Genomic DNA, 282,523 nt, shown 5'->3' with positions numbered 1-282,523 from the left:
CTCGTTTTGTTAAATAAAGAGAGTTTGTGTTCATGACAATACGTGTATTTTATTTGACATCAGGAAGGGGGGGAAAGGAGGGGGAAGTGGAGGGACATGAGGCACAAGCCCCCAGTGGGGCAGACCAGGGAGGCTCTTAGTGCTCCTCAGAGTGGAAACTCTCCCACAGGCCCTCCTGGATACTGACAGCCCTCCGATGGACCTCCCGGATGGCAGACCACAGAAAGTGCAGCCAGGCTCGCAGCAACACATCCTTAATCACTTCCTGGCTATTTAGCCCGAAAAGCACCAATGGAACCAGTTAACCCCGCCCCCTGCAGCACAGCCTCAAAGGGCCAAGGCAGCTATAGAGAGGGAGATCAAGGACATGGTAGAGATGGGTGTAATTTGCCCTTCAGAGAATATGTGCTTCTCTGGTAGCCCTAATTCCCAAAGCAGATGGAGAAATCTGCTTTTGCATGGACTACTGTAAGCTGAATGCTGCCACTTGCCCAAACATCTATCTCATGCCACACCTCTGCCAAAAAAAAAAAAAAGTGGAAAAAGCAACACAAATTGCAGCTTGCAATTTGCGTAGCTTTTTCTGGAAGAATTGTGTAGTGTAGACACAGCCTGAGAGAAAGCCAGTGGGCTGTCGCAGAGAAGTGTTATGCTATTGTGTATGCTCAAGAGTAGCTATGACTATACGTTCCCCATTGTTCTCTTTGGATTCCCTCTGATTGTTTTCCTAACACCAAGCAAAATGAAGGTTGGGATGGGCAGTGGGGGGAGAGCTTTGCCTCAGGGAGGCAGATTCAAGTGACCTCTTCCTTGGAAAAGGGCATATGTTATATTTTTTTACTTGTACTTGATGGGGGCAGCAAACCAACTGTCGTTCTTTTGGGTCTCAGGGAAACTGTGACTGGACAAGTTTGTCTCTGGGAGGTATGGAGACAGGTACTTACAGAGTTTATTCTGCTACCCAGCCCCCATATCCACACTCGAAGTGCCAAGTTGGAGAATTAAGCCATGACAAATGTCCAAGATGACAATTAGGAAGCCTTCTTCATACTTGAGGCTAGAATTAAATTTGCAGAGTTGATGAACCCTGGAAACAGTGAGACACAAACAAGAGATGATGATAGGTAGCCTGACAAGGGGCATCAATGGAGAACTGTTGAAAATCCTGAGCTTAACACCATTCAAGGGTGAATGATGGTTGCATGATACTGAACACCCAAAGACTCCAATGACAACTTACAGACATAATGGGGGGCTTTTGCCATGGGACCCTGGGATTCGGTCCTGAAATCCAAGCCTCAGAGGAGCCCCGAATCACAACCAACCAAGCCCACCTCCTCACTCATGCGCAATCTTTATTGGCCCGTAGGTGAATGTAAATGCTGCTTTTCATACTGTACTTTCAATAGACACGGTGTGCTTCTTAGAAGCAAAACGTATCTGAAGCTGGGTTGGAAGTGCTAGACAGGAGCAGTTTCACAGGTAACAGTCTGGCTTCCCTGGGGCTAATCTTGTTATTTCTCTGCCCCCTTTCACTGCAGCCTCCTATGCCTCTGTAAGCACATCAGGTTTGTTGCAGATCCAGCGTCTCTCACTGGTGCATTGCAGGCTGTTGATTCTGTTCCCATCCAGATACGTGCAGTCATCATCTCCTGCTATTGGAAACCTGCAAGACAGAAGCCACAAATAGGAGCTGGGCATTTCCCATTGGTCACAGGCAGGGGGCAACACTCACGCAATGCACGGAGCTGCTGCATTCACAGCACCTCAGTTCCCCTTCCCATACCAGCCCCAGGGCCCTCTCCCAGTCCCTTCCCCCCACTCCAGCTAAAGGCAAGGGTCTCAGATGAACTGGCCTCCATGGAGCATTGATAATGGGAGGATATTCTCATCCCAGTTCCTGCTCTGCCCACACAACTGGGTTTGGACAGGCCCCTCCAGGGCTGACTCTCTCCCCCAAATTGCCCCAGGCACGGGTTCCAGGAGAGTGGGCATGCGGTGAGGAGCAGCAGTGACGCCTCACAGAAGAGCTGGGGCCAGGGCTCCCCAGGCACTTCCCATCAGCTCTCAGGCTGAGTTCTTGGCAGGACAGGCCACGCTTTAGGGAGGAGGGTGCTAAAGCGAAACACCAGCAGCACAGAAGCAGGAGCACAGACCCAGAGGCCATGGTGTGACCCAGCCACTCACAAAGAGTTTCCCCATCAGAGCTGCAGGCCAGCACTTCCCACCTGGTTACAGGGTGGGATCAAGGCCCATATGCAAACCCTCCCACTCTCCTTATTCAGTAGCCAGGTGCTGGGCTGTATGAAGGATTAGCACTACTCTGGGCAGGCTAGGTCTCCCCTCACACCATTCATCTCTGGCTCCAGATGGGTCATGATCTGTCCCAGAGATGGGCCAACTTAGCCCCCACCAGAATCACCCCAGCAGATTTCTGATGGCATGACAATGGTGCACCCAGATGCCTTCTTCTGGCATGGACCCCATGGGGTGGCAGAACATAAGAGAGCATAAGGACAGCCATACCCAGTTAGATCAAAGGTCCAGCCAGCCCAGTGTCCTGTCTGCCCACAGTGGCCAGTGCCAGGTGCCTCAGAGGGAGAGAACAGAAACAGGGAATTCTCAAGTGAGCCCTGCCCTTTCACTCATTTCCAGTCAAACAGAGGCCAGGGACATCATTCCTCTCCCTGCTCCCTCCCCCTGTTCACCGCTTTCAGCTAAATCCCTGAACCCAAATGTAGCAAACGACACATGAAAAAGAACCTTCTCTTAACATTTATATCTAAGGAAAACGGAGCATGTTTTCCCCTGCATGCCACAGTGTTTTGGCAGGAGCAGCCCGAGGCCAGCTGCAGCAGCTGGCACCCTAGGCGGGGTGGCGCAATCGGCGCCCCCTGCCTGGATAGCCGTCAATGGCCATGACGTCATCATCGGGCACCCGAGCCAGCGGCGCCCTAGGCAGCTGCCTCGCTCGCCCAGGCTCACGGGCCGCCCCTGGGCTTTGGTTCCCCCTCTACAGGGCAGTTTGGTGGTTTTTATTGTCAGAAGGAGGCTGCTGAAGTGAAGTTTGTAACCCTGATCTACACAGATCTGAAGGCTTCACCCATCACTAATACACCGAGCATACAAGAACCTGAGCACTCTCTGGCTGTTCCATAGCACTGATGGAAGGGGGTGTCAGGCTGAATTTGGGATCTCTGACACCAGGATCTCAATGCTCAGGGAGCTCACAGAGGGGAGGAAAAGACTCACAGGCCGTTGAATTCAGTGCCATTGGTCCATTTCCAGGGCTGCCCCGGGGCCCTGCAGAGTCCGATCCAGTAGTCAGAGCTGCCACTGTAACGCAGCATAAAAGCCTAGAACAGCAGAAGTAGTGGGGGTGTCAGAGCCCTGTTTAGTATTGTGTGAGGTTACGACTGATCAATGTTATAACATATATACAAGTGTATGTTAATTAGTGCTGACTTGTAGGATTATAAAAGTTAAAGGATTAGGTTAATTAGAGTTGATTTGTAGGATTACAAAGGGATACCATGGCTCAGTATTTCGGGGAACTAAGGAGCAGACATAAGTAGATAAGCTGAAATGCAAGAACCTGTAGCCTGAAGCCTGCAAGAATTTAGCTTGGCTATTGTAGGACAAGAAATGATGATTTAAGACACTGAGTGAGAAATAACCCGAAAGCTTAGGGGGAAAGAGGTGCCGACAGGTAGTAACAGTGCAAGTACAGCCAGGAAGGCTAAATTTAAATGATAAAATCATGTAAACACAAATATTGTTTCTAACATGTGCCTTAGCCACAAGACAAAGGCTGCACAACAGTGTCCATGTGAACAGTCTATAGAATGTGTGTCCCTTGTGTTTCTAGGGGACACAGACCAGTTCCTATGGGCTCTAAATCCAGAGCAAAAATAAAGATAAATTGAGACTGTAACCACCAGAGATAAGCCCAAGGCAGCACAATTAACATTAAATTCAATCAAGGGCTACAGCCCGACCCTGCTGCTCCCCAGCGCTGGGGTGGGAATCCCAGGGGTGCACAGAGGGGTCTGAATGTTCTCAGGGGGTGGCTGGAGATTTGCCCCTCCCCCCTGCCCAGCGCTGGGTAATTCAGTATTAACCCCCCCAGCCCAACCCAGCTCCCCCCATCCCAACTTCCCGAGGGCTGGGGCAGCGCTTGGGAGCTGCCGGGTCCAAGTTCCCACTGCTTGCCCCCCATGCCGGGCCAGGCTCTGTGTGAAACCCTCGCCTGTTGGGCAGCTGGGCTCCCTCCAGCCCTCCCCAGGGAAGGAGAGAGATGATCAGAGCAGGGGATGCTGGGAGGGGCCAGGACTGAGAAAAAACTCTCTCATCCCATCCCCCACCATCAGCTGGCTGCCCTTTCTCCTATCCAGGACGGAGCTCTGGCTCTTCAAGTTGAGCTGGGATTTCATCCCCTTTCCGCCTCATGAAGTACACCAGACACCTGAACCAGCCCAGCCCTGGAGAGGGATGGTCTTCTATGAAGAGGGCCAAGAAGGAGCGATTCCACACTGGAGCGAGTGGTCACACCTGACACCAAAGGAGCCCTGAGCCCAGCCAGGCCAGACATGCAGGGCTGGAAAGTCCATTGGCTCTGGGCTCCCAGCTGCTCCACAGCCACAGGGCAAAGCCCGGGCCCTGCTCCTGCAGCCGCTGAGCCCAGGCCAGTGCAATGAGAGAGTCTCACCATTTCCTTCAGGGTGTCAATACGAGCCAGAGAGGCCCCCAGGGCAGAGCAGTTGCTCCGGCTGTCGGTCCAATTCCTTTCAGCCTCGGAAAAATGGTAGCATTTCCCTCGGTACCCGACCCAGTCATCCGGGCACGCGGGGCCCGGCACACGTGGCGAGCGCCCAGGTAACGACGCTGAAATGAGACAGGAACACCTGGGTAAGGGGGGACCTGCCTGAGAGTGGGCAGAGAACTCCTAAGACAGCTGAGACTCCTCTGCACCCGAAAGGGGCTGAGAGGGTGTGAAGGAGCCAGGGGGACGCTGGGAATCCAGCCCCCGAGGGGGGTTACCTGTCCCTGGTGTCACTGGACCACTGTCTTGGTTCACATTCAATAAGGATGCAGCTGCTGTTTGTCAGAGAACTGGGCCAGGCTGCGGGTCAGAGCAGGGGGTGGGCAGGGCAAGGGGGTGGCAGAGGGAAGTGGCTGTGGTCAGGGCTGGCAGCAGGCAGGAGAGCGACGCTGGGTAAGAGGCGAGTTCAGCAGGGTTGGCCAGGCCGGTTCCCCGAGGAATGTGGCTCACCTGGGCCACTGCCCCCTGCTCTGCACTGGGCTGCCCAGAAGGGGGCTGAGGGGAGGGTGGGAACAAACTCCCTGCCCTTCGCCAGGCCGAGCGCCTGCTGCCCGGAGCTCCCAGCACGGCCAGATGCAGGGTGAGGGAGATGCCTCGCAGGAGACATTTGCCTGGCAGGAAGGATCACCCAAGCCTGGGGGCAGGGACACAGTGAGAGCAGCTGGGGCACAAAACCACACAAGGCTGAACAGATGAAGTAACTTTCAATCAGCCACAAGGAGGCGCCAGAACTGCAGCAATGGAAAGTAGCCTCTGACACTGGTGCCCCCCCCCCCCCCCCCCCGTGGCCAGGTGTGACTTGTGTAGAGACTCTTCCCCCCTCAGCTACAAAGGCCCAGTTGCTCTGCCTGCAGTATGATCCTTTCGGGGCCATCAGAGAACTGCTGTGGGGCCACCCAGAGCCCCTGGAAAGGGCAGAGTTGCAGATGAAGAACCAGAGGCAAGTTAATAGGATAATTATGGGGAAAAGTCACTAAGCCAGTCCACACACCTGCCACTACCCGACCAACCTCTCAGCCTTAGGCATTGGTGCTGGTATCACAGCCTCCTCAATGATTTATGAAAATTGGCTGATGAATATGCATAACTTGAAGATGCTTTAGGCAAAATGCCGCATATGATATATGGTTTTTAAAATTACAACCTGCTAAATGTGTATGTTTTATTTTGGTGCATGTTAGGCATCATAAAAAAGGGATAGAGAATAATGTCAATATCATCTTATTGCCTCTGTATAAATCCATGGGATACTCACATCTTGAATACTGTGTACAGATGTAGTCGTCTCATCTCAAAAAAGATATATTGGCATTGGAAAAGGTTCAGAAAAGGTCAAAAAAATTATTAGGGGTTTGGAACAGCTGCCAAGAGAGATTAAAAAGACTGGGACTTCTCAGCTTAGAAAAGAAGAGTCTAAGGAGGGATATGATAGAGGTCTATAAAATCATGACAGGTGTGGAGAAAGTGAATGAAAAGTTTTTTACTTATTCCATAACAAGAACTAGGGTCACCAAATGAAATGAACAGGTAGCAGGTCTAAAACAAACAAAAGGAAGTTTTCCCTCGTGCAATGCACAACCTGTGGAACTCCTTGCCAGAGTAGGGATGTTAAATATATGTTATTTTACTAGTCGAGTAGTCAATGGAATTTCCATCGACTACTTGACTAGTTGATAGGCACTTCCACATTCCTCCTTTGAAATGTACAAGAGCCCCTGTTTGTTCAAAAAATCCTCCTAAAGGGTAAAACTATCAAATTTGGTCTTCAGTTTCCTCTTACCATAACTTACAGCCCTGAGCAAGGTGGGTAGTGCAACAGATGCTCACTGCTGCCACCCAGTGTGTGATTTGTATCACTTGTTCCAGGGAACTGCTGCAGCTGTGAGAGGCACAAATTCACATTTCATACATACCCCGTAAGGCGCTGGGGGTACGTCTACACTACAGCGCTAGTTCGAACTAACTTAGTTCGATTTAGTTAATTCGAACTAAGCTAGTTCGAACTAACGCATCTAGAACTAAAAACTAGTTCGAACTAGCGTTTTGCTAGTTCGAACTAGCAAGTCCACATTGAGTGGACTCTGAACAGGGCTTAAGGATGGCCGGAAGCAGTGCCGGCAGGGCATAAAAGGAGGACTTAGAGCATGGAGATACTGTCTCAGGCTAGCCGAGGGCTGCGCTTAAAGGGTCCCGACCCCCACCCCGGACACACAGTTCTAAGGGGTGCCCCGCTTGCAAAGAAGTTCTGGCTTGGAGTGCCCTGAGTGCCCACACTGGGCACATCACACCACTCGGCCATCAGCCCGGCTGCACTTGCCGCAGGCTGCCATCTGGGGAGAGGGAGTAATTGGGGGGCTGCAGGAGAGCTTCCACCCCCAGAAGCCCGCAGAGCCAGCCCAGTCCTCCCCATCGGGGGCTCGTACCCCATTCCTCCCTCACCTCCTTCCACTTACCCTTCCTTAGCCCCCCTTCTTATTGATGTACAAAATAAAGATAACGTTTCTTCCAACATTGACTCTGTCTTTATTGAAAAAAAACTGGGGGAGACTGGGAAAAGGAGGTGGGAGAGGGGAAGAGAAAGGCTGGGAGAGGGGAGGGCAACTAACATGATCAGGGGTTGGGAACAGGTCCCAGATGAAGAGAGGCTACAGAGACTGGGACTGTTCAGCTTAGAAAAGAGGAGACGGAGGGGGGACAGGATAGAGGTCTCTAAAAGCAGGGGTTGGGTGGAGAGGGTGCATTCAGAAAAGTTCTTCCTGAGTTCCCATAAAGAAGGACTAGAGGACACCAAAGGAAAGGAATGGGTAGCAGGCTTCAAACTAGTAAGAGAAAGTTGTTCTTCTTCACAAAGCAAATAGTATACCTGTGGAACTCCTTGCTGCAGGAGGCTGTGAAGGCTAGAACTAGAACAGAGTTTAAAGGGAAGTGAGATAAAGTGATGGAGGTTGGGTCCATGGAGTCCTATTAGCCAGAGGGTAGGAGTGGTGTCCCTGCCCAAAGTTTGTGGAAGGCTGGAGAGGGATGGCACGAGACAAATGGCTTGGTCATTGTCTTCGGTCCATCCCCTCCAGGGTCCCTAGGGTTGGCCGCTGTTGGCAGACAGGCTACTGGGCTAGATAGACCTTTGGTCTGACCCAGTACGGCCATTGTAAGCTCAGGGCTCAGGGTCGGGGGTCTCAGTGGACCCCCTTGATTTTCATGCACACCTGGTCCTGGGTGGCCAGGCTGGCAGCTCTCCTGCCCTAGACGGCCACTTTCCTGTGCCTAGTGCGGAGATCGTGGACGAGGTCCACGATGTCCGCACTAGCCCAGGAAGGTGCCCGCCTCTTGCGGTCCAGGGCAAGCTCCCGGGAGCCGCCAGCCTGGTCCCGGCAAGAGGGGGTGGGCTGGGGGGCATCGGGTGGGTGGCTCTGTGCCGTGCCAGGTGCAGGGTCTGCTAGCTGGGTGCTGGCAGGCTTGCACCTGGCACGGGCACCGTAGCCAGCCCGTGCCCCTTTAAGGGGTCCGGGGCCGGGAGGGGGGCATAGAGTTTCCCTGGTGTTGGCCAGAGTGGCCACCAGGGAAACCTGGGGAGGGCTAGCCTCCCACTAGTTTGAACTAAAGGGCTACACAGCCCTTAGTTCGAACTAGCTAGTTCGAACTAGGCGTTAGTCCTCGTAAAATGAGGTTTACCTAGTTCGAACTAAGCGCTCCGCTAGTTCGATTCAAATTCGAACTAGCGGAGTGCTAGTGTAGCACCTATTAAAGTTAGTTCGAACTAACGTCCGTTAGTTCGAACTAACTTTGTAGTGTAGACATACCCTGGGGGAGAAAGTATGACATAGCCAAACTGTCTCCATTCCATACAGCCCTCCTCGGAAAAATCCTCCATGTCTTTTGGCCCAGAACAATTTCAAATCAAGATCTAGTTATAAAGTGCAGTCAAGAAGACAGGAGCACTAACATTGCCAGGAGGTGTTGGAGATGGATTGGCCATGTGTTTTGGAGGGAAACTGATCCCCTCACCCGAGCAGCCATGAAGATGGACACCTGAAGGCAAGAGAACATAAGAACGGCCGTACTGGGTCAAACCAAAGGTCCATCTAGCCCAGTAGCCTGTCTGCCGACAGTGGCCAGCACCAGGTGCCCCAGAGAGGATGGACCAAAGACAATGATCAAGCGATTTGTCTCCTGCCATCCTTCTCCAGCCTCTGACAAACAGAGGTCAGGGACACCAATTCTATCCCCTGGCTAACAGCCTTTTATGGACCTAACCTCCATGAAATTATCTAGCTTCTCTTTAAACTCTGTTATAGTCCTAGCCTTCACAGCCTCCTCTGGCAAGGAGTTCCACAAGTTGACTACACGCTGTGTGAAGAAGAACGTTCTTTTATTAGTTTTAAACCTGCTACCCATTAACTTCATTTGGTGTCCTCTAGTTCTTCTATTATGGGAACTAATACATAACTTTTCTTTATTCGCCCTCTCCACACCACTCATGATTTTATAGACCTCTATCATATCCCGCCTCAGTCTCCTCTTTTCTAAACTACCAAGTCCCAGTCCCTTTAACTTCTCTTCATATGAGACCCATTCCAAACCCCTAATCATTTTAGTTGCCCTTTTCTGAACCCTTTCCAAGGCCAAAATATCATTTTTGAGGTGAGGAGACCACATCTTTACACAGTATTCAAGATGTGGGTGTACCATAGTTTTATACAGGGGCAGTAAGATATTCTGTGTCATATTTTCTATCCCTTTCTTAGTAATTCCTAGCATCCTAGTTGCCTTTTTGACCACCGCTGCACACTGTGGAAGTTTTCAGAGAACTATCCACGATAACTCCAAGAACTCCAAGAGAAAATGAGGCTGCCTGAAAACATGGCGAAGAGCTGTTGAAGTTGAGCTGAAAAAAACAGGGGCACAGCTAACAAACCAGTGAAAAACTTGCTGGAAACAGACAAGAGTGCAGGAGCTTTGTCACTGCCCTAAGAGCTGGGGTGTAATGGGACTATGATGAAGATGCCAATGACAGACCTGGATGTGGTAATATACAGACCAAGCCCAGGGCCCCTTCCAGCAGTGCCTAAGATGTTCAGGGCACAGCAAGGAGCCCTTCATTTCTGGAAGCCTCTGACAGGTGCCATCTCTCCATCTGCTCCCACTGTATCCTGAGGGCTCCCAGCACCCCAGGCTCACAGATCCCACCTTATGGAATGTGAGCCATGTGGCCAGAACAGCAGGGAGCTCACAGCAAGTCCTAACAACAGTTAGGGTTTCAGGCAGCAAGCGATGGGAAAGAGTATGGATGCAGGGGGACTCACGTCTGGTAAGGCACCCCCTGCTGGGCAGTGCTTACAGACAGCTGCCAGTGGGGGTCATCCACAGCCCATGCATAGCAGCCAGCAAGGAACTTACACTACACCACACCTACACAGCTGCATGTTCTGTGTGTGGGTAAGTTTGGCTTTGCTCACAGCCCTCCGGTAGAGGGCAGCTGATGTTGGTGTAAGGGTGGTGAGGCAGTTGCATCAGTGCGAATACCTCACACAGATGTGCTGGAGCTGCGTGTCTCTGATAACTTACTGCAGTGACCGCCAGGGCAAGCCCCCTTCTGCACCACTGCAACACATCCACATGAGCAATTGCACTAATGTAACTATCAATGTCACGACATCAGCACAGAGGATTCCTAGTGCAGACAGAGCTGGATTCATCCCCCTCTGCCAGTTGCTCCAGGGGCCCAGTGATCAGAGATAAACCCCACCCCTGACAGTCTCTCTGCCCCTCGCCTCCGCCTCTTCAGACCAGGGGCAGACACAGCCAGGCTCATGTTCAATAGCAACAGCCACTCTCGGCACCAGCACACACCACCTGTGGAGTTGGAGGAGTCACTATCGCTGCGGGGCCTTGCACTGCAGAGGTCATTCATTGGTGGGTTCCACACAACATTAATGGCGGTATCTCTGCTCATTTCAATGACAGGCAGCACCTGCCAGCCCGTCCCTGGGCACGAGGTAAGGACACAGGAAGGCCAGGCTGGTACCTCAGGACGACAGGCTGCAGGCAGGGGGCCCAGCTCACTGCTACCCTGCCCCCACCCCGTCAATCATCCCCCCGCACACACATCCACACAGTCTGGTGTCAGTGACTGTATTTGGGGCCCAGTGAAAGTCACTGGGACCTCACATGCTCAGAGATGGGCTGGGGGAGCTAGTGACAGTCAGACCCGACCCTCCCAGCGAGTGCCCAGGGCAGGACCTGGGAGGGGGCAGGAGGTGGCTCTGGGAGGAGTATCCCCCACGAGGCCTCAGTGCCAGGGGCAGCAGGCCAGAAGGAGATGCTGTGACTGGGGCAGTTCGGGGGAAGAAAGGGCGAGGAAGGGGGAATGTGCAGAAAGGGGGCAGGGAGGGCTGAGAACTCACCTGCCAGGGCAATAACTGTGATGAGGAGAACTAAGGACACGACTCCCAAGGCGACTGTACATTTGTTGTAGTTAAAACGAAGCCCTGAAACAGAGAGCCCTGTCAGTCCGGGCTGTGGGGCCACATCGCACTGACAGCACCAGGGCTAGGGCTGCCCTAGGACATACCCCATTCCGTCCCTTGCACCTCCCGCCGGATGCTCTGGGAGAGGCGCTCAGGCAGCAGGCAGGCTGGGGCTGGCAGAACAGCCCCCCCCCCCCCCCACCACCACACTGCCAGCCAGGCCAGCACCAGACCAGTGAGCTCAGGGCACAGAGATGTTCCAGGGGCAGGGCCCCCCAACCCGCTGCCCAGAGCCCGTCCCCGCATATGGGGTCTCACCGGGGTACCATGCAGCCGAAGGGGGAGAAGGAGCCAGGCCAAGAGGGGCCAGGGCTGTCACAGGGGGTCTGACCCACCAGCGCAAACAGCTCCTGCCCAGCCACATGCCCAGCGCTGTGTGAGCCAGGGATCAGTGCCTTTACCTGCCCTGTTACCTGACTCCACTCCAATCCCCTGTTGTCCACTGGCTCTTGAAGCAGGAGGTGCCTGCAGCGGCACTCGGCTCTCAACATCCCCAGATGCTGTTGCCATCGTGTCTCAGCCACGCTTGGGCCGGGGATGCTGCTGCAGGTGCTGGGCCGAGCCAGCCTTAGGGAAAAAGGCACCCTTGGCAAACTTGTATTTTGGTGGCCCTGCCACCCTCCCCAGGAATGGAGCCCACCCCATTTCCCTTGGCTGCCATGGGCTTCCCCGCCCCTGGACTCCAATCCTGTGCCCCCTTTGACATTAACTCCTGCCCCCTACTCCAACACAGTTTCCCTAAGCCCAGCATTTTGCAGCCTTCATCCCAAATCCTGCGCTTCCCTCCCACCTGCACCTCCAACACAAGCCCTGCATTGCCAGTCTGCCTACCACACTGCCTCCCTGCTCGGTACCACCCAACCCCTCATGATCAGTAACCACCAGCCCAGTGGCCCCTCACTCAGAGATCACCACAAATCCCTATGCCCAAGGCCTTCCCACCCACAGACCCCTCACACCACTCAGCACTCCCCAAACTGCCCAGCACCCCATATTCCTGAGGGTATTTGGCATCAACAAATTAAATTTTCTGTGCAAAATATTTTAAAATTCTGCAAATGTTATCATATATATAGTAGGCCAGTGTCTGTGAGGCTGTAACGCTGTAGCATTACAGTCTTGCCTCTGAGGGGGCGCTCTCTCCTCCCACTGTGGCGCTCGACTGACTTCTGCACCGCTTAGCCGGGCCACGATGGGGGAGCAAGTGGCGGCAAGCGGCCGTCTGGGGTCTGCGGTCCTCATGCAACACCCCAAATGGCCGCTTGTTGCTGCTTGCTCCCCCACTGTGGCCCAGCTGAGCGCACAGAACTTAGATGAGTGCCACAGCGGGAGGGGAAGAGAGGTGGGGCAGTGACATACCGGGCCTCCCATGGTAGCACTCAGCTGAATTCTGCGCTGCTCTGCCGGGCTGCTGCAGGGGAGCCCAAACAGCCACTTGCTCCCCCGCGGTGGCCCGGCCGAGCAGCGCAGAACTCAGCTGAGTGCCACGGCAGGAGGGGTAGAGGGGAGGGGCAGTGACATACACACACTCAGCCCCCAGACATGTACATCACTGGGGTAGGGTGCAAAAAAAATCGGACACCCTTGATTGGGGGTGAGAGTGGGGAGGGACTGGCTGGGAGAGAAGCAGGATGGAGGGGGTCAGAGGCAGCGTAGCTGGCCAGGGGAGAATGGGGGAGGGGCAGCCGGCAGGAAGCAAGCTGGTCAGGGGTGGAAGTCAGGGGCAGCGAGGCTGGCCGTGGGAAATCGGGAGGAGGAACTGGCTGGCAGGGGGCGGGGAGAGGGAATTGGCCAGCGGGGAGCCAGACTCACGTGGACGCATGCAGAGCCCAGGGTGTGGTCCGCCCTGCTCATGCATACCCGACAGAGACAGAGGAAAGCAGAAAGAGTGAGAGGCAAAGCTTGTTTTCCTCTTCCAAATCTATGAATGGAGAAGAGTGATGGTCACTGATTAACCACTCACGTCCATACTTTCTTGCAGGGGCAGATGACCGTTTTGCGGGGCCCTGGGCAGCATAATTCTGTGGGGCCCCCCCTTTGCCACAGCGCATGCGTGGGGCTTTCTGAAGCGCAGGGCCCGGGGCGGCCGCCCCGTTTGCCGTGCCATATATCTGCCCCTGCTTTCTTGTATTATCAATACATTTGGGTGAGCATGCCCACATCCATCAAAGAGAGAATTAAATTAAGGCACAGGCGGTAACCAGCCCCCTGCCAGATCCACAGAGTCACTCAGTCAGTAGCAGCTGTAGGAACAGAATCTAGGCCTGTGGTTTAACGGTTACACAGCGTTCTCCCACAGCTGGGTTCAAACTGTGTGCTCCAGACAACCACCCCTCTTTTAGTCACAAAGTTGAATAGTAACTCACATATGGCATAGATGGGGTTAATAGCAACTACCGTTGGACAAGTCCAGTTGTGTATTTGCTAGCAGAATCTGGATGGAACCTTCATTCCTTCACCTGGGCAGGAAGGAAGGAAAATCCTTATCTTCCTCACATCATTCCAAGGGAAATTGTATGTCAAAGTGATTCCCTGCTCCACAAAGGGAAATGCTGCCCGAAGGGAAGAGGGTGTTGAGTAGGGATGTTTTTGCCACTAAGAAAATATATGATCAAGAAAGAGCTACAGGTGTAGAGAACCTCCCCTCTTCCTGCAAACAGCTGTCAGTGTGGTGGTGGCAGGGGAGGCAGCTGGTCAACTGAGATCTGGACTGTTTGGGCACAGCTTCCCTTCAACGTAAAAGGGCTCAAAAGGGTTGTAAAGTTACATAGGTCACCTAGGCACTGCGGTAATAGAAATCATGATGTTTCTAAATCCCCTGGATGGCTGAGAAAGTCTCACTCCCTGTAGCCAGCTCTGATGTTAGGATAGTTGGTGTTTTCCAAAGCCCAGCTCCTTAGGGCAAACAGGTAGGGGAGAATCTGAGTTTTCAGTTTTTAAAAAATGAAGTGATGTTTCCAGCCTTTGTGGATGCAGAGAAAAGTTTGAAATGTGACCTGGTTCCACGGTAGAGGCTGAGAAACCAGAAAGTAAAGAGGAGAATTCCGATTTTAAAATCTCATTTTTTGGAGTCCTGATTTATTTAGAAATGCTTAACACAGAGAGGGACAACTCAGATCCTTTGTGGCACGGGGCAGAGGGAAGCCTGTATAACACATTTAACTAGCTTCAGCCTTTAGTTCAGTTCTCTGCCTGCGTCCCCGCGGTGCTCCACTGGAGGAGAATAAGATGTAGGTGCCTGGGTCTCGTGCTGATCTGACAGTTTCAGTTTCTCAGAGAGGCCATGAGTGTGGGAGGAGCCTCCGGCTGAGTTCCTGCATCTCCCGGTCCCCACACTACAGCGCCTCTTCCGGGAGGAACTGCAACCCTTCCAGACAATGTGTTACCCACACTCGGGCATGAGTTGTGTTGTTTGGCAGTGAGTGGGAAACTGATCAAGCGGCAAGGCCATATTGACACTGACTCAAAATACGCACACAGACTCACATTTCTCTGTCTCACCGGAAAACAGTTCAAAACCTCAAAACCCACAGATCCCAGTTCAGAGTTCACCTTGCCACAGGTTGAAAACAGCTGGAGCTGAGCCAGGCACCCTGAGCCCTGCCTCCCAATACAACCCCAACCCCAGGCGCTCTGTGGTTACATCTACACTGCACATTTATTTCGGAATAAGCTATTCTGGAATAGTTAAGCATGTCACCATTAGGGAAGCCTGCCTCAGACTAATTTTGAGGTTTCCCTGCAGTGTAGACGTGCTATTTTGAAATAAGCTATCTCAATTTAGAGCCCTAGGAGGAATAATTTAGGCTAAGTCTACAGTATAGCCTTTTTTTAAAAAAAAGCTACGCAAATTGTGCTCCACAATTTGTGTAGCTTTTTCCGATTGCTTTTCTGCCGTTTGGCCTCGTCTAGATGGGGCCAAACGGAGGAAAAGCCTCCTGTTTCTGAGAAACCCTTATTTCTCATAGAACGAGAAATACAGGGCTCCCCAAAAGAAATACAGGGCTCCCCATGTTCGCTTTTCCACACAAAAAAAAAGCGGAAAAATCCTGCCATCTAGACATACCCCCAGAATGGCCCTGGTGAGGGGCTATTTCGAAATAGCAGAAGTGGAGTGTCTACACACACCTTATTTTAAAATAGCTATGTTGGAACAGGTGTTATTTCTCATAGAATGAGGTTTGCAGAAGTTGGAGTAATCCGTCCGTTATTTCGAAATAACTCTATTGCTGTGTAGACACTCGCAGTTATTCCGAAATAACTTTGCTGTGTAGATGCACTGTGTGTGTGTGTGTCGCCTCTCTCCCTTTGTTCCGCTGCCCACCAAGCTGTTTCACGCCCTCCCACCACCACCAACCACGCCAGCCCCAGTTATCCAGGGGGGCCGCATGATCCCCTGACCATGAGGGCACTAGTGTAGCCAGATAGCTTCAACAAAAATACCTGACATGACATCACAATGGACATTCCATCTCATTTAGAACATACCCGACATTTCCATTGTCTCCATTTGTTTCCCGCACAGAAAGCTCAAATACTGGCCTGTCTGATTCAAAACCAGACACCTGGCAACCCTGGGGCACAGGGAGGGGACTCAGCTTCCCCCTCCCAGAAAACCTCCCCCTCTGGGGTCTACGTGGGGCTGGGTCGCTCTGCATTCAGCAGTCCGGGCAGAGGGGCAAGGCAGAGGCGCCAGGACAGGCAATGCAGCCAGGCAATGGCCGGAGGCGGAAGCGGGCGGGTCCCTGCATTAGCCGCTAGCGGACCCGCAACTAGGCAGCGAGCCCGGCTTTCCCGCTCCCTTGGAACCCAGACAGGCGGGGACCGGAGCCCTTTCCCCCCCGGCCCTGCCAAGCCCTGGCCCGGGCAGTCTCTTACCCCAGCGCTCTGGGATCTCGGGCGTGGCGCTGCCAGAGGCGGACGCAAAAGAGGAAGCCTGTTCGTGTCCCAGTGCCGGGGATGAAAGAATCACGTGGAGCCAGGAGCGGAGGGGAGGAGCAGCGCGAGGAGTTTTTAGGGTTAAAGGCTTCGCTTATTGGTTACTCGTTTGCAGGGCTACAAGAAGGGGTGTTGATGGGACCATCACTTACTGGCTCGGTGCTGTCAGAGTGGACCCCTTGTCTGGATTGATCCAGGCTGAGGCTGATGGTGGCTCCCCATGTGTGCTGGTTCTGTGAAGCCACCTGCCCCCCTCCCACATGCTTCCTCCAATAAAGGCAGTTGGGGGGGGGGGCACAGGTGGGAGCCAGTGCTTAGGTAGGGAGCCAGCTTAAAAGCCAACTCCCGTGAGCACTACCTCCATGCTGTTGCCTCTGTATCAGCAATACACTGAGGGTATGTCTACACTACCACCCTAGTTCGAACTAGGGTGGTTAATGTAGTCAATCGAAGCTGCAAATGAAGCCTGGGATTTAAATATCCCGGGCTTCATTTGCATCTTGCTGGGTGCCGCCATTTTTAAATCTCCGGTAGTTCGGACTCCGGGCCCGTGGCTACACGCGGCACGGAGTAGGTAGTTCGAATTAGGCTTTCTAATTCTAACTACCGTTACTCCTCAGAACTAATTAGAAAGCCTAATTCGAACTACCAAATTCATGCCACGTGTAGCCGCGGGCACGGAGTCTGAACTACTGGGGATTTAAAAATGGCGGCGCCCGGCAAGATGCAAATGAAGCCCAGGATATTTAAATCCCAGGCTTCATTTGCAACTTCGATTGACTACATTAACCACCCTCGTTTGAACTAGGGTGGTAGTGTAGACATACCCTGAGGGAGAGACAGCTTAGCAGGCAATATCAGAGGCAGCAGGATGGGGGAGCAGGCGGGTTACTGGAACAGACCCTCTCCATGGTGGGCCTGATCCATGGGATGCCAGAGCAGCCTCTGCCTGCAGGGAGCTCGGGCACCCTGCAGACAGGGGCTGCAGGTGGGAGCTGATCTGCACAGGGAGCTGATTTTTAAGCTGGCTCCTCCTTTCACCCCGCACTGCTCTCTCTAGGAATGGGGCTGGTCATGCACTGGCTAAAAATAACCACCAAAAATTATTATGGCAACATGATTACTAAAATAAACAATATCTTACATCCGTAGTTCTGAGAGGAAGCCTTCCCCAGGCATACAGTCAGGCGCTCCATCATAGTTGTGGCAAATCCAAGTTGATGAAGTGATTGTGGAGGGCCCAGAGGTGATGACAACGTGTAAGTCAGGCAGCAAAGACAGTCCTGATGTTATGGAGGACGCTCAGCAATTCTATGTAGAAGAGATTCAGCATCTTGAGGCAATAGAAGGGATGTAGGGTGTGTTGCTGTGCAGGTGGGTGGAGTTGGAAGGCTGAACAGATGGTACCATCTGGGGTGATCATCTGCTCTATGCATCCATTGAAGGGGGAGCCACACAAGCACTGGCCAAGCTGAAGCTGTGTGTTTGTGAGATGGCTAATCCATTCTTGAGTCTGTGTTATGTCCAAACAGAGCATCGACGTGCGCACAGACAGCAGTAGAATCTTCCTTGGAACCAAGGCAGCACAGAGTTCAGCTGCGTAAGGACCAGGGCACTGTCTGTTCTCCATGAAAAACTGATCCCGGGCCTGCTTGTTAACCTTCGTCAGGGATGTCAGCAAGATGGCAGCCTGTGGAGGATTAACAAGTGTAGGATTAGCACCATTTTCTTCCAGTTACAACTGCTGCACAAGCGTGGGCTGTGCTTTCTTGGGGAGTCATAACCAACCCTCCTTCCCTCCTGCCCCACTGTAAAATGCATCATGATCACAGTTTCTGGAGAGAGTTTTGTTTTCCTCCAGGTAAATAGTGGGAAGTTTTCTTCAGAGGCCTGCTTGTCCCTAGCTGAGAGTTTGTGTGCTCCAGCCCTGCAGTGGAGTGGTAGGGGAAGGGGAGCTGAGCCTTGGAGGCCAGATCAGGCAAGCGAGGGTCTGCATCCAGTCCCCGGGGCTGAGGTTCCCCATCCCTGCTCTGTGCCTACAGACTCTCGCTCAGGTAATGGTTTCTTCCCCTCACACTCTACTCCCTGTGAAAGCAGCTCTCACTTTGAGGTTTTGAAATTGAGACATCAATAAACTCAACCGTGATGCAGGTTTCCAAGTGTTTATGTTGTGTGAAACACCCCAGTGTCACAGGAACACCTCACTCAGGATGAGCAGTGGGATAAGGCAGGGAAGCAACCCCAACACCCAGAAACATCAGGCCCCCTCGCTGTCAAAGTGATTCCTCAAAGCCTCCCTGATAGTGATGGTCACAGCATGGCCTCCTCAGATGTCCTGAGTATCTGACTACTCAGACTGCACCCAGGTGCCAGGACTCATACTCCTACCGTTGGGCAAATACTTCACCCTCTCTCACACACACACAAATTACCTAAGCAACAGCATGCTGCCCCCACCTTGGAGACGTTATCCTCCAAGAGGTCTAGCCTGCCATACAAACACCTCCATCTAGCTTTCAGTCTGCCAAAGGCACATTCAACAACCATGCGATGGTGGCTTAGCCTGTTGATGGACTGCTCCTTACTGCTGTCCAAGTGCCCCGTGTAAGGCTTCATGTGCCATGGCTGCAAGGGGTAAGCTATGTCACCTAGGATCACTATTGGCACTTCCACATCCCCAGTGATATTTTCTAGTATGGAAAGAAAGTGCCAGCTTGCAGCTTTCTGAACAGGCTACTGTTCCTGAATATGCATCATGCACCTTTCCAGAGCATGCCACATTTATGTCTGAATCACTCTCAGCGATACACAAGCACCTAAGCACCATGGAGAAGTATCCTTTACTACTGATGTACTCTAAGGCAAGATTTGGGTAGCTCTGTAATTGGGATAGGTGTGCCATTCATTGTCCTGCCCCAGTTAGCAAAGCCCATATCGGCAAAACTAGCCACTATGTCATCCACATTGCACGTTTTGCGCAAAAGGGACTTTTGCCTGAATGGGAGCAGCATAGTATTTCCGCAAAAAGCACTGATTTCTTACAGTAGGAAGTCAGTGCTTTTGTCGAAATTCAAGCGGCCAGTGTAGACAGCTGGCAAGTTTTGCCGGAAAAACAGCTGATTTTCTGGAAAAACTGGCCAGTCTAGTGGTTTATATTTTCCTTGGCAAGATGGTCAGGGGCCAAGATGGGGATGTATGTTCTGTCTGTTGCCCCACCAGATCGAGAGAAAGCTATTGTGGCAAAGCCCTCCATTATGGTATCCAGGTTTCCCAGAGTGACTACTCCGCATAGCAGAAGTATACTGATGTCCTTGGCCACTTGTATAACAATAGCCCCCACTGTAGATTTCCCCAGTCTGAATTGAGTTGCAGTTGCCTGGTAGCTATCTGGTGTTGCATGGGAATTGCTCTGTGGAAGCTTGAGCTTCTCCACTGTCAGATCAGGTCTCATTTGGGTGTCCCTACACATCAGAGCAAGGGAACGCCATTCGCAAAGTTCCATGAAAGTGACCTTGCTCATTCTGAAGTTTTGCAGCCACTGTAGCTCATCCCATGCCTGCAACACTTCGCAGTCCTACCAGTCTGCTTGTCTCATGGTACCAGAAACAGCATTTCACTGTGTCCAGAGGATCCAATGCCAGCTGTACTAATTCGCTCAGCACAAGGGCTTGCCTATACAGTGTGCTTATGGAAACTTGAGAAGGACATTCCTCCTCACCTAGTGGTAATGGACCTCTTGTCCATTCATCTGAAGAAGTGGACTGTGTCTACAAAAGTTCATGATACCATCTACGTATTTTGTTAGTCTCTAAGGTGCCACAGGACAATTTGTTGTTGTTTTTAAAAAAAATTTTCAATGATTTTAACTGCAATCCTGGGGAAATAAGGAAAATTGCTCGTTCCCCATCAAAGTAGGATACTTTGGAGTAATATATAAATTTGTATTTGTGCCAGGACACTCAAAGGGACCATATTGGTACCAATCCTGGTACCTCTTTTGATTGGTTATCATACAAAATTGGTCATAGGTTAGCTTAGGTAACCAGAATCTTCCACTTAATCAGCCTCATCAGGCTTGATGACTATGATTACTTATTCCGTAACTCCTCTCTGTATTCCACACAGACCAGTGTCTGTATCAAACACATTACATCTCCAGATGTACTTACCCATTATTTTCTGCTCCCCAATAACTTGTGGTTTCCTATTGGGCTGTTAGTCTGTACAAAGATGACTATATTAGATATTACAGGCCTCAAAATTTATACTGCCTTGTCAAAGCAAATGTCTTACAGGATACAAGCCTGTAGGTTGCTTGCATTACTGCTGCATCTAATGCAAAGCAGACTATAAATGTAGACATCAATATAACGAAGCTGGAATACAGTTGGAGTAAATATAACAAAGGCAAACTAGCCCACCAGCTATAGCTCCCCCTTAATAAGGTGATTGTTAATGAACCCTATAACATAAGATGAGGACTTGACCCTTAACCCAATAGATAGCAGATAGCTAAAGTGGGAAATGCCACAAGTTTAATGAGTATGTGTGCCTTAAGGGCTTGGAAAAAATTTGATCCTGTGACCCTGCACTCCAATCAACCATAAAGATAATTTAAGATGTATAAACAGTAGTAGGATATTGGCCAATATTGCCATGTTATCCTTCACAACCAAGCCTCCTGCATAGTTAACCTGGTAGGTTATCAACAACAATGACAACTGATCTTGTCAGTACCTTCCTTCTAGACACACCACAGTGTGTCCGCCTTATAAACATATTGTAATTACCAATGTACTGAGACCCTTCTTTAGAGCAACTGACCACTGGTGAAATTTTCATTTGAGTGATCCATTACCAAGGGAGGCACATTGCTGGGTTCATTGTAGACATTATCTTCAAGGTGATGGAAAATAGGCAAAAAGGCTATGAAGAGGACACATAAGGTTTTGCTGTAATGATCTTAATATGAGTTTTAATTAGTGCAGTGCCATACCTGATTTGTTTTAGTGACACTTTTTGATAAGAATTAAACTGGTGGCTTTTTCTGTTTCCTGTTATAAAACAGCAATTATCAATACAGTGTAGTCATTGCTAATTCTTGGTTAAATGTATGATCTTCTTCAATCCTAAACATATAAGAAGCTGTAATATGTTCATCAGGCCTGGGCAAAATACGGCCCGTGGCCCACCTAGCCACTGGATCCAGCCTGTGGAGGCAGTGGGGAGCCCCAGACAGATTCCCATGCAGCCCCCCACATGGTGTGCAGAAACACAGCTGCTGGGCTCTGTTTCTGTTTTAAAACTGGAGGGGACGGGGGAAGTTTTAGGAGCCGGCCCACCCCCAGCACATTCCCATTGGCTGATTTCTGGCAGAAACCAGCCAATGTGAACTGCTTGTTGGAATAATAGGCTGTTAAGAAGAATCAAGTCCCCTCTCCTAGGCTCAGTTATTCGTGAAGACATGGCCAGGTGCTCAGGCAGGTTGGTTGGCTGACAAACATTTTTAGCTCTGCAGGCAGGCAAGCTAGTTTGGCACCTGACAAGTAAGTCTCTTGGCCACAGCCTGCTTCTGGCACCCCAGCCCTTTCCTGCCCCAGCTCTCTACTCCCCACACTCAACATACCCAAACTCTCTGTCCCCCTCTTACACCCATACCCCCTCCCAGATCTGGCACCTCAATCTCCTGCCCCAGATCACAATCCCCTCCTACCCTAAGTCACATCCCAACTCCCTGCACTCCAGTCCCCTGCCCTAGGTCATAACCACCTGCCCCACCCCAACTCCCTTCCTGACTCCAGTCTCCCTCCGGCACCCCAGTCCCTTACCCCAGGCTTCCTTCTACAACGAACCCTCCATTCCAAACCCCCGCATCTCCATTAATATCATGGAAGAGTGCGGCCCTCAAACACTTTCCAGAATCTTGGAGTAGCCCCCCATCAAAAATTATTGGCCACCCCTGATGTGCATACTGCAAACAGAACTGATTTATGTCATACTATATCCATAGCTACATCGCACATAGACGTATCCACGCTGAAGCTACTAATGAGAAGATAAATTCCTGTTCAGTTTACTAAAGGGCTGTGTCTAGACTGGCAAGATTTTCCGCAAAAGCAGCTGCTTTCGTGGAAAAACTTGCCAGCTGTCTACATTGGCCGCTTGAATTTCCGCAAGAACACTGACGATCTCATGTAAGATTGTCAGTGTTCTTGCGGAAATACTATGCTGCTCCCGTTCGGGCAAAAGCCCTCTTGCGCAAATGCTTTTGCACAAAAGGGCCAGTGTAGACAACGCGGTATTGTTTTACACAAAAAAGCCCCAATCACGAAAATGACGATAGGGGCTTTCTTGCGCAAATCATGTCGAGATTGGCATGGACGCTTTTCTGCAAAAAGTGCTTTTGCACCAAAGCATCCGTGCCAATCTAGACGCTCTTTTCCACAAATGCTTTTAATGGAAAAACTTTTCAGTTAAAAGCATTTGCAGAAAATCATGCCAGTCTAGACATAGCCACGGTGTCCTGGTTACATTTACTAGCTTATAACAGAGGGTTGCACTTTTACTTGGTATATCCCTTAACAATATGTTCCTTTAAGATACATTTTGGTTTTGTACATCTATGACACCAACAATTTAGGCAATGAACTCAACAATGTCCATATCCAGTCTTCCCCCCATTTTTGCATATTGTCCTCTTGGAAGAGATTATATTGCTCTGAAAATGATACTAGTGCACAAAACAGTGCCCTTGCACCAAAAAGGCTACGTCTCGATTGGCATGATTTTCCGCAAATGCTTTTAATGAAATAGTTTTCTGTTAAAATCATTTGTGGAAAAGAGTGTCTAGATTGGCAAGGACCCTTTTCCGCAAAAGCACATTTTGCAGAAAAGCGTCCGTGCCAATCTAGACGCGTTTTTGCACAAAAAAGCCCCGATAGCCATTTTTGCGATCGGGGCTTTTTTGCACAAAACAAATCTGAGCTGTCTACACTGGCCCTTTTGCGCAAAAAGGACTTTTGCCCGAATGGGAGCAGCATAGTATTTCTGCAAGAAGCACTGATTTCTTACATGAGATCGTCAGTGTTCTTGCGGAAATTCAAGCGGCCAGTGTAGACAGCTGGCAAGTTTTTCCGCAAAAGCAGCTGCTTTTGCGGAAAAACTTGCCAGTCTAGACAAAGCCAAAGTGTCTCTGCACTTATCAAGGTTGTTCCCCACTCTGGCACTTCAAGTGCAAGGTGGGGGCTTGCATAAGACTTCAAAAATACATTGCATCTATAGGTTTCTGTTTTTAAAAACTCCCCAAGAGCACAGATTCCCTGACTTTCAGTGCTATGCTGCCACCACCCAAGTGAGAAAAAAAAACCTTTTAGAACCCAGGAAGAGTCACTTAGGAACTTCTTCCAGGGGGGTACCCCAAGTTCTTTTGCCGTAAGAGATCTTGATAAAATAAACTATAATCTCTGCTAGCTGAACTCGCAGTTTTAGGCATACATACACAGACTTCCTGTTACTTCCAGGACACAAGAATCAGATCACAGTCTTAAAAAAGGTAAATGTTATTAACAAAACAAAAAGATACACTTAGTAAAGCATGCTTGGTTGCTAGGTATTATAGAGCAACTGAGAGAAAAACAAATTCAGCCTAGTGTATGTGGCGGGGGGGAGGCAGGGAAGGAGGGAGAGCATGGACTCAGCATACAGCAGAGCCAGCCCAAGCTACAGGCTGACCCGGGATGCCTGATTGTAAGGGGCGCTGCGTGGTGCTGCAGGGCCGGGTGGGGGTGGGGCCACACATGTGCTGTGTGCCTGGGGCGCAAGAATGAGCTGCATGCCTGGGGCCGGGGCCGCACATGTGCCATGAGCCTGGGGGTGGTGCTGCGTGCCCAGCGTGCAAGAATGGGTCGGGCTGGCTCTGCATACAGGTATTTAACCAAACTACAAAACAAAGAAAATATCCTGATCACGTCTAAGTAAACATTCCCTATCATGTATACATTTGTAGCTTTAAGGTCCAGTCCATTTCTTGTGTGATGGGTCATCTGCCATGCACTGGCCCTTTAAGGGTTAACACCAAGCCCTGGGAGAGGACTGGAGAAGTGGAGCCAGCAGCTGTGGCTAGTATGAGCCAATTAGGGCACAGCTGAGGGCTGTATAAATAAAGGCTCCCTGGGCATGGAGATAGACACACTCCTGTTTTATCTGGGGAGCAGGTGGGGCCTGTCTACCAGGGAAGCTGGAGGTTTCCTGAGCCAGGGCAAGCCTGAAGAGTGGCAGGTAGAGCTGTGGAGCTCTGGCCTGATCTCACTCCCAGGCTGCAGGGTCTGAGGCATGTCCTGAGAATATTAGGGCTAGATGAGGGGTGGACAACCAGTTTAACAAAGAGAGCCAAAGCAGCAGTGCAAAAAATGTGAAGAGCTTGGGAATCTGTATTTAATCAGCCAGATGTTTTTCCAAACCAAATATTAGGACATTGTGGCTGTTGCGGAGGAAGAACCATGCTGTCAGCTACCTAGTGTTGTGAGTTGCTTTTGGCCGGTCCTCCCTGAGAATTTTGTGCTGTTGAGTACCTGGAAAGACATGTCCCTCTTCTGATCCAACAGTGGCATTTGCTAATTTTGCATTCCATGTACTTTCTTTAACTACTATTAAATACATTTTACAAATTTAAAACTTTGTTTCATTGTAGACATACACTCACCACCCTCCCCCCACCCTGCAGTGCCTTTGTCAGGGGATAATTTTGACAATCATTCCAAAATCATGTAACTTTAACTAGAGCCTGATTTTATATTTTGTTGAGTTTGATTATAAGAAATGATATTAATAGATACTATAGAATACTAATATATACATATGTAATCATACCATAGCAATTATGTCTTATATTTTCTAAACACTGTAGCTGTAATATAGATATTAAATGTAATTTATTTTCATGAATATTTTGGAGATTTGCCTAGTGAACTCCTAAATTTTAACTTGGGTTCTGCCAAACAATTGGCCACATTGCTTGACAAATCCCAAAATAAAATTGTTTAATATTTATAAAATAATAGTTTCCATGAAATTGTTCATTGGTGCATACACTGATAGACATTTGTGAAGATTGAGCCACCACTGATCTTTGTAAAGACATATTCAAAGGGGTTAAAGCCTAATCATATACTCTAATTATAGTATAACTAGCATGGTACCAGAAAAAAAAATCATTAATATTTATATTATGCACATTTTGTGTGCAAAAATATTGTTGTTGCAACAAAGTTTCAGAAAACAATTTCGTCATGTATCAACCAGTCATACCACCAATGGATCGAACATTGTCTTTCAGTCCAGGTGCCACAGGAAGAAATCTATGGGTCCCGGAAATCTAAAGGTTGAAAACATTCACCATTTTGGATTTTTACAGGTGAATGTGTAATCTTTAGCCCCTAGATTAGAATATGAGTGAGTGGGTAACTCTTAGCTCTTCTGAACCTGTTTCTCGTTCAAATTAAAATCTGGACATTGAGAAGGGCAGCATCAACTATCTAGTGTAAGACAGGGGATTCTTTAGAGTGCAGGAATAAAATAAGTTTAGGCTTACCCATCTCTAACTGTCTGAAGACCCCATGATGGAGTCTCCTCTTCTGAAAGATCCTAATTCTCTGGATGCCACCTTTTCCCAAAGACATGTCCAAGTATTGATTGGATAAACTGGGAAGCTATTCAATCTGGCAGTAGTGCCCCATGCTAAAGAACACTTCTGTCTGGTTAAGACCCGTCAGTATCCTTTAAGTAGTGGCAATGTCTTTGCTGTTGCCTCTTTAATGCATAAGATGCTTGTCACATGGTTTCACCGCATAAGGTAGAATAACCTCTCTGATTTGCATTATACTTTTATTCTTTTTAATCATTTTGTAAAACAGTAACAGTTAAAATAGACAAATATTAAAATACTAACTTTGTTTAGTCTACTTAAAGCGAAAATGGCAAGGGAAGTTGAATATCTTCTGTTGTAAAATTAAAACTTGTAACAATAACTGGATTGTAGGTAGCAAAGGCAGCTGCATTTTTCTAAGACACTTCCTGTGCAAAGCAGAAAGAATGAACTTTGCTGGTTTCCTTTACTGGGTAAGTTTGAAATCGCAACTAACTTGAGACTTATTTTTAGACCCATGATGCATAGCAACTGATTCAGACCCCCAAGTTTGTGACTGTGATTGGTTAATACAAACGTGTAAGCCATAATATTAATACTTGAATTTCCCCTAAGGGTGTTACCCTCATTTCCGTTCCTATTGCCTCCCACTTACAAGTTCAGAGAGGGAGAAGGATCACTGTAAGCAAGAGTTTGCTTTCCCTTCTACGCTAATAGCTAGATGTAGTGTGGTGAATCAGATGGGTTAGAGGTTCACTTTTTTAAAGGATTAGTTTTTAATTTTAATATTATTCTAGTAAAAGCAATTTGCTTTGCCCGCTTCCTCTTTACTTCAAAATGCTCAAATGAATCATTTCCCCTATGGGTTTTAGTTAGTTAACTGCAGTCTGTTAGCTGCTAGTCAAAGATACAGATAAGAATGGCTATACTGGATCAGATCAAAGCTCCATACGGCCCAGTATCCTCTCTGTCGACAGTGGCCAATACCAGATGCCCCAGAGTGGGAACACAACAGGTAATCCTCATGTGATATTTCCCCTATCACTCACCTCCAGAGAAACAGAGGATAGGGACACCATCCCTACCCATCCTGGTTAATAGCCATTGATGGACCTAACCTCCATGAAACTAGCTCTTTTTTGAACTCTGTTAAAGTCCTATCCTTCACCATACCCTCCGGCAAGGAGTTCCACAGGTTAACAGTGCTGCGTGAAGAAAAACTTCCTTTTGTTTGTTTAAAACCTGCTGCCTACTAATTTCATTTTGTGTCCCCTAGTTCATATATTGTGGGAATAAATAACTTTTCCTTATTCCCTTTTTCCACACCAGTCATGATTTTATAGACCTCCGTCATATCCCCCTTAGTCTCCTCTTTTCTAAGCTGAAAAGTCCAAGTCTTTTTAATCTCTCTTCATATGGAACCCATTCCAAAACACTAATTAGTTTTGTTGCCCTGTTCTGAACCTTTTTCAATGCCTTTTTCAATGATCTTTTTTTGAGATCAGGCGACCACATTTGTATGCAGTATTCAAGATATGGGCCTACTATGATTTTATAGAGGTGAACCATGCAATCAGTGCCCCCACCTCCAAACCCCTCTGATATTACGCCATCATTTGGCACCCCATTTAACTTGGCGCCCTAGGTGACTGCCTAGTTTGCCTAATGGACAGGCCGCCCCGATCAGGGGTGATCAGACAAGATCCATCCAGAATAAAAATCTAGTTTCTGCTGACTAAAATGGATTTGATACTAGGATGTGAGGAGGTTAACTTAATGTCCCCCAAAGACCTTAGCTGTAATCCCAGATTTCATATCCCAGACCCTTGGGCCCACATTCCAGTTGGATCCATCTTCCCTAGGTCTCACAGCATGACTTTTGTATGGGGGTCTGGGTAGAGAAATCACGACTTAGAGCCCAGAACATTTGAAACAATAAGAAAGATTCCGCCAGACAAATGCATGCTGCTAAATAAGTGAGAATCACAATTTGGTGAGAATAGCACCAAGTCTCCCTGCAGTGCTCCTTGGAGAGATGGGCTGTTGCCTTTCAGGGTGGCCCAAGGGCACACCTGTCGAGGAACGAGGACATCAGCAACGGATGGTGTGACGCTGGGTTGCAACAACAGAGAAAGAAAGAACGAGTGCAAGGTCAACAACATGCCCCTCAGGAAGGGGTGGGGCAGCAAACATTGGGCTCAAATCGTGCAGAGACTACCACCCTAGCAGAAAGGTGATAGGGGAATGTAGGCCCACTCAACTCCACTGCTTCCCAGCCTAGGACTCTGTCCTGCAACCAGCTCAGTGGGGATCCTCCCCCAGCCCACTGACTGTGAAACCACCAAACTATCAGCTGAAAATCCCTGGGCTACTTGCTGCCTGCGCTCCAGGTCAGGCATCTCAGGTCCAAGTCCAGGGTGGCATCTGATTCGGCCACAGGGCTGGCAGGCAGCTATGAGTGGGACACATCAGCTTCCCTCTCTGGCCTGGCAGCAGAATCCAACAAGAGGTCATGTCCGGCTGCTTCCGTGGTGCTACCCCAACTGAGCTAGGGGCCTTGCCTCATATTCTTCCTACACCACCCTTCCACTTCTGGGGCATGAAATAAGCTTGCTCTGGCTTCCCCCACCCAGGCAGAGAGGGAGGTTTCTCACCCTCAGGCTAGTCACCCTGGCTCCCAGCACTGTCCTATGGACCCTCTGGGTTAGATTGTTTTCTGTCTGAAGACCTCTGGACTGTCCATTGGTGCAGTTAAGGTAGACCAGGCTGCCACCAGTGCATAGCACCCTGTTTTAGGATTTATCCCACAATTTACCCTCCAATAAGATAACATGCCCCCCGCCACCTTAATATACTGCTGTCAAGACTGATGGGGCTATTTTCAAACAGCTTGAAACATGTTCTTTGTAAAAGGCTATTAGCCAGGGGATAAAATGGTGTCATTGGCCTCTGTTTGTCAGAGGCTGGAGAGGGATGGCAGGAGACAAATCGCTTGATCATTGTCTTTGGTCCATCCTCTCTGGGGCACCTGGTGCTGGCCACTGTCGGCAGACAGGCCACTGGGCTAGATGGACCTTTGGTCTGACCCTGTACGGCCGTTCTTATATTCTTATGTTCTTATGTTAACTGTCACTGAGGTGTGGGGAGCCACTGAGCCCTGCATCCCCATCCGCAGCCAGATGTGACCCAACCCCATCAAGGTACTGGTACAGTGCCTGGGGAAACTGAGGCACATACATGGCATTACTACAGGACAGCAGAACTCACATGCAACATAAAGCAAACAGAGTAAATAGAATTCCCACTTTATCACACTCTGTCATTAAAATGTCCTTTCTAGGAACTATTACTTTGACTAGGAGAACAGGGGAGATGCACATAGGGTTGCCAGGTGTCTGGTATTGAATTGGAAAGTTTTGTATTTTTGTCTTCTGTCTGATAAAAAAAATTCAGAAAATGTTCAGTATTTTCTGATTTTTTCCGAGCCAGGAGGTGAAAATTCAGGCAACAGTAGTGCTTACCAGGGAGCTGTCCAGCCTGGTGAAGGGAGGCAAGATAGCGGCCAGCTGCTGGCAGCCTGTTAGGGCCAAAAAGCCTCTTAAAGACTTAAGAACTTTTGGGGTCCTTTTTTTTTGTTTGGTATTTTCTCTCAAACCATCTGGCAACCTTAGATACACACACTGACGGCAGGGCCTCCCTATACAGCTCTTTGTCTCAGATCACACCCAAAGGTGGTAAGAAACATACGCAAGAGAAACCGTTCCCTTCCCAAACCTGCAAACACTCTTGCTGACTGAGCAGGCAGGGCATTGTGCACATCACAGACACTTGGCTGCCTGGCTGATCTATGCTCAAGCCAGCCAGGAAAACTGTGTCTGCAGCTCAATTGCTCAGCTGACTGGCACTCTGGCTGGTCAGGAAGCACACTGGGAATGGGGAGGCTAGGGAGTTGGGGGGTGTTCTGGGACTGGGGGCAGTAGCATGTGGGTAGGGGCTGACTACTGCTGTGGGGGGAAAGCATAGCTGCACTGGGGGTCAGGGGCAGAAGAAGAGGGGCCTTAGGTGGAAGGGGTGGGACTGGGGCTTATGTTCCTCAGCTGGGCATTTGCCCAGGCATGGCTACATTTTAAGTGCAGGCCAGCCCTACTGTCCAGGGAGTGGAGAGAGCAGACATGAGATGGAGAGAAGCAGAAAGCTCTGTCATCAGCTGTTCTGGCCTTGTTCTTCCCTTTTTACACAGCCTATCCCAGAAGGGTGCGGTTAGTTACTATCTGTACAGAGCAGTTGTCACCAGCCCATGACCCCGCGAGCCAGGCACTTCCCCTGCTTATTGCAAGACATGTGTTTTAGTTTGATTATTAGTTTTTAGTTGCAGCCTCGCCTGTGTACTAGTGTAGATGCAAATATAAAACTTTATTATTTCTATGGTCATTGTTCTTCCTGTTAGAATAGTACACTTTATTTTGGTAATAGGATGGGGCATAAACATGAATGGGGCATAAGCATGAATAGCTTACAGCAGGGGTGGGGAAACTTTTTTGTGTTGGAGGCCTCTGACCCACAGAAAAGTCAGTTGGGGGCCACACATAAGGAAGAAGCAAGAAAACCAAAAGCAACTCTCCCCCCCCAAAAAAACCATGGCCCCAGACTAGAAGGAGAAAGACACCCCCCAGATTCCCCTCATACCCATGGGGGGAGGGGAGCAGAGCAGGCTAGTAGATTTATGTGTTCCAGCCCTGCGGGGGGATGGTGTGAGGGTTGGAGCACAGTGCTGGGGTGGTGGGAACCTCAGGGGCCAGATCCAGGCAAGTCAGGGACCCATTTTTTTTTAAAAAAGAGCAGTTTGAAAACAGGGCAGATGGTCAGCCCTGTGCAGGGGTGCACAGCAGGCCTCCACAGTCCCAGACTGCACATGGGGGTGGGTGGTTAGTCACACACACCATCTTTTAGGGATTGGCTTGTTTTGAAATGGGATTAGCTTGATTTTGGGCTTATTGTGAAAGTTGGGGTGCTTATTTACACCATGAAATTTGGCAACAGCTGTGTGAGACCTCCACTGCCTGCCCCAGGGGCCATGCAGGTGTGGGGGGCAGCGACCTTCAGTGACTGACCCCAGGGTCAGGGCAGGCTCCTGTGTGTATGGGAAGCAACCTGTAGTCACTGTGCATCACAGTGTAGCTGTGTAGACACCAGCCTGACCACTCACTGGGGAGAGATTCAGGTGCCAAGGGGAGGGGAAGGAGGAGTCAGAAAACAGGGGATAAGAAAAGGAAACAGGAAAAGACAGACAGCAGTAGGGAGCAGAGGGAAAGAACAGGGGTAAAAGGGGAACAGGACTGGAAAAGGAAAAAGAGAGAGTTGGGTGGAGAGAAAAGCCAAACACAGAATCGGGAAGGGGGGGGGGGCAGCCTGCAGTGACTGCAGCAAAGAAAACCTGGAGCTGAGAGGGACCCCCCTCAGCCACGCCCGGAGGGGGAGGGACAGAGAAAGGGTGGTTAATATGATGGGTAGGCGGTACTGAGGGCAGCCAGTGTGAGCAGGGAAGTTACCAGGGATTTCCCTACACCCCTCCTATGGGGGTGTATATCCCCCCTGAATTTCCCCAACCCCCTCCCAGTTTTGTGAACTCACCCCTCATCGGCCCTGACACCCTCCCTAATTTCAGTTCCTGGGAGGCTACAGCCAGAGACACACAGTCTATGGGGAATTGAGCTGAGCAAGGAGGGGTATGGGGGGGGGGGGGAGGAATCAGTTTCTTGTAAGTCACATGATTTCCCCCCCATGCGCCTTTCCTCGGCCCCTCCCCGCTGCGCTGATTGACTCTCGGCTCCTTCCCTCCCTTCCCGGGCGGAGCCGGCCGCGATGCAAAGTAGCCGGGTAGCGGAACGGGGGAGCCGCGGCCCGGGCAGAGCGAGCAGCGGGAGGCGGGGTGGGCTACGGGGGAGGATGATTAGGGGCTTGGAGAAGGGGACTTGTGGGCGCTTCAGTCCGCTCTGGGGGTTGCTCCAGTCGCAGCCGGGCTGCGAACCCGTGTCCGAGTCTGCGGCAAACACTGCAATGGCTCCGGGCCGGGGGAGGGAGAAGGGCGGGGCGAGGAGTTGCCTCCCCCAACTCTTCAGCCACCGCCCCTGCTCACAGGACAGTCAGTAAAATCCATCCTGGGGGGGCTGGGACCCTCTTCCTGCATCCCAAGCCCGCAGAGACTAACACCCCCGCCCCACAGCCGAGCAGAATTGCACCCGGAGAAGTCCCCTCCGTGCCTTGTTGAGTGGTAATAACATTTCCTGGTCTCTGCTGCCGTGCCTGGCCTGAGGCATCCTTGGATTGAATGAGCCTTTTTCACAGCTGCTCTGTCCCAACCCAGTGGCAGCTGCCTGAGGTAAAACAAAACACAGGACTATGCAGCAATTTAAAGACTAACAAGATGGTTTATTAGGGGATAAGCTTTCATGGGCCAGACCCGCTTCCTCAGATCAAATAGTGGAAGAAAATTGTCACAACCATATATACCAAAGGATACAATTTAAAAAAATGAACACATATGAAAAGGACAAATCACATTTCAGAATAGAAGGGGGATGGGGGAGGAAGGTGAATGTCTGTGGGCTAATGATATTAGAGGTGATAATTAGGGAAGCTATCTTTGTAATGGGTAAGATAACGGAAAACTTTTCCGTTCAAAGCATTTCTGGAAAATCATGTGGGTGTAGACGTAGCCCAAGAGTATCCAGCCAAAAGAAACTGCATTTTGAAACAGAACTGTAAACACAGTGACTTCCTGAGGTCTCTTCCACTCTGTGATTCTATGAAACATTTTGAAAGGCTGTGCAGAACAGCTTGCAAGTGTTGCTAGCAGAGGCAGGAAGCAAAGAATCTTGCACCATTGGTGGTTAACAAGTGGTAATAAGGATGGCCTGCCCATACCTGCTTTTGGGAGTAGTTAGTAAACAAGTCTATTCTACTACACAGATCAGCGGGAAGATGCTTTATAAAAAGGTAGCTCTGTTGCTGAGAGTGACCCACCACTGCACTTTGAAGTGTTAAGTTTTACTACTGACATCTTGCCTGTTGTTTTGTTGAAAAGTAAACCCCAGAATGTTTAGCAGAGCTCAGTTCACATAAATGGGTTGTAATACCCATTCAGATGGATGTTACTGGATGAGAAAATAGACGTAGGCCTTGTCTAAACTGGAAGAATTTTTTTGACAAAATTTGATGATCAAAAAGTGTTGAAAGAAAATCATTGTTGGGTGCTTCTACTGTCTCCCTCTGTCTGGATGGCACGTACACACATGGGCAGTCAAACAATAGTGACAGCAATGTTTTGGGGGTAGCTCCCCACAATACATGAGTCCATGCTCACAGTCCCCTGATGCACTGATTTCTATCCCAGCATTTCATGGGTTTCCTTCTTCAGTTTGCAGCATTTTTCTACATCCTTTTTCTGCTCACCCCACCATCTTTAACCACAACAATGGATCCTGCAGTGCTCTCTGCTGCACTGCTAGCTGTCACATCACGAATGGCAATAGAGTTATCTTGCATTTGTGAAGGCAATGACTGCCTGGCTGCTGATTTTGAGCAGCCATACCTCTGGGCTAATAGAGGGGCACAAGTTGGGACAATGGGGGTTCAGAAAGGCTTTGAGGCTATACCTTGAAGATGAAAACCGGTAATGTTTGTTTCACCTTGGCACTGCACTGCAGGGTATCCCAGCAAGCTGCATAAAATCTGCCCATCAAAATTCCCAAGACTTGAGGGCAATTGGAACTGCATAGCCTCCTCTCCCCGAATACTGATCAGATCCAGAAGCTCTGCCGTGCTCCACGCGGGAGAGTGCTTTCTGCATAGAGCCACCATAGTCAGCAGGATGTAAGACCTCCATGCCAAGCAAACAGGAAATGGAATCTGAAAACTCTCCAGAGCTTTAAAGACTAGAAGAAAGTTTACTGAATAACAGAGCTGAAACTTCTGACCAAAGCACTCAGGATGGGCATTGTGTGACGCCTTCAATAGTGATAAAAATCAAGTGTGCCTTAAAGGCAAAAACTTCTGCTTTAAGAGTTTTCTGATGCAAATGGAGGTGGTTTTACAATGTTGCTAAACGGAGGAGTTCTGTGGCTGAAAGTGGTTTTGCAGTGTGTACACCTCCATTGTTTCACTGTTGCCAAAATGTTGCCTGTTAGCAAAACAATTCGATCAGCCTTAGACCACCAGGCTTGCCCCTCTCCCCCCCACACCACTTTGAGCTATACCAGAATCATAGGAGTGTAATGTCAGTCAGAGCTGTATGGCTTGGACCAGCTGCCCCTGGGGCAGGGAGTGCCCTGGGTCCCAGGGTATCCCTAGGGATGGCCCTGACATCAGTACTCCCAAAAGGCAAATGGACCCTATGGATTCCTGGACCAGAGAGCTGAGAGGCAGAAGGGCTGGTGGTGTGGCTGGGAGCCCATGGTACAGCCAGAAGCCATGTGGTGGGTGGCTGGCAGCATGGCCATAAGCCCTGCAGCTGAGGTGGGGACAGTGTCCAGCAAGTCCAGACAGGGCCAGGAGCACTGCCAGCTAAAGACCATAGGCTGGAAGTGGAGCTGGCAGTGAGGTGGGAGTCGGTAAGGGACTTCCTCTGGACAAGCAAATTTCCTCATTCAAGACCAATTAGATGCCAAACCCTCAAAAGTACGTGTATTGGTATAATTGCATCTATATCTTGGCTTTTGCCAGTATAGTATGTAGAGATCACCAAAAAGTCTCACTGCTGACATTTTACTGTGTTGACAAAAGTCTCTAGGGTAGACTTAGCCTTAGAGGAGAGCAGCGAGTGAACAATTAACACCACTGCTTGAGATGTTGTTACGTTAGGATTGCTCAACAGGGCTTAGGAGAACTGTAATGCTGTTTTCCTCCAAGATCTTTACATGCATATTAGGCATCAAGTTGCTTTTAAGCTTCTAATTTGCAAGAATTCTGTTTATAAGCAGCTTGTTATAGCTGAAGTTAAGTGAGTCACTCAGAAGGATAAGAATCCCAGTCTTGAATATGAAACAAAATACAGGACTATGTAGCACTTTAAAGACTAACAAGATGGTTTATTAGATGATGAGCTTTCGTGGGCCAGACCCATTTCCTCAGATCAAACAGTGGAAGAAAATAGTCACAACCATATATACCAAAGGATACAAATAAAAAAAATGAACACATATGAAAAGGACAAATCAAGTTTCAGAACAGAAGATAAATGTCTTTGAGCTAATGATATTAGAGGTGATAATTGGGGAAGCTATTTTTGTAATGGGTAAGATAACTAGATTCTTTGTTAAGACCCCGGCGTAAAGTGTCGAATTTTAGTATGAATAACAGTTCAGAGGATTCTCTTTCAAGTGCAGTTTTAAAAGGCTTTTGGAGCAGGATGCAGGTAATTAAGTCGTTGAGTCAATGTCCTTTTTGGTTGAAATGACAAGAAACTGTTTTTTCTTTGTGGTCCTGTCTAATATCTGTTTTGTGGGCATTGATCCTTTGGCGAAGTGTCTGAGACATTTGCCCAATGTACATAGCAGATGGATACTTTCGGCACATGATAGCATAAATTATATTTCTGGATGCACAGAGTTCCTAGGACTGGGGCACCAGCAGCAACGTCCTGCAGCCTTTCTCTGCTGGCTAATCCACAGACCCATCCACTAGGCCACTCCACCCCCACGAAGACCCAGCCACAGGGATCTTGTCAAAGACTTTCTGGAAGTGTAAGCACACTGCATTCACTGGACCCTCCTTCCCCGCATGCTTGTTGGCCCTTTAAAGGAATTCTAGTAGATTTCAGACTTACATGGTCTTTGGGAGCAAGACCAGCAGCAGCAAGTGTAGGAGGTCATGCCCCCAATTTTAGGGTCTGATGCCCTCTAGTGGCCATTTTGTGGAATTGACTGAATTATGGCTTCATTGAACAGTAGCAGCCTTGGGAACTCCCTGTCACAGGAGGTTCCTGAGTCCTAGAGCTAAGCAGGATTCATAATAGGACTGGACCTTGATGTGAATCATGAGACCATCCAGAGGAGACCCTGTGTCCTGTATAAAGGGGGATGAATCAGCCGTGCTCTCCTGACCCTCCCGGTAAGCCGCTCTCTCTGGATCAGGGTATGACTGGAAGGAATAGAAAACTTCCCGCTTTGGGGGGATGTTCCCTGGGGCAGGTTTTGCCACCACTGCCCACTAGGGGGTGTCTTGCCTCCTTCTGAAACCGCTGGTGTTAGCGGTGGCGTCTCGCAGAGAGCAGCTGTGTAGCTCATCAGTCTGTTCCAATCTGGCCGTTCCTGCGCTTCTGTTCCTGCTCGTTCCCCGTGGAGACACGAGGGAAGCATCAATCTCCTACCTGGCTGTTTTCTGCCTTCTCCATCTTCTCTCTGTCTCTCTCATTGTCTCTCTCTTTATTTTTTAAGTGGAAAAATCTAAGCAGCCTCCTCCCTGCCGCACTGCTGCCCCTGGGTGCCTGGGAGCCCAGCGATCACCGGTAGCACAGGCTGGGCTGGAGTCAGGCTGGGACCAGCTCCTGTAGGGGAGAGCCTGGGGCTCCAGCCTCCCCAATTTGGCACCTGCTCAGAGCCTTGGTGAGAGACTCCCCCTGAGCAGGGCTGGGCCCCCTCAGTCAGCTCCAGTAGCTGCCTGGGGCCTGCAAAAGTAAGAACCTGCCTCCCCAGCCAAGCCGCAGGCCCAGAGTTCCCTATGGGTGAGGCACTGAGATTCAGCTGAAGGTGAGGCCTGTTCTGTTCCCCCTGCCCTGCTCTGATGGCAGGGGTCTGTCTGCCCCTCCCATGCCATCTGTCAGCCGATGGTCAGGGCTCCCTATATCTGTCCCTTAAGACCGGCTGAAGTTCTTTTAAATTGTGCTTGGTTCTATTACAGCAACTGAAGGAGTCAGGTTAAAACTTAAACAGTTACAGGTTTATTTGAGGAAGCTTATAAATCATATGGTTGCAATGGCTATTGTTCTATTTCTTAACTACTAGCAAAATATAGATCTTAAAAATGGTTACAAAGAAGATAAAGATAGAAAAATAGAAATAATGGTACCAAGTAACAGCTTACTCTTTCTATGTGTACACTTAAGACAGAGGACCACATCCAGGTACAATTTTTACCCCCTTCTGTGCCTCTCGACTCCAGCATGTCAGGCCAGGGCCGGTCCCTCAATTCCTAGGAAAGACGAAAATACGAGGTGGGGGTCCCCATAGAACCTCGGGAGGTCAAACACCTAACCCGACCAGCAGGTAGAGGGTAGAATGACACTCAAAGTGAGTGTGTGCTGGACCTATCTTTTATACTCATGGGGTCACGTATTTCTCTTTCTTGTCTGTCATGCCAAATGGGGCTGGTCTGTCTGCTGTGAGACCAGTTCTTACAAGGGAGTTGTGAGCTTAATTTACACTTGTAAGAGAGATAACTAAATTGGAATTACTGGGGATTCTTTTCTCAGTGGGAAATTCCTCTCCCAGGGACTGTGTGTGTGTTCGAATCAACATAGGTGCTAGCCGCAGCCTCAAGGCCAGCTTATTGACTTAACTGCTCTCTATCCACATATCTGTTTTTTTCAGCTCCTCAGGATCAGATGAGCCAGCATAGACTATGCTGATATTATTGCTCCTTCTCTGCCCTGTGCTTCAGAGAGGCAAATAAGATGGATGATATGGGGTTAGTCTGTCTGGCTACACCATCTCCTGCCTCTTGCAGTTCCTCCCCTCCCCCCAGGTCAGCTTCTTGTGTTATGTTGGTGAAGGAAGGACTTACGTTTTGTTATTCTATTTCCCCACACCATTCATGATTTTCTAACCCCCAAACATATTCCCCCACCCTTTTAATCATTGCTTTTCCAAGCTGAAAGTCTGAGTCCTGTTAATCTCTCCTCCTATGGAAGCTGTTCCTCACCCCTAATAATTTCTGTTGCCTTTTCTGTACCTTTCCCAAATCCAATATAGATCTATTTTTACATGGAGTGACCAGATCTGCACACAGTACTCATGATGAGGTCATACACTGATTTTATGTAGAAGCAACACAGTATTTTGTCTTATTACAGGCAGTCCCCAGGTTACGTACAAGATAGGGACTGTAGGTTTGTTCTTAAGTTGAATTTGTATGTAAGTCGGAACTGGTACATATTGTAGGGGAAACTCTAGCCAAACATTTCTCCAGAGCTCAGTTTTATTCTCCCACACCTCACTTCCCTCAGTCCTTTATTCTCAAGCTGAGGTGTCTGCTGAGAAAAGCCACTCCGCATCTCCCTGGTCTGCTAGGAGAGAGGGGCACTAGCTTCGCGTCTCCCTGGTCTGCTGGGGGGAAGCAGCTAGTGCGGGGTTACCTCACCCCGTTTGTAAGTAGGGATCCGATGTAAGTCGGATCCATGTAACCCGGGGACTGCCTGTATCTATTCCTTTCCTAAAGATTCCCAATATTCTGTTAGCTTTTTAGTTTTTAGACTGCTGCTGCACGTCGAACAGACATTTTAAGGGAATTATTCACAATGATTCCAAGATCTTTTTTGTGTGGTAACAGCTATTTTGTATCTATAGTTAGGATTTTATTTTTCCACGTGTATTACTTTGTACTTCTGAGAACTGAATTCCATCCACCTTTGTGTTGCCCAGTCACCCAGTTTTGTGAAATCCATTTGTAGCTCTTTGCAGTCAACTTTGGATTAGTCCCCGTTCATCCTTTTTTCAAGAAGAATAATAGTTTCAACAGTAATCCAAATGTAGATCCCAGCAGCACAATACTCATTCCTATTCTTCCTCCCCTCGTCTTTCAGGTGAAGTACTCAGCAATGTTTTCATGATAATCTAATGATCCTTCAAAGACAGGAATGCCTGGCTCTTTGTTCTTCTCAATCATCCTGCCCCTCCCTCTTTTTATAACAAACTTCTTTTCCCAAAGGCAAAGCTGCAAGCTGCTCAAACTCTGTTGCATTTTAAAACTGTCCTTGGAGTCAGGGCATACAGCTGTAAACTGACCTGAAGTATGAAATCCAGGGTGTTCAAACCTTAAAGGGGTGTCTACTGTCCCCCTATCTCGTAAATGGCACCCTTATATCTGACACATTCCTTTCTGCAGACTTCCATCCCTGCAGTCCCTCTGTCCTGCTCTGCTATCGACAGGCAGCAATGCAGCGGGGCTGCCCTGTGAGACGCAGAGTGTTGGGGCTCCTCTTGCTAACCCAGCCTCTGACCTGGGAACGCCCCTGTGAAAATTTGCCCTGGGGGGATAGCTTGACAAACACACCCTTTGTTTCCTTTTTCAGAAAGCTCCTCTTTCCCCTCTGCCAAAATTATGCTGCCCATGTTTACGGACTGTTGATTTTCACATCTGCAGGCTGCACTCCGGGGGTAGATTTGTATTTTTAAGGATCTTAAAGTATTTATTTTCTTACAATTCTTTTATTAGAAACTGCAATGCAAATTATGTGAGGTCTGCTAATTTCTTACCAAGTTATTTCCAGTTTCAGTTAGATGCCTTCTCAGAAGCATTTTTGATTTTTGCAGGTGTCTGCGATGTGGAACCTTGCACTGCAATATGTTGTCTTACTCCTCTCTGTTACTGGATATCTTGAACTCTTTCCTGAGATTGGAGCCAGTTGCTGACAGAAAACTGTCTTTAAAATAGCTCAGCTGTGTCTTGGCATACATGGTTATGCCATTAGCATTGTTCTAGAGCAGGGATTCAAACCTGGTTCACTACCCACTTGGCTATTGGATGGGGTTAGCTGTTATCTCCTGTTCCAGTACTCTTGGAAACTTTACCTGATTTATTATTATTATTATTATTATTATTATTATTATTATTATTATTATTATTTATTATTATTATTTCACTTGGGCTGAAACTATTCAGTGAATTCAACTCCAATGTGGGAATAGTCTTGTTTGATCCGAAACTGCATTTTTGGGAGAAATAACCCCCCCCCCCATACACACACACACCTCTATTGTGATGTCACTTCACGGGTTCTCCCTTCACCTTAATCTTCCAGCCTAGATAGGACCTGAATTCCAAATGCAAGAAAAGGTTTTTTTCAGCTCTCTTTAGCCACCTTATAAAAGGGAGGGCAAGCCCATTTTTTTCTCTTTGAAGCTTCACATTCTTCAGTATTCATCATTCATGTGACAGACAGAAACCAAAGAAGATTTTTGTTTGCACCTAGAAAGCACAGCTCACTGATGTCTCTCTATACCAGGAAAGCACCTTTTTCACAAATCCATTCAGATGTAGCACTGCAGCTTTCACAATGAATCTCATATGCTTTTATCACTCCACAGTTGTTGTTCCCTGCAGGGAGATGTACTGCCTTGAACCTAGGAAACAACATAAACAAGTTGCTTTTCCAGCAGCTTTTCCTCACTCTGACACCTGTCTCATATTTCTTCCTAACTGCTGAATTGTTCCTTACAGAACCTTGGTTCATAGAAACTCATCCTAGCCCATGACCCTGTAGTAGCAGCAGTTTGGCCTGGGTCTATTTCTGGAAAACACGGGTCCATATTACTAAACGCAGCCTGCAGGATTAGCCCGACTGCTGATGGAAGCCATGAAATGAGGCTCAGGACGGATCTCTCTGTGCCTAACTGTTGACATCCCTCCTGCCTGTACGTAGCCTCTGCTCTCATCATTGCTGAAAAGCAACAACCCTGCACCCTCTGCTGCACATCTTACATTGCCCAGAGTATAAAACCTCTCACAGTGTTGTATTTAACAGGGAGCGATCCACCCAAGTCCAGTTCCTTGTGGGGGATGTACTGGTGAGTCCAAGCCAGACCCCGTCTTTGGAATTCGTTTGAATGAAGGTCTGTGAATGACAGGGAAGAATTAACTGAAGCGGGAAGGCGGATCTAATGGTTAAGGTGCTAGGCAGAGACTATGGGAGTTGGGTTCAGTTCCCCACTCCTCCGCTAGGTCTACTGACAGCAATTCTGGGACCCAGGTACTACTATACAAGGTGGGTCCTGGGAAGGGATGGATCACAGTGGTCCCTTTGAAATTGTCACCCAATGGGCTGATCATACCACTGAGCCTTCCTACCTGCCCACTAGAATGCCCTGCTTCACTGTCCTTCTGGGCTAAAAACCCTGATGTACCCTAGCCAAGGCACAGAATTGGAGTAACAGCCCCCGGTACAGTAAGGGTGCATCTACACAGCAGGGCATAACTCAAAAAAAGCTATCTACACAGCATTTATTTCGAAATAGAGCACTCTTCCTCTGACTTCCCTTACTCGTCATTCTATGAGGGTTGCAGGAGGCAGAGTAAGAGGTCCTCCAGCTTGACAGTATTTCCACATTATTATGAAATAGCTGCCTGCTGTGTAGATGTGGACTAAGTTATTTTGAAATCATGTTGCTGTGTAGTCGTACCCTAACAGACTGAGAACTGCTCAACTCTGGGAGAGCTCAGCTACAGGGACTTTTCAGCATCCAGGAGCACAACCCCAAATAGAACCAACCCCACAAATAAATTAATCTTACACAGTATAAAAGCTTTACAGAGAGAAAGCTCATATGCTTTCTCTCTCTATCAATGAAAGAGAGAGATGTTGTTGTCCCCCCCACCCCTCAGGTAACAATTTCTTAATTGGTTGCAAGTGAAAACAGACAGATCAAAGTACATTACTAAGCAAATATAAAACAAAACAAGCCAACGAAGCTTAATACACTGGGGCCACGGCTATACTATGTGGAAGATGGAAGCTCCAGAGGTTTATCTTCTGGCATTTGATTTAGTGGGTGTAATATAAACCTGTAAATCAAATGCTGAGGGCAGCTCAGGCTGGCGTCCAATACTCCTCCTTTTGTGAGGACTAAGGGAAACCAACAGGAGTATTTGCTCCCATTGGCCTCCTACTGTGGGAATGGCACTGAAATTTGATTTCATATATGTCACCTCTGGCTATGTAATTACAATAGCTGGAGTTGCGTATCTTAATTTGACCTTCCACCATAGTGCAGACTTGGCTTAAGTGAAATTGTTACAAATCATGTTTCTCAACCTGGTTTTATTTAAAATGCAATTCTTCACAAGCCAGGTCTGAACTTTTTCTCTAACCTAGGTCTGGAAATACCCTCCACCCCACTGGTTACAGTTTTTTTTCTTTTCCAGGTGTTCTTGTATTTCTTCTTAGAGTGGGGAGGCAGTTTCAAAAGCCAACTGACAACCATTATTGATTGCTTCTCATCCCTAAAATAAAATTTTCCCAGTGTGGAAACTCTTTGTTCCAGTCTCTTCTCCACCTAAAAAGGACCAAATTCAAGATGGATTACAGCAGCAGTTGGCATGTCACCAGTCTTCATAGAACCAACCACAGTTTGGGCTTATAGAAAAAATAATACCACCTAGACCATTGCCTTGAGCACTGGGCCATTAAGTTCCTTAAATACCTCCAATGGTCTCACTAAAAGACCTACATTAATAAGCAGGTTTGCATTTCATCTTTCTAACTTCACGTACAAAAATGCTACATGCACGCAAATAGAGTACACACATTCAGGGGATCGCATGCTCTTGAACAGTAGGTCACTTGCCCTGTTTTGCATAAAGCATTTTCAAGTTTTGCACATTCATATTCATAAATATTTCCTTAAAACAGGGGAGCACATTCTCACATGCACCCTCTGAAGTCTGACATTTGCTTCACCTGCACTGCTAGCATTTTCCCTCTTGCTTTTTTCATGCACATGAGCAATACATGTAAGGTGTACCAAGGTCCTTTGAAATCACCCAGTTGCCTCCTTTACCCTTGACTTCCTTTGTGACCATGAGTCAAGTTTTTTCAGTCCTAGTAGGACTAGAATGAAGGCCTACCCATTGTGTTTGTGATGTACGGGGGTCATGCAATAGGTGAGGTGACAGAGCACAAGTTCTATACGGGAGGTAGCCTTCACCTTCATTTCCTTGCTTTTTAGCTTGTGTGGGTATGAATAGAACAGCCAGGGTTTTCTGTGCCAATTCTTACTAGCAAGGTATCCCCAGGACATGTTTTATTTACCATCTCATCCTGGTTCCAGATCACCAGCAGTCGGGAGCCCCTCCCTGAACAGTCATTGCGGCTCTCGTTCCAGGAAGTTTTGTTTTTAGACACCCAGTAGCACTTGTCCCGGTGCAATAGCCAGTCTGGGGGGCAGAGCTTGCACCCTGGTCCCTCTGGAGGAGAAAATGGAAATGCATCTTGGAGCTGGAAGTTCTGAACTTCATTGAACTCCCCCTGCATAGTAGCTTCTGCCAGAGGTCAGTGCTCCAGCTATGCGCTGCAGCCCATCCCCATCCTATACCCACTACCCCTTCACAGAGCCTGCAACCCTCACCCCTCCTGCCTCCCCCACTCCTTTGCCCCAGCCCAGAGCTGCACCCAGCATCCAAGTCCCTCCCAGAACCTCAGGCAGATGTGGGGAAAACCCTATGAGTGAGGCAGGGGTGCAGGCATTATAGACACCACCAAAATTTCTACAAACCTGCTGCCCCTATGTTTTCAGTGAGGGAGAACCTGCCCCAGATCTCTCCTCTTCCCCATCTCTATGGATAGATCCCAGTGCAGGGTGCACTGCCACACCAGGGTGAGCCCAGCGTTTCTGACTGTTCATGCTGTTATCGGTGTCCTGCTGCAGAGTCTTCCTGAGCATCAGAAGCCAGAGGGGAAATGGCGACTCTTCCAGAGTCCACATCTCAGTAAATCCTGCATTAAATTTCCTGGGCCCAAGCAAACCTAGTTCTCCAGCCTCAGGGCTCCCCTACCCCGTATTTCCAAGGCCTGCTTCTAATAATGGAAGTGTGAAAGCTTCTCAAAGATGCCACAAGACTCATTTACAATGGAAGAATTAGGAAAACTAAAAACAGGAGTTGCTGCCAGCTGCCTTAAGTATTTTGTAGCAATAGGATATTTGTTGTGTAACCCACACTCCTTCTGTGTGTAGTATCCCATGTAGTGGCACTGAGACCACATAGAGATTAACGAGTCTGCTCTTGAGCCTTCGCTAAGCCCTTGTGGCTTTTAACTCATGTGGCAGAATCTTGTGCATTTAGCTTCAGACTTCCCAGGTTCAATCCCACCCATCAATCTCTTCTACCCATGTTACAATTGCAGGTATTGAAGTAGTTTGTGTCATTTCCCTGTGTGACCAGTAGGTGGTGCTGCAGTGCAAGGCGCAGCTGAGAGGTGGAGGTGAGGTACCTGCTGAGTTGCTGGGAGATGATTCACACACAAATTGTTTCAGGTGGGACTGGAAATCTGTCAGGGCAGAGCTGCCGTTGCATTGAGGGATGAGTCTCTCCCCGGTACTGTTGTTCTCCAGGCAATTCAGACACCGTCTGGGCTGAAAAACTTCAGAACAGCATGAGCATGAATGGCAGCTACTGCTCAGGGATCAGCCGCACATCACATACTGCAGCTTTCACATTCAGAACTGGGCCCGGGAGATAGAACATGACAGAGAATACTAGAGACTATTGCAGTTATTACACAGTGTGCAGCAGGGTGAGCGAGAGGCTGTTATGTGAGCCAGATCCAGCCTGGCAATCCACTGGATCCAGCCTGCAGAGAGCAACTCGCTCATTAAACAGCAGTTTATTTTGAAATAATGTTGAGCTGGAGGACTTCTTATTCTGACTCTGGGTAACCCTCATTTCATAAGAAGTAAAGGAAGACAAAGGAAGAGTATTCTTCCTTCCACTTCCTGCTGTGTAGACAGCGACAAAACTTAAGTGAAGCTACTTCCACTTCAGCTATGCAATTAACATAGCTGAAGTTGCATATCTTACCTCACTTTAGCCAGCAGTGTAGACATACCTTAGGATTTTATTCATGAGAGTGTTGGAATTAGAAATGTGGGAGATGGAGAAATTTCAGGGAGTAGCATTTTGCACAAATTAATTTGGAGGTGCATACCCCAAACACCCGTCACTATCACAGCTCCCACCAGGATGAAGATCCCAGCTGCTCCCAGACGCAGAGCAAGCTGATGCCATCGGGGACATGGAGGATGATCTGTAAGAAGCAGTGTTTGGTGAAAGATCTTCAGCACATAGTGCAAGAAATCTGCCTGTACAGTACCCACCAACAGACATTTATATTCCTCCTGACATAATACCAAGGATAATTAAAAACCTGTCAGTCAAGGGCCACGTCATGCTGAGGGCACCCCAGTGATGAAACAGAGCAAAATATTGCAACGGAGGAGAAAACATTAACAAATTCCTATTGTCAGTTGTTGAACAACATGGTTCTAGCCCACTTAGCGCTCATCTAGACTACACTAAAGTGTCGAAAGAGGATATGCAAATTCCAAGGGAATTAGCATATCTTCTTCCAATCTCACTTTCGAAAGCAGAGCTTTCGAAAGTGAAAGTAGTTTGGACAAGGCTTTTTCAGTGAACATCCACCCCCCTTTTTTTTAGAAAAGCTGCTCCTCCTCCTCAAAAAAAAAAAAAAAAAAAAAAAAAGCTTCATCCTAACTACTTTCACTTTGAGATCGGAAGAAGATGTGCAAATTCCCATAGAATAGGCATATCCTCTTTTGACACATTAGTCTTTCGATACATTAGCCCTTAGCGTACATATACACTGCAACACTATTTCAAAATAACTAGCACTATTACAAAATAACTTAGTCCACATCTACACAGCAGGCAGTTATTTCGAAATAGTGTCAAAATATTGTCAAGCTGAAGGACTTCTTACTCCGACTCCTGTAACCCTCATTGTACGAGGAATAAGCTTATTTCGAGTTAAGCTCTGCAGTGTAGATGCACCCTTAGGGTACGTCTAGACTATATGCCTCTGCTGACAGAGGCATGTAAATAGGCTCCCTGGCATAGTCAATGAAGCGGGGATTTAAATATCCCCGGCTTCATTAAAATAAAAATGGCTGCCACGCTGTGCTGGCTCAGCTGATCGTCAGCACAGCGCATGAGTCAAGACGTGGATTGGTCACCAAGGGAAGCCTTTGTCGACCACTCCTGTAAACCTTGTTTCACGAGGAATAAGGGAGTGGTCGGCAAAGGCTTCCTTTGTTGACCGATCCGTGCCTTGACTTGCGCACTGTGCCAACCATCAGCTGAGCCGGCACAGTGTGGCGGCCATTTTTATTTTAATGAAGCTGGGGATATTTAAATCCCTGTTTCATTGACTATGCCGGGTAGCCTATTTTATATGCCTCTTTCGTCAGAGGCATGTAATCTAGACGTACCCTTAGAGTGGTATATATTTGACCACATTATAGCAAGTCTTTGCTTCAGCCCCTTCTGGCCTCGTGTTAGAGGCAATGTGGTATTTTGATTTATTATCTCTTCCTTTCCTAATGATTCCCAATATTCTGTTAGCTTTTTAGTTTTTAGATTCCCACTGCACATTGAACAGATGTTTTCAGGGAACTACCCACAATTATTCCAAGATCCCTTTCTTGAGTAGTAACAGCTATTTTGTATCTATAGTTAGGATTTTATTTTTCCAAGTGTGTTACTTTGTAGTTATCAACCCTGAATTCCATCTGCCTTTTGAGTTGCCCAGTCATCCAGTTTTGCGAAATCTCTTTGCAGTCAACTTTGGATTAGTCCCCATTCACACCTTTTTCAAGAACATTTATGAGTTTAACACAGTGATCAAAATGCAAATCCCTGTAGCACATCACTAGTCCCTACTCTTTTTGTTCTCCCTATTTTTAAGTGGGTACTCAGTAATGTTTTCATGATGATCTAACAATCCTTTAATGACTGGAATGCTCAGCCTTTTGTTATTCTAAACGCCCGCCTCTCTCTTTTTATAACAACCCTTCCTGCCCCAAAGGCAAAGCTGCAAGCAGTTCAAACTCTGTTGCATTTAAGCATTGACTCTATAGTCAGAGCATGCAGCTTTAAACAGACCTTGAGTATGAAACCAGGTGGTTCAAACTTGGGAGAGAGGCCACATCACTCTTAGGGCACTGATTAGAGGGACAAATTGGCTGGTGTAGGAACAGGTGGGGCTAAAGAGGATAAAGTGAGATATCTGGCTATGAAGAGGGAAAAGGTATTTTGACTTATTATCTCTTCCTTTTCTTATATTTCTCAGTATTCTGTTAGCTGTTTAGTTTTTAGATTCCCACTGCACATTGAACAGATGTTTTCAGGGAACTACCCACAATGATCCCAAGATCTTTTTCTTGAGTGGTAACAGCTATTTTGTATCTATAGTTAGGAAGTTGCCAGAAAAGGCTGTAGAGAAGTAGGCTGCAGTTGCACCCTGGCTAGAGGGAGATGGAAGCTGGCAAACCTGGAGAGAGGGGAAAGCCAGCTATGTAGGAAGAAACCCAGGGGAAGAGCATCAAGGGGCAGAAGGGCACAGAAACTTTGGCTGCTTGTTCTACGATCCTTGGGCGGGAACCCATCTCAGTAGAGAATAGGTCTGGGTACCATGACAGTGCAAGGGTTTTGGAGATGCCAGCCTGCAGGTCTGGGGAAACTTTGCATTCCCAGGAAGGGAAGGATCCTAGTGACCTGGCTAAAGTGACATGTCATGGAGAGGACACACGTCCTGGAAGTGAGAGGGGCTATGGAGTGAGACAGAACAGGAGGAGACACCACAGGTGAAAATCTGGCAGAACTAATTCCCAGGACAGCCAGCAGGAGGGGCAGCTAGCAGGGAGTGGACTCTGTAACAGACATCTAGTGCTGTAAAGCTGATGAAAATTTTAGCATACTAGAACTGAAAGAGAATTCAAGAGGTTATGAAATCCAGCCCCCTGCATTCACAGCAGGACCAAGCACCATGAAAACTAACCCTGATAGATGTTTATCTAGCCTGTTCTTAAATACCTTCAGTGATGAAGATTCCACAACCTCCCTTGGCAATGTATTCCAGTTTTTAATCACCCTAACAGTTGTTTTTTCTAATGTCCAACCTAAATCTCCCTTGCTCAATTTAGGTGCATTGCTTCTTGTCCTATCATCAGAGGACAGAGAGAACAATGTTTTCTCCCTCCTTCTTGTTACATCCTTTTAGGTCCTTGAAAATATCTATCGTGTCCCCTCTCCGTCTTCTCTTTTCTAAACTAAGCAAGCCCAGTTCTTTCAGTCTTCCCTCATAACTCATGTTTCATTTTTGTTGCTCTTTTCTGGACCTTGTACAATTTCTCCACATCTTTCTTGAAATGTGGTACCCAGAGCTGGACACAATACTCCAACTGAGGCCTAATCAGTGCAGAGTAGACCAGAAGAACAACTTCTTTTGTCTTGCTCACAACACACCTGTTAATGCATCCCAGAATCATGTTGGCTTTTTTTTGCATCAGCATCACACTGTTGACTCATATTTAGCTTGTGGTCAACTATAACCCCTAGATCCCTTTCTGCAGTACTCCTTCCCATTCTGTATGTCTGAAATAGACTGTTTCTTCCTAAGTGGAGAACTTTGCATTTGTCCTGATTAAACCTCATCTTTTCCTCAGGCCATTTCTCCAGATTGTCCAGATCACTTTAAATTATGACTCTATTCTCCAAAACACTTCCAACCCTTTCCAGCTTGGTATCATTGTCAAACTTAATAAGCTTACTTTCTATGACAATATCTACATCTTTGATCAAGATATTGAACAGAATTGGTCCCCAAACAGATCCCTGCATCACCCCACTTCTTATGCCCTTCCAACATCACTATGAACCATTAATGATTAACTTCTGAGAATGACTATCCAGCCAGTTATGCACCCACCTTATAGTATCCCTATCTAGGTATATATCCCTAGTTTATTAATAAGAAGGTCATGCATTTACTAATGCCTAAATATATCACATATACCATTTCCCCCCTTATCCACAATACTTGTTATCCTATCAAAGAATGCTATCATATCGATCTGACATGATTTGTTCTTTACAAATCCATGCTGGCTGTTGCCTATTACCTTATTATCTTCCTGGGGTTTGCAGAAGAATTCCTTAATTGCTAGCTCCATTATCTTTCCTGCACAGAAGTTAAACTGATTGGTCTGTAGTTTACTGAGTTGTTCTTATTTCCCTTTTTTTAGATGGGCACTAGATTTGCCCTTTTCCAGTCTTCTGGAATCTCTCCCAACTTCCATGACTTTTCAAAGATCACAGCTAAAGGCTCAAATATGTCCTTTATCAGCTGCTTGAGTATTCTAGGCTGCATTTCATCTGGTGACTTGAAGACATCTAACATTTCTAAGTAATCTTTAGCTTGTTGTTTTCCTATTTTAACTTCTGAATCTACCTCCTTTCCACTAGCATTTACTATATTAGTCATTCCGTGAAAATTGAAACAAAGATATCGTTAAGCACCTCTACCATTTCCGAGTTTCCTGTTACTGTAATTGTGTGAGAATGTATCTAGCACCATAGATGCTTCTATTTTCAGTGCACTACCTCATCTACTGTGGATATATCTACCCAAGCTGAACTCATATCTTTAGCCCTGGTGTAGAAATACTGGAAGATTCTGCCACTCCTCATTAGCTCCAAGCCTTGTCTGGCTACTTGAAACAAGGTGGAGACCATTTATGTGAAACTTGATACCCAGAACTGCCATCACAGGATATGCAAAATCAGGCCCTTTCAACCTCAGCTACCACTGTGTGTGGCCTCCTGGCCTTAGGGATAGTAATTTCCAATCATGGGACCTGTTTGTACTGCATTGCCAAAAGTTTCATTCCAGAACGTGACCATGTGGCATTCACCAGTGTCTGATTTTATAGCTTGGAGTCTGATGAGATGCTTCTGTAGCAGAACTGAACCAGAGGAACCAAATACCGATGGGAGACAAGGCTCTGAAGTACTGTATATTATAGTACTCACCAGGGAGAGGATAAACAACTCAGCTCTATCTGGAGTTGGAGCACAGACCTTGCTCCTGAACAGATGCAGTAAATCCAGTCCTGACTGACATAACTCATCTAGTGACATTCCTCAGCTTTGCAGCCTCATGACCAACCTCCCTTCCGGATCATGAACATATTAAACACCAGCCTAATGCAGAACCTAGAGGCAGCTCCCTGCTCATGAAACTGACCAGCAATGAAACTGACCGTTAAGTCCTGCTACTTCTTTCCTGTCTCTTGCAAGTCTCAGTTCTGAACTAGCAGTTTACCATTTGCCTCATGGATACCTTTGTGCTTGCCTACACAGGGAAATTGACCAGATGTTATTCCCAAATAGCTCTCCAGGTGGACACTGTATTCTAATTAAAATCAATTTATTCCAGAATAAGCAGTACGCTTTCAAAGTACTTCTTTCAAAGCAGAGTAATTATTTTCAGGAATAAAAAACTACTTTTAAAATCACTATCCTGGGCAATTTACCCATGTCGACAAGTCATTATTTTCCTTAATAACTTCTTGTGAGGGACTTTATTAAAAGCTCCTTGAAAGTCAGGGGGCTGGTGCAGTCATATGCCTATTAGTGTATCTGTATTACCTGGGATTTTACTGTTATAATGTGACTCCCAAATCTAATGTGTTCTTCCTGTACTGTTTACAGTGACCATTATTTTGGTCAGTTTTACCACTTATTATGTCCGGGGTTCTGCCAGCATCCATTCCAATTCACCAACTTGTTGCTTTGATACTTCTCACATTTGTGGATAGACTTGTACAAGTTTTACTTTTGTCCATCTGCCTATTTTTATTTAAATCCTTTGATGCCCATTTATACAACTTATTTTTTTGATCCTACCTTGCCCAGCCCCCTGCACATCCCGTCCTTTATCGGTTCCCTCAACCTTTATATTACCAAAATCCCCAATGAATGGATGTCTGATCTTATAGAAAGCTCCTTGACACCAGCTTTCCACCAGCTCCTACCTTAAATAATCATCTCAACTCCTAATTACTGCATGGGTCAAAAGTCTGCTCCCACTCTAATTAAGGCAGAACCCAGATTTTCTATACAATCTCTCTTCCACCTGATAGCCCCACCCTCACTTTGTCATCTCTAGCCACCAGCCCCTGCAGTTATCTGGCATGTCACAATGGCACATCCAGAATTTCTATTCACATGGGATGTTTTCCCTTGGCCCCTCCCTGCAAGGTATCATGTAAAGGCAGAGTCAGGAATGGATACCCAGGGAGACAGTAAGTCACTTAGGGTATGTCTACACTACAGAGTTAGTTCGAACTAATTTAGTTCGAATTAGTTAATTCGAACTAAGCTAATTCGAACTAACGCGTCTAGAACTAAAAACTAGTTCGAATTAGCGTTTTGCTAATTCGAACTAGCATGTCCACATTAAGTGGACCCTGAACAGGGCTTAAGGATGGCCGGAAGCAGTGCCGGCAGGGCATCATAGGAGGACTTAGAGCGTGGAGATGCTGTCTCAGGCTAGCCGAGGGCTGCGCTTAAAGGGTCCTGACCCCCACCCCGGACAGACAGTTCTCAGGGGTGCCCCGCTTGAAAACCAGTCCTGGCTTGGAGTGCCCGGAGTGCCCACACTGGGCACATCACACCACTCGGCCATCAGACCGGCTGCACTTGCCGCAGGCTGCCATCTGGGGAGAGGGGGCAATTGGGGGGCTGCAGGAGAGCTTCCACCCCCAGAAGCCCGCAGAGCCAGCCCAGTCCTCCCCATCAGGGGCTCGTACCCCATTCCTCCCTCACCTCCTTCCACTTACCCTTCCCTAGCCCCTTTTCTTGATGTACAAAATAAAGGACAATTGTGTTCAAAAATGGAATCTGTCTTTATTGAACAAAACTGGGGGAGACTGGGAAAAGGAGGTGGGAGAGGGGAAGAGAGAGGCTGGGAGAGGGGAGGGCAACTACAATGATCAGGGGTTGGGAACAGGTCCCATATAAAGAGAGGCTAAAGAGACTGGGGCTTTTCAGCTTAGAAAAGAGGAGACGGAGGGGGGACAGGATAGAGGTCTCTAAAAGCAGGAGTTGGGTGGAGAGGGTGCATACAGAAAAGTTCTTCATTAGTTCCCATAAAGAAGGACTAGAGGACACCAAAGGAAAGGAATGGGTAGCAGGCTTCAAACTAGTAACAGAAAGTTGTTCTTCACAAAGCAAAGAGTCAACCTGTGGAACTCCTTGCTGCAGGAGGCTGTGAAGGCTAGAACTAGAACAGAGTTGAAAGGGAAGTGAGATCAAGTCATGGAGGTTGGGTCCATGGAGTGGTATTAGCCAGGGGGCAGGAGTGGTGTCCCTGCCCAAGGTTTGTGGAAGGCTGGAGAGGGATGGCACGAGACAAATGGCTTGGTCACTGTCTTCGGTCCATCCCCTTCAGGGTCCGTAGGGTTGGCCGCTGTTGGCAGACAGGCTACTGGACTAGATGGACCTTTGGTCTGACCCAGGACGGCCATTGTAAGCTCAGGGCTCAGGGTCGGGGGTCTCAGTGGACCCCCTTGATTTTCATACACACCTGCTCCTGGGTGGCCAGGCTGGCAGCTCTCCTGCACCAGAAGGAGTTGTCTACACTGCCCCTTCTTGTGCAAAAAACCCCTCTAGCACAATGCCGTTCTTCCTGAAAATAAGCAGCATAAGAGCATTGCGCGAGAGGGTTTTTTTTGCACAAGAAGGGGCAGTGTAGACAACTCCTTCTGGTGCAAAAGCCTCTTCTGCAAAAGTGGTGGCTTATTAGGTATGCAAATGAGGCTTGGCAATATTCCATGCTTAACCTCATTTGCATATTTCTTGCGCAGAACGGGCCAGTGTAAACATAGCCTAGGGGTGCTCCAGGGCTGGGGGCAGTAGGCTGGAGTAAGGGCTAAACTGCTGCTGTGGGAGAAGGGCTTGGTTCTTATGGAGAATGGGGGTGGCAGAGGGCTTTGAATGGAAGGGTTGGAGCGGGGCTTGCGAGTCATTCACCCACTGCTCGTGCATGGCAGCATTTTAATTACAGACTGGCTGGTCAGACCCTACCTGTTGGGCTGGTCTTTGAGTTATGCATATTTGTATCCGTAAGAAAATTTCATTAAGCATGGGAAGGGGGTGTCTGTCACACTGTGAATGGATTTCTTTTGTACATGTAGGCATAACACTAAATAGACCAGCTAGTAACCTATTAATTGAGCTCATTTGAAATAGTAGTTGGAGGTGACTGACGCTGCTTTTAATTTATCATTTCTAAGTCAGAAGGAAGCAAAAGTTGCTAACAGATCACAGTGAAAAAGAAAGAAAGAAAGAAAGAAAGAAAGAAAGAAAGAAAGAAAGAAAGAAAGAAAGAAAGAAAGAAAGAAACTCCTAGGAGAAGTGATGCATTTGACTGTTGTGGAGAAAAGAGGAAGTGGGAAAAGCAAATTGCTTTTAGCAGAATAATCTTAAAGTTAAAAACTAATCCTTTAAATAAATTAAAATCAAATCCTTTTGATTCTTCAGGTTACCTCTAATGTTAGTGTAGAAGGGAAAGTAAACTCTTGCTATGTAGTACAACGTATTAACATTGTGGTTTGCATGTTTGTATTAACCAATCACAGTCACAAACTGTGGGCTCTGAAGCAGTGGCTGTACAGGGTGTTTCCAAAAGTAGGCCTCAGGTTAGCTGCAATTTCAAACAGACCCAGTTTCATAAAGGAAACCAGCAACGTATTTTCTTTCTGCTTCACACAGGAAGTGTCTTAGGAAAATGCAGCTGCCTTTGCTACCCACAAAGCTGAAATCTTACAAAAGAAGATCTTTGACTTATCTCTTGCCACTTTCCCTCTATATAGCCTAAACAAGGTTAGTATTTTAATATTTGTCTGATATGCGGCCTGCCCCTGCTGGTCCTGCCGTGGCCACAGCTTCAGCTCTGGGGAACCTGGTGGTGGCTGCTGGCTGATCCCGGGGCAGGGACCTTGCTCTGGAGCTGCACCGTGGCCCACAGCTGGGAGAATTGAGCACGGCGACCTAGGCAATGCTAAGGACTGACTGCTGTCACCCTGCTCTTCTGGGGGTGTAGAACTGCCCCCTCCCTGATTACCTTGGGGGCAATTGGTGGTGGAAGGCAGAACTACACAGAATTTGCATCCTCATGTTGTGTCCTGCCGCTGTCAGAAGCTCTGTTCCCCGGAATCCTGGAGCCCGTGGGACACTGAGGTAAGAGGCTGCCGGGGACCAATGCTGGGGTATTTCCCAGTACAGCCCACAGGGGATGGGCAGGCCCTGCTGATGGGGGGAGGGAGGGCAAGGGAGATAGTTGCCCCCAGGTCCGGCCATTTCAGTGGTGAGCGGAGCTCCCAGCCATCGCTGCCACAGAAAGAGCAGCAGGCAGCTCCAGGTGTGTTTGCACTGCCTAGAGCAGCACCTCCCTGTGCAGCTGTAGGGGCTCGGGTGGGCCCAGTGCCCTGGTCTGGCCATGCTGAGGGCTGCCTGCCCTCGGCCCCTTTACCTTGCCCCAGGGTCCAGCAGCCTCTACCGAGATATGGCTGAGCCCAGAACAACCCAGCCCCACAGAGACCATAGAGAGGAGGGAGATTCACTGGAGGGGGAAGCTGACTCACGCCCCATGCCCATGTGTGTGTGGGAGGAGGGGAATGTGAAATCCAGCATAATTGTGGGGGGTTGTCTCTACACAATGTTAGGGATTGAACTGCCATGGGAAAAGCTCATCTTGGGGGCTGGGCTGGCTCATCCCCATGGGCAAGAAGAGGGGGGAGAAGGGAGGGAGGTGAGACACAGACACAAAGTGCCTGGGTCCTTGTCTTTACTGGGCTTGGCAGATCTTGGGGCACCCTTCCCATCCCCAGCTGGCTTCCCCCTCTGGCAAGATAACAGAGAAGGACTGAATCAGTGAGTATATATATGTGTGTGAGAGAGAGAAAGAGAGAGAGAGAAAGGGAGAGAGTCATCAAAGAGGGCAATATGGCCACAGCGCTTGGTTGGGTCTGTGGTTTCTCTGGGAGTTTCCCGCTCACTGTACAGTCACACAGCCCATATCTGGGCAGAGTGAAGTTTCTTTAGCACAAACACGTTCTGCCTGAGAAGAGCTTAAGTTCTTCCTGGGCCCGGCAGAGGCTGCTGTGCTGCTAAGACTAGGTATGTAATAGTGTAGTCGATTTTTTTGCTTAATAAGTCTCGGAGTCTTTTTCGCTTTAAAGCAAAAATTTGGCCTTGCACAGAACTCATCTCCATTGTCTTTATAGAGACCTTTTAATAGATTAGGGTTCAGTTTAACACACTGGTCACCAACCAGTAAATTGGGATTTACTGGTGGATCTTGGAGCCTCTGACAGGTGATCCTCACTGGTGTGGCCAAGAGACTATAAAGTGCCAGCACTTCAGCTGCTCCTCCCCACACTGCTGGTAATCTCCTGCTCTTTGCCTTAGCACTGCCCCTCCCCTGGGGAGCCTCCTGCTTTCTGGGCAGGGCAGGGGAGGGAGAAGAGGAGTGCTGATGTCGGGTGCTCCCCCCCTCACTTATGGTTGCCAGATATCCAGTTTTGAACTGGACAGTCCAGGGTTTGAGATTTCTGTTTGGGAAACAAATTGAGAAAATAGAAATGTCGGGTATTTTCTAACTAAGATGGAATGTCAATTGTGATGTCATGGCAAGTGTGTCCGGTATTTTTGTTGAAACCATCTGGCAACCCTACTCCCACTCTGTATCCTATCTCCACCGAGCAGGGCAAGGAGCACAACAGGACTTGGGAGGGAGTTCGCTGGCTGCTTTAGGGAGTGAGCCAGGGCCAGGACAGAAGTGAGCCTGCCTTAGCCCCACTGCAACCCCACCCGGAGCCACCTGAGGTAAGCAAGGCCCAGCTGGAGCCCACATCCCTAACTTCGTCCCCAGTCATGAACCCCCTCCTCCATCCCAAACCTCAGCCCCAAGCACCCCTGCAACCAAATGCCATCCCAGAACCTGTACCTAGAACCCTTCCTAAATCCCAACTGCCTGCCACAACAGCAGCTCAGAGCCCCTCTGACACTCCAGGTCCCTTAATCCAAGACCAGAACCAACACCCCAACACGCTGCCCCAGCCTGGTGAAAATGAGTGAGATGGGCAAGAGAGGGATGATGGAGTGAGCATGTGTGGGGCCTAGGAAAAGGGGAGGAATGGAAGTGGGGCAAGGGTAATTATATTTGAGGTAGCTCTTGGATTGCCCTTAAATTCAAGAAGTGATCTCATGCTTAAAAGGGTTGCAGACCTCTGGGTTTAATACCATGCATTTCCTATAATGTTTGCTCTCATCACTTTTCACTGCAGTGGGAACAGCAGCCAGCTCGCTGTATACTCTCCCAGCTCCAGCATGTGTCCGCATGGTGCAGATCCTCAGGCAAAAATGGAAAGAGAGGTTATATTCAAGGAGCAGATGAATTATAAGAACTCCCTCGTGGGCACAGGCAGAGCCCCACAACAGGATCGTGGATCGCCAGGAGAGGAGATTCTCCAGGTGAGACAGCAGGCGACCATCTTTGCCTCCCTGACAACTGTGATGGAGCCTCTGGCTTGCATGCCTGGAGAAGGCTTCTTCCTAGATTTATGTTAGTAATCGTGTAGCCGCAACAACTTTTAGCAGTTACACTGTTACTAAAATGCTCCTCCTGGGGGAGGGACCAGCATTCTATGCTCTTCTGCCCAGGCCCATTCCTGGGGAGTCCCCTGCCACTCCAAATAGGGTGGAAGGAGGAACCAGTTTAAAAACTGACTCGCTGTGCAGTCCAGCTCCCGCCTGCCATCCCGTGCTGCTCTTGCTGCTACAGCTCCCCATGGGCAAAGCTGCTTCGGCATCCCACGGAGCAGGCCTGCCATGGCCTGCTCCAGGATCCTGCCTGTCCTCCCTCCACACTGTTGCCTCTCTTTCAGTGGCAGCAGCCAGGGGAGGGGAGGTGGCTCCATGGGAGATGATACGTGCGGGGATCCAACTTGATAGCTGGCTTTCCACATGTACCAGCTCCCCGCTGTCCCCCTCAGTGTACTGCAGAGGTGGGATGGGGGATTAAAGGCAAACACAGGAAATACGGCGCTACTTACTGAAAGCAACGTGTATGAGTCTCAAAACTGGCCATTCATGAAACTGTCCTTCAAAGCTTCTCTGGTTTGTGCTGCCCCAAGATGTGATCTCTGGTGTCTGGCTGCTCAAAGTGTCTTGCTAAGGGATCTGCCTCTACCTCCCACCCAGCCAGGAAAGTTTCCCTCTTGTTCTCACAAAGATTATGCCTCTCTTGTTAATTTAAAAGTTGAGAAGTACAAAGTAATACATATTTGGAAAAATAATCTGAGCTATATGTATAAAAGAATGAGATACATGTAGGCTACGTCTACACTGGCATGATTTTCCGAAAATGCTTTTAACAGAAAAGGTTTTCCATTAAAAGTATTTCCGAAAAGCGCATCTAGATTGGCAGGACGCTTTTCCAGAAAAGCACTTTTTCCGGAAAAGTGTCGATGGCCAATCTAGACGCGCTTTTCCGGAAAAAAGCCCCGATCGTCATTTTCGCGATCGGGCTTTTTTGCGGAAAACACTACTGTGCTGTCTACGCTGGCCCTTTTCCAGGACAGTTTTCCGAAAAAAGACTTTTGCCCAAACGGGAGCAGCATAGTTTTTCCGGAAAAGCACTGATGATTTTATATTAGATCATCAGTGCTCTTCCGGAAATTCAAGCGGCCAGTGTAGACAGCTGGCAAGTTTTTCCGGAAAAGCGGCTGATTTTCCGGAATAACTTGCCAGTGTAGACACAGCCGTAAAGTAATGCACATTGGAAAAAATAATCCCAACTATACATACATTATGATGAGGACTAATATGGCTACAACTACTCAGACAGATCTTGGTGTCATTGTGTGTAGCGGAAGTCAAAAAAGTACATAGAATGTTAGGAATCATTAAAAAGGGACAGAGAAGAAGACAGAATACCTTCTTGCCTCTATATAAAACCATGGGATGCCCACATGTTGACTCCTGCATACAGATGTGGTTGCCTCATCTCAGAAAAAATATATTGGCATTGGAAAGGGTTCATAAAGGGCAACAAAATGATTAGGGGTTTGGAATGGATCCCAGATGAAGAGAAATTAAAAGTCTGGGACTTTTCAACTTAGAAAAGAGGACACTAAGGGTGAATATGATAGAGTTCTATAAAATCACGATTGATGTGGAAAACGTGAATAAGGAAAAGCTATTTGCTTATTCCCTCAATATAAGAACTAGGGGTCACCAAATGAAATTAATAGGCAGCAGGTTTAAAATTAACAAAAGGAAGCTTTTCTTCAACCTTTGGAACTCCTTTCCAGAGGATGTTGTAAAGATCAAGACTTTAACAGGATTCAAGAAAGAGCTAGATAGTTTCATGGAGGTTTGGTAATCAATGGCTATTAGCCAGGATGGGTAGGAATGGTGTCTCTAGTCTCTGTTTCTCTTGATATGGGAGACAGGGGAGGGATCACATGAGGATTACCTGTTGTGTTCTCTCTCTGTAGAGTATCTAATATTGGCCACTGTCAGCAGACAGGATACTGGGCTATTACTACTGGAAAAAGTACAAAGAAGTGCAACAAAAATGATTAAGTATATGGAACTGCCTCCATATGAGTGAGATTAAAAAGACTTGGATTGTCAAGCTTAGTAAAGAGAAGAGTAAGAGGGCATATGACAGAAGTCTATAAAATCGTGACTGGTGTGGAGAAAGTGAAATAAACTGAATGAAGTACGTTATACAATGCATAGTCAACCTGTGGGACTCATTGGCAGAGGATGTTGTAAAATCAACAACTGGGTTCCAAAAAGATTTAGATCAATTAACAGAGGATAGGTCCATCCATGACGACAGGGAAGCATCACTTCATAAAATGCCCTGTTCTGTTCATTCCCTCTGGGGCATCTGGCTCTGGCCAGTATCGCAGGACAGGATACTGGGCTGGCTGGACCAGTGGTGTGACCCAGTGTGGCCATTCTGATGTTCTGCTGTGGTGCATAGGCAGCTGGTGGGCTGAGACACGAAGGCTACGTCTCCACTGCAGGCTTTCTGCGCAAATGCAGCGGGTAGGATGCTCTTTGCTCCCCTCTCCCTGTGGTCAGTTTTGTTGAGGAACAAAAGTTCCACAGAGTCCAGGTGATTCTGCCGTCCCAGCCCAACCTTCTCCCAAATGGGTAGGGTTGCCAGGTGTCCGGTATTGACCCGGACAGTCCGGTACTTTCACCTCCTGTCCAGTAAAAACATTCAGACAATACCAGACACCTGAAACGTCCAGTATTTTCTGATTTTTTTTCCTGGCCAGGAGGGAAAAATACCGGACACCTGGCAACCTACAAACACGCAATGCCGTGCCCGGCATCCTTCTCGCCCCCCTCCCAGACCTCATGCTTACCTGGTTCCACAGGGAAGCTAAGTTTTTTGCTCAACAACTTTGGTCTCTTGCCCCCCCCCCCTTTGTTTTCTTCAACAGAATTTTCCCCCTCTTTTTTGGGGGGAGTGAGGGGGTGTTCGGTATTTTTGGTTCAACCATCTGGCAACCCTACTAAGGGGGTCTCTGAAATTCATTCAGATCAACCTGTCACATGGCAAATACCTGTCCCTCGGGCCACAGAAACAGCCCGAAGTCATGAAAGTGCCCTCAGTGGGTCAAGGGGGCATTAATTTCAGCCTGAGCAGTGTGAATCCTTTTCTAATGGCTCCTCTGGCCCTATCGCTTTGTGGGGTGAACTGGGATCGCCCCTCAGCTGCTTTGTCCCTGTTATTTCTTGGCAGATTTCACGGAGGAATCCGGCGCTGTTACCTGGGTTGTGTGTGTATGGATTGGCCGGAACCTGCCATGGACTGGTTATCTCTAAGCGCTACAGCCCACCCACCCCCGCCTCTCCATGTTACTACTCTCGGGAAGAGGTGGAGCCTATTCCTCGGAGCAGCCATTCCTCTCGCCATATCCCGGCGCACGCAGAGCGCTGAGGTAAGAAGCCGCCGGAGACCAAGGGAGGGGGATAGGAAAACTGCCCCAGTCCCTGCCTGCCTCAGTGGCCAGCTGGCGGGGCCGAGCAGGATTCAGCGCCTTGTTTCGCTGCTGCTGCACTTCCCGCATCTGGCTGCTCCCGCCTGTGGCGAGGCTGGAAGCCCAGAGGGACCGAGCAAGTGGAGGAGCGGGTATTTGGGGTGTCCGGAGCCCAGCTCTGGCCAGAGGCGGAGCCAGGGTGATTACCCCCTTACATCCCATTCCCCAAGGTCTGGGGCTGGAGCTGGGGGAGGAGGGCGGTTCTCAAGGTTCCCGGCTCAGCCCGAGCCGCCTCACCCTGTGGTGGGGTGGGCTCCGAGCTGGGCGAACACTGATGAACTCGCTTCCCTGTGGCTGCTCAGAGCAAAGTGAGCTCAGGGTTAGCCAGTGACTAACGCAACAGGGCAACATGGCTGCTAGGATGATAAAATCCTAGAACTAGAACTGGAAGGGCCCTTCAGAGGTGATCTAGTCCAGTCCCCTGTCCTCACGGGCGTGGCCAAGCACCGTGTAGATCATCCCTGACAGGTGTCTGTCATTTCCTAGGTTGTTATTTCCTATTTTATAGCTGGGCACTATGTATGCCCTTTTCCAGTCTGCTGGAAATTCTCCTCACTTGCATGATTTTTCAAAGATGAGAGCAAACGGCTCGGATACCTCCTCTGTGAGCTGCTTGACTATTCTAGGCTGCATTTCATCAGGCCTTGGTGACTCGAAGTCATCAACTTTTCTAAGTAATTTTTAACTTTTTGGTTTTTTTTATTTTAACTTATTCTTATTCCAGCTCCATGGTTCTATGATTCTATGAACTTCTAAGCCTGCCCCCATTTCTGCTGGGCTTTCATTATGTTAGGCATCCCTTCGTCTAACTCAGGGGTGGGCAAAAGAGACTCCGTGAGCCAGATCTGCAAAGCAGGTGGATCCGGCCTGCGGAGGCACGGCTGCCCCCCTGCTCCCAGGGCAATTAAGGCCTGGTGTGGGGCAGTGCCTGAAGCCTTCTTTGCTCTCCCCCACTGCGCACTGCTTACAGGGCGGGGCAGAGTGGACAAGGCTTTGCACATTCCCCTGCCCCAAGCCCTAATTGGCCTGGAGGCAGAGGAGCGTGCAAAGCCCCCTCCTGTCCTGCTGTGTGTGCCCTGCTCACAGGGCAGTGGGGAGAGTGGAGCACGCTTTGCATGCTCTTGCCTCCCCCGCCCCCAGCCAATCAGGGCCTGGGGGCAAGGGAGCTCTGTGAAGCTTCCTCCACCCTGCGAAGAGCCTGCAGCGCTTCATAGTGACACGGGCTCCTTGCAGGGCTGGAGGAGGCTTCCCATGCTCCACTGCCCCCTGGCCCTGATTGGACTGGGGCTGGAGGAGCGTGCCAAGCCTCTTCCAGGGCCTGGGTGTCCAGTGGGAAGGGGGCCAAAGGGCTCCCTCGCCTTAGACCAATCATGGTCTGGGAGTGGGTAGCCCCTCCCCTTCCCATTTAGGCCCCACCCCTAACAGGGTAGCCCAGGGCCACTTCAAATATTTTTGAAGTGTCCCGTGGGCAAAAATTATTGCCCGCCCCAATCTAACTTGGTGAAAATCAAAACAAAGAAGTCATTAAGAACCTCTGCGGTTGATCTGTGGTTTCCCCCAAACCATTTCCCTTCCCACAGCACAGTCATGCAACCCGCATTCGGGCGGGGTGGAGTTTCTTTAGTTGAAACATGTTGAGCCTGAGAAGGGCTGCAGTACTACCTGGGCCGGGTAGAGGCCACTGTGGTAGCAGGACAGCCAGCTGCATGAACACAGCTGGGTTATGGTGGTGAGTAAGGATGTAAAGGATCGTGTAATTGACTAATCAGATAGTCGAAAGGGTAGAGCTGCCCCTTTGAAATGCCGCAAGGGTTTCAAAGTGGCAGGGCTACATGAAGCCCAGAGTCAGCTGGGGACTCCCCAACTGCAGTTTTGAAGTACACCCCTCTTCCCCCTCCCCCCTCTTGCTGCCTCTAGCTGATAGAGGCAGCAAGGGGAGAGGGAAGCGACGAGTTGACAAGACTGTCCATTAACATCCCTAGTGGTGACAGGCAGGTGCACAGATCTCTCAGCTCCCTTATCTGCCCCTCTGGCTGCAGGTTCCTCCCACCCCTTGTGTCTGAACTGATTTCCACAGATGAGATCAGCACCAGACAGAGGCACCTAAACCTTAATTCCCTCTGGCAGAGCACAGGGGAGGCAGAAAACTGAACTAGAGCCTGAGTCCTTAAACCTGGGAGCATTTGTAACCTGGTCCTCTAGTGAGTGTGCTACAGGCTTCCCCCTGCCCGCTCCACAAAGGATCTGAGTTGTCACTCTCTGTGTTGTTAATTTTAAGCATTCTTAACTGAGTGAGGACTCAAAAAATGAGATTTAAAAATCGGAGTTCCCCTCTTCATCTTCTGGTTTCTCAGTCTCTGGAATGGAACGAGGTCACATTTTCAAACTTTTCTCTGTATCCACAAAGGCTGGAAATGTTCTTTAATAATTTAAAAAAAAATGAATACTGAGATTCTTTCCTAACTGTTTGCCCTGGGATGGCATACCAGCACCTATTTTCCTATCATGCCTTACTTAAATAAGATTCATTTATTGGCATTTTCCTGGGGCGGCCTGGCTCCCGACGCAAGGCCCTTGGGACACGCAGCTTGGGACATGCCCCATTTTTATTTGCTCAGCAACTTTGAGCCTGGAGTACTGGCACTCTTTTTCTTACAAAAAAAGCACTGCCTAAGGAGCTGGGCTTTGGAAAACCCCAACTATCCTAAAATCACAGCTGGTAACAGGATGTGAGAATTTTCCAGCAGGAAATTTAGAAACCTCATGATCTCTATTGCAGCAGTGCTTAGGTGACCCATGTCACTTTACAGTGGTTTTGAGCTCTCATCTTTTTACTTGAACAGAAGCTGTGTCCGAACAGTCCAAATCTCAGTGGAAAAGCTTCCCCCCAACACACGCACACACTGAAAGCTGTTTACTGGAGTGGAGGCTCCCTAAACTTGTAGTTCTTTCTTAATCACCTTTTTTCCTAGTGGCAGAAACATCCTTTCTCTGCATCCCCTCCCTCTGGAAGCATTTACCTTTTTGGAGAAGGGAATCACTTTGAAATATAATTTCCCCGGAGACGAAGTGGGGAGATAAGTGGGCAGGAGCAGGATTTCCCCCCATTCTCTCCAGGTAGGGATTTTAAATTTTTATCAATAAACTAATTGAATAGTCGATAAGGGTGCCTTGTCCCAGCGCTGTTGCTACACTTCAAAAGCGAAAGTGATGCAGGGAACAGGGGGACCATCAGGGGTCTGATTGAGTCCTTCACTGGCCCAGTGCTCCCTGTGGCGTTTCAAAGCAGTAGCGCCACATGGAGCCCAGGGTCAACTGGAGACTGCCCCGCTGACCCAGGGCTCCATGCAGCGCTGCTGTTTTGAAACGCTATATGGGGGTACCTGCAGCATTTCAAAGTAGCTGTGGTGCAGGGAGCCCAGGTTAGCTAAGTTACCCTAAGTTCCATGTGGTGCTGCCTCTTTGAAACACTGAGGGATGCCTGGGGCCAGCTGGGGAGTTCTCAGCTAGTGCAGGGCTTCCTGTATCATTTCAAGGCGGCAGTACTGCATGGAGCCATGGGTCAGCCGAGGACTTCCCCCGCTGTCCGTGGGCTCTATGCGGAGCTGCCGCTTTGAAGTATCCCGTCCTCTTCCCCCCACTCTTGATGCCTCTTCCTGATAGAAGCAACTAGGTGTGGGTCGACTAGTGTTTCACCACCCTACTCCAGGTGAAGGGATGAAGGGCCCAACTGCATTTGGGGAGCAAATAACTGGACTTGTCCAACAACAGTTGCTGTTAACCACTATCTAGTCTGTGTTATAAGTGAGTTACTGTTCCACTTTGTGACTAGAAGAGGGGAGGTTGTCTAGGGCACACAGTTGAAACCCAGCTGTGGGAGAGAGCTGTGTAACCGTTAAACCACAGGGCTGAGTCCGGATGCCTGGAGTCTGTTCCTACAGCTGCTACCGCCTGAGTGACTCTGTGGACATGGCAGGGGGTTGGTTATTGCCTGTGCCTTAATGTCATTCTCTGTGCAACGGATGTGGGCATGCTCACCCAAATCTATCGATAATAGGTTCTGTACAATTCTGGACGTGAGTGGTTAATCAGTGAGCATTACTGCGCTGTTCTTAGCTTTGGGGTTTGTTCTGAGCAGTGGGGGTGTGTGGCAAAGCTCCAGCTATTTCCTGTGGATCTTGTACTAGTGTTAGCCCCAGGGACTCACTGTAGCCCTCCACACAGCCTCTGTCTCTTTAATCGAGACAGGAGCCACAGCCTACTGAGCTATCCTCAGTAAAAGCAAGTTCATACATTTGGGTAAAATCCCCTTTGGAGTCCTGACCTCCCTTCTTCAGGCAGGCATTTAGCATATGTGCATGTGTGATAGGCCATCAGCATTGGTTTGTGCAGGAATGGACTAGAATGGTTGGAGGGAGACAAACTGCCGGGTCACTCTTGGTTCTTTTCACTGGGGATGCAACTGGACTGATTGAAATCCCAGCATTTAAATCACCAACAAAAATAATTGATTTAAATCAAGTATCCCAATGATATTTTTTGATGTTTCTTAAACAACTAGGCAATTCGCTCGTCATAAGACGGGATTTTGAGGTCTCTCCTCCACGTCGGTCTTTTCTCCTGAGCCTCCGGGGTCTGTCTCTCTCTCTCTCTCTCTCTCTCTCTCCTCCTTCTACTGCCTCCTCCCCCCCCCCCCCCCCCAGCTCTCCTCCACCTCCTGCCTCTCTCTCTGTCTCTTTCTTTCTCTTCTCCTCCCCGTCCTGCCTCTCACTCGGGGGACTGCAGAGCCCAAATGGCCGTTTGGGCTCCACACTCCCTGTGCTTCATGGGGGGCGCGGAGCCCAAATGGTCGCTTGCGCCACTTGCTCCCACGCGGCGGCCTGGCTGAGCCACACAGAAGTCAGCCGAGCGCCACGGCAGGAGGCGAAGGGGGCCGGGAGATGATATTCATGGCCAGGGGGTGGGGCCTGGAGCCGCTGTCAGACCACACATCACCGCCCCGCCCCCCTTTGCCTCCCACCGTGGCACTCAGCTGACTTCTGTGCCGCTCACCTGGGCTGCCACGGGGGAGCAAGCAGTGCAAGTGTCTGTTTGGGCCCCGCACTCCCCATGCAGCACGGGCTACCCAGAGTGAACAGATAGCATTTCAGGCAACAGCCCCCCCCCCCCCCCCCCCAGGGAACAGCCAGAATTTCAGGCAACAGCGCCCCCCAGAGGGAACAACCAGCATTGCAGCGTTACAGACTCTAAGACACTGGGCTACTATATATATGATGGCACAAATCTGATCATTGAAACATGTTAGTTTGCAACCCAGCACTAGGGATGTCAACATGTAGACGACTGCATGATTAAGCAATAATCCTGTCAACTAAAGACATCCCCACTTCCCCCACTCCTTGTTACCTCTGTATCAGAGGCAGCAAGCAGTGGAGGGCGTGAGCCCGAGACCAGCAGATAGCCTTCCCCAACCTATGGTGCTCCCTCTGATAGAGAGGCAGCAGCTTGGGTTGTTCAGAGGACAGGTGGGACCAAATACACATGGGGAGCCAGCTTTTAACCTGGCTCTGCATGCATACCGGCTCCATGGACCCATCTGCCCTCACCCCTTGCTGCCTTTACATAGACAGTGGAGAGGGTGGGGAGGCAGAAGCTGGCGATGTGGGGAGCCAGCCCTGGCTCCATGTTGCTACCTCCCCCTACCACACTGCTACCTCTATTAGAGCATGGGATGCTGGCACACATCCTGTCCATGGGGAGCGTGGGGAAGCTGCTGGCCCTGCCACTGTGGACTCTATAATAGTTGTGTAACCTACAATATTTTGTGCAGTTACACGACTATTCAATTAATCACGGTCTGACAATCCTTGTCTTAATTAACTCCTCTGTCATGCTTAGCCCTGATTCACCATCACGTAAACACAGAACAGTCCAATCCAGCTCGTGTCTCTTTGCACATGTTACTTTAGTCTGCTGGGAAACAGAAATCTGAACATACAGAACATTCCAGAAGCCAGAACGAGACTATAGGCCTGGCACATTTGGGATGAGGAGCAACTGTAGCTGTTACTTTTAAATGAGACATTTAGTATTTTGTCATTTTAAAAAATAATTTATGTTTATCTACCCTGGGGGATGGGACACCACAAACAAACCAACTGACCCTTCGGCTGCCCTGACTCATTTCTCATTCTAGGTCAGCCAGGAGAGGAGCCAAAGCCATGGACTGTTGCCTACGAGAACAGACCCTGCCATGGCTGTGAGAGGCTGTTTTGTGCAGCTGCCTACTTCATGAAAGTCCAGCAGCCAGCGCTGCTTCTCTGAGAAAAGAGATGAGGGAGAGAGAGGAAACCGGCCCCTCTGCGCGGCCTCTTAATGCCTCAGGAGATTTGAAGAGTGAAGGAAAACCAGGTAACTGGAGCTTCCCTGCCTAGGGACTGGCAAAGGAGAGATGTCGAGATTCTGACTTCTAGTGGTGGGTGTAACTGCCCTCTTCCCCCCGTTCCCTGGTGCAGCAGGGGCCGTATTTCTTCTATGGACTCAGCTTGTTATGTGCAGCTTCTCTCTAGCGTGGCTGCTGTAGCACGTGCAGCTCCAGTGGTGCACAAGTGAGAACATAAGAACGGCCATACTGGTTCAGACCAAAGGTCTATGTAGCCCAGTATCCTGTCTGCTGATAGTGGTGAATACCAGATACCACAGAGGGAGGAAACACAATAGTATGGTATTCATCATGGTAATCATCATGTGATCCCTCTCCTCTTCTCCATTTCCAGACAAACAGGCTAGGGACGCCATTGATGGCCCTAACCTCCATGAATCTATTTAGCTCTTTTTTGAATCCTGTTAAAGTCTTAATCTTCACAACATCCTCTGGCAAGGAGTTCCACAGGTTGACTGTGTGCTGAATGAAGAGCCACTTCATTTTGTTTGTTTTAAATGTGCTACCTGTTAGTTTCGTTTGGTGACTCCTAGTTCCTGTATCATGGGAACAAGTAAATAACTTTTCCTTATTCATTTTTTCCACACCAGTCATGATTTTATGGACCTCCCCTCTTTTCTAAGCTGAAAAGTCCAAGTCTTTTTAATCTCTCTTCATATGGGACCCATTCCAAACCCCTCATAATTTTTGTTGCCCGTTTCTGAATCTTTTCCGAAACCAGTATATCTTTTTTTGAGATGAAGTGACCACATCTGTTTGAAATATTCAATATATTATGGAACTGAATATATAGAGAGAGGCAGTAAGACATTCTGTCTTATTCCCTATCCCTTTTTAAATTATTCCTAACATCCTGTTTGCTTTTTTGTCTGTCACTGCACACTGAATGGATGTTTTCAGAGAACAATCCACAATGACTCCAAGATCTCTCTCTTGAGTAGTTGTAGCCAGTGTCACGGAAAAAATGCATGGTGTCCTGGGAATGCTTCTGCTCCCCCCCCCCTTTTTTTTTGTGGAACAGAAGACGTGCCTTTTAAGAAGCCCTGTATGCCTCGTTCTATGAGGAAGAAGGGCTCTTCAGAAAGACAAGGATTTTCCTAAATTTGGCCCACAAATTTTTGCACAATTTGCATACTTTATTCTGATAGCTCAGCATTGTCTAGACATAGCCGGGGGACAGTCCCATTGGGAGGGAACTGGCAGCAGAGAGAGGCATCACTCCTTCTGAGAATACCTGCAACATGTGAATAGAATTATCACCCCCTCCCCCGAAGTGTAACCATAAAAAATGAGCATGCTTAAAATTAAGGGACAAATCTGGTAACAACTGTTACAGCAAGAGGAAACTGAGGAGAGGTCACCCAGAGCACCACAACCGGCCACCAGGGGGCGAGCAGGGGCTGCCCAAACCTTCACCAGCAAACGCTCCCAGCTGCCTTTTCTGTTCCATGTGTTATTGCACAGACTGTTTGTGCTGCCCCAGCTCATTCCCCTGCCCTCCATGGCGAACTCTCCCTCGCCTGCCAGTCTCTTGTCAGAGTTTTCTAGCTCCTTGATCCTCCTCCCTTCAGATTAGATCCTGACGGCAGCCGTTCTGGTCTCACTGATGGGTTTTATTTTCCAGGTGATCAGGCTAAACCTGCGCTATGGAAACGTCCAGCTGTCCTCACAGCCGTAATCGTGGCTCTGGGGGTCATCATCGTTGCTTTAGCAGCAGCTCTGGGAGGTAAGTTCCCACCCCCTGAACATTCAATCTCTGGGTGTGGAGCTTTCTGCCTTTGCTGCTCACAGCGCCCTGGTGTCTGCTCCTGGGCTCTCAGAGTCGCTCTAGGGTCTTTCATACAAAGCCCAGACTGGGCCAGACCAAAGGTCCATGTAGCCTGGTGTCTTGTCCGCCAACAGTGGCCAAGACCAGATGCATAAAGGGAGTGAACAGAAACAGGGATTCATCAGGTGATCCCTTCTCTGTCGCCTGTTCCCAGCTTCTGACCAACAGAGGTGGGGACCCCATTCCTGTCCATCCTCCTAGGAGCCATCCTCCAGGAATGTCTCTGGCTTCCTTTTAGTTCCGTGTCCCCTCCTGCCCGATCACTGTCTGAGCTGAGGATATCACAGACTCAAGCAGATTTCTCCTCACAATTCTGTGAGGTGGCTCCCCTTTATGTGGTGGGCACAGGCACTGAGGCCTCTTTGCAGAAAAGGCACCAAGACACCCACGTCCCAATTTCAGGCACCCTGTGATCCACCAAACCCCTGTATGGCCACTGCTGAGCCCTGGGACGCCTGAGCCCCCCCGGGGATGACAGTTTTGCCATAGACATTCCCTCGGTGCTTCTGTGTCTGTCTCTGGGCTTGTGCTGCTGCTTGGCCTTGCCTGTGGTAGCCGTAGGGCAGGATCTGGCAAATGTGCTTAGGATGCCAGCCTCTGTGAAATAGGTGGGGGGACAATGAGATCTCCCCTCTTAACCCTGACTCAGTGGTTAGGGCCCTCACCTGGGCTGTGAGACACCCTGGTTCCAGTCCCCTCTGCATGAGGTGAGAGAGGGTCTGAGCAGGGATCCCCCACCTCCCAGGGGAGGGCCCAGCCACTGAGCTCTGGGGGGAGGCAGGGGAAGAATCCTCAATATTGCCTGTGGAAGTTGTTCCACTTCAGTTATTTAATTCCACAATGACTTACTAGAACCCTCTGATCTAGTATCCCGAGTGGTAGGAGCCCCCCGCTCTCAGATCCCTGCTCACCAGGGATCGGGGACTGAGCAGGGTCTCCCACATCCAGCTGGGAGCCCTACCGAGGGGTTACAGGTCATCTCGAAGATTGCCCTTTCTCCTCCCCTCCCCCCCAGCCATTTCCAGGGGAGTTAGGTGTCAACTTCTCCCAAGAGCTGACATGGGTGCCTGTGTCTAGGGCAGGATTTCTGCTGCAGGAGACTAGCAGGGCTGCTCCTCCCTGCAGCCAGGGCTTAGGTGCTGAGTTGCAAGAGGGACGAGGTGCAGGGCACATCCCTGGTCGCTGTCTCCTGTTGGCTGGCTTGGGCAGCCGCTGTCTAACCTTCTGGCTGTTGTGGGTCCCATTTGTAGGCACCTCTCTCTCCCCATTCATTGCATGGGGCATCTGGGTGCCCAGGGCAGTCCTTGGGTATCCCGTTGTCCAGCCTTGCAATGCTGAAATTTTACTTGTCTAGGAAATCATTAGGACATCACATGCCTCTGTCCCTGCCTGTATCCAGACCCAAGGGTCAGGCAGGGATTCGGACATGGCTTGGAATTTTATCTGGATTTCCTGGATCCCAGTCACACAGGGCAGTGAACACAAGACAGTCGCTCTGTTTCAGATCCCAGCCCCTTCTGTTGCTACTTTCTGTATTTGGGGATTCTCTCTACACATGTGTGGACTGGCATGGAATGATGTGTCCCCTTCCCAGCAGCATGTGCACATGACCACTCTTGAGGTTTTCCTTTGCTACCTCATCAAGATTTCTGAAGGCCTGCAGTGATGCAGAATTCCACCAGGAGTTTCCTTTAGCTGGAGAAAAAGCCTAAATCAACTAAAAACAGCCATATTGGGACAGAACGAAGGCAGTATTCCAATAGTGCCAATGCCAAATGTTTCAAAAGGAGTGAATAGAGTGAATTGATCCATCTCATTATACTTTCCAGACTTCTGCCAGAGGCTAGGGACACCAACCCTGCCCATCCTGGCTAAGAGACATTGATGGACCTAACCTCCGTGAACTTAGCTAGTTCCTTTTTGAATCCTGTTATATTGGCTTTTGCCAATCTATATAACTCTGGCAAGGAGTTCCACAGGTTGACTGTGCACTGCATGAAGAAATATTTTCTTTGGTTTGTTTTAAACCTGCTAACTATAAATTTTATTAAATGACCCCTAGTTCTTTTGTTATGAGAACAAGTAAATAGTTTTTCCTTAATCACTTTCTCCATACTTGTCATGACTTTATGCCTTGGATAAGGGAATGTGAGGGAGTGAAAAGAGGAGGCCTGGCATCGCAGGGATGAAACAGGACCTTTTGGCTCAGCTAGTCCCACCCCACTTTATCTGTACCCAATGCCAGGTCAGGAGGGAGGATAATGAAGGAACCTGGCTCGTTTAGGGGCTGACCAGCAAGGAAATGGGAGTTTGGTTCCGCAGACTGCAGGACACAAACCCAAGCCTGTTCACTTGGCCAGCCACAGGAGGAAGTCAGCTTCCAACCTCACCCCATGGGACAAAGGGGAGACCCTGCTAGAACCTTAACTAAGGGAGGAACCTGGACTCTTGGGGCCAAGCCCTGAGCTTAAGAACTATCCTAGTATAGTAGGTCAGAGTTCCTAGGCCTGGGGCACCAGCAGCAAAGTCCTGCAGCCTTTCTCTGCTGCCTAATCCACAGACCCATCCACTAGGCCACCCCACCCCCAGGGTGACCCAGTCACAGGGATCTTGTCAAAGACTTTCTGGAAGTGAAAGCAAACTGCATTCACTGGACCCTCCTTCCCCGCATGCTTGTTGGCCCCTTCAAGGAATTCTAGTAGATTTCAGACTCACATGGTCTTTGGGAACAAGACCAGCAGCAGCAAGTGCAGCAGGTCAAACCCCCTCTTTGGGGTCTGATCCCCTCTAGTGGCCATTTTGTGGAATTGACTGAATTATGGCTGCATTGAATATGTAACTAGCAGCCTTGGGAACTTGCTGGCACAGGAGAGTCCTGAGTCCTAGAGCTCAGCAGGATTCATAATGGGACTGGACCTTGATGTGGCTCATGAGACCATCCAGAGGAGACCCTGTGTCCTCTATAAAGGGGGATGAATCAGCCGTGCTCTCCTGCCCCTCCGGGTAGGTCACTCTCTCTGGATCAGGGTACGACTGGAAGGAATAGAAACCTTCCCACTTTGGGGGGGATATTCCCTGGGGCAGGTATTGCCACCACGGCCCACTAGAGGGTGTCTTGCCTCCCTCTAAAATCGCTGGTGGCGGCTCGCAGAGAGCAGCTGTGTGGCCCATCAGTCTGTTCCAGTCTGGCCGTTCCTGCGCTTCTCTTCCTGCTCGTTCCCCATGGAGACACGAGGGAAGCATCAGTCTCCTATCTGGGTGTTTTCTGCATTGTCCATCTCCTCTCTGTCTCTCTCACTTTCTCTCTTTTTATTTTTTAAGTGGAAAAATCTAGGCAGCCGCCTCCCTGCCCCGCTGCTGCCCCTGGGTGCCCCGACGGCTGGTTCAGGAGCGAAGGGAGATGTTACTATTTTTCTAAGGCTGAAAGGGACTGGACCGAAAGCCAGAACAACTGCGCCTCACACGCTGCCTCCCTGACTGGGATTGAGAATCTGCAGGAGCTGGTGAGCAGCACAGACGCTTTGTGCCGAGCCCAGTGATCGCCGGCAGCACAGGCCGGGCTGGAGTCAGGCTGGGCCCAGCCACTGTAGGGAAGAGCCTAGGGCCCCAGCCTCCCCAACCTTGCACCTGCTCAGAGCCTTGGTGGGAGACTCCCCCTGAACAGGGCTGGGCCCTCTCAGTCAGTTCCAGTCGCTGCCTGGGGCCTGCAGGGGTGTGAACCTCCCTCCTCAGCTGAGCCCCAGTCTCCAGGTTCCCTATGGATGGAGAAGGAGGATCCAGCTGAAAATGGGACCTGCTCTGTGCCCCCTTCCCACCTGCCACAGTTCCTCTCCCCTGGCCCTCCTGTGCCCTGAGATGGGCCCTGCTGGTCAATCTTGTTGCTCAATCCCTGCTTTATCCAGTAGATGCTACAGCCCCAGGGAGAGTGAAGGGTTAACACGGATCTGATCTCTTCACTCAATTAGAAAGGTTGATGTCTCTAGAAATCCCTGGCTGCCCTGGACTCCCTGGGAGGTGGGGGCAGCACAGAGCCAGGGTCTAACTCAGCTGACAACTTTGCTTGTATTTGAAAGGCTTCCCTGCTGCCCTACCCAGGCAGACTGGACCACTGGATTGGCCTCCAGAAGGACGCAGGTGGGGTCTGGAGATGGGTCAATGGCACCAAGTTCGACCGTCGGTGAGTCTGTTTCTTTTTCTGCATTGGGTCCGAGTTGATGGAAATGCCTCACTGGCTGCTTCCCCCCCTGCCAGGAGTGGGGTCTGGGCTGGCACAGGGAGCGGGGATCCTGAGCGGCTATGAGTGCAGCAGCTCCCATCCCTCATCTGGGTGTCTGTCCTGGTCTCTGCCTGGCACATGCTGAATCTAACTCCTACTGCCTCTGGCTTGCAGGTTTGAAATACAAGGAGGAGCCGAGTGCACCTACCTAAATGAAGACCTCACAATCAGCAGCTCCAGCTGCAGTAGGCTGAGGAAATGGCTCTGCAGCAAACCCGATGCCTCTACATAGCTAGAGGTGCATGTTTTAGAAAGGGACTTGGGAACTGAGTGGAATTGGAGACCAGATATGACACAGCCTGGATCTGGTCCCCCTTCATGTCCCCTTCGTGCTGCAGCCTTGTTCTGTGTTTATTACTCTGCCTCCAGAATTTTGCCTGGTCCTAGCTTTGAATCTCCCTGATGCTGGGGTCTGAGAGCCTTCTCTAGGGCAGATGTCTCAGTTTCAGAGGAAGTGCCTCTGTATCCCACCTTTGTCAGGGCTTGGGTCTCTCGCTGCTCTATCACTTCGTGCAGGGGGCCTCTTCCACTCCCAGCTGACCTGGCATTTAAGGCTTCACATCTCCCTTCTGTGCACTGTGTTGTCCCCACAAGCCAGCCCTTCTGCAAACCAGTGCCTGCATTTTGCTTCTGCTCTGAACTAAGGATAGGCCAGCACTTATAAGCTATCAGAGCCATTCCTCAGCTGATGCGTTTTTCTAGGGTAAAAGCACAGAAGAGAAAATGTATAAAAATAAAATTTCCCATACGCCATAACGCTGGGTCGGGTGACGGGGTGGGCCCACTTGCTGATTCCCTTTTCTGTTCATTCCCTCTAGGGCAAAGAGCCAAACTCCACCAAAATTCAGAACAACTGGTCAACAAAGAGCCGTGTAAGAATGCCCTTTTGCAGACTGAAAATATACAACCTAATGTTATTGCTACTTGACAGAACACTAAATGAAACATTGTATTCACAGACTTTATGTAATAGCATTTTTGTTGCTGCTGCGCCTGGCAGGAGTCAGGGTTGGGGTGTATGGGGAGCTCTGGGCAGCAGGTTGGGATGTGTGGGAGGTGCAGGAGGCAGGGCAGGGTGGGTGCTGGAGGTGGGGGAGCCCTGGGGCCAGATTACCTTACCTGGGTGAGGTTGAGCTGCACCTGGCAAGACGAGGGGCTGGACCAGGATTGCCACAGCCGAATCATGGCCTCATCTCCAACCCACGTTGTAGAAGACAGAAGCTGCCGCTAGACCTTCCTGTGGTTATATGGGGGCCAGACTGCAGGGCCTGCCCCAGGATCAGGACCAAGGACTGGACATTGTGGCCAGATGGAGGCTGGGCATGCCACCTGGCCCAGGGAGTGCTCCCCGCACAGCGGGCTCCTTGCCTTTGGGCATCCAGGCCCTGCCCTTGGCAATGCTATTGTCTTGTGCACCAGGCTCAGACCAAAAGTCCTTTACCTTTTCCCCTTCCATCATGTCTAGTTGCATATTACAACGGACTGTTAAGTTCTGGACACGGTGAGGCAAGGATGCTTCATCCCCTTCCACTCCGTTCCCATCCTCCTTTCCCGTCCCTCTTCAGGGACACATAAGAACGGCCGTACTGGGTCAGACCAAAGGTCCATCTAGCCCAGTATCCTGTCTGCCGACAGTGGCCAGCACTAGGTGCACCAGAGGGGGTGGACCAAAGACTGTGATCAAGCCATTTGTCTCGTGCCATCCTTCTCCAGCCTCTGACAAACAGAGGCCAGGGACACCATTTCTATTCCCTGGCTAATAGTCTTTTATGGACCTAACCTCCATGAATTTATCTAGCGTCTCTTTAAACTCTGTTATAGTCCTAGCCTTCACAGCCTCCTCTGGCAAGGAGTTCCACAGGGTGACTATGTGCTATGTTAAGAAGAACTTTCTTGTATTCGTTTTAAACCTGCTCCTCTCACCAGCATCTTCTTGGTGGAAGTGCAAAAGTTTCTTAACCTTCAGATCTCAGGGGAAAGGGTTTCTACTCCTGTTATTTCCTGGTCCCAAAGACCAAGGGCAGCTTCTGTCCCCTTCTGGGCCTGAGGGACCTGAATGCTCTCATAGTAAAATCCAAGTTCAAGATGGTAACCCTGTCCTCCATCATTCCCTCCCTAGCCATAGGAGACTGGTACGCTGCCTTTGATCTCAAAGACCCCCTATTTTCACACCTCTATCACACATGCTCACAGGCAGTTCCTCCGTTTCATGGTGGGCTGCGACCATTATCAGTTTACGGCCCTCCCCTTTGGACTTTCTACATCCCCCAGGGTTTTTACAAAGTGTATGGCAGTTGTGACTACGTTCCTGAAGAAGCGACAGGTCCAGGTTTATCCATACCTGGACGATTGGCCCATAAGAAGCTCTTTCCCGTCGCAGGTGATCAGCCATATAACTCTTATAAGGGATACCTGCCTCAAACTGGGTCTTATACTGAACGAGGCCAAATCCACTGTGGGTCCCACCTAAACCATAGAGTTTGTGGGAGCCTTCCTGGATGCAATGAGGGCCAGGGCTTCCGTCCCCAGAAAGTGCTTCTCGACACTGAAAGAGAGCATATTATGGCTCCCTTTTTTCCCACCACAATGGGCTGTTGTGCCAGGAGGCTGCTGGGGCTCAGCGGCCTGTACTTATATGAGTGAGGTTGGCCAGGCTAAGGTTACAGTCACTTCAACTGTGGCTGGCATGGATCCACAACCCAGCTTTTCAGCACGGGGTTGTGACGGTGCTCGCAGATGTGCTGAGTTCCCTCGACTGGTGGCTGTTGACGTGGAGACGGTGCTCCAGCGGATGCCGTTTCTCAGTCCTTCTCCATCCATCCAGCTCGTAATGGATGCTCCCGATACAGGTCGGGGTGCCCACCTCAGGAAGCTACAGATGCAAGGTATGTGGGGCCTAGAGGATCTCTCCCTTCATAGCTATGTCAGGGAGCTGCGAGCTAATCGTTTCGCCTGTGGGGTTTTCTTTCTGCAGCTTTGAAACAAGCATATATTGATTCTGACCAACAACGTGGCTGCGGAGTTTTCCATAAACAGACAGGGCGGTACTCGCTCCTATCCCCTGTGCAAGGAGGCTATCCTCCTATGGGAGCTTTGTGTGGCTCACCATATTCACCCAGTGTCCGCTTATCTCCCCGGGACTCAGAAGGAGTTGACGGACTGCCTCAGCAAGTCCTTGCATGGGCACGAATGGTCCCTAAAGGCGGAGGTACCCCTCTCCATTTTCTGTAGGTGGGGGTTTCCCCTCCTGGATCTGTTCACCACCCTCGTCAACAGGAAGTGTCCCTGGTTCTGCTCACTAATCGGGCACAGCCCAGGCTCTCTGGGGGATGCATTGAGGATCTCCCGGTCTTGGGGCCTGCTGTACACCTTTCCCCCCTTCCCACTGATCCCCACAGCGATTCGCAGGGTCAGGAAATTCTGGGCCTCGGTGATCCTGATAGCTACGGCCTGGCCTCGTCAACATTGGTGCTTGGACCTCCTCGCACTTTCAGTGGAGCAGCCTCTGGTGCTCCCACTGTGTCCAGACCTAATCTCCCAGGAGTTCGGCAGGCTCAAGCACCCGAACCTCTGCTCCCTGCACCTCATGGCGTGGAAGCTCCGTGGCTGACAGCTAGAGAGAGACAGTGCTCAGAGCAGGTCCAAGCAATGCTTTTGGGGAGCTGGAAGCCTTCCACCTAGTCTTCCTACCTGGTAAAGTGGAAAGTATCATAATCTGCTCAGCTGACAAGGGGTTCCCCCCTCTGGATGCCCCTGTGCCAGCTACCTCCTGGGGCTCAGCCTTCAGGGCCTGGCTCCTTCCTCCATGCAGGTGCACCTAGTAGCCATCTCGGCTTTCCATACTGGTTTGGGGAGCAGGACCATTTTGTCAGACCCAATGGTGCACCGGTTTCTCAAGGGATTGGATAGGGATTACCCTCAGGTCGCGAGCCCTTGCCCTCGTGGGACCTAAATCCGGTTTTCCCAAGGCTCATGGGCCTCCCCTTTGAGCTGTTGTCCACATGTTCCCTTCTGCACCTTTCCTGGAAGCTGTCCTTGGTGGCCATTACCTTGGCCAGGTGAGTGTCAGAACTCAGGACTTTAATGGTGGACCCCCTGTATATCGTCTTTTTTAAGGATAAGGGCAGGCTGCGCTCCCACCCTGCCTTTTTGCCCAAGGTGGTTTCTTATTTGCACAGCCACCAGGATATTTTTCTCCCTGTTTTTTACCTGAAGCCCTGAAACTGCATTTTTGGGGAGAAATAAAGTATTCATTGGAACCTCCTAACCCCCACTTGTGATGTCACTTCACTAGTTCTCCCTGTACCTTAATCTTCCAGCCTAGACAGGACCTGAATTTCAAATGCAAGAAAGGTTTTTCTGGCTCTCTTTAGACACCTTATAAAAGGGCCCGGGGGAGGGGCTAGCCCATTTGTTCTTTTTGAAGCTTTACATTCTTCATATTCATCATTCATGTGACAGACAGAAACTAAAGAAGATTTTTGTTTGCACAGAGATGACATCAGTGAGTGTGTTTCTCTCTATACCAGGAAAGCGTCTTTTTCACAAATCCATTTAGATGCAGCACTGCAGCTCTCAAAATGAATCTCATATGCTTTTATCACCCCACAGCTGGTATTTCCCTTAGGGGGATGTACTGCCTTGAACCTGAGAAATAACATAAACAAATTCCTGCTTAGAACATTTGAACAAGATTTTTAACAGCTTTTCCTCATTCTGACACCTTTCTTGAATTAACTGCTGAATTGTTCCTTATAGAGCCCTGATTGATAAAACACTCCCTATCCTATGACCCTGTAGTAGCAGCTGTTTGGCTGGGTCTATTTCTGGAAACATGGGTCCATATTACCAAGCCCACCCAGCAGGATTAGCTCAACTGCTGATGGAAGCCATGGAATGAAGCTCAGGATTCATCTCTTTATGGCTAGTGCTTCACATTCCTCCTGCGTGTATGTAGCCTCTGCTCTCACCAGTGCTGAAAAGCAACAACTCCCCCTGCACACCTTATATGGACCCAGCAGATAAAGCCACTCACAGTGTTGTATTTAACAGGGAGCCGTCCGTCCAAGTCCAATTCCTTGTGGGGGATGTACTGGTTAGTCCAAGCCAGACCTCGTTTGTGTCTTTGGAATTCGTTTGAATGAAAGTCTGTAAATGACACAGAAGGGGGTAAGGAGGATGAAGTGGTTAAGGTGCTAGCCAGAGATGCTGGGAGCTGGGTTTAGTTCCCCACTCCTCCTCTAGGCCTACTGACAGCAGTTCCAGGCCCCAGGCTCTATAGACAGTGGGCCCTGGGAAGGGATGTGTCACGGGGATCACTTTGAGATTGTCACCCAATGGGCTGATCATACCACTGAGCCTTCCTACCTGCCCACTGGGATACCCTGTCTCACTGTCCTTCTGGGCCAAAAGCCCTGATCTACCCTAGCCCAGGCACAGAGTTGGAGTAATGACCCCCCAGCACAGTAAAGGTGGGTCTACACAGCAGGGCATAACTCAAAATAAGCGATGGAAATTAAGCTACGTCAATTGTGTAGCTTATTTCAAAATAACTTATTTTGAAATTGGGAGCATCTACAAAGCTCTTATTTAGAAATAGAGCACTCTTCCTCCGACTTCCCTTAGGGTATGTCTACACTAGCCTCCTAGCTCGAACTAGGGAGGCTAATGTAGGCATTCGAAGTTGCAAATCAAGCCCGGGATTTAAATATCGCACACTTGCTTTGCATCTTCCCGGCTGGTTGCTGGGAAATTTACAAGTCAGGACTAACTGCCCATGTCTATACGCAGCAGGGACCCGGTAGTTCGAAATAAAGCCCTAGTTTTATAAAGCGCAGGTTCTGTGCGGGTGGTAGCCTTAACCTTCATTTCCTTGCCTTTTCACTTGTGTGGGTGTTACTAGAGCAACCCTGACAGACACAGCACAGGGGTTTTGTGTGTTAACTCTTACTAGCAATGCTCACATCCCCAGGACACATTTTATTTACCATCTCGGCCTGATCCCGGATCACTAGCAGTCGAGAGCCCCTCCCTGAACAGTCATCACGGCTCTCGTTCCAGGGAGTTCTATTTTTAGACACCCAGTAGCACTTGTCCCGGTGCAGCAGCCAGTCTGGGGGGCAGAGCTTGCACCCTGGTCCCTCTGGAGGGGTAAATGGAAACGCGTCATGGAGCTGGAAGTTCTGAACTTCATTGAACTTGTGCACAGGCTCAACATTTCCAGTAGCCCCATTGCTTGGGCTTTGTTTGAAGGCAGGTCCCATAACCAATTCGCAGCTGTGGGCCAGGAAGGAGGCTGCTGGTGTGGTTTGTGAGCTGTGAGTAACAGCACCGGCCTGTGAAGGTCAGGCTCAGCTGGAATTCTCCTTCACTCCCTCCCATCAGCTGCTGCAGGGTTCCTGTGTCCCACTGAACAGCCATTGTGGTTTGCACTCCAGGTAACACGGCCTGTGCAAAGCTAAAAGAACTTCATTTAGGTCACAAAGTCAAAGTTGGAAACGCCACGTTCATGGCTGCCCATGCGGCTGTCACTCAGCCTGACTGTGGGTTATTCCTGTGCAGGGAATGTTTGTTTGGGGACCCATCATGGACATGGGCACCAGATCAGTGTACACACAGAATAAGGCAGCAGCCATGGGAGACAAACAGTAAGTAACCGTGTAATTGAGACTGTATCCCAAGGCACAAATAAATGGGGGCTGGATTATGGTTGTGCGGGTGACTGTAAATCTGCCATTTCCTCACTTTCAGGAGTTTGGCTTTGTAACCGTCCTGCACATGTTTAAGAAACATGCTTCAGTTTCTTAAAAAAAGTAAATTAAAATACAGCAATTCTATTATATGCAACGGGAATAACTTCCCCTTCCTAAACCAGTAGCACGGTTTAGACCTGGCTCAGCACCATGCTCACTGCTATCACTCAGGGCTGGTGGGTGACTTGGAGAATCTGTTCTCATGAGGGCAGGAAGCCGGGGGTAGGTGCTCAGTGGGAGCCCGGCCAGCTCTGTCTTCCTCCCCAGTAGGAGCTTCTGCCCCATGTAGTGTCCCTGGAGGCAACAGACCACTGGGGCCATGTGCTGGCAGGGCTTGCAAGTTTTTTGCAGCCTGGGCACCAGGAATATTAGTGGTCCAGCTCCAGCAAAGTTTCAGACTGTGTCTCACTCTGGCCTCACTTGCTGCCTCTGTGTGCTCACCCCCATGCATCCCCCAACTTCACCTGCTGCCCCTGGGAGATTTAAAATGTCTCCAGATGCCCCCGCCATCTACAGCATAGCTGGGCTAAAGCAACTTCCTGCCATCTCTGGCTCCGTGCACAGCTGCCAGCATGTCCGTGTAGCTCCTGGGTGGAAAGGAAGCTTTGTCTCCACACATTGTCCCTCCCCCCGGGCACCCCTGTGGCCAATGGGAGCTAACGAGGTGGTGCCTGTGGGGAAAAGCACACGGAGGCCTCCCGGACTCCCCCTGCCTAGGAGCTGCTGCCAGAGGGCAATGCCCCCAGGTAAGCGCTGCACTCCTGCACCTCCTACCCCATCACAGACCCTGTAATCCTAACCCCCTTCTGCCCCCCCCCCCTCCCCCCGCCCCGCTCCTTTGCCCAGCCCAGAGCCTGCATCCAGCATCTAAACTCCCTCGCAGAACCTTAGGCACATGTTGGGGGCGGGGACTTTGAGTGGAGGAGGGGTGCAGGGATTCTGGACCCCACCAAAATTTCTACAAACTTGCTGCCCCTGTGTGCTGGGTGAGAGAGAACATGGCCCAGAACTCACCCCCTTCCCCACCTCTATGGGTAGCCCCCAGTGCAGAGTGAGCTGTGGATAAATCCCTGTAATATTATACTTTGTATTAAGATCTTGTCCTTTTAGATCTATCTTTGTTAAGTGTTCTTATAGACTCTCTGTAACATTTCTCCTATAGCTTTGTATTAAGATATATAGATCTTGTAAGATAAAAATGTCTTTTGAGATCTCTCCCCTTTTCTTGATTGCCCTGTTGAAATGAATGTGTGAATGGAGACTGAAAGGGGAGCACCTCCAGCAGCAGTTGCCAGGGTGGTGAAGGTCTGGGAGCCAGATCCAAGACAATACCTGTGAAGTGAACTCATTAAGAAGACTGGACATACAGACACCTTGGGAGTAAAGCAAGTGCCTGCCCTTGGAAGAACTCTCTTTGAAGCAGTATTAGGAAAGGCGAGGTGATTACTAATTGACTGCAAGAGAGGGATAAATAGGAGGCATCTTGCAGAGGGACCCCGGGTTTTCATCTTGTCTACATGGGAGCATCAATCCAGATCTGCAGAAGCCTGGCTCCATTCCCTCCCTCCCTCTCCATCTAACTCACCTGGCCAGTGCAGTTAGGGGGAGCAACTATTGGTAACAACAAGATGGAGTGTGCTTGTGTACGTGTGTGTATGAGTGAGTGAGAGAGAGAGAGAGAGAGAGAGACTGCATGAGTGTAATGTATCATATACATATGATAAGTATTGATTGATCTATGTATGTTCAATAAATGTGGCATGTTGCCTTATCCCCCTGAAAAAGATCTTTTAAGCACAGCATAGCTGCCATACCAGGGTGAGCCCAGCATTTCTGACTGTTCATGCTGTTACGGGTGTCGTGCTGCAGAGTCTTCCTGAGCATCAGAAGCCAGAGGGGAAATGGCGACTCTTCAGAGTCCACATCTCAGCAAATCCTGCATGGCATTTCCTGGCTCAAAGAAAGCCTGTTTCATCAGCCCGACGGTTCCCCTCATCCCGTATTCCCAAGGCCTGGTTTGAATAATGGAAGTGTAAAAGCTTCTCAAAGGTACCACAGGACCTGTTTACAATGGGAGAAGCAGGGAAACTAAACAGGAGTTACGAGGAGTCCTGTGGCACCTTATAGACTAACTGAAGTGTAGGAGCATAAGCTTTTGTGGCCAAAGACCCACTTCGTCAGATGCATGTAGTGGAAATTTCCAGAGGCAGGAATAAATATGCAGGCCAGGATCAGGCTGGAGATGACCAGGTGGATCCAATCAAGGAGGATGAGGCCCACTTCTAGCAGCTGATCTGGAGGTGTGAATTCCAAGAGAGCAGAAGCTGCTTTTGTAGTTAGCAAGCCATTCACAGTCTTTGTTTAATCCAGAGTTGATTGTGTCAAACTTAAAGATGAACTGTAGCTCAGCAGTTTCTCTTTGAAGGTACTGTAGGGGAACACTTCAATCTTCCTGGACACACAATTGCAGATCTAAAAGTAGCCATCCTGCAGCAAAAAAACTTCAGGACCAGACTTCAAAGAGAAACTGCTGGCCTTCATATTTATTCCTGCCTCTGGAAATTTCCACTACATGCATCTGACGAAGTGGGTCTTTGCCCACGAAAGCTTATGCTCCTACACTTCAGTTAGTCTATAAGGTGCCACAGGACTCCTCGTCGCTTTTGCAGATTCAGACTAACACTGCTACCCCTCTGATACTAAACAGGAGTTGCTGTCAGCTGCCCTAAGTATTTTGTAGCAATAGGGTATTTATTGTGTAACTCTCACACCTTCCCGTGTAGTGTCACTGAGACCATTTAGAGATTCATGAGTCTGCTCTACAGACTCAGCTAAGGCCTTGTGGCTTTTAGCTCATGCAGTAGAATCTCATATGTCTAATTTCAGAAGTCCCAGGTTTGATCCCACCCACCAATCTCGTTTTATTGCAGTAGTTTGTGTCATTACCCCAAGAGACCAGTAGGTGGTGCTGCAGTGCAAGGCGCAGCTGAGAGAAGGAGGTGAGGTACCTGCTGAGTTGCTGGGAGATGATTCACACACAAATTGTTTCAGGCGGGACTGGAAATCTGTCAGGCCGGGGCTGCCGTTGCATTGAGGGATGAGTCTCTCCCCAGTACTGTTGTTCTCCAGGCAATTCAGACACCGTCTGGGCTGAAAAACTTCAGAACAGCATGAGCATGAATGGCAGCTACTGCTCAGGGATCAGCCGCCCATCACATACTGCAGCTTTCACATTCAGAACTGGGCCCGGGAGATAGAACATGAGAGAAGATGAGAGACTATTGCATTTATTGCACAGCGCTCGGTGTCTCCCACTCTGCCCTGCACACTGATTGCAGTGAAGCTCTAGGAGAGGGCTCACATGGGGGTCGTGTATCAAGCTCCAACTTTGTCCTGTAAATGTCCTATTGATCCTGTTTTGGTGCTAGTGACGTGTCTGGGATTTTATTCACAAGAGCGTTGGAATCAGAAACGCAGGAAATGGGGAGATTTCGAGGTGTTGCATTTGGCACAAATTAATTTGGAGGTGCTTACCCCAAATGCCCGTCAGAATCACAGATGCCACCTGGACGAGGAACCAAGCTGCTCCCAGCCGCAGAGCGAGCCGATGCCAGCAGGGGCACGGAGGATGATCTGTAAGAGGCAGAGTCTGGTGAAAGATCTTCAGCACATAGAGCAAGCAATAATGGATGTGCATGTGCATCACCCATCAATGGATATTTATATTCCTCCTGACATACCAGGAATAGTTTAAAGCCTGTAAGTTAAGAGCTACATCATGCTGAAGGCACCCTGGTGATGAAAGAGAAAAATACTGCCAAAGTGAAGAAAATACTAACAAATTCCTACTGTCAATTATGTCACAACATGGTTCTAGTCCTCTTAGAGTGGTGTGTATCTGACGACGTTACATATCAAAGCTTTGCTTCAATCCCTTTTAAGTGCAGTTTGCTGCAGTCTTTTCATGATGATCTAACAATCCCTTAGGGTATGTCTACACTACAAAGTTAATTCGAACTAACAGACGTTAGTTCGAATTAACTTTGATAGGCGCTACACTAGCAAACCGCTAGTTCGAACTTAATTCGAAGTAGCGGAGCGCTTAATTAGAACTAGGTAAACCTCATTCCACGAGGACTAACGCCTAGTTCGAATTAGCTAGTTCGAATTAAGGGCTGTGTAGACCCTTAATTCGAACTAGTGGGAGGCTAGCCCTCCCCAGGTTTCACTGGTGGCCACTCTGGGCACCACCAGGGAAACTCTTCTGCCCCCCCTCCCGGCCCCGGACCCTTTAAAGGGGCACGGGCTGGCTACGGTGTCCATGCCAGGTGCAAGCCTGCCAGCACCCAGCCAGCAGACCCTGCACCTGGCACGGCTCGAGCCACCCACCCGCTGCCACCAGCCCTTCGCCTCTTCCCGGGACCAGGCTGACGGCTCCCAGGAGCCTGCCCAGGTCTGCATGAGGCGGGCACCCGCCTGGTCTAGTGCAGACATCGTGGACCTCATCCACGACCTCCGCACTAGGCACAGGAAAGTGGCCGTCTAGGGCAGGCTAGCTGCCAGTCTGGCCACCCAGGAGCAGGTGTGCATGAAAATCAAGAGGGTCCACTGAGACCCCCGACCCTGAGCCCTGAGCTTAGAATGGCCGAACTGGGACAGACCAAAGGTCCATCTAGCCCAGTAGCCTGTCTGCCGACAGCGGTCAACCCTAGGGACCCTGGAGGGGATGGACTGAAGACAGTGACCAAGCCATTTGTCTCGTGCCATCCCTCTCCAGCCTGCCACAAACTTTGGGCAGGGACACCACTCCTACATCCTGGCTAATAGCACTCCATGGACCCAACCACCATTACTTGATCTCACTTCCTTTAAACTCTGTTCTAGTTGTAGCCTTCACAGCCTCCTGCAGCAAGGAGTTCCACAGGTTGACTCTTTGCTTTGTGAAGAACAACTTTCTGTTATTAGTTTGAAGCCTGCTACCCATTCTTTTCCTTTGGTGTCCTCTAGTCCTTCTATTATGGGCACTAATGAAGAACTTTTCTGTATGCACCCTCTCCATCCCACTCATGCTTTTATAGACCTCTATCATATCCCCCCTCCGTCTCCTCTTTTCTAAGATGAAAAGTTCCAGTCTCTTTAGCCTCTCTTCATATGGGACCTGTTCCAAACCCCTCATCATTGTTGTTGCCCTCCCCTCTCCCACCCTCTCTCTTCCCCTCTCCCACCTCCTTTTCCCAGTCTCCCCCAGTTTTGTTCAATAAAGACAGAGTCAATGTTGGAAGAAACGTTATCTTTATTTTGTACATCAATAAGAAGGGGGGCTAGGGAAGGGTAAGTGGAAGGAGGTGAGGGAGGAATGGGGTACGAGCCCCCGATGGGGAGGACTGGGCTGGCTCTGCAGGCTTCTGGGGGTGGAACCTCTCCTGCAGCCCCCCCAATTGTCCCCTTTCCCCAGATGGCAGCCTGCGGCAAGTGCAGCCGGTCTGATGGCCAAGTGCTGTGATGTGCCCAGTGTGGGTACTCTGGGCAATCCAAGCCAGGACTGCTTTGCAAGTGGGGCACCGCTGAGAACTGTCTGTCGGGGTGGGGGTCGGGTCCCTTTAAGCACAGCCCTCGGCTACCCTGAGACAGCAGCTCATCTGATGCCCTGCCGGCACTGCTTCCGGCCATCCTTAAGCCCTGTTCAGGGTCCACTTAATGTGGACATGCTAGTTCGAATTAACGAAACTCTAATTCGAACTAGTTTTTTAGTCTGGATGCGTTAGTTCGAATTAGCGCAGTAGTGTAGACACACCCACCCTTAGTGACTGGAATGCCCAGCCTTTTGCTATTCTAAATTGCCTGCTTCTCTCATTACAAATCCATGCTGGCTGTTATCTATCAGCTTATCATCTTCCAGATATTTGCAGATGAATTCCTTAATTATTTGCTTCATTATCATTCCTGGCACAGAAGTTAAGCTGACTCGTTTGTAGTTTCCTGGCTTATTCTTATTTCCCTTCTTATAGATGGGCATTATATTGCCCTTTTCCGGTCTTCTGGAATCTCTCTCAACTTCCATGACTTTTCAATGATGGTAGCTAAAGGCTCAGATACCCTCTCTATCAGCTCGAGTATTCTAGGATGCATTTCATCAAGCCCTGGTGACTTGAAGACACCTAACTTTTCTAACTAACCTTTAACTTGTTCTTTTCCTATTTTAACTTCTAAACCTACCCCATTTCCTCTAGCATTTACTGTGTTAGGCATCCCATCCCCATCAATCTTCTTGGTGAAAACCGAAACAAAGATGTTGTTAAGCACTTCTGCCATTTCCAAGTTTCCTGTTGTTGTAATTGTGTGACAATATACCTAGCACCTTGGATGGGATTACTCTGGGGGTGGCTAACCCAAGAGATGCTGCTATTTTTAGTACACTAGCTCATATGGGCTACCGTAGATATATCTCCCCCAACTGAGCTCACTTCTTTAGCACCGGTGTAGACATACGGCAAAATTCTGCCACACCCCATTAGCTCCAGGTCTTGTCTGGCAACTTGAAACAAGTTGGAGCCCACTTATATACTCCCAGACACCCAGAACTGCCATCATAGGATATGCAAAATCAGGCCCTTTCAACCTCAGCTTCTGCTGCGTATTGCCTCCTGGCCCAAGGAGGCAATAGGGACCTGTTTGTATTGCACTGTGAAAAGTTTCATTCCAGGACGTGACCATGAGGCATTTACTGGTGTCTGATTTTATAACTCTGAGGTCGGAGGGATGCTTCTATAGGAGAACTGAACCAGAAGACCCAAATATAGAAAGGAGAAAAGGCTCTGAAGAGCTGTATATTACAGCACTCACAGGGGAGAAGATAACTAGCTCAGCTCTAGATGGAGTTTGAGCACAGTTCTTGCTCCTGTATAGATACAGTAAATCCGGAGTGACTGACATAATTCATTTGGGCCGTGTCCAGACTCAGGGGTTTTTTCGGGAAAAGTAGCCTTTTCCCGAAAAAACTTCCCCTGCGTCCAGACTCAAGCCGCGTTCTTTCGAAATTATTTCGAAAGAACGCGGCTTTTCTTTCGATGGCGGTAAACCTCGTTTCACGAGGAAGAACGCCTTCCTTCGAAAGTTCCTCTTTCGAAGGAAGGCGTTCTTCAATGTAAAGAGGCCGTCTTCGAAAGAGAGCATCCAGACTCGCTGGGTGCTCTCTTTCGAAAAAGCGGATTTTTCTTTCGAAAGATCCGCCTGCAGTCTAGACGCAATCTTTCGAAAGATGCTCTTTCGAAAGATGCTTTCGAAAGAGCATCTTTTGAAAGAAGCCTGCAGTTTAGACATAACCTCTAGTGACATTCTTCAGCTTTGAAGCCTATGACCAACCTCCTTTCCAGATCAGGAGTATATTAAACACCAGCCTAGCACTGAACCTTGTGCCAGCCTCCTGCTAAGCTATTGTTACAATGAAACTGACCACTAAGTCCTACTACTTCTTTCCTGTCTCCTGCAAGTCTCAATTCCCAGCTTGTAGTTTCTGAATACCAGCGGCTTGTCTACACAGGGAAATTGACCAGATGGTTTTTCCCAAATAGCTCTCTATATGCTCTATTCCAATTAAAATCACTTTATTCCAGAATAAGCAGTGCCCTTTCAAAGCAGAGTAATTATTTCTGAAAAAAATCACTTTTAAAATCACTGTCCTGGTCAATGTATCTATATATACGAGTCCTTATTTTCCTTAATAACTTCTTGTGAGGGACTTTATCAAAAGCTCTTTGAAAGTCAGGAGACTGGTGCAGTCGTGTGAGAATAAGTGTATCTGTATTATGAGCATTTGGAATTACACTGGCATATTGTGCCTCCAAAATCTAATGTTTGCTTCCTTTTTTGTTTACACATGGGTGCTATAGTGCCCCATTAATTTGATCAACTCTGCCACCTGTTATGTCCGGGTTTCTGACTCCATTACAGTTCACCGGCTTGTTGCTTTGATACTTCTCGCATTTGTGGACAGACTTTTACAAGTTTCACTTTTAACCATCGGCTTGTTTTTATTTAAATCTTTTGATGCCCGTTTGTATCATTTACATTTTTGATCTTATCCTGCACAGCCTCCCAAGTAGCATCCCTGTATGTCCTGTCTTTTATTGGATCTTGCACCCCTGATATTACTAACATCCCCAATGGACAGATGTCTCACCTTAGAGAAGGCTCCTCCACACTCGTTAGCATTCCCCCAGCTCCTACCGTAAATAATCATCCCAACTCCTACTTACTGCATATGCCAAAAGTCTGCTCCCACTCTAGTTAAGGCAGAGTCCAGCCTTTCTGTGCAATCTCTCTTCCACCAGATAGCCCCACCCTCACTTTGTCACCTCTAGCCAACGCCCCCTGCAGTTCTCTGTGCCGTCACTGGCATGTCACATTGGCACATCCAGAATTCCCATTCACAAGTGATATTTCCCCTTGGCCCCTCCCTGCAAAGTACCATGTAAAGGCAGAGTTGGGAATGGACTCCCAGAGAGACAGTGAGTCACTTACCTTGGGTCTCAGGTTGACGTGAGCGGTCTGCTGTTCTCACCTTTGGGCGAAGGTGTAATGACGTATAACCCTCTTCATCCTCCATTAGCCAAGCTTTTCCCGGCTGTGAATCCTTTTCAGCAGGTACTCAGAGGAGGGAACAGAACAGCTAGTGACTGACTGCCAGGCTCTGCAGCTCAGGGCTCACCTCCCAAAGCAGCACAGACCCTCTCCATTAGAAACCACAGGAAGTGCAGGCTCTGAACTCAAGTGACACCCAACTCTTCCGCCTTCCCCACACACGTCTGAGCCCATCACTAGACCCTACTAGCTTCTCTGCTGACCGTGCTTAAACTGGGTTAGAAAATAAAATAAATAGTACAAGCTAATGCTTGCTGAGAAGAGAGGAGAAGAGTTATGGGGACGAGGGTAAATGGGGTTGGGTGGTAGAGAAAAAAAGAGAACGGGGGGGAGGCATGGGACACAGGTAAGGGAGAAGAGGTGGGGTGTAGAGGAGAGGGAAAATGGGAGGGAGGGACGAGGGTGAATGGCAGGGGGTTGGGGGAGAATAAGGCTGGAGCATCTATCACCTCCATGTTTTCCCCTCTCACGGGTTTGCCAGGATCTGGAGGGAGCTGTCCCCTCAGAGGAGAGAAGTTCCCTCTCCCTACCCACTGTGTGCACCAAGGTTGGAGGGTTTCTCCCTCCTTTTCTGTGAGCCAGCGACCAGGGGGCCTTTCCCCTCTGGGGTGCCTGAGCTGCTCTTCATAACCTCCTATGTTTGACTGGGTCCTGGGGCACCTCTGCTACTCCAACAGGGATCTGACCCTCCCATGGGAACTAGGTTCTGGGGCCCTGTCTGTCTGGTGGTGTCTTTGCCTTTCTCCCCACCCTTCTTGGATCTGGGGAAACCTCTTTTGTCTGCAGGGTCTGAGCTTTTCCTCCTATTCCCATATGGGTCAGGGTCTGTCCCTACAGGGGAGGCTGAGGAAAGACTCGGTGGCTGATGGGTTTGTTGGGCTGTGAAATTGTCTCTCATAGGCGGGAGAGCTGAGGCCCTGTGGCTGGGCACACTTAGGATCAGGCAGGTCAGAGCCCTGGTGGAAGGGCTGTAGGGAATGAGCCGGACCTGGGTTTCCATAGGGAGATGGTTAGTCATGGCACTGAGGGATTTTCTTACATTTGGTTTCTGTGGCAGCAAAGAGCTTTTGTTCCATCTGGCATCATCTGCCCTCAGGTTTACTCATGGGCATCAGAGAGGCCCATGGACACAAGTTGGTCTGGCAGGCCTGTCTAGCACTGCGGGCGCAGGAGATGAAGAGAGAGGAAAGGGAGGAGTGTTAGAGGCAAAACAGCCTGCAGTACTGCCCATGGCTGAGTGGGTTGGGTTACCTCACCACCCCAGCTGTATCCAATCTAATCGGTGGGACCATCTCCCCCGGCATCACTCCACACACACACACTGCTCAGTGCCTGGCTCCTAAGGCTGAGGGAGTCTCAGGGGAGGTGTCAGGGTTAAATCTCTCTAAGCCTGGGGGGAAAGGACCCCAGGGCTCTGCCATCAGAGCGGAGGTTGCAGCAGAAGGAAGGGGGCAGACTCCAGCCGGGGGCATTGAGGCTCAAGAGTATAAAGCAGGCAGCAGGGAGCGAGGAACTGCTGAGATCTCTCTGGCACTAACAGGGAGAGGGTCTGGCTGCTGGAGAGGGGAGGATCGTAGAGCTTGTTCTTTCCTTTACTATAGCTATTAATAACAGAGAGAACTGATGTGGAAGGAGGAGCTAGAAAAACGGGGTTCAGTGGGGGGACAGACTGGCAGTCAGGTATGGGGGGGGTCTGCAAGAGTGGGGTTCTGTGTGTGGGACACAGACTGGCAGTTAGTCAGAGATATGGGGAGGGGCTGTAAAAGGGGAGTCTGGAGACGGACTGGCAGTTAGTGGGGAACGTGGGGGAGGGGCTGGCAGAGGGGGGCTCTGTCCATGGGGCACAAGCGGGCAGTGGGGGAGGGGCTGGCAGAGGGGGGCTCTGTCCGTGGGGCACAGACTGGCAGTGGGTCAGGGCCGTGGGGCAGAGGGAGGTTCCTGTGAAGCAGTGGGGGGTGGAAATGTATCTGGGGAGGTAACTGCCGTCAGTGCAGAGCAGCCTCTGCCAGCCGGGCACATGGGGGAGGAAGTTCTGGGAGGTGCCAGGGTCTCTCTGGGCAGGCAGGGGGCTGCAGTGGGGGCAGGGGGGAGACGTTGGGGGCAGAGGCAGGAAGGGGGGACGGGGACGAGGGCAGTGGGGAAGAGTCTGTTGTTTATCAGGGATATCACTGGGGCCGTGGAGGAGAGTTAGGCAGGGCTGGGGTAGTTGATAAGGTGGGGGCAGGGACAGGCTAGCAGGGGGTGGGAGGTGCTGTGTGGAGGACAGTGTTGGGAAGTGAGGAGTTTAGTTGTGAAGGGTGGGTGTAATGGCCGTCAGGAATATAGAGATGGAAGGTTCTAGAAAAACTACATTTTCTTGGGGGCCGAGTCTGGCAGTTAATTAGGGATAGTGCAGGTGGGGGGAGGTTCTGCAGGGGCCAGTGCAGTTACAGGAAATGGTGGTGGGATGGGCGTGGGTTAGAAAATGGAAGAGCCAAATAGTGAGTCAAGTATGTCACAAGGGGTGGGGGAAAGCTCCAGGCTCTTAGTTTTGGGGAGTCAGTCAGGGGTGCGTGTAGAGATGGAAGGTTCTGGAAGAGCAAGAGTCAGAATGAGAATGGGAAAGAGAAGGAGGCGCATGCAGGGCAGGACTGGCCGGCTCTGCAGAGTCAGGAGAGTTACTAAGGAGGTAGAAGTGTGAACGGAAATAGGACTCTGACAATGCACAGACAATAGGCAGACAGATGGTTAGCAGAGCTCGTTGAAACTTGTTAATTTGAGGTTTTGATGAGACTTTTTGTTGAAAAACGTTCGGTATACCTCAGTTTTGCATTTTTGGTTACAAGCCAGACTATTTTGCTGATTTGGTTGCCAGAAATTGAAAATTCTTTCATTTTCAACAAAAACCCTGAAAATTTGCTTTTGTATAAGTTTCATACACCTGTTAGAAAAGAGTGTAGCTCATGTGGAAGAAGCCCTTTCTTCCGACGCCGTACTGTAAATCTTCTTGAGCGAGAGTGGGTGGGTAGTATGAACGCATTGCAGGTTCTTGCACAATAACCCCCCAGTGTAGACATACCCATGGGCTGTGTCTAGACTGGCAAGTTTTTCCGCAAAATCAGATGATTTTGCGGAAAAACTTGCCAGCTGTCTACACTGGCCGCTTGAATTTCCAGAAAAGAACTGACGATCTCATGTAAAATCATCAGTGCTTTTCCGGAAAATCTATGCTGCTCCCGTTCAGGCAAAAGTCTTTTTACGAAAAGACTTTTATGCAAAAGGGCCAGTGTAGACAGCATAGTACTGTTTCCCGCAAAAAAGCCCCGATCGTGAAAATGGCGATCGGGGCTTTTTTGCGGAAAACCGCGTCTAGATTGGCCACGGACGCTTTTCCACAAAAGGTGCTTTTGCGGAAAAGCATCCTGCCAATCTAGACATGCTTTTTCCGAAAATGCTTTTAACAGAAAACTTTTCCGTTAAAAGCATTTCTGGAAAATCATGCCAGTGTAGATGTAGCCATGGAGTGTTTACATCACATCTTCCTAGATGACCATGGTGGCTCTACACAGAAAACATGCTCCTGCTTGGAGCACTGCAGAGCTCCTGGATCAGTATTCAGGGAGAGGAGGCTGTGTCGTTCCAATTGCACAGAAGCCATAGGAATTTTGATTCCTATGGGCAGATTTTATGCAGTTTCTTGAAAAAGCGCTATGGATGGGACATCCTGCAGTGCCGAGCTAAGGTGAAACAACCATTACTGGTTTTCATCTTCAAAGTGTTGCCTCAAAGCTTTTCTGATTCCTAGTACCCCAGGTCGTACCGCCTAATAGCCTGTGGATCTGACTGTTCAAAATCAGTAGCCAGGCTGTCATTGCCTTCATAAATTCAATATTAACTCGACTGCCATTCGTGATGTGCTCAGTGCAGCTAGCAGAGCAGTGGAGAGCCCTGAAGGATCCACTCCTGTGGTTAAAGATGGTGGGTGTGCAGAAAACAAAGAGGCTACGTCTACACTGGCCCCTTTTCCGGAAGGGGCATGTAAATTTCACTAGTCGTTGTAGGGAAATCCGCGGGGGATTTAAATATCCCCCGCGGCATTTAAATAAAAATGTCCGCCGCTTTTTTCTGGCTTTTAAGAAAGCCGGAAAAGAGCGTCTACACTGGCCCCGATCCTCCGGAAAAAGCGCCCTTTTCCGGAGGCTCTTATTCTTACTTTGAAGTAAGAATAAGAGCCTCCCGAAAAGGGCGCTTTTTCCGGAGGATCGGGGCCAGTCTAGATGCTCTTTTCCGGCTTTTTTAAAAGCCGGAAAAAAGCGGCGGACATTTTTATTTAAATGCCGCGGGGGATATTTAAATCCCCCGCGGATTTCCCTACGACGACTAGTGAAATTTACATGCCCCTTCCGGAAGAGGGGCCAGTGTAGACGTAGCCAGAATGTTGAAAAATGCTGCGAACTGAAGAAGGAAACCCATGAAATGCTGGGATAGAAAGCAATGCATCAGGGGACAGTGAATATGGACTCATGAACTGGATTGCTGCCTCCAGGGCATTGCTGCCAGTACTAATTGACCACCCATGTGTGTAGACGCTGGGGCTGACAGGGAGACAGTATGAACGCACAACAATGATTTTCTTTGAACACTTTTTGACTGTCAAAATTTGTTGAAAAAATTCTGTCAGCCCTGAGACCATTCTCTCATCCCATAACTTCCATGTGAGTGGGTTTTACAATCCATTTACTTAAACTTAGCTCTGCAAAACATTCTGTGGTTTACTTTTCAACAAAAGGACATGCAAGGTGCAAGCAATAAAACTTACACTTCAAAGTGCAGTGGCGGGTCACTCTCAGCAGCCGAGCTATCTTTTTACAAAGCATCTTCACGCTTCAGTTTAATGGAATAGACTTGTTTATTAACTACTCCCAAAAGCACTTGTTAACCACTAATGTTGAACATTTCTTTGCTGCCTGACTCTGCTAGCAACACTTGCAAGCTGTTCAGCACAGCCTCTCATGTTTCATAGAATCACAGAGCGGAAGAGACCTCAGGAGGTCACGGAGCTTAGTTTTGTTTAGAATTGCCCAGGTTCTTCCTGCGAGAAACACTTGTGGTGGTGTTCGATTTGGTTTTCAAACTGTAGGCATGCCTTTCTGAGGTGTCAGACAGGCCTGAAGGCCTGACTGGTTAACAATGCAGAGTCTTTTACTTTACTTCATGCTGCTTCCACTGGGTGGGAAGAATGAGACGGAATTAGGAGAAAATACAGTACCTATATGTAACAGACAGTATGAGAGCATGCAATCCTATCCATAAAACTGAAGACCCATTTCTTGAGCTTGATTGTATAAGAGGTCTTAGAAAATATTTTGAGAAATTAGAGAGAGAGGTAAATGGTGCCTGGGATAAACACAACATGGTTTTACAAAAGGTAGATGTGTCAGAGAGCCAGATCAACTTGATGGCTGCGTCTAGACTGTCATGATTTTCCGCAAATACTTTTAATGGAAAACTTTTCCATTAAAAGCATTTGTGGAAAAGAGCATCTAGATTGGCTCGGATGCTTTTCCGCAAAAGCACTTTTTGCGGAAAAGCGTCCGTGACAATCTAGATGCGCTTTTGTGCAAAAAAAGCCCCGATCGCCATTTTTGCGATCGGGGCTTTTTTGCGCAAAACAAATCTGAGCTGTCTACACTGGCCCTTTTCCACAAAAGCTTTTGCGCAAAAGGACTTTTGCCCAAATTGGAGCAGCATAGGATTTCCGCAAGAACACTGACAATCTTACATGAGATCGTCAGTGTTCTTGCGGAAATTCAAGCGTCCAGTGTAGACAGCTGGCAAGTTTTTCTGCAAAAGCAGTTGCTTTTGCAGAAGAACTTGCCAATCTAGACACAGCTGATGTGTCTTTGGGATGATAAACCCTCTTGCAAAGAAAGAAACAGCAGGAGATCTAATCAGCCTGGAGTTCAGTAATACGGTTCCAAATGGGAAATTATTACTTAAATTGGAGAAGATCGAGATTAATAGGAGACTCAAAACCAGGTATGGAACTTGAGAAAGGGGAGCCTACAATGGGTCATACTGAAGGTGAACTATCAGGCCTGAGGGCACAATAAAGTTCTACAAGCATCAGCCTTGGAGGCAATTTTATCTAACAATTTTATTAATTACCTTGGCACATACAATTGGATTGGTCTAATAAAATGTGTGTGACCCAAAATGGGGAGGTATGGCCAGTCTGGAGCAGGACTGCAATATCATTTAAGGTGATCAGGGTGACTGATAATAGCACTGGTAGAACTGGGATAACAAGTAATAGTGCAAAATGCAAGGTCATCCTCTTAGAGACTAGTACCAAGAATGTTTGCTATCGGCTGGGGAAGGAGGAGAGGGACCTGGGAGCATCAGCCCATCCCAGGCTAACTGAGCTGCCAATGTGAGGCAACTGTGAAAAAGGTTAATTCAGTCCCAGGATGCATCACGCCAGGCATCACCAGCAGAGACAGGGAAATGTTATTACCACCGACCAAGGCATTGGGGGGACTTCTCTGGGTGTGCTTCTGGTCGGCCGTGTGTGTGTGTTTAGGGAGGGAATTAGTCTCTGCATCCCAGGAGCCTGACAGTAAAAAAAGTTGAGCAAGGAGTTGTCATTACCTCCAATGAGTAATCCTGGCGGCAAAAGGTGCCAGATGGAACAAAAGCTCTTTGCTGCACCTTAAACCAGACATAAGAAAATTCCTCTGTGCCATGACTAACCATCCCCCTATAGAAACCCTGGGCCAGTTCATTCTCTACAGCTCTTCCATCAGGGCTCTGACTGCCTGATTCTACGAGTGCCGAGCTACAGGGATCTCAACTCTCCTGCCTATGAGAAAGGATATAGCGACACATCACAGTTGCTGAGTCTTTCCTCAGTCTGCCCTGTAGAGACAGACCCCAACCTATATGGGAATAGGAGGAAGAGCCCAGACCCTGCAGAGAAAAAAGGTTCCCCCAGATCCAAGAAGGGAGGAGAGAAAGGCAAAGACACCACCAGACAGACAGGGCCACAGATCTTAGTTCCCATGGGAAAGGGTCACACCCCTGTTGGAGTAGCAGAGGCACCCCAGAAGCAAAAGGCCCCCTGGATCCTAGCTCACAGGAGAGGAGGGAGAAACCTCCCAATCTTGGTGCACACAGAGGGTAGGGAGAGGGACCTTTTCTTCTCCGAGGGATCAGCTCCCTCCAGATCCTGGCAAACCCATGACAGGAGAGAACTTGGGGGTGATAAATGCTCCTCCCTTATTCTTTCCCAACTTCCTGCCACTCACCCTTTTGCCCTCCCTTCCGTTGTCCCTCTCCTCTATACCTCATCTCTTCTCCCTTACTTGTGCCCTCCTCCAGTTCTCTCCCTTTCTCTACCACCCAACCCCATTTACCCTCTTCCCGATAACTGCTCCCCCCTCCTTCCGGCAACCCTTGGCAGGTACAATGCATTTTCTTTTCAAACCCAGTTTAAGCACTGTCAGCAGAGAAGCCAGCAGGGTCTAGTGATGGGCTCAGACATGTGTGGGGAAGGCGGAAGAGTTGGGTGTCACTTCAGAGCCTGCACTTCCTGTGGTTTCTCATGGGGAGGGTCTGTGCTGCTTTGGGAGGTGAGCCCTGAGCTGCAGAGCCTGGCGGTCAGTCACTAGCTGTTCTGTTCCCTCCTCTGAGTACCTGCTGAAAAGGATTCACAGCCAGGAAAAGCCTGGCTAATGGAGGACGAAGAGGGTTATATGTCATTACACCATCGCCCAAAGGTGAGAACAGCAGAGTGCTCACGTCAACCTGAGACCCAAGGTAAGTGATTTACTGTCTCCCTGGGTGTCCATTCCCGACTCTGCCTTTAAATGGTACCTTGCAGGGATGGGGCACGGGGAAATATCTCTTGTGAATGGGAATTCTGGATGTGCCAATGTGACATGCCAGTGACGGCACAGAGAACTGCAGGGGGCGTTAGCTAGAGGTGACAAAGTGAGGGTGGGGCTATCTGGTGGAAGAGAGATTGCACAGAAAAACTGGACTCTGCCTTAACTAGAGAGGGAGCAGACTTTTGGCACATGTAGTAAGTAGGAGTTGGGATGATTATTTACGGTAGAAGCTGGGGGAATGCTAACGAGTGTGGAGGAGCCTTCTCTAAGGTGAGACATCTGTCCATTGGGAATGTTAGTAATATCAGGGGTGCAAGATCCAATAAAAGACAGGACATACAGGGATGCTGCTTGGGAGGCTGTGCAGGGCAAGATCAAAAATGTAAATGATACAAATGGGCATCAAAAGATTTAAATAAAAACAGGCCGATGGTCAAAAGTGAAACTTGTAAAAGTCTGTCCACAAACGCGAGAAGTATCAAAGCAACAAGCCGGTGAATTGGAATGGAGGCAGAAGCCTGGACATAACAGCTGGTAGAGTTGATCAAATTAATGGGGCACTATAGCACCCATGTGTAAACAATAAAGGAAGGAAACATTAGATTTTGGAGTCACAATATGCCAGTGTAATTCCAAGTGCTCATAATACAGATACACTTGTTCTCACACGACTGCACCAGCCTCCTGACTTTCAAAGAGCTTTTGATAAAGTCCCTCACAAGAAGTTATTAAGGAAAATAAGGACTTGTATATATAGATAAATTGACCAGGACAGTGATTTTAAAAGTGATTTTTTTTCAGAAATAATTACTCTGCTTTGACAGGGCACTGCTTATTCTGGAATAAAGTGATTTTAATTGGAATAGAGCATATAGAGAGCTATTTGGGAAAAACCATCTGGTCAATTTCCCTGCGTAGACAAGCCGCTGGTATTCAGAAACTACTAGCTGGGAATTGAGACTTGCAGGAGACAGGAAAGAAGTAGTAGGACTTAGTGGTCAGTTTCATTGTAACAATAACTTAGCAGGGGGCTGCCACAAGCTTCCGCATTAGGCTGGTGTTTAATATATTCATGATCTGGAAAGGAGGTTGGTCATGAGGCTTCAAAGCTGAAGAATGTCACTAGATGAATTATGTCAGTCACTCTGGATTTACTGTATCTGTACAGGAGCAAGAACTGTGCTCAAACTCTATCTAGAGCTGAGCTGGTTATCTTCTCCCCTGTGAGTGCTGTAATATACAACTCTTCAGAGCCTTTTCTCCTTTCTATATTTGGGTCTTCTGGTTCAGTTCTCCTACAGAAGCATCCCTCCGATCTCAGAGCTATAAAATCAGACACCAGTGAATGCCTCATGGTCACGTCCTGGAATGAAACTTTTCACAGTGCAATACAAACAGGTCCCGAAGGGTATGTCTACACTACCACCCTAGTTCGAACTGGGGTGGTAATGTAGGCAACCGGAGTTGCAAATGAAGCCCGGGACTTGAATTTCCCAGGCTTCATTAGCATATTGCCGGCCGGCACCATTTTTAAATGTCTGCTAGTGCGGACTCCGTGCCGCGTGTATTGCCCGGCCGGCAATATGCTAATGAAGCCCAGAAAATTCAAATCCCGGGCTTCATTTGCAACTCCGGTTGCCTACATTACCACACTAGTTCAAACTAGGTGGTAGTGTAGACATACCCATAGATATTAATCTCCACTCCTAGGGCCAGGAGGCAATAAGCAGCAGAAGCTGAAGTTGAAAGGGTTTTGCATATCCTATGATGGCAGTTCTGGGTGTCTGGGAGTATATTAGTGGGCTCCAACTTGTTTCAAGTTGCCAGACAAGACTTGGAGCTAATGGGGTGTGGCAGACTTTTGCTGTACGTCTACACCTGGACTAAAGAAGTGAGTTCAGCTTGGGTAGATATATCCGCAGTAGCTTATATGAGCTAGTGTACTAAAAATAGCAGCGTCACGTGGGTTAGCCACCCCCAGAGCAATCCCATCCAAAGTGCTAGGTATATTGTCAGACAATTACAACAACAGGAAACTTGGAAATGTCAGAGGTGCTTAATGACATCTTTGTTTCAGTTTTCATCAAGAAGTTTGGTGATGAGGGGATGCCTTACATAGTAAATGCTAGAGGAAATGGGGTTGGTTTAGAAGTTAAAATAGGAAAAGAACAAGTTAAAGGTTACTTAGAAAAGTTAGACATCTTCAAGTCACCAGGACCTGATGAAATGCATCCTAGAATACGTGAGCTGATAGAGGAGGTATCCGAGCCTTTAGCTACCATCATTGAAAAGTCATGGAAGTTGGGAAGAGATTCCAGAAGACTGGAAAAGGGCAATATAATGCCCATCTGTAAGAAGGGAAATCAGAACAAGCCAGGAAACTACAAACCACTGAAAAAATACTGCAAACCTCATTCAGTTAAGTCAGCTTAACTTCTGTGCCAGGAATGATAATGAAGCAAATAATTAAGGAATTCATCTGCAAATATCTGGAAGATAATAAGTTGATAGGTAACAGCCAGCATGGATTTGTAAGGAAAGAAGCAGATGAGAATAGTAAAAGGCAGTCACAGAAGGATTGTTAGATCATAATGAAAAGACCATAGGGAACTGCACTTAAAAGGGGCTGAAGCAAAGCCTTGCTATGTAACATGGTCAGATACACCCCACTCTTCGGGTATGTCTAGACGACAGGCTTTTGTCAACAGAAGTTTTGTCGACAGATACTGTTGACAAAGCTTCTGTTGACAAAGAGCATCTAGACTACATCCAGTTTCGTCGACAAAGCGAGCCACTTTGTCGACATGGCAGTGTAGACACAAAGGACAGTGTAGATGTAATAACGCCTTCTGTCGACAAAACTTTGTCAACAGAAGGCGTTATTCCTCGTAGAATGAGGTTTACAGCCGTAAACAAAACTGCTGAGTTCTGTCGATGTTATGTCGACAGAACTCAGAGGCAGTGTAGAGGCGGGTATAGTTTTGTTGACAAAAGTCCACTTTTGTTGACTAAACTCTGTAGTCTAGACACACCCTAAAAAGGCTAGAACCATGTTGTGACATAATTGACAGTAGGAATTTGTTAGTATTTTCTCCACTTTTGCAATATTTTTCTCTTTCATCACCAGGGTGCCCTCAGCATGATGTAGCTCTTAACTGACAGGCTTTAAACTATTCCTGGTATGTCAGGAGGAATATAAATGTCCATTGGCAGGTGCTGCACAGGCACGTCCCTTAGTCCTTGCTCTATGTGCTGAAGACCTTCCACCAGACTCTGCTTCTTACAGATCATCCTCCGTGCCCTTGCTGGCATCGGCTCGCTCTGCGGCTGGGAGCAGCTTGGTTCCTCGTCCAGGTGGCATCTATGATTCTGACGGGCATTTGGGGTAAGCACCTCCAAATTAATTTGTGCCAAATGCTACACCCTGACATTTCTCCATCTGCATTTCTGATTCCAACGCTCTTGTGAATAAAATCCCAGACACGTCACTAGCACCAAAATGGGAACAATATGACATGGGCAGGACAATGTTAGAGCTTGATACGTGAGCCCCCTGTGATTCCTCTCTTAGAGTTTCACTGTCATTAGTGTGCAAGGCGGAGTGGGAGATACCCATCACTGTGCAATAAATGCAACAGTCTCTCTTATCTTCTCTCATGTTCTATCTCCCCGGCCCAGTTCTGAATGTGAAAGCTGCAGTATGTGATGGGCGGCTGATCCCTGAGCAGTAGCTGCCATTTATGCTCATGCTGTTCTGAAGTTTTTCAGCACAGACGGTCTCTGAATTGCCTGGAGAACAACAGTACCGGGGAGAGACTCATCCCTCAATGCAACGGCAGCCCCGGCCTGACAGATTTCCAGTCCCGCTTGAAACAATTTGTGTGTGAATCATCTTCCAGCAACTCAGCAGGTACCTCACCTCCTCCTCTCAGCTGCGCCTTGCAGTGCAGAACTGCCTACTGGTCACACAGGGTAGTGATACAAGCTACTGCAATAAAACGAGATTGGTGGGTGGGATCAAACCTGGGACTTCTGAAATTAGAGGTATGAGATTCTACCACATGAACTAAAAGCCACAAGGCCTTAGCTGAGTCTGTAAAGCAGACTCATGAATCTTTTAGTGGTCTCAGTGCCACTACACGGGAAGGTGTGTGGGTTACATGATAAATACCCTATTGGTACAAAATACTTAGGGCAGCTGGCAGCGACTCCTGTTTAGTTTCCCTGCTTCTCTCATTGTAAACAGGTCCTGTGGAACCTTTGAGAAGCTTTCACACTTCCATTATTAGAAGCAGGCCTTGGAAATACGGGGTAGGGGAGCCCTGAGGCTGGAGAAACACATTTGCTTTGGCCCAGGAAATGTATTCCAGGAAAAGTCGCCATTTCCCCTCTGGCTTCTGATGCTCAGGAAGACTCTGTAGCAGGACACCGATGACAGCAAGAACAGTCAGAAACGCTGGGTTCACCCTGGTGTGGCAGCTCACCCTGCACTGGGAGCTACCTATAAAGGTGGGGGAGGGGGAGAGATCTGGGCCATGTTCTCCCTCACCCAGCACATAGGGGCAGCAAGTTTGTAGAAATTTTGGTGGGGTCCAGAATGCCTGCACCCCTCCCCCACTCAAAGTCCCTCCCCCACACATGCCTAAGGTTCTGGGTGGGAGTTTAGATGCTGGGTGTAGGCTCTGAGCTGGGTAGAGGATTTGTGGGGGGAGGAGGGGGTTAGGATTACAGGTTCTGTGATGGGGTAGGGGTGCAGGAGGAATACGGCGCTTACCTAGGGGACCTCCCTCTGGCAGCAGCTCCTACGCAGGGGAAGTCTCAGAGCTCTCCATGCGCTTTTCCCCACAGGCACCACCCCATTAGCTCCCATTGGCCATAGGGGTGTCCAGGGGAGGGGCAATGTGTGGAGACACAACTTCCTTTCCACCCAGGAGCCACAGGGACATGCCGGCTGCTGTGCATGGGGCCAGAGCTGGCAGGAAGCTGCTTTAATCCAGCTGTGCTGCAGGTGGCAGGGACTCCTGGGGCCATTTTAAATCTCTCAGGGGTTGCAGGTGGTGATGGGGGAGGCATGTGAGGCCAGAGTGAGATACAGTCCTAAACTTTACTGGAGCTAAGCCTCTGGGCCAGGAATATTCCTGGTACTGTTGCATCAAGAACCCATAGAACTCACCAACCCTGCCAGCACATGTCCCCAGTGGTCTGTCACCTCCAGGGACACCACATGGGGCAGAAGATCCTACTGGGGAGGAAGACAGAGCTGGCCGGGCTCCCTCTGAGTACCCATCCCCTGCTTCCTCCTCTCATGATGACAGATTTTCCATGTCACCCACTATCCCTGAGCAGTAGCAGTGGGGTGTGGTGCTGAGCCAGGTCCAAACCCTGCTTCAGGTTCAGGATGGGGCCGTTGTTCCTGCTGCGTGTATCAGAATTGCTTTATGTGTTTGTTTGTTTGTTTGTTAGAGAAACTAACACTTGGAATACAACCCTGCATTAAGGGAACAGGATGGTTACAAAGCCAAGCTCCTGATAGTTAGGAAATGCCAGTATTATAGTTACCCACACAACCATAATCCAGCTCCCATTTGTGTGCATCTTATGATACTGTCTCTATTGCATGGTTACCTACCGTTTTTTCCCCCTATGGCTGCTGCCTCATTCAGTGAGCAGGCTGATCTGGTGCCCATGTCCATGATGGGTCCCCAAACAAACATTCACTGCACAGGAAGAACCCACAGTCAGGCTGAGTGACAGCCGCATGGGCTGCCATGAACGTGGTGTTTCCAACTTTGACTTTGTGACCTAAATGAAGATCCTTTAGCTTTGCACAGGCTGTGTTACCTGCCCCACCTGGAGTGCAAACTGCAATGGCTGTTCAGTGGGGTACAGGAACCCTGCAGCTGTTGAGGGGAGAGAGTGAAGGAGAATTCCAGCTGAGCCTGACCTTCACAGGCCGGTGCTGTTACTCATAGCTCGCAAATCACACCAGCACCCTCCTTCCTGGCCTGCAGCTGCAAATTGACTATTGGGCCTGTGCACAAGTTCAGTGAAGTTCAGAACTTTCAGCTTCATGGCACATTTCCATTTTCCCCTCCAGAGGCACCGGGGTGCAAGCTCTGCCCCCCAGACTGGCTGCTGCACCGGGACAAGTGCTACTGGGTGTTTAAAGACAAAGCTTCCTGGAACGAGAGCTGCAATAACTGTTCAAGGAGGGGCTCCCGACTGCCGGTGATCCGGGACCAGGCTGAGATGGTAAATAACACTTCCCTTGGGGGCTATGAGCATTGCTAGTAATAACAGACAGAGCCAAGGTGCTGTGCATCTGTCAGAGTTGCCCTGTACACATCTAAGGCTGTGTCTAGAGTACATGCCTCTGTCAGCAGAGGCATGTAGATTAGACAGATCAGCAAAGGCAAATGAAGCCGCGATTTAAATGATTGTGGCTTCATTTACATTTACATGGCTGCCGCACTGAGCCGACAAACAGCTGATCAGCTGTTTGTCGGCTCGCCGCTAGTCTGGACGTTCCCCCTGTCGACATCAAAGCCCTTTGTCAGCAGCCCCGTTATTCCTTGTGGAATGAGGTTTACCGGGGCTGCCGACAAAGGGCTTTGATGTCAACAGGGGGGACGTCCAGACTAGCGGCGAGCCGACAAACAGCTGATCAGCTGTTTATCAGCTCAGCGCAGCAGCCATATAAATGTAAATGAAGCTGCGATCATTTAAATCGCGGCTTCATTTACCTTTGCTGAACAAACAAATCTACATGCCTCTGCCGACAGAGGCATGTAGTTTAGACGTACCCTAAATGTGCTAAAAAGCAAGGAAATGAAAAGTTAAAGCGAGCAACAGTACAGAAACTGCACTCTGCCATCTCACCTATAGCATGGCCTCAGACATCACAAACAGAGTAGCAAGGCCTTCATTTTGCCAGAGCCTCTGGCAAGTACCCTAACCACTAAACCCTCTTTCCCCCAGCAGTTCATTCTTCCCTGTCCTTTACAGATTTTCATTAAAACAAATTCCAAAGACACAAACGAGGTCTGGCTCGGACTCACTGTTACATCCCCTGCAAGGAATTGGACTTGGATGGATGGGTCCCTGTTAAATCGAACACTGTGAGTGGTTTTATCTGCTGGTGTAAGATGTTCAGCTAGCGGCACAAGGGTATTTTTTTCCAGCATTTGTGAGAGCAGAGGCAATATATGGGAGAAAGGGATGTTAAGAGCTAGTCTTGAGCCTCATTCCACAGCTTCCATCAGTGTCAGGCCAATCCTGTGAGCTGGGTTTTATAATGTGGACATGTCTTTTCCAGAAATAGACCAAGGCCAAACTACTGTTACTAATGATCAACCAGGGCGCTGCAGGAACCAGTCAGCAGTTAAGAGGGCTATTCAAAAATCCTAAGCAGTGATTTGTTTGTTTATTTTGTTTCCCAGCTTCAAGTTAGTGAATCCTCCTGAAGGAAACAGATGTGGGGTGTTAAAAGCAGATGTGATTCATTTTGAAAGCTGCAGCGCGGCATCTAAGTGGATTTGTCAAAGAGACGCTCTCCAGATATAGACGGTGATATTAGTGATCTGTATTTTCTATGTGCAAACAATCAGTCATCTTTGGTTTCAATCTCTCACATAATCTAATCTATCTCATCTATTTTTAGAGGGCAGCCGTCTGTTTATGCGTCTGTTTGTCCATTCGTTCAAGAACTCCTCCTATAGGGTAAGAACTAGGACCACTGAATTTGATTGCAGCTTCCTCTTACACTGACTTAAACCGAAATCAAAGTTTGTTTGTGCCTGCAAAATGGGAAATGCCGGGAATGGAGAGAGAGGGAGCTGAGAGTGGAGCCACATGAAAGCGAAGGGCACAGAGAAAAGTGACGTGATACTGAGAGTGGCCACTAAAGGCAGCTGCAGCACAAAGAAAATAGACCACAGAGCTGAGGCTACACCATCCTGCCTGCCTTCAGACCAGATAAGGAGCCCTCCTACCACCAAACCCGGAGCCTAAAAACTTCCACCCCTGCAACATACTGTTTTCTTTTTCTCTCCCTTTGTTCTACATTTGATTTTAACAAATAGGGAGGAACTGGTTGAGAATTTGAAAATGAAAGGCAGCTTGGGTGAAAATAAACATGAAATCATAGAGTTCATGATTCTAAGGAACAGTAGAAGGGAGAACAGCAAAATAGAGAAAATAGATTTCAGGAAGGCAGATTTTGGTAAACTCAAAGAGCTGGTAGGTAAGGTCCCATGAGAAGCAAAACTAAGAAGAAAAACAATTGAAGACAGTTGGCAGTTTTTCAAAGGGACATTATTAAGGGCCTAAGAGCAAACTATTCCACTGCGTAGGAAAGACAGGAAATATGGTAAAAGACTATCTTGGCTTAACCAAATGATTGTACATGATCTAAATATCAAAAAGGAGTCGAATAAAAAGTGGAAACTAGGTCAAAATACAAAGGATTAACAGCACAGTATGTAGGGGCAAAATTAGAAATGTGAAGGCACAAAACAAGCTCCATCTAGCTTGAGACATAAAAGGCTACGTCTACACTGGCCCCTTTTCCGGAAGGGGCATGTAAATTTCACTAGTCGTCGTAGGGAAATCCGCGGGGGATTTAAATATCCCCCGCGGCATTTAAATAAAAATGTCCGCCGCTTTTTTCCGGCTTTTAAAAAAGCCGGAAAAGAGCGTCTACACTGGCCCCGATCCTCCGGAAAAAGTGCCCTTTTCCGGAGGGTCTTATTCCTACTTTGAAGTAGGATTTAAATATCCCCCGTGGATTTCCCTACGACGACTAGTGAAATTTACATGCCCCTTCCGGAAAAGGGGCCAGTGTAGACGTAGCCAAAGGGTAACAAGCAAAAACTGCACAAAGATATTTGAAGCAAGAGGAAGACCAAGGACAGGCTAGACCCATTGCTCAATGAAGAGGGAGAAACAATAATAGAAAACTTGGAAAAGGCAGAGGTGCTTAAATGACTTCTTGGTTTCAGCTTTCACCAAGAAGATTCATGATGACAGGATGCCTAACATAGTGAATGTTAGTGGAAATAAGGTAAGTTTAGAAGTTAAAATAGGAAAAGAACAAGTTAAAAATTACTTAGAGAAGTTAGATGTCTTCAGGTCGGGGGTTGGGGGGATCAGGGCAGATGCCCCTTGGAAGAGACCCCAGCATGGGAACAACAGGCATTTGCAGCACCAGAATAAGGAGCACAAACCGGGCGCAGGGTATGTAGCCCAGGACTGGCATTTCCAGTGGGGCTGTGGATTGGCCCTCAGTAACGGTGACGCCAGGGCAAGCTCCCGCATGGAAACAGACTGTCTGCCGCTGGGCGTGTCTCATGTGGCCTGGCAGAAGGAATCTCAGCACCGGTACCTACCCTATCACCTGGTACCACCTCTTCCCCTCCCCACCCCCAATGGGCACCCACAGTCAGGGCTTTGTCATGGAGATCAGGATCTAGGCACACAGAGTTCAGAGGCCAGTGCCCAGACAGGTGACCTGCATACCTTGTCTCAGACCCCTGTATCCTCTCCTCAATGCTACTGCCTTTGGGAGCCCCAATGACTGTTGCTGTCATTGACATCGTGTGCTTAGACTCACAGAACACTAGCCCTGGAAGGGACCTTTTAGATGTCATCAAGTCAATCCCCTGCCCTCATGGCAGGACCAAGCACCATCTAGCTAAACCCTGATGGATGTTTGTCTAACCTGCTCTAAAATATCCCAGACTGAGTTAAGAACCCAAGCAAGGCCGGGTACGTCTGCTAGTTTGTTAGTAACTGCAGATGCCTTTTTCACACTATGTAGTTTTGGTGCATAAATAGTGGCATATAAATACAGTAGTTTAGTTGTTTAAAATAGTAGCTCTACATTTATTTATCTATGAGTTTTATCTGAATACTTTTTGCACATTCAGTCTGTCTGGTGTATGGTTTCATCTGCCACTGAAATGCAGCAGTTCTGGGATGAACTGTATTGGCGGTTTAGCAGCAACACTTTAGAACAAGAACTGAAGAAGAATACCATAACCACAGTGCCAGAAATAGGTGAAGTTTGTTTTTGTTCCAGTGCTAATCAGACAGGTCCTACAATTGTTAGTAATTTTTAGAAATTTTTAGAAGTAACTCTAAGAGATGGATATTTATCTGCAGGACATTCAGAATTCTGTATCTGACCACAATAACTTCAACCCCCAATCTTCTGCCTGAACATCTTGACTCTATTCCTGTTGTTTCATTCAGTATTTTCCATGAGAGAGTGTTACAGCCCACTCTGAGTTAAATATCCCCTTGCAAGGCCTTCTTCTGTTTGCTTGATTTCTGAGAAAAGAAATGGAGGGTTTCAACAATTAAACTGTTTATTTCACAACTCTCACGTCAGATCCCTCGGCTCCTCAGCCTGACTGCATTTTTTACAATTCACAGAGTAAGTTTGAAAACACAGTGGAGAAAAAGCAAGCCACCTAAAGGACATCCAGATTCCTAACACTGTTTGTCACTTTTGGGCCTTGTTATTTACACAGAGACCTTTGCTTTTTGTTAACTGCATAGCCCTGTTACCACTTGTTAACCAGTACTATAGCACCCTTGTGTGCTGGGTATTTTTGCAAAGGACCAATGTTTTTTACTAACTACTCTGTTCAAGTTCTCAGAATACATCTTCGCAGACTAAATAGCTCTTTGGGACACCTCTTCTTCCTACAGTGGCATCTTCACGATATACAAAATCAAACAGGAACACGCATTTTGTCCTATTTTCGAACAGTTATGGAAACAAGTGCTAGTCACATATACATTATTAGTTAGTTAGTCTAGATATAAGTGGCAGGAGAGGTATCATGTGAGGGTTACCTGTTGTGTTCCCAGCCTCTGGGGCATCTGGCATTGGACCATTGGTCTGATCCAGTATGGACGTTCTTATGTTCTTAGTTATATATAAACTCTCTGAATAGAGCACCTCATTGAAAGAGTAAGTTCTAATTCAAGTCAGTGGGCACAGATGCTTAGGACATCTTTAAAGATCTGGATGACAGTGGTCCAGTGACGTATCAGTGGGCCCCAGGGACCCAGAAGTAAGGGTGCCATGTATGGAGAACGACAGGGTAGTCTGAGCCCCCCCCGGATTTCATATATGAGATTTGCTTCAAGTGCATGTCCTCCAGGGACAGGTCTTAATTGCAAGAGTTTGGCTGCTTCCAGCTTTGCCTTTGAGGCAGGGAGTTTGCTTATAAACAGGGGGGGTGAGCAGGCAGCTGGAGAGTGACCATTGGCCAGCAAGGGGTGCCAGAGAGCAGCAAGCAGGTGGCTGGGGAGTGACCATTGGCCAGCAGGGGGTGCCAGAGAGCAGCAAGCAGGTGGCTGGGGAGTGACCATTGGCCAGCAGGGGGTGCCAGACAGCAGCAAGCAGGTGGCTGGTGAGTGACCAATGGCCAGCAGGGGGTGCCAGACAGCAGTGAGCAGGCAGCTGGTGAGTGACCAATGGCCAGCAGGACGGCACCAAAGAGCAGTGAGCAAGTGGCTGGCGAGTGACCAATGGGCAGCAGGGGGCGCCAGAGAGAAGCGAGCAGGCAGCTGGTGAGTGACCAATGGCAGGGGGCACCGGAGAACAACAAGCAGGTGGATGAGGAGTGACCAGGGGAGGGAGGATGAAGCTTTTTACCTACCCCCAGTCAGGATGGGAGGGGAACTCTGCAGCTGCACCTCTGAACTCTGGGGCTGCCTTGACCAAAGGCAGTGACTGTGAGTGGGATGCAGAAGAGAGTTGGGCATGTGAAGGGACATTTACATTGCTGGACTTATGAGTCTGAGGGAAAGGACACTGACCAACATGCTAAGGGTGGGAAGGACACTGCCCAACATGCTAAGGCCTACTTTTGGGTTATAAACTCTGCTTCTGGTGTTTCCCCAAATTAATGCCACGTTACTTTCCTCCCCTTTATTAAAAGTTTCTTTTCTACACTTACACACTGTGCTTGCGAGTGGGAAAGCACTGCCTCCCAGAGGCGTCCATGGGTGTGGTGTGAATTTCCTAGGTTACTGGGTAGGAGCTCGAGTCAGTTCTGTGTTGGATGGATGGAGAAGAACACCTAGGGTGTGTCTAAACTACATGGCTCCGTCAATGGAGCCATGTAGATTAGGCTGATCGGCAGAGGGAAATGAAGCCGCGATTTAAATAATTATTTAAATTGCGGCTTCATTTAAATTTAAATGGCTGCCGTGCTGAGCCGACAAACAGCTAATCAGCTGTTTGTCAGCTCAGCGCGCTAGTCTGGACACTCCCAGACACTCCCGCGCTGACCGGTAAACCTCATCTTACGAGGCATAACGGGGAGGTCGATAAAGGGCTTTCATGTCGACAGGGGAGCGTCCAGACTGCCCCGATCTGCTGACAAACAGCTGATCGGCAGAGCGGGGCAGCCATTTAAATGTAAATGAAGCCGTGATTATTTAAATCATGGCTTCATTTCCCTTTGCCAAACAAACAAATCTACATGGCTCTGTCAACGGAGCCATGTAGTCTAGACGTACCCCTAGATATTGAACCCAGCTCTGGCTGATGCTGGTGCTACCTGGAAGAAAAGTTACATATAGATTTCTAAAAAACAGGAAATGAAAAATAATAGTGGGCTAAGAGAAGAGTAAGGTTACAAAGCCAAGCTCCTGACAGCTAGGAAATACCAGATTTATAGTGACACACAGAATTGTAATTCAGCCCCCATTTGTGTGTATCTGGTGATACAAACTTTATTGCATGGTTACCTACTCTTTTTTTGCTCAAGGCTGCTGCCTCATTCAGTGTGCAGGCCTATTTGGTATCTATTTCCTGATGGCTACCCAAACATTCAGTGCACTGGGTAACCTGACAATCAGGCTGAATTGGAACTTCAGGGGCAGCCATGAATGCAGCATTTCCACATTTCACTTAGCAGCCTAAATACATTTCTTTTAACCCTTCCTTCATAGTTTGCAAATAATTTTTCACTCATTTCAACACAGAAAAAGAACTTTCACCAGTAGCTTTCATGACAAGCATTGTGAAAATTATTGTCAGAATGGTGTCTACATTTGGAAAGGTTGTCTGCATTGCAAGTCTATACAAATGAACTGGTGATCTCAAAGCACAGACCATGTCATTTTCAATAAAATGAATGAAATGTTTCACTTCATCTTCAAAAAGATTCGTGTCTATGTCCTCTCAGTAGAATTCGCTTAATTTCTTAGAGTAGTGGCTTTTAGCATCTTCATCCATACTTTTCACAAAAACATGCAAAATAAATCAGTACTTTACTTTAGAAATTCATATCTACTCTGAAATTGCACTATTATCATGTCACAAATAACATTAGCTGGGGGGGGGGGGGGTGAAGCCAGGTTAGTCTGTAACTGGAAAAACTTAAAAAACAAGAAATAGTCTAGTAGTAGCACCTTAAAGAATAATAAAATATGTAGATGGTCTCATGAGCTTTCATGGCCACAACCCAGTTCTTCAGATGACAGGAGTATTAGAAGTCCAGATCCATGAATAAATAAGGGAAGGGGAGAGGAGAGAAGAAAAAAAGAGAGAGAAAAGGGGAGTGGGAGGAAAAAAAGAGAGACAGTGAGTAGGTGGTTCAAATAGTTACAAGGGTCTGATAAGAACAATTAGCACCTCCATTTTTTACTTAAGCAACCAATTAAACAAGGGAGGTTCTAATTGTTCTTATCAGACTCTTATAACTATTTGAACCATCTGCTCACTGTCTCTCTCTTTTTTCTTCTTCCCCTCCTTTTCTCTCTCTTTTTTTCCTCCTCCCCTCCTCCCTCTTCTCTTATTTATTCCTGGATCTGGACTTCTAATACTCCTGTCAGCTGAAGAAGTGGGTTGCATGTAAATGCAAATGCCGCGGGGGATATTTAAATCCCCCGCGGATTTGCAATTCCGACTTGTCTCATTAGCATCCTTTTCCCGGAAAAGGGTGCCAATGTAGACGTAGCCGAGGAATCTATATATTTCTGTTAATGTTAGTGCCTCTGTTTCCATGGCCCTATAGTCATTTTGAACCTATAGCCGTGACAAAACTTGCAACTGAGGCTAATAAATGTGCAGCATTTAATACATTTGTGTCAACTTTTTGCAGTCATTTCCTGATTACATAAATTCTTTGAAGTAAACGACTTTACAAAATAGTGAAAACAGCAATAGCATACTTTTCAGACTTTTCTGCTAAGTAGTTTGATTCAGTTTCTGCCCATGGTTTTTCAGAATTGTATGTGGCTATGTCTAACAAGGTTTTCTTTATAACACCATAGCTCATTTTCAATGCCAAAACCGCATCTGCATGAGACCACCTGATATTTTTTCACTCTTAAATATTTTCCATTCACCTGCTCCAAGTGGGATTGTAGCATACTCAACTGATATCTGGAAACCGAAAAAAAAGCATATGTGTTTTGAACATTTTTGGAAGTAAAGCAAAATGTGTAACTCCCTCACAAAATACAGCTGCAGTATTCCAGCTTAAAGTTAAGGAATGGCTGACACATGGTATGAATAAAGCGAAGAGATTTGTATTGTTCAGTCTTGCCGGTAGACCTGAACATTTTCTTGCTATACTTATAGCATTATCAGAACTGCCCGTGACAGTTTTTGATATCCAAACCTAAATTTGCAATGCTTTCCAAAACTATTGTCTCTAGACATTCAGAAGTGTGGGATTTTAGTGAAACAAAACAAAGAAATCATTCTACAGCTTCACCATTGTCTGTCACATATTTTAAAGTTAATGTTAATTGGTCTACATGACTCACATCTGGTGTTGAATTGACTATTATAGAATAGTACTTGGCATCCTTTACTTCTTCAGTGAATTGGTTTCTGAGCTGCTCTGCCATTACAGTAATGAATTCACTGTAGGGAAGTGTATTAAAAAGTTGTTTTCCCCTAGGCCACAATACTGATAATTTTCCAAATGTTCATTGAGGGTACATCAATGAATTAACAGTTAAACCTCATGGAATTTGAACTAAGGGGTTTATCTCGGAATCGCGCTTTTCTGCCATGTCTACATGCAGGAAGTTATTCTGGGCTAATCAATTTCCAAAATGGCAACCGGCCAGGAACATGCTAATGAAGCGTGGGATATTTAAATCCCACGCTTCATTTGCAATTTCGGTCGCCCTCATTAGCCTCCCTAGTTCGAACTGAGGGCTAGTGTAGACGTACCCTGAGAAAATTGTCAAATTCACTAAGCTATTCAAGGCAAGTTAAAAAAATGACCTTTTCAATTTGACACTGATGACTCATCATGTCTTTTTAGAGGTAGCCCCAAAGAAAACAGGAGTTTCACCATGGCAACTCAGCACTTCTGTCCAATAAGAACACTCCTTGTCAAACTGAGCTGTCAAAAGTTAGACTCAGGACTCACAATTTCGTTGGCCACTCTGTTTTATTAGCAAAGCATTTCGCTAATACGACCAGAAGAGTAAGACCCCACAGAAACCCAAGTCACCTTATTTATACAGATAAAAGAGGAGAGCAGACAAAGGATTGAAAAAGGGCACGAACTGACAAGGTTACTTGGGTTCAGTCAAGAATCTCGTAGAATGGACACTGTCTCAACGACTTAATTACCTGCATCCTGCTTCAGAAGCCTTTTAAATCTGCACTTGAAAGGGAATCCTCTGAACTGTCATTCATACTAAAATTTGACACTCTACGTGGGGGTCTCAACAAAGACTCTAGCTATCTTACCCATTACAAACATAGCTTCCCCAATTATCACCTCTAATACCATTAGCTCACAGACATTTACCTCCCCCCTCCCCCCACATCCCCCTTCTGTTCTGAAATTTGATTTGTCCTTTTCATATGTGTTCATTTTTTTAATTGTATCCTTTGGTATATATGGTTGTGACTATTTTCTTCCACTATTTGATCTGAGGAAGTGGGTCTGGCCCACGAAAGCTCATCATCTAATAAACCATCTTGTTAGTCTTTAAAGTGCTATATAGTCCTGTATTTTGTCTCATTTCCTTATTAACTCTTACCAATCTCCTGTTAATGTCCCACTATCACTCTTAAGTGGAACCATTGTCCTGTGCCTTAACATCCTCCTTCCTGCTTACACACAAACAACTTTACTTTAACATCTCTCTTCCTGCTAAAGGAACAAACATTTCTTTAATTCATTCTACTTTTACAATATAATTCAGTCTACGTTCACAGAGGCAATAACACAGAATCAGTCCTTCCAGATCTTCAAGTATTGAACAAAGGACGTTCATCAAAAAGTATGGGTGAAGAAACATCTCAATTGTCAGATCACTTGACGAATTGTGGGGCTATCACCATGACTGGAAAAGTTGAACAAGTGGACTCTGAAGTGGCAATGGAATGACAAACTATTGGTAATTTTGTCAAAGTAAGGGAAGAAATCTACCCTGAAGACATTGCATTAAGGCCAAAATCTATTTAATTGGCTAGGAAAGAATATTTGTTAGTAAATAAAAAACATGGGTAATATGGAACATTTGAGAAACGAGTATGAAATTAGAGGAGGAAAGCAACTCAGAGGTCTTCACGAGTCCCATTTTCTGAGGAGGAAGGAAAACAAGACCACAGAAATTAGAAATGAACTGATTTTTTTCCAGAAACCACCAAGGTGGTCTACTGTTATGTTTGCAAATTATTCCCCGAGCATAGTAAAGGAAAATAAACGTTTGTTGATGGACAAGCTAATTGGATAAACTTTGCAAGAGATAGTGCTGATTGTGAAACTTCCAAAGCTCAGATTAATGTTATGTGTATGTTTGTTCAAAGATGTACATTATCCAGAAGAACTGACTCTGCATTACCATCCCACTCCATGAAGTTCGTTCCTGGTTTTACCCCCTAAGTTCAGTTTCCCCACTCTCTTCCCAGCCTCTGGGTACCTCCTCTCCCCTCTCTCTGTTCCCAGACTTTGCCTGCTCACTCACACAGAGAGACTGTGTCTACACTGGCATGAATTTCCGGAAATGCTTAAAACAGAATAGTTTTCGTTATAAGTATTTCCGGAAAAAGAGCATCTGCACTGGCAGGCTGCTTTTCCGGAAAAGCCCTTTTTCCGGAAAAGCGTCCATGGCCAATGTAGACGCGCTTTTCCAGAAAAGAGCCCCGATCATCATTTCCGCGATCGGGGCTTTTTTCCGGAAAAGACTACTGGGCTGTCTACACTGGCCCTTTTCCAGAACAGTGTTCTGGAATAAGGACTTATGCCCGAGCGGGAGCAGAATAGTTTTTCCGGAATAGTGGTTGATTTTGTACAGTTCAACGTCGTTGCTTTTCCGGAAATTCAAGGGCCAGTGTAGACAGCTCGCAGCTTATTCCGGAAAAGCGGCTGATTTTCTGGAATAAGTGGCCCAGTGTAGACACAGCCTAGAGAGTTTTGCTCCTGCCCTGCCAGAGATCAAGTGGCACAGGCAGGGTGGGACTTCACTCCAGGCGGTGCTGGGCCATGCTGCCACGCTGTCACTTTGGGCTCCTGGGGAGCCTGCAGTAGAGCCCGGGCCCGCAGTCGGCCAGCTGAGGAATGAGCAGATGGAGGGGTGGGACCAGGGATTGGGATCAGGAAGAAGCCCAACATCCCAGCCCTGGGAAGGTGCCAGAACGGAGGAAAACTTGCTGTGGGCAGCCAAGTCCTTCCGCAGCCAGCAGGGGGCAGCACAAGCTCCTTCCAATGCTCCCCTGTCTACAGCGCCCTAGGCATGGGCCCTGTCTGCCCAGCCCTAAGACCGGCCCTATGCAGAACAATAGGTTTGTCCTCCTTAGATCCATTTGTTAGGCTTGTTGAGCTCGTTCCTGGGAATGGATTCTGTCGCTGAGAGAAAGCTCTTAAAATAGCCCCACCCCCTCTTGATGTACATGGCCCATCTGTTTGCACTGCTCCAGAGCTGGGATTCCAACATGGTGCACTAACCATTTAGCTACTCGGTGCTGTTAGCTGCTGTCTCCTCCTGCTGCCCCTGTGTGCCCCTTGCCCCTGATGTTTTATTATTTTACTGTGGCTGCAGCTATTCAGTGACCTCAGCACCAGGTTGGGAATAGTCCTCTTTGACTTACAACTGCAATTTTTTTGGACATATAGATTTTTCGTTGGAAAATTTCCCCCCGGCTCTACCTGTGATGTCAATTGTCAATAGTTCTTCCTTCACCATAATCTTCCATGTTGTCTTTAGACACCTTATAAAAACAGGAGGAAGAGAGTGGGCACAAGCCCAGTTCTTCCCTTTGAAACTTGCCTTCAATATTCATCATTCATGTGACAGAAAGAAACTAAAGGAGATTGTATTGTCCATAGAAAATGCAGCTATTTAATGTCACTGCCTATATCTGGAGAGCGTCTTTTTCACAAACGCACTTGGCTGCAGCTCTGCAGCTTTCAAAACGAATCACATCTGCTTTTATCACCCCACAGTTGTTGTTCCCTTCGGGAGGATTCACTGACTTGAACCTGGGAAACAAATAAACACTGTTTAGAATTTTGGAACGAGATTTTTAGCAGCTTTTCCTCAGTCAGACACTCCTTGAATTTATTCTGCCGAATTGTTCCTGCAGAGCCCTGGTTGATTAAATACTTCCTAGCCCATAATCCTATAAGCAGCTGTTTGAGCATAGGAAACGTCTCCATATTACCAAACTCAGCCGGCAGGATTAGCCTGACTGCTGATGGAAGCCGTGGAATGAGGCTCAGGACTCCGCTCTGTGCAGAACATGGTGCCTAGCACTTGACATCCCTTGTGCTCCTACGTAGCCTCTGTTCCCACCAATGCTAGAAAGCAACAGCCCTGTGCCCCCTGCTGCACATCTTCTATGGACCCAGAAGATAAAACCACTCACAGTGTTTGATTTAACAGGGAGCCATCCATCCACGTCCAGTTCCTCAAGGGGGATGTAATAATGAGACCAAGCCAAAACCGATTTATGTCTTTGAAAGTGGTTTGAATGAAAGTCTGCAAATGACATGGAGGAATGAAGTGAGGGGGGAAGGCAGGTCTAGTGGGTAAGGTGCTTGGTAAAAAGTCTAGGAACTGGATTTAATTCCCCAAACTCCCTCTGTGACTATGGGCCAGTAGTGTAGGTTCTGTCCTGACTTGGGCAGAATTAAGGCCTTAGTACAACCTTTGTGGTGTTGTCAGTGAGGTGTCTGCCTCTGGGTGGCAGAGCATCAATTATCTTTTGTTTCCTTGCTTTTTAGCTCGTGTTGGTGTGTGTAGAGCAAATGCGGCAGACGCACAACACCGTGGTTCTGTGTATAAGGGAGGTTACTCACCTCGTCCAGTAACTGATCTTTGAGATGGGTGTCCTTGTGGGTTTTTCACTGTAGGTATCTTCGTGTTCCTGTGTTTATACAGCCGCTCTCTGAGTTACGAACAAGTTACGGACCAACACTTGATCCATAACTCGAACTGTTCGTAACTCGGACTCCATTGAGTTACACGTGACCATGCTGTTCATAAGCGTGGGTCATGTTCGTAACTCGGGGACTGCCTTTACGACTGCTCCATGGGAGCTTTGGTCGTAAGTGCAAATGGTCGTAACTCGACCATTCGCAACTTGGGGAGCAGCTGTAATTGAAACTTTTTAGCAGTATCCCCCTTGGGCGCCGGCGTGCATATGTGGCACTACTCACGCTGTAGCGAGCATGCCAACGGGTGTGTGCCATCAACCGTCCCTCAGTTCCTTCTCTACTATGGAGAGACGTTACAGTTCCAAAGCAGAGGGGAGGAGAAAAGGTCATGGAGTGCCCACGGGAACACCCATCTCGAAGAACATCAGTTAATGAACAAGGTGAGTAACCCCCTTTTTTCTTTGTCAAGGAGTGTTCCTGTGGGCACTCCACTGCAGGTGATTACGGAGTAATACCTTGGTCATCTGGAAGAAAGAGCTTCGGACCTGAGCGGTGGACAGCGGAGAGGACTGCCACCCCAAACCTGATACATTGTGAAGAGTGTATATGGCATACTGTTTTGTAAAGATATGTGTAGAGGCCCATGGGGCCACCCTTCACATGTGCATGATGGGCATGTTATGGAGGAAGGCCGTAGAGTTGGCCATTGCCCTGGTGGAGCGGGCCTGGAACTGAGTCGGTTGTGACACCTTATTGATGTCATAGCAAGTTTTAATACAATTCGTTATGCATTTTGAAAGCCTCTGTTTCAAAACAGCCTGCTCTTTGGAGCGATCTACTATGGAAATGAACAGTCTGGAAAAGCATCTGGACTGCTTTGTTCTATCTAGATAAAAAGCAATCATCCGTCGAGCACCCACAGAGAGGAGTCGAGCCACATTAGCATCAAGATGAGGCTTTTGGTGGCTTTCGCTGAGGTGGAACTGTGAAGAAATTTCGGGTGTGGTCTTAGGACGACTCTGTCTTTGTCAAAGATCGTAAGTGGAGGATCTGCTCTAAGAGCTGCCAACTCACAAACCCTTCTAGCTGTTGTGATGGCGAGTAAGAAAGCAACTTTCATGGTGAAATCAGTTCGGATGGAGAGTGGATCAAGATGTTAAGGACAAGGTTGAGCTCCCAAGATGGCACTGCTGGCGTTACTGGAGGAAAAAGATTCTTGAGACCTTTAAAAATGTCTTAGTGGTCAGGTGTCAGAAAATAGTGTGCCCCTCTACAATATCATGTTTCCTAGAAAGACCCACTAAGTGGACCTTTACTGATGAATTCAAAAGATTCGGTTTCTTTAAGAAAAGAAGGTTCTCCAAGTTCATCATTAACTGTGCTGAGCAAGGTCAAAGTGCTCTGTAGGTGGCCCAGTTAGAGAAATGATGCCATTTCCGCAAATAGGGCTTACTTGTACTCTCTTTACAAGAACAGGTGAGGTCCTGCACCATCACCCTCGGAGGATCCAGGCCTTGAGATGGAGCTTGTGGACCCTGGTCCTGAGATACAGCTGTTGCCCGACTTACTACCACCTCGACTTACAACCATCCACACTTACAACCAACCTCTGTCTGCTTGGGCTTGTCCCGCACTCCTGTTGCTCCGATCCTCATGTTGCATGGGGAATCGGGCACAGATTTCCCCGCCTGCAACTGCCAGCTCTTGGTGAGGGGTGAGTGGCCTCGGCAGTGGAAAGATTGGTGCCACTGGTGCGGAGGACTGGATTCTTTGCGGTACCAAGTCATCCCGTGCCTTCAATGTGGTCGGTACCAGGAAAACTTTGGCATGCAGTGCCAGTACCATCTTGGTCGGCATCTACACTGGCGGTTCCTGTCAGCCCTTGCCTGCGGTGCGATGCAGTTTGGGTACTGACTATGTTGGTACTGCTGTTGTCGGTACCAACGGCGAGGGGCGGCCTTCTTCAACTTCAGTACTGAGACTGCAGGAAGTGTGTCTTTAGAGGACACTGTCCCTTGGCGTTTGAACATACCGGACTGCCTTCCCATCCGCTGAAGTCTGTACCTTGGGTGTGGAGGAAGGCTTCTGCTAAAGGGATAACCTTTTGGGTGACCTGTCTGCTGAAGGAGAGGCATGCTTCCTCTTAGTCATTTTCTTGGCTGGAGGGTCTCTTGGTTCAAGTGGTCCTTGATCAGAAGCCACTGTAGGAGAGATATGGGTTGGAGAGACCTGTGGTACTGGTTCCAAGGTTGGTCTTCTCTGTGGTGAGGAGTTTTAGCTGAAGCTCTCTTGCTTTCAAAGATGTAGAAGAGAACTTCATACAGTGGTGGCAGCTCTTTGGGGAATGATTCTGTCACAGGCATGGAGTGCTGCTGGTAGGGTTACCAGATACTTTCACAAAAAATACTAAACATAGCATGGAAAAAATTGGTTGAGAAAAAAAAAAGTAACTGCCCCTTTAAATCCCTACACTCCCTGTTCATCCCACCCCCGCCAGATGCAGCAATGGAAAAATGCGAGAAACAGAAAGTACCTGACATGTAAAATGTATTTCCTGAGTATTTTTACCAGACAGAGGCCACAAATACCGGACTGTCCGGGTGAAAACTGGACACCTGGCAACCCTAGCTGCTAGGTGCCAACCAAGCCAGGAGTGGTTCAAAGGGAACTGAGGGAGGGTTGATGGTGCACGCATGTCAGCACGTTCACTGCAGCATGAGTGGCATCGGCACCTGGGCGGGAATACTGCTGCTAAAAAATTCTGATTAGAAGCAAAAGAGCACCAAGATACCCAAAGTGAAGCGCCCACAGAGACATTCCTTGAGGAAGAATAATTATTATTAGAGCTGTTATCCCCAGGACATGATTGATTTACCATCTCGGCCTGGTCCTGTATCACCAGCAGTCGGGAGCCCCTCCTTGAACAGTCAGCGCGGCTCTTGTTCCAGGAAGATTTGTTTTTAGACACCCAGTAGCATTTGTCCCGGTGCAACATCCAGTCTGGGGGGCAGAGCTTGCACCCTGGTCCCTCTGGAGGGGAAAATGGAAACATGTCACGGAGCTAAAAGTTCTGAACTTCATTACACTCGTGCATGGGCTCAACATTTCCAGTTGCCCCATTGCCTGGACTGGGTTTGAGGGCAGTTCCCATAACCAATTAGCAGCAGATGCTGCAGGGCAGGAGGGAGGATGCTGGTGAAACTGTGCGTATCTCAGGCCTGAATTAGCATGGGGCTAATGCAGGTCAGGTTCGACTGCAATGCTACATCATTTCCTCCCCTTGTGTAGCTTTCCTGTGCCCTGCTGCACAGCCCTTGTGTTTCCCCTACAGATGGCTGCATTGCAGGAGAGGCAGATAATACCACACATCAGAGTTAGAACTTTATTTAGGTCACAAAGTCAAACTGAAAACGCCACGTTCATGGCTGCCCATGCAGCTGTCCCTCAGCTTGACTGTGGGTTCTTCCCATGCAGTGAATGTTTATTTGGGGAGCCATCATGGACATGGGTACCAAATAGTTCTGCACACTGGATGAGTCAGCAACCTTGGGAAAAACAATAGGTGACCATGCAATATCGCAAGGCACACACAAATGGAGGCTGGATTATGGTTGTGTGGGCGACTGTAAATCTGGCATTTCCTAACTTTCAGGAGCTTGGCTTTGTAACCTTCCTGTGCCCTTAATGCAGCGTTGTATTTCATGGCCTAATTTCTTTAAAAAACAAACCCAAAAAAACCCAAACATGTAAAGCAATTCTGTTACACGCAGTGGGAACAACTGCCACATCCTGAACCAGCAGCAGGGTTTGGACCTGGTCCAGCACCGTACCCACTGCTACCGCTCAGGGCTGGTGGGTGACATAGAATCATAGAATTATAGAATCATAGACTAATAGGACTGGAAGGGACCTCGAGAGGTCATCGAGTCCAGCCCCCCGCCCTCAAGGCAGGACCAAGCTCCGTCTACACCATCCCTGACAGATGTCTATCTAACCTGTTCTTAAATATCTCCAGAGAGGGAGATTCCACCACCTCCCTTGGCAATTTATTCCAATATTTGACCACCCTGACAGTTAGGAATTTTTTCCTAATGTCCAATCTAAACCTCCCCTGCTGCACTTTAAGCCCATTACTCCTTGTCCTGTCCTCAGTAACCAAGAGGAACAAATTTTCTCCTTCCTCCTTGGGACACCCTTTTAGATATTTGAAAACCGCTATCATGTCCCCCCTTAATCTTCTTTTTTCCAAACTAAACAAGCCCAGTTCATGAAGCCTGGCTTCATAGGTCATGTTCTCTAGACCTTTAATCATTCTTGTCGCTCTTCTCTGTACCCTTTCCAATTTCTCCACATCTTTCTTGAAATGAGGCGCCCAGAACTGGACACAGTACTCCAGCTGAGGCCTAACTAGTGCAGAGTAGAGGGGCAGAATGACTTCACGAGTTTTGCTTACAACACACCTGTTGATACAACCTAGAATCATATTTGCTTTTTTTTCAACAGCATCACACTGTTGACTCATATTCAACTTGTGATCCACTATAACCCCTAGATCCCTTTCCGCCATGCTCCTTCCTAGACAGTCGCTTCCCATCTTGTATGTATGGATCTGATTGTTCCTTCCTAAGTGGAGCACTTTGCATTTCTCTTTATTAAACCTCATCCTGTTTACCTCTGACCATTTCTCTAACTTGCTAAGGTCATTTTGAATTATGTCCCTATCCTCCAAAGAAGTTGCAACCCCACCCAGTTTGGTATCATCTGCAAACTTAATAAGCGTACTCTCTATCCCAATATCTACATCATTGATGAAGATATTGAACAGTACGGGTCCCAAAACAGACCCTTGCGGATCTCCACTTGTTATCCCTTTCCAGCAGGATTTAGAACCGTTAACAACAACTCTCTGACTACAGTTATCCAGCCAATTATGCACCCACCTTATCGTGGCCCTATCTAAGTTATATTTGCCTAGTTTATCAATAAGAATATCATGCGAGACCGTATCAAATGCCTTACTAAAGTCTAGGTATATGACATCCACCGCTTCTCCCTTATCCACATGGCTCGTTATCCTATCAAAGAAAGCTATCAGATTAGTTTGGCATGACTTGTTCTTCACAAACCCATGCTGGCTATTCCCTATCACTTTATTACCTTCCAAGTGTTTGCATAGGATTTCCTTAATTACCTGCTCCATTATCTTCCCTGGGACAGACGTTAAACTGACCAGTCTGTAGTTTCCTGGGTTGTTCTTATTCCCCTTTTTATAGATGGGCACAATATTTGCCCTTTTCCAGTCTTCTGGAATCTCCCCTGTCTGCCATGATTTTTCAAAAATCATAGCTAAAGGCTCAGATACCTCCTCTATCAGCTCCTTGAGTATCCTGGGATGCATTTCATCAGGACCTGGTGACTTGCTGACATCTAACTTTCCTAAGTGATTTTTAACTTGTTCTTTGTGTATCCTATCTTCTAAATTTACCCTCTCTCTGCTTGTATTCACTACGTTAGGCACACCTCCAGACTTCTCGGTGAAGACCGAAACAAAGAAGTCATTGAGCATCTCTGCCATTTCCAAGTTTCCTGTTACTGCTTCTCCCTTCTCACTAAGCAGTGGGCCTACCCTGTCCTTGGTCTTCCTCTTGCTTTTAATGTATTTATAAAAGGTCTTCTTGTTTCCCTTTATGCCTGTAGCTAGTTTGATCTCATTTTGTGCCTTTGCCTTTCTAATCTTGCTCCTGCATTCCCGTGTTGCTTGCCTATATTCATCCTTTGTTATTTGTCCTAGTTTCCATTTTTTATAGGACTCCTTTTTTATTTTGAGATCATGCAAGATCTCCTTGTTAAGCCAAGCTGGTCTTTTGCCATATTTTCTATCTTTCCTACACAGCGGAATTGTTTGCTTTTGGGCCCTTAACAACGTCCCTTTGAAATACTTCCAACTCTCCTCAGTTGTTTTTCCCTTCAGTCTTGCTTCCCATGGGACCTTACCTACAAGTTCTCTGAGCTTATCAAAATCTGCCTTCCTGAAATCCATTACCTCAATTGTGCTGGTCTCCCTTCTACCTTTCCTTAAGATCATGAACTCTATTATTTCATGATCACTGTCCCCTATACTGTCTTCCACTTTCAAGTTCTCAACTAGTTCCTCCCTATTTGTTAAAACCAAATCCAGAACAGCTTCTCCTCTGGTAGCTTTTTCAACCTTCTGAAACAGAAAGTTGTCTCCAATGCAGTCCAGAAACTTATTGGATAGCCTGTGCCCTGCTGTGTTAGTTTCCCAACATATGTCTGGATAGCTGAAGTCCCCCATCACCACCAAATCTTGGGCTTTGGATAGTTTTGTTAATTGTTTAAAGAAGGCCTCATCCACCTCTTCCACCTGGCTAGGTGGCCTGTAGTAGACTCCTAGCATGATATCACCCTCGTTTTTTACTCCTTTTAGCTTAACCCAGAGACTCTCTACACAGCTATCTCCTACGTTCATCTCCACTTCAGTCCAAGTGTGTACATTTTTAATATACAAGGTAACCCCTCCTCCCTTTTTTCCCTGTCTGTCCTTCCTGAGCAAGCCGTACCCTTCCATACCAACATTCCAATCATGCGTCCCATCCCACCAGGTTTCTGTAATACCAATGATATCATAGCTGTATTTATTGGTTAGCAATTCCAGTTTTTCCTGCTTATTACCCATACTTCTCACATTTGTATATAGGCATCTAAGATACTGATTTGATCTTGCCTCCCTGTTGTGCCCTGACCCTCCTTTCTCCTTGCCATTATAGGCCGTAGTCCCCCCCCATTTCCAACCCATCTCCCAGTCCACATGGAGAGTGTGTTCTCACGAGGGGAGGAAGCAGGGGTTGGGTGCACAGTGGGAGCCTGGTCAGCTCTGTCTTCCTCCCCTGTAGGAGCTTCTGGCCCACGTGGTGTCCCTGGAGGTGACAGACCACGGGGGCAGGGTTGGAAAGTTCTTTGGGCCCTTGGTGCTCGGGCACCAAGGATATTCCTGGCCCAGAGGCCCAGCTCCAGCAATGCTTAGGACTGAGTCTCTCCCTGGCCCCATTTGCTGCCCCCTATGCATCCCCCAACACTGCCTGCCACCCCTGGTCGCTGTCACTGGTAGTGCAGCTGGACTAAAGCAACTTCCTATCAGCTCTGGCTCCACCTGTCGCTCTGCCTCCTGAGTGAAAAGGAAGTTGTGTCTCTGCACATTGCCCCTCCCCTTGATCACCCTTGTGGTCAATGGGAGCTAATGGGGTGGTGCCTTTGGTGGTGGAGATCTTCTGGCTTCCCCCTGCCAAGGAGCTGCTGCCAGAGGGAGGTGCCCCAGGTAAAAATCCTACACCTACCCCCTCCTACTCCCTCTACCTCGTCCCAGAGCCTGCACCCCTCACCCCCTCTTGCCCCCCCATCACCTGCCCCAGCCCGGAGCCTGCCTCCTACATCCACACTCCCTCCCAGAACCTCAGGCAGGTGTGGGGAAGGGCCTTTTTTAAGTGGGGGAGGTGTGTGGGCATTATGGACACCACCAACATTTCTACAAACATGCAGCCCCTATGTGCTAGGTGAGGGAGAACCTGGCCCAGATCTCACCCTCTTCCCCATCTCTATGGGTAACTCCCAGCGCAGGGTGAGCTGCCACACCAGGGTGAGCCCAAGGTTTCTGACTGTTCGTGCTGTTATCGGTGTCCTGCTCCAGAGTCTTCCTGAGGATCAGAAGCCAGAGGGGAAATGGCGACTCTTCCTGGATGACATTTCCTGGGACAAAGCAATCCTGTTTCTTCAACCCGAGAGCACCTCACACCCCATATTTCTACGGTCTGGTTCCAATAATGGATGTGTGAAAGATTCTCAAAGGTACCACAACACCCGTTTACAATGGAAGAATTAGGGAAACTGAACACAGGAGTTGCTACCAGCTGTCCTAATTAGTTGGTAGCAATAGGGTAATTGTCCTATAATGCACATACCTTCTGGGTGTGGTGTCCCATGTAGTGGCACTGAGACCAGAGACAGACTAATGACTCTGCTCTACTACCTTAATATGAGCCTATAGCTCATAGATTCTAATGTAGTTAACTTCAGAGGTCCCATGTTGGATCCCACCCACCTTTAAATTAATGGAGATTGCCTATCTCCTAGAACTGGAAGGGACCTTGAAAAGTCATCAGGTCCAGTCCCCTGCTTTCACAGCAGGACCAAGTACCATCCCCAACAAATTTTTGCTCCAAATTGTCTCCAAGAAGATTGAACTCACAAACTTGGGTTTAGCAGGCCAATGCTCAAAACACTGAGCTATCCCTCCCCCCCCTTGTCTTATTGCAGTAGTTTGTGTCATTGCCCCCATGTGACCAGTAGGTGGCGCTGCAGTGCAAGGAGTAGCTGAGAGAAAGAGGTGAGATACCTGTTGAGTTGCTGGGAGATGATTCACACACAAATTGTTGCAAGCGGGACTGGAAATCTGTCAGGCCAGGTCTGCTGTTGCATTGAGGGATGAGTCTCTCCTTGGTACTGTTGTTCTTCAAGCAATTCAGAGACCGTCTGGGCTGAAAAACTTCAGAACAGCATGAGCATGAATGGCAGCTACTGCTCAGGGACCAGCCGCCCATCCCATACTGCAGCTTTCACATTCAGAACTGGGCCAGGGGGATAGGTCATGAGAGACGATAAGAGAGACTGCTGCATTTATTACACAGTGATGGGTGTCTCCCACTCCTCCCTGCACACTGATGACAGTGAAGCTGTAAGAGCGGGATCACAGGGGCCTCGAGTATCAAGCTCTAACATTGTCCTGCCTGTGTCATATTGTTCCCATTTTGGTGCTAGTGAAATGTCTGGAGGTTTTTTTCACAAGAGCATTGGAATCAGAAACGTGGGAGATGGGGAAATTTCAGGGTGTAGCTTTTCCCACAAATTAATTTGGAGGTGCTTACCCCAAGTGCCCATCACTGTCATAGCTCCCACCAGGATGAGGATCCCAGCTGCTCCCAGCTGCAGAGCGAGCCGATGCCAGCGGGGACACGGAGGATGATCTGTAAGAGGCAGAGATTGATGAAACATTTTCAGCACATAGAGCAACAAATAATAATGGACTTCCCTGTGCAGCACCCACTAATGGGCATTTATACTCCTCCTCACATAGAGCCAGGAGTAATTTAAAACCTGTCAGCTAAGGGCCACATCATGCTGAGGGTACTCCAGTGATGGAAGAGCAAACTACTGCAAAGGTGAAGAAAATACTAACTAATTCGTATTGTCAATTATTGAACAACATGGTTCTAGCCCACTTAGGGTATGTCTATACTGCAGTGCTATTTCGGGATATCTCCAGTATCCCAAAATAGCTACCCCACGTCTTTTGAACACGTCCATTATTTCAAAATAGAGCAGATGAGCTATTTCGACATCCCTGTAAACCTCATTCTACAAGGAGTAAGGGATGGCTCGAAATAGTGTAGACAGCGCCAAATTTCAAACTAGCCTACTTTTGGGTGCTGTCCTTAGCGTGGTGTATATTTGACCACATTGTATAGCAAGTCTTTGTTTCAGCCCTGTCTGGCCTTGTGTTGGCTTTTGGTTCTTAACTTTTCTGGGGTCAAGACTCATTTGTAAAGCCCAATAGCCTCTCATGACCAAGTAAATAGCATTAGGTAACCCCTTTCTGTGCGTCATCACCCATCTGATAAAATAGTTTTCCTAATATCCAACCTAGACCTCTCCCACTGCAACTTGAGCCCATTGCTCCTCGTTCTGCCATCTGTCACTACTGAGAACAGCCTCTCTCCATCCTCTTTGGAACCTCCCTTCAGGAAGTTGAAGGCTGCTCTCAAATCCCCCCTTACTCTCCTCTTCTGCAGACTAAACAGACCCAAATCCTCATAGGTCATGTGCTCCAGCCCCCTAATGATTTTCGTTGCCCTACACTGTTCTCGCTCCAATTTATGCACAGCCTTTCTGCACAGGGGGAGGGCAAAACTGGATGCAATACTCCAGGGCTGCGTCTAGACGGGCAAGTTTTTCCGCAAAAGCAACTGCTTTTTTTCCGCAAAAGCAACTGGCCGCTTGAATTTCCGCAAGAACATTGACGATCTCATGTAAGATTGTCAGTGTTCTTGCGGAAATATTATGCTGCTCCCATTCGGGCAAAAGCCCTCTTGCACAAATGCTTTTGCGCAAGAGGGCCAATGTAGACAACACGGTATTGTTTTGCGCAAAAAAGCCCTGATCGTAAAAATGGTGATCGGAGCTTTCTTGTGCAAAAGCGCGTCTAGATTGGCACGGATGCTTTTCTGCAAATGCTTTTAACGGAAAACTTTTTTCCGTCTAGATGTAGCCCAGATGTGGCCACGCCAGTGCCAAACAGAACAGAATAATAACTTTCCTAGATCTGCTGGCAATGCTTCTACTAATGCAGTCTAATATGCTGCTAGCCTTTCTTGGCTACAAGGACACACTGTTGACTCATACCCCATTTCTCATCTATTAAAATCCCCAGGTCCTTTTCTGCAGAAGTGCTTGAAACCGGATAATTAATTTCGCCTCCAATGCAAAACTGACCTGCAAGACTCAATGTCTGCTAACACTTGCAAAACAGCAGCCCTATCAAGGAAGTCAGAGCCACTGTCGCTATGCCAACTGGTCACGTATTTTCATTGTGGCACAGCCCACTTCAAAATAACAAGGCGTGGGTCTCAAACTTCATTCTTCCTCTTCTGAGGCACCAGCAATGGAGAACGGCACCTTATGGTTGCTCCTCTCGTGGACCTGTGATGGTGCTTAGAGGAATCTTCCTTTAGCCCTGACGTGGAGGATGGCACCAGAGCGCTCCATGCCGATGAAGAGGTACATGGTGCTGGGTCTTCTGGTCCCAGGTCAGGCTGAGGGTGCAGAGCCACCTCCATCCAACGTGCCTTGAGCCTCTGTCCTTTAGAGTCCTAGGGCGGAGCTTGTGGCAGATTCTGCAGTGGTCTCTTTGGTAACCCTCACACAAGCACTGCAGGCAGGAAGATGTGGGTGGTTTTTTGGCTTGTGCGACCGCCACGACTCTGTGGGTTCTAAGAAGGGAGGGTCACTAACAATAACTAGAAATAAAAAATTGGACTTAGAACAATAAGAAACAAACTATGTACAGAATAACAGGAAAAACGGTGAGCTTGCAGAGGCAACAGCTATGGGATGTCCCAGCCTCATGTCACTGGTGGTAGGAAGGAACCAAGGAGGTAGCGGATTGGCAGGTTGCTATACTGGGTGCCATGAAGGCACAACTCCAGGGGTCACTCAGAGGAGAAAATCTTCTGGCCACTGTGCACGTAGGCGTCTACACACCTACTTCAAATGCACAGGAACACTCATTCAGAGAACAGACATTACAGAGATGAGGGCCGTGCACAGTTTTGCAGTTAATTTGATTGTAGAATTAGGCTAGGACACCTGGAGCCTTGGGGATGAATCTTGTCATTTTATAACTAACACTGACTGAAGAATTTGAAATTTGTTTCTATCTTTCATAAAGGTAAATCGGTTCTTCCAGTCAATCATTCAGTCTAGATGCCATCAGCTTTTTTCATCGGCACTGCAGCCAAGGTTCCTGTTAAGTGCAATCACCCAGCTGCTAAATGAACCCCCATCCCCATGCTCAGGACTGCCTGGCTGGTGGTAGGGGCACCACTCTCTCAGCTGTTGCAAATCTCTGTGGGGGCAGAGGAGTGCACCTCTCCCAGGGTATGTCTGCTACAGAGTTTTGTCGGGAAAAGAGCCATTTTTCTGACAAAACCTGACTAACGCCCACACTGCAATCATGTTCGTTCAAAAGTAAATTGAAAGAACTGAGGGTTTTTTTCTGGTGTTGGTAAGCCTCATTCGATGGGGAAGAAACCTTTTTGCAACAGAGCTCTTTTGCAAAAAGGCATGTGTGATGGGGAGGGGGAAATTCTTTCGGAAGAAGAGGAAAAAGCACAGGTTCCCTGATGGCCATTCCGCCCATTGTAATCACAGCTTACATGCGAAAGAGTGTCCATTCAGTCTGGATGTGCTCTGTTGAAAAAGCAGATGGCTTTTTCGATGTGCTTTGGCAGGGGGGACACTCTCTTTCGGAAGAAGTTTTTTTGGAAGATCTCTTCTGGAAAAGCTTCTTCTGAAAGAAGCCTGTAGTCTAAACATGGCTCCCATGGATAGGTAGGAGACATAAGAAGGAGGGACGGAGTGTTTGGGGCATCCTGTCTCCTAGCTGGGTAGTGGCAGCCACAGAAGAGAAGAGAAGAGAAGAGAAGAGAAGAGAAGAGAAGAGAAGAGAAGAGAAGAGAAGAGAAGAGAAGAGAAGAGAAGAGAAGAGAAGAGAAGATGTTGATCACAGCAGTTGGGTTTGGCTGCAGCTACTTGTGTGAACCCAGCACTCCCCAACATCTGTAGAGTGGGCGGGAAGTAGGGTAGCCAACTGCATGGGGTAGATGGAGGAAACAGGGAGTGGGTGGGTCCTGATGTTAGAGTGATTGGGGTGGGGAGTTTTTTTGGAGCAGCCTGACTCTTGTCTGGGCTGCAGCAAGATCAGACCCTCTCACTCTTTGCACAGTAGCCCTCTCTGGGCAGTAGACTTGGGGGAGAGACCCAGGACTCTCTCCTAGGCTGGAGATGGGGATAATACCAGGGAAGAATGCAGGCTACATGGTGGGGGGGGAACATTTCAGGAGGGTTATGCTGGCTTGCTGGGGCACAGGGGTGGCCCGTGAGCCTAGGCAGACTTGGTGGTCTCCTAGGGTGCTGCCAACTTGGGTGCCCGATGTTTATGTCATGGCCACTGACAGCTGTGCAGGTGGGGGCACCGATCGCACCTTCCGCCTGGGGCACCAGCTACCACAGCCGGCCTCGGACCACTCCTGCTGGGGCTTGAGGGGCATGTGGCTACCTGGGAGATGGGGCGCTGCTGGGAAACTCCATTTCTCATTCATGCATCAGGGAAGGCCACATACATCTTCCCTTTTCTTGGTGGGGCTGGAGTGAGGAGGGGTTGGTATTAATTAGCAACTGATTGGTGATGTAATTACAAGATCTGAAACGTGCCAGAACAATATGATGAGGGTGGAGAGACTTGTAGAGCAACCACAAAACAGTGAATCCTCTGCAGTTCTAGACCAACATGTTTTTCAACTAGTATCCGGAGGGAAAGATAAACGACTTGCTTTTGGCTACTCTGGGGCTACGTCTACACTGGCATGATTTTCCGGAAATGCTTAAAACGGAACAGTTTTCCATTATAAGTATTTCTGGAAAAAGCGCATCTACATTGGCAGGATGCTTTTCCGGAAAGCACTTTTGCCGGAAAAGCGTCTGTGCCAATGTAGATGCGCTTTTCCGCAAAAAAGCCCCGATCATCATTTTTGCGATCGGGGCTTTTTTGCGGAAAACACTACTGTGCTGTCTATACTGGCCCTTTTCCGGAACAGTTTTCCGGAAAAAGGACTTTTGTCCGAACGGGAGCAACATAGTATTTCCGGAAAAGCAGCTGATTTCTTACAGTAAATCGTCAGTGCTTTTCTGGAAATTCAAGGGGCCAGTGGAGACAGCTGGCAAGTTATTCCGGAAAAGCGGCTGATTTTCCAGAATAAGTGACCAGCGTAGACACAGCCCTCATGTGTTAGGTGGTAGCCATCTGCCCGGAGATGTTAGAAAGCCTAGGCTAAGATTTAGTTTGTTTGGAAGGAAGTGGTTTCACACAGAGAGACTAACAAGAAACTCCTACGGTGGAGCGTAGCCCTCCAAGACTTTGAATTTGAAATACAAACACATTTCAGGAGCTTCTAACAATGTGGCTGATCAACATTCCTGTTGGAGTTTTCCAGACTCAGTGAATTAAAACTGTCCTTATCATCCGAGTCCTTTTTCCCAAACGTGCCTTCCTTGGGTCCCAAGGGGTTGATGCATTTGGGTGGTGCCAGCAAAGCCTCCAAGACCAAGGAATGCGTCACCTTAGGGAGTTTTTAAAAAGAAGCATTGCGTGGGGAACAGCTTTGGAGTGGTCTCTGATGGTTCACACTGACATACTCAGCATGGGAGCTGCTCGACATGGATGCGCTGTCTTTTAAAAGTGCACCCTTGTTTTAGCACACTGGCTCGCTCCGAGTGAGTGCAGGGTTTGTCTCCTTATGCTGGGAACTGCCAGCTCCAAGTGTGGACACACTCGATGCAGCTTTGGGCTCCCCTCATTCTGTGTCTCTTCCACCTCTGGCCTGAAGGCCATGGACTGGGAGTCTGGCTTACACTCAGGGTCTCTTGGCACCTTGAGGGTGTGGGTGGGGCAGGAGTTTCACATTCTCCCTCAAGTTTGAAGTACACCAAGCCAGTGGTGCAAACTGAGATCCACGAGGGAACAACGCTGCTAGATAGTTTGGGTCGTTTCCCTAATTAGGTAACAGTTTTAAATAAAGCTGCAGCCTCCGCGGTTAGCCCGATTTTGGTTTCTGTATCTCTTCTTTATGTCCACAGTAACTTCTAATTGTATTTTGTCAAGGGCTGAATTTTTAAATGCAGTTTAAAAATAAAGCAGCTAATTTAGTTTAGTGCATGTGGAGCAGGGACGGAGGAAGAAATGCCCCCTCACTTGATCACCAAATGGCCCCTTTCTTCCACAACAATACTCAGACTTTCCGACTGCACCACACACCAGACTGCTGTCTTAAGATGCCCTCCCACGGCTCAATGCTACTAGCCACATCCTCTTAATTCCCATCCGTCAGAGGGGAAATTGCATTGTATCTGCACCCCCATTCCGCAGTTAGTTCCTTTTTGACCCAGCAAGGGAACCTGTCAAGCTATCAGAACCAGTAAAGTCCTGTACCCTGCATTTGGCAGGTGGCAATTTGAATTTTCCTTCCTTAGTGTCTTACTTTGCCTGTTGAATAGTAATAGAGCGGTAGCCCTGTTAGTCTGATCTTGCTAAAACAAAAGGAAAAAACTAGGTAGCACTTTAACAAGATGGTTTAATCTTGTTAGTCTTTAAAGCTCATCACAACTTGGAATTGTGAGCCAGCTGTGTGGGGACATTGCTGTGGCAGGATGAGGGGCAGGGCCACCGGGGCCTTCTGCAGGATTGGGGCCGGTATCAGGCTGATGCGGCCAAATGTTGGCTGCCATCAGCTCCTCCTGCCCCACGATTGGCGCTGGGGACAGTCCGACTGAGCTGAATGTGGGCTGATTCCCCTGCTCCAATATGACAAGTGCAGGCTCAGGAACAGGCTGCTGCAGCCAAGCGACTGGGCCCGGATTGAGGCTACTCTGGGGGGCTACCCTGCAGCTGGATCAGGCTGGGCTGCTACACAGGCACCAGGTCAGGACTGCACTGCCTGTGGCCAGGTCTGGCTGGAGCCCAGTGGGCCTGGCCATTCGGAGGGTGGGCTAGTTTTGGGCTGGAGGGGGAATAGCCCTTCCCCAGCTGCCAAAGGTCCCTGGCCTGCTGGCCCCTGTGGGCCCCTTTAATCTGCTGCCTCCCCACATGTCTGCTGTCACCAGTGCAGCCTGCAGAAGCGGCTCAGCCAGCTCTTGCTGGAGCGTGGCTGGCTCATGCCAGAGCGACGCTCTAGGGTGTATCTCTGCCCTCCAGTCACTCTGCCAGTTACCTTGTCAAAGGAGGACATTAGATGGGTTTGGGTTTGCTTTCTTCTTGGTACATTGTTCTCGCTACTAATTATCACCTTAGCGTCTAGGTCTGAACAAATTCATTGTTCGATCATTTTTCCAATGTCTTTCCAGGTATCAAAATTAGATTGACCGGTCTGTAATTTCCTGGGCCATCCTTCTTTTTCCCTCTGTCTCTCTCTCTTTTGGAGACAAGTGCTGTGTGTGTCTTTCTCCAGCCCTCTGGAACCTCGCCCCTCCTCCAGGAGTTCTCAAAAACAATTGAGAGTTCTGATATTATATGGGCTATTTCCTTAAATCCTCCCTCGTGAATTTAATCAGGCCCTGTCGACTTGAATGCATCTACCTTACCTAAAAAATACTATAACCTGTTCTTTCCCTCTTCTGGCCCAAAACCCCTTCCCCATTTTTGTTAATATTAGATTAAGTATGTGCTCTAAGTTAATATTTTTAGTGAAGACCAAAGCAAAAAACCCCTATTAAACTCAGCTTTCTCTGTATCATCCTGTATTTGCTCTTTTCCTGTTAAGAAATGAGACTACATTTGGAAAACAAACAAGTAAAATTCAGATTTGTGTTTTGTTCATTTGCCACTTGGAAATAATTACTAACACCGTCGACGGAGCCATGTAGATTAGTGTACTCGAAAAACAGTAATGAAGCGGCAATTATTGAAATCTCTGCTTCATTTTCCTATGTCTAGAAACCTCATCTACATACCCTAGACGTACCCTAAAAGTTTAATCCTTTTTTAGAAAGATAATTGACACCATCTCATTGGGTTTTCACTCCACTGTACTAGCTTGAAGAGGGAGGTTTAACTTCTACGCTATATTGTCACTTCTAAAAGATTTTAAAGTTTCAAATAGCACTAATTTTCTGGCAAATTCTTTAGAAGTTGCACTATAATTTTTTCCCCTTATATTTTACATCCTCTATAAAAAAAAGGATTATTTTCCTCCCTGGGACATGAACAGGTTTGTGGGGGATATGATCACACTCCCTTTCTTTCTGAATACATGGGATGGGTGCTATGACGGACCGGGCCGGGTCTGGGCACAGCTGAGGGTGTCCGCTCAGGGCGAATTGCTCAAATTTGGGGCTCCTTACAGCCCCCAGACTGAAGACCTTCCCAAACAGGCCACAAACCAGTCCCACAGAGCGCTTCCGCTGCCTGCCTGAAGCCTCACGAGCAAAACCCCTCCAACACCCCAGCAATATCCATGCCCCAGATGGCCCCGGGCCTCATACACAGGTGGGGTGTCTTAGAACCCAATCTCACCTACCCCGAACAAGTTCTGTCCAGTTCCAAGAAACCAGCCACAGATCCCTGGTCAATTTACACTCTGGACCTTACCCACGAATCACACTGAGCCAATCCTTTAGAATCTACCATCTAAAGGTTTATTGCTATGAGAAAGAAAAGCATGAGAGTGAGGTTGCTAAAGTATCATACATTACATGCATCGAATCTCCCAGTTCTTAATGCAGGCTCTAGCAGAGATGTTATAGCTGCTGGCTTAAAAGTCCTTGTTGCGCATCCTAGGTCAGAATGGGTCCACAGTTCTTTCCGGTCCTTCAATCCCTGCACTACTGCCTCTGGGATGAAGTGCTGAGCTGAGTACCAGATGGAGACGGCCACATGGCAAATTTATCCCTCCTTCCTGGTCTCTTCTTGGCTGCAGGTCACCTGGCCAGCGGCCTATCCCTGTGTTCCCTGCTGGTAGCCCTTAGGTGTCATTCCTCATTCAGGAGGTGTGACCTTGGCCCATTGAGTGCTATTGTCCCACAGAGCCTCGCTAATTAGCATGTCCATAGTCTGAGCTCTGCCCATTGCTCAACCACACACAGAGAAATAGCTAATACTCACACAAAATACATACTTATAGCTTCACACGCAGACATTATACATTTACATGAATAGCATATATAAAATTAGCAGACAGTAAGCTTCTATTCAACATCTTGCATGGCCCCCTTTATACTACTTTTGGGACCAACAACCCCCCCCCATAGGTGCAGCAGTCACCCGGCTGCTCCCCTCACAATCCAATAACGTGACAGGTGCCCTAAAACTTATAGTAATATGGAGTCACAGTCTGGAAAAGCTTAAAAACCCCTGTTTTAGCTCACTTCTTTGTTTTTTCACTATTCTGATATGCATTTTCCCTGCCTTCTCTCATCCTGGCTACTAAATTCCTCCCTAAGCGAATGTTTACACTGTAGACAAAGATCAAAGCTGCCGCTGTCGATCTTCCAGGGTTCGATCTTTCAGGGTGGGAGGGCACTCCTGTTGACATCAGAAACTCTCCTTTCATGAGGAATAAGGGAAGTCAAAAACTAATTTAAGCTACTTCTACTTCAGGTATGCAATTAACATAGCTGAAGCTGCATAGCTTAATTCGACTTTCGGTACAGCTAGATTGCAGGTTTTTTTCAGGATACTGAAGGCATCCCAAAAAAACTCCTCTACATCCAGGGAATGTATATGCTCTTCGACTTTTTTTTTTTTTCATAAGAGCAAATGCGCTCTTTCAGAATCTCCTGTATTCCTCATTCCACAAAGAAGAAGAGGGCTTTCGAAACAGGGCTTTTTTCCAAAATTTGTTCCAGTGTAGATGACAAAAATATCAACAAAGGTACCGGAGCACATTATGCGTATCTTTTTCCAATAGATCCTCACAGTCTAAACGTATCCTTTGTCCCGCAGTGTAGACATATGAGAGTCATCCTTAAGTTGCAACTTTCCAAAATGCATTTGGCATGAAATGTCTTCTCTTCTGCACTCAGAGATACCTGGGAAGTTGAGCATGTGTTCCCATTTAAGAATCATGTACAAAATCCTGGGATTGCCTGTAATTTTCTACTAGCCAGATTCTCGTTTTTCTCTAGCCCAGTCCTAACTTCCTCAGATAAATTTAGGTCTTTCACTGGAGGCCAGTAAATCCTTTTCTTCACACAGACTCCATGATACAATGTACCTAAATGAATCCCCACCAATTTTCTTCTAACATCAATCAAATCCTTCCTTTTCCTGGAGCTTCCCAGTTTCCTTCTCTTCTGTTCATTCTTCAAGATTTGCCCAATGCCTTGCTCCTTCAGTTCTGACTTATCCCACTGCAGCAAGAACTATAAATTCACTAGTTTACTTCAATCCTCCAAATATGTATAAAGACAGCATAAAATAAAATATTTGATTGCACTTGTAATTACAAACATATAGGCTGCCGCTGGCTACACCTATAGTGTTGTGGCTGTATTAATAGTACTAATATAATGAACACTGTAATCATAGTGAATTTACAGAAATTCTGTATCCAGTCATAACAATAGTAGGGAATTTGACATGCTCTGAAATCCCTCACTATGAAGATAGTCTGTAGAGCTGCTCCTTGGTTCTAAAGACCTTCTTTCTAAGCTCTCCGTGCTACAACTGAAATAAAAACGTAGAGTAGGATTCCATTTTTCTAACCAAAAATAGAGATCATACTGGTACAAAAACTAAGAAACCAAAGACTTACTGAGATGCTGAGGTGGAGACAGTGGCCTGGAAGAGGCTCCCAAAATGTTTAAATCAGCATAAATAATTTGTCCTTCCATGCTGCGCACTGAGGAGGAAGAGCATGTACAGAAGAGGATAGAGTGTATGAGCAGCCTCACTTATATCTGAGCTAATGTCTCCAAAATCAGGAAGTGTCTGTCATCTAGCTAAAGCTGTGTACTTCCTTTTCACCGGTGATTTAAAATGTCAAGACACCTAGCTAATAAATGAAGGCATGTGGGCTAGTGACCAGTCTGAGTTGGGCTTTAGAAACACACAGGACAGGAGAGCTGTTCCCTATTCGGGTGTTCAGGATTTCAAATGCACAGGGTTTTTTTCAGCAGTACAAGTAATCTGATCAGTTTAGCAGGACATCCCTGAACATTCACATGGCAAGAAAGTCTCCTCACAGCATACAAGTAGGAAATAGTCAAATGGCATTTTCCAAGCCTTTCAGCAGTGCAGCCATCTCTAACTTATACCCTTCACCCCGTTCACTGTGGCTACGTCTATACTGGTATGGTCTTGCGCAAAAACTCTTTAGTGCAAGAGTTCTTGCATTAAAGTAGTTGTGCAAGAGAGCGTCTACATTGGCATGTGCTTTTGCAGAAGAGATGTGCTTTTGTGCAAGAGCATCCATGCCAGCGTAGACACTCTCTTGTGCAAGAAAGCTCCGATGACCATTTTAACCATAGGGCTTTCTTGCGCAAGAAATTCATATTGCCTGTCTACACTGGTCTCTTGCACAATAACAGTTGCACAAGAGGGCTTATTCCTGAACGGAAGCATCATAATTCTTACGCAAGAAGCCCCGATTTTATACATTAGAACGTCAGTGTACTTGAGCAAGAACTTGCGGCCAATGTAGACACAGCCTGTGTGTTTTTGGGGACTCAACCCTAGTGCTAGTGAAAAACTCTGCTGCAGGGGGTGGTTGAACGGCCTTTTCCAAGACAAACACTGCTGTATCAGGACTTGAATGCAGGAGCGGTCGTGCAACTGAAGTCCCTGGGAGCAAAGGGCAACCAGTCCGTCTCTGAACAGGGCTCCATGCATGGGGACTGGCAGCACAGAGTCAGTTCAATAGACTGTAGCGTGGCCAACCCCAGCTGTTCAGAATGTTGAGTCAGGCTCACCAGAATCATGAGATGAGCTTTAAAATTATGACAATTATGTACAAATAAGAGATCTCAGGCTCTTTAGTTGCCTTCTGATTTTTGAGCCTGTAAGCTTCATGGGGGGGGGGGGGGTCACATTTGGGAGTTTTCTGCTCAGCCATGAGGGCTAGAAACTTGCTTCCTTTTTAGGCATTAAGATTGAAATCACATATCCACATGGCTCCAGGAGCTGGGGATTTTAGGAAAACAATAATTAGCATGAGCCTTGTGAAAAAATCATGAGAGTTGGCAACAGAGGGTAGAATTTGTGGCCCCAGTATAATGATTGTGCTTGCATTCATACAGTGTCATGACAAGTGGGAAATGGTGTTAGACAGCACTGGTCATATGCGGTATCCCACATTTCCTGCAATACTTACTACCACTTTGGCTGCCTGACAATACAACTATAAAGTCCGTAATCTCAACTGGACAGCAAGCCCAGCATCTTTTACACATAATTCCAATACAAAATGGCTACATCTAGACTGGCATGATTTTCCGCAAATGCTTTTAACGGAAAAGTTTTCCGTTAAAAGCATTTGCAGAAAAGAGCGTCTAGATTGGCAGGGATGCTTTTCCGCAAAAGCACTTTTTACGGAAAAGCATCCGTGGCCAATCTAGACGCGCTTTTACCGCAAAAAAGCCCCAATCGCCCACTTTCACGATCGGGGCTTTTTTGCGGAAAACAAATCTCAGCTGTCTACACTGGCCCTTTTGCGCAAAAGTTTTGTGCAAAAGGGACTTTTGCCCAAACAGGAGCAGCATAGTATTTCCTCAAAAAGCACTGATTTCTTACAGTAGGAAGTCAGTGTTTTTGCAGAAATTCAAGCGGCCAGTGTTGACAGTTGGCAAGTTTTTCCAGAAAAGCGGCCAGTCTAGACACAGCCAATTTATCTTAATTTATAGTTGAGGGTGCCAGTCAGAATAAGGCATATTAAATATCCATAAATGTTCAGGCTGGAAGAATTCATGAACTATGGTTATATTGACAGTCCTGAGGGAAAGCAGCAGAAGGGCTCTCAGGCATTTAAAAAAGTAAGGAGTACTTACGTTTCTTTGCAGCATGAGGGATGTGACGTAGTGGGGGTACTTGCTGGGCTGTGGTGACCCCTGCTGTCTGGAGCAAGACCCAGCAGGGAAAATCTCGCTAGGCAGAGATAAGGCCAAACTTGTGGAACCAGTGGCCAGACACCCCCCATGGAGAGGAACAAAGGAAGGTGAATGCTGCCCTGGACTGGGGGGCAGGGCTGCAAGGGAATTTAGTTGTTACTGTGGGAGAGCATGGAGGAGACAGCCTAGGGAGAGGAGCTGGAGTTTAGGGGCCCAGTCTCCCCCCAACTCAAGGGGGCCTGAGGCATCCTAGCCCAGTTCTGTGACCAGACTACATCTGTGCTATGCTGTATCCTGGAGAGGCAATAAACTTCCTCTATTCCACCGGCTGGTGCAGTCTGTTTGTGCCATCTCGGGGTGCAGGAGACGGGGAACCCCCAACACGCCGTCACTCTGCGGCGGCTGGAGATCCAGCTGCGGATGAAGGAATTGGAAGTACAGGACAGAGAGAAGGAACGCCAGGACCGAGAGAAGGAGCGCCAAGATCGAGAGAGGCAGCGACAGCATGAGCTGGCCATGGCAGAGCGGAGAACCTGCGGGGCCCCGGCTGCGCCAAGAGTGGATGGGCCCCAGAGTCCCGGGGATGCCAGGCGCTTGGAGAGGCTCACAGTGGCCCAATTGAAGGACGTGGGCGACATAGACGGGTTCCTCAGCTCCTTTGAGAGGGCCTGTGGGCTGCAACAGGTCCCCCCAGCTGACTGGCTGCAGGAGCTCGTCCCCGCACTGAACCAGGAGGCGGCCGGAGTGCTCAGTCAGCTGGAGGACCTACAGCCAGGGGATTACAACCGAGTCAAGGAGGCCCTGCTGCACAAGTTCGGGCTGACCCCCGAGATGTACAGGAAGAAGTTCCGGGGGGTACAGAAAGGGCCACGGGAGACCTATGTGGACCTGGCCTCCCGCCTGGCGCAATACTGCCGCAAGTGGGTCTCGGGAGTCGGAGCCCAGACCGCAGAGAAGCTGCTCAAGCTGGTCATGATGGAGCAGTTCTATGAAGCGTGCCCACCCAAACTGAGGCTGTGGCTCAAGGACCGGAGACCAGAGAACCCCCAGGAGGCCGGGAGACTGGCGGATGAGTTCACGGAGAGCCGGTCCGGGGGTGAACGGGAGTCCCGGAGAGAAAGAGAATCGCGCAGAGACCGGTTCTCGGCGGAGCAACGGAGAGAGACACCTCCGAGGCGAGCCCCAGGGACCAGGACCAGTCGTCGATACCCCAGAAAACCAGCCAGGGCCCGGGCAGAGCCGACCCGAATGGGCCCACAGAACCTAACTTGCCATCGCTGTGGGCAACGAGGCCACAAGAGGGCTCAATGCACCAGGCGCAAGAACAGGTCCCATGACCTGGGACGTTCCAGGGTTAACTGGCTGGGGCGGGAGGAAGGGCCGGCTGCCCCAGAGGCAGGGGCTGGCCGGCAAACCTCCGCTCAGAGAGAGGGGAAGGATGCTCAGTGCACCTCCCCTGGGAGGTCTGACCCTCGGGAGACAGATTTATCCGTGCACCGGGTGGGGGCGGGGCGGCCCCTACGGAGGGACTGCCTCGTACCCCTGGAGGTGGATGGCAGGAAGGTGACGGGTTTCTGGGACACGGGGGCGGAGGTGACGCTGGCCCGGCCCGACATAGTGGCCCCAGACCGTATGCTACCCGACACTCAGCTGACTCTGAGGGGCATAGGCGGCACCCCCTTTGAGGTACCTGTAGTCAGGGTGCATCTGAAATGGGAGGCCAAGGAGGGCCCCAAGGAAGTGGGGGTGCACCCGCACTTGCCCACCGACGTGCTAATGGGGAGTGACCTAGAGGAGTGGCCAGACGGACCCCACAGGACGCTGGTCACCACCCGTAGCCAGAGCAAGCGAGGGGCTTGCGGCCCGGAACTCGAGGAGGTTCCCCAACAGGGGGCCCAGGGCCCCGTCCCAGCAGACCTAGAGTTGGACCTAGGCAGTAGGGGTCACCACAGCCCAGCAAGTACCCCCACTACGTCACAAGGGAGCATGAGGAACCTGAGGGGATTACTACCATCCAGCAGGAAGAAGCTGGAGATAGCCCCAAAACCTTCAAATCCCATTCACAAGGTGGAGAGCAACATAAATCCATGGGATTAAATTTCAGTTTTCAGTTAACCCCCCCCCCCCCACAAATAAAACCAACCCAATTTTATCACCCAATTACAGAGAGAGACTTCTAAACTGGAATTCATTTACTGCCGTTGATATTCCAATTTCAACATAAAAAACTATGAATGGGACATATTCAGCCTGACTTAATTAGTTTCAAAAGTTTCAGAGGGGGAGCTGAGTGAGCCTGTAATGAACTTAAAAAACAATGAATAGTCTAGTATAGCGGTTCCCAAACTTTTTGGCATCACACCCCCTTTTTGATTTTTGAGAAACCCTCACACCCCTCCCCCTCTCAAAAAAATAGCAGCAAAACTTGTTGAGAAAAAAAAAAGGTACTGACCAGGTCCAAAAAAAAGTCATGTCCCTGTTAATTCCCAGGACCACTGTAAAAAAAAAAAGTACTGGTACTCCACAGGAAAAGTTGTTGACCAAACAAAAAAAAAGTTGCCCTTTTAAGAGCCAAGCCGGCATTGCCCTTTTAAGGTGGCTTTTTTTTAAGTCTGCCGGGGAAGTTCCATCTTTCCCCCACCCCAGACAGCCTGAGCTGCGTGTGTTTCTTCATGCTCCCCAGTTTGGGAACCTATGGTCTAGAAGCATCTTAAAGACTGACATAACATGTAGATGGTATCATAAGCTTTCGTGGGCACAGCCCATGAAATGACTGGACTTTAAGGCGCTACTAGATTATTGGTTGTTTTTTAATTCGTTTCATTACACTTGTCTTATAATTGACAGGCTTTTGCTGTTATATATACCTTGGATTCTATCATTTCCATTCCAATTCATCTGATGAAAAGATTTTACCCATAAAGGCTTATAATCTTTGTTCGTCTCTAGGATGCCAGAGGACTACTCATTATTCTAGAAGAAAGTTACAATTGTAAAATCAAGCATTCAAATGCTAGCATTTATGGTTGCCAATGAAGCATTAACTTACCCCCCTTGCATGGATGGATTATGATACCATCTTTTATAATATGATCATATGTTTTTTTTTAAAGGACTCTTGACTCAGTCAATGAATGAGTACTTACATAATATTTCTCTTTATACTCCCTATTCAAAGTGTAGATCAGGGGTGGGAAATAATTTTTGCAGAGGAGCCACTTAACGAACTTTGGTACATGGTCATGGGCCAGTTCCACCCCCACCCTGGAAGGGGTAGGGCTGGGACTAACGTCCCATCAGAGTTGCCTAGGGCCAGAGGCTTTGAATTAAAAACAGCAGTGGGATATTTAAATATCCCAGGCTTCATTTGCAACTTCGAATGCCTACATTAGCCACCCTAGTTTGAACTAGGGTGGCAGTGTAGACATACCCTAGGAGATTAAGGTCACAGAACACTAACTACTGGTCACAGAACAGCTACAGATGCCTATGATCATTTTTTCGGAATACTCAGTGTCATTTTTCTACCACTTGAAACATTTAAAGCACCTGCCCATCGGCTTCAGTGACAGGCAGGAGCACTGAGCACTCATCATTTCTGCAGGACAGGTCCCTCTGGTGTCTTACACTCATCAGCCAAAAAACCAGAAATACTCTCAACTGGTGACCACATATGAAAAGTTTGGTTTCAGTGACTCGACCAGCACCACACAGGAACTGTAGCAGAGGCAGGGTTAGAATCCATTTCCTAGGGTGGCAAACAGCTGCATTAAACAGTAAGACCTGAGTTCTCCAATCTGCAATTCCTTGTTTCATTCACTATTATTACACACATTTCTATTTCCTCAACAAATGAGGTAAGAGTCAGACTGTCTCCTGCATGCCACAGCTCTGATTGATTCCCAGATCATCATGTATCCTGTGTACTGAATAAAGCAAGAATCCTATGGGAAAATAGTCTGTGATCATGTAATTAAAGACAGTAACACAATGTTTGTACAAAGGGACAAAATTAAGGTTGCACAGGAAACCTAAATTCTAGTATCTCAACTGGAGTATTTGACTTTGCAACTGTTTTAACACAGTTTTTTTTAATGTAATAGCACTAGAAATTATTAGTGTTCTGGAGGGACAAGGAGACTGAGACTGAGGGTATGTCTACACTACCCCACTAGTTCGAACTAGCGGGGTAATGTATGCATACCGAACGTGCAAATGAAGCCCGGGATTTGAATTTCCCGGGCTTTATTTGCATAAGCCGGCCGGCGCCATTTTTAAATGCCGGCTTGTTCGAACCCCGTGCCGCGCGGCTACACGCGGCACGGGCTAGATAGTTCGGAATGGCTTGCTAGTTCGAACTATCTAGCCCGTGCCGCATGTAGCCGCGCGGCACGGGGTTTGAACAAGACGGCATTTAAAAATGGCGCCGGCCGGCTTATGCAAATAAAGCCCGGGAAATTCAAATCCCGGGCTTCAGTTGCACGTTCGGTATGCATACATTACCCCGCTAGTTCGAACTAGCGGGGTAGTGTAGACATACCCTAAATGACTTAACTATCTACCCTTACACTGAAATATTTTAATGAAGTGCAAGAATATCATGTGATTCTCCCCCACTTCCCTGATAGGCAAATATTATCTCAAACTCAGGCTTCATGTTACTTTTCTTTAATGGTACTTTTTTTTCTGCCTGCTCCACTACTGTAGAGGAAATGATCTAACATGGCTACAGGAGCCTGCCTAAGCGGTGGTTTACCTCGTGCTTCTTTCCTGTGTGATCTTAGAGCATCAGCATACGCTCTGCATTTCACACTTGTGAGAGACCCTCTCCCCAGCTGTAGCTCATGAAAACTTAGGCCCTAATAGCCTATGAAATGTGTTAGTCTTTACAATACCAGAGGACTTCTTGTGATTTTTCCTGAGCCAGACTAATTCCCTCTGAAACTTGATCATCACTGAAAGTGACCAAAATCCTGCTGCAAGGGAAGTGAAATATTTCAGAAAGCCTGTGCAAAAAGATTTTGATACCTAAGTGTAAATATTTACAATTATTCTCATGATAGTGTTGCCTACGTCCAAATCCTGCACACACATACATTAACCCTCATCATTAACCCTCAGTTGGACTTGTGACTGGCAAAGCATGTGAAGGATAACAAGAAAAGTTTCTACAGGCATGTTAACAAGAAGAAGGTGATCTCGATGGAGATCGCAATTTTTGCCTGCTGGGAGAGTTGGAGATTTTTGAGGAGGCGATGCTGCTTCTCTTGCACCTCTCTTAATTGGACCTCCTGGTCTCTTCTCTGGGGGGGGACAGGCCACAGTTCCCAGCCCCAGCCTTTTCTGTTGGGTAGGCAGCAGCCCAGGCTCCTCTGCCTGGCCCCATGGGTGGTCCAAGAAGGGCAATGGTGGAAGGGCTGATGGGAGCAGGGACTCTCCCCCCTCTTTGTCTCACACTGTTTGGGATAGGGGAGCCACTTACCTGATCCTTTGGAACACCACTCCCCCCAGGATGGTGGGGGGCAGCTGAAGGCCTGGCATTTGGGGAAGTGGCCCAGGGAAAAGGTTGATGTATGGTGGCAAGAGGAAAATCCAACCATTTGCTGCTACCTAGGGCCCCTGGGCTGGAACCTGGAGTAGTGGGTGGACCTGGGCTTCCCAACCCTCCCTACACCACTAAAAAGTCTGCTCCTGGAACGGGAGGCCAGTATTACGGGAGGGTTTCACCCCCGTCCTTTGACTTTGTCAACAATGAGGATGATCCAGTAAGCTGTGACCCTAGCCTCTAGAAAAGGAAAGAGGCAGTGTGGAGGGTCACAGTGAGCCTCTGAGGCATATACTGTATTTTAGCGACTATAACCCGCAGGTTATATTCCTTTTTACAAACCCCGCAACCCCCCACCCCCGTGGGGTATACTCGGGTGCAGGGTCTACAAAACTTTTTTTACTCAGCTGGGGGTGAGTGTGGCTGCACGGCAACTGGGCAGTGAGTGCGTCCCGCACAAGGATCAGGCTCACAGGCAGGCGTCACATGCCTTGGAGAACGACTCCCTCCCCCCCGCACCCACCCAGGCTCTGAGAGCTCCTCCCAGCTGAGAGAGGCATAGTGCAGCCCCAGCATGCATTGGGCTACCTCCGAAAGCTACCAAGGAGGTGAGTGCTTCCCCTGCATGGATCAGGTTCACAAGCAGGCATCACATGCCTCAAAGAATGTCTCATTAATAGAGGTACGTCTAAACTACATGGTTCCGTCGACGGAGCCATGTAGATTTGTTTGTTCGGCAAAGGGAAATGAAGCCGCGATTTAAATAATCGCGGCTTCATTTAAATTTAAATGGCTGCCCCGCTGAGCTGACAAACAGCTGATCAGCTGTTGGTCAGCTCAGCGCGCTAGTCTGGATGCTCCCCTGCCGACATGAAAGCCCTTTATCGACCTCCCCGGTAAACCTCATCCTACGAGGCATAACGGGGAGGTCAATAAAGGGTTTTCAGGTCGGCGCGGGAGCGTCCAGACTAGCGCGCTGAGCCGACAAACAGCTGATCAGCTGTTTGTTGGCTCAGCGTGGCAGCCATTTAAATTTAAATGAAGCTGCGATTATTTAAATCGCGGCTTCATTTCCCTTTGCTGATCAGCCTAATCTACATGGCTCCATCGATGGAGCTATGTAGTTTAGACACACCCTAGGGCTGTGTCTACACTGGGCCACTTATTCCAGAAAATCAGCCGCTTTTCTGGAATAAGGTGCAAGCTGTCTACACTGGCCCTTGATTTTCCGGAAAAGCAATGATGCTCTACTGTACAAAATCAGCCGCTATTCCGGAAAAACTATTCTGCTCCCGCTCGGGCATAAGTCCTTATTCCGGAACACTGTTCTGGAAAAGGGCCAGTGTAGACAGCCCAGTAGTCTTTTCCGGAAAACGCCCCGATCATGAAAAGGCGATTGGGGCTCTTTTCCGGAAAAGCCCCAGATGCTTTTCCGGAAAAAGGGCTTTTCCGGAAAAGCAGCCTGCCAATGTAGACGCTCCTTTTCCGGAAAAACTGAAAACGGAATAGTATTCCGTTTTAAGCATTTCTGGAACTTCATGCCAGTGTAGACACAGCCTAGGTGATTACAGGGGCTTTGCATTATCATCATCAGCTGCGGCTTATGACAGGTGATTAAAGGGGCTTTGTAGTACCATTCTCCACTGAGTCTCTCCTGCGGGCTATACTCGTGTGTGGGGTATACAGGGATTTCTAAACTCAAACGGCAAAAACCATGGGATATATTCGGGTGCGGTTTATATTCGCGAAAATACGGTAATAACTGCCTAGATGGGTAAGACCCATGGGGCATCACAGCACCTTTGCCACACTATAGAGAGCAATCATACTTCCCTTTGTTTTACCAAAAATCCTTAATTCTCTTCTGGTAAAGGGTTCTCCATTCCTAAAATAGGAAAAGAAAAGAAATCAAAGAGATAGTTAAATGTGTTACATGTCTTCAAGTCACCAGGACCAGATGAAATACATCCTAGAATACTCCAGGAGCTGACCGAGGAGATATCTGAGCCATTAGCTATTATCCTTCAAAAGTCATGGACAACAGGAGAGATTCCAGAAGACGGATGCTTCTTTTAAGCACAACACTTAGTCCTGCTGTAAGTGCAGGGGACTGGACTTAGTGAGCTCTCAAGGCTTCTTCTAATTCTGTGAACCAAGGAGCCTCTCTCTGCACCTGTTCCAGTTTGAAATCATCTTCGGTAAACATGGCAGATCAGAATTGCACCCAGTATTCCAAATCAGGTCTCACCAGAGGCTTATACAACGATGACAACAATTCTCAAGTTCCCCACCTCTACAGGAAATGCCTTGCCTGACATATCTTAGGACTGAAGTGACCTTTTTCATAGCTGCACCACACTGGCAGTTGAGTCATCTTGCAATTGATCAGCACTCCCAGGTCTTTCTCCTCCTCCGTCGCTTCCAAATTAAATTGCATTCTTCATGCTAGGCCTGTCACTTTGCATTCTGAATTTCATTCCAGGTCTATTAGTCCAGTTTGCAAGGTCACCCAACTCTTCTAGGATATTCTATTTCTGCATAATGGCAATATTCCCCAACTTTGTGTGTGTAATACACTCCCACTTTCTATGCTGGAGTCATTAATGAACATGTTAAATAAAATTGGTCCTAAGATTGATCCTTCAGAAACTCCACTCATAACCTCTCTTGAACTTGACCCAGTGTAGTCTACCCTTTACCCAGTTCCCTACCTGCCCTTTAGATTTTTGTATTCATCCTCACCTTCTCCAATATGACTAATAATTTCCAATGTGGAATTGTATCAAATGCTTTACTCAACTCCAGGCAGATTAGAGCTCCTGCATTTTCTTTGTTTAGAACAGCAGCTACTTTCTCATAGATCAGATTTGTCTGGTTGGTACAACTACCTTTCATAAACCCTCCCTCCTCTCCCACTGCCATTTATCTCTATCTTTAATTACTCTTTCACAATTTGTTCTAAGAGCTCACGTACAACTGACATCAACTAATGGGCCTTTAGTTTTCTGGATTGCTTCTGCCCCCTCTTAAATACAGGTACTATGTTTGTTCCTCGGTCCTCTTCCTCCTCTTCTTCTAGCCTAGCAGCAATAACAAAAAGTTGAGAAGGAGACTCAGGGTATGTCTACACTGCGGGAGTTTTTCCGGGATACCAGAGGTATCCCGGAAAAACCCCGCTGTGTCCAGGGAACACGTCTGCTCTTCTGCTTTTTTTTGTGTGGAAGAGCAGATGCGCTCTTTCAGGGAGCCTTGTGTCTCTCGTTTCACGAGGAATAAGTGCTCCTTCAAAAGAGGAGGCTTTCCCACCATTTGGCCCTGTCTACATGTGGCCAAATGTTGGAAAAGCCTCTTCTGAAGAACCAATCGGAAAAAGCTACGCAAATTGTGCTTCGCAATTTGTGTAGCTTTTTCCAATAAAAGAGTGTAGTCTTGACATAGCCTCAGCATTGTTAGCTAGTCACATTCTCATGCTTGCTTGATAACAGAGGAAGATATACCCTATGGAGGGGGGGGACGGACACTTCTTTTATTCAGGGGCCACTAGCCCACAGAAAAATCAGTCAGGGGAGATACACAAGTGAGAAGCAAAAAAAAACAAAAACAAAAAACAAAAAAGAACAGCAGTCTGGGAAGAGGCTTGGGAACCTCTTTTGGAGGGTGGCTTCTCCCTTTCCCTCCTGATCCCACAGGCCTCCTTATCTGCAGGAGGTAGAGATGATGGCCGGGACTAGATGCTCCAGGAAGTGGCTGTCTGGCATGGGTCCCTGCTGATGTGGGGCTTCAGGTATTTCCCTGCTAATGCTGGGCTGCCAGGTTTGGGGAAAGGAATTCCCCCTCCGGCCACCTCACCTACGTCTGCCTCCTCTTCTACGTGCAGGACAAGGCGCTGGAAGTGTCTGGCTGGTGAGGTTGGGGTGAGGTCTTGTCAGCCGACGGTCAGGGCAGTGTGTGTGTGTATGTTTCCGAGAAAAGGTTTAACGTCCGTGCCTTTACTGCTAGGACCGGGGTCCCATCGCAGAGGGTGGCCAGCAGGCCAACAGACGCCCCGTTATATAGGAAGAGCTTATTACACCTTAGATTTTAGCTGCTAGAACACAGGGGTTCCTTCGCAGAGGGCAGCCTAGGAAAGGCTGAAAAGGTGCCCCAACGGATCTTGTCACCTGGGAGTGACACAAATCCAAACGCCCAAGCTCTCCCTATGTCTGTCCCTTTATGACCGGCTGAAGTTCTTTTAAATTGTGCTTGGTTCTGTTACAGCAACTGAAGGAGTCAGGTTAAAGCTTAAACAGTTACAGGTTTATTAAAGAAGCTTATAAATCATATGGTTGCAATGGCTATTGTTCTATTTCTTAACTATTAACAAAATATAGATCTTAAAAATGGTTACAAAGAAGATAAAGATAGAAAAATAGAAATAATGGTACCAAGTAACAGCTTACTCTTTCTATGTGTACACTTAAGACAGAGGACCACATCCAGGTACCATTTTTACCCCCTTCTGTGCCTCTCGACTCCAGCATGTCAGGCCAGGGCCGGTCCCTCAATTCCTAGGAAAGACGAAAATACGAGGTGGGCGTCCCCATAGAACCTCGGGAGGTCAAACACCTAACCCGACCAGCAGGTAGAGGGTAGAATGACACTCAAAGTGAGTGTCTGCTGGGCCCATCTTTTATACCCATGGGGTCACGTATTTTCTCTTTCTTATCTGTAATGCCAATTGATGCTGGTCTGTCTGCTGTGAGACCAGTTCTTACAAGGGAGTTGTGAACTTAATTTACACTTGTAAGAGAGATTTGAGATGATTAAATTGGAAGTACAGGACATTGTTTTCTCAGTGGGAAATTCCTCTCAGGGACTGTGTGTGTGTTCGAATCAACATAGGTGCCAGCCGGTGGCAGTCTCACATATCCTGATCTCTCCTCATATCTATGTTTCAGCTTCTCAGGATCAGATGAGCCAGCATAGACTATGCTGATTTTATTGCTCCTTCTTTGTCCTGTGCTTCAGAGAGGCAAATAAGATGGATGATATGGAGACAGGCTGTCTGGCCACAGGTTTCTATACACAGTTGCATGGCCACTGGACCTGCTGAGGGCTGGATCGAATTGTCTGGGGGGCCAGATGCGCCCTGGAGGTTCCCTACCTCTTCCCTACAGTGTGAAAACCAACGCTTTTCAAATGAACAGCCTCACAACAGCAAAGAGCTTGATGCAACTGTGCATTGTGAAGCAGAACTTGTAAGTGCTATGGAAACGCTGAGAGAACGTGCAGAGCAGCTAGTAGCCATGGGCTGGTTCCTTAGCAGAGGCAGACAGCAAAGAAACGTGCAACATTAGTGGTTAACAAGCAATGAAAAGGGCGTGCAGGCCCACACACGGTTTTTAGTAGCAGTAAACAAGTCTAGTCCATGGAACTAACAAGTGTTAAATGTTTATAACAAGGCAGCTGAGCAATGGAGCTTGGGGTACGTCACTTTGAAGTGTAGAGTTTTGTTGTTGACACTTTGCGTGTCCTTTGGTTGAAAAAAAGCAAACTACTGAAAATTTGGCGGAGGTACATTTAAAGGAAGAGGTCACAACACTGCGATGGATTCAGTCACAAAGATCCCCTTGAGACAGTCCCTTGATGGACACAACTACCATTGAGCCTGCCTACTTGCCCTGGCGGATGCCCCACCATGTCCTGTTGAGTCAAACCTTTCTCCCCGCCCCCACCTCCACCCCCAGTTTTCTCTGGCAATGGCACAGAGTTGGGGGTCAGAGCTCACCTCAGAGCAACACAAACACTGAGATCAGCTCAGCTCTGGGAACGCTCGATCAAAAGGGGATTAACATAACACCCAAGTGCACAGCCCCAAAGAGACCTGAACCCCAGATAAACTCTGAATAAAGTTTTACACAGAGCAAGCTCCTAACTTGTCCTCCATCTCACTTTATCATAAGAGAGAGAGAGAGATGTGCAGCTGTTGACCTCCCACGAATGATAATTGTTTACACTGGGTTTATTAAAAAAGTGATTTTATTAATTATAAATAGTAGGATTTAAGTGGTTGCAAGGAATACTTCAATTTCTCTACTAAATTACGATCTCCTACATATTTTAAAGAGTTTGTTTGTGCAAAATAAAGTCATACTTCCCAATTACCTGCAGATACCAAATTTTGCATAAACAATCCTGCCAATTAAAAGGACTATTTTGTACACCGGAATATGCTGGGTGAAAGATATAAATCAGTGTTTCTCAAAGTGATCTGTGGACCACACTGAGAAAGGTGCTACCAGACTGTTCCGGTTTGTTTACTTAGGGTATGTCTACATTACAAAGTTAATTCGAACTAACGGACATTAGTTCGAATTAACTTTGATAGGCGCTACAGTAGTGCTCCGCTAGTTCGAACTTAATTCGAACTAGCGGATCGCTTAGTTCGAACTTACTAGTTCGAATTAAGGGGTGTGTAGCCCCTTAATTCGAACTAGTGGGAGGCTAGCCCTCCCCAGCTTGCCCTGCTGGCCACTCTGGCCAACACCAGGCAAACTCTACTGCCCCCCTCCTGGCCCCGGAGCCCTTAAAGGGCCACGGGCTGGCTCCAGTGTTTGTGCCAGTTGCAAGCCTGCCAGCACCCAGCCAGCAGACTCTGAACCTGACACCCCATGAGCCAGCCACCCGATGCCACTCAGCCCTCCCCCTCTTCCCGGGACCAGCCTGACGGCTCCCAGGAGCCTGCCCAGGGCCGCAAGAGGCGGGCGCCCGCCTGGTCTAGTGCGGAGATCGTGGACCTCATCGAGGTTTGGGGGGAAGCCTCCAATGTCCATGATCTCCGCACTAGCCACAGGAACCTGGCTGCCAGAGGCCACCAGCGCAGCAGGGAGCAGGTCCGCTGCAAGATAAAGGACCTGCGGCAGTCCTACTCCCGGGCCTGCCTGCCAGGGGCTGACCCGGAGGCCTGCCCCCACTTTCTGGCTCTGGACTGCATCCTGGGGGCTCATGCCGTCCCTGCCCCCAGGGTGGTGATTGACCCCGGGGCAGAGGGACCGCTCCCTCCTGACACGGAGGAGGAGGAGGAGGACGCTGAGAGCCAGGAGCCTGCCGGCAGCCTGCCCAGGACTCAGGACCCCTGAGCCGATCGCCTGTGTTGTCCGAGGCCGGGGAGGCCTCCACATGTGAGTACCATCATGCTCCTGTCCTGCCTCAGTCTGTCCTGCTGAGCCGGGCCCTCTGGCCTCCTCTAGCACTGGCAAAGAAATGGGTCACATCCCTCAGCAGCATAATACAGATGCTGAGATCAGCTCTGCTCTTGGAAAGGCTCAGCCAGCGGGACTTTCCATAGCACCTTGGAAATGTGCAACATTAGTGGTTAAGAAGGGATGAAAAGGGCGTGCAGGATCACACACGGTTTTTAGTAGCAGTAAACAAGTCTAGTCCATGGAACTAACAAGTGTTAAATGTTTATAACCAGGGCTCGACAAATACACTCGCCCACTCGGGTTTAAAGCAACTGGCTGATTAATGATTTGTGTCTCATTACCCAGTTGGGTTATAGCATGCATATTATAAACTGTAAATTGCTCTTCCTATGACATTCCCTTGATTTCTGGTAACACTGGGTTAACTACCCGGTTCACTTCCTCTTGTAACACACGATCTTTATGTTTTTTGAATCCTTCCTTCCCAAAATTGCCTACATGCCTGGCAGGCAGGAGGGCTGTGGTTGTGACATGGCAGCTTAGCTTCTTGGATGCTGGGGAAGGCTAGAGACACAGCATAGCAGCCTGGCTTCCCTAGCCATCAGGGAGGGCTGGGGACGCGGCATGGCGGTCCGGCTTCTTAGCCGCCAGGGAGGGCTGGAGCCCGGGCCACAGCACGGCAGCCCCAGCCCTCCAGGTGGCCAGGAAGGATCGGGCTGGGGGTGGGTGGGTTTTGGCTCCAGGGGTGGGACTGGGGTTTGCTTTCCCCAGCTGGGCCTTCATCCGCCACTGGGAGGTCATGGAGGAGACCGGAACAGATTCCTTTGGGCTCATGATTTCCCTCCCACGACACGCTCCTCTCCCTGGGTAGGAGCATCAGGTTTGCTGCAGAGCCATTTCCTCGGCGTGCTGCAGCTGGAGCTGCTGACATTGAGGTCGTCATTCAGGTAGGCACAGTCGGCTGCAGATTGTATTTCAAACCTGCAAGCCAGAGGCAGTCGGAGCGAGAGTCAGTGTGTTAGGCACAGACCAGGGGAGACACCCCAGGAGAGGGAGGGGAGCTACCGCACTCACAGCCCCTCAGGATCCGCCCCCTCCCTGCACAGCCCCAGGCTGGAGGGGAGGTGAAAGCAGCCAGTGGGGCATTTCCATCAACTCCCACCCAATGCAGAGAAACAGACTCACCGATGGTCGAACTCGGTGCCATTGACCCATCTCCAGACCCCGCCTGCGTCCTTCCGGAGGCCGATCCAGTGGTCCAGTCTGCCTGGGTAGGGCAGCAGGGAGCGCTTAGAAACCCAACAAAACCAGCTGTTAGCCCAACTCTGCTGCTCCCCCCCTCTGGCAGCAGGGGATTTCCAGAGGCCTCTTTCACTGTTACTGGGTGAAGGGATCAGATCAGTATTAACCCTTCAGCCGACCATATTAACCCTTCAGCCGACCAGGTCCTGGAGCTGTGGGACCTACTGGGTGAAGCAGGGATTGAGCAACAAGGTCACTGTCGGCCCAGTGGCCCCTTCTCAGGGCGCAGCAGGGCAGAGGGGAGAGGGAGCTGCAGGAGGGGGCAGACAGACCCCTGCCACCAGCGCAGGGCAGTGGAGGGCAGGGAGCACAGGGCAGGGTGAATTGTCCCCACCCCAACCATGGGGGAACTCTGGGGCTTTGCAGAGCTGGGGAGCAAAGGTAAAAGTAACACATTTCATTCAAGCGCTGTCTCCGTGCAACCTCCACTTTGGGGAGGGGGGTCAGGGCAGGAAGTTGGGGAGGGGGCTAGGATAGGACCCTACCTAGCGCCTGCCCTAGGAAGATGCAGGACCAAGGACTACCCCCGCTCTCTCCTGCCACCCCAGGCTCCATCTGACCCCACCTCTTACCACCCCTGCTCCATCCCCTCTTCCAAGTCCCTTTTCCTCAAGCGACAGAGCCCGGGAAATTACCAGGGGTGAGGGGAGGACTGGGACCGGCAACAGGGGATGCTCCACCCCTGCATTCACTGCGGTGCTAGGAAACAGCGTGACCTGGCCCCAGCCCACTGCGCTCCCTCCCGCCCAGCTCCCAGGCACGTCCCTCAGGGGAGTGGAGCAGTCTGGGATGGGGATGGCCCAGAACACGGGCATTACAGGCTGCAGCCAGGGCCCCAAGATGAGAGGGTGCAGGGTTCCAGTCCCTAAAGCCCCTTTCTTCATCAGGCCTTACTGCTGGGCCTGCAGCCGGCTCAGCCCCGCACAGGGGGAGTCTCAAACTGGGGCGCTGAGCAGCTGGAGGGTGGGGAAGGCTGGAGCCCCAGAACCAACCAGAATTTGGCTGGCAGAACCGCACCGACTCTGGCCCGCAGCCCGGGAGGCGCCCAGCTCCCCTCTGCCCTAGAGGGGCTGGGCCCAGCCTGACTCCAGCCCAGCCTGCGGTGCCGGCTATCGTCAGGCTTGGCACAAAGCGTCCGTGCGGCTCACCAGCTGCCGTAGACTCTCAATCGTGGCCAGGGAGGCAGCGTGTGAGGAGCAGTTCTTCTGGCTGTTGGTCCAGTTCCCTTCGGCCTTCGAAAAATAGTAGAATTTCCCCTGGATTCTGATCCAGTTCTCCGGGCACCCAGAAGTAGGGGGGCAGGGAGGAGGCTGTTTAGATCTTTCCACTTGGAAAAAGAGAGAAAGAGAAAGAGAAAGAGAAAGAGAAAGAGAAAGAGAAAGAGAGGGTACGTCTACACTACAGCGCTAGTTCGAACTAACTTAGTTCGAATTAGTTAATTCGAACTAAGCTAGTTCGAACTAACGCATCTAGAACTAAAAACTAGTTCGAACTAGCGTTTTGCTAGTTCGAACTAGTAAGTCCACATTGAGTGGACTCTGAACAGGGCTTAAGGCTGGCCGGAAGCAGTGCCGGCAGGGCATAAAAGGAGGACTTAGAGCATGGAGATGCTGTCTCAGGCTAGCCGAGGGCTGCGCTTAAAGGGTCCCGACCCCCACCCCGGACACACAGTTCTCAGGGGTGCCCCGCTTGCAAAGAAGTTCTGGCTTGGAGTGCCCTGAGTGCCCACACTGAGCACATCACACCACTCGGCCATCACCCCGGCTGCACTTGCCGCAGGCTGCCATCTGGGGAGAGGGGGTAATTGGGGGGCAGCAGGAGAGCTTCCACCCCCAGAAGCCCGCAGAGCCAGCCCAGTCCTCGCCATCGGGGGCTCGTACCCCATACCTCCCTCACCTCCTTCCACTTACCCTTCCCTAGCCCCCCTTCTTATTGATGTACAAAATAAAGATAACGTTTCTTCCAACATTGACTCTGTCTTTATTGAAAAAAACTGGGGGAGACTGGGAAAAGGAGGTGGGAGAGGGGAAGAGAAAGGCTGGGAGAGGGGAGGGCAACTAACATGATCAGGGGTTGGGAACAGGTCCCAGATGAAGAAAGGCTACAGAGACTGGGACTGTTCAGCTTAGAAAAGAGGAGACGGAGGGGGGACAGGATAGAGGTCTCTAAAAGCAGGGGTTGGGTGGAGAGGGTGCATTCAGAAAAGTTCTTCCTGAGTTCCCATAAAGAAGGACTAGAGGACACCAAAGGAAAGGAATGGGTAGCAGGCTTGAAACTAGTAAGAGAAAGTTGTTGTTCTTCACAAAGCAAATAGTTAACCTGTGGAACTCCTTGCTGCAGGAGGCTGTGAAGGCTACAACTAGAACAGAGTTTAAAGGGAAGTGAGATCAAGTCATGGAGGTTGGGTCCATGGAGTCCTATTAGCCAGAGGGTAGGAGTGGTGTCCCTGCCCAAAGTTTGTGGAAGGCTGGAGAGGGATGGCACGAGACAAATGGCTTGGTCATTGTCTTCGGTCCATCCCCTCCAGGGTCCCTAGGGTTGGCCGCTGTTGGCAGACAGGCTACTGGGCTAGATGGACCTTTGGTCTGACCCAGTACGGCCATTGTAAGCTCAGGGCTCAGTGTCGGGGGTCTCAGTGGACCCCCTTGATTTTCATGCACACCTGGTCCTGGGTGGCCAGGCTGGCAGCTCTCCTGCCCTAGACGGCCACTTTCCTGTGCCTAGTGCGGAGATCGTGGACGAGGTCCACGATGTCCGCACTAGCCCAGGAAGGTGCCCGCCTCTTGCGGTCCAGGGCAAGCTCCCGGGAGCCGCCAGCCTGGTCCCGGCAAGAGGGGGTGGGCTGGGGGGCATCGGGTGGGTGGCTCTGTGCCGTGCCAGGTGCAGGGTCTGCTAGCTGGGTGCTGGCAGGCTTGCACCTGGCACGGGCACCGTAGCCAGCCCGTGCCCCTTTAAGGGGTCCGGGGCCGGGAGGGGGGCATAGAGTTTCCCTGGTGTTGGCCAGAGTGGCCACCAGGGAAACCTGGGGAGGGCTAGCCTCCCACTAGTTCGAACTAAAGGGCTACACAGCCCTTAGTTCGAACTAGCTAGTTCGAACTAGGCGTTAGTCCTCGTAAAATGAGGTTTACCTAGTTCGAACTAAGCGCTCCGCTAGTTCGATTCAAATTCGAACTAGCGGAGCGCTAGTGTAGCGCATAGGAAAGTTAGTTCGAACTAACGTCCGTTAGTTCGAACTAACTTTCTAGTGTAGACATACCCAGAAAGAGATCATTCCCATCTCTCAGTGGAGAATGAGCAGGCACGGGAGCACAGGGACTCTGAGAACAGATCAGACCCGTGGGTTACACGGCTGCTCTCTGAGAGCCGCCAGTACCTGCTGCTTCATAGCAAATGGCAACACACACACCCTGGTAGGAGGTGAGGGGACAGCCTGCCCCAGGGCACTCTGCCCCCCTCCATGCAGCCTCAAAGCAGAAAGGTTCACACAGAGGGGTGACTGGCGCGGAGGCACATGAGGGGAGGGGGCACAGACCAGTGACCCTCACCCAGACCAAGGAAGAGCCAAATCCCCTATACCCCAGATCCTGCCTCTCCCTCCACTTGCTCTGCCCTCTGCCCTCTCTTCCCCAAACTTGCCCCACTCCTTCCCTGCCCTTGCTCCGCCCTCTCCCTCTTCCCCCCCAGACAATGTGCCCAGGGGACTACCTGCCAGGGTTCTGGTGCTGGCAGTGGCGGTATGGCCTGTTCTGTTCCCAGAGTCACGTCGTTCTGCTTCCTGCCCGTGAGTGCAGGGGCTGTTCCGCTCTGAGGGATGCCCCGGGAGAGCAGAGAGAGTTGGGGCTGTGTTGCTCATCTTCCCCTGCCACTACTGGTGAGTGTGGTGTGTTGGGGGCTGATCTTTTTTGCTGTTCTCAGGTAGCCTCCCCCCGCTACCTCTCCCTGATGCCTAGGGACTTTGTCCCACCAGCTACTGGCTGGCCCCTTGTCCCTCCCACCCATGGTGTTGGGTTGCATTTCCTCTGAATACAACAGAAGATTAAGAGTGGTGCAGTAATTCAACCAGTTCCATGGAGCAGCCACTAGGGGGAATCAGACCCCCAACAAGTGGATGTGACCTGCTGGGCTTGCTGCTGCTGCTGGATTTGCTGCTGCTGGATTTGCTTCCTAAGACCATTTACACCTTAAATCAACTCGAATTCTTTGAGGGGGGCAACAAGCGTCTGGACAAGGGGGACTGGACTCGTCTCTGGCTGGAGGGAGGCCAAGCTGCCTCACTAGGGGTGTGTCTACAAAAGTGGATTCTGTCGATAGACGGTGTTATTGCATCTACACTGTCCTTTGCGTCTACACTAGAACTGGCTGTAGTCTAGATGCTCTTTGTCGACAGAAGCTTTGTTGACAGTCTAGATGAACCCTAGATGACGGCCAGACCATTTCGGGGGCCTAGGAAATCCGGCTCCTGAGCTGGCCTACCAGTGGGTAACGGGGGGTCTCTGGCCTATAGCCCAGCTGAGCCGCAGTCCAAATGTCCAGATCCTAGGCCAAAGCAAACCCCAAAAGCAGTTCAGCGGCTCGGGCCTGGAGTCAGGCTGAGCCTCAGCTTAGAAAAGCCGCACCCTTAGTCAGGGCGGGGCAACAAACAAATAGTTCCAAAGTGCAGGCCTGTCTGCAGCCTGGGGGGGAAGGGGAGTCGGGTCTCGGGGGGGAAACCAGCCCCCCAAGGAAAGAGGTGGGGGGGGGACGCAGGCCCACCCACTCCACTGCATCCCAGCCCAGGGCCCTAACAGTGGCAGTGCAGGGTGCCACTGGGTCAGTGGGGATCCTGACCACAACACACAGACCAGTTGATGTCCTGATTCTGCTTTCTGTGCTGATCGGCCCCTTTCCACGGACACAGGCTTTGTCCCACTACCAATTTACAGGAGGGTGGGCTCCTCAGCTACCCCCCACGCCTCTTGGTTCTTTAACATTTTAAATGTCTAATGTTTATCAACTTCTCATCCTAGATTCACCAATTAGTTGTTGGGACTTACTAATAGGACTCGCTGAGCCACGGTGAGCCCTGCTCGCCAGCATGCGCAGATCACCTGAACTCGGCTCTTCCGGGTTGTAATCCCAGGGCAAGTAGATTACATAGATTGTCAAGCCCTGCTGCAGGCTGGGGGCGAGGGGTCGGGTCTCTTTGTTTGGAAGAAAGTCGACAAGCACAGGGGCTATGTCTACACTGGCATGATTTTCCAGAAATGCTTTTAACAGAAAAGTTTTCCGTTAAAAGCATTTTCGGAAAATCGCGTCTAGATTTGCAGGACGCATTTCCGCAAAAGCACTTTTTGCGGAAAAGCATCCGTGGCCAATCTAGACGTGGTTTTCCGCAAAAAAGCCCCGATTGCCATTTTCACGATCGGGGCTTTTTTGCGCAAAACAGTACTGTGCTGTTTACACTGGCCCTCTTGCGCAAATGATTTGCGCAAGAGGGCTTTTGCCCGAACGGGAGCAGCACAGTATTTCCGAAAGAACACTGACGATCTTACATGAGATCGTCAGTGTTCTTGCGGAAATTCAAGCGGCCAGTGTAGACAGCTGGCAAGTTTTTCCGCAAAAACCTATGATTTTGCGTAAAAACTTGCCAGTCTAGACACACCTAGGGGGATTATCCCCTCAGGGGAAATCTGCCCTCCAAAGGGAAGAGTGGTGGGGGGGATGTAGGCCCACCTGCTTCACTGCGTCCTGGCCCAGGGCCCTAAAAGTGGCAGTACGGAATACCACTGGGTCAGCGGAGATCCTGACCGCAACACGCCAACCAGTTGACCTCCATTTCCTCAACCAACCCAATGGCTGTCCCTAGGCCGCTTCCCACTTCCACCGTCTACCTACCTCAGCCTCTGGTCCTCAGGGGCTGAGTTGCTCTGGCCAAGCCCAGTAAGGGGTCTTAGAGAGAGTTTCCTTTTCAGGGTCAACAGGATCCCCACACTGACTCACTACAGGGATCCAGGTGATATAATGCATTTAAATCTCCAGAAAGCCTTCGACAAGGTCCCTCACCTAAAGCAAACTAAACTGTCATGTGGAAGGTCCTCTCGTGGATTGGTAAAAGTTAAGAGACAGGAAACAAAGAGTAGATATAAACGGTCAGTTTTCAGAATGGAGAGAGGTAACTAGTGAGGTCCCCCAAGGGTCTGTCCTGGAACCAATCCTAGTCAACATATTCATAAATTATCTGAAGAGATGGGTAAACAGTGAGGTGGCAAAATTTGTAGAGTTTCTTTACTTTGCAAACCTTTACCTTTATTTTCAGGTAGTAACTGAACAAGAAATCCAGGCTCTCTCTCTATTTTCTTGGTTTTGGCTACCCTTTGTATCAGCCATAACTTGGTTTATAAGAAGACTTTGAACCTGATAAAGCATTGAGATACCTTAAGGGGTTACATGTCGAATACCAAAAGCCAAAGCAACACTAGTTACCTCTGTCTGGCAAAAAGCGTCTTGTCACTTTTGCAACTTTGAATGAATTGGCTTTATTAAAAACCAAACCAAACCAAACCAAATCATCTGAAGCCTACAAAAAAGAGCTTTACAAACCTGCAAAAAAGAAGTGTTTAAGGAGGTCTTAAAAATCTCACAGAGATGCATACATGCATACATTCTCCTTTATTTAATTTCCTTTACACTACTTTAATTATTTTTACACACCTGTGCATAGATTGCGCACATTTTATACATTTGGGCGGTCAAGTCTCAATAGAAACCCCTTCTGCTCTTTTAGCAAATTTAACTAAATTTAACTAACGTGTCCATAGTCAAATATTAAATCAGATTGTCTCTTTGCCTGGATTATTTACAGAGGTTCCCTTGGAAAAGGGCCCATTTTTCAAAAGGCTGCAAAGAAACCAAGAATTCTTTTCCTATCACGCTTTTCTTCTTTTTAGCATTTTTACAACAATCTGATGTCTCCATTCTCTCCATACTCTGCAGAGTTAACATCTCGCTCTTTTTCCTTAAAATACTTGCTCATGTCCAAAAGGAAAAGTTCTTTCGTTCAGATGTTACCACTCCACATTTTATTTCAGGGATTTGAATTTCCAATGCCTGGACTTACTGCTTTCCTTTACTCCTACCACTGTGCTCTCAGGACTCTGAACCTATTTTCCAATCTTGCTTGCTTTCCTGCCTGCTTGTCTGGACCTGATCCTGCTTTCCGTGCTCATCGGCCCCTTTCCACGGACATAGGCTTTGTCCGATTACCAATTTACAGGAGGGTGGGCTCCTCAGTTACCCTCCACGCCTCCTGATCCTTTAACATTTTAAATGTCTAATGTTTATCAACTTCTCATCCTAGTTTAACCAATTAGTTGTTAAGACTTACTAATAGTTCTTAACCTTGCTAACAATATTTTCAGCACACAGTATGCAATACAAAAACTGCAAACCTGTACCACGGGCCAGGAAGAGGATCCTCAACCTGTCTCGATTCTTATCCTTGAAAGAATTTCACAGGATATCTTTCCGGGGCGAGAAGGCAAAACACCACATTTATTGCCATCGTAACATTATTCTGGTATATGCATATTCATACACACAAAGGCACACATATGCCCACACCCCATCATGGCTGTTGCTTAAAGTTCCACTGCAAAGCTTCTGTTAGTACAAACTTTTAATCTTTCATCATATTTTCTTTATAGTACAGTCTGTATTCTAATTACTCCTAAGAACAGCAGTGTGATCATGCTGAATCATAAGGATCCTTCTAATCTGTTTCTATGTTAATGTCAGATACAGACACATGCAGTGTCTGCCTGATGCATCTTTACACGGGCCTAGAAGACTGTTCCTCCCTGCTAACCAGAGAAGAGTGGCTGGCAGAGTTAAAGCTGCTTAACATTTATTCTCACACTATCCATTAAGTACAGCAGACATTATAAAACTCTCTTGTCTACAAGCGCCCAGGAGCAGACAGTGAGGGGAGGGATAACTCAGTGGTTTGAGTGTTGGCCTGCTAAACCCAGGGTTGTGACTTCAAGCCTTCAGGGGGCCATTTAGGGACCTAGGGCAAAAATCTGTAAGGGATAGTACTTAATCCTTCTGTGAAGGCAGGGGCCTGGACTAAATGACCTTTCAAGGTCCCTGCCAGCTCTAGAAAATAGGCATCACAAAAGCAGAAAATCCCAGAGACTGACTCTTCAGGGGGTGGGAACTTACCTCCCAGAGCTGCTGCTAAAGCAATTATGATGACCACCGCAGCCCCAATTACAGCTCCAAGGACACCTGGATGTTTCCATAGTACGGGTTGAGCCCCATTGTCTGGAAGATAAAACCCATCAGTGAGACCAGAACAATTGCCATTGGGCTTTGATCTGACCCACACATTCTGATTTCTATAATTCTTCTATCCCTGCTCTCTACACAGCTATTAACACCCCACCCAGACTGCAAAAGAGACTCTCACTTACCTGTGAGTGGTTCACTGGCTCAGTGAAGGCTAGGCAGGATGCAAAGGACAATGAAGGAACTAGAAAAACTCTGACAAGAGACTGGCAGGCTGGGGAGGGGAGCGAGATGGGGAAAGACAAACAGTCTGCTGTGTCTACACTGGGCCACTTATTCCAGAAAAGCATCCGCTTTTCCGGAATAACTTGCCAGCTGTCTACACTGGCCGCCACTTGCTTTTCCGGAAAAGCAATGACGTCTACTGTAAAATTGTCAGAGTTTTTCCAGAAAAATTATGCTGCTCCCGTTCGGGCAAAAGTCCTTTTCCGAAAAAACTGTTCCGGAAAAGGACCAGTGTAGACAGCACAGTAATCTTTTCCGCAAAAAAGCCCCGATCACGAAAATGACTATCGGGGCTTTTTTGCAGAAAAGCGCGTCTACATTGGCCACGGACGCTTTTCCGGAAAAAGTGCTTTTCCGGAAAAGCATCTTGCCAATGTAGACGCGCTTTTTCCGGAAATACTTATAACGGAAAACTGTTCTGTTTTAAGCTTTTCCGGAAAAGGGTGCCAGTGTAGATGTAGCCCCCGTGTAATAACACATGGGACAGAAAAGGCAGCTGGAACTGTTTGTTGGTGAAGGTTTGGGCAGCCTCTGGTGTGGCGCTCTGGATGCACCTCTCCTCAGCTGCCTCTTCTGTTACCAGATTTGCCTGTTACTTTTGGGCATGCTCATTTATTAGGGTTATCCTTGGGAGGAGGGCAGTGTTATAATTCTATTAACGTGCTGCTTGTGTTATTTGTGTTCCCACAGGGGCTGTACTTCTCCCTTCTGCCAATTCCCTCTCTCCTGCAGGTTCTAGGTTCCCCAGGGCTGGGCTCTTCCTACACTAGAAGGAGAGGAACACACAGACACACCCACTACCACAGCAGTCTGAGAGGTGGGTTAATCAGCACTCAGCAGCTGACTCCTTATCTGTCCCTGGACTCAGCAGGTTGGTTGCACAGCAATGCCAAGTTGTGACCCCCTCCTGTGCCTTTGGACTCCATGGGCTGGTTTAACTGCAGTTTAAGTTGCCACCACCATAAGCCCCCAAGTTCAGCGCCTCCCTATCCCCACTCCCACACCACAACTACTCTGCAGCAAGCAAGGTCACAGGATTTTGGGGCACCATTGGGGCTGTAGCTTAGATTCAAGGAGCGTTGTTGCAGAGTGAATGGGGAACCCAACAACAGTCCTGGGGAGGGGAGAGAAAAAGAGGAAAGCAAGCATCTAAGCAATGAAAGTTGTTTCTAGGTAGTAACCGTACAAGGGGAGAGAAACACACACACCAGTTACAATATTAAATCTAACTTAAATCTGACTTTACAAACTCTGAGGCTGTGTCTACATTGGCATGATTTTGTGCAAAAGTGGCTGTTTTTGCACAAAAACATGCTGCCTGTCTACACTGGGCGGGAGTTCTGACGTTCTAATGTGTGAAATCAGGGCTTATTGCGCAAGAACTATGATGCTCCCGCTCAGGAATTAGCCCTCTTCGCAACTGTTCTTGAGCAAGAGGCCAGTGTAGACAGGCAACATGAATTTCTTGCGCAAGAAAGCCGATGGCTAAAATGGCCATCGGAGCTTTCTTGAACAAAAGAGTGTCTACACTGGCACGGATGCTTCTGCGCAAAAGCGCATCTCTTGCACAAAAGCACAGGCCAGTGTAGACGCTCTCTTGCACAAATACTTTAACACAAAAACTCTGACCTTAGAAGTATTTGCACAAAATCTTGCCAATGTAGACCTAGCTTGAGGCTTTGCCTACACTGCCGGCTTTTGCCAGCAGAGAGAATGCAAATGAAGCGCTGATTAGTATTTTGCCATGTTTCACTTGCATAATCTATTCAAGCCGTTTTTGCACGAAAACAAGCAGTGTGAACATCCCAGAGAAGGATCTTGAGCAAAAAGGTTTTTTGCGCAAAAAGGAAACGTCTACACTGCTTGTTTTTGCAATCAATGGCTCGAATAGGTTATGCAAATGAAGCTTGGCAAAATGCTAATCAGCACTTCATTTGCATACTCTCTGCCAGCAAAAGCCAGCAGTGTAGACGTAGCCTAACTGATCACATAAGGCAGGGAGACTATACTGGGGAGAAGGGATCTCACCATTCTGTGAAGTTTAAACTGATGGGGGTTCCCATGTGGCAATGGTAGCAATGGGTCCAGACTGTTGGAGACAGGCAGAGCAGAGCTCCCAGCAGATCAGTGAGAAGACGACGAAATCCCCGTAGAATTGATGCAGACCTTAGATCCAGATATCAGAACACGGTACTTGAGGGTGAGTCACGGTTGTTGTGGCGGAAATAACAAAGGTCCAAGAGGGACACCGGATTTGATCATGCTGGTGGGTGTGATTACATATAGCTGCAGTTCCTCTCTAAGTAATGGAGGCGTCAGTATTGGTTGGTCCCCACAGTGCAGAAGAAACCAGGACTATCTTGCACCTCCACGGGTTCAGGGGCATTCCAGATCTAGCACAGACCTTAGACAGCATCAGACTCCAGATACTTATGACCAGCAAGAGTAGACAGAGAAGTGTATATTTAGTCATGATCAGGTTATTTTTTTGTTGTTGTTTGGTTAAACTTCTCTGTGTGAAATCCATGTACTTCCTCGCATTCACTATATAGCTAAGCGGCATCCAGAGATACTATCTTTCTCGGTTTTAATTTGTTTTTCTCAGTTACTCTGTAACACCTAGAAACTATATAAGCTTTATTAAGTATATACTTTTGTTTTGTTAATAAAATCACCTTTTTTAATGAGATAATTTGATTCTTGTGTCCTGAAAAGTAGCAGGAGGTCTGTGTATACATGCCTAGACTAAGAAATCAGCTATCAAAGGGTACCTCTAGACTACAGGCTTTTGTCGACAAAGCTTCTGCTGACAAAGAGAGTCTAGACTACATCCAGTTCTGTCGACAAAGCAAGACGCTTTGTTGACATGACAGTGTAGACACAAAGGACAGTGTAGATGAAATAACACCCTCTGTCGACAGAACTCTGCCGACAGAAGGCGTTATTCCTTGTAGAATGAAGCTTACCGCCGTCGACAAAACGTTATGTTGACAGAACTCAGCGGCAGTGTAGATGCAGGTATAGTTTTGTCGACAAAACCCTGTAGTCTAGACACACCCAAAGACTGCAGTTTGTTTTCTGTTTGTTTCTTTTTCAAGCTCTCTTGTGGTAATAGAGCTTGGGGTATCCCTCTGGAAGAAGTTCAAGTGCTTCTTCCTCGGTTTAAGAAAAAGGGGGTTATTGTTACTCTTAATGGTAGCAGCTATCTCCCAAGGGCAGGGAATCTGTGACCTTGGGGAGTTTTTGTAAGCAGAACCCTGTATATGAATAGTATTTAAGGTCACTGGTGGGCCCCTACCATCTGCACTTAGAGTGCCAGAGTGGGGAACAGCCTCAACACCTGTAAAGCCCCCTCATGCAACACAATAATTAAAGTTACAGTTGTTGGGAAATCATGCATTGTTATTTAGGGAACACAAGAAAGAAGGGTCAGAAAAAGAAATAAAGGCAGGAGAAGAGAAGGGGAAGCAATGTATTGCAAGCCCCCTGTTCAGTAATGAAATGAAATAAAATGAAATGAATGGAGATGCCTATCGCCTAGAACTCGAAGGGAGCTTGGAAAGGTCATTGAGTCCCGTCCCCTGCCTTCACAGCAGGACCAAGCACCATCCCTGACTGATTTTGCCCCAGGTCCCTAAATGGCCTCCTCAAAGACTGAACTCACAACCCTGGGTTTAGCAGGCCAATGCTCAAACCACTGAGTTTTCCCTCCCCACATGCAGTAATCACACATGCAGTAATCACACATGCATGTGAGACTGACAAACAGCCTCTTGTGCTGGGGCACATCCCTGAGAGATGAATGTGAGGCTCCCCTTAAAATCAACCCTAACCCCTCTAGGGCCCCAGGGAGAGGAGGCTATGGAACTTAGCGAGAAGGGAATGTGGGCTAGCATGCGATGGAAGTGGTACCTGTGAATCTGGCTGTCATATGAGTCTGCCATGCATGTTATCAGCTCCACCATGGCTGTCAAGACTTTCTTCTGTTCTTCACGTCACGTTCCCTGCTTGCTTTTCCATTCCCACGCTCCTGCAGCACTTAAATTGCTCCCTATCTTATTCAGGAGTGCTGACCAGCACCTGGTGACTAAGGGGTTAATTCTGTCTCTAGCCAGGTATCTGGTCAGCCAGTAATAATGCAGGTAGGAACTTCAAACTGGGGTAAAGGAGTCTTTATTTTTCCCTCCTTTGAAAAGCAGAGCAGTTTCTTCCAAGAATAAAGGACATGGGAGATACTTCTGTCTCCAAGGATGCACTTCTGACAAGGTGTAAGTAGGAAAAACTTTAGCTAGTCTATCAGGATTGGTTGTTTTCCTGGTTTGGGAACTTGGAAATAATGTCTGAGCTGGTTAAGAGTTTGGTCTTTCTTTGTAACTAAGTTTTAACCCAGGGATTCCCAATGAGTATATCAACTGGTGGCTCTTCCCATGTAGCCACTTTACTATGCTTGCAACCATAGTTTTGTTTTGATAATAAAAGGTTATTTCTTGTTCTAATTAACTGGTACTGGTCGATTGTTGTGTCCTTTGACTCAGTGCCTAATTCTAAGGGCAGAGTCCATTGTTGTCTGTAAATCCCCTCTGTTTTTTACCAAGTCCAAGTAAAAAGGAGGTTGGGGCAGGGGAAGAGTTTTACCTGAGGGAGGAGGTTTCTCAAGTGATCTCTTCCCTGTCTTTCGCTGGAAATTACTTGGGTGGTGGCAGCGGATTTCTCCAAAATCCGGGTATTAGGATTTTGAGGGGAAGTTTTTGTACCTGTAGAGACCAGGTCTTGGGATGCTTTTGTGGGCCCCCATTTCGGCATTTGTCGTGCCAGAGTGGAGAACAGCCTCGACACTCCCTGTCCAAGTGACAACTCTGTCCGGATAGGGAGACTTATTTCTGCGCCTCCTGATTTCACCTGTCCGAGCCCCCCTCCCCCCTCCTCTGGTGTGGTCAATGGCAGCTCTGGCCAAGGCCAGGAGGACTTTGTATGGACCACAGATGGGGGGGGGGGAGGGGAAAAGTGTAGCCCGTATCTCAGGAAGAGGTTCTGGAGGAGCCAGAAAAGGGGCGGCCGCCTGGGCTCCAGGTTCTCCCCCATGCACCGAGGGCCGGAGGCGGCTGCAGCCAGAGGGGCGGGCAGGGACCTGAGATCCGTGCACCCGCCTGTCAGCACCAGAACACAGCTGGGCGGGCCACAGCGGCCTCTAGCGGGCCCGGGCGGAACTGCAGCCCCGCGCCTGCAAGGTGCGTTTGTGCCAACGGGAAATTCTGCCCCCCACTCCCGCGCCGTGCAGGGAGCAGGAAACTGCCCCGCGGAGGGGGGGGGGGCGAAACGGCGGCCACGCGGCCCTGCGGCAGCCGACATGACACCACGCCCCGCCCGACCCCCGCCCTCGCTACCCACCGGCCATTGCGCGGCACCAAAAGCCGCTGAAGAGTCTTTGAATATCGCGCGCAGCGCTGCCGCCTGCCCGCGCAGCTCTGGAGGGCTGGAGCGGAGCGCGCGGCTGCTGCTGCTGCTGCCCGGGGCTGTGCCAGCTGGGGGGGGAGGGGCAAGCGAGGGAAGCGCCCGTGACGTGATCCCCTGCGCTCGCGCGCGCAGCCTCGCCCTGCCCTGAGCGAGGCGGGGATGCGCAGCTCTGGCCCGGCTCGGCTTCGCCTGCCGGGGCAGGGACTCCCCCGCCTGGCCCCTCCCCCAGCGTAGGGGCGGGGTCTGAACGGGGGGGGGGGGATGGCGAGGGGCCAGGACTAGGCTGGGTTTGGCCGGGGGCGGGGGGCTGGTGGGAGTCAAAGAGCCGCCACGTGCAAGGGGGCTTTGCTCCTCAGGGCCTGTCCTGCAGGGGGGGCGGCCAAAATATTTTGTGCTTGGGGTGGCAAAAAACCTAAAGGCCCTGTCTGCAAAACACCCCTGACTCCCAACGGGTCCGCATCCCACCCCCAGCTAATGAACGACTCCAGCCCCACCAGAAACCTTCCCATGGTCCCAGTGCGATCCCTAAATAATTGCCAGCCAATTCTCCACGGAAAAACTTCAACCCAACTTCAGTGTCGCCATCATTCATTTACTGGCGTTAGCCCCTCCCCCCCAAATAAATTAAACCTGGACCTTCCAGATCCTTCCGTTTCCGCACATCCCTGGCTTGCTGCATGTCACGCTCACAGACATTTCCAGCCATACGCTATAGCGCCGCCGAATGCAGGTCTCTGTCACAGAGCCCCCCCCTTTTCTAAACCCCACGTCCCCGACAAACTGCCAGTGTGTCTCCCACAGACAGACACTTCCCCACAGAATCATGGAACACTAGAACTGGAGGGGACCTCAAGAGCTCATTGAGTCCAGTCCCCTGCCCTCACAGCAGGAGCCTGCACTGACTCTCTAGACCAGGGGTGGCCAAACTTTTTTCAAAGAGGGCCAGATTTGATGAAGTGAACATGCGTGAGGGCTGACCGTTTTGCCTGACATTCTTTGAACCATTAAAATGAAATGCAAATTAACTATTTTATGCAAAGTTTATTGCAAATGGCATACTTTTCATTTCGTCACATGGATGACAAATCTAAACAGGTGTTAAACCACTCTGCCTTTCATATCTGAAGGCCAGATGAAAAAAAAATCCAGGAAGCTGAAATATATGTCAGGAACATTGTAAAGTACATTACATATTATTGGTAATAAAGGTTGTCTGTCAACTTTTAAGTTCAAAAAATATGAACAGGAACATAACACCAAGTATACATGTTGTGTCCAAATATATTTATAACTGATTTAGACCAACTGACATTAACTGAGATTTTACAATGTATTCATCTCAATACATATGGATTCGTTGGGGGCCATAAAAGATAGATTTGCCAAATTACCTGGGGGGCCGTATTAAACTGGAACACGGGCCGCAATTGGCCCCCGGGCCGGACTTTGGACATGCCTGCTCTAGACCATGCCTGACAGGTGTCTAGGTGTCTAGAGGTTGTGAAGATGAGGACTATAACAGGGTTCAAAATAGAGCTGGATAAATTCATGGAGGGTAGGTCCGTTAAGGGCTATTAGCTAGGATGGGTAAGGAATGGTGCCCCTAGCCCTCTGGGACACCTGGTATTGGCCACTGTCAGCAGACAGGATCCTGTACTGGATGGACCTTTGGTCTGACCCAGTGTGGCCGCCCTTACGTTCTTTACACATTCCAATCTGCGTTGGGAGGGGAACATGCCAACAGGATTTGGCTTGGACCCTCCATGCTGCTCCCGTCTGGCCAAATGCAGAATCTGCCACATGGGAAGTGGGAGATTGCAGCCCGCAAGGCGAGTGGGGCCCGGTGCTTTAGGGTGACCATGAATCGCACCGATGTGAGTGGCCGAGGCCAGAGAATTGCTTGCCCTCCATACGGGGGCAGCGCGCTGTGTGCATCCTGTGTGCTGAGCCTGGCGGCATGACGGTGGTGCTGTGCAGGTCCCGGGTGGCCTTGTGTTGCGAGCAGCTGCTGCAGCGTAGCTAGAGTGGGAGCCGGTCTCTAGAGCGCCAAGGAAGTTCCCTGGCTTTGCTTGTGTTGTGAAGCAGAGAGACGGGACATGTAGGGGGGGCTCAGGGCAGGGGGTTCTGGAGTCAGGAGGGAGGTTCGGGACAGGGGGTTGGTGTTTGGAGGAGCACGGGGGGAGTTAAGGAGCCAGGCAGGGGGTTGGGATCGGGGGTAGGCTCAGGGCTGGGAGTGAGGGTGCAGGAGTCAGGGATGGCGGTGGGTAGTGAAGGGTTCATGGAAGGAGCTGGCCAGTGGTGAGTGTGACGCAGCTCTTGCAGCTGATCCTCACAGAGACAAGGGACTCCAGGAGCTGGCCCCGGTTTCCATTTACTCCCCTCCAACGAGTGGGGAGGCTGAACTCTAGGGGTCAGCCCTCACTTGCAACTGCCCCTGCAGCTCGTGAGAGTTTGGTAGCTCCGGGGTCTGCCCAGCCTGCAGCTGCACCCCAGCCTTCAGCTGGACCGGGAGAGGGCGGAAGTTGGAGTCAGTGCTGCAGGGGATATTCACAGGCAGCTAAATTGGCACCCACCCCAGCATGGCACCCCTCTTCTCCCCGCCTCCCCCCTTGCTACACCTCTGGCTGTGGGGGAAAGTTCCCTTTCTCCCCGGCTGCCACAGGACCTGGAAGTACTGGGACGCCCAACGTTAGTTTCCTTATTGTTGCCTGATTTAAGGAGGGTGAATATTATTTATTTGTAGTGGTTGGCTTGCCATTTGAACGGAGCAGAAGATAATAAGATTCTCGTCCCAGAATCAGGCTGCACAGAATGTACAGAAGATCCTTGGGGGTATGACAGGATGTTCACACAGATAAAACAGTTGAAAACTTTATTTAAATATATGGACTAGATCAAATAGCAACGTGAGTTATACAATCAGGGTTACAAATGCAGTATCAGCAGTCTAAGATACATACGGGATTATAGCTATAAGCGGTGGTTTAATATACTCACACTTGTTCTCGATAACATGGTGATATGAAACGACAGCCAAGAGTTGCCTCCAGTATGTCAAAATAGGTCTGGTCTGAGTTTTTCAGTTCTTGAGTGTGAGGTGCAGAAGCTTATGCTATAAGGTATTGAAGCTAGCTTAGTTTACTTAACTGACTGATTTAAACCTAGATTAATCTCAGGGCATGTCTACACTACATTCCTCTTTTGAAAGAGGAACGTAAAGGAAGCCGATCGAAAATTCAAATGAAGCGCAGATTTACAAATCTCGTGCTTCATTTGCATAATCACATGAGAGCGCTGTTTCGTAAAAGAGTTTTTCAAAAAAGAAACTGCAGTCTAGATGGGGTTCTCTTGAAAAGAAAACAAAACAAAAACAAAACCTTTTTCAAAAGAACGTACTCCTGAAAAAAAAATTAGGTGTACAGGTTCTTTCAAAAAAGGTTTGTTTGTTTTCCAAAAGAACCCCATCTAAACTGCTGGTTTTTTTGTGAAAAACTCTTTCAAAAAAAGCGCTCTCACACAATTATGCAAATGAAGCGTGAGATTTGTAAATCTGCGCTTCATATGAATTTTCAATCGGCCTCATTTGCATTCCTCTTTCGAAAGAGAAATGTAGTGTAGACTTAGCCTAAGAGACCATTGGAAAGACAAAGTTTAAAGACAAAGTTTAGAGACTAATCTTAACTCCCAAATCCTCCTGCTCTTTTTCCTCCTCTTCTTCCCTAACTTCTTGAACTAATCAAAATCCTGAATATCTACTATCTGGGAGAAATGTCCCAGAGAAAAATGCTAATTTTGCCTTAGCTTATCATACAGGATATGGCCTGTAGGTCCCTTGCGTTACAGCCAAATTACTTTCATATAAGCAAATAATACTACTATAATAAAGCAAGCGATTACAGAGTACATGGCCCCCTTTGACAGAGAAATTTGTAAAATGATCCCTTTCACACAGGTATGGATATAAATGGTCAGGGATTTGTGGGGACAATTTCAATGTCATTGTCCACTGCTTGGGGTGGAGGTGTATCAGACAGCAGACACTTTAGATATTCTAGTGCCTTTCTGGGATGTGCACCATATCTATGAATTTGCTGTCATCTATGTTAGGTACCTGTCTAGATCTTTGCTTGCACCTGGTGGAGTGACATTCTGTATATCCCAAAATAATGAAAATAATTCCAACAGCAAATCCTTGGCCTATCACTCATCCTTTTAATCCCACATCCACCACAGGAGTGGCTGAAGACCCATCACCCTCATTCATTAAATTAATGGAGATTGCTTATCTCCTAGAACTGGAAGGGACCTTGAAAGGTCATCAAGTCCAGTCCCCTGCCTTCACAAAGCAGGACCAATTACCATCCCTGACAAATTTTTGCCCCAAGTCCTCTCTGCAAGAATTGAGCTCACAATCCTGGAGTTGGTAGGCTTATGCACAAGCCACCAAGCTATCCCTCCCCCCAATAAGGTGATTGTTTGGCTTCACCCTTATCATTAGTAATTTCTATGAGATGGGTCTCATTACCAGCTAACAATGCCTTTAACTCCAATCCTAGTGGGGAAATACTGACCAGAATTACAGGAATCGCACTGGAACCTCTTTTGATTGGTTGCCACAGTAGGTCATCCTCTCCATCTTACTTTCCCGTTTGGTCAGCCTCACCAGTGACACATTCTCTATGTTAGCTTTGGGGTCGTTAATGGAACAGACAGCCGCCAACTGTCTGTACATCTTGTTGTCTGAGTCACACACTGGTACTGAGATAGTGAATGAGACATACAAGGAGCAACACATGTGGATCACTTCTTTTCTGACTTTTGAAAACATCTGGGACAATACCAACTCCGCAAATTGTTCATTTTTGATTAGGTGGGATTATAATGCTTTCGTTATTGTGTTGACTACACATTCCCCAAATAAAGAGCAGAACATTTTTTTTCCTCAATATTGATCCTTGTACTGAACAGGCTACGTCTAGATTGACGTGATTTTCCACAAATGCTTTTAACGGAAAAGTTTTCCGGTAAAAACATTTGCGGAAAAGAGCATCTAGATTGGCACAGATATTTTTCCACAAAAGCACTTTTTGCAGAAAAGCATCCGTGCCAATATAGATGCTCTTTTCCGCAAAAAAGTCCCAATCGCCATTTTCGCGATTGGGGCTTTTTTGCGCAAAACAAATCTGAGCTGTCTACACTGGCCCTTTTGCGCAAAAGCTTTGCGCAAAAGGACTTTTGCCCGAACGGGAGCAGCTTAGTATTTCCGCAAGAAGCACTGATTTCAGACAGTAGGAAGTCAGTGTTCTTGCAGAAATTCAAGCGGCCAGTGTAGACAGCTGGCATGTTTTTCCGCAAAACCAGCTGCTTTTGCGGAAAAACTTGCCAGTCTAGACACAGCCAACATTTTTAAAATCCAACCAGTTCTGAGGCCACACTCAACTGGCCAAAGAGCTGCACTGGCCAAGCCAACTAGCCACACTCTGCTTGCCAAATACCTGCATGTGGCTAATGGCTAGCATGTTGGACACCACAACAGGCTGATTAATTTAATGTTGTGTCTCATTACCCAGTTGGGTTATAGCATGCACATTCTAAACTGTAAATTGCTCTTCCTGTGACCGTCCCTTGATTCCTGGTAGCACTGGGTTAACTACCCGGTTCACTTCCTCTCGTAACACATGATCTTTATGTTTTTTGAATCTTTCCTTCCCAAAACTGCCTACATGCCTGGCAGGCAGGAGGGCTGTGGTTGTGACATGGCAGCTTAGCTCCTTGGATGCTAGGGAAGGGTGGAGACACAGCATAGCAGCCTGGCTTCCTACCCTTCAGGGAGGGCTGGGGCTGCAGCACTACAGTCGGGCTTCTTGGCTGCCAGGGAGGGCTGGAGCCCGGGCCACACCACGGCAACCTCAGCCATCCAGGTGGCCAGGAGGGATCGGGCTGGGGGTGGGTGGGTTTTGGCTCCAGGGGTGGGACTGGGGTTTGCTTTCTCCAGCTGGGCCTTAACCCTCCACTCGGAGGTCATGAAGGGAACCGGAACAGATTCCTTTGGGCTCATGATTTCCCTCCCACGACACGCTCCCCTCCCTGGGTAGGGGCATCAGGTTTGCTGCAGAGCCATTTCCTCGGCGTGCTGCAGCTGGAGCTGCTAACGTTGAGGTCGTCATCCAGGTAGGCGCAGTCGGCTCCTCCTTGTATTTCAAACCTGCAAGCCAGAGGCAGTCGGAGCTAGAGTCAGTGTGTGCCAGGCACAGACCGGGGGAGAAACCCCAGGAGAGGGAGGGGAGCTACCGCACTCACAGCCCCTCAGGATCTCCCCCTCCCTACACTGCCCCTGACAGGAGGGGAGGTGAAAGCAGCCAGTGGGGCATTTCCATCAACTCCCACCCAATGCAAAGAAACAGACTCACCGACGATCGAACTCGGTGCCATTGACCCATCTCCAGACCCCGCCTGCGTCCTTCCGGAGGCCGATCCAGTGGTCCAGTCTGCCTGGGTAGGGCAGCAGGGAGCGCTTAGAAACCCAACAAAACCAGCTGTTAGCCCAACTCTGCTGCTCCACCCCTCTGGCAGCAGGGGATTTCCAGAGGCCTCTTTCACTGTTACTGGGTGAAGGGATCAGATCAGTATTAACCCTTCAGCCGACCAGGTCCTGGGGCTGTGGCACATACTGGGTGAAGCAAGGTCACTATCTGCCAAGTGGCCCCTTCTTGGGGTGCAGCAGGTCCAGAAGGGAGAAGGAGTTGCGGGAGGAGGTGTCATGGCTCCTTCCCCACTCTGGCATGATAAATGCAGAAGTGGGGGCCAGCAAGTGTACCCCAAAGCCTTATCTACCAGGCTTTGGTATAAAACTTCCCCCAAAATCTTAAAAACCCTAGATTTTGGGAATAAATCTTCCACTGCCACCACCCAAATATTAATAACGAGATTAGGGGAAGATCATTTGGGAAATCTCACCCCTATTATAAAAATCAGGCACACAATTAACCAATGCCAGGTTAATAAAAAGAAAAGAAAAAACTTTTATTATTACAACAATATTCCTGTTGCAGCATAAGGATCAGATGGGAAGGTAACAAAATATGTTCATGGAGGAATTACACCATGGGCTAGAACTTAGTTAAAAAGAAAATCCAAACATCTCTTAAGCAGTGCCAGATTTCAGATCCCATACCCAACCCTTAAAACAATAAAGCCTAACGAAAGTACCTAAACTTTACCCTACTTACAGAAAAAGAAGAATTGTTTCTTGGAGAGAGAGAGATACATGTTTGTCTCCCCCTGTAGCGGCAGAGGACTCCCCAGAGACAAAAAAGGAGAAAGGAAAAAACCCAAATTCATTTGTCCCAGTTTGAAAGTCCCACCTACATTCCTACGGGTCACTCCACCTGGCTAGGTGTAGTTAACTCCTTAATCCCCAGGGGTACATTTAGACTACAGAGTTTTGTCGACAAAAGTGGACTTTTGTAGACAAAACTATACCTGCATCTACACTACCGCTGAGTTCTGTCGATGTAATGTCGACAGAACTCAGCAGTTTTGTCAACGCTGGTAAACCTCATTTTACGAGGCATAACGCCTTCTGTCGACAGAAGGTGTTATTGTATGTAGGGTTGTGTCTAGACTACAGGGTTTTGTCGACAAAGCAGCTTGCTTTGTCGACAGAACTGAATGTGTCTAGACGCTCTTCGTCGACAGAAGTTTTGTCGACAGATACTGTCGACAAAACCCTGTAGTCTAGAGGTACCCCAGGATGCTGGCTAACCCTCATAATCCTGACAGGAGGGCAGACAGACCCCTGCCACCAGGGCAGGGCAGTGGAGGGCAGGGAGCACAGGGCAGGGTGAACTGTCCCCACCCCAACCATGGGGGAACTCTGGGGCTTTGCGGAGCTGGGGAGCAAGGGTAAAAGTAACACATTTCATTCAAGCGCTGTCTCTGTGCAACCTCCACTTTGGGAAGGGGGTCAGGGCAAGAAGTTGGGGAGGGGGCTAAGATAGGACCCTACCTAGTGCCTGCCCTAGGAAGATGCAGGACCAAGGACAACCCCCGCTCTCTCCTGCACTCCAGGCTCCATCTGACCCCACCTCTTCCCACCCCTGCTCCATCCCCTCTTCCAAGACCCTTTTCCTCAAGTGACAGGGCCCGGGAGATTACCAGGGTTTAGGGGAGGACTGGGACTGGCAACAGGGGATGCTCCACCCCTGCATTCACTGCGGTGCTAGGAAATAGCGTGACCTGGCCCCAGCCCAATGCGCTCCCTCCAGCCCAGCTCCCAGGCACATCCCTCAGGGGAGTGGAGCGGTCTGGGATGGGGATGGCCCAGAACACGGGCATTACAGGCTGCAGCCAGGGCCCCAAGCTGAAGGGGCCCCAGGCACCAGTCCCTAAAGCCCATTTCTTCATCGGGCCTTACTGCTGGGCCTGCAACTGGCTCTGCCCTGCACAGGGGGAGTCTCAAACTGGGGCTCTGAGCACGTTCAGAGTCAGGGAGCCTGGAGCCCCAGGACCACCCAAGGTTTGACTGCCAAAACCTCACCAACTCTGGCCCGCCCAACTCCCCTCTGTCCTTCAGGGGCTGGGCCCAGCCTGACTCCAGCCCAGCCTGCGGTGCCGGCGATCGCCAGGCTTTGCACAAAGCGTCCGTGCGGCTCACCAGCTGCTGCAGACTCTCAATCGCGGCCAGGGAGGCAGCGTGTGAGGAGCAGTTCTTCTGGCTGTCGGTCCAGTTCCCTTCGGCATTCGAAAAATAGTAGAATTTCCCCTGGATTCTGATCCAGTTCTCTGGGCACCCAGGAGAAGTAGGGGGGCAGGGAGGAGGATGTTTAGATCTTTCCACTAGGAGAAAAAGAGAGAACGAGAGAGAGAGAGAGAGAGAGAGAGAGAGATCATTCCCATCTCTCAGTGGAGAACAAGCAGGCACGGGAGCACAGGGACTCTGAGAACAGATCAGACCCGTGGGTTACATGGCTGCTCTCTGAGAGCTGCCAGCACCTGCTACTTCATAGCAAATGGCAACACACACACCCTGGTAGGTGGTGAGGGGACAGCCTGCCCAGGGCACTCTGCCCCCTTCCCTCCACCATGCAGGCCTCAATGCAGAAAGGTTCACACAGAGGGGTGACTGGCGTGGACGCACATGAGGGGAGGGGGGACAGACCATGTGACCCTCACCCAGCCCAAGGAAGAGACAAATCCCCTGCCCCCCAGACCCTGCCATTCCCTTCATCTGCTCCGCCCTCTGCTGCTCCCAACCTTGCCCCACCCCTTCCCTCCCTTTGCTCCGTCTTCTCCCTCTTCCCACCAGCCGATGTGCCCAGGGGACTACTGGCCAGGGTTCTGGTGCCGGCAGTGGTGGTGTGGCCTGTTCTGTTCCCTCAGTTGTGTCACTCTGCTTCCCGCCGGTGAGCACATGGTCTATCCTGACCTGCCCCTCTGTAGGGTTGCCAGATGGTGGAAACAAAAATACTAGCGCCCCCTCCCTCCCCCCCCCCCCAAAAAAAACTAGGAGAAAATTCTGTTGAAGGGAAAAAAAAGGGGGAGGGGGGAGACCAAAGTCATTGGTTGGCAGACATTTTGTGCCGGCAACCTTGAGGACCTGGGTAAGCATGGGGACTGGGGTTGGAGGGCTGGGGGTGTTGGGAGCCGGGGGAGGGGGTGGAGGGAGGCCGGGCACTGAGTGTTTGTAGGGTTGCCAGGTGCCCGGCATTTTTGCCTCCTGGCTGGGGAAAAAAATCTGAAAATATTGAACATTTTAGGTGTCTGGTATTCTCTGAATTCTTTTACCGGACAGGAGGTGAAAGTACCGGACTGTCTGGGTGAATACAGGACACCTGACAACCCAGTAATGCCCCGGGATAGCAGAGAGAGCTGGGGCTGGGTTGCTCCATTTCCTCTGCCACTGCTGGTGAGTGTGGTGTGTTGGGGGCTGATCCTTGATGCTGGTGTCATCCTCCCTCCCCCACTAACTCCCCCATGCCCAGGGGCTTTGGCCCCACCAGCTGCTGGTGGGCCCCTTGTCCCTCCCACCCATGGTGTTGGGTTGCATTTCCTCTGAATACAACAGAAGATTAAGAGTGGTGCAGTAATTCAGCCAGTTCCATGGAGTGGCCACTAGGGGGAATCAGACCCCAACAAGTGGACGTGACCTGTTGGGCTTGCTGCTGCTGCTGGATTTGCTGCTGCTGGGCTTGCTCCCAAAGACCATTTACACCTTAAATCAACTCGAATTCTTTGAGGGGGTCAACAAGCATTCGGACGAAGGGGACTGGACGCGTCTCTGGCTGGAGGGAGGCCATGCTGCCTCACCAGACAGTGGTCGGACCAGTTTGGGGGCCTAGGGAACCCTGCTCCAGGACTGGCCTACCAGTGGGTAAAAGCGGGATCTCTGGCCTATAGCCCAGCTGAGCCGTAGTCTGAATGTCCAGATCCTAGCCCGAAGCAAACCCCAAAAGCAGTTCAGGGGTTCGGGTCTGGAGTCAGGCTGAGCCTCAGCTTAGAAAAGCCGCACCCTTAGTCAGGTCTCGGGGGGAAACCTGCCCCCCAAGGAAAGAGGTGGGGGGGACACAGGCCCACCCACTCCACTGCGTCCCAGCCCATGGCCCTAACAGTGGCAGTGCGGGGTGCCACTGGGACAGTGGGGATCCTGACCGCAACACACAGACCAGTTGACGTCCATTTCCTCAACCGACCCAATGTTGGCTGTCCTTGGGCCGCTTCCCACTTCTCCCACCTACCTGCCTCAGCCTCTGGTTCTCAGGATCCGCCAGGGACAGTGGGGCTGGCCGTGTGTCCATGGGCTCCAGGTCGGGGTTGATCAGTGGTCCCCACAGCACAGGCCAATCTCCTGGGTCTGCCAGCAGTTGGGGCCACCCAGGCCAGTCTTCAGGGCATGTCAGCAACTGACATGCCCCTTACCAGTCATGGGGGCTTGGCAGCAGCCTAGGACGCCCAATCCAGTCTCCTGGGCCCGGCAGGGGACCTGACGGTACCTTCCTGTCCTCCCTTCTTGGGTGAGGCAGCCGGACCTTTCTTCTAGGGCGCTCGGCTGGAGCATCTGGCTGGTTCGGCCGTTGGGTTCCAACTGAGCGCTGAGCTCCTTTTATACTCCCAGCCCCACCTTTCTGCTTCCTGTGGGTGAGGCTGGGTTGCTCTGGCCAAGCCCACTTAGGGAGAATTTCCTTTTCAGGGTCAGCGGGAGCCCCACGCTGACTCACTACAGGGATCCAGGGGATATAATGCATTTAGATTTCCAGAAAGCCTTTAACAAGGTCCCCCCCTTAAGCAAACTAAACTGTCATGGGATAAGGGGAAAGGTCCTTTCGTGGACTGGTAAATGTTAAGAGACAGGAAACAAAGAGAAGATATACATGATGGCTGCCTCTAGACTGGCAAGACTTTGCGCAAAAGCAGCCGCTTTTGTGCAAATTCTTGCCGCCTGTTTACACTGGCTGCGAGTATTTGCGCAAGAACACTGACTTTGTACTCTACAAAATCAGTGGTTCTTGCGCAGATACTCTGACTCTCCCACTCAGGGATAAACCCTCTTATGCAAGCATTCTTGTGCAAGAGGGCCAATGTAGACAGACAAGTCAATTTCTTGCGCAAGAAAGCCCGATGGCTAAAATGGCCATCAGAGCTTTCTTGCGCAAGAAAGCATCTACACTGGCATGGATGCTTTTGCGCAAAAGTATTTGCGCAAAATCTTGCCAGTCTAGATGCAGCCAATCAGTTTTCAGAATAGAGAGAGGTAACTAGTGGTGTCCTCCAGGGGTCTGACTTTGGACCAATCCTAGGCAACATATTCATAAATTATCTGAAGAGAGGGGTAAACCATGCAGTGGCAAAATTTGTGAGTTTCTCTACTTTGCAAACCTTTACCTTTATTTTCAGGTAGTAACTGAACAAGAAATCCAGAATCTCTCCCCATTTTCTTGGTTTTGGCTACCCCTTGTATCAGTCATATCTTGGTTTATAAGAAGATATTGAACCTCATAAAGCATTGAGATACCTTAAGGGTTACATGTCGAATACCAAAAGCCAAGCAACACTAGTTTCCTTTGTCTGGCAAAAAGTGCCTTGTCACTTTTACAACTTTGAATGAATTGGCTTTATTCAAAACCAAACCAAACCAAATCATCTGAAGCCTACAAAACAGAGTTTTACAAACCTACAAAACAGAAGTGTTTAAGGAGGTCTTAAAAATCTCACAGAGATGCATACACGCATGCATTCTCCTTTATTTAATCTCATTTACACTACTTTAATTATTTTTACACAGCTGTGCATAGATCGTGCACATTTTATACATTTGGGTGGTCAAGTCTCAATAGAAACCCTTTCTGCTCTTTTAGCAAATTTAACTAACGTGTCCATAGTCAAATATTAAATCAGATTGTCTCTATGCCTGGTTTATTTACAGACATTTCTTTGGAAAAGTGTCCACTTTTCCTTTAGAAAGGCTGCAAAGAAACCAAGAATTCTTTTCCTATCACGCTTTTCTTCTTTTTAGCATTTTTTACAACATTCTGATGTCTCCATTCCCTCCAGGCTCTGCAGAGTTAACATCTCGCCCTTTTTCCTTAAAATACTTGCTCATCTCCAAAAGGAATAATTCTTTCATTCAGATGTTACCACTCCACATTTTATTCCAGGGATTTGAATTTCCAATGCCTGGACTTACTGCTTTCCTTTACTCCTGCCACTGTGCTCTCAGGACTCTGAACCTGTTTTCCAATCTCGCTAGCTTTCCTGCCTGCTTGTCTGGGCCTGATCCTGATCCTGCTTTCTGTGCTGATCAGCCCCTTTCCACGGACACTGGCTTTGTCCCACTATCAATTTACAGGAGGGTGGGCTCCACAGCTACCCCCCACGCCTCCGGGTCCTTTAACATTTTAAATGTCTAATGTTTATCAACTTCTCATCCTAGTTTAACCAATTAGTTGTTGGGACTTACTAATAGTCAGTGCTCGCTGAGCCATGGTGAGCCCTGCTCACCAGCATGCGGAGATCACCCGAACTCGGCTCTTCTGGGTTGTAATCCCGGGGCGAGTAGATTACATAGATTGTCGAGACCTGCTAATAGTTCTTAACCTCACTAACAATATTTTCAGCACACAGTATACAATACAAAAACCGCAAACCTGTACCACAGGCCAGGAAGGGGACCCTCAACCTGTCTCAATTTTTATCCTTGAAAGAATTTCATGGGATATCTTTCCAGGGTGAGAAGGCAAAACACCACATTTATTGCCATCATAACATTATTCTGGTATATGCATATTCACACACACAGGCACACATATGCCCACATCCCATCTTGCTGTTGCTTAAAGTTCCACTACAAAGCTTCTGTTAATACAAACTTTTAATTCGTCATATTTTCTTTATAATAGAATCTGTATTCTAATTACTCCTAAGAGCAGCGGTGTGATCATTCTGAATCACAAGGATCCATTTAATCTGTGTCTATGTTAATGTCAGATACAGACACACGCAGCGTCCACCTGATGCATCTTTAGCACGGGCCTAGAAGACTGTTTCTCCCTGCTAACCAGAGAAGGGTGGCCAGCAAAGTTAATGCTGCTTAACATTTATTCTCACACTACCCATTACGTACATCAGACATTATAAAACTCTCTTGTCTACAAGAACCCAGGAGCAGGCACTGCAGGGGAGAGATAGCTTAGTGTTTTAAGCATTCACCTGCTAAACCTAGAGTTGTGAGTTCAATCCTTAAGGAGGCCATTTAGAGATCTGTGGTTAAAAATCTGTAAAGGATGGTACTTAGTCCTGCTGTGAAGTCCAGCAACTGGACTCAATGACCTTTCAAGGTCCCTACTACAGATAGGAGATAGTCATCACCAAGGCAGAAAGCACCATGCTCCAAGACTGAATCTTCAAGGGGTGGGAACTTACCTCCCAGAGCTGCTGCTAAAGCAATAATGACAACCACCGCAGCCCCAATTACACCTGCAAGGACACCTGGATGTTTCCATAGTGCAGGTTGAGCCCCATTATCTGGAAGATAAAACCCATTAGTGAGACCAGAACTGTTGCCATGGGGCTCTGATCTGACCCACCCCATTCTTGATTTCTATAATGGTTCTGTCCCTGCTCTCTACACATTCAGGCTGCAAAGGAGACTCTCACTTACTCCTGCGTGGCTCAGTGAGGGGGGCAGGACAAACAGTCTGGCTGTGTCTACACTGGCCAGCTATTTTGGAAAATCAGCAACTCTTCCGAAATAACTTGCCAGCTGTCTACATTGGCCCCTTGAATATCCAGAAAAGCACTGACGATCTAATATAAAATCGTCCGTGTTTTTCTGGAAAAACTATGCTGCTCCCATTCAAGCAAAAGTCCTTTTCCAGAAAACTGTTTCAGAAAAGGGCCAGTGTAGACAGCAGATATTTCTTTTCCGCAAAAAAGCCCCGATCGCGAAAATGATGATCAGGGCTTTTTTGCGGAAAAGCGCGTCTAGATTGGCCACGGACGCTTTTCCGGAAAAGCATCCTGCCAATGTAGATGCACTTTTTCCAAAAATGCTTATAATGGAAAAGTTTCCATTTTAAGCATTTCCGGAAAAGGGTGCCAGTGTAGATGTAGCCTCTGTGTAATAACATATGGGACAGAAAAGGCAGCTGGGACTGTTGGCTTGCATGGCCCGTGTTCGCCCCCTGGCGTGGCACTCTGGATGCACCTCTTTTCGATTCCCTCTTGCTGTAATAGCTGTTACCAGATTTGCCCGTTACTTTTGGGCATGCTTCTTTATTAGGGACGAGGAGTCCTGTGGCACCTTATAGACTAACTGAAGTGTAGGAGCATAAGCTTTCGTGGGCAAAGACCCACTTCGTCAGATGCATGTACGAAGTGGGTCTTTGCCCACGAAAGCTTATGCTCCTACACTTCAGTTAGTCTATAAGGTGCCACAGGACTCCTCGTCGCTTTTGCAAACTCAGACTAACACGGCTACCCCTCTGATTCTTTATTAGGGTTATTCTTCAGGGGGGCAGGGGTGTTATAATTCTATTAATGTGCTGCTTGTGTTATTTGTGTTCCCACGGGGGCTGTACTTCTCCCTTCTGCCAATTCCCTCCCAATGGGGCTCTCCTGCAGGTTCTAGGTTCCCCAGGGCTGGGCTCTTCCTGCACTAGAATGAGAGGCACACACAGACACACCTACTACCACAGCAGTCTGAGAGGTGGGTTAATCAGCACTCAGCAGCTGAGTCCTTATCTGTCCCTGGATTCAGCAGGCTGGTTGCACAGCAATGCCAAGTTGTGACCCTCCTGCGCCTTTGGACTCCATGGGCTAGTTTAACAGCACTTTAAGTTGCCACCCTCATAAGCCCCCAGGTTCAGCACCTCCCTATCCCATTCCCACACCACAACCACTCTGCAGGTAACCCCCTTGGTGAGCAAACCCCACAGGATTTTTGGGTACTATGGGGGCTGTAGCTTAGATGCAAGGAACATTGTTGCAGCGTGAATGGGGAACCCAACAACAGCCCTGGGGAGGGGAAAGTGAAAAGCAACCAGCTTAGCAATGAAAGTTGTTCCTAGGTAGTAACCGTACAAGGGGAGAGAAACACACACACCAGTTACAATATTAAATCTAACTTAAATCTGACTTTACAAACTCTGAGGCTGAAAAGTAATAGGTGTAACGGCATCGCGCAAGAGGGGGCAGTGTAGACTCTTCTTGTGCAAGAGCCTCTTCTGAAAAAAATGGTGGCTCATTAAGTATGCAAATGAGGCTTGGCAATATTCCACGCTTAGCCTTATTTGCATTTTACTCGCGCAAGAAGCCGTGAGTGTAGACATAGCCTTGGAGTGCCAAAGTGGGGAACAGCCTCAACACCTATAAACCCCCCTCATGCAACACAAAAGTTACAGTTGTTGGGAAATCATGCATTGTTATTTAGGGAACATAAGAAAGAAGGATCAGAAAAAGAAATCAGGGCGGGAGCAGAGAAGGGACAGCAGTGTATTGCAAGCCCCCTGTTCAGTAATCACGCATGCATGTGAGACTGACAAACAGCCTCTTGTGCTGGGGCACATCCCTGAGAGATGAATGTGAGGCTCCCCTTAAAATCAACCCTAAACCCTCTAGGGTCCCTGGGAGAGGAGGCTATGGAACTTAGCGAGAAGGGAATGTGGGCTAGCATGCGATGGAAGCTGTACCTGTGAATCTGGCTGTCATATGAGTCTGCCATGCATGTTATCAGCTCCACCATGGCCGTCAAGACTTTCTTCTGTTCTTCACGTCACGTTCCCTGCTTGCTTTTCCCTGGTTACTCCCGGGCGCTTTTTTTTTTCCCCCTTCAACAAATTTTTATCAAGTTTTTGTCTGGTATTTTTTTAGAAACCATCTGGCAACCCTAGCTGCTGCTGTCCCTGCAGCACTGGGCCTGGGCAATTATCCCCCTTACCTCACCCATCAGCGAGGACACGTTTTCCTACAAGTCTGAGTCAGTCTCAGCCCAGAGCCCCACAGAGGTGGCACTGCTGCGCAGCCAACAGCTACAGCCGGGGCTGAGGCACTCCTTGCTCTGTGGCTCCAGCACAACCCGCCCAGCAGTGGGCAATTCCCCACGGGCTGCATGGCCAGGGTGGGGTGTTCCCAGCTGGCAGGGCGCTGGGTGGCGCAGCCAGGCACTGAGTAGTTCATTGCTGTTGCAGAGCAGGTCCTTCTGACCACAGCCTCACGCGCACAGTGCCCATTCTGCCACACAAAGGCCCCTCACAGAAAATGTAGGCCGCCCACACACTCTGAGAAAGCATAACTTGTAAGTGCACAATGCAGCTTTCAGTGAATGGAAGTGATGCCTTGTAGGCATCAAAGAACAGGGAGGTGAGCATGAGAAGAGAGCACAGCTGCAGAGATAGATAAGACTCTGTTGGCCGGTCCTTGAAGTAGACATAAGGAGATAAGACAACTGTCACACACACTGACCATGCCCGCATCAGGCACTGTCCATGGGGCCACCAGGCGGGCATCATGAAAAATCCAATAGGGCAATATTGCACATTACCAGCCTATCCGGCCCTGCCCAAGAACAGACCCTAATATGGTACCGGACATCAGGTTATGGTATAAAAACCCTCAACCCCTTTGTTCCGAGTGTTGAGGGCATGTGTCTTTTTTGTTTGCCTGGCTGAAGGATTGATCACCCTGAGGCTGTCTCCCCACTCCTCCAAGTTAAACACAGGGGTGCATGAGTCCTGAGCATGCTCCGAGTTCTTGTGTGTTTTTATGCTGTTACCGTTGCTGGATTTGTAAGTATCACTTAAATATATTAGTTACTGGTTTGGTTAATAGTTGAATCGTGTTAATCTCACTGGCTACGTCTACATTGGCCCCTTTTCCGGAAGGGGCGTGGTAATTTTTGAAATCGCAATAGGGAAATGCGCGGGGGATTTAAATATCCCCCGCGGCATTTAAATAAAAATGTCCGCCGCTTTTTTCCGGCTTTTAGAAAAGCCGGAAAAGAGCGTCTACACTGGCCCCGATCCTCCGGAAAAAAAGCCCTTTTCCGGAGGATCTTTGAAGTAGGAATAAGATGTTCTCAGGACTTTGTGAGGAGCAGGATGGGGGAAAGGGAGAGAGAAATAAGTGGGATGGGGGAAGTGCAGCCGGCATCTCAGGAAGAGGTTCTGGACGAGCCAGAAAAGGGGCGGCCGCCTGGGGCTCCAGGTTCTCCCCCATGCACAGAGGGCCGGAGGCGGCTGCAGCCAGAGGGGCGCGCAGGGACCTGAGCTCCCTGCACCTGCCTGTCAGCACCAGAACGCAGCTGGGCGGGTCCCGGCACCACAGCGACCTCTAGCGGGCCCGGGCGGAACTGCAGCCCCGCCCCGGCAAGGTGCGTTTGTGACAACGGGAAATTCTGCCTTCCCCCAGAGGCGCAGTGAAAGCGCAGCCCCGTCGTAGCAGACCCAAAAAACCACGCACCGACCCCGCCCTCGCTACCCAGCCAAAGAGGGGAGCAGCTGGGGTTGGGCGCCCCGAGATCCGCCGCTCCCCAATACAGCCCCCCCTCTGTGTGGGTCTCGCCTCCCTCCCTGCTGGTGGGGCAGCCCCCCCAGGCCACGCCCGCCCCAAACGGGGCTCAGCCCCCGGTAGCTCGGTCCCAGCCCCAAATACAAACAAATCCCCCCCCCATTATTCTGGGGGCCCCGCGATCCCCCCCCCCCCCGTGAGTCCCCTCCCAGTAAATCTCTCCTCCCCCACCCCGGGGCTGTGTCGCGCTGCGCTCACCGCTCCCTCCATGGGCGCCGCCGCGCCCCAGCGCAAAGCCGCGGGGCCGAGGGCAGCAGCCCCCGAAGCGGCCCGGCCGGAGCGATGGCTCCGCTCCAGCCCTCTGCCGCTGCGCGGGGAGGCGGCATCGCTGCCCGCGAAATTCAAAGAAGCTTCAGCTGCTTATAGTGTTGCGCGGCGGCCGGGAGCTACGGGCCCCCTGCGATAGCCAGGCCCTAGGGGAGGGAAGAGGGGGAGGGACAGGTCGGATCTCTGAAGCCCTTGGGACAGAGGAGCCGATGGGATCTCAGAGGTTTACACAGGACCCTGCCAGTAGGGACAATTTAGGGGCACGGAGCACGCTAGTAGCTCTGCGGAAACCCCGCCCGTCGCCCTGCCCACAGGACGCGTCAATTTCCGCTGCCTACATTTTACAGCTGTGTTAAAAAGGGAGCAAAGGGGCAGAGCAGAGGACGCGAAGTCTCACATGTCCCATGTGTGTTTTCTTCGCTGCCCTGGTTCCCTGAGTTGCACTCCCCTGCTTGCAATGATAGTTTTGCTCCTTGGCAAATAGTATCAGAGGGGAAGTAGCCCTAACAAAAGACAGGATTATGCAGCACTTTAAAGACTAACTAAGGCTGTGTCTAGACTAGCAAGTTTTTCCACAAAATCATCTGCTTTTGCGGAAAAAACTTGCCAGCTGTCTACACTGGCCGCTTGAATATCCACAAAAGCCTTGACGATCTCATGTAAGATTGTCACTGCTTTTGCGGAAATACTATGCTGCTCCCGGCAAAAGTCTTTTTCAAAAAAATTTTTGCGCAAAAGGGCCAGTGTAGACAGCAGAGATTTGTTTTCTGCAAAAAAGACCCGATCGTGAAAATGGTGATCGGGGCTTTTTTGCGGAAAAGCGCATCTAGATTGGCCACGGACACTTTTCCACAAAAAATGCTTTTGTGGAAAAGCGTCCTGCCAATCTAGATGCTCTTCCAAAAATGCTTTTAACAGAAAACTTTTCCATTAAAAGCATTTCTGGAAAATCATGCCAGTGTAGACTAGCCGCTGGTTTATTAGGTGATGAGCTTTCCTGGGCCAGACCCACTTTCTCAGATGAAACTGTGGAAGAAAATTGGCATGAGCATATATACCAAAGGGATACAATAAAAAAAATGAACACATATAAAAAGGACAAATCAAATTTCAGAACAGAGGGGAGATGGGGGGGGTGAGGAGGAGGTTAATGTCTGTGAGCTAATGATATTAGAGGTGATAATTGGGGAAGCTATCTTTGTAATAGGTAAGGTAATTAGCATCTTTGTTGAGACCCTCGGTGGTAAAGTGTCAAATTTAAGCATGAATGACAGTTCTGAGCCTTCCCTTTGTAGTCTTGTGTTGAAGAGTCTTTGATGCACGTGGTGAGGTCGTTGAGACAATGCCCAGTCTGGTTGAAATGGCAAGAAACTGTTTTTTCTTTGTGACACTGTCTGATAGCTGTTTTGTGGGCATTGATTCTTTGGCGAAGTGTCTGAGACGTTTGTCCAATGTACATAGCAGACGGACACTGTCAGCACATCATGGCATAAATTATATTTCTGGATGAGCAGGAATATGTGTTCTTGACCTTATGAGGGTATGTCTACACTACCCCGCTAGTAATGTAGGCATACCGCACTTGCAAATGAAGCCCGGGATTTGAATTTCCCGGGCTTCATTTGCATAAGCGGGGAGCCGCCATTTTTAAATCCCCGCTGGTTCGAACCCCGTGTAGCGCGGCTACACGGGGCTCGAACTAGGTAGTTCGGACTAGGGTGCCTAGTCCGAACTACCGGTACACCTCATTTCACGAGGAGTAACGGTAGTTCGGAATAGGAACCTAGTTCGAACCAGCGGGGATTTAAAAATGGCGGCTCCCCGCTTATGCAAATGAAGCCCGGGAAATTCAAATCCCGGGCTTCATTTGCAAGTGCGGTATGGCTACATTACCCTCCTAGTTCGAACTAGGAGGGTAGTGTAGACATACCCTAACTGAATAGCCCTGTTAGTCTGGATTAGCAAAAGCCAGAGGAGTCCTGTGGCACCTTATAGACCAATAGATTTCTTGGAGCATAAGCTTTCCTGGGCAAAGACCCACTTGGTCAGACACATGTAAGCTTGGCAAATGTTATTTCTGTTGCTCGTATTACTCTGTACAGGTTCTGCTGCTGGGCTGTGTTTTTATTTTGATAGCTACTGCTCAACAGCCTTTAAGTACATAGTAGTCACTGATTTTCACAATTCTTTCTGGCTACATCTACCCTATAGGCTTTTTGTGCCAGAACACGTGTTCTGGCGCAAAAACGTGCGGAGCGTCTACACGGCACGCACGTTCTTGCCCAAGTAAATTTACAGTAAAGCGTTGGAACAGAGGCTAAAATGGCCATCAGATCTTTCTTGCGCAAGAGAGCGTCCACATTGCCATGGATGCTCCTGCACAAAAGCACATGGCAGTGTGGACGCGCTCTTGCACAAAACAGTTCTTGCACAACAATCCCCCCCAAGAAAGACACTGGTCCATCCAGTAAAAAAATTCAGAAAATACCATGTGAAATGTATTTTCTGTTTTTCCTGGCTTGGGTATTTGCCAGAACATGTGCCTGGAGTATGGACACTTTTTTTTTTACACAGGTCCTGGGAATTAAAGGGGCCGCAATTGTTTTTAGGCCCCAGTCAGTTTCCTTTTTTTAGCTCAACAAGGGGTTTTTTTGGGGGGGGGAGGGTTTCTCAAAAATCAAAAGGGGAGCGTGATGCGACTAGTTTAATGGTTAACTGACAAACATCAGCTTTTCAGTTCCTGTTATGGAAACACAGCTGGAAGCCAGAAAGCAGCTGGGGCTCTGTAGTCTAAAGCTTATACTGCAGTCTCTGCACCAAATCCAGCATTAGGAGCAGGACCAAGAGCTAGGAGCCAGCATGCACTTATACACCAGACAGTATTATATAGTGATTTTGTGAAACGTTTTCTTCAAATAAAACTTCTAAGTACCTAATACTTATTTCCTGTATCAAGCCCCAGATAGTGAGGAGGCTCCCGGCTTCTCTCTTCCCAGCTGCCCTGGGACCTTCCTGAACCCCAAAGCAACCCCCCCGGCAGTTGGGAGCGGTGTCAGCACAGCTTCAGCTTTCTGGAGGCTGTGCCTTGTTTTGCCTTACAAACCAGATGCCCCATCCAGGGGAGCAAAGAGAACTGGGGGCCAGTCTGCTAGGCTTTCCCGCTGCTGCTGATCGGTATGTGTGGGGATGAGGCAGGGCCAGTCCAAAGCAGGAGAAAGAAGGATCCGGGGTGGGGGTTGTCCTGAGCCTCACCCGGCGTGCTGGGTCTTCCCTAACCAGTTGCCTCTGCTTGGAGAGTACCCTGATCTAGGCTGTGCATAGGGTTACCAAGTGTCCAGTTTGGAACCGGATGGTCCAGTATTTGAGCTTTCTGTTCGGGAAACACATTGAGACAATAGAAATGAGAATATAGAAATGTTGGGTATTTTCTAACTCAGATGGAATGTCGATTGTGATGTCATGGCAAGTGCGTCTGGTATTTTTGTTGAAACCATCTGGCAACCCTAACTGTGAATGATAGAACACTGGGAGGAGTTTGCAAGCGCTTTGACCCACAAGCTAAAGAAGTGTCAACAGTGTAAAACTGCTGCCAAAAAAAAAAAAATCAGTAAGAGATCTGATCAATTAATTAGGACTCAAATGTGTTTTCTTGCATCGTTAGCCCCTAGATTAGGACACAAGTGAGAGGGTAACTCTTAGCTCGTCTCAATCTGTTTCCGATTCCAATTAAAACCAGGCCATTGAGAAGGGCGGCAGCAACTGTATAGTGTAAGAGAGGGGACTCCTGAGAGTGCAGGAATAAAAAAAGTGTAGGCTTACCCAGCTCCAACTGTTCAAAGAGCCTATGATGGAGACACCTCTGCTGAAAGAGCCTCGTTCCCTGAGTGTCCAAAACTTATCCACATATTGACTGGACAATCTGGGAAGCTATTCAATCAGACAGTAGTGCCCCATGCTAAAGAACACTTCTGTCTGGGTACGACCCGTCAGTATCCTTTAAAAATGACAAGAAGTCCCGTGGCACCTTATAGACTAACAGATTTATTAGAGCATAAGGTTTCATGGGCAAAGACTTACTACGTCAGATGCATGACAAACTGGGTCTTCGCCCACGAGAGCTTATGCTCCAATATATCTGTTAGTCTCTAAGGTGCCACAGGACTCCGTGTCGCTTTTGCAGATCCAGACTAACACAGCTACCCCTCTGATACCAGTATCCTTTAAGTAGCTGTAATTTCTTTGCTGTTGCCTCCTTAGTACAGTCACATGGCTCCACTACTGCACACGCTAGAATATCCGCTCTGCTTTGCATTATACTTTTATTCCTTTTACTCATTTTGGAAACCAGTAGCATTCATTTAAAATATTAGACAAATACTAAAATACAAACTTTATTTGTTTAGGCTATGTAAAAGGGAAATGGCCAGGGATAAGTTGAATATCTTCTGTTGCAAAATTCAAACTTGTATCGATAACTAGATTGTGGGTAGCAAAGGCAGCTGCATTTTCCTAAGACACTTCCTGTGCAAAGCAAAAAGAACAAACATTGCTGGTTTCCTTTACTGGGTCTGTTTGAAATCACAACTATCTTGAGGCTTAGTTTTGGAACCATAATGAACAGCAACCCCAGAGTTTGTGACGGTGATTGGTTAATACAAGCATGAAGGTCACAATATTAATACTTGGATTTCCTCTATGGGTGTTACCCTCATTTTCTAATGCCTCCCACTTACAAGTTCACAGAGAGAGAACGGGGTCACTGGTAAACAAGAGTTTGCTTTCCCTTCTATGCGAATACTAGCTGCAGCCCAATGAATCAAAAGGATTAGATGTAACTTTTATAAAGAGCTGGTTTTTAACTTTAATATTATTCTGATAAAAACCAATCCCTTTGCTCACCACTTATTTTCTCCAAAATGCTCAAATGTATTTCCCCTAGAGGTTTTAGTTAGTGAGCTTACTGTGAGCTGCTAGTCAAAGATACGGGAACCTTTGGCTTCTTGTTGACCTAGAAATGATAACTAAAAAGCAGTGTCTGTCAGTCTGCTAGAGTACAACATTTGGAAGAGCATCTGTATGGTTGAGGTGGGTAGAGGATAAGCCTTTCCTATCTTTTGGTAAGAAACCTTCCCTCCTCCCCTTTCAAATAGTTTGTTTAGCCATTTGTATGCAGTCTAATTTCCTGGATTGTTAACTCCCTGCTCTTGGTAGAGGAGTAGCTTATACAGCAGCTCTTAGGCAGCTTCCAGTTCTTCTCTTTCCCCCAATAAGCCGTAGCTGTTTGTGATACCAGGTAAGTACCAACACCAGGTAAGTACCAACAGTACTTTTGTACCATTCTCTGGTCTTCTGTACTTTCCCTGACTAATGTCTTACCCCTGACATTAAACACAGGATCTTTTGAGCACTGCCTGGCTGTTCTTTATTCATGCTTGTTCTACTCACCAGGATTCCCTCTAAGCAGCACCTCTGCGTGGCCATGCACAACAAATTTGAGGCCTGTGCACTGCACCTGCAGTGACGCCCAGCAGCACTGCCCACCACTCATGTTCCTACTGCACCAGAAGCTGAAAGGTGCCGGTGATGGTCTAGCGGGGCCGAGTGATGACCGGCGAGTTGCCCTACCCGTTTGCTCCGGCTAGAGCCGGGGTGCAGTGGGGCTGTCCCTCCTGTGGCAGCTTGGGCTCCAGCTATGGCAGGCAGGATGCTGTGCCCTGGCTGACGGAGCCGTGGGGCTGGGAGTGGTTATTTGGGGTTCCGGGGCCGGAGTCATGTGGTCGGGGGCAGCTGTTCGGGTGCCTCAAACGGGGCTCAAGCCACTGTACGGTGCATCGTGGCGGCCGCTCTGTCTAGGTGGGAGGCTGCCAGCCACAGCCCTTGCCTCCTTACCCTAAGAGTGGGCTGGGAGCGCTGGGCAGTGCAGCCCCTGCTCCCCGCTTGTCTGTGGATCAATGGAGCCCCATCCCTTCCGCCCATAAACAGCTGCCGGCTGGCCAGGGGTCGGGCAGTGCTCAGCTCCGCTTCCCCCCCCTCCAGCAAGCAGCTTCCTGGGGGGCCGAGAAGCCTACTCCTGCAAAGAACTGCTGGAGGAATGAGCAGCCACCTCCCCAACCTCTCAGCCCCCAACCTGAGATCCTCCTTGCCCTGAATCCTACACCCCCTGGCCTGAATCCCTTCCCCCGTTACCTGATTCCTGTACCACAGGGTCATGCACCTTGTTAATGATCCCTTGGTTTACTATTTTTTCTTGTATAAGAAGTTACATTTTTTAAGGTGTGTGTGTGTGTGTGTGTGTGTGTGTGTGTGTGTGTGTGTGTGTGTGTGTTTCTGGTGGGTGCCACGGTGGCACACATCCAAACAAGCGCACATGATGTCAGTGTGGGTGCACAAGACCAAACTCATTCTGCTCACCGATGGGAAATCTTTGAGGGACCACTGCTACTCACCCTGCTGAACGCCTTTCACCTCCAATTTCAAATGAGCTCAATGAATAGGTTACCAGCTAGTCTCATTTGTGTTATATACACACATGTACAAAACCCAAACATTCACAGTGTGATAGATTCTCCCCATCCCCTCATGAAATTGTCCTATGGATATAACAACACAGAACTCAAAGATGCTTTGGACAAAATACATCATATAACCTATCAATTTTCATGCGGCAATCTGCTGGATCCATATATCTCATTTTGGTGCATGTATCACTCTTGTATTTAAAATGAGAGATATGGGATAGAGAATGGTTTATGAATTTAAATACATAAATGAAAGCCACCAAAGGTGTTTCCAGTGCTCGGACCCCTCAGTGTCTGGGTGATCACCTGTAAACAGCTTCCTTTGTCCTTTAAGTCTATGCAGTGGTTGGTTGTAGGAATACATGACCTTCTGAACTGGTAGGGTCTAATCAAGTAATATTCCATGCAGGGGGGAGAATGTAGAATCAATGAATTCCAGCCAAAAGGAAGTCTATTTAAGATGCAGTTTGCAGGCTCTGGTTGTGTCTAGACTGGCCGCTTGAATTTCCGCAAAAGCACTGATGATCTCATGTAAGATTGTCAATGCTTTTGCGGAAATACTGTGCTGTTCCCATTCGGGAAAAAGTCTTTTTCTGAAAAACTTTTGCGCAAAAGGGCCAGTGTAGACAGCTGAGATTTGTTTTCCACAAAAAAGCCCCGATCACGAAAATGGCAATCAGGGCTTTTTTGCGGAAAAGTGCGTCTAGATTGGCCACAGACGCTTTTCCACAAAAAGTGTTTTTGCGGAATAGCGTCCTGCCAATCTAGACACTCTTTTCAGAAAATGCTTTTAACGGAAAACTTTTCTGTTAAAAGAATTTCCAGAAAACTCTTCCATTAAAAGCATTTCTGGAAAATCATGCCAGTCTAGACGTAGCCTCTTAGTCTTTGGTTGGCACAACACACCCAAGGAAGTAGCCAGGGAGAAAAAGGTTTTCTCTGGCTTGGAGGGTTAGCCGAAATAACAGTAGTTTTAAGATAACTTTGCAATAAGTTTTAATGTGTTAGAACTAGTTCTGCATTTTCTGTTCTTTTAAATTTGTAATTTTCTTTGCTTTGCCTGTTTTCACTTGCAACCACTTAAATCCCATGGTTTGTACTGAATAAAATCACTTTTATTTACCATTAAGCCCAATGTAAATAGTTGTTCCCCAGGAGGGTGTAATGGGGACTACTCGCATGTGAGCACCACTCTGTGGCAAAGGGGTTGTCGCGCAAGATCTAAGCCTGGTCCTCTTTAAGATAGTGGCCAGTCTTCGGACATGGGCCTTGTCCCATCTAGGTTCAGCTCGCACTGGGAGCTGTCCGTAGTGCTGGTTTCCCAGTCTGGATATAGATCTGGTTGGGTGGAGCTACTGAAGGGAACTGCCAGGCACTACCCCCTCAGCTTCTTTAATACCCATCTGCTAGGTCCTGATTGGCTGCTGCAGAAACATCCACTCTATCATGCCTGGAGGACCTCTTCTCTGCTCCTCACCCTGGCTTGGGGTGCAGCAAGGCCACTAGCCTGCTGTAGGAGGCGTTGGACCTAGTCTGGCCCATCATAGGGAGCCCGGAGTGTACATCCTCCTGTTACTGTTAAAGGGGGCTTCCCTGAATGGTTTATTTGGGGTTCTGATCCCATTTGAGGAATGGGGTGTCCTGGACGCTATGCCCAAAACTGCATTTTCCTCAGAACTGAAGAGTTTCAGTGTCCGTATTGCTCTTGGGGGGGGGGAGGAGGGGGGGGGTTGATCTCAGCTCCGTACCTTGGCTGGGGAACATCAGGAGATGTGACCCAGCAGGACAGGGTGTGGAGAAGCCCCAGAGAGCAAAGAGGGGATTGTTAGTGACTTTATCAGCACTCCGGGAAGGAGCCTTGTGACCATACTTCCTTACACAAGGGGTTGTCTCTCCTTAAATAAATAATCTCTTCTCTGGTTTTAGCAACTACTTGTTAACAGTAGAACAGCGTTGGGAGGGTGGGCAGGTCCAGCTCTTTCTCTCTTCCCTCAATGGCTAATAAGCTCATAACAATGGAGAGGTTATTATCCTGTCGGGACTGACCAAGCAGCAAGGGGGAAGCTGCAAGGAGACAGATCTGGTCACAGCTCGGGACTGTAATAAAGTAACTTGAACCATACCAGCGCTGAGTTACTGCAACATTTTGGCGGCAATTATTAATACATAAATACACACCTTGGAGTGTGGATCATCGGATCTGGATGTGACGGCACTTGTGTCTTTTTCTGGTACTGTAATATTATCACAGTTCAATTTACAAAGCCCCCTTAATACATATGGAAAGGAATCTCCTTCTTGCAAGATTTTAACTCCAGTGACTAGTCAAAACTACCCCAGGAGAAGGCCTTCAAGGTGCAGTGAGAACTACTCATGGTTTCTTCTTATTAATCAGTGGGAACTCTGGGTACATCTACACTACCACCCTAGTTCAAACTAGGGTGGTTAATGTAGGCAACCGGAGTTGCAAATGAAGCCCGGATTTGAATTTCCCGGGCTTCATTTGCACGTTGCCGGGTGCCGCCATTTTTAAATGTCCGCTAGTGCGGACTCCGTGCCCGCGGCTACACGCGGCACAAGCTAGCTAGTTCAGACTAGGCTTCCTATTCCGAACTAGCTGTACACCTCCTTCCACGAGGCGTACAGCTAGTTCGGAATAGGAAGCCTAGTCCAAATTAGCTAGTTCGTGCCGCGTGTAGCCGCGGGCACGGAGTCCGCACTAGCGGACATTTAAAAATGGTGGCACCCGGCAACGTGCAAATGAAGCCCGGGAAATTCAAATCCCGGGCTTCATTTGCAACTCCGGTTGCCTACATTAACCACCCTAGTTCGAAGTAGGGTGGTAGTGTAGACGTACCCTCAGAGTGGTTTGAAAGACCTACATCAATGTCTTACCGCTTGTTAAAGGGCAATCTAGGTTAGGACAAACATGACTGACAGATTCCAAGGTCAGAAGGGGACCATTGTAATCTTACCTAGTGAGTCTGACCACCTGTGCAACACGGGCCAGAGACCAGTCCCACAATAATGCCTTTTGAAATAGAGCACCCCTTTAAAAAAATCCAGTATCAATTTAAAAATTGGCAGTGCTGGAAAAAGATGCCTTTTAATGTTAATGTACCCTTTGTAAATTTTTCCAATGGTTAATTATCCTCTGTGTTAAACATGTTTTATGTAAACATGTGTAGGGAATAATTCCGGACACACTGGGTGCAGGTGAAAACAAGCAGAGGATTTATTGTACACGCAGCACTGGCGGAGTGCCAACCAGGTGTCAGCCTGGAGAGCACTAACATAACCAAAATATACATTAGATTATATAGGTAGCAGATGGATGGAGAGGAAGTGATTTGATAGGTCTAGCAGTGGAAATGAGATATGCACGTAAGCCAATGAACTACGAAAGTTATCTCTGCCCATTGCCAATTAAACATGTTATCACTAATACAGGTAGTTATTCCTAACAAGTTAAATGAGCCAACATAAACAGGATGGACACCCCCAAAATGGACATGTTGCTGTTAGCTCGTTAGCTGAAATTGTGATGTCTACTGCGAAATGACTCCTTCCTTGTGTTGGCACAGTCCTTGGATCCAAGCTGATTAATCTAAAATTACAGGAGACAGTAAGAAAAACCGCGTAGCCTGGCTGATACCAGCCAGGCCTTATCAGAGTACGGCCCCTTTGGAATGTGTTGCCAAGGGAATCAGGGTCAAGTTAACTGCTGTCTATGTGCTTCCCGGGCCTGACCTAATTATTTCAGATTTGAGTACTCGGTTCTCAGCAAGATACCATGGACTGCCTCAGTTTACCCTACATATGTAAGACAAGGCACATTCATTCCCCACCAAAACTGGGGATGGTTTGATTATGGATTTGGTGCTTAGGAAGGAATTTAGGTGTCATGGTGGACCACAAGCTAAATATGAATCACCAGTGTGAAACGACTGCAAAAAATGCAAAGATGATTCTGGGCTGCATTCCCAGGAGTTAATGTGAGCAAGACACGAGAAGTCATTCTTCTGCTTTACTCTGTACTGGTTAGGCCTCAGCTGGAGTCTTGTGTCCAGTTCTGGGCATCACATTTCAAGCCAGAGGTGGAGAAACTGGAGACGGTCCAGAGAAGAGCAACAAAAATTATTAAGTTCAAAAATATGACCTATGAGGTAAGACTGAAGAATTGGGTTGGTTTCGTTTAGAAAAGAGAAGACCGAGAAGGGTCATGCTAGCAATTTTCAAAGTACCTGAAAGTGTGTTACAAGGAAAAGAGAGAAAAATTCCAGTGAGGGTAGTTAAATGTTGGAATAAATTGCCTAGGGAGGCTGTGGAATCTCCATCTCTGGAGATATTTAAGAGCAGGCTCGATAAACATCTATCAGGGATGGTCTTTTTGGTGCTGGGTCCTGCAGAGCAGAGGCAGCTGCATTAAACAGCAGGCTGCTAAGTACTATGCAGCTGGGTAAAGAGGAGAAAGCTTCACACACTTTCCCCGCCCTCTAGCAAAATCCTTCAGGTCCCATTGTCCAGTTTCCAGCCAATAAGACTGAGACATTTTGCTAAAGGCAGGGACAGTGAATGAAGCCTCCTCCCTCCCTCGTTGTGCTGGAGCAGAGCCACTTGAAGCTGCCCACCCAGCACTCAAGCAAGGAGACTGCAGAGCTGCTTGCAGGCAGCCACCTAAGGTAAGTACTTCCCGGCCAGAGTCTGTCTCTGGCATCCCACCCCCATTCTTTCCCCAACTACCTGCCCCAGGCTACCATCCAAACTGTCTGTATCCCCTCTCCCCATCTTCTCCAGGTCACAGTTCTCTCCCAGATCCTGCATCCCCTCCTAGACCCCTCTCCCAGGCCAGAATCTCTTCCGTACACATACCCCTCCCTGATCCTGCACCCCATAACCCTGCCCCAGATCATAACTCCCTCCTTCACCCAAACTCCCTCTCAGGCCCCACACTCCCTCCTGCACCCCAATCCTCCATCCAAGCTCCCTTCTACACCCCACCTGTTGTCCCGGACTTCATGCCCACTCCGTAGAAATGCGGCCCTTGATCACTTTCCAAAATTTTGGAGCAGTCCCCCATTCAAAAAAAATCATTGCCCGCCCCTCTTGTAAAGTATTGTTTGAAAACTAATAACCTGTGGGGTAGTAATATCATGGTGAAACATCTGCAGCTGCATTATATGAAAAAATTAGGAATTCCCCCAAAGAGATCTCGGTGGCACATGTTCAAAGCTAGGGAGCCCCAGTTAGGCAGATCTGATCAGGCAGGTCAGAAACAAAGAAAAGTGAGTTCCCCTTGGTTTACATATAACTTGTATACAGGATCGTCAGAGAGCAAGAGGGAGAAGATGGGAGACAAGGAAAATCCGCCTTTCCGGAGCCAGAGAGGAGAAGAAACAGGACAGACCATGTCACCACAGACATGTTGCTTCTTTATTGTTTGAATTAATTTTGCTGAGAGAGGTGACCTTCAGGAAAATGCATCTCGAAGGAGCACTGGACTATAGAAGTGAGGGACAAAAGCACCCCAAACTTTCCCTCCTTCTCTACCTCTCTCTTCTCATCTATGACAAGAGAAAAAAGCCACTGGATTTTGGGAGCTGATCTGGTTTGAGACCTTGGGCAGAAACGTGACTGAGACCCTGCAGTGAGGGACATCACCACGAACCAAGTCTACTTTAAATTGTGAAACCTCTAATCTGTATTGTTCTTGACGCTGTTCCTCACTTTATGCCTCTTTACTTGAACACACTTTGAATTTCTTTATAAGTAAACTAAAAGATTTACCTGGCGTTGCTCAGGTCCTTAACTCACGTAAGTTTTGGTTTTCTTCATTTAAATCATTGTACTGGGGTAGGGCTGGGCATGAGGGTTCAGGCTGCAGGGTGCCCAAGTCTGAGAGGACGACTCCAGCCCTCTCTCACTCCAGTACCATGGGGCCAGGTGAGAACCAGCAGCGTAACACAGAACCAGGCTGCAGCACGAAGGGGACATGAAGGGGGACCAGATCCAGGCTGTGTCACATCTGGTCTCCAATTGCATTCAGTTTACAGGTCCCCTCCCCCAACATGCACCTCTCACTATAGAGGGATATCGGGTTTGCTGCAGAGCCATTTTCTCACCCTGCTGCAGATGGAGCTGCTGATGTTGAGGTCGTCATCCAGGTAGGCAGTGTAGACAGCCCAGTAGTCTTTTCCACAAAAAAGCTCCGATCGCGAAAATGATGATCGGGGTTTTTTGCGGAAAAGCGCGTCTACATTGGCCACAGACGCTTTCCGGAAAAAGGGCTTTTCCGGAAAAGCATCTTGCCAATGTAGATACTCTTTTTCCAGAAATACTTTTAACGGAAAACTGTTCCGTTTTAAGCATTTCTGGAAATTCATGCCAGTGTAGACGTAGCTCAGTGGTTTCAGAGGGAGGCAAGACACCCTCTACTGGTCAGTTGTGGAAATGGCTGCCCCAAGGAATAATTCCGCCCCAAAGTGCAGTTAGAGGCTGGCCAGGTCCCCAAAGCCAGAAGGTTTCTATTCCTTCTAGTCGTACCCTGATCCAGAGAGAGAGCAGCCTGCCTGAAGTGTCAGGAGAACACATCTCCCAGGTCACGGCTGCCTCATGGCCTGAAACATCCCCCTTTGTAGAGGACTCGGTGTCTGACTCTGGATGATCTCATGATCCACATTAAAGTCCTGTCCTATTATGCATCCTGCTGAGCTCTGGGACTCAGGAACCTCCTGTGCCAGCGAGTTCCCAAGGCTGCTAGTTTGTACTCAATACAGCCACAATTCAATCAATTCCATAGAATGGTCATCTTAAATCAACTAGACTGCTCTGAGGGTGTCCACAAGCGCATGGACAGGAGCGATCCAGGGGATATCGTGTGCTTAGATCTATACAAACCCTTTGACAAGGTCCCTCACCAAAGAGGGATGTAAAGGAGAAGTCGACTTGTTGATTGCTTGCCTCCCCCCCTGAACTAAATGCTAGTAGTTTTAAGGGTAAAGCCGCTTGCCTCTCAGCAACACCCTTTAACCCCGATAGGCTTCATGACTTTTTAGCTGCGCCCTACTCAGGAGATCTCGTAACCTGTTGTGATATTGACCCCATCCGCATCCCCAGACAGCATCTCTGCTTGTTCAGAAACCATAATACCTCATCTTCCATAACACCCTCCTAGCTACGATGACAGACTCTTTTTATAGACCACGCACTGTGACTTTTGGCCTCTTCCCTTTCTTCCTTCTCTTTCCTTCTATCCCAACTACAAAAGCTACTGGTCCTCTCACAAAACACTCCTCGTCCTTCACTAGGTTCATTGGCTTGCCCTTCATCTGACTGTCTTTAGCTGCTAAGCCTCTGGACTCCACTCATGCCCTTTCTGTTTATGCCAGTGGCATGGCCAGGAAAATGGGGTGGGCCCAGCATTGGGGTGGGCAGCATTAACTGGGGCTGCTTCCTCCACCCCTGACATGAGGATTGTGGCTTTGTGGGGCCTCTCCCCACCCTTGCCCCCTGCAAGTCCCCGCTCACTCCTGCTGGAGAAATGGTGTCTAGGAATGGGGGTCGTGCCCCTTCTTCCCACCTGATGCTCCGGGGGAGCAGTGTCAGGGCATGACCCTGCTCTGCCTGCCAGTCTAGGCTCTTCCCATGAGGACCAGATCCAGGTATGTCCCATTCCACCTTCCTTACCCTGTAGGAGCCAGGCAGGCACAGAAACAATTGGTAGGGTGGAGGTGTTGAGAGCCATTGAACCAAACTGTGTGTGATAGAAACCCATTGAAGCCAGGGGCTGCAGTACGACCACTAGTTCCCTCACCCAGTGTTCCTCAACCAGTGGTACGAGTACCTTTAGGGGTACTCGAGAAATGTCGAGGGGAGGAAAGGGAGGGTACATCAACACAACTGAAATTTGAAGAAAAATGAATTTTTGTTTTCAGTTTTACAGCATTTTATTGTTATGATTTTTACTCCCAAAAAGTCATCACCTGCCCAGCTATGGTTAAGCTGTTTAAACAAATGTGTCAGAATGGTAGAAAAAAATGTTGTGTGTGTGAAAACTGTAGGTACTAGGGGTATATATATATATATATTTTTAAAAGGGGTACTGTATAAAAAAAGGTTGAGACACACTGCCCTCACCTATGGTATCAGGCCATGATGGGAAGATACCTCCTGGGCCTGAACCAATTATAAGGATTCTGGGTGATACATATGGGCTGTGTCTAGACTGGCCAGTTTTTCCAGAAAATCAGCCGCTTTTCCGGAAAAACTTGCCCACTGTCTACATTGGCCGCTTGAATTTCCGCAAAAGCACTGACTTCCTACTGTAAGAAATCAGTGCTTTTTGCGGAAATACTATGCTGCTCCCGTTTGGGCAAAAGTCCCTTTTGTGCAAAAGTTTTGCACAAAAGAGCCAGTGTAGACAGCTGAGATTTGTTTTCCTCAAAAAAGCTCCGATCGTGAAAATGGCAATCGGGGCTTTTTTGCGGAAAAGCACATCTAGATTGGCCACGGACGCTTTTCCGCAAAAAGTGCTTTTGCGGAAAAGCGTCCATGCCAATCTAGACGCTCTTTTCTGAAAATGCTTTTAACGGAAAAGTTTTCCGTTAAAAGCATTTGCGGAAAATCATGCCAGTCTAGACGTAGCCTATGTAGTAATGTTACTAGGGCATAGATTATGGCTGTATATGCTCATATTTGTACTGAGGCAACCCGCATCAATGGTCTTTGGGGCTAAGAAAGGCAAGTCTGCATGAGCAATGAGTCAGGATAAACTTACGCGTTATTAGGGAAATTATTTCCAATGTGACTCAAAGAAAAGCGCTGGGAGTCTTGGTCTTTAGTATGCCAACTTCCCGAATGAAACTCTTCACAACGGGGCATGCATGTGGCGAGAGAGACTTTTCAGGGAGTCAATCCCAGCTCCTGTTAGGCCAGAGAAATAGAAGTGGAGCTAGCAATCAAGTCCCCCAATCCTCAAAGGAGCTTCCATTTCTCTTTTGAACGTTTTTATTCCAGCTTTGAAATGAAAATAAACAAACAATCCCTTGGAATATTGACCATGTGACAGATCACAAGCCTGCTTTCTGCTTCATTTCTGCAAATAGGGGGTCCTGGATGCCTTTTTAATTATATCAGGAAAGCTTCCTTCTCACAAATCCATTTAACAACAGCACTGCAGGTCTCAGAATGAATCTGCTTTCCTTTTATCACTCCACAGCTGTTCCTTTCGGCAGGGCCCACTATTGGGAACCTAGAACAAAGGAGAAATTCATAATTTGTGCATTTGAATATATTAAACCAATGACAGCTTTTTCACCTCAAGAACTCACATTTGTAATAACTCTTGCTTTCTTCCTTCTCCTGTGTATTTTCCTACTGTGCCCTAGGGCAGATATGATGAGCAGGTGTGTCTCAGCAGAAAAGACTTGTCGACATTACCAAAAGAGTTATTTATTCCTAAGGGAATTCTGTGCCACTGCATAGGCGCAGAATTCATGTGTCCCGGAGAATTTTCTTTCCGTAGAAATTACAGTCTGCCCCGGAAGTGCTGCAGTTCCATCTTTTGCCCAACAGAGGTCACTGTGGCACCAGAACACAGCAGGAATGAAGAATTGCTCCAGGAGCAGAAATTCAACACCAGCACCCAGGCCACAGAATCAGGTGAGCACAGAGTGGAATGCACAGGGTTTTGGGGGGCGGGGTGTTCAGAATGGCTGGGGAGGACAAACCAGGGTGGGGGATCAGGAGATAGTGGGGGTGACAGTGATGAATCAAGGGTTGAATGGGGATGGAAGTGCAAGGCCTCATGAGGAGAGGGGAGGAGACTACGGAGGCACATCAGGATGATGGGTGAGGGGGACAGGGGCAAATGCATCTGACTGAATGGGAGAGCCTTCAGGCCAACCAGGATCTTCATGGAGAGGTTTCCTGATCCCTGAAAAATCTCCTGCCAAAAAAGCATTCTGTTCTCTGCTGATCCCACCCACCCCAAACAACCCTCCAAGTTCACTCCCAGGCTCCTCAGCAATTAATTCTCTCTCCCTTAGCTCCTTTGTTACTCTGACTCCCCCCAGCCTTTGCCCGGATCCTGGTTCCGTATTGTAGCCAAAATTATTACTCGAAGTGCTGTATTGATATGTCTAATAAGGAATCCATTTGTTTTAAAAAACAATGTCTTGCATCTTTTTTGTTGTCTGAACAGTTACAGAAATACTTGCTGATGGATATTTTGAAATAAATTATGAAAATAATTCAAACCCATGTGGTTATATTGTGTTATTTCAACAAAATATGCCGGATTTTGTAGACTTTTAAAATATTATGGGCAGAATTTTTATTTTTATTTTTATTTTGTGGGGACAGAATTCCACGAGGTGTAATAACAGCAACAAACATATAATAATTCCCACAGACATATGGCTGAATTACACTGGAGTGAAGTCGAGTACACACAGCTGGAATTTAGAGAGATATTGCCACTATCCTCAAAATCAGTGTTAAAAACCCAAAACATACACAAATAAGTTTATTTTAAAGACCTGCTGAGACGTGGAAATATAGAGTTGGCAAATTAAACAACCTTAACACTGTCCTATAATGACATCATTCAAGAACTAGACAATGAAGGTATTTTACTGTTTATAGTCCTATCTTAGATTAATAGATCTTAAGTCTCAAAAGGATGGTTTGGATCATCTTCTCTGAATTTCTGTGTCCAGAAAGATACATTATGATAATCAATGCCATTCAGTATCACCCATGGAGATGCTATGGATTGTCAGAAGATTATATTCTCAGATGCAGGCCCCTTTGTGTTCTTGAACACAGCGTGCAGATGTGAATGCCTCATCTCAAAAAAGATACACTGGAATTGGAAAAGGTTCAGAAAAGGGCAACAAAAGTGATTAGAAAGATAGAATGGCTGCCAGATGAGGAGAAATTAATAGGATTGGCAATTTTCAGCTTGGAAAAAAGATGATGAAGGGGGGGATATGATGGAGGTCTATAAAATCATGATCGCTCTGGAGAAAGTGAATAAGTAAAAGTTATTTATTCCTTGCAGTAACACAACAATGAGGGGTCACCAAATGAAATGAATAGTCAGCAGGTGCGAAACAAACAAAAGGAAGTTTTTTTTTTACACAGTGGAAAATGCATGCTCTGTGGAACTCCTTGCCAGAGGATGTTGTGAAGGCAAATACCATAAAGCTACATCTAGACTATGGGGCTACTTCAGGATACTTTCAGTAACCCAAAATAGCTATTCCACGTCTTTTAAATCTATTTCTAAATAGATTTTGAAAAAATGGGCTTACTATTCCAATATCCCTGTAACCTTATTCCACGAGGGTTAAGGGACATTTTAGAATAGCGGTTTATTCTGAAATTAGATTGAAATAAGATACACAATTTTCATAGCTCAAATTGCATATCTTATTTTGACCTATGGGTTCAGTGTAGATGCACCCTAGTAGGGCTCAAAAAAGAGCTAGATAAATTATTGGAGGTTAGGTCCATCAATTGCTATTAGCCAGGATGACAGTATTGGTGTCCCTGGCCTCTGTTTGCCAGAAGTTGGGAATGGGTGACAGGGAATAAATCACTTGATTCTCTGTTCTGTTCATTCCCTCTGGGGCACCTGGCATTGGCCACTATCGGAATACAGAACACTGGGCTAGATGAACCATTAATCTGATCCAATATGGCCACACTTATGTTCTGAAAGCATGATCTAGTCCCATTAGTGAATATATTCTCTTAAAATCTTGAAACAGCAGCACACTCGTGTGCCTTGTGGAAGCAGGATATTGAATGATGCAGGGGAGTTTTATATTATGCAGCTGAGAGGTGTCCAGGAGGAAAACAGTGCAATTCCCAGCACTTCCGGTTGTCCTGGCACAACCAAACGCTGAGCTTTCTTTCTGTTAGAAAAAGAGGAAGCTGCAATCAAAGTTGTTGGCCCTAGCTCTGACCATTTAAGAGTTCTGGAATAAATGAACTCATGCAGAGACACACAGACGGATGGACTCACAGACAGACAAACACACAAATCTCTAAAATATATAGAGAGATATCTTAGAGAAATTACCTTTTTATTGACCTCTGTCATGATCTTCAATTCCTATTAGTGACAGAGGGAGGGAGTGTATCACTTTTCGTCCCTGTCAAAATCAGCAAGCCAAACTATTGTTTCTAAGCTGCTAGAAAATAGTCAACACCAGCAACGCTCACCGTGTTTGATCCAGATGGGAGTTGTCCACCCAGGTCCACTTCCTCTGTGGGGATGTCATGGTGAGTCCCAGCCAAACCGGATTTGTGTCCTGAGTGACACTGGCTATGAAATCCTGTGAAGTACAAATTAGAAGGGACTGAATGAACATGCCATAAGTTGATACCATTCCCTGCAAACTCTCTTTAGACACAGGCTGTTGATTTTCAGGGGCTATCATGAGCAACGATCAGCACTACCTGAGCCAAAGCTATTTCTTTCCAAAGACAGGTCATTCTGGAGTTAGAGGGGCTCCCTAGGAACTGGCTGTTGGTGTTGGGCTGAGATGCCTGGGAGAAGGGATTGCCCTGCATGCTGTTTGACCTTCTCTGTTCCAGGGCTGGTATTCCTGTGTAAATAGCAAGTCATCCCGGACTCCATGTTGTTAACTTCTCCTGCACCAGAAATAACTCAACAAGGCCCCAAAATGCTGCTTCTGCTTGGCAAAGGAGCAGCAGTAGTGTTAGAAATAGGGGCAATAATATTATAACAAGTGACCTATTACCCCAGCTGCAGTGTATGTAATTTAATAGAATCATAGAATACTAGGACTGGAAGGGACCTCGAGAGATCATCGAGTCCAGTCCCCTGCCCTCATGGCAGGACCAAATACTGTCTAGACCATCCCTGATAGACATTTATCTAACCTACTCTTAAATATCTCCACAGATGGGGATTCCACAACCTCCCTGGGCAATTTATTCCAGTGTTTGACCACCCTGACAGTTAGGAACTTTTTCCTAATGTCCAACCAAAACCTCCTTTGCTGCAATTTAAGCCCATTGCTTGTTGTTCTATCCTCAGAGGCCAAGATGAACAAGTTTTCTCCCTCCTCCTTATGACACTCTTTTAGATATCTGAAAATGGCTATCATGTCCCCCCTCAATCTTCTCATTTCTAAACTAAACAAACCCAGTTCCTTCAGCCTTCCCTCATAGCTCATGTTCTCTAGACCTTTAATCATTCTCGTTGCTCTTCTCTGGATCCTCTCCAATGTCTCCACATCTTTCTTGAAATGCGGTGCCCAGAACTGAACACAGTACTCCAACTGAGGCCTAACCAGCACAGAGTAGAGTGGAAGAATGACTTCTCGTGTCTTGCTCACAACACATCTGTTAATGCAGCCCAGATTCATGTTTGCTTTCTTTGCAACAAATTTGCCTTTTACTTTACCATCTCCTTTTCATCCTGGATCACCAGGAGGTGAGACCTCTTCGCTAAGCAATCATCATTGCTCCTGTTCCAAATTCCACTCTCTTTAGATGCCCAGTAGCATTTTCCCTCATGCATATGCCAGTCCGTGGGGCAGAATTTGCACCCGGAGCCCTCTGGAGTAAGGAAAGAAGATAGTTTTGTTTAAGGATAGGCCTTGTTGCCGGATGGCAGGACACACTGCAGCCCAGGGGGAAGGTGCATTGGTAGAGGTGTCAGCCAGACCTCTAGTATTGCAGAATGGAATCACAGAGCTGGAAGTTTGTGGGGATCTAGTGCTTTTATTTGAACATGTAAATCCTTAGACTGTGTATATAGACATGGTCAGTGAATGCAATCTCCCCCGTCCACCCAAACATCATGCAAAATAGAAAACTAGAGCTGTCCAGCAAAAAGAAGGGGGGGGGGGGTTATGATGGAGGTCTATAAAATCATGATCGCTCTGGAGAAAGTGAATAAGTAAAAGTTATTTATTCCTTGCTGTAACACAACAACAAGGGGCCGCCTTCTGGTGCATTTAAAGGATAGGTAGTGGGTAATGTTCCCTCTAATCTTTTGCATCCATGTGTGGGCTTTTTACATGTATGTGCAGAATAATTTCCTCAGCTCTTATAGTTTTTCAGGTGGTGGCATCAAAATGGGATTATTACACCTCATTGCCACTTTTGAACAGCAATGTTGCTTTGCCAGTTTGGGTAGCTACATTTCCCCCCTCCCTTAATTCCCTGTGAAATTGCAGTTGGATATTTCTGCTCTTTAGCTCTTGCATACAGTGTTGTAGTGCGCTGCTAAAGAACCAGAAAGTCCCTCCCCAGAGATGGCTGCTTATTGTTGATAGATGATTTATGGTAGGGAGGTTGCTAAACCAGTGTTTCTTAACCAGTGGTATGAGTACCTTTAGAGGTACTCGAGAGAAGTCTGCGGAGTACGTAAACACAACTGAAATTTGGAGAAAACTGAATTTTTGTTTTACGTTTTACAGCATTTTATTATTTTTGTACTTTTAACACCCAAAAATTTCATCGCCCACTCAGCTACAATTAAGTTGTTTAAACAAATATGTTGCAATGGTAGAAAAAATATGGTGTGTCTGAAAACTGTAGGTACTGGGGGTACTCATAATTTTTATTTTTTTTAAAGGGGTACTTTATAAAAATAAGGTTGAGAAACATTGCTCTAAACCATAGTTAAAGCCATAGGGTGATCTCTTTCCCCTGCAGGACACTATTGTGTATATGGTGGAGTATAGGAGAAGGAGTGGAAGAATCTCTCAACCTTTGGGGATGCAAGATTCACAAGCAATGAGGGTATTTATGGCACATATTGAAGCAACCTGTTCTGTGTGTACTGAATTACAAAGTTGCCACTAGATGTCACTGCAGTGCAGGAAGCTGCAGTGGTACCTATGAGGTTACCTTCTGGGCGACTGTAGGAAGGCTGACACAGAAATTGTTTCAAGTGAGACAGGAACTCTTCCAGGCTAGTGGTGTGTCTGGTTCCATTGGTGGAAATGTAGGTGGCACCGTCGTTACTCATGCTATTCATTGCTGCTCTGGTCTGTTCTTCACAACGGACGTGTAACTGGAAAACTTTATGACAGCACCAACATCAGTGACAAGAGGGGGTCAGAGAAAACTGAGTTTTTAATGGGGTTGTCACCTTTGCGGAACAAAAATCTGGGACATCCAGGATAATCCTGAGCCTGTGTAATTAAACAGCAGACTGGCTGTGTACACGGAGCATCTAGACTGATTAAAAGAACGACCCAGGGAAAACCTAACTAGGAGTTATGAACCTGAGCAGATACAAAATTCGTTTGTAGATCCCTGCAAGTTTACAGATATCTTCTGTATATCCACCGGTATCCGCATCCACAATATTGTGGCTGAGCATACCAATTTTGTATCTGCGCAGAGCCGTAACTGTAAGTTGTAATCCCCTTTTCCCTACACATTTAACTGGGACATGATCTAGGCACATCCCAGGACTCTCATGTTTCCAGCTCTGATGTACATTTTGTTCATAGAATCATAGAATCATGGAACACTAGAACTGGAAGGGACCTTGAGAGGTCATCGAGTCCAGTCTCCTGCCCTCATGGCAGGACCAAATACTGTCTAGACCATCCCTGATAGACTTTTATCTAACCTACTCTTCAATATCTCCAGACATGGAGATTTCACAACCTCCCTAGGCAATTTATTCCAGTGTTTAACCACCCTGACTGTCAGGAAGTTTTTTGTAATGCCCAACCTAAACCACCCTTTCTGCAGTTTAAGCCCATTGCTTTTTGTCCTATCCTCAGAGGACAAAGAGAACAATTTTTTTCCCTCCTCCTTGTAATACTCTTTTAGCTACTTGAAAACTGCTATCATTCCCTCTCTAAGGCCGTGTCCAGACTCAGGGGTTTTTTCGGGAAAAGTAGCCTTTTCCCGAAAAAACTTCCCCTGCATCCAGACTCAAGCCGCGTTCTTTCGAAATTATTTCGAAAGAACGCGGCTTTTCTTTCGATGGCGGTAAACCTCGTTTCACGAGGAAGAACGCCTTCCTTCGAAAGTTCCTCTTTCGAAGGAAGGCGTTCTTCAATGTAAAGAGGCCGTCTTCGAAAGAGAGCATCCAGACTCGCTGGGTGCTCTCTTTCGAAAAAGCGGATTTCTCTTTCGAAAGATCCGCCTGCAGTCTAGACGCGATCTTTTGAAAGAGGCTCTTTCGAAAGATGCTTTCGAAAGAGCCTCTTTCGAAAGAAGCCTGCAGTCTAGACATAGCCTAAGTCTTCTCCTTTCCAAACTAAACAAGCCCAATTCTTTTAGTCTTCCCTCATAGCTCGTTCGCTAGACCTTTCATCTCTCTTGTTGCTCTTTTCTGGACCTTCTACAATTTCTCAACATCTTTCTTGAAATATGGTGCCCAGAACTGGACACAATACTCCAAGTGACGTCTAATCAGCGCAGAGTAGAGCGGAAGAATGACTTCTCGTGTCTTCCTCACAACACTCTTGTTAATGCAGCCCAGAATCATGTTTGCTTTTTTTGCAACAGTCTCACACTGTTGACTCATATTTAGCTTGTGGTCCACTATGGCCCCTGGCTATCTTTCTGCATTACTCCTTCCTAGGCTGTCATTTCCCATTCTTCATATTATATGGTGACGTGCGATAAGGGCGTGCCTGGGGTTCTGATCACATAACACATTGGAAGCAGACGTGGAATCTCAATGGCATGTGGGAAAAGGAGAATTCATGGTGCACTGTTACATACCTGTGCAAATGGTTGTAAGCCCTGGATCTACTCACCCCACAGCCCCAGTGCTATCACAGCAGCCAGCAGGACAATATTCCCAGCCCATCCGACCCCTAGAGCAATTCGAATACAGCGGGCACGCTGACAGGAATCTGCAACAATCCATATGCGGAGCTCATTCTAACATCCCTTCTGCTTCTCTGCCAAGCAGAAGCAACATGCCAGGGCCTTGTTGGGTGGTTTCCGGTGTAGGAGAAGACAACAACATGGAGTCTGGGACTACTTGCTATATTTATACATAAATCCCAGTCCTGGAACAGAGATGGTCAAACAGCAGTCAGAGATAATAACAGTGAGACATGGGATGCTGTTGTATAGCCCACCGAGTATTTATGTAATACCAGAAGTAATTATTTGAAGTGTCTTACCAGAATACCATATGTCAAAGCTGAAGACATACTAAAGATAACTATGGGTATGTCTACACTACAGCACTAATTCAAACTAACTTATTTCGAATGAATTAATTCAAACTAAGCTAATTCGAATTAGCGCATCCAGACTTAAAAACTAGTTCGAATTAGCATTTTGCTAATTCGAACTACCATGTCCACATTGAGTGGACCCTGAACCGGGCTTAAGGATGGCCGGAAGCAGTGCCGGCAGGGCATCAGAGTAGGACTTAGAGAGTGGAGCTGCTGTCTCAGGCTAGCTGAGGGCTGTGCTTAAAGGGACCCAACCCCCACCCCGGACAGACAGTTCTCAGGGGTTCCCTGCTTGCAAACCAGTCCTGGCTTGGAGTGCCCTGAGTGCCCACACTCGGCACATCACAGCACTCGGCCATCAGCCCGGCTGCACTTGCCACAGGCTGCCATCCAGAGTCAATTGGGGGGCTGCAGGAGAGCTTCCACCCTGAGGAGCCTGCAGAGCCAGCCCAGTCCTCCCCATCAGGGGCTCGTACCCCATTCCACCCTCACCTCCTTCCACTTACTCCTCCCTAGCCCTCCTTCCTGATGTACAAAATAAAGGACATGTGTGGTCAAAAATAGAAACTCTCTTTCTTGAACAAAACACGGGGAGACTGGGAAAAGGAGGTGGGAGAGGGGAAGAGAGAGGCTGGGAGAGGGGAGGGAAACTAAAATGATGAGGGGTTTGGAACAGGTCCCATACAAAGAGAGGCTAAAGAGACTGGGACTTTTCAGCTTAGAAAAGAGGAGACGGAGGGGGGATATGATAGAGGTCTATAAAAACATGAGTGGTGTGGAGAGGGTGCATAAAGAAAAGTTCTTCATTAGTTCCCATAATAGAAGGACTAGAGGACACCAAATGAATGAATGGGTAGCAGGCTTCAAACTAACAACAGAAAGTTGTTCTTCACAAAGCAAATAGTCAACCTGTGGAACTCCTTGCTGCAGGAGGCTGTGAAGGCTAGAACTAGAACAGAGTTTAAAGAAAAGTGAGATCAAGTCATGGAGGTTGGGTCCATGGAGTGCTATTAGCCAGGGGGTAGAAATGGTGTCCCTGGCCTCTGTTTGTGGAAGGCTGGAGATGGATGGCACGAGACAAATGGTTTGGTCATTGTCTTCGGTCCATCCCCTCCAGGGTACCTACTGTTGGCTGCTGTTGGCAGACAGGCTACTGGGCTAAATGGACCTTTGGTCTGACCCAGTACGGCCATTCTAAGCTCAGGGCTCAGGGTCGGGGGTCTCACTGGACCACCTTGATTTTCATGCAAACCTGCTCCTGGGTGGCCAGGCTGGCAGCTCTCCTGCCCTAGACGGCCACTTTCCTGTGCCTATTGCGGAGGTCGTGGATGAGGTCCACGGTGTCTGCACTAGACCATGCGGGCGCCCGCCGCCTGCGGACCTGGGCAGGCTCCCGGGAGCCGCCAGCCTGGTCCCGGGAAGAGGCGGAGGGCTGGGTGGCAGCGGGTGGCTGGCTCAAGCCGTGCCGGGTGCAGGGTCTGCTGGCTGGGTGCTGGCAGGCTTGCACCTGGCACGGGCACCATATCCAGCCCGTGCCCCTTTAAGGGCCCCGGGGCCGGGAGGGGGGCAGAAGAGTTTCCCTGGTGGTGCCCAGAGTGGCCACCAGGGAAAGCTGGGGAGGGCTAGCCTCCCACTAGTTCGAATTAAGTGGCTACACAGCCTTAATTCGAACTACTTAATTCGAACTAGGCGTTAGTCCTCGTAGAATGAGGTTTACCTAGTTTAAATTAAGCACTCCACTAGTTCGAATTAAGTTCAAACTAGCGGTTTGTATGTATAGACGCTATGAAAGTTAATTCGAACTAACGGATGTTAATTTGAATTAACTTTGTAGTGTAGACATACCCTATGAGAGAAACAAGGAAAGTGAAGTAACATCATTTAAGGGATCAATTTCTGTTGGTGAGAGACAAGTTTTCAAGACACACGGGCTACGTCTACACTGGCCCCTTTTCCGGAAGGGGCATGTAAATTTCACCTATCGTAGTAGGGAAATCCGCGGGGGATTTAAATATCCCCTGCGACATTTAAATAAAAATGTCCGCCGCTTTTTTCCGGCTTTTAAAAAAGCCGGAAAAGAGCGTCTACACTGGCCCCGATCCTCCGGAAAAAGCGCCCTTTTCCGGAGGCTCTTATTCCTAATTCAAAGTAGGAATAAGAGCCTCCGGAAAAGGGCGCTTTTTCCGGAGGATCGGGGCCAGTGTAGACGCTCTTTTCCGGCTTTTTTAAAAGCCGGAAAAAAGCGGCGGACATTTTTATTTAAATGCCGCGGGGGATATTTAAATCCCCCGCGGATTTCCCTACTACGATAGGTGAAATTTACATGCCCCTTCTGGAAAAGGGGCCAGTGTAGACGAGCCCACGGAGTTCTTCTTCAACGTTTCTCTCTTCCATCAAGAGAAGTTGGGCCAATAAAAGATATTACCTCACCCACCTTCTTCTTCGAATATCCTGGCACCAACACAGCTGTACTCCACTGCAAACAATGTCAACCCATTAACAAATGAACCGTCACTGACTGGTTGGCTCTGTCACATAAGGGTGAGGTGCTAGGTACTTCCCTTTCTGGCTACACAGAGAATCTGTGCTTCAGCCATACCAGTTGAGGCAAGTGGAAAGCTGTATTAAAACTACAAGCTAGCTCTTTAAATAAACAGGAAAATAAAACAAGACAAGCAGACCGGTGGAACCTTAAAGGTTAACAATTTTATTATGGGATTAGCTTTTGTGAGTTGCAGCTCACTTCATCAGATGCATGAAGTGAAAGAGACAGAAACTGATAGTAGGGCTACAGACATGGAAGTGTTGGTAGAGTTACAGAGAAGGGAATGTTACCTCAGAGCTAATTCAGTCAAGGTGGATGTGGACAACAAGGTCAGAATACCTAAAGGGAACGATTGCTTATTGTAATGAGGATTTTCCCAATCCCAAATTCAGACCCATACTGATGGGGTGCGTCTAGACTGGCATGATTTTGCAGAATTGCTTTTAATGGAAAAGTTTTTCCGTTAAAAGTATTTCTGCAAAAGAGCATCTAGATTGGCAGGGGTGCCTTTGTGCAAAAAGTGCTTTTGCGTAAAAGCATCCGTGGCCAGTCTAGACACGATTTTGCACAAGAAAGCCCCGATCGCCATTTTCACCATCAGGGCTTTTTTGTTCAAAACAGTTCTTCCCTGTCTACACTGGCCCTCTCGCGCAAAAATATTTGTGCAAGAGGGCTTTTTCCTGAGCGGGAGCGTCAGTGTATTTGTGCAAGAACACTGACAATCTTACATGAGATCGTCAGTGTTCTCGTACAAATTCAAGCGGCCAGTGTAGACAGCTGGCAAGTTTTTGCCAGTCTAAACGCAGCCATGGTGTCAAATGTGCATATGAATTCCAGATCAAAACCAGTCTGCAACATGAAACAGCGGAAATAAGTAATTTTTCCCTTTCAGTATTCTCGCCTTCTTATTCATATCTGTCCCAATTGATTAGCTCTAATGTAACACCCTCATCTCTGTAACCGTACCACCTGTTTCTTTTTCTTTCACTTCATGCATCTGACAAAGTGAGTTGCAATTCACGAAAGCTCATGCCATAATAAAATTGTTAGTCTTTAAGGCATGACAGGACCCCTTGTTGTTTTTGATGAAACACAGTGTAGACGTAGCCAATATGTCGGGCTCTGCCCAAGAGCATGTGAGCTGATTAGAACAAGCAAAGAAAGAATTATCATCTTCACGCAAGGATCCCCTTCACTTTCCGTATTTTCTGATTCTTCTCTGAACATTTCCCAGGTTTTGAAAAAGCCGGGACTCAAGTTTTCCTGATTTTTTTTTCACGCAAATTTGGCTTTTTTGAGACCCAAGAATTTTTTGGCAGAAGAAGTAGACCTGAAACTTAAAATCAAGTGGGAGGAGGAAGATTCCACACCTTGACTACTGACCACACTTTGAGGGGAGGGCCCTTCCGGACCCTGGCCCTGCACCACAGCCTAACCTGCTTCCTGTGCATGAGTTCTGTCTGACTAGGGTCTGTCTGCCTTGGAGAGCAAGATGGAGGGACGGTCTGGTACTGGCAGCCAACCCGACCCACACAGAACCACCTTCCTGACTCTATACAGAGCTTCAATGTGGTCCCAGGGAGCAGATGGGGCTGTGCTAAGGGCCGAGATCAGGAGAAGACTCTATCTGATCGAAGAGCCAGTACTCACAGGCTATGTCTACATTTCGCTCTCTTGTGCAAGAACATATGCAAATGAGGCATGCCTCATTTGCATATGTTCTTGCGCAGGAGAGCGCAATGTAGACGTAGCCACAGTGTGCAGCACTCCATTCCCCTCCTGATCAATGTTCCCTCTGATCTTTTCAGTCCACATGTGGAATAAATTTTGTTCTGTGCACTGAGGCATATGCCAATGTGCACCACTAGTAGAAACAAAAAAGCTAGCTGTCAGCGCTCTGCTAATCGGCTGGTGGTATTTGAATCCCTCCTGAGTCGCCGCACAAGCGCATAGCTCACAGGGAACACTGCTCTTCTTGATCCCAGCCCTGTCTGCTTCCTCTGAGCAATGGGGGAACAAGATGAGCAGGGAGCATGATCTCAATAGCTGAGACCACCAGACTGCTATATTGTAAGTACCCCCTCTTCCATGGCCTCCAAGAGTATCAGGTTCCCCTTGGACCCATCCACTATGTTTTGTTTTCAGTTTTGACTATGTGTACTCCTTTTAAAAATTTTAGAATAAAGAGTGATAAAATCCCAGCAATTTTTTTTAATAAGGGCCTTTGTTTTCATCCCCATGCTACAAGGGGGAAACTGAGGCACACAGGTGATTTGCCCCAGGACTCTTCAGCAGCAGGCGAGGGTCTCAGCCACAAGAGCAATTTTCTTTGTTAAAGACTAAAACAACTATGGAGTTTACAGCGCAAACTATAGGCAGTGCGCCGCAAAATAAACAACAAAACAACCTTTGTGTCGGTCTTTGCGTGGAAAATACAGCTTGTTGATGTGTGCCAAAGTTTCCTCGCACCTGAGAATGACACACACACTTCAGAGAAAACTTAAAAAACAACAAGTGGTCTGGTAGCACTTTATAGACTCACATGTTTTGTTAGTCTATAAAGTGCTACCAGACCATTTGTTGTTTTTTAAGATTATCTTGTACGGACTAACTTGGCTACCCCCAATACTTTAGAGAGGCGAGGGAGAAGAGATGTTATCTTTTATTGGCTCGCTTGATTACTTGTGTGACTGGGCCCTGTCCCATGCTCTCTGAAAATTGGCTTATGCATATGCATCTCTCTCTCATTGATAAAGAAGCTGCGCCTTATGGACTCTCTCTGTGTAAAACTGTTATACAGAGTAAGACGGATTTATCTGGGGTTTTGATCCTCTTCGGGGCTGAACTCTTGACTTCTGTTAATGGCCTTAGAGCTGGGCCTTCTCAGGGCTGACCTGATGTGTGTATGTTGCTCTGATGGGGGGCGGGGGCTGTTACTTCCGTGTCTTGGCTGGGGGAGACCAAATCGTGGTGGAGAGCACCAAAGGGCAGGTAGGTGGGCACTGTGGCATGGTCACCCCCAAGGGGACCTCTGAGTTACAACCCATCACAACCAATTCTGTTCATTCCCTCGGGGGCATCTGCCGTTGGCCACTGTCAAAAGACTGGATGGTCCTTTGATCTGACCCAATACGACTGCCCTTATGTTCTTATTGGATCAAGTTCAGCTGGTGGAAGAGACAAGCTTTTGAGCTGCACACACCTGAAGGAAAGCTCCGTGTGGCTGGAAAGTTTGTTTCTTCCACCAACCCAAGTTGGTCTGGTAAAAGCTTTGCCCACTATCTCGTCTCTCTCCTATCCTAGGACCAACACAGCTACACTTCATGTGCACAGCTCAAGGGAGACAGAGATTTTTCTGCCTCTAAGACAGATACACGGGTTGGGGAAGCTCATTCAGAATCAGGCCTGTGCTGATAAATGCCTGCTGTTTGAAGTCTGTTTGGAGGCCAGCTGGACCGCTACTGGTTTTAATGTCAGCCCTCGAGAAGAATTAGTTCTCATCTGACATTTAGGCCCGGAACGGTGCTATGCAGCGTAGTTAACCCTACCACACATAGTGAGTAGCAGGGGTGGATATAGGGCAGGGCGAACGGGGCGGCCGCCCCGGGCCCCGCGCTCCAAAAAGCCTCGCGCATGCGCCGTGGCAAAGGGGGGGCCCCACGAAATTACGCTGCCCGGGGCCCCGCAAAACGGTCATCTGCCCCTGGTGAGTAGTTGCTGGAACAAATCTTTAGCTGTGACATTGGAAATACAAAATTAAAGGGCAGATTCAGCCAGTCTTACTCCCTGTGAACCATCCACTCACCCTGAGATGCTTTCACTCATCTCTTCTGAAATGCAGCACATAAAGGATCAGGCGAGGGCTGTTAGAGCCGTCCAGTGGAGTTGGGTGCCCGATTCTAGTAAATTGCAGCTCCGCTGGTTTTCTTTAAAGCCAGCCTGTAAACGCTGTGTTGCAAAAGCAGGTACCCAGGGCGCTCGAAGACTTACCATGGGCCCCACCTCCTGCTGCGTGGCGGCCTGCCTGTCTCTGCTTCTGCCGGAGGTCTAATGCCATGTAGCCCTCTTCGTCTTCCATTGGCCAAGTGTGTCCCTGCTTTGATTTCCCAGCAGGGGCTCAGAGCGGGGCAAGGAGGTGCCCCATTAACTGGCCATCAGGCATGATCTGTGCAGCTCAGGGCACCTACAAGCACTGACCGTTCTTCACTAGAAACCACACAGGAAATGCAGACATTGCGTGGTGTGCATTAAGTGGCTACCGCTCTGTCTTTCCCCCTCCCCTGGATTGTTCTGAGAACTGAACGGGCCGGGTAGATCGGCTTTGAATTCAAGCAGGTCAGGGCCCCCCAACTAGCCCTGCTGAATGGGGTTTACAACCACTGAAAGTTCGCTCTGTGTCCACACTAACCGCTTCCTAAATCATTTCCACCGTGACGTCCTCTGGGTACCAAAACCAATCTTCCCAGCTCAGCCGCAGAAGCAGTGCATTCTGGGAAACTCCGCAAACCCTCCTCCCCCAAGGCACTGAGGGGCAGCAATGGGAGGGGAGAGATGGACATGTATAAATCACTGGCCAAGACGTGGTCTGTGACCCCAGCTATGGGTGACCTGCAGAGGCTATAGGTCTGTTACAGCCCTGCACACGGCCTCTGGCTCTCTTGTGCACACTATAGGGGCTCACACTTCTAGCTCTGAAGCTGCCTGGTTCAATTCCTGCTGGTGCTCATCAAGTAAGTGCCCATTTTTCCAGTCCTTTTACCATTCTCATGGCTCTCCCCAAGCCTTTCCAATTTAGCAACATGTTTCCTGGATTGTGGGCACCAGATCTGGACACAGGATCCCAGCAGTGATCACACCAGGGCCAAAACCAGATGTAAATATCTTCCCAGCTCCTTCAAGAGTCCCCTGTTTCTACATCTCAGGGTCATCTTAGCCCTTTCGGCCACAATGTTGTACTGGGACAGGAGTACGTGGGAAGACAGCCTCATGGTATGTGTGTTAGTAGCATTCTGAGGCAGGCCTTAACATGGGCAGAGTTAAGGTTGTTTTGTGGGTGGAGCATTCTCCCTCTTATAGATCAGTGACCTACGTTCCTTTGCTACAATAGCTGCATATCACATTGTGTATTGTTTAACCGGCCTTTGCTGCTACAGTCTGGCAGGTGAAGAGTGTGATTTTCCAAAGTAGTGCCAGCGGTTTGACACTAGAAAGAATTGTAACCAACCAGTGAACTTGCTGGAAATTGATTCGAGGCATTTCAGCTAACACATGAGCTGAGCCTGCCCATGGGACTTTCTCAGGAAATTGCCGTTGGTCAAGAAATCGCTTCACACAAAGGAGTTGTTCACACCACCAGCATCCTTTGATGCTGCAGCAGGGCTAGTTCAGCTCAGCACTTCCTGTCAGTGCGGGGGGTTGCCATTCGCTGCTCTCACTCTCCCCCTCCCCTGCACGCGCGTGCACACACACACACACACACACAGCCTCATGCTCTAGATGTCCCTAACATCCTGCCTGCTAGAAGCTGGGACAGAACAATATGGGATGGATCACTCGGGAACTTCCCTGGTTAGTTCATTCTCTCCAAAATACCTATTGCTGGTGAGTGTTGGAAGACAGGTCACTGGGCTAGTCTGAAACAATTAGCCTGTCATAAGACGGGATTTTCAGGTGTTCTCTCCAGAGCGCATGCGCTCGCTCTCTCTCTCTCTCTCTCTTCCTACTGCCTCCCCCCCCCCCAGCTCTTCTCCCCCTCCTGCCTCTCTCTCCCTTCCGTCTCTCCCCGCCCTCTTCCCCTTCCCCTCCGCCGTGGTGCTTGGCTGAGTGCTGTCTGCTCAGCTGGGCTGCCGCGAGGGAGGGGGGCGGGGCGGTGACGTACACAGCCGGGGCCAGGGCCGTGTACATCACTGTCCTCCCTTCCCCTCCCATCCCGGGGGAACCCAAACAGCCTCCTGCACTGCTGGCTCCCCCGGCAGCCTGGCTGAGGGGCGCAGCAGGAGGGGAAGAGGGGTGGTGATGTACACGGCCCCGCCCCCTGGCTGTGTATGTCACCGCCCCGCCCCCTTCCCCTTCCTTCATGGCGGCTTGGCTGAGTGGTGCGTGCTCAGCCATACCACCGCGGGTGAGGAGAGGAGGGGCGGGGCAGTGACATACACGGCCATGGGGCGGGGCTGTCTACGTCACTGCCCCCCCCTTCCCTCTCCTGCAGCGGCCTGGCTGAGGGGTGCACTACTCAGCGCCATGGCGGGAGGAGGAAGGGGGGGCGCCCCCTGGCCGTGTACATCACTGCCCCACCCCTCCTCTCTTCCCCTGCAGCCGGCCCCTACAGCCCCTGATCCTCTCCCAGCTCTGCTTCCCACCCCCCTTCTGGCCAGCCCCACCCCCTTCCCCTCCCTGCGTGGTGCCCTGCCCCACCCTCCTTCACTTTCCTCCGTGGCACGCTGTGCAGCCCCCAGCTGAGCGGAGCTCCCTCCGGGCCCCAGCGGGGGAGCAAGAGGTGGCAAGTGGTCCACCCAGAGCCAGAGGCTGGAGGTCTGGGGGTGGGGAGATCCCAGCCTGCCCAGAGTGGTGCTGGGCCTCCTCCCAGCCCCGCACCTGCCACTGAGTAGTCAGATGGGTCAGTGGGGGAGGATTTGCCTGTGGGCCGGGATCCCGCCCTGTGCCCAGGTGGGTCGTGCTGGGTCCAGGTCTGGCGGGAAGCTGGGTCTGAGCGGCTGGATGTCACCACCTCCATGGGATCTGTGCTGCTGCCGTTTAGCTCCAGCTTCCCCAGCGCAGCCTGGTCGGCCGGGCACCTGGCCTGAGAGCTGATGTCAAGTGCCTGGGGAGCCTTGACCCCAGCTCTCCTGTGCGGTGTCACTGCTGCTCCCCTGGAGCCCGTGCCTGGGGCAGTTTGGGTGCTGGGGCAGCTTGGTGGGGTTACCAGGTAGTCTTAAAAAAAAAAAATACCAGACGGGGTGGGGGAGGAGGGACCAGCCAGGAGGGGAGCGGGGCTGGCTGGGAGGAAGGGGAGGGGGGTCTGGGGAAGGGCGGCTGGCGGGAAGCAGAGCTGGTCAGGGGGAGAGGGGGTCAGGGGCAGCGGGGCTGGCCAGGGAAGATCAGGAGGGGGAGGAGGAGGAGGAGGGGAGAACTGGCCAGCAGGAAGCAGAGCTGGCGTGGGGGAGGGGTTGGGTGCAGCAGGGCTGGCTGGGGGAGATTGGGAGAGGAGGAGGGGAAAACTGGCCTCCAGAAACAGGGCTGGCGGAGGCAGTGGGGCTGGCCGGGGAAGACTGGGAGGAGAAGTGGGGGAGAACCAGCTGGCTGGGAGGGTAGCGGGGGAGCGCCCGGCCATGTGCAGATCCCAGGGCACTACCTGTCCCGCGCATGGTCCTGTGAGTGAGTTTGGCTGTGGCTCCATCACACGCTGGAATAGCGCTCAGGAGCAGAGACGGGGCTTCCCCTCCTCTCCAAGGCGTCACTCCAACCAGAGGCCCCCCAGCGCTGATCACGCCCCCCTCCCAACCACTCCCCCCCGCCACCAGCCTTCCGTCCGACGCCCAGCCGGAAAACCAGGAAATACCGAACATTGCACGTCTGGTCTTTTCTGGGTTTTTTTACTGGACAGAGGGCCCGAATACCAGACACCTGGCAACCCTGCAGCTGGGTGGGGTGGGGAGCAGGACCTGGAGTTAAACCATCCCCTTGGTATACGTGCTCCATGGAGGTCAGTTCCTCTTAGAATCTCTCTTGGCCCTGCGGCTGCACTGCCCCCTGTGGAACTGTCTCTTTTGGCTGGGGGCCGGGGTTGGGGGCAGGGTGCGGGAAAGGGAACTGAGGGGTGTGAAAGCAGCAGCTTCCTGCCCTGTGGGAGTGTCGCCCCCTGTCTGTGACCTACGGGAAACACCCGGCTCCTGCCTCACACCCGCTCCCTGGTTTCTGCCCTGCAGGTTTGTGATCGGAGGAGACGGGGGCTGTGCATATCTGAACAAGGACATTGGGGTCAGCAGCCTGAGATGCACCAGTGAGAGACGCTGGATCTGCAGCAAACCAAAAGCACTTACAGCAGCAAAGGAGACTCCAGCAGGACGAGGCTCGTAACAGGAGTGTTGGACAATTGGTCCTGGGAAGGCTGGACTGGTCTTTCTTCAGCATCACGCCTGAGCCTTTCCAGAGTGTCAGGGGCTGGTCTGGTAGCACTTTATAGACTAACAAAACATGTAGATGGTATCATGAGCTTTTCAATGAGTCCACATCCTTTTTGTAGTGGGGGGCCCAGAACTGGACACAATACTCCGGATGTGGCCTCACCAATGCTGAATAAAAGGGAATAATCACATCTCTGATCTGCTGGCAACGCTCCTCTTAATGCAACCTAATATTCCATTAGACTTCTTGGCTACAAGGGCACATGGTTGACTCATCCAGCTTCTCATCCACTGTAACCCCCAGGTCCTCTTCTGCAGAATTACTACTTAACTGATTGGTCCCCAACTTGTAACTATACTTGGGATTCTTCCGTCCCAAGTGCAGGACTCTGCACTTGTCCTTGGTGAACCTCATCAGATTTCTTGTGGCCCAATCCTCCAATTTGTCTAAGTCATTCTGGACGCTATCTCTGCCCTTAAGCGTATCTACCTCTCCCCCCAGCTTAGTGTCATCTGCAAACTTGCTGAGGGTGCAATCCATCCCCTCATCCAGGTCATTAATAAAGATATTGGACAAAACCGGTCCTAGAACCGAACCTTGGGGCACTCCGCTAGAAACTGACTGCCATCCTGACATCGAGCCATTGATCACTACCCGCTGGGTCTGGCCTTCTAGCCATCTTTCTATCCATCTACCGTCCATTTATCCAATCCACATTCCCTTAACTTGCTGGCAAGAATATTGTGGGAGACCGTATCAAAAGCCTTGCTAAAGTCAAGGTATATAACATCCACTGACTTTCCCATGTCCACCGAGCCAGTTACCTCATCATAGAAGCTAATCAGATTGGTCAGGCACAACTTGCCTTTTGAGAATCCATGCTGACTATTCCTGATCACTTTCCCCTCTTCCAAGTGCCTCAAAATGGATTCCTTAAGGATCCCTTCCATGATTTTTCCAGGAACCAAGGTAAGACTGACTGGCCTACAGTTTCCTGGATCGTCCTTTTTTTCCCTTTTTTGAAGATGGGCACTACATAGACATAGTCCTTGTGTCTGTCTTTATATATGCTAACAGCTTCTCTACTGTACTCTCAATAAACACAGGGTATTGCCTTCTCCCCTGGAAAAGATCCCGTATGCTTCTTATAAGCATAACAAGTTTCATCAGCCGACACCCCCACTCCCTCTGTGCTGTTGGTTTGTATTGTGGGAACAGGTCAATCCCACTTCTCTCCCCACGTGTTTCTGCACCTTTCGTCCTTTGATAGACATCCCTCAGATCCTTTGGTAGCTGTGTCGTCTCTAAGCTGGGCAGCCTGATGCTTTTAGTTGCTCCTCATACGGACCCATTGCATGGTTTTTGTCATCTTTGGCCCCTGGTTCTGAATTTTTTCCAGTTCATCCAGGGTCCTTTACTCTAAGTCACCAGCCTCTAGATCAGTGGTCTCCAACCTTTTTACACCCAAGATCACTTTTTAAGTCTCAGACCAGGCGAAGATCTACTGCCCCGCCCCTTCCTTGAAACTCCGCCCTCTCTATTCTCCTGTCCATCACTTGCTATCCCCAGCTCTTATACACTCTGTTAAACAGTTTATTTTTAAATTATGCAATATATAAAATTAAAATCACGTTTATAGTTATGAAATAAATGCTCTGTTTTTAATTCATGCTATTTAAATGTCAAATGAAAAATTTACAATGATACATTTTGTTCTCTGCTATTTTGTAAATCTAAAATCAAGTATTGATAATTATATATTTTTTCTTCCAATAAAGTCTCAGTGTGACACCTGTGACTGAACAGTGTCTGGGTTGTAGTCTGAGATTGCTAGTCGTATACAGTCCATCAGATGGGCATCTGTGATCCTGCGCTCAGCCTGGGAAGCTTGCTCCAGCACAGCTGGAGCTAGAGGCAGCCTCCCTGGGCTGAGCACAGGGCAGCCAGGCTGGAGGGAAGAGAAGCGTCCAGCTGGCCATGGCGCTCAGCCAGGGTGCACCAAGCTCCACGTGGGCAGGTGCAGAGGAGAAGCTGACGATAGCTGGAGCGCGGGGCAGCCTTTCAGCTGAAAGCCACAGTCAGCTGGCTGGGGTGTTTCAGCCCTTCTGATCGCTCAGCTCCCACCATTCCTTGCAGCTACTCACCTGTGTTGTTGCTCGGTGAGTAGCTGCTCCTCAAATGAGGCGTGCAGTTCAGAGAGGGCTCAAGAGCTACTCTTAGAGCCCCTGAGATCTACTGGTTGGTGACCACGGCTCTAGAGCCTGAAGAACCCATGCTCAGAGGGTCACGAATTTGGCCCCTGACTGAGGGGTGCGTGTCCAGTACTGGATGGGGACTCAGCAGACCTGGGTTTACCATTTTCCAGTGGGGTGACTTTGGGCAAGGTACTGCCCCTTTCCATGCCTCAGTTTCCCTATAATGAACCTACTCTCCTTTGGGAAGTCGGTTGAGCACTGTGGATGAGGCGAGCTAGAGGCAATTGCCAATGTATCATTCAACTACTGATAAAGTGAGGGAAGGAAAAAACTACCAGGGAGTTGGTCCTACCCATGTGAAAGTTTCTGGCAGGGACTGATTCCAGCTCAGGACGTACATTACACTCTAGCAAGAAAAGGGCCCCTTATAGCAGTGCCCGTGTGTCCACGCCAGGGCTTAGACCAGTATCGTTAACAATCCCCCCTAGTTACCCTGGTCTGACATCTCTGGTGTTGGCCTGGCACGTGGTCTGCAACTGAAGGCGAATTCCAGGCTGTCAGACGGGGGCTGTATCTCTCCCAGAGCCCTCTGGCCAACCCTAAGTCCCAAGGGCGGCCAGTGCCGATGGGGGAGGGGCAACTTTCCCTGTGATTCCAGAATGGACCGATCTGGCCTTACATTCTGCTAAGGACCAACAAGCTGGGTGGGGCCGAGGGAGCAGCCCCGGGGGCGTTACTGCCCAGCCCGCTCGGCCCCACAACCAGCTGCCATTCAGTGGGGTCCCAGGGGAACCCCTCAAGCATCCAGAGGGGCCGGCCAGGGCCAGGTCATCAGCCTTGCAGGGGAGGGGTGGGTATGGCAGTGACATCACAAAGGCCTGTGGCAGGACCTCAGCCTATTGGGGGACAGGGATGACCTCAGAGAGACCCTGACAACAGCCAATCAGGACAGAGGTGCAAGGCCGGGGCAAGCTCAGAGATTCCCGCGGCTTGGCAGCAGCGCGGCCCCTTCCCAGGGTCTCTGCGGGGACCAGATGGAGAATTGGGACCGAGGGGCGGGGGCAGGAGGAGCCTCGTCGGCGTTTTCTACTTCCCTGCGGCCGGCAGTGTCGGACCCGGTGAGACGGTCGGAGCCTCAGAGAGGTATGGAGCCTGCTCAGTCTGGTTCCCCTTTGCCCCCTCCCCTCCCTCTGTCTCGCCTTTTTCTGCGTCTTCCCCCCTTTCCCTGCCCCACCAATTAGGGTGGGTGGGTGTTGGAGGGTCGGGGCGGTCGGAGGCCTCACTCAGAGCTGAGCTGGCAGAGCGCTGGGAGCCGGAGGTGACCTGGCCCCTCCTTTTGGACATCTGTGGATCCCTGTCCCCTGCCCCTGCTGAATCGGCGCTCTCAGTCTCGGTGCAGATTGGTCGAGTGGGTGGTTACTGACAGGGGAGACTTATGGCTTTTTGTTCTCTTTAAAACTGGTCGTTATTAATGGCTCCCAGCCATGCTGGAAGGGCCTAACACGTGGGGCTCTGCAGGGGCCTGTTCTGGGACGGTTCTGTTCAATCCTCATCAGTGATTGAGATCTTGGCATAGAGAGGGCGCTTATTAAGACTGCAGATGATACGAAGCTGGGCGGGGTGGCAAGTGCTTTGGAGGAAGGGTCAGAATTCAAAGTGATCTGGACAAACTGGAAAAATGGTCTGAGGTAAATAGGATGAAGCTTAATAAAGACAAATGCAAAGTGCTCCACTTCGTAAGGGACAATCCACTTCACACACACAGAACAGGAAGTGACTCTCTAGGAAGGAGTCCTGCAGAAAGGGATCTAGGGGTCAGAGTGGACCACAAGCTAAACAGGAGTCAAAAGTGGGACACTTGCAAAAAAAAGCAACTATGATTCTGGGAGGCACTAACAGGAGTGTGGTGAGCAAGACAGGAGAAGTCGTTCTTCCGCTCTGCTCTGAGCTGCTTAGGCCTCACTTGGAGTCGTGTCTCCAATTCTGGGCACCATGTTTCAGGAATGAATTGGAGAAATTGGAGAAGGCCTGGAGAAGAGCAACAAAAATGTGGAACAGTTTAGAAAACATGAGAGTGAAAGAACTGGGCTTGTTCAGTCTGGAAAGGAGAAGACTGAGAGGGGACATGAGAGCGGTTTTCACGTACCCAAAAGGGTGTCACAAGGAGGAGGGAGACAAACTGTTCTCCTTGGCCTCTGAGGACAGGACAAGGAGCAATGGGCTGAAACTGCAGCAAGGGAGGTTTAGGTTGGACATTTGGAAAATGTTTCTGCCTGTTGGGAAAACTTCCTGTCAGTGTTGTGAAACACTGGAACAAATTGCCTGGGGAGGTTGCGGAATCTCCATCACTGGGGATATTTCAGAGCAGGTTGCACAGACACCTGTCAGGGATGATCTAGACGGAGCTGGGTCCTGCCGTGAGGGCAGGGAACTGGACTTGATGGCTTCTCAATGTCCCTTCCCATTCTACTGTTCTGTGATTCCCAGACCAGACGGATCAGTCACAGACCAGCAGGGCTGGCAGGGGAGGTGTGTGTGTGTCGGCAGGAGGGGGAGTGATCAAGCTGTTTCTCTACCTACCTATCTCTGGGCAGTTCCCGAGTCTCTCTAAGGGCCAGGTTGCTCACACACTTGCTGGCGGTGCCCATGAGCAGTGGTTGGGCTGTGGCTGGTTGTACAGCTCTGGGCTCTGATTGTCCAAGTGTCCCAAGGTGCTGGCTGGGGGCAGGACACCAGTCGTGTGGGGGGAGGGGACGGTGATGCCACAAAGGCCTGTGGGGGGGAAGGAGCTGGGGGGGCGGGGGGGCTGAGCTCATGGAGATCCCCTGACATCAGCTGCAAGGCAGGGCAGCCTCAGACACCCTTCCCCAGCCCTTTCTGGCTGTGTGGGAGCCCCCCAAAGAGGCGGGGCTGGAATCGCTCTGAGACCGACCCCTCGGGGGTGACCTGGGCCAACCCTTGGGACGTCCCCTGAGACCTCTCGGCCGCCCCCTCTCCCAGTCTCACTACTGATTGGCTGAGCAGGGGGCCATGGCGAGAGAGGAGGTTTCCCAGCTGTGACCCCGGCTCCTCTTCCTTTGCAGGCTCTGCACGGCGGGGTCTGGCCTCGGGCCGGCCCTGCGGGGGGACCTGTGGGCAGAGCCCCACACGGGCGCGCAGACAGCGGGGAGGTGAGCATGGGCGAGCAGGGGGAGGCTGTTTTCCTTTAGCACTGGGGGGTGGGGGTGGGAAAGGGGAGACAGGGACCCTTGGTCAGGGCTGTGTTGGGCCCTTCCCCCTCCAGGGTCAGGGCTGGGAGTGGAAGTTGATCTCAGGGCCTGGCTGGTACTGGGAACAAGAACCTCAAATCCCATCCCCTCCCCCTCACAACTCCCCCCCCCCCCCCCCCCACTATGGGATCCATCCACATTGCCCTAGTCTGGAGAGACAAGGCCCTTCCTAAGAGCCAGGCCCCATGGATCTGACTCGCTCCCCTGAGCACCAGGGCCCAGCCCCAGGGATGGGGATGGGGTCTCGTTGGCACAGCCTGGGCACGGGTCGTGAGGAGGGAGACGCCTGGCCCAGGGGCGTTGGGAGTAGGGTCTCGGGGGCCTAGCCAAGGACATCAGCCGGCCGGCCAGGGAGGGGGCTGACCCCTCTGCCCACTGCTGCTGGGCCAGAGGTGAGGGACCCCGCTGGGCAATGGGCTGCTAGAGCAGACACCGGCAGATGCCAGGCCGGGGGCCCTGTGGAAATGACCCGCCCAGGCTCCCACCTGCAATGGGAGTAGGGTTACCAGGTGAGTAAAAAAATATCAGACACGCTTGATCTCAGATGAGGGTGGGGGGCCGGGCCGGGAGGGAGGCAGGGCTGGCCGGGGGAGGGAGGGGGGTTGGGGCGGCCAGTGGGAAGCAGGCCTGACCGGGGGGGGAACAGGTCGGGGGCAGCGGGACTGGATGGGGGAGATGGGGGGGAACCAGTCGATGGGAATCAGGGCTGGGTGGGTTAGGTGCAGCGGGGCTGGCCGGAGGACATCGGGAGGAGGGGGGGAGAACTGGCCGCCGGAAGCAAGGCTGGCAGGTGCAGCGGGACTGGCCGGGAAAGATCAGGAGGAGAAGTGGGGAGAACCGGCTGCCGGGAGGGTTGGGGGAGCGAATCGGCCGGCGGGGAGCGGGACGTAGCCGGGCATGTGCAGATCCCAGGGCGCTGCCTGTTCCGCACACGGTCCTGGCGCAGCGCCAGTGAGTTCTGCTGCGGCTGCACAAGGCGCTTGCCCAGCGCTCAGGAGCACAGACGGGGCTTCCCCTCCCCCCCAAGGCGTCACTCCAACCAGAGGCTCCCAGCGCCGATCGCGCCCCCCTCCCAGCCCCTCCCCCCCACCAGGCTTCCGTCGGGCGCCCAGCCGGAAAACCAGAAAGTCCCGACATTGCTCATGCCCGGTGAGTTCTGACTGTTCTCACCGGGCAGAGGGCACAAAAACTGGACTGTCTGGTCGGACACTGGACACCTGGGACCCTGAATGGGAGCCCTGGGGCAGCCGGATGCTGTGGGGGAACAGCTGGCATGGGGGGGGGAGGCGGTAGCAGCTCCTGCAGTGATAGGCCAGAGGGGTCTGGCCCTGGGGGCCCTAGAGAGGCGCCGCCCAGGGCCAAGCCCCCACTGCCCCCTGGGTCCCGGGCCCCACATATGACAGGCCCTTGCTGTCTTGGGACAGGAGGAGCCCGGCCACAGGGATGCACCAGCTCCCCCACCCCCAGCTTGGCTCCAGGGCCGGTGTTGCCTGCAGGGAAGGAGCTGCCAGCGAGAGTAGGAGCATCAGTCGGAGCTTTTCCTGCTCACGCCGGGACTGGAGCCACGGACCCGACCCGGCCCTGGACCGGGCACCAGGGGAGAAGGAGGAGCTGCCCCTCCCCTCCGCGGGGGATAGAACCTCCCCTCCCCCATCTCCTGTCCCTGGACAGGGACCTGCACAGCCCAGTGAGTCAGGGCCAGCTTATGGACTGTAGCCATTGGGCTGCACAGCCCTGACTAAAGGGGCAAGGTACCGACACTGGCCATTGGGCCACACTGGTTGGACTAAAGGGGCAAGAAACTGACCTTGGCCATTGGGCCACACTGCCCTTAGAAAAGGGGCAAGGTACTGACACTGGCCATTGGGCCACACTGCCCTTAGAAAAGGGGCAATTACTGACTCTGGCCATTGGGCCAAACTGCCCTTAGAAAAGGGGCAAGGTACTGACACTGGCCATTGGGCCACACTGCCCTTAGAAAAGGGGCAATTACTGACTCTGGCCATTGGGCCAAACTGCCCTGAGAAAAGGGGCCAGTACAGACTCTACCCAGTAGGCCGCTCTGCCCTAAGGCAAGCTCTGCCAGAGGGAAGCTGGGAGCCTGCAGGCTTTGTGGCGGGAGAAGCTGCCGTCCTCTCGGAACCAGGTGCAGGCTGCACCCAGCAACCCGATGGAGACGATTCCAGCCCAGAGACAGGGAGTGTCACGGCGCAGACTGAAGACTGAACAACCCGCCCAGTAACCAGGACCAGGGGAGGTCTCACACAGGACCAGGGCAGCGGAGGAGGAAACCGGCCGGCCAGGGCAGAGAGGGACCTGCTGAACCTCGGGGATCTGCTGAAGCTGTAACAGACGGAGGGGCCTCCCGTCGCGCCGCTTCCCCGAGACCCGAGCTCGGGCTGCCGGTGCCCTTCAGCCAGGACGCCGGGCACAGAAGCCCCAGCAACCGCGGCGCCTCGCAGCCCTGCCCTGGGCGTCGAAGGCCTGGCCAGGCCCTTCCCAGGGAGACTCCCATCCAGTGCAGATTCCTACGGTGGGGGTGGGGAACCTCAGGCGCGGGGGCCGGATGCAGCCCCGGCTGGCGGGGATCCGGCCCCTGAAGGTCGGGGCTCCCCCCTGCATTGGGGGCCCACGCTGGGGAGGGGAGGGGGGCTGTTTTTCACTTGTGTGCAGCCCCCCATAGATTTTTCTGTGGGTCAGTGGCCCCGACCCAGCAAAGGTTCCCCACCCCTGCTCTGTGGGGGGTAAAGGTCCCTGGGAACCTGACTAGGGCCCCACCCATTTCACAGCCAGGAGACGTACAACGGGGGGAGAGGAGGGGATGGGGGAATGGCGAGGGGAGTCTGAGCTCCCCACGTGGTGAGGGACCTGGGGTGTCAGCTGCTCCCTGACCTGGCTGGGATGGGACAGGAGTTGTCCTGCCCCAACACGGGCACTCGTGGAGGGGGCAGATCAGAGCCACCCTGAGGGGCAGGGAGAAGTGAGGGTGGAACGGCTCTAGCCCTGCCCCACAGGCTGCTGGGAAGTGAAATTGGCACTCTTGGGACGCCCCCACCCCCATTGCACACAATCCTAGTTTGGGCCAGGACCCAGCCGGTCAGAGAGCTGGGAAATTTCCCACGGAAGCCCCCGGGAGTGTGCCAGGGAGCAGCGTGGACACGGTCTGGCTGTGAAATGGGCAAGGTTGCAGGGGGACGCGATGGGGCCCTAGTTCCGGCGTATTCCCTGGAAGTTGTGGGAAAGGGTCTGCCAGAAACTCCTGGCCCTGTTGGTCTCCAGGGTCATTGGGGAATCCCCTAGTGCAGCCTTTCTCCAGCTGGGGCTCCCCACCCAAAAGGGGGTCCCAGGGCCAGGGGAAGGGGCTCGCGAGCAGGGTCACTGGCCGCCTGGGTTTTCCCAGCCATGACCTCGTCTTCAGGCCTCAAATCTTCCTCTGGGCAGATGTCTGGAAATATTAAAAACTGTCGGATTTCTCCCGGCTTTCCCAGCTGAGTGGCTGGAGAGCAGCGGCTACTGTCTGGCCATCCGGTTTGGGGGCAGCCCCATTGACAGCAGCAGCACAGGAGGAAGGGAGGCTTGGTCCGGTGTTGCCACCCTTCCTTCTGCACTGCTGCTGGCGGGGGAGCTGCCTTTCCATCTGGGTGGCTGCAGAGCAGCGGCCCCTGGCAGGTCACCCAGCTCAAAAGTCAGCGCCACCACCAGCTGCAGCGCAGAGGGAAGGGGGCAGTGCTGCAGGGTGTGGGGCTGCCTTCTGAGCTGGGTGGCTGCAGAGCAGTGGCTGTTGGCCAGGGGCCCAGCTTAGACGACGGCGTCCCTGCCAGCAGCAGCACAGAAGCAGGGTGGCTCCGTGTTGTGTCACTCCTACTTCTGCACCACTGCTGGCGGTGGCCCTGTCTTCTGAGCTGGGCGCCCCAGGAGCAGCCACGACTCTCTGGTCACCCGCTCGGCCGTCAGTGCTGCCCCAAGAGCGGTGCAGCAGGAAGTGCAGGAGGGGCGGGATTGCAGCACTTCCTTCAGCACCGCGGCCGGTGTCAGCCCTGCCTCCCAAACCGGGTGACCAGAGAGTGGGTGCCACTGGCCAGGGGCTACCTCAGAGGGCAGCGCCGATACCAGCAGCAGCACAAACTAGGGGTGTCAACGTGTGTAGCTGGCTACACGATTAACCGATACGTCTGGGCTTATTGGTTAATCCTGTCGCCTCCACACACCCCTCCCCCGGCTGCCTCAGGAACAGAAGCAGCAAGAGGGGGGGAAGGTGGGAGCTGGTGTCTGCGGGGATCCAGCTATTAAGCTGCCTCCCCATGAGCACCAGATCCCATGGAGCTGCCTGGCCCGCACCATGGGCTGCTGCGTCTCATAGAGATGCAGCAACACGGTGGGTGAGGGAGTCATGCAGGAGCTGGTGCACACGGGAAGCAGCTTTTAAGACAGCTTCCCATGTGTATCAGCTCCTATGGGACCACGTCTCACCCATCCCCCTCCACTGCTGCCTCCCTATCAGCGTGGGGGCAGGGCAGACATGAGATGAGATGTTCGGGGAACTATCTTCTAAGCCGGCTCTCCACACAGGCCAGCTCCATGGAGCCCCCTTTCCTCCCTCGCTGTCTCACATAGAGGCGAGGGGGATGGGGAGTTGCTCGAGGGGAGCTGACTTAAAATCTAGTTCTCCGTGAGCACCAGTTCTGCGGAGCTGCCTGCTCCTGCCTCTCACACTCCAGAGGAGGCTGCTGCACAGCAGCCTCTGTCCGGGGCTGGCACAAGCTCTCGTCGCACAGAGGCTGCTGTGTGGGATGCCGGTGCAGCCTCTGTCTGCTGTGTGGGATGCCGGTGCAGCCCCTCATTGCTGACTCAGGCACCAGGGACTATCGAATAATCGTGGAATTGCTACAGTTTGATGCAGTGACATGATTGTTCAGTGACTCCCTGTCTGACATCCCTAGCAAACAGGGAGGGGGGCCCTGGACGGTGCTCCCCTCGTCCTTCTCTGCCATCGCTGGCAACAGCGCCGCCACTCCCGCCGGGCAGCTGGACAGTCCGTGCTGTCTCCGGTAACAGTGCAGAAGGCAGGCGGGCTGCTGCAGCTTTGCCTCCCTGCCTTCCGCGCCGCTGCTGCTGGGTAAGGATGTTAAATAACGATTCATGGACAAGTTGAGGAGTCGATGGAATTTCCATTGGCTACTCGACTAGTTGATGGGCACTTTCTGCACTTTGAACTGGACAAGGGCCCCAGCAGGGCCTCCTGTGCACTTCAAAACGGGAACTCCGTGTGCAGCCCGGGGCCAGCAGGAAGTTCCACTGACTCGGCTTTACGAGGGTCCTTCCGCTTTGAAAGGCTCAGGGTCCTGGAGGCTCTTGTACATTTCTGAGTGGAAGCACCTGCATGGAGCCTGGAGTCAGTGGGGGACTCAGACCACTGGGAACCCCGAGGTCCATGCGGCGCTGCTCCTTTGGAGAACCCCCTTTTCACACCTTTTCCCATGAGCAGGCAGCGCCAGCACCACCAGCAGCGCAGAAGGGAGGGCGGCCTGGTGTGACGGTGCCTCCCTTCCCGCTGCACTGCTGCGGGCAGAGGCTCTGCCTACTAATGGGGAGGCTGAGGAAGTTACGAGGGGCCAGGTGCCCAACCTGGATGGCAACCCCACCGCCAGCAACAGCGCAGGAGGGAGGGAAGCTGGTCTGATATCGCCACTCTCCCTGCTGTGCCGCTGCTGGCCGTGCCTCTCACTTCTCAGCTGGGCAGCTAGAGAGCGCAGGCACCATGTGCACAAGGCCGCCTGCCCCCAGCCAACGCACATAAGGTCTGCGGCTGCTGCCCTCCCTTTTGTGCCACTGCTGGGGGAAGCCCTGCCTGCCACACTGAGGGTACGTCTAGACTACAGGCTTCTGTCCTCATCCCACGAGGAATAACGGGGCTGCCGACAAAGGGCTTTGATGTCGGCAGGGGAGAGTCCAGACTAGCGCGCTGAGCCGACAAACAGCTGATCAGTTGTTTGTCAGCTCAGCGCGGTAGCCATGTAAATTTAAATGAAGCCGCGATTATTTAAATCACGGCTTCATTTCCCTTTGCCGATCTGTCTGATCTACATGCCTCCATCGACGGAGGCATGTAGTCTAGACACAGCCATACTGTCGAGAAAGCTTCTGTCGACAAAGAGTGTCTAGACTAAATCTAGTTCTGTCGACAAAGCAAGCCGCTTTGTTAACATGACAGTGTAAACGCAAAGGACAGTGGAGATGCAATAGCGCCTTCTGTTGACAGAACTCTCTCGACAAAAGGCGTTATTCCTCGTAGATGAGGTTTACAGCCTTCGACAAAACTGCTGAGTTCTGTCGACGTTGTTTCGACAGAATTCAGCGGCAGTGTAGATGAAGTCCACTTTTGTTGACATAACCCTGTAGTCTAGACACACCGGCTACGTCTACATTGGCACCCTTTTCCGGAAATGCTTAAAACGGAACAGTTTTCCATTATAAGTATTTCCGGAAAAAGAGCGTCTACATTGGCAGGATGCTTTTCCGGAAAAGCCCTTTTTCCGGAAAAGTGTCCGTAGCCAATGTAGATGCGCTTTTCTGGAAAAAAGCCCTGATCGTCATTTTTTCGATCAGGGCTTTTTTGCGGAAAAGACTACTGTGCTGTCTACTCTGGCCCTTTTCCGGAACAGTTTTTCCAGAAAAAGGATTTTTGCCCGAGTGGGAGCAGCATAGTTTTTCCGGAAACACAATGACGATTTTACATTAGATCGTCATTGCTTTTCCGGAAAAGCAAGCGGCCAGTGTAGACAGCTCGCAGCTTATTCCGGAAAAGCGGCTGCTTTTCCGGAATAAGTGGCCCAGTGTAGACACAGCCACCGTGAGTGACCTGCGAGTGGGCCATGCTGGCAGGACACCCAGCTGCAAAGTCACCGCCAGCAGCAGCACAGGAGGAGGGGAGGCCTGGTCTGGTATCTCAGCCCTTCCTTCTGTGCCGCTGCAGGCGGTGGCGCTACCTTTGGACCTGGGCAGCAGCAGAGCAGCGGCTGCTTTTGTGGGGCCCAGTTTGGAGGGGGCCCCACTAGCAGCGAGTGAGGGGTGGTCACTGACGGGTCCCCCAGCTCAGAAGTCAACGCCGCCCCAGCAGCAGCGCAGAGGCAGGGTGGCCTGGCATGTTGTTGCCACCGTTCCTTCCGCACTGCTGCTGGCAGGGCTGCCTTCTCCGCTGGGGACCACAGAGCAGGGGCCACAGGGGAGGTGCCCAGCTCGGAGGGCAGCTCCGCTCCCAGCAGCAGCGCAGAAGGAAGGGGGTGTGGCTGCCATTGCATCCTTCCCTCTGCCCCCTGCTGGGGGCATCGCTCCCTTCCAAGCTGGGTGGCCAGAGCGAGCGGGATCCCAGCTGTGGGGTCAGTGCCAGCAGCAGCAGCAGCGCAGGAGAAGTGGAGGCAGCGATGCCGTTGCCACCCTTCCGTCTGCGCCGCTGCTGGCCAGGTTGGGGCAGAGAGCAGCTGCCCCTCCAGCCGCCCAGCTGGGGAGGCCAGGAGAGATCAGGGACATTTCTTCTTATTTCCAAACTCCGCCGGGATGGGGACCTGGGGACTGAACACGAGGCCACGGCTGGGAAAGCCCAAACGTCCGGTGCCCCCGTGAGCGACCCTCCTGCCCTCGCCTTGCCGCCCCCTTCTGGGCAGGGACCCCCAGGGGGAGAAACGCTGCACTAGGGGATTCCTCTACGACCCCGAGGGCCACCACGGCCAGGAGTTCCCGGCAGCCCCTTTCCCACCACTTCCACGGAGGAGGCGGCAGGTTCTCAGGGGAGGTTTCCCCGACTCAGAGATCTGCCTGGATGGAGAGTGGAGGAGCAAAGGGAGGGCCTGGCCAGGAACGCCCAGGGCCAGGGCAGGGCTCACACGGCAGCACCCATGGCAGGGAGTGGCCAGAGACTCCTGGGAACCGACGGGTGTGAAAAGAAACCTGCTGCTCAGCCAGGCCCAAAACTCTGTGTCTGCCGGCCACTGGGGCCAGCCCAGACGTATCCAGCCTCCCGCTGACTCTGGAGTCCCTGCTACCTTCTCCTGCATTGCCGGGAAGAGGAGAAGTGATTCGTGGTGTCCGAGAGATGCTCCCTCGATGCCAAAGTCTCCACCCACCTCAGGAGGCTAGTAAAAGAATGTGAGACTGGTTTAAAATAAAGAGATTGAGGAGAAATAACCCGATCATTGATTGTACGAGCTTTGCTTTCTTGCCCTTAAGCACATGCTCGGGTTGGTCTCAGCCATTCTCTGCAAACCAGAGGACTTGAAAAACTTTTCTTGTGACAGCTGAGGGGGAGGCTACACCCCAGGGCCTGTGGGGACAGAGCGGTGCATGCAGCCCACAGGCACAGAAGGGGAGTTTCTGTTGCCATGACAACAGTCTCTCCCCAGGAAAAGCCCTTCCAGACTCCTGGCTGGAGCAGTCATGACTAGCAGGCAGATCAGGGGCTGTGGGTCACAGCTGGGGTCAGGAGTCCCAGAGCAGCCCAGAGGCCGGTCTGATGGGCTCAGATTTGAAGGGCCAAAGGAATCATCATGCTCATCTGATCTGAGCTCCTGCACCTTGCAGACCCCAGAACCTTCCCCACCCCTCCGGTCCCAGCCCCACTTGCCCTGGCTGTTACTGATGCCCTCACGTCTCGGCTCAGGAATGGCAAGGGATGGAGAATCCCCCATTGCACGACTTGGACTCTGCAGAGGGAGGCAGCCGCATCCACCCAACCCCCACAGGCTTTGCCCGTCTGACCCCTTGACAAGCCCTTCCCCCCCCAACACGGGGTCAGTAGGAGCAGGCGTGTTCTGGCCGGAGCCCCCAGCCACACGGCGGGGAAAGAATTGTCTGGAGCAGCTCAGCACTGGGGAGCCCACGTTTCCCTCTGCGGAGCGCGGGGCAGCCGGTCCAATTCCTCCCACCCATGTCAGTCCAAGGGCCGCCGATGGGAGCTGGCAGCACAAACGCTCCCATTCCCGCCCCGTCGCCTGAGCCCCCGTGTCCCTGGGCCCAAGCCCTGGGCCCTGCTGGCCGAGGAGCAGGGACTCCGACCGCCACACGCTGAGCCCCCAGGAACAATCCCCGCCCTGGGCCCCTTCCTAGCAGCCCTGGCGTCTCTCCCCTCACGCGGCCTGTGGGCACGACCCGTCCGAGGGCCTCCCTGGCCACGGCTGCTGCTGGAGGCTCCTGCCCCCTCGGCTCCCCTGGGCCCGGAGCTCCCTGCGCATCCTCCTCCTCCTGCAGTCGGCCCGGCCTGAGCGGCTCCAGAGGCTTTTCTACTCCGCTCCCTCGGGGGGCAGTCCCAGCAGGACTGGGGGGCTGATTCGCAGGGCAGGGTTGATGCACCCCCAGCCCCCGGTCATCTGAAGCAGGGGGCTGAGCCCGCCAAAGCTCATGATCCCAGCGACATGTTTTATTGGTCTGTAAAGTGCTCCCAGGGGATTTGTTGTGTGACCAGAGCGAGGGCTGAGGAGGAAGGTCCGGCCTGGGGCTCACAGCCGTTTGTGCTGGGGGTGTGTGAGGCAGAGGATACAGGCCAGGCAGAGGCCTAAGAGGGTCTGTCCATGGCCAGAGAGGGGATCCCAAGGAGCGACTGTCTCCAGTTGCAGCTGGGGAGCTCTGGGGTGGGAATTAGGGGAAACGATTTCACTGAGGCTGGTGAAACGCTGGAGCGGGAGGCCTGGAGGCTAGAAGAGGGATGTGAGGGGTGCACTGGGCACTGGAACTAGGACGTGGTTTCTCCTGGGCGTGTGTGTTGCTTTTGCTCACACTCAGCTGAACGGCAACATTTCCTCCATCATCATCGTCATCATCAGACTAGTGAACACAACAGCCCCGACCTGCTCCCGGGGGGATGCTCAAAGGAAGCACCAGAAACCACGTCGGCTGGTCCAGCTTCCCCCGAAACACAGGCCGTTAACTCTGCATCCTGTGTCATCAGTGCAGACACAGCCCAGCACTGCCTGTGCCCCCCGTCCAAACCCCACCCCCCATCTCCCGCAGCCTAGAAACTTCCCCACCCAGACACCCTCACGAGACCAGCTAGTCTCATATTATCAGTCACCAACCCCCCATGTACCTGAAAAACTGCCAGTCTGTGCCCCACACACACAGCCCCCTCTGCCAGCCACTGCCCCACATCCCTGACTACCTGCCAGTCTGTGCCTTAGAGAGCCCATCGTTCCAGCACCTATCCCATGTTGCTGACTGCCAGTCTGTGCCCCACACACAGAGCCCCCCTCCCTCCCACCAGACCCGGTGGTACAGGGTGTACGAGGCTCAGGGTCAATTTGCCCTCCCGCCTGGCTTCTCTCCATGGCTGCTGAGGGGCTCCCCTTGCACCCTCCCACATTGGGCCCAGCTCTCAGGGCCAGGCTGCAATGGGCGACAGGGTCACTGCTCCCTGCTGTGTCCTGTCCAGCCACAGGCCAAGGGGGAGCCACAACCGGCTGGAGTCCTCCCGCCCTGAGCCAGAGCTGATCCGGGGGGTCAGACACTCCCTGCAGCACCCAGCGCCCAGGAGAATGTGGATGGTAAGTGGGGTCAGGGGCCATGGTCATGCGGAGCTAGAGAATTCTCGGTTCCTTGGCCCCCAGCGAAATCTCCCCCGACATTCCCAAGAGGAGCGGGCAGGGAGAAATTTATAAATCTCAACTACCCACCCAGAGAAATAAAAAAGCAAATTGAAAGAGCCAGACAAATACCTAGAAACCATCAACTTCAGACAGACCCAAAAAAACCAGCAACAGAACACCACTTGTCATCACCTACAGCCCCCAACTTAAACCTGTCCAACACATTATCTATAAACTACAGCCTATCCTGGAACAGGATACTAAACTCCGAGAGGCTCTGGGAGACAGACCCATAGTCTCCTATAGACAACCACCTAACCTCAAGATGATTCTTACCAACAACCACAGGAAATACCACACTAATACCAACCCTGGTACCTTCCCTTGCAATAAACCCCGTTGCCAGCTTTGTCCACATAGTCACTCTGCTGATACCATTATTGGACCTAACCAAGCGAGTTATAAGATCAAGAACACATATTCCTGCGCATCCAGAAATATAATCTATGCTATCATGTGCCGAAAGTGTCCATCTGCTATGTACATTGGACAAACGTCTCAGACACTTTGCCAAAGGATCAATGCCCACAAAACAGATATTAGACAGGATCGCAAAGAAAAAATAGTTTCTTGCCATTTCAACCAGAAAGGACACTGTCTCAACGACTTGATCACCTGCATCCTGCTTCAAAGGCCTTTTAAGACTGCACTTGAAAGAGAATCCTCTGAACTGTCATTCATGCTCAAATTCAACACTTTACACTTAAGTTTAAATAAAGACTTTAATTACCGTACCCATTACAAAGATAGCTTCCCCAATTATCACCTCTAATATCATTAGCTCACAGACATTTACCTCCCCCCTTCCCCTTTCTGTTCTGAAATTTGATTAGTGTAACCCCCAAGGAGATTACTTGGATTCCTGGGGCCTTGTCTGCTGGCAGCTCAGGGAGAGGCTCTGAGTTTGCCTTGGCTCCCCCTCCCTACCAGGGCCAGAGTCTGCCCGGCAACCCATAGGGAGTGAGATGCCCCTCCCAGGGGGAAGGAGAGACCATTGTTGAGGGGAGTCTGGAGCCAGCCAGGAAAAGGGGAGGACTGGCTGTGTGGGAGCTAGTAAGCCCCAGGCCTGCATGCAGGGTTCCCCCTGAGAACTAGCCTCTAGGGACCTGAAGGCAGGATTCCTCAGCTGGGTTTATGTCTCCACTGGTGATTCCCAGTTGTGGAGTTTGCTGGGAGGCTTCCCCGGCCAGGCTGAGTTGGCTCCAGCTCCCTGGGTGAGAGAGTCACTGCATGGTCAGCTCAGCTCTAGCAGCAAGTTCAGGGCTGCTGCCTGCTGTGTGGGTCTGAATGCTGGGCTGGGAGGCTGTAGTTTGAATTTTGGTGCAGTTGTGGGGTCTGCATCTTGAGCCCTGCACCCCTTCGCGGTGAGGGGGAATCCTGGGACCGAAGCAGCCTGGTTCCTGCTTGAAGAGGACCCCGTGAGAAGAGAGCAGCCCTTTGCAGAGACTGAGTCATCTCTCAACCTGAGGCTCATCCATGGAGTGTGTGAGTGCACCAATTGTTAGTTAGTAAGTCAGGGAATTTGTTTGGGGATTTTATTACCTGCAGCATATTAAACTGTGGAGGGATTTACTGCCTTCTCCCATGTGTGAGTCCTTTGGGCTGTACTGGACCTAGTCAGCCCCACTGCTAAACCACTGCAGAGAAGGATTGTGTGGTCAACAGTCATCAAGGGCCCCAACAAAGTACATGTACCAACAGGACACTGACCTTACAGTTGCTGGGCACCGGTGACCCTAAAAATAGTGTTTTACCCTGTTCTGTTCTAATTGTCTCCTGTTTAATATAACTGTGTTTATTATAGTGTATGTGTTTGTGTTATTTTCTGGGAGTCTCCAACTATCTGGCAAATATGTGGGGATTATCCTGGGCTAGAATTTTCCTCCCAAGCTTCCCTGGTGACCCTGCTAGGAAGGAGTGAGGGGGGTGGAGACACGGCCAAGTACATCAATCAGAAAGAATAAAATTGAGTGGGTGGCGGGACCCAGAAGAACCCAGACCTATTCATCCAAACCTGAAAGGAGATTGGCTTTAAAAGAAGGTAACCAGGTGGAGAGGGGGCGCTACATGTCCTTTTCATATGTGTTCATTTTTTTAATTGTATCCTTTGGTATATATGGTTGTGACAATTTTCTTCCACTATTTGATCTGAGGAAGTGGGTCTGGCCCACGAAAGCTCCTCACCTAATAAACTATCTTGATCTTGTTAGTCTTTAAAGTGCTGCATAGTCCTGTATTTTGTTTCAAATAAACCTTCAGTTCGACTTCCAATTGAGAGTCACGTCTGGCTGTGGATGGGGGTGCAGGCCGGTGACCCCCCCCTCACAGCCCGTGACAGAAACAAAGAGCCAGGATGGGAGAGATGGGGCCTCCTGTCTCCTCCCCCCACCCTGAGTTAACAGGGCTTCCCCCTCCCCTTTGAGCTTGTGCGGAGGCAAGTGACAGGGCCTGGCTGCAGGGTTTGTGCTGGTGCTTGAGGATTAAACCTGAGCTGCCTGCTCAGTGGCGGCCCCCCACAGGCCCTTCCATAGCCCGGCCGGCAGAGCGAGGGCTGTAGCGGGCGCTCAGCTAGTGACCCTCGGGGGCTGGCTGGACTCTGGCTCCAAGGGGAGCGTCTCTTCCCTCCCCTGGCTGGGCAGAGCGAGAGAAGGGAGGAAGGGCTTGGGGGCTCCCAGCCTGAACCCAGCTGCAGCCAATACACCTGGACCTGTGGGTGCCTGGACATGTCCCTTCCCTCACCCTTGGTCCCAATCCTGCTGTAGCTGGGATCTTCCATGGGCCGGTCACCCCTTCCTAGCCCGAATCCCCAGGCCCAGACCTGCCCGGGCAGACTCCCCTACCTGGTGTGAACCCAGCCATGGTCGGTCTTCTCACACCTGTTGTGTCTCCCCTGCTCTGGCCCAACCCAGTCCAGGACCGGCCCTGCTGTGGCTGGGGAGGGAGGCCTGTCCTGGGGCCCATGAGCAGGGGAGCCCCAGACACTGACCCAGCCCTTGTGGCTGCCGACTCTGCCTGGGAGCGGGGCCCAAAGGGGACACCGGCCGTCGTGCCCGGGGCCGTGCACCCGTCAGACAGTGGCCGGCTGGGGCAGGGCTCTGGAGGCTGCTGGTCCCCAAACACGGGAAAGGCTCCCCTGCCAGTGCTGGGCCTGGGTGGCCCATTGCCCCTGTTCCGGTCCCCTCCCCCACAGGAGCCCAAATCCCCCCTCTCCTCCATTGCCCCCTCAGAGGCAGGTTTGTAGCCAGGTTGCTCCTGAGGGAGGTGCAGGAGCGAGGACCAAGCCGAGGGGCTGCCGGGGCCTTTCCATTCTGTGGCAGAGGCTGGTACTTCCTGTGTCCCAAACAAGCTTCACCGCACAGGCCCTGCCTGGTTTGCTGGCCCAGCGCTGCCGTCCCTGGTCTGTCCCTGGGGCTGGGGCACAGCTCATGTCCCTGGCTGGAGCCCCGAGCGGGGAGGCCGGGCTGATGCCGCTCTGTGTGGGGTGTGACCCTGCTGCACAGCGCCAGGGCGACATTCAGAGACACCCGCAGCCCCACAGCTCCCAGTGCAAAGGGGGCACAAACCTACAGACACGGCACTTGCAAACCAGCCCGTGTGCAGACACCTCGCACGGCCGCTCGGGTCTGGAAGGGGAGGGGGTGGGAGCCAAAGTGACCAGGCCCAGCCTGTCCGACCCTCCCCCGGTTCCAGTGCCACTGGCCTCCCCGTGTCCCCTCTGCGAGCAGCCTGGGATTTACCCAGCCCGGCGGCTCCACCCTGCAGCACGAGGCCCCTTCCCCCGGGGCAGGCAAAGCCCCCTCACTCCAGTCCATGCTGCGGGGGGGGGGGGGTGGTTTGGGGCCATCTCACCTCCAGCGCCCGTGTGACACTGCTCTGTCCCCGTGAGCAGGGCTGCCGAGAGGGGCTTTACCGGGGGGGGGGGGGCTGGGCTGCGTTTCCCACCCACTCTCCAGGGTCTCCCTCCTCTCTGGCTCCGCAGAAACAGCTGCGGCCCCTCCCTCCGCAGGCCCCGCCCAGAGGCAGAAACCAGACCTGCTGCCTTTTGCCAGGGGAGCAGCTGCAGAGAGGAATGTAAAATCCTGGGGCAGAAGGGGGGACATTTACCTGGGCGAGCCATGGGAGTGGCTGAGCTGGACCTGAGAGACTGAACTCAGCTCTTGGGTGGAGGACACTCCCCCCGAATCCTTTGGCTAACCGGGGTCCCCATTCACATGGCCCTGTGCTGGAGCAGTCAGAAGGACGAGGCAAGGGGTTGCTTTACTCCGCCCCTACCTATCCTCTGCCTCTCCCTCCCGCCCACAGCCCCTAGCAGAGTGACTCACTCGCCCCTTCCCACCGGCCAACGGAAAAGCCGTGCCGGCTCCGCACTGCCCAGGCTGTTCCTGAATTGGCACGTCGGGCGCAGAAGGCAGAGGCCTGCCGAGGACATGAGAACATCCTTCCCACTCCCCCGGACAAGCGTGTCCAGTTTTTTAGCGGGGTCTACCCTGGCAACCCTAGCACTCAGGCCCCGGAGTCCGAACCCAGAGGCAGCCACGCAACATTCCTCCGAGGAGTTTTAAACTCCCGGGACGTGACGTCACATCACGCCAGGGCCCCGCCCACCTGCAACGCTGCGCATGGCAGCAGCAGGCGGCGAGGGGGAGCCGCTCACGTTAGGGACGGTCTGGGGCTGAGGGGGATGCTCTGGGGGCAGGGTGGGAGAATGCGCAGGGGGGCCGGCAGGGGGGACCGGGCCCACTCCAGGCAGAGCCAGGGGAGAGACCCAGCTCCACATATTGGTGGAGCAGGGCCCCCGGCTCTGAATAGTTACTTGCCGGCACTTCCGGGTTCAGGGGCGCAGGGCCCCCTTAGGTGCACGGGCCGAAATCAACCGAATCGGCCTAAGGCCGGCCCTGGTGCCAGGACAATGGGTATGTGGAATGTGACTGTTTCTCATCAGATGCAAAGGGATGGGTGTGATAGCAGGGACAGATCTACCCCAGAATGAATACAGGGGGGTGAGCAAATGTCCCAGCTCGGAAAAGGGCAACAAAAATGATTTGGGATTTGAAACGGGTCCCATAAGAAGAGAGATGAAAAAGACTGGGAGTTTTCAGAATAGAAAAGAGGAGACAAAGGAGGGGTAGGATAGAGGTCTGTAATCATGCCTAGTGCAGAAAAAGTGAATAAGGAAAAGTTATTTATTTATTCCCATAACCGAAGAACAAGGAGTCACCAAATTAAATTAATAGGTAGCAGGTTAAGACAAACAAAGGAAGTTTTTCTTGACACAGCGCACAGTCACCCTGTGTCTACACGGCCACTTTATTCCCAAATAACTTAGTCCACGTCTACACTGCAGGTATTTTGAAAGTGTCAAAATACTGTTACGCTGGAGGACTTCTTACTCTGACTGCTGTAACCCTCGTTGTACGAGGAATAAGGGAAGGTGGAGGAAGAGAGCTCTGTTTCAAAATAGGTGCCGTGGAGACGCTCCCAATTTTGAAATAAGATATGAAACTGATGTAGCTCATTTTGTGTAGCTTATTTTGAGATAAGTCCTGCTGTGGAGACGCATCCTAACAGGGTTCAACAAAGATCTGGATAAATTCATGGGGGTTAGATCCTTCAGTACTTATTAGCCAGGATGGTGAACCTAGACTCTGCCAGGGGCTGGGAATGGGCGACAGGGGAGGGGTCACTGGACATTCCCTGTTCTGTTCCCTCCCTCTGGGGCACCTGGCACCAGCCACTGTGGGCCGACAGGACACGGGGCTGGATGGGCCTCTGGTCTGACCCAGTCTGGCTGCTCTGATGTTCCCTGGTGAGCGCCTCCCATAGACTAGCTCAGGCAGCTCCCTGCCAGGACTGCTGGCTTGTCCCAGACACTCCCATCCCCCGTCACTCAGGCTGGGGGCTCACAGCGTCGTGCCAGGGATTTTCTGGGCAGCTACAATTCCAGGCAGCGCCGTTCAGTGTTGCAATAGCCCAGCCCCCGCCTGGAGCTCGCTCCTTGTCTCCAGCTCTGCAGGGGAGAGCAACGTTCCCAGCAGGCAGCAGCTTCAGGAGCTGGGGCCGGCTGCTTTCCTGAGCCCACCTGGCCCCCAGAGCCCCAAGGTGGGGGAGGCGGGAGGGGACTAGTGAGGGGCAGAGCCATTGGGTTGGTCGATTTGTGTGACCTGATCTGAACTCTGCCTGTCCCCAGCCCGGCTGTTAGTTCTGTCCCTGTCCAGCCCCCATCTCTGCCCTTCAGGGCCTGTCTGCTCCCTGGGGCTGCAGTAGGTTTCTTCTACCTCCCTTAAGTGGAGCTGCAGGGAGGGAGGGGAAGGAGCTTCCAGGGGTCATAGAGGTGAGGAGCCAGGGGCTGGGTACAGGGGAGTCCTCCAGGGTCACACAGACTGGGGTGTGTGAGGCCAGAGGGGCTGCTGTCAGGGAGACAGTCGGAGCTCGGTGTTTGTGCCCCACCCCACCCAGATCCAGGGTCGGATGCTCTGCCCAGGGAGGGAGCCCGGCGGGAAAGTGAAGATCGGGGCTTTGGCAGCAGCATCGATAAATGTCACCAGCCCCCAGTCACAGTCCAGACAAACCCGGATCCTGCGGGGGGGGCTCAGGGGCAGGGGGGTCGCAGGGTCAGTGAGAGCCCGGAATTGACCCCACCACCACCCCACAGCCCAGATCCCCTCCTTGGGGCTCAGGCTAATCCCTCCCTTTCTGCTCACAGACTGTCTGGCCACCCCCAGAGACCAGATCCCTTCCTTGGGGGGTGGAATGATCCCTCCCTTCCTCTTCACAGACTCTCTGGCTACCCCCAAAGCCCAGTATTGCCCATCCCCCACCTCCACCTCCCAGTAATGTCTCCCTGAGGTGAAGCCCTCACGGCCGAGTACACAGGACACACTGTCAAATCTCTCCTGGATGTCGGGCCGTGGCTGCCGTGTGTTTCCCAGTCTCACACGTTTCCCATCCTCCGACAGGACGAGCTGGGGATGCGCCGTGTCTGGATCCAGAGTCACGTTGGCTGGGGGAGAATCAGAGCGTGAGGAGCAGAGCTCGGCCCTGGGGGGGTCGATGGCATCAGGGACAGAATCTGCCCCAGCTGGGCAGTGACTCAGGGACTCTCCTGCCTCCAGGGGCGCCCGGCTCTGAGTGGGGAGCAGCCCTGAGGTCTCGGCCCAGCCCAAGGGGCAGCTCACTCCCCGGCAGAGAGGGGCCGTGGCAGAAAAAAGGGATCAGAGGGGCCCTGACACTGGCAATCTGCCCCCCTCTCTCCGGGCCGGGGACAAGCGACTCTGGGCCGGGGACCCCAGATGGAAACTGCCTGGTCAGGGCTGGCTGAATCCAGGACCTGCCTTCTGCTGGGCCCCTCCCCATTGAAATGTCCCCGGGTCCCAGCTGCCTATGGGCAGGGTTTGTGATTCCCCCTGTGACACGTCTCCCCCGCACGGCACGTCTGGGCTCGGCTCCTTTCCCGCCGCACTGGGGCTCTGGGCCGAGCTCCGACCTGCCCCCCACCAGGCTGCTCAGCCTCCGGCCCAGCGCCCAGACCCCGCAGAGCCAGCAGGGAGGGGCAGGGACCGGCCCCAGCTGGGCTGGGCGGGAAGAGGCTGAACAAGACAAGTCCTGCCCTGGGGGTGCCTAGGCGCCGTGCGGAGGGAACGGGGGTGTGTCTGTCCAGCCATGGCAGGAGGCTGACTCGGGTGACAGAAGGAAGAGGGGCCCCAGGGAGCTGAGGGGGGTCCCAGCGGGGGCTGCGCGGAGGAAGAGAGAAGCTGAGTTCACGCGGGGGGAGAGGAAAAGGGGAACAGGACCAGATCTCTGCTCTCAGCAGCTCCCCAGCTGCCTGCCATGGGCCCAGGGCTGCCCCTGTCTGTGCCCTGGGCCCTGGTGCTCTGGGGTCTGATCCATCCCTTCCCCCGGCAGAGCAGGGACCCTCCCATGGACTCTTGGGTCCTCTGCCGGGGGCAGGAGAAAGAGCAACGTCCCCGAGTGCCCCAGAGTCCATGCTGGGCACAGCCCCTCAGTCACTGGGGGAAGGGAAACTCCCCACTTGGACCCCCCCACCTCTCGCGCGCCAGAGAACAAGGGGAGCCCAAGGCCGAGAGGAGTTTTGGATGTAGGAGGTCTCCAAGCTGGGGGGTCCAGGCTGGGGGGGGCTGAGGGTTTTGGATACCGGGGGGGGGTACAAGCTGAGGCAGGGAGTTCAGGTGCTGGAGGGGCTGAGGGCTCTGGGGGAGCCCTGGAGATAAAGGGCTCTGGGCTGGGGGGTTGGACTCTGGGCTGGGGCTCTGGGCTGGCTCAGGAGGAGGCGTTTGGGGGCAGGAGGAGGCCCCTGTGCTGGTGAAAGCTGGGGGAGGGGCAGTTTGTGGCTCTGTTCCCATGGCTGGGGCCTGGCCAGAGGTGCTAAACAGCCTGCCCGGTGCCTGTCCTTTGGCACTGCACTGCGCCTGGCAGCAGGCCTGGCTCTGAGGGGGGCACGAGGCCTGAGGCAGCTCACCTGGTCTATACAGGCTGAGGGGTCCCTCCAGTGCATCCGGCAGAGTGTCTGGGGGAGGAGAGGGGGAGATTCAGGTTTGCACGGGGAGCCCAGAGCCGGGTTGTCATGTCACAGACACACTCAGGCCTTGTTCACTTCCCGCCTTTTGTCGTTCCCTAGGCCCAGGCCCTGCAGAGACTTTGGCATCAAAGCAGCTTTCGACACTTTGGTCCCTTGATTAGGGTTACCAGATAGTCTAAATATAATACTGGACACACTTGATGGGGGTGGGGGGAAGGGACCATCCAGGAGGGGAGCAGGGCTGGCTGGGAGGAAGGGGGGGGAAGCAGAGTTGGTGGGAGGGGGGCTTCGGGTGCAGCGGGGCTGGCTGGGAGAGATCGGGGGGGGGGGAGCCGGCGGGAAGCAGAGCTGGCGGAGGGGGCTCAGGGGCAGCGGGGTTGGCCGGGGGAGATTGGGGGATGGGCACCTGGAAGAAAGCAGAGCTGGAGGGGACGGGAAGGGTCGGGGACAGCGGGGCTGGCCGGGGGAGATCAGGGTGGGGGGGGGCAGCCTTGATTGAAAACTACTGCTCCTCCCACCCAGCTGGCTGCTTCAGCTGCAGTTTGAAGAGAACTGGCTCAGCCGCAGCAGCATGTAGCCAGAGGGCAGCTCCTGGACTCACCCCAGCCCGGGGCCCACCCCTTAGCACGGCACTAGGGGGCAGAGGTAACTGTCCCGCCGCCCCTCCTTCACCATACCTCTGGAGTGGGGAGGGGATGGGGGAGAAAGGGCCGGGCAGAGCCACAACTCCGGCAGCTGCTTCCAGGAGCCGCTTGCCGGGTTTCCCCCTCCTCCTTCAGCAGCCGCCATTCGGCCCTTCGGCCAACGGGGAAATTCCCGGTATCTCGCCGGGCCACTCTGTCCCGGCCCTGGGACACCCGCCCTGCAGCCCTCTGGCTGGGAGAGACGCAGGGGCCAAAACGAAGGGATTTTGCTGAATTTGGGCCAGAAGGTTGTGACCATCCATGAGTCTCCTTCTCTCCCTCGGCTTGGCTAGTAGGGGAAGTGCTGAGAACTGGGACCAGGGTCGTTGCTCTCTACACGATTGGAGACTGAACGTGGGTATTTATGCTGGACAATATACGGCCCAGGGGCCAGATCTGGCCCACCAAGCCCCCAAATCCGGCCCAGGGACCCCAATCCCGGGACTCTCAGGCACACGCAGCTGCCGTGGTTTAAAGCTCAGTCCCTGCAGCTCTGGGCTCTGCAGTGGGGGGGGGGGGGGGGAGGCTTCATGTGATCTCCCCACCCCCAGCACAACCCTCAGCTCCGATTGGCTGGAAACAACCGGCCAATAGGAACTGAGAGATTGGCCTGGGGGTGGGGGTAGCACAAGCCTTAGAGCAGGCATGTCCAAAGTCCGGCCCGCGGGCCAAATGCCCGCGGTCGGATTTAATACGGCCCCCCGCTTCTCCTGGCTCCCCGGTGCTTTTTTTAACTGGCGCGCTCAGCGCGCCGCTTCGGAGGGCTGCCGCCGCGGTCCCAAACCCTGCCCCTGCACTCCGCTATGGGGCTGAGAGTGCAGGGACAGCCCCCGCTTCCTCCCCCTCTCCTGGCTCCCCGGCGCTCCTCTGACTGGTGCCGCTTCCGGCCGCGCCGCCGCCGTCCATGGCGGCCGCTGCGGTCCTAAAGTCCTCCATGTAGGGCACGTCCGCAGCCCCGCTCCCCCGCTTGGCTACGGGTTCGCCCTGCCCCCGGGCCGCCGTGAGGCCAGCGTGCCCTGCGCTCTCCGCCCGCCTCCGAACCTGCAAGCCCTCTACCTTGGGGCTGAGAGTGCAGGGACGGACTCCGCAGCTGCTGAGATCAGGGACGGACTCCGCAGCTGCTCAAGCTCAGTATCTGTGATTGGCCCTGCGCACTGTCAGCTTCCTGGCGGGCTCAGGCACGTGGAGCTGCGAACATTAGAGACTTCGCCACAAACGGGCTCAGGCACGTGGAGCTCATCATTAGAGACTTCGTCACAAACAGCCACAAAGGCAAGACAATTCTTGTTGGGCAGTGTATTACTGCAGTGTATTACTTGGGCAGTGTATTAAACCTCTGGCACTGCGCTCACATGATCCCTTCCCCTTCTGGTCAATTTAAAAAAATGGCGACTGTAAATAAGAGACGGAAAGTTGACAGTGAGGGCCGCCGCTTCCAGGACAGGTGGAAAGTGGAATATTTCTTCACTGAAATAGAGAATCACTGTGTTTGTCTGATATGCCAAGAGACTGTGGCTGTTTATAAGGAATTTAATGTCAAGAGACACTACCAGTCGAGACATAGCACATACGACAAGCTTACAGGGCACGACCGCAGTGAAAAGTTGAAGCAACTTGAAGCTGTTTTAATGTCACAACAGAAATTTTTCATAAGAGCCCGTGAGTCAAATGAAAATGCCACAAGGGCGAGCTATGAGGTGGCAACATTAATTGCTAAAAATTGCAAATCTTTTGCTGAGGGTGACTTTATCAAAGAATGCGTTATGAAAATGGTTGAGAATATCTGTCCCGAGAAGAAGCAGGAGTTTGCCAACATTTGCCTGGCTCGTAACACTGTAGCATGGAGAATTGAAGAGATTTAATCAGATATTAAGAGACAGTTGACATCCAAAGGAGTGGATTTTGACTTCTTTTCAATGGCCTGTGATGAAAGCACGGACCTATCTGACACAGCTCAGTTGCTGATTTTTATGAGAGGGGTGGACGATGAAATGAATGTGACTGAAGAGCTACTTGACCTCCAGAGCCTTACGGACCAAACAAGAGGAAAAGATTTATTTGTTTCTGTTAGTTCCGCCATAGATGACATGAAACTGCCTTGGAACAAAGTTACTGGGATTATTACTGATGGGGCACCTGCCATGGTTGGTGAACGAAGTGGATTATCAACCCTAATCTGTAACAAGGTGATCGAAGAAGGAGGCAAAGCTATTAAACTCCATTGTATCATTCATCAACAAGTTCTCTGTGCTAAACATCTCAAATATGATCATGTTATGAAACCGGTGCTAAAGACTATTAATTTTATTTGCTCTAAAGCCCTGTGCCACCGCCAGTTTAAACAGTTTCTACTGGACATCCAGGCTGAATACGAAGATGTTTTATATCACAACGATGTAAGATGGCTCAGTCGGGGGTCTGCACTGCAGCGTTTCTACTCTCTCAGAAAGGAAATCGGAGAATTCTTGGAAACAAAGGGACAACCAATGCGAGAACTATCTGATCCTATTTGGCTGGCTGATTTGGGGTTTCTAGTTGACATAACAAAGCATCTGAATGTACTGAACACGAGTCTTCAGGGGAAAGATGCAGCGGTGAACCAGCTTTATTCACACCTCAAAGCCTTTGGGACAAAGCTGCAACTTTTCATAAGGCAGTTGTCACAAACACAGCCCAATACCATACATTTTTCAGCGTTGCAGGAAATAATGAACAGTTTTCCACAGGACAATATCAGTGCGCAAACGAGCAGGTATGCAGCAGACATTGCATCTCTGGCTGGGGAGTTTAAACAGCGCTTTCAGGACTTTGCAGCTATTGAAAAGGAGATCAGCCTTTTCTCCTCTCCATTCTCTGTTGACCCCGAGGATGCTCCAGATCAGCTGCAGCTCGAGCTCATTGAGCTGCATTGTGACAGCGAGTTACGCAGTTGTCACCAACAGCTCTCTCTTGTGAACTTTTACCGCCAACTGGATAAGAGCCGGTTTCAAGAGATTCGAACTTTGGCTAAGAAAATGCTGAGCTTGTTTGGCTCAACATATATGTGTGAGAAGACATTCTCTGCTATGAACTTTAACAAGAACCGCGTGAGGACAAGACTAAGTGACTCTCACCTGCGTGACATTTTGCGCATCAAAACCACTGCCTTTGAACCAGATCTAGCCTATGTACTGCAGTCCAGATCTCAGTTTCACCCTTCACATTAGTGTAGGCAAGTTTTTTTTTCAATTGAGATGAATACATTGTAAAATCTCAGTTAATGTCAGTTGGTCTAAATCAGTTATAAATATATTTGGACACAACATGTATAGTTGGTGTTATGTCGTTTGCCGTTTGCAATAAACTTTGCATAAAATAGTTAATTTGCATTTAATTTTAATGGTTCAAAGAATGTCAGGCAAAATGGTCGGCCCTCACGCATGTTCACTTCATCAAATCTGGCCCTCTTTGAAAAAAGTTTGGACACCCCTGGTGTAGACGTAGCCTTAGTGTTTGACATAGTATTTTATTTAAAAATGAAGCCTGGCCAACCACCCCCCATCTGCCCACAGCATCATTACACTCCACACTCCCCCTTCCTCCAGACCCCAAATCTGAACCTTTCATACACAGGAACCCCCTGCCCCGATCCCCTCACATATCCCAACCTAAATTCCTGCACCCTCGTATCCACAAGTCTGTGGCTTGCTGAGTAGCTTAACCCTACATCTGACCCCAACACTGCCCCGGCTGAAGCCCCCTCCCTGAGCCAGCGTCCCCTTCTCCACCTCCTCCTGCATCCAAATTTCCACCCAGAGCTTGCACCTCTCAGCTCTGCCCACACCCAAATCCCTCCTTCCCAACCTAGAGACTACACAACCTGTCTCAATCCACTGAGGGTACAGCTAGACTGGAGCCGTTTTTCAGGATTCCAGAGATATCCCAGAAAAGCTCTTCTGTATCCAGGGTTGCGTTTGTTCTTCTGCTTTTTTTAGTGGAAGAGCAAACGTGCTTTCGGTCACCCCTATATTCCTTTTTCCACGAGGAATAAGGGGGCTTCCAAAAGAAGGGGTTTCTCTGACATTTGGTCCGGTCAAGATAGGTCAAATATTGGAAAAACCTCTTCCTACAGAAGAATTGGTGGGAAGGAGGGGGAAAGTAGCAGTATAAGGGTTGGGGATAGCAAGTGATGGAGGAGGAGAATAGAGAGGAAGGGGCGGGGCTTGAAGGAAGGGGCGGGGTGGTAGATCTAGGCTTGTTCTGTCATTTAAAAAGTGACTTTGGGTGTAAAAAGGTTGGACATCACTGCAATAAACTCTCCCTGTTCTACTGGCTGGCAGAGTCTATTCTTGCTGATATAGGGCTGCAGGATTGGGGGGAACCCCGACACACCGTCACAGGGGGCTCCAGCAGCAGCTGGTGGTCCCCCAAAGGTACCGTCACAAGCTGCTACACATGGCCCATGACATCCCATTTGCAGGGCACCAGGGGATCTGGCGCACCCGGCTGATGCTGCTCCAAAACTTCTACTGGCCGGGGATATTTGCGGCTGTGCAGCTGTACTTCCAGTCCTGCGACTCCTGCCAGAAGGTGGGGAAGGCCCAGGAGAGGAGGAAAGCTGCTTTGAGGCCCCTACCCATTATAGAGGAGCCTTTCCAGAAGGTAGAGATGGATATTGTGGGACCCTTCAACAGAGCAACCTGGATGGGGAGGAAATACATCCTGTGGTGGTGGATTTCGCCCCCCGCTACTCCGAGGCCGTGGCTCTGCCCTCTATCAAGGCAGACACGCTGCTGACAATTTTCAGCAGGGTGGGGTTCCCCCAGGAGGTCCTCATGGACCAAAGATGCAACTTCATGTTGGCCCTGCTCCGAAGCAGATACTAAAGACCTTTATGCACCAGCACCCGCAGGACTGGGACAAGTACCTGCCCCACCTGCTGTTCGCATACAGAGAGGTGCCCCAGGAGTCCATAGGATTCTCCCCGTTCGAGCTGATGTACGGCAGGTGAGGGGACCCCTGGACTTACTGAGGGTATGTCTACACTACCCCCCTAGTTCGAACTAGAGGGGTAATGTAGTCATTCGGAGTTGCAAATGAAGCCTGGGACGTGGAACGTGGAACGAGGTGTACAGCTAGTTCGGAATAGGAAGTCTAATCCGAACTAGCTAGTCCGTGCCGCGTGTAGCCGCGCGGCACGCAGTCCGAACTACCCGGCATTTAAAAATGGCACCGGCCGACTTCATGCAAATGAAGCCCAGGAAATTCAAATCCTGGGCTTCATTTGCAACTCCGAATGACTACATTACCCCCCTAGTTCGAACTAGGGGGGTAGTGTAGACATACCCTGAGAGATGAGTGGGAGGGTAAGGCCTCCATGGAGGGTGAGTCGGTGGTGGAGGATGTCCTGGCTTTCCGGGAAGGACTCACTGAGCTCAGGGGCCTGGCCAGTGAGAACCTGAGCAAGGCCCAAAGAAAGCGGAAGATCTGGTACGATTGCAATGCATGGACCCGTATGTGTCTGTCAAATTGACCATTTGGAGCTGCACGGCTGGACACTGACAGCTGCTCTGTGCATGCACCCCAGCACCTGGTGGAAAACGCACATGGCTGCAGCAGCGGCAGCTCCTGTGAGACTCAGGGCAGTTCTAAGCTGGGGGGCCGGGTGACGGTGGGGAGACAAAAAATCCCTCCACAGCCGCCTCTCCTAGTTCATTTCCTCTCTAGCAGTCTCCTCAGGGTGCTACAGCAGCGAGGGCAGCTGAACCTGGAGACGTACTTTACCCCCACTCCCACCAGCAGCTCAGTACAATGCATCCCCATGGCCCCTTCCCTGTGGCTCTGTGGAGAGGAGCTCAAAGGCAGTGATGCGGCACAATAAGCTTTGTTCCATATCAGTGGCGTAGCAAGGGGGTAGGGTGGGCAGTTGCCTGTAGGCACCACACTAGGGGGGCACCAGGCTGAGGTGGGAACTCACATCTCCATGCGGTGAGCCTGGGGCTGGCAGGCCACTTGCTCCTTGCAGACAAGCCACTGAGGCAGGGCTGGGCAGCAGGAGCAGGCACTTCAGAGATCAGGTTACCATATGTCCAGTGCCTGTGGCTCTGGGGAAGGGGCGGGACATTGGTTTAGAGCAGTGAGTCTGGAGGTGCCTGGTTCTGGAGGAGGGCTGGGTGCATTGGGTGGTGGGGGCAGGTTGAGGGTACTTTTTTTTTAAAGAGGTATTTTATAAATAAAGGTTGAGAAAACTGGCCTAGACTAGTCACGGAGCTGATCAAGGAGCTATCTGAGCCTTTAGTTCTCCTCTCTGAAAAGTCAGGGAAGTGGGGAGAGATTCCAGAAGACTGGAGTAGGGAAAATCTAGGGCCCATCTATAAAAAGGGAAATGAGAACAACCTAGAAACTACAGACCAGTCAGTTTAACTTCTTTGCCAGGAAAAATAATGGTGTTTAATGAGGACAAATGCAAAGTGCTCCACTTAGGAAGGAACAATCAGTTTCACACATACCAGAATGGGAAGTGATTGCAGAGATGTAGTGAAGAGGGAGTGGCAGGGAGTAAGGGGGCGCAGTTGTCCTCGGGTACCATGCTAGGGGGGCGCCGGGCTGGGGTGGGACCAGAGTGCACGCTGCTCTGGACCATGTGATGCTTTTGTCACAAGAGGGCGCTGACTCGCAGAACCAGAGACCCACAGTGAACAATCTGTACCTTTAACAAGTTTTACTGCAAGCAATTCAGTAACAAATTTTAAAGGCACTATGGCTACGTCTACACTGGCATGATTTTCCAGAAATATTTTTAATGGAAAAGTTTTCCGTTAAAAGCATTTTCGGAAAAGCGCGTCTAGATTGGCAGGATGCTTTTCCGCAAAAGCACTTTTTGCGGAAAAGCGTCCATGGCCAATCTAGACGCGCTTTTCCGCAAAAAAGCCCCGATCACCATTTTCACGATCGGGGCTTTTTTGTGGAAAACAGATCTCTGCTGTCTACACTGCCCTTTTGCGTAAAAGCTTTTTGGAAAAAGACTTTTGCCCGAACGGGATCAGCACAGTATTTCCGCAAAAGCACTGACAATCTTACATGAGATCGTCAGTGCTTTTGCAGAAATTCAAGCAGCCGGTGTAGACAACTGGCAAGTTTTTCCGCAAAAGCAGCTGATTTTGCGGAAAAACTTGCCAGTCTAGACACAGCCTATATGTATATTTAGTACTTAAATAATTAAAACAGTGAAAGTTATTAATAGGCTTGCAAGCAACAATTAAATTGAATACTTAATCTAAATCTAATTCTTAACCTAAATTGAATTAAGAATTCGGCTGCTAAATTAACACACACTCCCACTCACATACACTCTCAGCCTTTGGGGCTGGCCAGACCCAGGTAATGTTGGTTAATTTGGTTGAGGTGGCAGTCCAATGTGCACGTCACCCCAATATGCTGAATCGACGGACTCCAATTCGTGAGTCAAAATGGTGTGGTATATATCCGCTTGGCAGGGGCCAGTCCAGTGAGATGCCATCCACTGGCTGCTCACAGTCCAGGTGGGCTGATGTCCATTAGTGACACCCCCTTTTCCTTACTGGTGTGTCCACAACCGATCCAGAAACACCTAGTTTTTGTATCACCCAATTTTCTTGCCTCACCACGAGTGAGAAACAACGGTCTGTCCTTGGTTAGATTCTTCCCTTGTTACTTTCTCATATTGGGAAATGCTGCCTCAACACACACAGTCTCTTATCTTACTCGGTCCTTTTTCTAAAACTTGTAAACAAGTCCATAATCCTCCAGGGCTCTTCCCTGGACCTCAGCATGGCCTCTCTTCCTGTTGATTCACTCACGCTAACCATTCATACTACCCATGATTTGTGATATTTGAGTGGAGACCCAGGAGCTGGCCACATGCTGCCTCCCTCTACACACTGAACCGAGGCAGCCAAGGTGGGTGGCAGAAGTGGCGACTTTAAAGGTAAGATTTCCTATCCTTACCCTGTCCCATTCCTCTGGTGCCTGGCTCTGCAAGGGATGGGAAGATTTGATTGGGGGGGTGCCTGGCTCTGGAATGGGGATTGTGCATTGAGATGGGGAGTGTTGGGGGGTCTGGCTCTGGGGGAGGGTGATTGTGTTGTACTGAAAAGGACTGTCATAGGCTCTTTTTGGGGGGGGGAGAGGAGGCAAAATGCCAGCTTTACTGTTAATACACACATATAGCAGTCAACACCATATGCATGTGATATAGCAAATACACCCTGTCTTCTTATTACCAATAGTAGCTCCCCCTACTCCGGTGCAGGAGGGTTGGAGCCGCATCAATGCTCCCATGTTGACTGCAAGATGCCTTAGATGTTGTGAAAGTAGAAAGAATTATACTGTAATGCTACGTCTACATTGGCATCCCTTTCCGGAAAAGGGATGCTAATGAGACGAGTCGGAATAAGAAATCCTCTGGAAAAGGGCTTATTTTCCGGAGAATCGCGTCTAGACTGGCGCTTTTCTCCGGCTTATCCCCAAGCCAGAAAAAAGTGGCAGCCATGTAAATGCAAATGCTGCAGGGGATATTTAAATTTAAATTTAAATTTGCAATTCTGACTCGTCTCATTAGCATCCCTTTTCCGGAAAGGGATGCCAATGTAGACGTAGCCTAAGAGAAAGATGAATTATGCTGTAATAATTGAATAAGTTGAAGGAATACTGTTTGTCTCTGAACAGGAAGAAGAAAAGTATGTTAATGTTGTTTGTAGGTGTGCAGATTCCAGAGTGCTAGCCAGAGTTAATAGGAAAAGGAACATTAGGTGTTAGGGAGAAAGCAATTGAGATAACCAAGGAGATATGGACAGGAGATTGCTGTGTGCTTGATGTGGAAATGAAGATACTTGACTAGCCTCACACTAATTATGTGAAGTTTTGCCCCTCTTTTAATCCTGTTAATTTTGACTTTCTTTTGACTGTATAAATCAAGGGGTTTGAACCTTGTATGGCACTCACATTTTCTGGGTGAATTTAGCAGAGCGGCTTTGCTAATATACAGAGCGGTCTGACAAATCTGTGAGTCCTGTCTGACTTTGACACCATCATTGCAAAATATACAGTGAGACCGAGACTTTTTGTGGGGTTCTCATGCCTCCATCCACAGTTTGGGGGTCTCTGGATGTCCCTGTCCCTGCCCCTCCCAATGTAGGATAATTTAGCCCGCCCTAATATGTCATGGTGTAGGCCTGTTTACCCCACCTGCACCTCTGAGGCCTTTGTAGATTCCATGAACTATGAATGTCATGCGGGGATTGTGGGCTAACCTGAGATGGACTGGCCATGGATGGTCAGTGGACTCAGTTGTCTGTTGCTATGTGCATGGCCAAGCCATGCCCGGCTGGGGGTGAGACATAAAGGACAAACCTAGATAGTTGTAGAAGTGGGAGAAATGTATCTTGTGAGGGCCCTCAGTTCCAGAGACTTTTTCTGCTCCATGATGCTGATGATAAGCCCCTGGTATAATGGAGTGATGGACATTCTCGCTGTGCAGTATTACTGGAAAATCCATATTCTCATTGGTTTAGTAATCCACAAACATCCTGGTGTAGTTAGGAGGATTTACTGCTGTGGTGTTCTCCCAGGTCTCTGTCTCCGTTGATGATGAGAGCCAGAAAGCTGCTTGGGTGTGCGCTCAATGATATGGCCCAATGACCACAGCAGACCCCGAGAGGGCTCCCAAAGGCCACAAACCAGATAAGGAGCAAAGGTGCCAGGTCAGATTTATTATTCAGCAAAGTATGGTCACAGCTGTCAGTAGATGCAACTGAACCACTATGCACATGTACTTGCCACAATGGAATGACTCAATCAGTGGGAAATTTCCACTCCCCCCTCCACCCCGGTCATACAAAGACTGTTCCCCCAAGACACCACTTTATACACAGGTTCAAACAAATCACACCTCACTGCTGACATGTCAGGTAGCCACCCTCTGATGCTGCTTAGATACCTCCCATCTCCTTGCACCTTGTGGTGTGATTAGATCATCTCTATCCATTATACTGTCATATTGGACCCTTTCCCGAGACTGGGCCAGTATCTGTGAGGAGTGCGTATCAAGGACTTTTTTAATGAGCTGGTGGTATCATGTGCTTTCTACTCATGACCACAACCAGTCACTGTTCTTCTCCTGGGCCTATTACTGATTCAGGGTATGTCTACACTAACCCGCTAGTTCGAACTAGCGGGGTAATGTAGGCATACCGCACTTGCAAATGAAGCCCGGGATTTGAATTTCCCGGGCTTCATTTGCATAAGCGGGCAGCCGCCATTTTTAAAACCCCGCTGCTTCGAACCCCGTGCAGCGCGGATACACGGGGCATGAACTAGGTAGTTCGAACTAGGAAGCCTAGTTCGAACTACCTAGTTCATGCCCCGTGTAGCCGCGCTGCACGGGGTTCGAACCAGCGGGGTTTTAAAAATGGCGGCTGCCCGCTTATGCAAATGAAGCCCGGGAAATTCAAATCCCGGGCTTCATTTGCAAGTGCGGTATGCCTACATTACCCTCCTAGTTCGAACTAGGAGGGTAGTGTAGACATACCCTCAGTGTTTTGCATTCTCAGCCCTGTTCATGACAAGTTCTGTAAACAGGGCCCTGCCTCTTGCTCAGACCTTAGCTTTGCTTAATTGTTATGTCTACACTGTGCTGGTTTTGCGCAAGTAATATGCAAATGAAGCTAAGAGTGTAATATTACTGAGCCTTATTTGCATACCTAATGAAACACCATTTTTGCAAAAAGGGCTTTTGTGCAAGAAGGAGCTGTCAACAATACCCATTCTTGCACCAAAAAAACCCTCTTGCACAAAGCCGTTCTTCCTGAAAATAAGCGGTGGAACGGCTTTGTGCAAAAGGAATTTTTTTTTTTGAGCAAGAAGAGGTAGTGTACACAGCTCCTTCTCATGCAAAAGACCCTTCTGCAAAAATGTCGGCTCATTAGGTATGCAAACGAGGCTCAGCAATATTCCACACTCAACCTCATTTGCATATTACTTGCGCAAAAGCAGAGCAGTGTAGACATAGCCTATGTTAGCCATGGTTTGTTCATTGTTAGCTAGACCTCAGGCCTCAGACCAGGCTTGTGCTCCATGGGCTTATGTTTCAGTCCTTCACCTTACAACACCTGGTGTACTCTCCGGCCAATTGGAACCTGGCCTATTATTAGAAGCTTGATTTAGTGTATCCTGTCACGTTGCTGAATTGGAGGGAAGCAGCCAGATCGCTGCTGCACCCCTAGGTGGGGGTGTTGGCTCCAGAAATTGGTATGAAAGGGAGCCATGTGGGGTATTGAATGGGAGCTTATTGTTTGTTAATCTTATGTACGCTATTTATGTGAGTATATAATGTCTATGTGTGTAGGTAGGAATCTGTAGTCTGTGTGGAAGCTGAATATTTCTGTGAATGTGGTTGAGCATTGCTATGGACAGGCTGAGTAGCAAAGTCCTGTGGAACAATGACTCTCAATAGGCTATGGACACACCCAAAGAATGGGATTTGTCACCTGAGGGCAGCCAGCAGGGAACATAGAGATTGGCCTCTGACCAGGTGACTTGCTACATACTAGAAGAGGCCAGGAAGGAGTATAAAGAGGCCATGTGGTCGATGCCATTTTGTTCTCAGCTCAGCACTTCATCCCAGAGGCAGCACTGCAGGGATTGAAGAGCCCGGAAGACCTGTGAACCCATCCTGATCGTAGGATGTGCAATAAGGACTTTTAACCAGCAGCTGCAACATCTCTGCTAGAGCCTGCATCGAGAACTGGGAGATTCGGTGCATGTAACGTACTGTACTTTAATAACCTTACTCTCAGGCTTTTCTTTCTTGTAATAATAAACCTTTAGATATAGATTCTAAAGGATTGGCCCAGCGTGATTTGTGGGTAAGATCCAGAGGGTAAATTGACCAGAGATCTGTGGCTGGTTTCTTGGAACCGGACAGAACTTGTTCGGGGTAGGTGGGATTGGGTGCTAGGACCCCCCACCCGTGTATAGGCCCGGGGCCATCTGGGGCACGGATATTGCTGGGGTGTCGGAGGGGTTTTGCTCGGGAGGCTTCAGGCAGGTTGCTGAAGCGCTCTGTGAGACTGGTTTTTGGCCTGTGTGGAAAGGTCGCCAGTCGGGGGCTGTAAGGAGCCCCGGATTTGAGCAATTCGCCCTGAGCGGACGCACTCAGCTGTGCCCAGACACGGCCCGGTCCGTCACATATCCGTATAAGCTAACAAGGAGTCCTGTGGCACCTTAGAAACTAGAAGATTTATAAAGTCATGCGCTTTCGTGGGGAAAATACATCTGGGCAGATGAGATGGAGTGGAAATTGCACAGGAAGTTTATGGTTAATTGTATGATCGGCGTTAAGGAGGTAGATTAGTCAGGGTGGATGTATTTCATTTGCAGCTGGAGATGAGAGTATCAAACAGGAGAAATTGCCTTTGTAGTGCGTTAATCAGTAATATCTGTGAAAAAATTGAGCACTTACTGGAGTCATAGTGACCTGGGATAGGATTTACTGGTACTTCATTATGAATGCCGTGTGTAAGCACCAGATGGAGATTTTGTGTGAATGCATTTGGATACATTCATGTTATGAATCGGGGTGGGGCCCAAATATTCTTTATGCTCAGGGCCCCCATAAATATGACTCTATATCTGCTCAGAAACAGCCACTGTATCTAACCGCTGTTGTTAGCCTGGCACAATTCTCACGCATGAGTCAGGGGGTTACTCAGGGATGGGGGTGGGAGGGCTGGAAGAGTGTCAATCAGGGGTTTCCAACCATTTTAACCACTCAATCACTTTTTTCGATTTAAGTGCAAGGTTAAGATCTACCTCAAACTCAAATACCCCGGCATGGCTTCCTTCCCGCCCTTCTCTGAGGCCTCCCCCTGCTCCACCCCTATTCCGAGGCTTCACCCTGCTCAATCCATCTTCCTTCCACTGTCAGCAGGCTGGGTTAGGGGGTTGGGTGCAGGCTCTGGTCTTGGGCCAAAGGGTTCAGAGTGTGGAAGGGGCTTCAGGCTTAGCTCAGGGTGGGGGTTAGGATCCAAGGGGGGGTTCAGAATACAAGCTGTAGGCAAGAGTTTGGGTGCAGGGGACTTGTGTCTGGGGCAGGAGTTCCGAGATGGGGTTCAGGGCTGGGACGGGGTTCAGGAAGCAGACTCTGGCTGGGCACCACTGAGCTGAGATGGCTTCTGGTTGGCGGAGCAGTGGGGTTAAGGCAGCTCATTCCTGCCCTGGCCCTGCACCCCTCCTGAAAGCAGCTGGCATGTGCAGCATGAGCCCCATGGTGCCGTGTGCCGCCCCTCAGCTACAGGCACTGAGCCCACAGCTTCTACTGGCCACGGTTCCCCATCACTGATCAGAGGGAGCTGCAGGAGCCGTGTCTGCAGGCAAGGACGGCATGTGGAGACCCCCTGCTCTGCCTCTCTCAGGGGCTGCAGGGACATGCTGGCCTCTCCCAGGAGCTGCAGTTACCACGGGGGTGATGAGCCCAGCCACACCAGGTTCAGCATTTGAGAACTCGCTGCTCAATGAATTGCATGTAAGTGTCAGAGAGAAATGAAAATGATGCAAAGCAACACCCGTCGAACCCCCAAATACCCCACTTTGCTAGCAGACCAATGAGCTGACTGCAGCTCAGCCACAGACTTGGCCATTTGGCCTTTGAAACGGTGGCCCTAATAGTCGATTGCTGCTGACTCGGCATTGGCCAGGGCTCTGAGGCCTTCGATGCCCAACTTCAACTTCTCAGTGACATCCTGGAGTTGCCCCAGGGCCAGGAATCTCGCGCCAGCCTCACCTCCCGGGCTCGCTAGGGGCAGCACCTGCTGGACGACCTCTCCGAGGATACCGGCGATCTCCTCGTAGATGAGCAGGTCTGTGGTGAGCCTCTTGACCACACAGACCTTCCCCGCCAGCCCCTGCACAAAGGTGGTGCATTTCCGCAGCCCGCTCTGCAGGGCGACGATCTCCTCCTGGAGCCTGGCCAGCGCCTGCCTCTCCTCATTGAGCTGAGCCAGAAGCTGCTCATTGGCCGCGATCTCAGCCTCTGTTTTGTGCTCCAGCTCGTCCCACTTGTGGACTTCTGCCGAGTACCTGGACGCTTCTTCTGCGTGTTGATCGATGGCTTTCTGGGCCTCATCCGCGGCTGCCACCGCGGCGTCCATCGCCACCTGCCCGCAGCCGACCAAGGTGGCGCCTGGCAAAAGCGAATATAAACAGTCAGGCCAACTGGGGCAGGGGGAACAAAGGGGCAAGGCCCCCAGCGCCTGGGATGCAAAAGGGTGCAGAGCTCTGGCTGCTATTGCTGCTACAGTAGTGAGCCTGGGGCCCTTTAAGTTGTCATCGGAGCATTGGGCTCTGCACAGTGCTGAGGGCTAGTGAGGGGGCAGCCCCACCTCTTCCCCCTGAGGCCCTGCCCCTGCAGGAGAGAGGAGCTGGGCCCCCCCACTGCTTTGCCCATGGGCCCATGGTATCCCTAAAAGTATTCCCGGGAGTGTTATTGTGAGTATAACGCTTGTGCTTTGAGGCCTCCTCCAAGGTCAGACCCCCCGTCATGCCGGGCCCTGTACAGACCTGCCCCTCCCCAAGAGCAGGGTCCCCCTCACACTAGGGGCTGCTCAGACCCACCCCAGCAGAGACAGGGCCCAAGCACTCGTGTGCAGGGTCCCCTGGCTCAGCGGTTCCCAACCACCCAGCCACGGAGGCTCTTGGAGCTCCAGCAGCCGTGGTGGCTCTGGTGGTGGCAGGAGGAGGCCTCCCTACCCCATCCCTGCTTTGGGAGGTGGGGCACAAAGGGGGAGGGCTGCTCCCTCTGCCCACGTAGCGGTAACGGCCACACTCCCTAGAGGGGGCTGTCTCACTTTGGGGGGCAAAGATGGGGCAGGAGGCTGTTGCCCTGGGCTGGACAGGTCAGAGGTTAAAGGGTCAAAGGGCATGGAGGGGAGGGGAAGGGTGAAAGGTGGTTGGTACTGGGGGCAAGGGGCTGGGTTAGGGCTGGTAACATTTTATTTGCAACGTTTTATTTTTTGCTTACTCAACGTGCAAATATGCAACTGAAATGTTTCGGGTCCACCAAACATTGGTGAATGGGTTTGCCAATCCCCGGCATAAAGGAAGGGAACCATTGCCCTAGCTGGAGAGTAATTAGCCCCCCTTGTAAGGGGTACAGCTCCTCCAACAGTATTAGGGAGTCAGGCCTTCACCCAGGACTCACCCCCAGCCACTCACAAACCCAGGGCCCCTCCCCACAGCCTCAACTGGGGGCCTGCTGCTCTCTTGCCTCTGCACAGCCTCACATGTGGCCTGGAGCTGGTGGCCCCTCCCAACACCTGTGTAGTCTCTGATCCACCCCAGAGGTGGGTTTCCAGGCAGAGCCCCGAGGGGTGCTCCTGTTTCCTCCCCCACAGGAGTACCCCCTCCATGCCCACCCATCTCCTCCTCCATCTACCCATCAATTCCCACACCCCCCCCTCCATGCCTACCTATCTCCTCCTCCATCTACCCATCAATTCCCACCCCCTCATGCCTACCCACCTCCTCCTCCATCTACCCACAATTACCATACACCCCCTCCATTTCCACCCAGCCCCTCTATCTATCTATCTACATCAACCCCTTCTTTCTAGCTGCATCCACCCCCTCTATCTATCCACATCCACCCTCTCTCTTTCTCTCTCTCTCTCCACACACTTTGAGCCTCCTACAACCCATATCTCTATCAACTGGCTTGGAGGCCACAGTGGGCCCCCCATGGGTACGGAATGTAGCCTGCACCCAGCTGGCTGGCGGACAGGGTCCCCTGCTACCACATGCAAACCTCTGGGCCTCAGCTGTAAAGTGAGGTGTCTCTGGAGGAGAGGGAGTTTTGGTCTCAGTGTCTGACTGTCCTTAGCAGCCCTGGGGAAACCCAGGTAAGAACCTGCCCATGTCTCTCTATAAATAGGTTTTCCCTGGCGGGTGACAGAGTGATGTGGTGCAGTGCTTCATACCCAGGGAGCGGGGGAGAGGCAGGGCTGGTATCGCATGGCCTTCAGCTGAACCTGGCAAAGCCCAACCCCCCAATGGCCAGTGGGGAGAGGGCCAGGCCTGCCGGAGCGTAGCCCAGTTCAGCCCCCTGGAGCCAGGGGTGAGATCCAGGCCAGCTGCTGCCAGGTGTCGGCCCGGCCCAACCCATGGTTGGAAAGGGGGAAGAGCTGGGGCTGCTGCAGCCTTGGCCCTGCCCAGTGACTGTGGGGAGAGCCAGGGCTGCCTCCCCCCAGAGATGGGGGGCTGGTGGGCGTAGCGAGGAGGGGCCCTGTCCCCTGGTATTTCATACAGCACGAAACATCCCGTGAGAGACTCAGAGCCCTGCGCCAAAGGGGAAAGGACATGCACTCACGGCTAATCCCTTACAGCCCCCAACCGCCATTTATCCTCCCTGGGGCCAGAGGGAGCCAGGGCCCCCTAAAAGGGAAAGGCCCCATCTCCTTCCCAAGCCCCTTTGTGCCAGCCAGTTCCTTCTGGTTCTCCGTGCTCAGTGGAGACTGGGACAGCAGACACGACTAGAAAGGGGACAGAGGGGCCCTGTCCTCCGGCACCAATGAACAGATGGACTTTGCCATGAGGGGCCGTGGGACTGTCGGGTACAAACTCCACCAGCCACTCACCGATAATGGTCCCTACAATAGGAATAAACATCAGGCCGATGCCAACATCTCGTTGCACTTGGTTGCGTTCTGCTTCCTCGCGTCTCTTCTGCACCTCGGCCTGCATTTCGCTGCAGTGCCTGTTGGCACTTTCCAGCATCTCTCTGGCCTCTCTTTCCAATCTGCGGCAGGACTCCAGTTTGAATCTTAAGTGTGTGAGGGTCTCTTTCTTCTCATCTTGCTGGTCCTGCAGGCTTTTCTTCTTCCCCACTAGCTCCTCCGTTCTGGCATCGACCTTCTTCAGCTGCCTTCCCAGCTCCTCTTCCGCTGCTGACATCTCTCGGGAAGCTGCCTCGATTCGTTCCCGGATTTTCCCATGTGCATCCGGATCTGCCTCGGCTTCAAGCAGGTGCTGGGTGAAACACACCAGCTCCCTCATCCCTGCCTCTAAGCAGTCCTGGACAACCTGCTTATAGCTCTCGTCCCATCCAGAAAGAGTTGAAAGAGCCATGGGGAGAGGCCACACGATGGTACCCTGCGTGTAAGAACAAAATAACTCTGAGCAGCACAGCCAGCTGTTGGGTCCAGCTGCTAGCTGCACTGTGGGCTGCTACACCTGTGTGAGTACAGCATCACTCCACTGGGAGAGCCGGGCTGCTCTGGTTTTACACTGGGGTCACTGAGATCAGATTCCAGCCTGGCCTCCCTCCCTTGAAGCTGGGTAGCTCTGGATTCACACCCAGGTTGCTAAGGTCAGAATCTGGCCCTGTATTCGATTCCCCCCCAATGGAAAAATTCTGTGTCCCCCTACCGGACACTCCCATCCCTTGGCTGCATTGCACGGCCGTGTCTGACCTTCCTCTGCCGATCTGAAACCCAAAGTGTGTCAGCTCCCGTAAATAGCGTCACGTCCGTCGTTTCATTGTTTTCCATGGGAAAGGGCCCCCGAGTACCCACAGAGCCACCAAGGGCCCTGACTCCCCTTCGGGTCCCTGATTTAACAAGGAGGTGACACTGGCTCCTAGATGGACCATTGGGCTGACCCAGTCTGGCCTTTCTGATGGTCTTATATAGAGCCGAAATGTACCTGCCCCTGCACTACCCACTAGACCCCACTCCCCTTCCAGACCTGGGAGCCCAGAATGGGCTCTGTCTCTCCCCACAGAGTTAGGATATTACAATTTTAAGGCTAACCAGTGTCCCTTAAGTCAGTGGTTCCCAACCTTTCTTATGCCGTGGACCGGCAAACCCACTCACAAACATTTGGCAGACTGGTAACGTGCAAATTTGCATATTCATTATGCAAAATGAATATGCAAATATGCAAATAAAATATTACCAGTCCCCCTAGCCCCAATCCAGCCCCTTGCTCCTAACACGCTTTGACTCCCACCCCTACGCCCTATGCCATTTGACCCTTAACCTCTGACTCCTACAGCCCACGTCAACACCCTCTTGCCCTGGGAACCCACCCCACTCTCACCCAACATCACTCCCCCCCCGCACCCCCCAGAGAGAAGCTGCCCCCTCCTGGAAGCGTGGTGATTACTGCTGCATGGGCAGGGGGAGCCACCCTCCTTTGCACCCCCTTCCCCTCTCCAAATGTGTCTTGCACCCCTATGGGTGGGGGGTGGAGTGCGGAGTCCTGGCCAGACGCCATTACTGAGAGGGAGGAGGAGGGAGGTGGCTCTTCCTGCCGCTGTCTCAGCCCCAGCGCTGCCACCGGCAAAAGCAGCGATGTGGGTTGGGGGAGAGGGAGCCGTGGGCAGGTGCCTCCTGCTCCACCTCCTTCTGCTGCCGCCGGTTAAAGGGCAGGGGAGTGGCTGTTGGCAGGCACATGCCTCCCCCCTTCTTTGCACCCCTCCCTCCCCAAGCGCCGCCTCCTGCCGCCACCTGAGCCCCCACAGCTGCAGGACCCACCCGGAACAGACAGCTTGAGCTCTGGCTGCCATTGTGGCTGGGCCGTGGGCAGTGCCCGGTGGTTGGGAACTGCTGCCTAAAGTGCCTTGCCCCAAGATGTCAGAATCTATTAGTGCCAGAGCTGAGTGGCTCTAAGATTTTCTTCCTTTGATACAGGAATGAGACATGGGCTCCCGTCAGCTCCCTGCTCAGTCAGTGGCCAGAAACGTAGAGTTTTCCAGTGCCTCGGGAGCTGCTGGGTAGAAGTGATGTGTGTGTGTGGGGGGGGGAGTGAATGCGGTTCCCCACTTTTGTGCTTGACTTGCACTCCTGCCGTGGCCCTGCACCCCTCCTGAAAGCAGCTGGGATGTTCAGCAATGGCTCCATGGTGCCGTGTGCTGCCCCTCGTCTACAGGCACTGAGCCCACAGCTTCCACTGGCCACAGTTCCCTGTTACTGATCAATGGCAGCTGCAAGAGCAGTGTCTGCAGGCCAGGACAGTACATGGAGACCCCCTGCGCTGCCTCTCTCGGAGGCCACAGGGACATGCCAGCCACGTCCAGGAGCAGCAATTCCCACAGGGATACTTACTCCAGCCACGACAGGTTTGGCATTTTAGAACTCTCAACGCCCCCCCTTCCTCCCCCCCCACACCCTCCACAGCAAGCAGGAGGCCCCCAGAGCTCCACCACCAGTCCAGGAAACAAACTGAGAAATTACCAGACAAATAAAATATCTGGTGTTTTCTAATTAGGTAAGGTTTATAATTAGGTGTATCAGTCCTTAGCTGCGAACTGCCTGGCTGGTAGATGTGCTCACGCTGTGTGTGTGTCTGCCAGCCAGGCAGTCCGCAACTACTTATGGGAGGGCATGGGGGGGGGCAAAATGGAATCCCCGGGGCCGGACTCACTCGTGTGCCCGTGTCTGCACATGCCTGTGTCAGTCCCACTCCCCCCCTTCTCCTCCCAATCTCCCCAGTCCAGCCCTGCTTCTAGCAGCCGGTTTCCCCCTCCTGCCCCCCCACCAATCTCCCCCAGTCAGCCCCGCTCCCCTGACGACCCCCCCCCGACCAGCCCCGCTAAACCCAACCCTACTTCCACCACCTGCCTGCCCTGATCTCCACAGGACAGCCCCTCTGCTCCAACCCTGCTTCCATCACCCGCCTGCCCTGATCTCCATGGGACAGCCCCTCTGCTCCAACCCTGCTTCCACCACCCGCCTGCCCTGATCTCCACGGGACAGACCCTCTGCTCCAACCCTGCTTCCACCGCCCGCCTGCCCTGATCTCCACAGGACAGCCCCTCTGCCCCAAACCTGCTTCCACCGCCCGCCTGCCCTGATCTCCACGGGACAGCCCCTCTGCTCCAAACCTGCTTCCACCGCCCGCCTGCCCTGATCTCCATGGGACAGCCCCTCTGCTCCAAACCTGCTTCCACCGCCCGCCTGCCCTGATCTCCATGGGACAGCCCCTCTGCCCCAAACCTGCTTCCACCGCCCGCCTGCCCTGATCTCCATGGGACAGCCCCTCTGCTCCAAACCTGCTTCCACCGCCCGCCTGCCCTGATCTCCACGGGACAGCCCCTCTGCTCCAAACCTGCTTCCACCGCCCGCCTGCCCTGATCTCCACGGGACAGCCCCTCTGCTCCAACCCTGCTTCCACCACCCGCCTGCCCTGATCTCCATGGGACAGACCCTCTCCTCCAAACCTGCTTCCCCCACCCGCCTGCCCTGATCTCCACGGGACAGCCCCTCTGCTCCAAACCTGCTTCCACTGCCCACCCGCCCTGATCTCCGTGGGACAGCTCCACTACCCCCAACCCTGCTTCCACTGCCCACTTGCCCTGATCTCCACGGGACAGCCCTTCTGCCCCAACCCTGCTTCCACCACCCGCCTGCCCTGATCTCCACGGAACAGCCTCTCAGCTCCAAACCTGCTTCCACCGGCTGCCTGCCCCCCCATCTCTGTAGGGCAGCCCTGCTGCCCCCAACCTTGCTTCCTGGCAGCCAGTTTCCCTCCTCCCCCACACACACCTCCTCCCAGCCTTTCCCACTCTGCTCCCCTCCCGGCAGCCATGCTGAGGCCCAGTATTTTTTTCCCCACGGTCCGGTACCAGGCTACGGCCCATAGTTTGGGAAATGCTGCTCTAAGTAATGAAACAGTCACTATAATAAAAGAAAAACATTGTAATCATGCTTCTGAGCAGTTGCCTAAAAATAAATGTAAAGCTAAGCCCAGCAGAAAAACTGTAACAACCCCGATCGGCAGAACAAGAAGGGAAACTGAGGCACACTACCTATGAATTTAAGAACTGATCGGGGGGCTCATCTGGGATTTCAGCTGGAAGCTCCCAGTTGAAATCATAATATTCTACCTCAGCTCCTCCCTGAAAGATCACACTGCATGCCAGTCCTTTAGAATCTGCAATCTAAAGCTTTATTCACAATGAAAGAGTGAAAGGAATCAAATGACACCCCCAGTTACAAAGTTCTTAGCATCAGCGTGTAGCAGAGCTGCAATAATCTGCTCTTTGTGATTAAGTGTCTAGAATCCATCGTCTGTTAGGCTGGGCCATCCGTTCTTCCAGGCTGCAGTTCAGTGCAGAGACCCTTCAGAGGCGATTCGCCGGGCTGACGAGAAAGAGGCCTTGGGGGTTCTGCCATTTCACAGCCGTACCCATTCGGAGGGAATCCCATTGTTCTTGCTGTGCGAAAGCAGGATGGAGTCTGTCATATGAGCAGGTCACCTGTCCACGCAGGACTCCACCCAATACCAGCACTGCCCCGGCTCACATGCTGGTCTGAACATTCGTGGCCAAGCTCGTCAGGTGCAGATTGGCACCACCTGAGCTGCGCCGTCAGTGAAGGGCTGCGATTCTCTTGGTTGTCAGACTTCTCCGAATAGATGGGCCCCGTCTCCTACAGGTGTGTCCCCCCGAAATCAGCACTGAAATACAAGTGCAGAGCCAGTCACAGAGCATCTCGTACAAAACTGCTACGTGCGTGTGAGCAGTGCACACAGAAGTCTCAGCTGGACAGAGCCCTGGCTGGGATGCTTGAGTCGGGGCTGGTCCTGCTTTGGGCAGGGAGCTGGACTTGATGCCTCCTGAGGTCTCTGCCAGCCCTGGATTCTATGATTCTATGCTAAAGTAGGGAATCAGAGGCTTTTCACAGACACTGCACTTGGCCTGCCTTGTACAAGATTCGGTACAAACATGTAACAAGTTTGCCACAAGGATTTACACATTCATGTTACAAGCCAATAGTGTCGCCCTTCCCCAGATCACTCTGTAGATTCTTACCAGAGCCCGCTACTACCTGCATGTTTCACCTGTCACACGCAGCACCCCATGGCTGAGATGGGGGTAATGAGACAGCCCTGGCTTACAGACGGGAAGCCACAGCACAGAGCAACACGGTGATTTGCCCAAGTGAGAAAGGACAGCGTGTGGCAGAGTGAAGACTAGAACCCAAATCTGCTGCATTCTCAGGAAGCACCTCTCCCGGGCTCACCTCTTGCAAAGCAAAGGTCGTATATGGAGCGAAGCGAGGTGGGGTTGCAATTACTTGATTATGAAGACTCCCCAAAGCGAGAGCCAGTTGCTAAGAGTCCAGGAATGCATCCAACTACGCAAACTGATCATCTTCCTCTGCGGTCAACTCCTTCATCCCCTGGTGCACCACTCCCTGGATTGCCTTCTGCTCTTCCACACTCACCGAGGGCAGCACGGCCTTCAGCTCCCTGTCGATCGTCTCCACTCTGGCCTCGACACTCTGATCAAACTCCTCCTTCTTCTTGATCACCAAGTCACAGATGGCTTGGCGGGCCTCTTCACAGCCTTTCTGTAACACCTTCCGCTCAGAGTCGAAGCTCGGGTCGGACGGTTCCAGGGCAATCAGTCGCCCCAGGCTGCTCACGCGATCCATCAAGAAGGTATTGGACACTTCGGTGTAGGTCTCGGAGATCATGTGCACCAGGTGGGCCACATTAGAAGCATTGAACGCCTGGCTGTAGATCATGTCTAGCACAAAGGACTTGGAGGAATAATTTCCAATTTTCTGTACGTCCGAGACAGAGCTCACAAATTCCTTGATGTCCCGACTGAGGCAGGAGTCAATGAGGCTGGAGATCATCTGGAAGAACCTCACCATCTTCTCCCACTGCTCCTTCACCCTCCCCAGGGCCTCCAGCCCTTTGATCAGCATCTCCCTGGCCGTCTTGAAATCGATTTCCTGCACCTGGCATTTCTCCATGGCGCACATGAGCTCCTTCAGCGCATCGTTCTGCTTCTTGAAGTTGTCAAAGCTCCTCTGATACTCCTCCTGGGTCTGCTTCATCATCGCCCGACTCTGTTCTACCTTCAGATGTGCATTTTGCAGGGCACTGGATGCTGCCGTTGAATTTTGTTGACATTTAGCCATGTTCGGTGGCTTGGGGGTGAAGGAAGGAGATTTCATTGAGGATTTACTCTTTGTATCAAACTCTGATGCTCTTTGGTATAAGTGTTGGATCTCTTCAACAAGAGACTTTTCTTCTTCCGTTCCTTTGTTTTCAGACAAGGACAATTTTTCCAGCTGTTCGCAGATACGGAGACCCAATGTGCAGATTTGCTGTGCTTGAGTTTTTGGATTACACTTGTTTTCCCTGTCTATGCCGCTCATCTGCTCTTGGAAACCATTTTTCAGCCATTTGGTGTTGACTTCCTCAGTTTGTTCATTGACGACTTTCTGCATGTCGAGGCCAGCAGGCTCAACAATTAGCTCTTTGAGGTTTGTTGCGTACGTGAGGAGTATCGACGACTTGCTGAAAATGCTGAATTCTGCCACTTTGCTTTCAGGGTCATTTTGCTCTGGGCCAGCTGCTGCACTGCCTCCCATTTCCCCTGCTTGTGTGTTATCTAGTTTTCTAGTGAGAAAACTTACAGCCCCATTGAAAGCACTGATGACTCCAGTGGTAAGAGTCTCCACAATGTTCATGCCCACTACTTCCCATCCTGTGGGGATGGCTTGCATGGCTCCCTTGTACTGATTAAAGGTCTCATCGACCTGCTGCTTCATCTGGTTGTGATACTGCTCGGCCAGCTTCTGGGCCTCCTTGGCAGCTTTCTCCTTGATCTGAGCCTGCTTCAGGGCGATCTCAATGACCTTCAGGTCATCCTCGTAACCCTTCTTGGCGTTCAAACAGGCCTCCATCAGCTCCTGGATAAGGTGGATGACGGCTGAATACTTGTCCTCCACCGCCTTGGCTAAGTCTTTGCAGTCATCTGCCACAGCCTTCATGTTCTTTAGGTGCGTGGGCAGCATGGCGTTCACCGTCTCCATGTCCTGGAACAGAATTTTAACTATCGTCTTTGTCCGTCCCGGGACGCTCATGGAGAGCAGCCGGATCTTGTCCATGTTGACGTGCGCAGCATTGAAAGCCTCCCAGCCTTGGTTGCTGACTTGACACAAACAGGCCCTGAAGGATTCTGGGTACTTGATGTGCTTGAAGCCGTCTATAGGGGGGTTCTTATTGATAGAGAAATCCTTCTGTGCTGCTGAAATGAACACCAGCTGTCCCAGGATGGCGATGGAGATGGGGGCCGGCATGAGGAACTCCTCCCAGTTGGCATAGGACTTCATCCTCAGTGCCGTCTCCTCCCGCACGCTCTGGGCTTTGCTGACGTTCAGCTCAGCTGTAACCAGCGCTTGGGACGTCTTCCTGTCTTCATCCGCCATCGTGCAACCAATAACACTGAAAACATTATTAGTTATGATTAAATGAGTCTATTGGAATAGCACGCAATGAAAAGAAAGGCCCCAACATGCTGGGAGTGTGACAAAGAGCTGGGCAGACACATTCCCTTCCCCAAAAGAGTTAACACTAAATCTGTCTCTGCAATGCTATTTTGGGATACCGAAAATATCCCAAAATATAGTAAGGTATCCCAAAATAGCCAGCCCACATCTCAACTGCAAACCTGTTACTTTGAAATAGACCAGGCTCGCTATTCTGACATCCCTGTAAACCTCACTCCATGAGGAGGAAGGGATGTTTCAGAATAGCAGGTTATTTCAAAATTTCTTGCTGTGTAGGCAGTGCCAAAGTACAGAATAAGCTATTTGAAATAAGATCAAAATAAGATACACAATTTGCATAGTGCAAACTGCATCTTATTTAGATCTATGGTAATGTAGAGCTGCATCCTAAGGGTACGTCTAGACTACATGGCTCCATCGACGGAGCCATGTAGATTTGTTTGTTCGGCAAAGAGAAATGAAGCCGCAATTTAAATAATCGCGGCTTCGTTTAAATTTAAATGGCTGCCCTGCTCTGCCGATCAGCTGTTTGTCGGCAGATCGGGGCAGTCTGGACGCTCTCCTGTCGACATGAAAGCCCTTTATCGACCTCCCCGGTAAACCTCATCCTACGAGGCATAACGGGGAGGTCGATAAAGGGCTTTCAGTTCGGCGCGGGAGTGTCCAGACTAGCGTGCTGAGCCAACAAACAGCTGATCAGCCATTTAAATTTAAATGAAGCCACAATTATTTAAATTGCGGCTTCATTTCCCTCTGCCAATCAGCCTAATCTACATGGCTCCATCGACGGAGCCATGTAGTTTAGACACACCCTAAGAGATATGGACTAGTGGATAGAGCAGGGGGCTGGGAGCCAGGTCTCCTGGGCTCTCTCCCCAGCTCTGGGAAGGGAGTGGGGTCATGATAATAGTCTGTAAATATGTGGAGGGCAGCCTAAAAAAGATGGAGAAAAGTTGTTCTGTCTTGCCCCACAGAGAGCAGGATATGAGAGAACAGGTGCAGGTGAAGCTACAGCACAGCCCATGTCCATCAAATCTCGTGCGACACAGCAGGGCAGGGAGCAGTAGCAAAGCACTAAAGGGAGGCCCTAGGCTAATTAAGACATGGCTCCCTGTAGATAGGGGAAGGCGACACCAGGCTGTCTGAAGTCTCTGTCAGGAACCTGAGAAACGCCCCGGCTCCAGGAAGACAGGGTGGAGTGAGGAAGAAGGGAGGAACTGGAGCAGTTGAAAGGTGGGAGAATTGGGGGAGAGCAGACCCTGTGCCCCAGCAGCGAGGACTGAGGGTAACCCTGCCCAAGGTGGAAGAGTGTAAGAAACCTGCAAGGGTAGAGAGAGGCTGGCTCTCAAGAGCAGGGCAAAGTGATTCCCTAGTCCCTCCCGGCCAAGGAAAGTGGGGGACCCAACACATCAACACTGGCCATCTTGTCACACTCGGGAAACTTCCAAAGTGTGAGGATAGCAGAACCATAGCGCGGGCTGCTGAGGGAGGTCGTGGAAACTCCGTCCCTGGAGGCCTTTTGCTCCAGGGGAATCCTGCACCTCCGAGGGGTGCAGGGTTTGTGCAGAATGATTGTTCTGTGCAGAATTTCATTGTTCTCCACAGCACTGGCACCGTGGAGCTGCCACTAGGGATCGCTGGACCCAGCACAGCCCAGCAGTCTCCCCAGTTTGCGGAGGATGTTGCCAGTGGATGGGAGGCAGACCTGAAGGGTTCCTGGCAGCGGTGGATCCCAGCACCCCCTGAAGGAAGGACGCTGCCTGTCCTACAGCGAGCAGAGCCAGCCGAACACAGCCCAGCACTGAACTCCCATCAGGAAACTCCACCCAGCCCATCTGACCAGCTTCAGGCTGTGTCTGCCTATTGGCCACTGGGGAGAAAGGTTTCAGGTGCCTGAGGTGGGAGTCCGGTGCAGCCCCTCAGATAGTCCCCCTCTGAATCCCACTCACTCTCCCCCTTGCAGAACCGCTATTTGGGAACCTCTGAAAGGCAGCCTAAGGATTGAGGTTAATCAACTAACACCCCCAGCTGTGGCTGGCTGGCATGTGTGACCTCCTCCCCCCCCCCCCCGCCCCAGACTGCGGTGCAAAGTAAAGCAAAGTAAAGTAGAGAAACAGGTGTTATGTTAACTCTACTCCGGGCGGGTCTGTTGTAATAAGGGATGTAATAATGTAGTTGATTAACCAATAAACAAAAGCTTATCATGAATGCAATAGACAACGCGCATTTCTTCCCTGTCCCCTGCCAGTACATTTTTTAGCAGACTGGCCAGCAGCCCGGCTCAGTCTTGGCTCTCATTGGGTCGGGAACCTACCCCCGCTGCAGCTCTGCAATCAAAGTGCAAAGCTGCCTGCCTGGCTAAGTTCTGGATTTCGCCAGACCTGGGAGCTTACATGCCAGACAAGGGCTGCTGCCGCCCTGAGCTGCTGCCTGTTTCAGAGACAGCACCATGGGGTAATAGGCAGCTGGTCTAGGAGAGGAGCTGTCCCCGAGTTGAGTAACCAATAAGAGTCGAGTAACCAATAAGAATTCACGAGGTTACTCGACGATTCGGTTAACTGATATTTAGCATCCCTCGCCTGGATCGTCACCGCCAGACTTACAGACAGGAGTTTTGAAGTAAATTCCTCAGGGGAATGCGAGGGCTCGCTCAGTCCTGCCACACACGCTGGAAAGCCTCTGCCTGGGGCCGATGGCGGACACAGTGGGGGCTCCAAGCGGCTCCCTGGGGCTCCGGGCTGCACTGTGGGATCTGTGGGGCAAGTGGGAGGGGTGAGATGTTACTTTGTGAGGAGCTGGGTGGGCAGGTGCCGGGGCGAGACCCCTCGGCTTCCCGTTTCTCTTCCCCTCCTCCCTTCCATTGCACTAGCAGGGGGCAGGACATCAGGACTGCTGCTCCCTCTGTGCCACCCAGGCTCCCAAAATGTTCTCTACAGCCTCCCCTCCCCCAGTCTCCTGCCCTGCCACCCTATGTACCCCCCTGCAATGCCTCCCCTCCAGCCCTTCCCCCATCCTCATGCCCTGCCACCCTGTGTACCTTCATTTGTCCCCGGCTTTCCAATCCCTGGCAGGGCCTCTGTGTGGTCCCAAAGCCTAATGTTAGACTTCTTCATTCTCTGCTCCACTCATTGTCTTTCACTCTCCTCCCCAACCATCCCAGGGTGTCTCTGTACCCTCCCCCACCTCTCCCCCACTGCCGGAGACTCTGCGTGCCTCCCACTGGCCCTTCCCCACTGCCAGAGGCTCTGTGTGCCCCCCACCACCTCTTCCCCACTGCCAGAGACTCTGTGTGACCCCCACTGGCCCTTCCCCACTGCCAGAGGCTCTGTGTGCCCCCCCACTATCCCTACTATGGTGTTGGCTGAAGCCTCTGTCTCTGCCAACCAGAGATTGGGGGGCTCTGTGCGACCCCTGCTTCTGCCCCCATTACTTTCCTGATTGGTGCCCAAAGCCCCTAGGGTCCAGCCCATCCACCTCTCCAATGGTCTTGGAGCATCTACAGCTGATGGGTGGGTGGGGGGTCAAACCCAGCATGGCCCCAGAACAACGCCCTCGCCCATCTGAAAGGGCGCCCTGCAGAGCCACTGCCCCAGGCAGAGCCTGACCCTGCAACTAGAGGTTGCTGTGTGGTCAGAAGGGGCAGCCGCTGGGTTCCCGGAGCTGTGTGCCTGGCACACCCAGAAGGAGAAAGCTACTGGGCTGGGGGACTGGTACCAACAGGAGGCTGGGAATCACTGCCAAGAACGGAAGCTGGCGGGAGTCTGCCCTGTGACCCTGGCAGGTCAAGTTGTGGGACTTTGCAAAGTTTTTAGCCACAGAGTCATGAGCTGAGGGGGATGGGATTTCTGAGGGCTCCCCAGGGACTGGACCTACATGGGGGCTAATATTTGCTCTGGGTCAGAACAAGGTCTAGCGCGGAGGAAGTGGGGGGGGGGCGCTGACTCACAGAAAAATCTGCGGGGGGAGAGGGCTGCACAAAAGTGAGAAAAAAATCCAACCCTTCCCTGTGTGGTCCCCCGGTTGAGGAGAAAGTCGCTCCCCATATTCCCCTTCCACGCCGGAGCCTGGGGGCCCAGCCAATAGATTTTGTGTGCTCGAGCCCATGGGGAAATGGGGGAGGGTCTGGAACACCAGCGCAGGCTCCTCAAGGCTGGGGGAGCGGGCAGGTTTCAGCACCGCGGTCCCATGGAGAGCTCCGCTCCGGGACGCGGCCAGCCCAGCCTCGCCCGGTGCTGGAGTCTCCGAGCTCCGCGGGCTGGGTGCGGGGATCCAGAGTGAGTCGGAGCCTAGCGCTGGCGGGGGCTGGGTCCTCACACCCCGGGCCGCCTGACCTGCCGGGGCGGGGGGATTTCCCAGGCCTGCTTCTGCCTGCAAAGTGACCCGCAGCTGCCCCGGGAGAAACCTCACCGCGAACCGCCTGCTCGCTCCGTCCGCCTGCGAGGCGCTGCCTGCTCCAGCCGCCGGGACACCGCGCTGTGAGTGGGGACGGGCGGGCGGCTGCCTTTAAGGGTTTGGGGAAGCGCGGGGGGGGTGGCTCCCTCCGCATTCACTTTTGCTGCCCCCCCCCCCCCCCCCACACACACACACCCGGAGGGCCGGATCTACGCGCAGACCAATGAGGCTAGAGCAGCGCCTGCGGGGGAGGGGGGGGGGGACGGGGTGTGTGCAGGGAGGGGCAGGAGGCCCCCCCCCTTTAGCAATTCAACTTTGCTGGGGCACAGAGCGGCTGTGCACCTCCCGGGGCTCCACAAGTCACCACCGATAAGACGGGGCGCTGGGGCCAGGTGGGGGAAGGGGCTGACTCCAGCCAGCGGGAAAGACAAAGCAGCCCCCTCCCCTGTGTTTGGAGTCCAGGGTCTGGGGTCAAACCGAGCCGGATGCTTCCCTCGCTCAAACCCGGGCAGATCTGGGTGCAATCGGAAGCTTCCTTGCGCAGCGCCTGCCTATATCTAGGCTGCGGCCGCACAGGCACTTGATGGACAATGCTAACCCCGCATCCATAGGGGACCCTGCATTGTCGCTCCCCTGCCGACAGCACAGAACCCGCCTGCAGGAGGTACCAATAAGAAAGTGCTACCTGTAGCGCATTCCTATAGAGTAGGTGAAGCAAAATGCAGGACAATGTAGCACTTTAAAGACTAACAAGATGGTTTATTAGGTGATGAGCTTTTGTGGGCCAGACCCACTTCCTCAGATCAAATAGTGGAAGAAAGTAGACACAACCATATATACCAAAGGATACAATTAAAAAAATGAACATATATGAAAAGGACAAATCACATTTCAGAACAGAAGGGGGATGGGGGGGGGGGGGGAGGAAGGAAGGTAAGTGTCTGTGAATTGATGATATTAGAGGTAGGGAGAGTGGGATGTTTGTGAGTTAATGGTATTAGAGGTGATAATTGGGGAAACTATCTTGGTAATAGCGACGAGGAGTCCTGTGGCACCTTATAGACTAACTGAAGTGTAGGAGCATAAGCTTTCGTGGGCAAAGACCCACTTCGTCAGACACATGCATCTGATGAAGTGGGTCTTTGCCCACAAAAGCTTATGCTCCTACACTTCAGTTAGTCTATAAGGTGCCACAGGACTCCTCGTCGCTTTTGCAGATTCAGACTAACACGGCTATCCCTCTGATACTATCTTGGTAATGGGTGAGATAGTTCAAATGTTTGTTCAGTCCTTTTTGGAAAGTGTCGAATTTTAACATGAATGACAGTTCAGAGGATTCCCTTTCAAGTGCAGATGTAAAAGGTCTTTGTAGCAGTATGCAGGTGGTTAAGTCATTGAGAGAGTGTCCTTTCTGGTTAAAATGGCAAAAAACTGTTTTTTCTTTGTGATCTTGTCTGATATCTGTTTTGTGGGCATTATAGAGTAGGAGCTTTCCACATTACACCGGCACTGCAGCGCTATTTCAGCGCTCCCATTTATTTTGAGCCATTCCGATGTCCCTGTAACCCTCTTTCCACAAGGAATAAGGGACATTTCCGAACCATGGCTTATTTCAAAATTTGGCACTGTGTAGGCAGCACCAAATGAAGAAATAAGCTATTTTGAAATTCGATCAAAATAAGATACACAATTTGTGTAGCTCAAACTGCACATCTTACATAGCTGCACTCAAACAGCGTTCACACAAGGTGGCTGTGTCTACACTGGCCACTTATTCTGGAAAATCAGCCGCTTTTCCGGAATAACTTGCCAGCTGTCTACACTGGCCCCTTGAATTTCCAGAAAAGCACTGACGATCTACTGTAAAATCATCAGTGCTTTACCGGAAAAACTATGCTGCTCCCGTTCGGGCAAAAGTCCTTTTCCGGAAAACTGTTCTGGAAAAGGGCCAGTGTAGACAGCCCAGATTTCTTTTCCGCAAAAAAGCCCCGATTGCGAAAATGATGATCGGGGCTTTTTTGCGGAAAAGCGCGTCTACATTGGCACAGACGCTTTTCTGCAAAAAGTGCTTTTCCAGAAAAGCATCCTGCCAATGTAGACGTGCTTTTTCTGAAAATGCTTATAAGAGAAAACTTTTCCATTATAAGCATTTCTGGAAAATCATGCCAGTGTAGACGTAGCCGGTATGTCTACGCAGGGATGATATTTCGGAATAACGTCCATTATTCCAAAATAATGTAATGCTGTTATTCCAAATTAAATTTGAAATAATCAGGTTTCTTACTCCTGTAACCCACATTGTACACGGAATATGGAAATCAGTGGAATAGCGCTTTATTTAAAACTAAGTGCCATGTACACAGTGCCAAATTTCAAAATAAGCTATTTTGAAATAAGCTACAGTGCTAGTGTTTCTCAACCAGCGGTACGAATACCCTTAGGGGTACTCAAGAGAAGTCTTGGGGGGGGGGGCACATCAACACAACTAAAATTTGGAGAAAACTGAATTTTGTTTTAAGTTTTACAGCACTTTATTATTTTTGTCCTTTTTACACCCAAAAATTTCATCACCTGCCGGGCTGCGATGAAGTTGTTTAAACAAATGTGTTGCAACAGTGGTAAAAAAATGGTGTGTCTGAAAACTGTGGGTACTGGGGTTACTTTTTTTTGGAAAAAGGGTTACTTTATAAAAAATGGATGAGAAACAGTGAGCTTCACAATTTGCATAGCTCAAGTTGTGTAGCTTATTCTGAGTTACACTCTGCAGCATAGGCACACCCATGCACCGAATCAACTTTTAGCAGCATTCATGGCCTGATCACAAAGCCTACATCCACACTATCCCATGGCTTTAAAGCAACCCATTATCTAGAAATAGATTTTGAAATAACAGACGTGCTATTCCAGCATCCCTGTAACCCTCATTCCACGAGATTTAAGGTATATTTTGAAATAAGCTATTTCAACTAAACCTTTTCAGTTTGGAAAAGAAATGACTAGCTCAGGGCTACCGAACTTTGGAAGCCCCAGCAGCCACAATGATACTCACATCACATGCTGAGTGCTGCAACTTAAGTGTGGTTTCATGTACATGCAAATATATATGTAAATAGATTCTTTCACACTGACAGGCATGAATACAAAGATTAAGGCAAGACTACGCAATATACAGGTGCCATTTCAGTCAGTTCTGCTGAAATGAATAAAATGCAATATTTACCCAGTTTCCACCCATATGACAGAACTTTCAATGAACAATGGCAGTCCAGGAATTGAACTACTAAATGCATCTCAACAGAAGACTACTTTTTTTTTTTGTTTCCACCTGTGGGCCACAAACAAATGGGCCACAGACTGCAGGTCACTCACGGGCCATGTGTTGAGTAGCCCTGGACTAAAGGATGGGGGGATATATTAGAGATTCAGAAAATCACAAATGAAGTGGAAAAAATAGAATAAAGAAATATTATTTACTCTTTCGCTAACATAACAGAAGATTTAAATTCCATGTATAGAGAGCAAATTTACACCACTTTATTTCTTCAGTCAACCTGTGGAACTTCTTGCCAGGGGATGGTGGAAAGGCCCAGATTGTAACAGGGTTCCAATAAGAAGAAAATAAGTTCAGGGCGGGTAGGTCCATCAATGACTCCTAGCCAGGATGAGGAGTGACAGTGTCTCTAGATTCTGTTTGCCAGGGGCTAAGACTGGGTGACAGGGGATGGATCATGATGATTGCCTCATTTGTTGATGTCTTCTGAAGCACCTGGCATTGGCCACTGTTGGCAGACAGAACACTGGGCTAGATGGACCACTGGTCTGACCCAGTATGGCCATTCTTATTTTCTTATACAGCACCCAAAAGTATCTTCCCCCTTCTGTAACCCACTAGACCCCACTCTCCTCACAGAGCTGAGAGTCCAAGAGCCCTGACAGATCTCATTCTCTATCTCTGCAATTAGTAACAAAGTAAGACCACATATTTAAATTTTCAGGCTAAGCAGTGTCCCTTAAGTGACTTGCTGCAAGCTGTCAGAACATGTTAATATTGAAGTGGAGTGGAGCTAATATTTAGTTAAATTGTCTTTCTTTTATATAGGAATTAGATACAGTGCTCCTGCCAGCTAACTGCTAAGTGATCTATAAAAAAAAAAACCCCTAGAATTCTTCAGAGCATTCCTAGCCCTAGAAAGAGGTGATATGTCTGAGTGGGGGGGGCAGAGGGGAGAGCGAGGGCAAATGAAATCAGTACCATCCCCCTCCCGATTTGCTGCTTGGCTTGTAATGTGCATGCTCAGTAAAACTGCTGAAGCTGCTGCCTCATCTGCCCCCCTCCATGCTTTTATTCTTCCACACCCTCAATATGCCCCCCTACCAAAATCTAAAATGGTGCTGCTGTGCATGTGCAAAGCATCCAATCATTGTGCAGTGACAATTTTTATATAAATAACCAATCAAAAAGCACAATGACCCCGCCAATGAAGAAACCTTTTAATAGCTGCATCAACACCTTTTCATTCACAACCAGTATCCATGCAGGGGGTGGGGAATGCCAAGCCTCGTGAGTTGGATCCAGCATGTAGGGGAGAAGAAGTATGGTGCTGAGCGTTGCTGCTTACCGGCCCCCCCTGCTTGGGGGAATGTGTTGCTGGAAACTGCTCATGGGAGGATTTCCCTGCTGCTCCCATTGGCCAGATTTCTGCCAATGGGAATGGTAGGGAGCACAGAGCTAGGTAAGTACCCCACACACTCCTTCATGGCCTCTCCTTCCACTGCATCCCTCTCCCATGCTCCCCTCTCACCCAGTTCTCCCAGCCCTAGTTGGCTCCTGCACGCACACACAGACACACACCCCCCACCCAGCTCTCCCAACCCCAGTCTACTCTTGCACCCTCCCACCCTTCCAGACACCCCACTCTCACCCCTCTCTTGCACCTCCACTCCCAGCCCACTCCAGAACCTACCTCCCACCCAGACCCCCACCCTCACCCCCATCCCTATCCCACTCCCTGGTAGCCCCCTCCTGTTCACTGAACCTCTCATTATGGCTTCGCCTCAGATCTGGGGAGGGGGGGGTGCACCTCATAAAATCTACTAAACCTGGTACTCAGAAAAGGTTAATCTGGCCTGCGGGAAGCCCTGAAGCTTGGTCCTCCCTACCTTGTCTCCCCTCTCTCCGGGCACCAGCGAAGAGAGGGATCTCAGTTGGGGGGCCACATCACTGAGGGTTTTTTCCCCCTGGGGGGTTTAGGGTCTAGTCCATCCCTGACAGGTGTCTGTCTAACCTGCTCTTAAATATCGTCAGTGATGGAGATTCCGCAACCCCCCCAGGCAATTTATTCCAGTGTTTAACCATCCTGACAGGCAGGAAATTTTTCCTAATGTCCAACCTAAATCTCCCTTGCTGCAATTGAAGCCCATTGCTCCTTGTCCTGTCCTCAGAGGCCAAGGAGAACAAATGTTGAACATAAGAACATAAGAACGGCTGTACTGAGTCAGAGCAAAGGTCCATCTAGCCCAGTATCCTGTCTGCCGACAGTGGCCAGCACCAGGTGCCCCGGAGGGGGTGGACCGAAAACAATGATCAAGCGATTTGTCCAAGCTTCAGGGCTTCCCACAGGCCAGATTAACTCTTTTTGGGTCCCAGGGTTAGTCGATTTTGTGAGTCCCCTTCCCCCCGGCACTGAGGTGAAACCAAAATGAGGGGTTCAATTTGTGGGAGGGGGCTACCAGAGAGTGGGATAAGGATGGAGGTCCTAGTCTTGTTAATCTTTCCTCATATGGATGCTGGTCCTTACCCCTAATCATTTATGTTGCCCTTTCTGCACATTTTCCAAATCCAATACATCTTGTTTAGATGGAGTAACCAGATTTGTATGCAGTATTCAAGACATGGGTTTACCATGACTTTACATAGAGGCAATATGATATTTTATGTCTTATCTAGTCCTTGCCTAACATTTCCTACTATTCTGTTGGCTTTTTAATTTTTAGACTGCACTGCACATCAAGCAGATGTTTCCAGGGAAATAGCCACAAGGGTTCCAATGTCTATTTCTTTAGTGGAAACAGCTATTTTAGATCCCATCATTTTTGTGTGCATAGTTAGGATTATACTTTTCCATGTGCAATACTTTGCACTTAACATTGAATCCCATCTGTTATTGTGTTGCCCAGTTACCTAGGTTTGTAAGATCCTTTCGTAACTCTTTACAATCAGCTTTGGACTTATCTATTTTGAGTAATTTTGTAATATCTGCAAATTTTGCCATCTCACTATGGACCCCCTTTTCAAGAACATTTAAAAGTTTAACAGAATTCATCCAAATGCAGATCCCAGCAGCACAAAGCTCATTGCTACTCCTATCCCCCTTCCTTAGCTTTTAAGTACCTGGAAGTATTTTCAATGATGATCTAAGATCTCAATAACTAGTCTTCTGCAGAAGTGGGTTACACCCACAAAAACTCATGATACCATCTACATGTTTTGTTAGTCTTTAAAGTGCTACCAGACTATTGGTTGTTTTTTAAATTTTTTCCTGTTAACAAACTAACTGGGCTACTCCTCTCAGTCTTTTGTTATTCTTAATCACTTGCTTCCTCATTTTTTATAGCAAACTTCCTGCCCAAAAAAGCTGCACCCACTTGAACTATTGCAGTTAAGAGCTGCCTTTGAAGCCAGGGTATGCAGCTTTAAGCAAACCTCAAGTATGAAATTCAGGGGTTCAGACGTGGTATCTGGCATCCATGTGTATGAGGCTGTGTTTTAGCAAATCAAAATGTGTCTGTGGGGTGATAAAAGTAGTGAGTAACTAAGTGCTTCCAGAAATTGTAGTGGAGTAAAAAGTACAATATTTTCTAAAAAACTACTTAAGTAAAAGTCAAAGTGTCACGAGAATAAATTACTTGAGTAAAGTACAAATACTGAAAAATGTACCTGAGTAGCGTAATCAAGAATTTCTACTTAGTTACTTTCCACCTCTGGCTTGGTCCAAGGATGATGCTGTGATTAGAAAAGGTAACTATTCGTTAAAAGTAAAACACATATGTTTAATTCATTTCTCATGTTTTGAAATGTTATGAGGGAAAGCAGGTTTATCCTTGGATTGATTCAAAGAGCCAACTAGATCTGATAGCTCATTAGTTGGCAACACAATTTTTCCTGTAACGTTATCTATTCAATTTATCCTCTCCTACAATCAATATTTCCTACACTATTTTGTCAGAGGAGAGCAAGGCTTGACTCTGATAATTTTGAAAATCAGCTGCTTCTAAGGCTGATCAAGCGTTTTTGTAAATAATCATTACCATGCTACAAAGGCACGCTTGTGAATGTGGCCAAAATAAATACATTTCTGTTATTTAACTCCTGAATTGAATATGGTCACTCTTCAGCTTTATAAATGAAGGCTGCAACTACATTTAAATTCCAGATTTGAAATGTAAATGTATAGGATATGTATGTGTATAATATATAATATATACAAACGCATATATACAAACACACATATATATAGAAAATGTACATATATCTATATCTATATAATAGTGCCCTACGATAACTTGGGTGGTTAACCATAGAAGTCCATAGAAGACTACTTTTTACTTCTGGATACTTAAGTACAATTAAGATACAATACTTTTGTACTTACCCTTCTGGAAAACTACTTAATTAGGTAAAAGTCAGAGTAGCAGTTCTTTTATGTAAGGAACTTTTTTGGGTACTTTTTCCACGACTGAGTATGTTCCTCCCTCCCCACATCCAACTCTGGGAGCACAAAGCCCAGCAGGAGGAGCAGAGCCAGCACCAGGGCCATGACATGACATCATTACTTCCCAAGAGGAGCTGAGGGTGAGGTCAACACCAGGCACGCTACTGTTTGGGATGGATTATACCCCAAGCACCTCCACATGGAGCCTGTTATCTTGCCCAGTTTTCAGACTGAAGAGAGATAACGAGCGGGGTCCCCCAGGCATCTGTCCTGGGACAAATCCTATTCAATCTATTTATAAGATACAGAGAAAAGGGGTAAAGAGTGAGGTGGCAAAATTTGCAGATGATACCAAACTGCTCAAGATAGTCCAGACCAAAGCAGACTGTGAAGAGCTTCAAAAAGATCTCACCAAAGCAAGTGATTGGGCAACAAAATGGTAAATGAAATTGAATGTTGATAAATGTTAAGTACAGGCAGTCCCCGAGTTACGCGGATCCGACTTATGTCGGATCCGCAGTTACGAACGGGGCCTTCTCCCTGGTCTCCAGCAGACCAGGGAGAGGAAGCAAAGCGGCGGAACACGCGGGAAGCGGGCAGCCCAGACGCGTCTGGGCTGCCCGCTGCCCGCGTGTTCCGCCGCTTTGCTCCCCGTCCCCCTGGTCTGCAGACCAGGGGAACGGGGAGCAAAGCAGAGCAAAGCCGCGGAGCCCAAAGGCAGCAGGACAGCCACGGCGCATCTCGGCTGTCCCACTGCCCCCATGCTCCGTGGCTTTGCTCCGGACGCCTGTGGTACAGCAGCTGGGGTGCTGCCGGTTGGTCCCGTAGCGCCGCTCTGGGCGCTACTGGACCAACCCGGCAGCACCCCAGCTGCTCTGCCCCAGGCGTCCTGATTCAGCCACTGCTGGTCAGTTTCAGCAGCGGCTGAATCAGGACGCCTGGGGCAGAGCAGCTTGGGTGCTGCTGGGTTGGTCCAGCGGCGGTGCTACTGGAGCAACCCAGCAGCACCCCAGCTGCTTTGCCCCAGGCGTCCCCAAGTCAGCCGCTGCTGAAACTGACCAGTGGCTGACTACAGGAAGCCCCTGCCCCGGGCTTCCTGGAATCAGCCACTGATCAGTTTCAGCAGCAGCTGACTTGGGGATGCCTGGGGTTCTTAAGTTGAATCTGTATGTAAGTCAGAACTGGCATCCAGATTCAGCCACTGTTGAAACTGATCAGTTTCAGCAGCGGCTGAATCTGGACGCCAGTTCCGACTTACATACAGATTCAACTTAAGAACAAACCTACAGTCCCTATCTTGTACGTAGCCTGGGGACTGCCTGTAATGCACATTGGAGAAAATAATCCCAACTGTATATACAATATAATGAGGACTAATTCAGCTACAACTACTCAAGAGAGAGCTCTTGGAGTCATTGTGGGTACTCTGAAAACATCCACTCTGTGCGCAGCGGCAGTGAAAAAAGCAAATGAAATGTTAGGAATCATGAAAAAAGGGTTAGAGAATAAGACAGAGAATATCTTATTGCCCTTATATAAGCCCATGGTACTCCCACATCTTGAATTCTGAATACAGATGTGGTCGCCTCGTCTCAAAAAAGACAAATTGGCATTGGAAAAGGTTCAGAAAAGGGCAACAAAATGATTTGGGGTTTGGAACGGGTCCCATATGAAGAGAGGTAAAAAAGACTGGGACTTTTCAGCGTAGAAAAGAGGAGACTAAGGGTGGCTATTAGCCAGGATGGCTAGGAATGGTGTCCTTAGCCTGTTTGTCTGGAAATGGGCAACAGAGGAGTGATCACTGGATGGTTCCCTGTTCTGTTCACTCCCTCTGGGGCACCTGGCATTGGCCACTGTGGGCCAACAGGACACTGGGCTGGATGGACCTTTGGTCTGACCCAGCCTGGGTGTTCTTATGTTCTAGATGATCTAGATGGTTCTTGGTCTTGCCGTGAGGGCAGGGGACAGGACTTGTTCACCTCTCAAGATCCCTTCCAATTCTAGTGCTCTGTGATTGTATCTGCATCTCATCTTTCTGACATGTCCCCACTTTGTAAACATGGCGGAGGTGGGGGGGGGGTGGGGAGGGGAGCTCTCATGAACACCAAGCCCCATGCACTTCCATGGAATCAACCACAACAATCCCCTCTTTGGTGTCACAGAGCGGTGTCAGAACACCCAAGGCCGCGCCCGCACTGGGCACGTGAGCCAAAAGGGGAGCTGGTCTCATCTGGGTTTACAGATGCCATTTCCTCTCCAGACTTGCTGTTACTGAACGTACTGAGACCAGCATGACCTTTCAGACAGAGGGAGGCTGGAGCAGGCATCTCGGGGGGGAGGGTGTCTGACATTCCCTCCCTAGGCTTGGCTGGCGAGAGAGAAACCTGTTCTCAAACCCACAAAGGGCTCTGCTCCTGCACAGATCCCCCATGGCATTCCTGCTGAAAATTCCCCGCAGTTAACCAGCTGGAAATAAAGCCCAGGAGATGTGACACCCGGGACCTCTCATGGCTAGATCCCATTCCTCTTCCACGGCCAGGAATTTTCTGCCTTCCCTTTTTCCTGCAGTAATAAAAAAGGTAGGAGGGAGAAGAAGTGAGCTGAAAGAGTCATAATGTGGGGAAAGACACACCAAAAAACCCCTAAAATGATCAGAATCACTGGTTTCCTATACATTTTTTGAAAAATATTTTAAAAACCTATGAACCCTGCAATGTCAGTATATTTGTGAAACTGTTTTCCTCTTTTCCAACCATCCCAATGTTAACATGCTCTCTTCTAGAAACATTCCCTCCCTCCAGTGATTATGTTTTATGATTTCTATTGCAGCTCCCCCAGGAACCCCAGGCATGAACCAGGGCCCTCAGGCAGGGGCTGTAGAGACAGAACACCTGTGACAGAGGCAACCAGATTTTTGAAGGTAAAGGTGTGTCTGTTTTGTCCCTGGGTCCAGGAACTGACTTCTCTAATTAACGAATTCTGTGGAAGACACTCCTGTTAGTGAGATGACACATTCTTACTGGCTCAGGGTGAGATGAGTCTCTACATGCTGGAAACTGGCCTGTGGGGCAACAAACGACGGCTCTGTCCACGGGGCATCTGCTGCTGCTGTTTGCAGAACTCCATCCAGTTACTCTGGCTACACTGACTCCACGTGTCAGCCCCACGTGTGTCCCAAAGCCAAGCAGAGGCAACCCCATGAGAAGTTTCCAAGAGTGACTCTCCTAGCAGATGTCGGATGGAGTCTAGTTGGATTTGGGTTGTCGGGGGCCTGGCTGAGGGCATCTTCGTCCTACTCTGCTAAGCAAGGAGACTTCCCCCAAACACCTTCCCAAGGAGGATGGACAGAATCTTCCATCGGGGTCAGAGCCAGGAACCCAGATCTGCAGCTCCCAGCCTAATGCCTTACACACCTGTTCCCTGTCCCTCAGGATGTTTTCTCATACTGGGACAGGGGTGGGGGTGGGAGGTTCATGGTTCTGGCATATAGGGTTAGGGCTTTTTACCAGCTGGGCTCACACGGAGGGGACCACTGTAGGCCCAGTTGTTACACCCACCCCCA

The 282,523-nt window shown here is 50.0% G+C and overlaps 10 protein-coding genes across 17 annotated transcripts; 2 read left to right on the top strand and 8 right to left on the bottom strand.

Moving 5' to 3' along the window:
- Window positions 1–16: 16 nt before the first annotated feature.
- LOC142823224 (C-type lectin domain family 2 member B-like) lies at window positions 17–16,672 on the bottom strand. 3 transcript variants are annotated; one of them, XM_089770562.1, is made up of 7 exons: window positions 16,228–16,670; window positions 13,716–13,808; window positions 11,751–11,916; window positions 11,227–11,310; window positions 4,709–4,884; window positions 3,253–3,356; window positions 18–1,666 (listed from the first exon to the last, which is right to left on the bottom strand). In XM_089770562.1, exons 3-7 carry the CDS (start codon window positions 11,857–11,859, stop codon window positions 1,546–1,548), a joined length of 594 nt encoding a protein of 197 aa, XP_089626688.1. In that variant the 5' UTR covers window positions 11,860–11,916; window positions 13,716–13,808; window positions 16,228–16,670; the 3' UTR covers window positions 18–1,545. The 3 variants fall into 3 exon arrangements, with proteins under 3 accessions (XP_089626689.1, XP_089626688.1, XP_089626690.1); XM_089770564.1 differs by having other exon boundaries at window positions 11,763–11,916; XM_089770563.1 differs by lacking the exon at window positions 13,716–13,808 and having other exon boundaries at window positions 17–1,666; window positions 16,228–16,672.
- A 36,057-nt stretch (window positions 16,673–52,729) lies between these two features.
- On the top strand, window positions 52,730–73,206 carry LOC149522185 (C-type lectin domain family 2 member D-like). Of its 5 annotated transcripts, XM_089770567.1 has the most exons (10): window positions 52,730–53,956; window positions 55,484–55,603; window positions 56,065–56,251; window positions 59,547–59,745; window positions 62,817–62,961; window positions 66,041–66,255; window positions 67,911–68,012; window positions 71,436–71,617; window positions 72,188–72,291; window positions 72,505–73,206. In XM_089770567.1, the coding sequence occupies exons 6-10, from the start codon at window positions 66,177–66,179 to the stop codon at window positions 72,620–72,622; spliced, it is 585 nt and encodes a 194-aa protein (XP_089626693.1). In that variant the 5' UTR covers window positions 52,730–53,956; window positions 55,484–55,603; window positions 56,065–56,251; window positions 59,547–59,745; window positions 62,817–62,961; window positions 66,041–66,176; the 3' UTR covers window positions 72,623–73,206. The 5 variants fall into 5 exon arrangements, with proteins under 5 accessions (XP_089626693.1, XP_089626695.1, XP_089626691.1 ...); XM_089770569.1 differs by lacking the exon at window positions 55,484–55,603; XM_089770565.1 differs by lacking the exon at window positions 52,730–53,956 and having other exon boundaries at window positions 54,490–55,603.
- Window positions 73,207–75,042: 1,836 nt separating this feature from the next.
- Window positions 75,043–87,809, bottom strand: LOC149522184 (killer cell lectin-like receptor subfamily B member 1B allele C). Its single transcript, XM_089770571.1, has 6 exons — window positions 87,663–87,809; window positions 82,677–82,775; window positions 82,151–82,300; window positions 78,378–78,532; window positions 77,426–77,538; window positions 75,043–77,037 (listed from the first exon to the last, which is right to left on the bottom strand). Exons 1-6 carry the CDS (start codon window positions 87,745–87,747, stop codon window positions 76,911–76,913), a joined length of 729 nt encoding a protein of 242 aa, XP_089626697.1. The 5' UTR covers window positions 87,748–87,809; the 3' UTR covers window positions 75,043–76,910.
- Window positions 87,810–94,585: 6,776 nt separating this feature from the next.
- On the top strand, window positions 94,586–103,399 carry LOC112543509 (killer cell lectin-like receptor subfamily B member 1B allele C). The gene is made up of 6 exons (XM_089770572.1): window positions 94,586–95,579; window positions 98,937–99,035; window positions 99,411–99,560; window positions 101,748–101,902; window positions 102,656–102,768; window positions 103,090–103,399. The coding sequence occupies exons 1-6, from the start codon at window positions 95,495–95,497 to the stop codon at window positions 103,211–103,213; spliced, it is 726 nt and encodes a 241-aa protein (XP_089626698.1). The 5' UTR covers window positions 94,586–95,494; the 3' UTR covers window positions 103,214–103,399.
- A 9,735-nt stretch (window positions 103,400–113,134) lies between these two features.
- On the bottom strand, window positions 113,135–144,937 carry LOC149522183 (killer cell lectin-like receptor subfamily B member 1B allele C). Its single transcript, XM_089771494.1, has 8 exons — window positions 144,758–144,937; window positions 143,860–143,900; window positions 134,181–134,314; window positions 123,966–124,064; window positions 123,437–123,586; window positions 117,902–118,056; window positions 114,516–114,628; window positions 113,135–114,129 (listed from the first exon to the last, which is right to left on the bottom strand). Exons 1-8 carry the CDS (start codon window positions 144,935–144,937, stop codon window positions 114,003–114,005), a joined length of 999 nt encoding a protein of 332 aa, XP_089627620.1. The 3' UTR covers window positions 113,135–114,002.
- A 4,454-nt stretch (window positions 144,938–149,391) lies between these two features.
- LOC142823207 (C-type lectin domain family 2 member D-like) lies at window positions 149,392–164,667 on the bottom strand. Its single transcript, XM_089770561.1, has 5 exons — window positions 164,440–164,667; window positions 158,701–158,802; window positions 151,650–151,828; window positions 150,385–150,488; window positions 149,392–150,180 (listed from the first exon to the last, which is right to left on the bottom strand). Exons 1-5 carry the CDS (start codon window positions 164,444–164,446, stop codon window positions 150,030–150,032), a joined length of 543 nt encoding a protein of 180 aa, XP_089626687.1. The 5' UTR covers window positions 164,447–164,667; the 3' UTR covers window positions 149,392–150,029.
- A 2,696-nt stretch (window positions 164,668–167,363) lies between these two features.
- On the bottom strand, window positions 167,364–183,092 carry LOC142823130 (C-type lectin domain family 2 member D-like). 2 transcript variants are annotated; one of them, XM_089770559.1, is made up of 6 exons: window positions 182,764–183,092; window positions 180,690–180,827; window positions 178,423–178,524; window positions 173,162–173,343; window positions 170,916–170,997; window positions 167,364–170,710 (listed from the first exon to the last, which is right to left on the bottom strand). In XM_089770559.1, exons 2-6 carry the CDS (start codon window positions 180,706–180,708, stop codon window positions 170,508–170,510), a joined length of 588 nt encoding a protein of 195 aa, XP_089626685.1. In that variant the 5' UTR covers window positions 180,709–180,827; window positions 182,764–183,092; the 3' UTR covers window positions 167,364–170,507. The 2 variants fall into 2 exon arrangements, with proteins under 2 accessions (XP_089626685.1, XP_089626686.1); XM_089770560.1 differs by having other exon boundaries at window positions 170,916–171,019; window positions 182,764–183,067.
- Window positions 183,093–198,053: 14,961 nt separating this feature from the next.
- Window positions 198,054–213,359, bottom strand: LOC142823201 (killer cell lectin-like receptor subfamily F member 1). The gene is made up of 6 exons (XM_089770558.1): window positions 213,090–213,359; window positions 206,123–206,221; window positions 204,246–204,419; window positions 202,792–202,946; window positions 201,582–201,694; window positions 198,054–198,600 (listed from the first exon to the last, which is right to left on the bottom strand). Exons 1-6 carry the CDS (start codon window positions 213,175–213,177, stop codon window positions 198,477–198,479), a joined length of 753 nt encoding a protein of 250 aa, XP_089626684.1. The 5' UTR covers window positions 213,178–213,359; the 3' UTR covers window positions 198,054–198,476.
- Window positions 213,360–256,152: 42,793 nt separating this feature from the next.
- LOC149522182 (uncharacterized) lies at window positions 256,153–264,382 on the bottom strand. Its single transcript, XM_089771493.1, is given in 4 exon segments — window positions 256,153–256,734; window positions 259,184–259,691; window positions 259,693–259,778; window positions 264,361–264,382. Coding segments are annotated over 4 exon segments (1,137 nt in total). The 3' UTR covers window positions 256,153–256,213.
- A 268-nt stretch (window positions 264,383–264,650) lies between these two features.
- LOC149522181 (uncharacterized) lies at window positions 264,651–266,776 on the bottom strand. The gene has a single exon (XM_089771530.1). It carries the CDS (start codon window positions 266,774–266,776, stop codon window positions 264,686–264,688), a length of 2,091 nt encoding a protein of 696 aa, XP_089627656.1. The 3' UTR covers window positions 264,651–264,685.
- Between the last annotated feature and the right edge of the window lie 15,747 nt (window positions 266,777–282,523).

This window comes from Pelodiscus sinensis, chromosome 19 (assembly GCF_052426305.1).
Source record: "Pelodiscus sinensis isolate ZL-2025 chromosome 19, ASM5242630v1, whole genome shotgun sequence".
NCBI lineage: Eukaryota > Metazoa > Chordata > Testudines > Trionychidae > Pelodiscus > Pelodiscus sinensis.
Note: the sequence above shows the minus strand (reverse complement) of the source record. Positions and strands in the feature narration are given on the sequence as shown.

Excerpts from the sequence above, each read along its gene's own strand:
- LOC142823224 (XM_089770563.1), bottom strand. The coding sequence starts at position 11,859 with ATGGCAACAGCATCTGGGGATGTTGAGAGCCGAGTGCCGCTGCAGGCA. Across the intron at positions 4,885-11,226 it reads CACAGTTATTGCCCTGGCAG|CGTCGTTACCTGGGCGCTCG; the intron begins GTGAGTTCTCAG and ends GTCTCATTTCAG. Across the intron at positions 1,667-3,252 it reads GGCACTGAATTCAACGGCCT|GTTTCCAATAGCAGGAGATG; the intron begins GTGAGTCTTTTC and ends TCTGTCTTGCAG.
- LOC149522185 (XM_089770569.1), top strand. The coding sequence starts at position 66,177 with ATGAGGGAGAGAGAGGAAACCGGCCCCTCTGCGCGGCCTCTTAATGCC. Across the intron at positions 66,256-67,910 it reads GAAGAGTGAAGGAAAACCAG|GTGATCAGGCTAAACCTGCG; the intron begins GTAACTGGAGCT and ends TTTATTTTCCAG. Across the intron at positions 72,292-72,504 it reads GGCACCAAGTTCGACCGTCG|GTTTGAAATACAAGGAGGAG; the intron begins GTGAGTCTGTTT and ends TCTGGCTTGCAG.
- LOC149522184 (XM_089770571.1), bottom strand. The coding sequence starts at position 87,747 with ATGGAGGATGAAGAGGGTTATACGTCATTACACCTTCGCCCAAAGGTG. Across the intron at positions 82,301-82,676 it reads GATTCTGACGGGCATTTGGG|TTTTTCAGCCCAGACGGTGT; the intron begins GTAAGCACCTCC and ends GCTGTTCTGAAG. Across the intron at positions 78,533-82,150 it reads ATCTCCCAGCAACTCAGCAG|AGGGACCAGGGTGCAAGCTC; the intron begins GTACCTCACCTC and ends TTACCCCTCCAG.
- LOC112543509 (XM_089770572.1), top strand. The coding sequence starts at position 95,495 with ATGGAGGACGAAGAGGGTTATATGTCATTACACCATCGCCCAAAGGTG. Across the intron at positions 95,580-98,936 it reads ACGTCAACCTGAGACCCAAG|ATCATCCTCCGTGCCCTTGC; the intron begins GTAAGTGATTTA and ends TGCTTCTTACAG. Across the intron at positions 102,769-103,089 it reads TCCCTGTTAAATCGAACACT|CTTCAAGTTAGTGAATCCTC; the intron begins GTGAGTGGTTTT and ends TTTGTTTCCCAG.
- LOC149522183 (XM_089771494.1), bottom strand. The coding sequence starts at position 144,937 with ATGGCAGTGGGAGAGGAGGGAGGGTTTATGAAAGGTAGTTGTACCAAC. Across the intron at positions 134,315-143,859 it reads AAGAGAATTAAGGATTTTTG|GCTGCTCATACACTCTATCC; the intron begins GTAAAACAAAGG and ends GATATAAGTGAG. Across the intron at positions 114,629-117,901 it reads TACAGGACCAGGCCGAGATG|ACTTTCATTCAAACCACTTT; the intron begins GTAAATCAATCA and ends TGTCATTTGCAG.
- LOC142823207 (XM_089770561.1), bottom strand. Across the intron at positions 151,829-158,700 it reads TTTAGCAGCAGCTCTGGGAG|TGGAAAGATCTAAACAGCCT; the intron begins GTAAGTTCCCAC and ends TCTTTTTCCAAG. Across the intron at positions 150,489-151,649 it reads TTGAGAGTCTACGGCAGCTG|CGCTCCCTGCTGCCCTACCC; the intron begins GTGAGCCGCACG and ends TGGGTTTCTAAG.
- LOC142823130 (XM_089770559.1), bottom strand. Across the intron at positions 173,344-178,422 it reads TTTAGCAGCAGCTCTGGGAG|TGGAAAGATCTAAACATCCT; the intron begins GTAAGTTCCCAC and ends TTTTTCTCCTAG. Across the intron at positions 170,711-170,915 it reads GGCACCGAGTTCGATCGTCG|GTTTGAAATACAAGGAGGAG; the intron begins GTGAGTCTGTTT and ends TCTGGCTTGCAG.
- LOC142823201 (XM_089770558.1), bottom strand. The coding sequence starts at position 213,177 with ATGGAAGACGAAGAGGGCTACATGGCATTAGACCTCCGGCAGAAGCAG. Across the intron at positions 206,222-213,089 it reads AGCAGGAGGTGGGGCCCATG|ATTCCTGTCAGCGTGCCCGC; the intron begins GTAAGTCTTCGA and ends GGATTGTTGCAG. Across the intron at positions 201,695-202,791 it reads TCCAGGATGAAAAGGAGATG|GATTTCATAGCCAGTGTCAC; the intron begins GTAAAGTAAAAG and ends TGTACTTCACAG.
- LOC149522181 (XM_089771530.1), bottom strand. The coding sequence starts at position 266,776 with ATGGCGGATGAAGACAGGAAGACGTCCCAAGCGCTGGTTACAGCTGAG.